We start from the raw sequence: 255678 nt of genomic DNA, 5'->3' as shown, positions 1-255678 counted from the left end.
TTGGCTTAGAATAACCTTGCAAGCTCTCTGTTCGACTCGTATACATGAACTTGCTGGAACCCCATTAAAGCAGCACAAACCGTTAATTGAAATCGGAAGGTCCCACAGGGTTTTATGAAGGGCAAACGTCAGCCTCGATTGCTGTCGGTAGCTGTATGCATAGCAACCCTTCTCACCTTTGACCCGATGAATATCGAAAAAGCTGCAATCCCAGCCCTAGCAACGCGACAAGTTCGTCCATGGCAAAGAATTGTCAAACTTAGTTTCATACATCAATCATGTTTTCTTGATATATAGGTCGTGTACGGTATGCAGGGTATATTTTTGGGCTATCGAAGTGAGAAGTTCGTGAAAGAGCCATATCGACAAAACCACCGAGACACCTTCACTTCGCAAATACCACAAATAGAAGGTGATTCGTGTTCGGCAGGTTTGAAGAAGGGTACATTGGGTTGTGCGGAAACGCCATGGCATAAGCTTACACCGTGTACAGTGGAGACGAAGACCTCTCAATATCTATAGATACACGCAGTATGTAGGCCTGAAAACAGGTAAAACAAATCCAGCACGATAATGAATAAAATTTTGTCAACAACGAAACATGATTTGTCATGAATTGTAGTGGTATTTTGTACGATACTGAAAAAGCCGGACTGAGTCTGACGGCGTGAAGTCGTGAACGCGAAATGATAATTCAGATGGTGAATAAGTGTATTGAAATTTCAAAGGAAAGACATTCCAATCAGGTTTAAAAGTTAATGATAGTACACACATATTATGACACAAACATCTCTCCGATGTCTAATACCATTGATGTATGTATGTATTTAGTTTCCTTGCTAGGAGTACAGGGCAGTAGAAAACTGTTAAGAAATCTTTTCTATTTGTATAGCAGCTTCCTTTGGTTTTGTACTTCCGATCGTTATTAAATCACTTTTAAACGTATTACATCCCCGGAATATATCCTTTCTTCTCCTTTTAGTACATTTTGTACAGTGATATAGCAATGTAGCTTGCTTGCAGCTTGCAAGAGTAACTCGCAGCTTGCTTTAATCAGAGTTACAATCAGAAACCTAGACTGACAGAGTAAATGCAAGGCGGGAAAGAGATCAACCCGAATAAATTGACCATTGGCTTGTTCCTAAATGAAACCACGAGTTATCCACTGGCCCGGGGGGAAACGTTTCACGACCAATTGGACCCTTTCGCGGTCACCAGGTTTGTCCGACGATTCAAAAGCTATTCACTGATTCACGTCGACGGCTAGTCAGTTACCTCAACAATACTTATAATGTAAGACTTGAGAAGCTACTAGGGTTTATGATACTAGAGACTGTAGGTGGAAAGTTGGCAAGGCACGATTGGAACTCTGCATAGCGAAGATTAAAGAAATCTATGCGTTAGAAATACTACAATGAATGTGTGAAAGTTTTCAAAACATCTGCCTTTTGACTATCCATTGCCAATAAAAATAATTCAGAGGATAAAAAAGAGATGTCGAATACCTTAACCCCTTACAAAAAAAACTATTTGTCGTTCAAGCATATACTCTCAACTTGTATGTTGGCAACGTTAGATTCATTCTTTACTATATTGTGTTCTCTGCACGACTGCAACGAACGCTGCGGGCAGACAGTCAGTGAGGTGGAGCAGGGGATCACTGGGAGAACAAACTGTAGTGGCTTACTTCCTTTCGAAAATCTGCAAAACTTTAGACATGTGGAAATGAAGGAAAACGGACCGAAGGAACAGTGTCAGATATACAAATCAAAACCATTCACTAAATGATGAAAGCTTAAAATTTTTAATTCAGTCAGAAGAATCATATTTCCACTCGTTTCGCTTACAATTCCTCTTATAAACTTAAAATCTGACCACCCAAAACTTGGATCCATTTGGTTGCTATTTGTGTAATATTTACATGACAATTTAAGAAAAGCACTCAAACACTGTGCAACAAACCACACCATACGTATAGCTACTGTTGTATTATGTAACTTAGTGTCTAATAGGTACATAGTAAGCGACATCGATAGAAATTTCTTTATAAAAATTCCATTTTTCTTGCTTTAATTCGAATATTATTTACAGAAGATTTAAATATCCAATGTACACGTTACTGGTTTACTGTGTGCTCAAACTGAAAAATTTCTGCCGTCTACTCTGTGAAGTGTACACTTTTGAATTATTTGTGATGACCTGATTGAAGGAAAATCTACCTTAGTGTCTTCTTTGCATCATTTTTACAGTTATTTACAAAAACCTGACAGGTGAAAACTAAAAATAAAACAGTGCTTTTTCCTCTCCTTTTATAGTACGATATGCATTTGGTATGTATTTGAGTACTGTCATGAGCGCCATATAATCGGAGAGTTGCCACATGCACATGTCACGGCTACGGGGTATCATGCACCGTGGAGTGTCACGTGACAATAGGCATGTGACCTTCACGGCAATTAACCCAACATCTTCCTCATTTTGTTATATTTCGATGCCAGTACTCAAATATGCCACGCTTTTGTGCAAAAGGCATTAGGAGGTATTATTAGTCATCTCATATTTGAAAAAAATACCACAGAAACAACAGGACGGAATGTATTATGTAATATCATTGTTTACATAGAGTTATCATTTTTAGCCTTTTTCAATTTCAGGTTACAAAATTTTGCAGTGCTGTGCTTTGATAGTTTAGAAAAATAGATCATACATAGACAGTTGTTGTGTTCACAAATTGATGAAAGGCGCTTTGGTTCATCATAAAGTGAAAGTTTTACCCCGACATTGTGAAAGATGAGGCCTTTCTCAAAAGAAAGGGCCTGCATCGCCCGTCCGTCTTCAAATATATTCTGGAGCTTTCTTATTTACTGCTCTGCACGTAATTATCGACGTCCACGGAAATTGTTCAATCATGTGACAGGTTATCAACTTGCCCGCGAAGTCCAAATAGTTGGTCAACCTCTGCTTGGTTGTTGACGTTCACGTGGCATTTCCATTAGGTAATTTCGGTTCAGAAATTTCTCCTTCAACTCAATAACCACATTCATCTGAACATAATCTGTTTCTGAACACGATATCGTTCGTTCTTCCGTTGTGCAGTGCAAAAATATGAATTTGGCGAAAAATGCAGACTTTTAGAATAAAGAAAGTTGAGAATGGACCATTTAATGAGACAGGAGGGACAGCAGTGCGCATACCAATGCAAGAAAGACGTTGACTGCAACGATTGTACTGCCTGTGAACAGAAGAAATACAAAGGAACAATGTCAGAAACTAGAAAAGTGAAGGCCTGTGAAAAGGTAAGTTAAATAGTTATTTCAGTCATTTTTTATGTTTCTGACCGATGAGTTTTCCCATATGTATGTATGTATGTATGTATGTATGTATGTATGTATGTATGTATGTATGTATGTATGTATGTATGTATGTATGTATGTATGTATGGAAGGATTGGTGGATGGATGTATGGATGGATGGATGGATGGATGGATGGATGGATGGATGTATGTATGTATGTATGTATGTATGTATGTATGTATGTATGTATGTATGTATGTATGTATGTATGTATGTATGTATGTATGTATGTATGTACATCTAAGTTTTCCTTCTGTCTCTCTGAATATATGTTCAGTAATTGCTCTGTACGATGGATTGTCATCTACAGTAACTTATGACGACATGACTTTTGGCTGACATTACCTGAGCATGTGATTGAAGTGCATCTGATGTTATCTCCACTTCCTCCGGCCATCACTGACCAAGAAGCCGCAGTGCTTGGCTCAACTCGGACACAGAAGTACGTGACGTCAGTACAATCGACGCTGGTAAGATCCAAAGTAGCCGCCAGACCGGAGAATGTGTAAGATCCACTGGCACTGACGTCGGCGGTCTGCTGCGATGCGGACAATGAGACTGTCACCTCGGACGATGTTGGGCTGCCACCGTCGCTGTCAGAAGAGTACACGGTAACTTCCCAGTTGTCACTGCCGGAAATGGCTGCTGAATCGTTGGAGGTTTCCACGGAACAGTCAAAATCGATAGCTTGGCCACCACCTGCGCTCACGATAAGGTCATCTGGGTCGTTGATTGTAACATCTGTTACGTTAAGATCGACTTCAGACGATACTGTAACACGATGGACAAAGTCTTCAGTTAGCTCATATTACAAATTTTGTCTTTTGAACTCAATATGCAAGCGTCATCTCGTGAGTACTTGTATCAAGACTTTATGACGCAAAGAAATGAGTAAACAATTGACAATTATTTCAATATATGTAGTGTAATCTCATGCAAATAATTCTGATATACGAAGAAGATTACATGAAAAATGAAATTTTCACCAACTTCGGTACATTCTAAACTGATGTTGGAAATTTTTTAAGTACACATCTAAATTTAAACCATTATTCTTCGGAACGATGACTCAAATAGACATGTATTTCTGTCTGACTCGATCAGTGAGATCGCCCCTGTCTCTATTGTACTATTGAAAGCAAAGATTTAAAACTCACCAGATTCTGTAGTTGCCATAGTGGTCATTTCCTCTGTAGTCTGAGCTGCGAATCGATGAAATGGTCATGATTACTATAATGTCTTGCCAGTGGCGAAAACAAAATTGAAATTGAAGAAAAGCAACACGACGGTGACGATAATGGTAATAAAAAAATGGAATTATTTCGAGATATCGAGTGACAAAATGTAAGATGAGGGTACATACCAAGTGTCCTGCTGATCAGTAACATGGCAAAAACCGCCAGACATGTTGATTTGATAAGTGCCTGTGTAGAAAGAAAACATAGAGGGAAAATCTTACTTTTTTCATACATGAACGGAATTGTACAATTTCAACATGTCGACTTCTGCACTTGTGGATCCGACGAACATACAAATCTGTATTTTACGTTACGTAATCTACTTTCCGAGTGGCTTCACATGTGACGTTTTTGTTTAAATAAAAACCATTCAGTCTCTTCGCTTTCCTTTTTAAGAGACATCCACCTTCACAATCCAAATAGGGTTGCGTAACACCCCATTATTCCGCCGTCCTTCGCTGTAAAACGCTTGAGTGCGTTGCTAAGCTATGGGAAATACAAACACCCCGGTCTTACATTACATTAAACATCCCGACAAAGTGCAATCTTTGCGTAATGTGATTTTTGTCAATGATATTTTTGGTAAAATTAAGATTGCCGATGTGTATTTGAAGAAAGTAGCTTGTGGATCTGATAGACTGCCGCTGATTTCTATGAGTGAGAGGAAAATGTCGACAATACATCATTTCACAAATATGGCGTCATACGGACGTAAAAATTGATCGCAACTCTGCTTCTGAGAATGCTCTCTTAAAACTACCGGAATACGACTCTTATAGATCGCTTTATATTTCAGGAAAGGGGAATCGGCCGAAATAGGAAAGAAACAATGATTATTGATTAAAACGACTGCTTTTTAGGAGTAATTTCAGAAATAAAGTCAAATCAACAGACATTATCTTACTGAACATGACAGTTTACAGTGGTCGACGTGACTGCCGGCGTCGAAAGGAAAAACGACCGATAAAAGTCGCTGTACAGGGAGATTTTTAATGTTACATAAATAGGCTTTACTGATGACATATTTGTAACAAATTTACCGAAAGTCCATAGATTTATATTGTCTTGACAAAGAGTGAAAAAGGGTGAATCGCTCTGCCATCTCTAACTATCTGCTGGAAATGTTCTCCTCTTGAAGACATCAACGAATGTCCGGTTGATTGATCTTGCAATATAAGTCAGGTATGCTGTCCGTCCAGCGTAACGAACTGAGCGATCCCTGTCAAAATTTCTCCTTTAACAATGCATTGTACAGAGCGTCCTTTAAACCGTTCGCTCATGTCTTTGATACCCAATTCAGCTTTTACGGCGCGAGTTTTGCCTTGAGCAATAAGATTTTTTCGTGGTGAGATGCGGAGAAAAGAAACAACTTAAAATCAAGATTTCAACTTACCATCGCTCTCAGTCTATGTAAAATAAGGATGTACTGTCTTCTTGGATTCGATGATATTTGCCAAACCTTTCAAACTTGTGACAGCGTTCCTCTTTCCCTCCCGGCGATAGGTCACACGAATTAGAAATGGCCAAATAACCTGATCAAGGATCTTTACGTAGCATATGCTCCTGATTTACATCTATAACAACCACTTACATCCTCCGTTTGCAACCCCTCACCTTGATTACAGTTTTAGGTTTGTTTCCTTCTTTGCGTCTGGTTTTTCCTCCTAATTATCAAATCAAACACGCACTTATAAAATGACAAATTATTTAACCCATTTCTTGTGTTTTTTTTCATTAGAAAACAAAATTAGGTGGCATATTTTCAGGTAAAATTTCCAAGATTGGCGCAAGGAAGCGGGGGCGCGGAATTGTCCTGGAAGAGCAGATTATGACGTATGAGCCAACAACTTGCTATGGAGATTGTATTCTTGTTGTGGAGATTGCTAATCAGGCATTTGCAAAATGCAGTAACCATGACAGCGACCAAACACTGCTGTTTTCACTATGTTTGTCGGAGATGTTTGTAGGCGTAGCCTGCTGACGTAGTATTCGCCATATTCGAATATCAAGTGATGTAACAATTGCACTCGCCCGCAACGTGCACGATATGGTACTGTCATTGATATGCAAGTGGCGATCATTCGGACTTATAAACCATTTCTTCTCAAAAAGGAAATATAGAGTTGAGCAAATGATTCGGCCAGTCACCTTTGCCCCATATTTTGATATTTTGTTCTATACACAGGGATTCACCGACCAGTAAGCTCCAGTATTCCCACTGGCTGTAATATGTGAATTCTGAAGCTTTGCTTGATGTCAGGAGTTGAAGGAAAGGTGACTTGCGTTAATGTAACATGTTCTATTTTCATATAACGAAGGAAAGACGGTGATTGTGCGTTTTTCAGTGTGGAAGTGCAAGGCCCGATACTTTCACAACATATCGTAACAAGAACATGTGCAGCTTTTCCATGCAAGTGCAATACTGATCGAGGATCTACATTAAAATTCATGTTTTACTGGAAGAACAACTTTTACTTGACAAAAAATCAAGCTTCGATAGATTTCTTTTAAGGCCAATCATCTGGGATTTCGTTTGCAATTGTCATGCACGGATTAAACTAAAAATCGAAACTAGCAACAGACTATGGAGTATCAAACACACCCAAGGAAACACATTCGTGAGACCGATTTTTGTCACTGAAGTCACGTGAAGTGCAAACATGTGCTCTCTTGCCGCCATATTTTTCCTTGAAAAAAAAAGGGATTTAATTCCTTATTATAATAGGCACTCTAAATTCATTGTTCATGGTGTATTTCATCGGTTTGAAATGGCACCACTTATTCTCAGTAGTTGAAGTCGGTCGGCTTTCGTTTGAGTGGGAAGGCCGAGAAAGATAAACCGGCCGCCCATTTCTGTCGCTTTGAAAATGACTTCAATGTGACACTGACTGTGCACTGCAGTGGGTGCTATTACTAGGTTAACTTTAGTCAGTCCTGATTGGTTTATTCACGGTGGTTCGTCAGCTTCGGGGAGGAAAACCAGTACATTACATTTGAGCAATCAAAGTGACACAAGTACCCTAACACACCCCATGGTATGGGCTGAAGAAAGCGTTGAGAACCGAGAAAATGCCGTGAGGTTTTCTGTAAATAGTTGTATCTTTGCACCAGAGGGACTGATATTAGCATAACAGAGGGGGCAGGGTTCTTGCCCTGCAGAAGGAACCTCCATTTTGTTCAGCCATTGTTAGGAGACAACACTAACGACAGCTTTGAAAGAAGAACAGATTTTATTCATTTTTTTGAAACATCGGCAAATATGACGGGGTGCAAACGAAGTTTATATAATACGGGTCATGTAAAATACCATTCGTCAGGTTTTATCAACCATACTCTTTCGTGAATGGCTATAGCGCCATGGTCATAATGCCACTTTGGTTACAAGATACAGCATCGCTTTAATGACATTACTACCATTTCGTAGAAATGTAGTCAGTTTGGCATCTGAGTTCGTTGCGGCAGTTCAGGGTTTCGATCCTTGACATTTTCGTGGTTCTTTGTAAATAATATGGTTTCAATCATGACATCTGTGGTGACAGAGTGCCATTTTTCGTAATTACTATACTGTATCCGTATTTACAGAAAGTTTTGTAAAAAAGATACCGACAAACGTTTATTTTAGCATATTAATGTTGAACTTGAAACTAGCCCCGTCTGAGTGTGGCAATACAAAGCAGGGTTCTTTAACAGGTAAAAGTAAACCCAAATCGAGCAATTACTAGGGACAGATGCGCTGGGTACTGCAATAATAGAAGTTACGTTACGGTAAGTGGCAAGACAAATACCTTAATATTCTCTAGCCTCTGGAAAACATGCGTTTGAGACTCAACATTTTCTACAATACGTCGTCTGTGCTATAAACATAAATTTGTGTACCACCACGGCGAAAGTGGCTTTCTGAGGGTAGATCCGGGATACAACTCTGCGTTATGTAAGGCGTCCGCCTGCCACTCCCTTGACTCATTGAATGATTCCATGTCATCATTTCAGTTTATTCAAGAGTTAACTCGTACAGGAGGGAAAACATGGCTATTGAAGGAAGGTCTTTATGGAATTGAAGCGTCAAGAATCATTCTGTAGGGGGAAATTGTGACGTAACAATGACACTTTCAAAATTCTCTTTTAATTCATGAAAGCAAAAGTGAACACATATCTCTAACTTGACTCGGAAAATTCTTCAACAACACTGTCCAAGCGACTAAACATGTCAATATGAACTGTAATTATGAAGAGAAACAAAGAAATGTGCGAACGAAAATCTCTTTCTGAGACACACTGAGAGTGGCGTATTTTGCGGCGTATTTTGGTCCGGCTAGCTTTGTATGTTTACTGCACAATGTCTAGGGTGCAAAATTATCTTACAAGACCTAGCTGCTTTCGTCCAGTCAAAAAATTATCTGTATACTATAATAATATATATTTCGAATTTATTTATATCGACATAAAAGACCGAAACGGCTTGTAATTTCAACTGTCTCAAATATTTAGCTTTGAAAACGTTACTCGCCTTGATGTACACCGAGTATAATCAAAGTAATTCGAAAGGGAATATCCGAGAAATCTGTAAATAGTTGAAAATGGAGTCTTGTTTAACAAAATTTCAATTTCTACAAGTTGCGACTGGCGTTCCGAATGCAAATCAGTGAATGGAAAGTTCAAGTGACTGTAGTTTCCCACACTGCAGAACTAAAAGAACATGTCTCAGAGAACATAAGTAAGTTTTCCAAATTTACCAACAACTTTTCAAATGCTGATATTTTTAAAGATATCTGTCTAGAATCGGGTATTTTTTCCCTCACTTTGGTGGTGGAATAACATGCCAATTTAGTTTGCTCGACTTAGAATTCTTCCTCTTCTTCTTCTTGATGGGGTCATTGATGGGGTCATTGTTAGCTTTCCGTTTTTAGTCATTTTACGAGATTATCACTTCTGTCACAAATGAATACAATTTGTACAATTAATTTTTATGCACCTTGTTATGTAACGATAAGCTGCAGTTGCAATTAAATAATTATCCGATTAAACGGTAATCGCGATACGTCTGGTTACCATGGTTTTACTCAAATGTATATGTTCTACTCTGTAGGCAGATGTATCCATGGAAACGTTTACAAATATTGGAATAAAATGTAGCAGGGACGACCTGGTTCAGCGAGACTTTGGAACATATGATGTCGAATTGCATAAAACACGACTCATTCTCGCGAGCCAGAGCAATAATTTCCGCTCCGCTGACCTACGCAAAAATCAATCTTAACGGGTAGCGCTAAGCTGTTGCCGTAAAGAGGCATGTGGTTTACGACGATGAACACGACTGTGCATATAAAAGTTAACGTCAGAGCTTGCTGGCATCTATTTGTTAAATACCACTACAATATTCAAACGTATAAACGACGATCTTTGACAATTAATTCATACATACATTGACATTTTGACGCTTCTCAAACGCCTTTCCAGCTTGCCACCTAACATCTTTCAAAACAATAATATCGGCATGAAGATTTAAATTTGTACAAATAGTACTCAACTCTTGGTGGCCAGGTGTGCGTACACCTATCAACAATGAAACTTGTGTAAGAATCACGATCAATATTTTTCACTAAGTTGCAGACTATTGTTTCCTTGAGAGTATCCGTCACATACATTCCTTGGGGTATTGGGTAGATCAGATAATCAGAACGTACGCATGTGACATCTTCATGAATTTAACAACGTAAACATTTTGCGTAAACGTTTTGCGTAAGCATAAAAAGGAAAAGGGCAGTAGAGTGTAACCAACTGAGTTTTCTTTTACCCTGTCATTTGTATAGTTTTCAGTCATGTCATATTTTCTTAATCCCGCAAAATCTTCGAGTATTCTGACATGTCAGAACAGCTGGCGCATTTGTGCTTGTCCAGTTAATCTTGGCAATTAAAGGGACTATAGCTGTAACGATATTTTCATCATTGTTTCTATAAAACAAATACACGTTCAAAATTCTTCTCCATACAGTATGTTGAACTAGACGGTATCAGCCTCGCAAAAACATCACACTATGTAATATATGCAAGGTTACGCTTGACAAATGTACGCAATCTTCAACAGTAAAATTGAACATTTCTCGCGTAGAGGTCGTGTTGGCAAGTTGTACATCTTACATTGCAACATGATTTTGCAGTCGATCAAGAAAACCTTCGTGTTCTACAAACAAAAACACTGGCTAATCCATCAAAATTCACAGTTAGTTGAACTTTCAGATTTTACGTGAAAAAAACAGTACGTGCGTAGAAATTACATCTTGACATGCGTCATATAAATTCTACAAAAATACAAATACTGCGACTATTAAGTTATTATTACTTCTCCAATATGGCGCCGAGGAACATGGTAAGGAAGGCTACAAGACTCGACCAACCTTTCTATCTCTGTCGCACACTGCATTTATGTCACACTAGAATTTGGGACACGTCTCTTAAGATTGTGCATTTCAACTAGCCGATGGAAATTTAATTGTAGGAAAAGTCAAATTTGTCATATATTTTACCTGTCCAAGCAAAGTAGACAAAGTACCACGTTTTTACCATGGATGTTTACTGAGGTAACGCGGCAAATGTGGTATATAGGTGGTACTTGGTTAACAGTGACCACCCTGGTAAAGCATATGACAAATTTGACTTTTCGTACATTAAATTGCAAATAGTTGACAAAGAAAAAGAAGTGTGTGGGGAAAAAGTTGCGAATTGAATTTCTCTTCTAGACACTTAACGTTAGGCAAGGACACTGATGCGAAAAAGATTGTTGACAACAAGGTCTTTAAGAAGTGTGCGAATAAAGTCTGCCACGGTACCGTCTCTGACTTTTCAAAGTTGTTTGGAAGAAGACGTGTGGATAATCTACCTTGCAAAGTCTAGACAACAAGTAGAATGCAATGTTTTGGTTGTATCGAATATTAAAATGAAGCTCAAACTCTCAGTTTCGCACAATTAACACCTCCCACACTCGTGGACCTGATGATGCGACCGCGCTAACAAAAGTCGTGACAAAAGGCATGATTTCGGAGTATGTGGAAAGCAACAAGTGGACTGCTTTGAAAAGTGTCACTTGACTGCTTTGAAAAGTGTAATCGCAGTCTCTCAACTTTCTGACAGTGGAACTGCGGTATGACCTGGAAAATTTGAACTGAGCTGTGCGGCATATATTGGTGCAAATAGATGCATGTCTGTTTATCTTCCAAGCTAAACATTACAATATGGTCCCATCAAGCGCCTTTATTAGACACTGGATTTGACAAACAATCAAATAATGTGAATACATTCATAAAAGACATCGGAACACAATCGACATGATACTTTGACAAGAGTTTTTAGGCAGTGGCCAACTGTTCGTCCAGAGACCTTCAAGTTTCTGTCGAAGTGAGAAGTCCGAAAGTGCAACCTTAGTCCGTCTCGAGGAGTTCTTGTACGTCTGGAGAAGGCTGGGATTTGGAATCGTGTGCGTCAAGAGTCACTTCAACATCCAAGGTGTAATCTGCCAATTTCTATTTATAAGGAGTTTAGTCGACTTTCCGAAAAGAATCATAGCAAAATAAAAAAAAACGGTCAAAACTCAGCAGTTCCCTTTTTCGCCACACCTGTTTTTTAACAACACTCATCCGGAGACAAAAAAGTGTAAAACCGACTTAGACAAATTGTTTGAATGCCTCTGTTTTCACACTGTTTTAAAGGGATCTACATCAATTCACAACGTTTTATGACAGACAGAATATGAAAGTTGAAAAGGATTGTTGCCGGAATCCTGATTTTCTAATGAGTTTTTTTTTTTGGTAAAAACGGGATCCATCTGGCCGTTTTCACTGGTCTGTTTTTTTTTCAGTATTCTTTGTCCACCAAACAATTCCTTTAAGGGTGTTCGGGAAGGTCGGATCAAACACTAGTGTGATATATTCATTTCTCCTGGTTCTGAATGCTGGCATGAATGAGTTAACATGAAATACCAGCCCAATAACATACCACCGTATAGAGACCAGTTATATCGTCATTGAACAATGAGCACAACGTAAAAGTGTTGTGAACTGCCATGGCAACAAGACAAAGAAAACAAGGGAGTCCAAAACAAAACAGGCGTGACAATACATCCATTCTCCGAAATAAGTCTTTCACTGTGTGACATTCAGCTTGTCAAGTAGAGGACCATTGCTCCCTTCAATGAACAAGTCTGACATATCCACTCCTTTTCTATTCTTACCAACTAGTATCAATTTTTTCAAACTCAAGCCAATACTTCAACACACTTACGGTATCTGTTTGAGACTGAGTTTAACATCGTCGAGTAAATACTGTGCCGATGTTGAAAGTCGGAGTGTAAGCAATAGCCGGGGCACATTAAGCAAACAAGACGAGCTAGAAACATTGCCTTAGTACATAAATGTTGCAGAAATATGCGAAGTCAAAGACAATATCAAGAGATGGAAGTTCAGTTTTCGTTTTGAAAGACAAAAACACTTTTGAACGCAAATTTCGATAAAAGCTTTTGCAGATGTTGGCGTTCTTTAATGATTTCAAAATTTTAAGATGGGTTCTCAGCGACCTGACAACAAAGACGTGTAAAGCGGAGTGTGTCAAGAGGCCATGGACCCTGTCTCAGTTTCTCACCAGCTATTGGTTAAGTTTTATCGAGCAAGGATTTTCCCTGGCCCTCTAAAGAAATCAAAACCTTCAGTCAACCCATGCTGCGGATGAACCATTGTGTTCCACAACGGTACAAGGACAGTACATTCACTATTATCAGAGGGAGGGGTGGGGATCATGGGGAGGGGATCAGAGGGAGGGGAGGGATCAGAGGGAGGGGGAGGGGTGTCAGGAACTGAATAGCCAAACTTCCCTTCCTCGAAGTGCCCTTTCGTCGAAGGCCTGTTTGATTATTCAAATCAAAACCTTCAGTCAACCCATGCTGCGGATGAACCATTGTGTGCCACAACGGTACAAGGACAGTACATTCACTATTATCAGAGGGAGGGGTGGGGATCATGGGAGGGGATCAGAGGGAGGGGAGGGGATCAGAGGGAGGGGGAGGGGTGTCAGGAACTGAATAGCCAAACTTCCCTTCCTCGAAGTGCCCTTTCGTCGAAGGCCTGTTTGATTATTCAACGAAGAAAGCTAATCCAATTCACAGACATATGCGTTTTAAATTATACAGTTTTTGAGGATTTCCACCTATCCGTGAATTGCTAGGATGAATTTTTATCTCCCGGGGATTGATGGCGTACAGGTCGGGGTAATTCTGAAGGAAAAGACGCGATCGGCTTCGTCACTATAAGCATCATGGCGATATATCTGAGCAAGGCATAAAGTTTCGTTTTTCTTGGGATAAAGGCTTTACATTCCCGAGATTCAATAGGAAAATCACCTCGTTCCAGTTACTTAACAGGGCCGTATTGTTGAATGGAATGTTTAGATTAGAGTCGTTTCTATACCGTTGTTCCAACTAAGGATGTTTACATTTCCAGTACTCCTTATACCATACGGACCTCACGCAGGACAGCGACTTTTCTTGTAAAATGGTCACGATGACCAGGCTCCACTGAAGGCGGTTGTTACTTTTGTTTTTAAGATAGAAAGCGTCTCGGGGACAGAAATCTGGACTCTCAAACTTTTACAATACTTTTTTGGTTTTACCAGTTGCGGAGGCTCATTTTGAAGCTCAAGGGGTATGTAAGTTTTCACGAGTTTATTTCGGCGAAAATGGAAAATTTCATTTCTTGTACGTGGGGTTAAAACATGGGTGGTGGCCATTTTGAATTCTAAAATTTGGTAAATATTGGGTGATTTGTTTTTCTAGTACCATATCTTTCATGTAGATCCCTTGATTATTGTTATTATTTTTTTTGATTTAGAAAAGGAATGGTTTAATGTTTTCTCACAGAAACTTTGAGCAAAAGTTTCAGTCTTTCAATTAAAATGTTCCATGCGTACCTCTGCAATGGAAATTTTAAATTTTTAGTCGTATAATTTGCCCTAGGAAACTTTTTAAAAAATTATCCCCTTTTACGATCAGGACTGCAAATTATCGATTAGAGAAACAAAAAACCTCAAATTAATCGATCAAATTCAAACTGATAGCCATTCTCCGTCTAATTTAGTTGTAAATATCACCAACTTTCGAATTGTCATGAATGCGGCGAAAGCTGAATTTTGTCTACATGTTTTAAAATAAGTGAAATACTCTGGGAAACACAAAAAAATAAAAAATAAAACTCAAATTATAAGTAAGAGACACTGTAAATAATTCCCACGAGACAAATTTTGTGCGCAGGGACTGATTTCTTGTATAAATGTTAAATTCTGCTGCACACAACGCTCCCCTTACGGGCTTTTGTACGTAAAAGGTGTAGACCAAGAGACAATTTGTGATTTGAAATACCTTCGATTCCAGAAGCTTGCTTTCTTCATACACTTTATTGCTTCAATTTTGTAGGAAATATAAATATCAAATTGAATAAATATAAAAGTACAGTCAAGCAAAAATGATTATTTCAAGATGGCAACTCAATTTCCAAAGTTTGACCAGATTCAGCAGCGCCACCATCGTCAAAGCTCAGTCTGATATTACACTTACTGATGAAACTAGCTCACAAACAGCAACCATTCGTGACAGAAAGCATACCACCTGTCCTCGAAACTGTCTATTGAAAAAAACATCACCGAGTTTGTCGTAAAAGAGTTGTGTTGCTTTTGTTGTTGTTGTTGAAGTTCAGTCTGTATAGTCCAGTATTATTCACCAGTTTGCGTGGAGAGGACAGAAGCCTGAACTGAAAATATTTTGACAAGTCAAGGACTGTTTTGATAGAGTTGCTGCGAGATCGATCGAAGTATGTCTCCTCACAAACCATCAAAAAGAGTGTGTGAAAGGTGTCTAACATTCACATGGCAGATGGTTACGCAATTTCTTTAACATCTGCTCTTTCCCGAGAAACTTCCTTCCACAAAAATTGCAGACATTTTAGCTACAAGAACAAACTGTTAATGTTGCCTTTCAGTTCTCGTGGCCATGATGTTAGGCCACACTGCCATATGGAAAGCAAAAGTGTTTCTGACCTAATGTTGATGCGGTTGTCATGGAATGGCGCGCTGCACTGGTTAAGATTGCAGATGCCAAATTTCACACATCAGTGTCGATCGATCTATCGGGTGTCATCTCAGTTTCTGAACGGATCTCAGAGAATGTTCCATTATGAGTACAGCACATTACGTCAAGAGCTAAAGGGAGACTGAGCCTTCAGTCGGACCAGTATCTTAGCGAATGTGAAGAGTATTATGTGAAAGAAAACACAACTATCAGCGATGAGAAAGTTTTGTAAATAAATACATCTAAGTAGAGAGGAAGACAAGGACGATTCGTGATTGTAAAATTTATCTGCAGGATCATTTGTTGAATTCTGTCCAGGAAGTTCTTCTATGTCGGTATGAGTCACTTTCAGTGAAGTCTGCGAAGGATTACACAGGGAGTATCAGCCTGTGAGAAACCTTAGTTATTAGCGCTCTGAATTTGAAAATTCACTGATAAATGGATTCATTAAAGTTTGTTTTACGTAGTTGATATTGGTGGAGGATAAACATGTTTTAAAAGATATGTAGGATTTTGCGAAACAAAAGTTTTCATTAAATCAGTAAGATGGTTTAACGAGAGTCGAGCACTATACTTGTTATTTCAAGTTTACATTTGTGATGAAAAGGTGGGAGTTTTCACTCCGGGGCAGTGATATTGTCAGGCGCATTGTTTACGGGTATTGTTCCCTCAGTTGACGCATGGTTGACGCGATGTATTGAAGTCGATCTTTACAGAACAAATGCATTGTATGCCATCACTAGCGCTGACTTGGAGACATTGTGTAAGATCAGAGACAGAATGTCCACATTTGAATTGAGTAAATTCTTCAAGCATAGTCACTAATCCCTCCGATGCATTGCCCGTGAGGCGTCCTGTTCAATTGCTGTTCATTTTAGTGCGCTCTCTACTCTGTTCTTTTCGTCCGCAATTACTCTTATTTTATCGTAATTTAGCTACATTGCTTTGTCGATATTGACTGTTCGTCATACAGGAGGAGCTTATTTACTCGGCCCAGATATCCTTGTCTCGTTAACTTTGTGTGCTCATTTTACATTGAAATCGTTTTATCACAACATTCAAGTTCAACAAACTTTTACTGACATAGTATATCATCTGGCTATCATCTTCGTTTATCGCCGAGAATTTCCACAAGCGATAAAAATTGTGTATGATCATGCATCATTTATTCTATGAAAGATATAGGATCGAAATATGTTACATCCGTGGCCACTTTAGTGTTGATTAAGCCTGTCTGGTGCAAGCAGAAATTCTGTTTGTATAAACGAAACAAAGTGGTGATCGGTGTAATAAATGTAAGGTTCACTATCGGCACCCCACTGTTAGGATTGAGATAACGTCCTACTAAAATGTCTCTCCTGCCCAATTCAAATCGATGACAACACTGCACTCTAGACACGCTGTAAGTCTGCACTCCGACAATGAACATCAATAACAACGGTCGCGAATATCATAGGGGCAAATCCTTCAGTAAGGACGTAGCAAGCTTGATTGTTCAAATATAAGAGATTGTGGTGGCAATCCGACACCTAGCGAGGTACCACGAGGAGCTTACAAAGAAACAAGCAAGCGTTTTAAGATAAGCGTGGAGGGAGCCAGAAAAGTTTGGAAGAGATGTACATGTATCAGGACAAGTTCCCTTCAACCGGGATGAGAAAAGTGTCGTTCATATGGTTACACACGTATGAATACATGTACATGTAAAATGCTACCCCGACTGTACTTTACTCTTACCTTTTCTCTCGTACCAAGTGAAGTTGGAGTGCGTTTTTTCACGGTTTGTAGGAAAGAAACATGGCTTAGTGCAAGTGAATGTTTATTTCGAAAGTTTTGCAGTCAAGACGGGCGATGTCTGTAATTTAATCGCTAACATTTTCAAATTGGCATTTTCTCAATTCCCGCGTCTGAACAGAGTCTGAACACGACACTTGCGATACACGCTGTAGTATCGTTGGTATTAATTCACTGCAATATTGAAATCGGCACAAAATGTGTGATGTTTTCTAACACTGTCTACATTTGAAACACATGAATTTTAGCAGATACTGAGTACTGATAGGGCAAATGCTGTGGTCAACATCATTTGTATACAGCATAGGCGCTTGGCACATTGCTTGGATAATAATCGTATTTGATATGTAGAATGTCTATATACGACTTGATTTATTCAATAAAGAATCACCGTACGTGATATTAGTGTAGGCCTATAGGCCTACATGTTGACTGGCATTATACCTATGGCTGCCTGGCTCGGGCCCGGCGAACGCACTGCATAATCATCAATGTGTAGAATGTCTACATGACTTGATTATTTAATAAGAATAGCGGTACGTGATATTACTGTACATGTCGGCTAGCTTAACCGAGCAGCTGTAGAGCTCTGCAGGGCTTGGACCCGGCTTGGGCCCGTTGTCCACTGCTGCACAGACAGGAAGGAAAGGTGAGAAAGCTTTTCACCACCCGATTTCATAAATCAGCGAAATTCACGAACTCTGAGCGTTTCCGGTGATAAAAACTGGTCAACGGTCAGATGGTTGCATAAACTATCGATCGACTGGCCTCTTTTGCCTAAAATCATACCTTACCCTATGCTACTGGCGTGAAATCGTCCTGGAATCGGCTGGGCACACCAACCCAGCGCCGGCCATTTTGAATCAGCTGCATGCGATGTACGCGTCTGCATACACCCTTGGCAGATGACGTATTGTTTTTAAATTGCTCTTCTCTCATTGGACGCGTACATTGCATGCAGCTGATTCAAAATGGCCGGCGCTGGGTTGGTGTGCCCGGCCGATTCCAGGACGATTTCACGCCAGTAGCATAGGGTAAGGTATGATTTTAGGCAAAAGAGGCCAGTCGATCGATAGTTTATGCAACCATCTGACCGTTGACCAGTTTTTATCACCGGAAACGCTCAGAGTTCGTGAATTTCGCTGATTTATGAAATCGGGTGGTGAAAAGCTTTCTCACCTTTCCTTCCTGTCTGTGCAGCAGTGGACAACGGGCCCAAGCCGGGTCCAAGCCCTGCAGAGCTCTACAGCTGCTCGGTTAAGCTAGCCGACATGTACAGTAATATCACGTACCGTTATTCTTTATTAAATAATCAAGTCATGTAGACATTCTACACATTGATGATTATGCAGTGCGTTCGCCGGGCCCGAGCCAGGCAGCCATAGGTATAATGCCAGTCAACATGTAGGCCTATAGGCCTACACTAATATCACGTACGGCGATTCTTTTATTGGATAATCAAGTCGTATATAGACATTCTACATATTGATTACGATTATTATCCCAGCAATGTGCCAAGCGCCTGTGGGATACAGTGTATTTTATAATCACTTCCGTAAATTCAGGCAAATCGGCGTGTCCATGGGGTACCGATAGTAGGATCATTATCACCACTGATACAGGGTAAAGTAACCGTTTTATCACTCTTCTGCAGACAGAATTTCTGCTTGTACCAGACAGGCTTGATCAACACTAAAGTGCCACGGGTGTACTTTGGCGTATGATTTAGGTATATTGACTGTTTAAGGTCGCATCTCACCATTCTCGTTTGTCCTCATCCGCGGTGATGTATCAACATTTCGTTTCGACCATGGGCTATCATTGTAAAAACTTAATGGTCGTAGAGGGCGTAAGTGCCGAGCCCACACAAAATTATCTTCCTCGGCGACTAGTTCTGAATTCCAACGAATACTACTCTTTGTCGAGGTTTTTTCAATTAATTTGTCTTTCACTTCAAAGTTTAGGTACTATTTCTCTATTGGCAATCTGTAAGTAGTTATTTGGCTGATGAATATGGATATAAACAAGTGCTCTATACGTAGAATTGACGTACTGGTGTAGTGAACTTTCATTGTAAAACAGCATATTTAAATCATCTATTATATTTATATGGCCCAGATGGAATATTTTGAAATAGGTCCTTCCTTTAGAAAAACAAAAGACGGGAAATGACATCAACGGAACTTACATTAAAGAGTATTTATGTCATCAGGATAAAGCAACAGCGCAATTGCAGTGTGGTGAAAAATTGATATGGGGAAATGGTGGCCTGTTGCACTAACATTAACTTACATGTAATTCTTATAAAAAAATTGACTGAAATGTGAGAACTTTTACATTTCCCAAGTAGTTTGAAACGTGATTCCTTTGTGGCAGGCGGCCTGTATTTCAAGTTATACATTGTATTTGCTGTGGGGGTTGCTAGGCAACAACCAATCTATTACTGTAGAACTCTATTTAGATTGTACTTCAACAGTGTTACAACAGTTCAACAAAATTGATGTAAAAAGTCAAGAGTTTTGATCTATTACACAATTCATTGGTCTAAGTATCTGCATTCAATGAAGGCAGAGAGGTCGATGACTCCCGGAAATTCGATGAAGTTCACATGAAATCAGTCTCAAATCTGTGTGACGTATCATAACAGTTTCATCCCTGTCATTAGGGACTGGTCAGTTTCTTCAGCCTGGGGGGGGGGCGGTGGATTAATGGGGGGGTCACCCTGTTTTTGACTTTGGTATAGGGGGGTCACCATGTTTTGGAAATGCCCAATAGGGGGGTCAGTGTGTTTTTGAATTTTGACACAGGCTAATCATTGCCTAAAATGCTAGTGTCAACCACAAATTTCATCATTCAGTTGTATTTTTCGGCGCGCCCTTCGGGCGCGTAACTTTAATAATCAGTCATATTTTTCAGCACGCCCTACTTTAACATATTAAGCATACATACATCAGAGATATCTGTATGTTCAATATTTTTCAGCGTGCTCTTCAAGCTCATTACTTTAATATATCAGACATTTTTCAGCATGCCCTTCAGGTGCATGACTTTAATATACAAGGCATATATATCAGAGATATCAGGATGTTTCATATTTTTCGGCACGCCCTTCGGGCGCCATACTTTAATAAATTAGAGATATCTTGATGTTTGCTAAGTGAAAGTGTACCATTATGAAATCTGCATTTCATATGAAAAGGGTGACAAATTCCTGATACTTTTCTGTTCTCTCTATGAGAATTCAGTATGAGAAAGCAACATGCACAAATATTTCACAATATATATTTGATACAGTGACTTATTTAGAGATAGAAAAATGACAAGATATCTTTCCTTCTCATTGATGCAATTCTTTTCCTTTGTTTCACAGGTTTTCTGTAGAAAGATGCTTTTTTATGAACAAAATAACAGTTAAAAAGGCAGTTTTTGTCATTATTAGCTGTGCTTTTATGGTTTCAATGTTACAAGAAAAGGTTCTCTCAGACACTGTACACATCAGATTTGGCTAAAAAAGTTCTTTATGGCTCCTCAGGAGATTTAATTGGATGGTTGGCAAGTCTTAACACCCATCAAAGTTTTTGATTCACTGCTTTTTCCTCTTTGATATTAATGATTGACATCCATTTCTGTACAACAGTTCAGGACATCTGGTTAAGCATAGAAAGTGTGAAATACATTCACAGCTCATTCAAAATACAGCTCATTCAAAATGTACTGTATTCAAACTTTAAGATTGACACTTTGAAATTCCTATCTTACAACTGACATGTCAACAATTTCATTAAAACATAGAATGACTATTTAAAATATAAATATATGTAAAATGTAAAATATAATATATATATGTACATATATATATATATATTATATATATATATAATATATATATATATATATATATATATATATATATATTATATTATATAATTTATGTCCACCTTTTGTTTTACCTATGTCGCGCGCCGGGGGGGGGGGGGGGGGTGTCACCCTGTTTTCGAAATTTGGAATGGGGGGTCACCCTGTTTTCAAAATTTGGAATAGGGGGGGTCAGCCACTTTTTGACGTCGGCAAAAAATAATCCACCCCCCCAGGCCGAAGAAACTGACCAGTCCCTTAGCCTAAGTTCAACGGATCTACCATCTAGTAATGCACTTGGAAATGACAGGATGAAACAAAATGTCGGAGTGACAAGGTTTAATGACCAACAAAGTCCATTTAGTGTCTTTTCTATGGCATCCAAACCTACATTAAGCAAAATTATTGTAATGATAATTACATCTCTGGGCCTATTGTATTTTCAGCATTTTGTTTTTGATTTCTTTGGAATGACACAACATGGTCAGTTGTTTAATGACCTGATATTACAGTGGAAAAAATAAGCCATTGACAAATGCAGTCATCTAATTGACCTATTACTTATCATATGGCAATGTGAAACCGTGATCATTTCAGAATTTTGCCCAGAAAAAATTAACCAGTCTCACAAAACATTTAATCCTGATGAATTTCCCGCTGTTATATGGTGTTGACTATTGTGTCGGAAAAATTGTTCATAGCAGAAATTTTGTCATCACTTTTGTCATTTTTACAAAAATGTCAGTGGACCAATCAGGTGAAAGGACATTAAAATATTTCATTGGAATGCTGCTTGACAGAAAGAAATACAAACCAGTTCTATACCAGAAAAAATTGCAAATAAATTTTGTGAATGGTAACTAAATGTTTTTGTCAAACTTGCTGATGTTACTCGATTTTATTGCATCATTTGTATCATATTACATAAATGAAAATCTTCCATATTCTTACAGTATTAGATTAATCTGTGAAGTGGAACAGATTTGCCAGTGAACTGCTGAAAATGTTGTCTTGGCAAAGATACATCATGGCCTTGGATATTACTTTTATGAACAGATCAGTCCACATGGATCTGCAATGCAGTTTGCATGAGCTTCACAGGGTAAATTTCAATCTCCCCCAACTATCATTGATACTTTTACCACCCCAACCCCCTCACCCACCCCAGCATTTGAGAGGATGAAGGTATGCTAGTGTTGACACAAAGAACACAAAGAGAGACAGGCTTCTTGCTGAATTCTTACAAATTTATTGATGAAAGTTGCAATCAGGGTACTGACATACAACACACACATTAATAACCTAGTCATGTGGTATTGGAACAGCTGAAGCGCAATGCATCATGGGTTACAATCAAAACAATTATCATTCAGATGATGAATGTTTGAAAATTTACACAAATAAATAAAAGAGATAAACAAATTAAGTAAAGTACATAATATAAAATGAGAAATATAATCTCATAATTGATATTCTGAAATGGAAACATGACCAGTTTTTCAAGCTATTTACAATCAGTCTGTGGAGCCGTGACCTGTTATAAATTAAACAGAACTCTACTTATGTTGAACATTCCCTCTGGGTGAAAATCTTGGAGTGTACTGATGGTGCCTCCATCTAAAACTGTGTCCACTCACAGCCACATAATGATGGAACTCGTGAATAACAAATAAATATATTTTATTTAAAAGTCAATTTTTTTTTCATTTTGAAACAGCAAAAGTTAAGCTTATAAAGCCAGTGTAAAAGTCACTTCAAATAAAATCACGTTGGAAGGTGTTGTCAGAGAAATGACTGGTGCCATGGTTAGTGTGATGATTGGTGCTAAGATATTATATTACATGAATGTTGTAATGTGTTCTCCAGAGTGTTCCCTAAATGATAACAAAAGCTTTGCAGATACAGTTAAACACACTTTCTCAGTTGCACATTCAGCTTCTATTCAAGACTTCCAGCACGATGTTTTTGAACGCCAAGAAGCTATAACTTTCGATGATTTTTTTCACAACTTTTGTTTTGTATGTTAACTACAGTTTGTTGTACTCTCCTACTAGCATGTTGAGATACACAGTATTCAGCTTGTCAGACTTGTGCAGACTGCATTGTTATTGTTGACAAGTGAATTCTGGTCTGGACTAGAATTCAAATGCAAACAATAATAGTGCAATTTACAGGTATATGGACGTTGTGTAGACCACTAAACAGTAGATGCCTTGGGATTAGTACAAGAAACTGCGGTTAACATACAAAACAAAGTAGTGACTCATAAAAATTTACAACTCCTAGCTAGAAGGATGATATCAATTTACTAAACATTGTTACCACCTTTCATTTTTCAACTGCAACCGTCCATTTGAGAACCTACAGGTTTCACAACTCTCAGATGGTAATGTCCAGACAAGTTTTAGGGGCTATGGTACAATTAATAAATCCATGTGCAGGTCTAGCGTTTCTTTATACAATATATACAAACACACCACTGTCAGAACAGACTGGAGATAATTTCATGCAATGAGAAATTTCGATTTCATCGAGAAAGCTCACCAGTTTGAATCAATGAGGGATGATTTTCACCGAAACTGTGTTTGTTATTGATTCTGTTCCAGGTGATGGTATAATTTCATCTATTATGACCCTTGACCTTTGGCCCAACAATCTGACCTTTATCTTGTGATGCAAAAATTGGACAATCTGTAGTAAATAGGGGTATCTTTACCAAAATTATTATTATAACCAAAAAAATTACCAGGCTGAGAGGATACTCTGGAGAACTTTTGAAGAATGAGAACCACAGTGAATGGACAATTATCAAATTAGACATCGTAGTTCGTAGCAGAAAATACAAATATTGTGGGAAAAAATTAACCACAATTGTCGAAAAGGGTGGGAGAAAAAGTTGGAATTCGGAAGCATTAATAGCATAATGCCTGATAAATGAGTAAGAAGTTGTTATCTTTTAAAATGTAATCTACTATTTACAATCTCGTAAATTGACAGCATGTATGTATTTTATTCCAAATGTGGACGTATAACCATATCAAATGCATACGTTTTCATAAAGGCTGAACAGTGCATACTGATGTTCAGATAAAACCTATTTCTCTATACCAAACAAAAATATGATGGCAGAGTTATTACTGATTTGTATCGCTAACTAACAAATTTTAATTTAGCATTGTCAATCGGATGTTCAGCTGTGTTAACTTGCTGTTTCCTGCGCCTTTGATTAGCAGTTTTTCAAGGCTGATCTGCCATTTGCCATGTGAAGCACACCTTCTCTAACATGCTAGCCAGCTCTTTCTCATTTTTTTCCCATCTGCTCTAACACTAGTACTCAATTTGCAGTTTCTTGAAGCTACCTAGCCGCTGTTTGCTGCTAACTTGCAGTACTGTAAGGCTAACTTGCCATTTCTCACTATTAATTCAGTTTGTTGGTGTAATTGGCTGTTATCACAGCCAACTTTTAGTAGGTCAGCGCTAATTTCCTCTTTTTTACTGCTAACTTGCAGTTATTGTAAGGCTAACTTGCATTTCTCTCTACAATTGCAGTTTGTTGGTGTTTATCTCTCGTTATCGCTGCCAACTTTCAGTGGGTCTGTGCTATTGGTACACATATGTGATTTCTTTGTGCTGACATCTACATGTTCCCTGCATTCCTCTGTTAAATTTTACTACTTTGTGCCAACTTGCATTAGTAATAGAATTTTTCATATTCTGACCTTTTCTGAGGTATCTCTATAATTTCCAGACTAATTAGAGTCAGTCAATAGAAGCAGACTAACCAAGTTTCTTACATAAATAATTTCATTTCTTGGGATACTTATGCTTGCCATCTAAATCTTGGAGCATAGGTACCCATGCCCATCGAGTGCTGTTATGCAATGGTGTGTTTACCTATCAAATTAAAAGTGACCCATCTACTGAAAATATACCAATTATTTTGTTAGTTTTAACTTATTTTCATTTACCAGTCATCATGGCAAGGTTCTTCACTTAATACTGATTTGCAATGGGTGGGGTCAACTGAGGTCAAACTTGAAAAAAGTCATCGTTGATGACACAGTCCCCGCTTGTCCATTTTGTCATAATCTTTGGTGTCTAGGTAGCTGTGGAATGACATTGATGCAACGGGTGCATCAGGCCTGTGACTTGCATAATAAAGTAATCTGAGGAACGTTCAATAAAAGACTCATCTCTGTCGGTGTTGACCACTATATGAACTTTTGATTACATCACACATAACGATGCCCTCACTGCCTCTAGTGTCATGACAGCACATACTATACACATGGTTTGGTGGAATTTTCGAAATGGTATGGGATCGGGTATGTTGTTGTAATCAGCCATTTTGGATCATATAATAAAACAAATTAATGTGCACAAGAATGCAGCCATATCACGTTTAAACAAAATCAGTCCATTGAAGGACAGTGACCTATGTTTATAAAATTGAAATCAAATGGCTGTCTATTGACCATATGGATCGTAGCACAAAATTAGTAGACATGCACAAGTATGCCATAGTACTTTATCTTTGTACCAAGTCTCAACAACATTGGATAAGGAATATTTGCATATGATTAAGCCTCAAAGACATGAAAAAATCCAAAAATGACAATCTAGCAGCCATATTGGAACATGTCACGAAGTAAATTGACATGTATACATGTATGTGTGCCATAGTGCTTGATCTTTGTGCCAAGCTTGGACAAAATGGGTTTAATGACCTTTGAATTATGCTCCAAAGACATGCAAAATTCCAACAAATAGCAGTTCTGCAGCCATATTGGATCCTATCGCAAGGTTAATTGATACATGCATATGTATGCCATAGTGCTTTGCCTTTGTGCCAAGTTTGAACAAAATCAGTTCAAGGATGTTTGAGTTATGGTTCAGAGACATGAGAAAATCGCAAAAAAATGGACGCCTGTCGGCCATATTGGATCATATCATGAAATATAGTGGCGTTCATATGAAGGGCATAATGTTTTGCTTTTGTGCCAAATTTGAACAGAATCGGTTCAAGGATGTCTGAGTTATGGTCCAAAGACACGAAAATCGCAACAAAATGGCTGCCTCACGCCCATATTGGATCCTATCGCAAAATAATTTTACATGCACATGAAGGCCATAGTGTTATGCCTTTGTGCCAAGTTTTAACAGAATCTGTTCAAGGATGTCTGAGTTATGATCCAAAAACATGAAAGATCCCAACAAAATGGCCGCCTCACGCCCATATTGGATCGTATCGCAATATAATTTGACAAGCATATGTAGGCCATAGTGTTATGCCTTTGTGCCAAGTTTGAAGAGAATCTGTTCAAGGATATTTGAGTTATGGTTCAAAGACATGAAAAAATCGCAAACAAAATGGCCGCCTCGCGGCCATGTTGGATCGTATCGCAAAATAATTTGACATGCACATGTAGGCCATAATGTTATGCCTTTGTGCCAAGGTTGAACAGAATATGTTCAAGGATGTCTGAGTTATGGTCCAAAGACATGAAAAATCGCAACAAAATGGCTGCCTTGCGGCCATGTTGGATCGTATCGCAAAATAATTTGACATGCACATGTAGGCCATAGTGTTATGCCTTTGTGCCAAGTTTGAACAGAATCTGTTCAAGGATGTTTGAGTTATGGTCCAAAGACATGAAAAATCGCAACAAAATGGCCGCCTCGCGGCCATATTGGATCGTATCACAAAATAAATCGATGTGCATCTGTAGGTCATAGTGCTATGCCTTTGTGCTGAGTTTGAACAAAATTAGTTCAGCAGTGTCTGAGAAACTGTTGATGACGGACGGACGGACGGACGGACGGACGGACGGACGCACAGACGGGACCCAATCTATAAGTCCCCGCCGGACTTCGTCCGCGGGGACTAAAAAGTTTTTTGACAACACTTCTAAGTGTCCACAGGAATTTCTGTAAGACAAAATAAAATTAGGAGCATTCCCTATTGATGATAGATTTAATCCACTTTACATATAAAGACTAACACTTTTCATGTACTTTCTTTTGAGTCCAAACATTAGTCTAACATAATGGCCGGCACATTATACACTTTCATACGGTACTCATATGAAATTTGTAAACAACCAAGACACAGTGGTAGGCTGTACCTGAACAGTTTCATATTCATTCACTTTTGTAAAATTCTACGATTTGTTCAATCCAATCTTGATTGCATCATATGATTAAAACCATGGTTAGATAATTTAACCACTGATTTTAATTTGAACAGAAACATACATTATCATGCATTGGTGATTTACGAATTCGAAAACCACGTCAGTTACTGAACTCTGGGAGTCATTGAGAAATGGCACCTTACAATTGAAAGAAGATTCTGAAACAGAAATGTCACTGGAAAAATCACTGGACATCTGTTTTCATGTTCTGTTATGATTCACGGTGACGTTTGTCTGTAACTAATGCAAGTTAGCACAAACTCATAGCATCTATGATATGATACAGGCAAAAAATTTGCTTTAAAGTGATCATATTAAAAAAAAAACCAATTATGCTCTACAAAATCTAAGGCAACCCTAAGTAATAGAAGATTTCTCATGATAAGTGCAAATGAAAGTACTATTTTAGAAACGGCAATCTGTGTACTCAATGTCAAATGAAATGAGAAAAAAAAATCACAAATCAGAATTCGAAGAGACTGGTAGACACTTGCGTCATTTGACTTTTAAAATGCCAATGACTAAGTCAAAAAGTGAAATTTACAGGTAATAAAAAAGCTGCGTTGATGGGAACATGATCAGAGCTTGTTTTCTTCATAATGTTGTATCAAACATGGATATTGACTTTGTAATGTTTTCATCCTGAAAAGGACCAAAAAACACAAATAAATAACAAAAAAATGTAAACAAATCAGAAAGAATAAACAACAGAAAGATATAAACCATGATAGATGATGTGTTTTGGCTGATGTATATCTGCGGAGTTACGCCCTGACTCCATAGAGTGGCAGTTTATATTCTTCTGGCTATAGTCAATGCAATCTATTGAAATAATGACCACCATGGATTGTTGTACATTATCAAAGCTATGGTGGTACACAACATCTGAACCATCAAGTGATAGAAGTTTTTAGCAATCTTCAAAAATTAAAGTGACAGGACAATAAAGGCACAAAGTAAAATTACAGAAACCTTCCCAAAACCTCACATCATTAGCTTTCCCAGTCTACTTTGAAGTTTACTGATTGCTGTGCTTCTACCAATGCTATTTACAGGTGATATAGGAAAGAAAATTACTTTCATATTATATCAAAACTTGTGACTAGTACGGAAGAGCTAACATTTCTGTATCAGAATTCAGTCACTTTTATAATGTTGCACGCAATCCACCTGTATAAGTGTAAGCCCAAATGTAAGCTTACTTTCAATGTAAACAGATAAGACAGATACAAAATATGACATAAGCGTTTGCCATGGTTTGGTTAAAAAATTCTGTAAGGTTATACACAGTAACGGAATAAAGATGAACATACCATTTTACAGGAATCCATGAACTCTTCCATCGTTATCACACCATCTCTGTTCAGGTCCATTTTCTGTCGGTTAAACAAGCCATCGGATAATCAACACAAATTGCAATGGGGCTGTTTATGGTTGCAAGTTTGTTAGTTGTTACTAAATATAGCAGCCTGCTTGTGAAATCAGACACTGCCGCAGGGAATTCAGACAAGTTTTGTCAGTGTTGCATGCATGGCTGTCATTGCAGCTTGTAGTCCTAGCCGTAACTATACCTTCAGCATTAATTACAACATGGTAGCAGTCACCTACAGAGTTGCATTAATGCATGCATAATTTCCCAAAAGTGCAATCCATATTAGCAGATGGACAAATATTTACTTTTGCATATTAATGAGAGAACAGTGATGTAATTTGCAAGCAGCTGCATTTCATTTTAGGGAAGGTACGTCTGTCAAAATTGGAAGGCAGGTTTTCAGTAACACTGAAGTCAAGCCATGTACAGTATAAACAACATAGGTGGATTGGCAAAGACCATTAAAGTTATTAAATTTTCAGCTGAATAATTTTATAGATGGAAGAAATGATGTTGTCCATTATTATATTTTTAGTTTGATGCTTAACATTGTAGCTGCCACACTATGATTCAGTTTTATGATATATCCTATTTCATATAACTGATACTTTCTTTTTTATTCTGAAAAGAAATAAATTCAATGTGCATTAAGGTCTGCTGTCAATATGACCTAAATATTACATTTATTTATTGTGAAACACTGTTGTATGGTCCACAAGTGAGTTATTTAAGCGTCAAATTTGATTAACTTTCACAAATGTTTTGCTATGTACTCGTCTAGTTACTCTATAAAGTGTTTGAACACTGTGTGCAATTTCAGAATGTTTCACTGAATGGAACTAAATTATTAATGGTTTGTGAAGTTTATCAAAACCTTCTGAGTTTCTGGGCTTGATATTACATAGGCAGAAGTGGCTGTCTATTTTGGATAATTTGTTGTCGATATGTTTTACTTCGAGATCTCTTTTTATCCACATAATAAGTGTGGTATTAAATTCCTGGAACCACATAGGAAACACAGCGCATTCACTTGTCAATACAGCAGATATTACGTTGTATCTGTGTCCAATACTTTGAGTGATTTAAAATCAAAACATTGATGCTATACAGAGTATGCCTTTGGGCCGTGCACAACATTCAAGTAGAATTAAATTACACCACTCAAATTTTCTTGCCATATAACCTCTCCTTTATGGGTACATGTGATGGGATAAACAGCGCCCTCAACATACATTGAAAATCAGATCATTAGAATTGCAATGTGTTAGCAGCTCGGAAGGTTGTATCTGATCAGTAGATGGTCATTATTTACAGCAACTTAAGGAGTCTGAAACTAGGGCTATTCTCTATCTGATTTGCTGTTTGGAAATAATGGAAGTTCAGAGAGACTGCACAATAGCACTGGAATTGTACCTTCATTGCTATAGATATACTAGTACACCAATATAATACTACTTATATTTTAGACTTTTTTCCGTTATTTACAAAACCATGAGCTATGGAAATAGTCAAACTACTGTAAAAATCTGTCTGCAAAGTCAGAATAAAAAACAACCCTGAAATACTTGACATACTGTTGTCATCATTACGAAAAGGACAATTAATTTTTACCGTAATAATATCAATTAATTGTCAAACATTTTCAAAGGAAAGGTTCAAGTTATTTCGTGACATTTGAATACACTGAAGAAAGTCACACTAGATATGGTTCAGTGATCTAGGGTACATTGTCAAATGATATTTAAACCTACATATTTAAGTCTACATATTTTTAAAGCATTTGAGTTGCAGTGAGTACAGGCAAGTCTATGAAATATTTGCATTTCATTTTCAATAGAGCTTTTGAGAGCTTTGATCAATATTCAATTACAAAATATATTTGCACAGCAGGAAAAGTTAGAGAGGGTTGTCCAATAAATTACAGATCTTGGACTCTTCATTTGAAGGATTTGCTGAGGATGTTTTCAACAAAACTAGGGTCGCAATAGGCACTCTAAAAGCACCATCAATCCCTTGAATCTACAAGAATGGCATTTCCATGGAAACAACACAATGATAATCGCACTCTGAAATAGTAAGCACTGGGATCACCGTGACAACAATGACCGTATGAGAATTTTTTGTCATTACGGGTTAATCTGAAGAGACTTTTTCTGTTATTAGGGCTTAAAATTTGCCATAGAAGAACACTGTGATAGAAATGTGAAATCAGTGTGTACTGTTTGGCAAAATATGATGTTTTCTGCATTGAAATGTACAATTTTCTAAAAGTGTGTCACAGTGTCGTGGTGGATGCTTGAAACACAAGCTCATGACTGCATGAACAGAAACACAGGAAGAAAACAATACTGCAATTATATGTCTTGACGGTAAAATTAATTCAGATTTCAGTAACTATCAAAAATAAGCTCAATTTTGAGATCAGAAACATGCAGTGTGATCTTTTTCCTGTATTGTTTTTCTCCGGGTGGAAAAATCTCTCATTGTATAATCCAATCCGCTGACATCAACACTGAACGTTAACAACCATAACATGAAGTGTACTTTACGCAATTATCAAAATTTGCCATCAAAGATGGCCATTACTTTGCACAAACAAAAGCTGGAATTGAATATTGAAATGTGATGGCATTCACAATGTGATGCCGTTTCAAATTTCCTGTCAGAAATGCCATCAAGGGAGAAGTGTATCGGTGATTGAACAAATCAATTCCTGCTTTGCCGTGATGACATACCGCAATTTTGAATTGCGAAGGTCATTTCTGTCATCCAATCAGGTAGCAAGTCTTTACTTCACAAAATTTCGATTGAATTTCATAGAGAGAAGAGAAATTTCCCAACACAATGTTTGGTTTAAGGTAGAATGCACTTCGGGTACAAATATTCGGACTCTCAAATTTCTACAATTCTATTCTGATCTACCTCATGATCTTAGTTTTTCAAAAATCCAAAATTAAATTTTCCCCCATAGAGTTAACACAGGGATGGCATTCATTTTGAATTACAATGTGTTGGGTAATTAATTTTGCTAGTTCCAAACTTTGCAACGTGACCCGGTTTTTATTGTTGAATTTTGGTCAGTGAATGGTAAAAAGTTTCATTTAGGAACGTTTGAGGGAAAGTGTAAGTCTTTCACTTTCGAGGCGCATCCGACATTAAATATATACTTCTCTATCAGCACAATTCAGTTGTTCCTATCTAAATGTTTAGATGCTACTTTTCTCTTTAATCTGCTCTCCCCAATTCTCTGTAAACAGGTTCACAGTCCATCATTGATAACATTTGGTTAAAGTTGGGCTAAACCATGGTGTAGTGAATAAATCCTGATTAATAGTCTCTCGATATTCTTTTTTCTATATCTAAAAAATTACCTTTTTAGTTTAAATTTGGTGCCAAAGGCTTGGCTACAACCTCTGAATGGAGGAAAAACTGTCTTGGGGTAATTTCTTGGTGGATATTGTTACCGGTAGTGATTTAATCGTATTCAAGCTGTTGTTGGGTGGAAATGTTCATTTCCTGAGTCAGATTTCAAACGTCAGATAAAAGCATCAATTCTCAAAGGGATATAATTTTTAACTATTTTGACACGTGATAGATTCACTGGGATTTATATTCATCAGTTTGTTCACAGAGCAAACAGACCTGACGGTTCCTTGACATTTTCACTTGGTTTCAATTAAGTGAATTCATCTATCATACAGGACGTAAATCAAATAAAATTGAATAATTAATGATTTTACAGCAATTATACAACCTGCTTTGGGATGTCCATATCAGTCCAGTTAATTACTTACTTGAAAAATCTTCTCTGCGTGCTCTTTTGGTGAGACTCCTTCAAATGTAGGCTCTGAGTATCTCCCCATCATTTCGTATATTGCTTGTATAATTAAAAACATTTCCTATGAATGAAAAAATACCACACAACATTAAAACTTTATATAGGAAACACAGAGGCATATATTTTGTCAATGACTGAGAGAATCAACACACATACTCTCTCCCTCTCTCAGTTTTAATGGCATAAACATCCCTATCAGATTGTTTTCATTTGCTTAAAAACAAGTGTGTGCGCGTGTGTGTGTTTATTTATATATATATATATATATATATATATATATATATATATATATATATATATATATATATATATATATATTATATATATATATATATATATATATCATTTAGGTAACTATATAATATCAAGATCGCTGATTCTTTACACTGGGATAAAATACTTTTTGTCATATAACCTGCCAGGGAAATTTCAACCTTGACCAAACCAATCGCTGTCCTTGCTTGTGACAGTATGTTGATTAGCAAGTGAATATGTATTAAACTGCATTCTGTTGATGAAACGATCTTGAAACGGTAATATTACAAATGGGCAGATAAGATGATAACCTGGAAACAGAATTCGTGTAGAGAGGGTCAATGGAAAGATGCAAATGTCAAGGACAGCCTCAATTTGTTGATGTGTAACGATCAATGCTGAATGGAAGAAAACATAGAGACTACTTCTGATCCTTTTTTAATGATTGATTGGTGATGAAAATAACTCACAGTGTCAATAACCAGCAAAATAAAATGCATATGGTTTTGATCAGTTATCGTACAAAAGCTGACCTGTGAGACTGTCTGTCACCATAAATTTTCTGAAGAAAGTTCTCCCACTGTATTCAGCTCAAAATGATACATTATAATAATTGCGCAACTTTTCAAAAACTGTTGGAATATACCAGTGTACAGAGACAGTCAAGCATTTTGAAATGAGAGCTGTACAGTACACATGGTTCTATTCTCTTGGCTTAAAATTTCTATGAGGATAATAGGTATTTTTTCACAGTAAACTTTGAGGCTAGCTCACTTGTGTCTGTTTTGTCACCAGCAGATCCACAGCTGTATTCATAGATGGTGATCAAGCCCTTTGTCTGATTAGTGCATTTGTCGGAGCAATGTCTGGGGAGAATGTAAAAATCAACCACAGCGGTGTGTGACAAGAAGACACTTAATATTTCTTCTCTTACCTCCCTTGTAATTAAACCATCCCTGTTGACATCATAAAGATTAAACGCCCAATTCAATTTCTCATTAAGTGTACCTCTTGAAAGGACAGAAAGACCAAGTACAAATTCCTGGAATATAATTTTGAAAAGGGTATGAATATTGAAGGAATTGCAAGGAATTCATTCACAGTGACATTTAGTTTGATCAGCAGGTACTTTTCAATACAAAAGGAAAGAAAAAAGGGAAAGAAATTAAGTTAAAAGCTGATAGACACTGATCCCATTTAAAATAAATGCAATGACATCAAATTTTCAATTTTCCTCTATTTTGAAAAAATTATTTGTTGTGAGCGCTAACACAACATGGTCATACATGTTACAACATGCAGAAGTGCTCAGGGGTCACAAGATGCTATGGGTTTACGTCTGTTTGTCTGTACATCAATAATTTGCAGTACTAGATACAGATGTGAAATGTGAAAGAATACCTGGTACTGTGCAAAGCCATGCCCTGCAATATTATAATCCACCATCATCCATAGTGGCGAATTTTTATTTATTCATAGTGAATTAAACTCTAAGACAACTACTACCATATGGAAAACTATGGACTGATCATTCTAAAAATTTGCCCCAACCACTAAAAATAATTTCATATATAGAGTTTTGTTCTATCTTTATAAAAATATGGCATCACTACATATCACTACATATTTATGACCAACAATTATGGATTTTTTTTTCTTGTGGAGGAAATGAGAAATTAAGTAATTAATAAATTACTTTAGATAATATTCAAATACTTTCTGAACAAATATTTCATGTGATTGCATGCTGCATTCTTGATTAGAATGTACATTTTACTTTGGAATTCTGGGTAATAATCCTCAAAGCTATGAATGTAATTTTTTCTGGTCAGAGAGGAATTAGCATAAAAGCAGAACAAGTAAAAACATATATTGTGTTGATTTTAATACTAATGATTCTAATAATGTTAAAGCTACAACAGCTGTAACATTTTATCGATAATATTTTTCGTATTCATCTTCAAAAATTAAAGTACATCATGTTATTCTGCTTCCAAAAGTTTTTGATGAAGTAAAAGTATAAATGTGTGATGCTATTGTTGATATAAATTATTATGTGGACTAAAATTAAGTTATCAACAATAATATTTGCCACTACAAATTCACAGAGTGTATTTTCGAGTCCATCGCTACGCAATCATAATAATTTTGGGAGTAGAACAAGAGGCTGTTTCTTTAACACCATAAAAATCATTAGAAAATACATCAAAAGATAAAAACAATGGAGCTTTTATTATTGATATGTCATCTATCACCTTTTAAAGTAAAAGTCTCCACAATGACATTTTAAGAGAAAACGAAACTTGGGAACAAACAGCTAGAGAGGGCAAAGGTCATGACTTGAGGATGGGCTAAATGCACAATTCATGCAGCCATATTTATACACATGTCGTGAAATGTTGAATAGAAACATCGCATTTTTATGAAGGCTGATATTTGGGTGAAATGTCTGGATAATTGTTTTCATATACATTTTCAATGCAAATGAATTACTTCACTATTTGGTCTCGTTGATTTCAACAAGTACTATGGCTTCACTTGGAATGAAAATAACCAAGCCAAACCAATCATACAACTGCACCTTTAAGTGCCTTGAAAGTGAAAGGCTTAAATTTATGCTCTAGCTTTCCTCAATGAAACTTGTAACCATTTTCTTACCAGATCGAAAATATAAATGGGGGGGGGGGGTGGGGTGTCACTATGCAAATTTTGGTACTAGAAAACCAAATTATCAAACATTTACCAATACTTGAAATTCAAAATGGCCACCATACCTGTGTTACTAGTAATTCAACAGGGACAAATGATTTAATTTGCTTTACTAAAAACTAAGACAGTGTACACTTTTTTCTCCAAGAGTTTTAAAATGAGCCTCACCAGTAGTAGACCAGAAAAGTATTGTTACAATGATTTGAGAGTCCAAATATCTATCCCTAAGCTGTATTCAACCCTAATTGTAGATGTTTTTTGACACAAACAACCTTATGGTTGCCAGGACAGGATTTCTGACCTGTCATCTACAGTCTCAGCATCAGGGCAATTTTCATCTCACCGTACTGTCACACTGACTCTCAGTGGCTTCTGGGTGAAATGACTGTTTGCAAGGATAAAATTGGTACGTGGGCACAATATGACGTACATGTACGTCTGTTGATTATATTCATTAAAGTTTGTAAAGTGATTATGAATTTCATTGACATCAACTAAAGTAAAATTCTCTACTATTCAACCGCATAAATGACTTATTCCCTTAATCTCCACACACCATTCTTTTCAAATTGGTCATTACTTCGACCTCACAGTTGTTTCAAAAGCCTTTACCAATTAAGAAAATCTAAGAGACGAACAAAGTTCCACAGAGATTGTGAAGTACGTTCAAGTCTCATCTCTTTCCTTGTCTTGCATGAATTGATTGTAATTGAATGTTTAAAGATGTCACTTTTTGATAAAAACTGACTATCCACAATTATTCTTTTACTCTTTTGGAATGTTTTCCTCTCATAAAGAGTCTGCAGTTCACATTTTCCTGAAAATATCCTTCTACATTGATTTGATTGTCTGTTGGAAAATTATTCAGCAGTAATAAAATCTACCATATGCTGATAAAAGAGCTACTTGAAGCACTTTTTTTTTATCTTTTCAAACTTCACAAATAGGCTTTTCATCACAAAAATTTCACCGGGAAATGTGCAAATCTTTTGAAAAGATTCAGTAATTATTTCCCGCTGAACAGGCTTTGTGGAATAACGTGCGGTAGTCTAACAACCATTTTCATAAAACATGTACAACTGTGGGCTTCCTAATCTCCAAAGAAATGTTCAGCTGTTCGTGTCAGACAGATGAATCGTACATTCGGTAAATGGATGTTGACAATACTAAGTGGAAAAGGTGCGTTACCCACAATTCATCACTCTTGAAAAGAAAGTAGTTGCTAATATCCACATAGCTCACCTCAAAGCTTATTGTACCATTGTGGTCTGTGTCAAATGTGTTGAACACGTAATGGGCGTACTGACTGGCATCTGAAATAAAGCAATAATTACACTTTGGTTAGTTGAAACACATTCAACATAAAACAAAACTCCTGGTGCCACCTACTGGTTCACCAATACTGTTGAGAACTAGTAGATCTTTTTTTCACATTCATGGTTGTACTGAAGGTGCAAGGTGGTGTAGCAGTTTAAGTACTGGGTTCCCAGAAGGGCAACCTAGCCAGGGTACAGAAATTAAATCAGCAAATGTTTCCTGAGAATGCAAGCATTTGAGCTTAATCGTCATACAACACATTAAAGGACATACCGTATTACCTACAAAATGGCTGAATGTCCATCATCTCTGGCATGAAAATGTTTTTTTTTTCAAACTTGTAATCTTTTTTTTCATCATAATTGATGAGCACCTTGAGCGATGTGTAGATCAAATGATGCATTGGTTAGAACATGAATCAAACATACAGATGTGTCACAGAGTCACAGAATGAGAGCAAAGAAGGACTACCTTGAGATGTAAACTAAAATTGTAAGTGGATCCTATTCAAAACAAAATCTTGTTGCTATGAACCATCATTAAATCTGATCAACCTGTACCTATGGATAGTTTGTGAAATTTATTCTGGAGACAACTGATTGTGACTGACTGATAGCAGAGTGCAGGGCAAGCACAGTGTGGTAGATTGCACACACAAGACAAATGGAACTGTTCTGTTTTGATTGATAAAATCAATCAAACCATCGGTTTTTTCTCTCTCCCTTGTACCTGGATGTAATTGTTCTCAAGGACTCCATTGCAAGTCAATTGATTTATACAATCATGAGTTATTGGGTTTATCTTGTATATTGCAGCTGACATGGATGTTTGCAATTTTTTTTCCAAAGTTATTGCCATGGCAACTTCACTTTTGGGGGAATTTTAAAAATTTATGAAAACAGATTGAGTTGGCTGTCTATCTGTGTAGCATGCTATTGCGATTCATATTTTGAGGGCCGGTAGCTGTAACTTCTGATAATAATTTCACAATTTTTGTTTTGTACATGTCCATTGCAACTTCTTGTTCTATTCTTCAAAGCATGTTAAAACCTGTAACTATTTTGCTTATCAAAACAGATTCTATGTAAAATGCACCGATATTGTTTATATTTGAATTGCAGTCCTGACCAGAAATCACTTGTCAACAATAAAAATGCAGTCTACACATGTGCTGAGTTGATAAGTTGAATACTTTGTATCTCAACATGCTTTTTGGAGTAGAACAAAACAATACTTGACATTAATTAAAAACAAAATGGTAAAAAATCATCAAAAAGTTTATACAGTTACAGTCCCTTTATAATGAGACTTCTTTTCACACAACAATGATTGTGTTCATGGAAACAAAATATCCACTGGATTTCATAGCTTTCTAATACACTTGAAAACCAAGATACACAAATCCAAATTACACTCAGTCTAACATTCATGGGAGATTCTGCAATTGTACCGTATATAAGGGTTAAGGGTAACTCTTCATTTACGTATACACAGGCTATAGTGCTTGAGTGAATGTGTATTGATGGCTTGGAATGAGTGTACGGTCATCATGAGACACCATTGCTTTCTATTAGACATCTGATTCAGGCAATTTGTTTTGCAGCCAGAGACAGGTCAGGCAAAATCTTCATTCTCAACTCCCAAGTGATCTGTTGGGCATAGGTCAACCAGGTGACAACATGGTTAATGAAATTTGTAGGGATGAACAGGGTTATAATCATACAACCCCGCCTCTTTCAGAAGGCATAGCATATTTTAAATGTTAATTTTGAATATTAATTAGGAATTTAAATACGTCTAGATTATTCATAATGGCATTTTCTGACACTGTGCTTTGGCATGGGTTTTAACTCTTTGAGCGCCAAAGTCAATTTTTTGTCACCTTTATAAAATATACCGAATCAAATTTTTTTCAGATGTTTGCCAAAATTTTGATGAAAAACTGAAGCCAATGAAATTTGATGTCCATTTGGTCCAAAATTATCAAAAAAATGACAGAAAAATTCTTTAAAACTGGTAAAATGTTGCAGTAAAATTTTGGTGGGGAAAATAAAAGTACTGAAAGGGTTAAAGCAATAGCATCTTTTGAATGTTGATTTTGAATATTAATTAAAAATTTACATACAAATCTTGATTATTCATCATGGCATTATCTGACTCTATGTTTTTTTTGTTGGTTTACTAGAAAAAAGCAAATCTGTTAAAGTGACTGACAATTTAGCATTGTAATTATTGTGTGCGAACTGCATGGCTTAAAAACATATGCAAGTTATCCCCTGATGGTAATTTTATTTTTATGGGCAGTTCTAGGTCCTTGGAATAAAGAATATCACGAGATGAAGCACAAACTTAAAGAACTTTGTGACTTTAAAAGCAGCCTGATGTAATTACTCTTAGTGATCCACATTTTTTTACCTCACCTGATCTTTAACAATGAAGAACATGCAATTTCGAATTTTTTGAAAATAATTGAGGCAGGTACATTATAGGATGTTTGACCCATTATAAGTATGGGTCCAGTGAGCTCGGTATCTATTTAAAATTCCTGACATTCTGCATTCATAAGAAAGTAGCTCAGTGCTGGATGAAAAAGTACTTACTATCGACTTGGGATGGTGAAAAGAAATTTAAAGTATTAGCCGTGGTTGTCTCACAATGACATAATTCACTAGTGTGTTATTATATTTCCTCCACACATATTTGATTTATGGGTCTCTACAAATGAAAAATATCTCTGTAGCTTGACTTTCTCCAAGTCAGCTTTTTTCCTGTCTCCCTCTTTTTCTGAAAACACAACAGGAAGAAAATGTGATTGATAAGGGGTTTTACGGTGCATAACTGCATTGAAGTCAAATAGTTGATAAAGAATGGCAGAAGGGCATACCGTATGCCACATGGCTAGCATAAAAAACATGAAAAATATCAAAACCAGTGGCTAGTATGTCTCTTGTGACATTTTATAAGATCAAAAATACAACTGCTCTCACACCGTCAATTATGATATCAAGCTTTTCATGAATCAACATGAAAGCTTCACATCTAAGATTAGAACATGCCGCCTAACAAAGCCATCTATCGGTATAGCAACGATTCCTGTGAGACAGACACCTAGAATTATATCATTCGCTGTGAGAACAATAAAGAAATTTTGGACAAGTACTATAACCAAATTCAGGACAGTTGCTACAAATATACGTTGGACAATTCCTAGGGAACTCAGAGATAATATATTAATGCAATTGCTGAGAATGGAATAGGAAAACAAAGGAGAAATTCTGTTTCAAGTGTTGAACATACATGCTGTCCATTTCTATGGTTATTGTCCCTCACTGATGAAACCTACAATTTTAATAGTAAAGTCATTCCGGCAGCTGTTGTCTGCAATCTTTCATTTTAATTCTTGTCTAACTGTAAAAGTACCATATTCACTCTAATTTCATTTGCAAAACTGCAAGGTCTAACACTATGTAACTATTCCTGTATGGTTGCAATGTGTCATCAATCTAAAAGATGGTACCGGACCCTGTTTAAAATGATAAAATTCAAATGCTTTTCAACACTGGTTGCAGATGGCCTGCACTGCATACACTTTTGTAATAATGTAGATGTCTGTTCTTTCTCTTTTGTTAAAGTGGTATAATATGGCGGTATTCAATACTTTTTCCCTGACAATGTAAATGAAATGTCTAACATCATTTGAAATGAAGTGATGTTTTGAAAATATGCAGACTTTTGAGGGAATTCACCTTACAGTAGAATGCACCTCAGGGACAGATATTCAGACTCAAATTTGTACAATTCTTTTCTGATCTATCTCTTGTGGGGGCTCATTTCAAAAGCCATGGGCCCTTTTTGTAGTACTTTCCAAAATTGAAAATTTTATTTTCCCAATATACAGTCAATACAGGGATGGAAGCTATTTTGAATTTCAAATATTGGTAGATGTTACGTATTTTGTTTCTCTACTACCAAACTTTGCATGATGACCCCTGATTTTTATTCTTGATTTGGTACGAGAATGGAAAGTTTGAACAAAAGTTTTAAATCTTTCATTTTCGAGGCACATGCTACCTTAATGCAGGACAGTTATCTGTTTTGATACGCATCACAGACATATGTCAGCTGGGCAAAGTAGATGACACTGTCCATTTGATGAAGTGCCTGGACTGTACAACATCACCTTGTTTGCAGTTAATCTTAGTAATGTACAAGCTTTGCAGAAGCAAAACTATGAATAAGAATGCTGTTGTGTTGTCTGACAGCTGGTGTGCAGTTTTCAAACATAGCGTAAATGACACTTGGCTCACACTTGGTTCGATGTGGCAGGCCAGAGTGAGTATACTTAAATAAGTTTACCCCTGGGAACATGCATACCAACTTTCAAAGCAATCGGATGAGTGATTTCAGAGAAAATGATTTTTTTACCAAAAATGGACAAAATTTCCTCAAAAATACAAACTTGAAAATTTCACCACATATTTGAACAAATCTGACAGAGGGCAACCTAAGGATCATGCATACCAAGTTTCAAGGCAATGAGATGAGTGCTTTAAGAGAAGATTTTTTGACCAAAAACAGGAAAAAATTGCCCCCAAAATACAAATATCATAATTTCACGACAACTTGAACAAATCTAACCAAAGACACCATAAAGAACCTGAATGCAAAGTTTCAACCAAATCTGGCCCATGGTTACAGAGTTTTAGGAATTTGCAGGATTTTCCTTTTTTTTACCTTATTTGCATATTTTTGACACTGACATGTTCATTGAATAAATTCGCATCTTCACCCCTGGGTGCACCTGCTCACCAAATACTAAGATGGTAGCTATAAGCTGGTATGAAATTAGCGGGGAAGAAATGCTAACTGGTTTGAAATACTGTTACCCAGATGAACTTTGGGAATGGCTCAGAACTGGTAAGAGTGAGTGCCTATGTTAATCACCATGAAGTTTTTAAGGCTGAATTTGAATTGTTTTTGACATTTGAGCCTATGGTAAATCCATTGGTGATTATTTCTACTGAACATAAAGAAGAACGTGATGTATATACCAGCTGTGATGCATGTCCAGTATATCATACTTATTTTTATACCGGTACATCAATGTAACTGCAGGGTGGTTATTTTATTTCAAAGGTTCAAAACCATCACTTAGAAGAACTTGGTATGCTTATTTACATCACTTTGTCTTGCAATGCAATAAAATATGGCTGAAGGGCAGCCATTTTGTTCTGTGTAACAATTAAAATGCAATGTGTTATGCGAATATGCATATCAAGTTGTTTGTGATGTGATCTAATATGTACGTCAACTAACTTGAAGTCAATTACAGGTTTGAGAATACAAAGCCAAATTGAGGTTTAGCCAACAATCTTTTTTGCAACACATCAATTAATCTTACAATGCGATAAAAGCTGCAAAGTAGCCATTTTGATGCGATGTATTTCACGTGTAATAATCTACCATGGAGTATTTATATATGCACATCAACTTGTTTGTGATATGATCCAATATGTACCCCAACCACTGTAAATAAATTACAAAGTTTGAGAATACACAGTCCAATATTCATGCAATAGCAGCAGGAACAGTTAAACATCCCTGGACAGCCCTATATCAGCCCATATTGATGTGACAAAAGTTAGCCATGTGTCTCTTCACCCCTAAACATACTCCAGCTAAACTTTGGATTAAATTCCATTGTTTTCAGAAGGTGGATTATTTGTTCAGACACATGTTAAATGTAATAAAGTCTCTTTTTGATTCGAAGGTAAATGAATAGAAATATAAATAGAACAATAACGTTTGACATAGACCACAACACTGTGTGACAGCTGGCAGAGTAACATTTCAACTATAATTTATGTAGAAAGCCTCCAATTTCAAAATTTTCAAGGATTTATATCTGTTGTCTGCAAAAATTTTGATAGCATGAAGTCCAATACTTTATTTTGGACTAGACACTGATATGAAGGTTAGAGGAAGGATAAATAAAACTAATACAATTTATTATCAGTATTAAAAATGGACAATGACATGCAGTCTCACAAAGATTTCAAAAATCAAAGAATAGAGATTTCTAAATTAATGTATTTTGTGATAGCTAGAACCTGATGAATTATTCAGAACTTTAATAATAGTTGATTTTGTTGAGAATTTCTTTTTTACAGTTTTGGTATCCCTTCAGATATTGCAAAAACAGTCTAGCAAATTAAAAGAAATTATCAAAACAATTGTCAAAAGGATGTGAAATAATGCACAGAAGTAGAAGCTGTTACAAACATTCATGTTTCCAACTTGGCAAACATACAAATATCACAATTTCATTCAAAATTTTGGAGAGATATTTGCTTCATGTTGAAACTCATGATTAGATTTGTAAGTATCTTCAGATAATTGTAAGACTACTGAACATGATTATGAATATTTCTAGATTTTTAGTTTATTTTTCCATTTCCCCTTATGTTTTAATATGTAAAATAAACACTGGTCTTGCATACATTAATGGTGTGTGGAAATAACCATCCTTAAAAGTTTGTAAAATAAGGAGGGTATCCTATATGACAAGACACATAAATGTTAAACACTTTGTCACAGTGCAACTGCATATCATTACAACTTCAGCACATGATTAGACTTACCTCCCTGAGGGAAAAATTGGGCATATATGTCTTTAAATGTATCTTCATCTACGATGCCTGTCGGACACTCCTGTAAGACAAACAATAGACACAGGTAATTAAAAGACAAATCACTTGAAGGTATTTAACAGATCCGAAGCTATGAATACGTCCATTCTAATTTGCACTATCTGTGAGCTTTATTGGTCAGCGTTACTCTTAATTTGATGTTTTCTTCATAATAGTAAAAGTAAATAGACTTTTTAGTAATTAATGAAGCAATTAATCTGGCAATGATCATAACCAAATCCAAGAAACACACTCAACACGGAGAAAGCATCACATTTTCTTTCATGGCAATACACACCATATTAAAATTTTAAACAGTGTGCACACTTTGCTTCTGGAAACATAACATTATGCAATAATGTACTTTTTTAAATTCAAGAATAAAAAACAGGTTCCATAGTGTGCAAATTTTTATATTGGCATTAGAGACAAAAATTAGCAATTAACTACTGTGATATTGAAAGAAAAATAAAAAAGGCCACCAGCCATTGAGCCAGACATATAGGAAGAAATGAAATTGATTTTCATGAACAAAAACCTTACAGCCTACAACTGTTAAAATAAGAGTCGCAAATAAGCAAAAAATTGAAATTTTTTTGGTCAGAATATCTGTCCCAAGGTATAATTGTACAGTATTATTTGTATGAAATCATCTGACAACATTTTCTAATTCATACTTGTTATCATGATCAACTACTCACTCACATTAAGTAAAAAAACAAAACAAAATTCATGTAAAAATTTAATAAGTAACTTATTGTGAATACGATGGAAGCGTTTGAGGATCCATGCACACATCTTCATGTATTTCAAAGCATGCTGCTGTTTTCATGAACCTGGCAAGCTGCCAATTCACTGGAATGTATTTTTCATTCGACGGTTTTCTGTTGAATGAAGTGACCGACTCTTATCTGCCTGTGTCGGTTAAAACTCCAATCCCACGAGTGCGCCGGTGTTTTCAAGACGTGGGATACCTACACAGTTTTGATGTTGCTACGTCTGATGACTAAAGATGCAGGGGTCAATACTAAATGTAATCAAGAACTGAAGCACCAGGACCACACCGAGATAATCAGTTAGATAACTTCGGATTAATGCACTGGGAAAAGCAACATGACTTTCCTTTAAATGGAGTTGTAGATGGTGAAATCAACTGAAATGAGTGTGTGCAATATGGTACATGTAGGACAAAGTACCTCAAACAAATGCACTAGTCATTAATGGAACACAGGCGTATCAGATGGTCAAAGTACCGATATGTGTTGTTCTGTGACCTAGGCTACAGAGGTCAAAGGTTACACTTGCTCTATTATTAAAATGGATTTCCCTTTTCTTCTGATCATTTTCAGCCGTTAATTATGACAAAAAAATTGAGAATATTTTTTGTCAGATTAAATAAAGCTGCTGGAAATGTGCACTAATGTTTATTCCTTTCACACAATTCTCTTAATGAAGCCGAACAAAGAGATTTAACTTTCAATCATAAGCCTGCATGCGTTCAGTGCCTTAGTCTGTTCCACGGTGGAAATTGGTTCATTACTTGTGAATGTGCTTATGTTGGCTGCGTCATGTGCATCATTCTCTGAGATGCATTTTGTATCAGACATGATGATCTACAGTTGTATCAATTTGAAATCTTTAAGTTGCATTTGATGTAAATATAATAATATGCAAATCCATTACTCAAATGACCTTACAATTTCCTTTGTTCACACAACCAACCATCAAATTTTCGCATATGTTTAGGGAAAAATCAAAAACTTGATTTTCAGAAACGCTTTTGCCATTAAACTGTGTATATGTATGTACTATACAGTGGAACGTCTAACGAACAAGAAAAAAATATTACAAGAACAGGCCATAATTGTTTTATGGGGAGGTACTGTTTTTGACCTTGAATGATATAAATAATATAACACGTAAACATGTATCATCACAGAAAAGAGAACAAAAATAACTTTTAATTCTTGTTGTAGTGCAAAATACTCTAAAACAGGAATTGAATTACATACAATCTGTGTTTCCACAGGTCAAGTTTGACTGAGACTTTACATGTATTAAAGAATCTGTATGATATTAAGATCACACATATAAGAAACACAGTGCTGGATTTTCATTGAAAATATGCACCTGAAATGAGCATTTTGTATTTCTGATATCATAAGATGAATGATGTGCATGTAGACGCTAATGTATAGCTTTTTCATTCATAAGAAACTGAAATCGTCATCATCCTGTCCATAAATGCATTATAGATCAGTGCTACATTTGAGCAGATATTATAAAATGCTTCTGAGAAATGATGTTTGCTTCACTTGTTCCATCAATAACATCAATGAATATTCAGCTGATTCACATTTGTGACTCATTACAATTTGCTGACATGAAGTCCGGAACATGAGTGTGTGCCAGTTACTGCCAAAATGCTTTGTTACATGAAAAGCTACTTCAATGTCACAAAAGAGCAGCCAGCGCAAAACATTGGATAAAAATCACTAATCACACAAGAACCCAAGATTTGGAGAGCTTAATTTTGAATTTAGCATGAGTTCTACCTTCACAACAATTTAATATTATAGACTTTGCATCGGAAAGGTTTTATCTGCATTTATGGTCCAGTTGATTTTTGTTCTCGATTGATTAGGTTGCTGTAGAGAGCTAACACTTTGCCTATTTTGTTTGTCTCACCTGGGAACTGACGATAACTTTCGAGATAACAGCTTTGTGATATATGCTCCTTTACTTTTATTGCCCTTAAGATTTTATTGACCATGAATTAGCAACAAATTAAATATTGACACAGCTTTAACCTTTTTCCTGCCAGACAGTATCACTTCCCCATCAGCCAAGTCAGTAAAAAGCGGTATTGAGCCAAAACATGACGTATTTTCACCCACTTGGCTTGGTATGTTATAGCATCTTTAGTCCAAAAAATCAAGTTTACAGTATTCATGTTTTCAACAGCCTTCAAATGTACAGTATTATGTTAAAATACACCATATTGAATATGTTGTCTTTCATTAATTTTAAGCATCTTGACCTGATGGTGAAATATGGACTTGGCAGGAAAAGGGTGAAGACTGAACTTCCCTGCTTGGTTCACTCAGTGGAGGGACTGTAACTGTCTCAGGGCCAGTAGCTGTAACTTTTGTTGATTTTTCTCAGTTTTTGGTGTCAACTACAGTTCCTTGTTCTACTTGCAAAAGCATGTTGATCTGAGATACACAGTATATATGGCTAGTCATTTCTGCCTGTACAAATGTAGTAGACTGCTATTGTTGATAGAAGAATGCTAAAATTCATATGTAAACAATAAATAATTTTACATGTATAGACACTGTGTTGACAAATAGTTGGTGTTTTAATTGCTTTGGGGAGCAGAAAAAACTTGCAATTGACATACATGTACAAAACAAAAATAGTGAACATGTCACAGAAGTTACAGCTCCTGGCCCTGTAACAACTATATTTCATGAAATCATCTGTGAAGCAAGAAAACAATTATAAAACATTTCTTTTCAATCGGAATCACACTCCTATTAACATGACAAAAATCATTTTTGTTGATATTCTTTCGTATTTACATTTTAGGCAGCTCAATTTCATGTCCCTTGTATCATTTTATTTGGTTAGAATATCAAACGACTGACAAATTTCGTTTTAGATTATGATGTACAAAACCAACACAATATGTGTGAGAAATTTTCAGGTTTAAATGAAGAACAATTTCGTACAGTACGCAGCTCTTGTAAATGGTATGGTAAGTGACAGGTAGTTAAACTGGTATAGTTTAACTAGTCTGGTCAGTTCACAGAAAAAAAAATTTCATATACATACAGTATGTGTATATGTATACACCACACCTGTCTATTTATGTATACTGTACACAGAATTATCCTTAAACTGTAGCCTGGCTAAATGCAAATGATATTCACTTTTCCACAAATGCAGCTATATATGGCAGGAATGACAATCCTTTGGAGCAGTCTTTCTTCTTTTCCACTCAATAACCATGGAGAACACCTGCCACTGGCAAGAATTATTCCCCACATCCCATTGTGGTACATCCCGACAGAGTGAACTTTTCAAAGACATAAACCCAACATGCCAGCATGGTAGGTCTACGCGGAAGTGACTTTAATCATTCATTTTATCCAAACATCCAAGCTCATCGGAGATTTTGCTTTATCACGGGAGAAACTTTACTTTTGCACTACAGTGGAGACTGTGACCTCTGATCATCACGACAGATCCATGAGTGAGGTACATGATTATATGCAAATGCCCAACACTTTCTATACGTGAATCAGCCAATCAGAATCACTGCTTATTTGTGAAGTTATTTTGATAGTAACAAAACTTATCATGGAGAGCTGAATGACATCTTTTTTTGTGGACGAACTTCAAAGATACTTTTTCCTTTGTCCTTGTCACAAGTACAGGTTTTTAATCAAATAAATTATGAGATATAATGGGGTCGTTAACTCTTGGATCAGAGTGCCTTATTTGATCCGTTGAATATCTCGGGAGGTCTATTTGGATTTATTACAGAATTAAACGAAACTGATTGAACTGGCAAATCCAAATCTGTCAGCTATGGGTTGAAATGTATGATTTATATAAAAAGGGTCAAGGTTCAAGCCATAAACTTTGAACTAATCAATGGTTACATATCTGTGATAAATGTGTATTTTATGATACATACATCTACCTACATATCACCTTCCATGCTCTAATAGGCAATATGATGTTAACATTTTGAATATTAGTTTCAAATTTACTTCTTGTATGATCATGAATACATGAAAAGTCACTATCAGTATAATTATTAAAATTGAATTAAAATGAAGAAATTAATCTATGTGCGAATCATAGGAAAAGCTTTTAATGTCTCAAAGGAATATTTTTAAAACCTAAGAGGTAGCATGTAAAAAGTGATATTGGTTACAAAATTTCATCAATGAATATATTATATTATCCATAGGGAAATTGCTTTTCTAATGCTATGGCTTTAAACAAGCCTTCCACTCCACTACTTAACAGCTGATCTAAATATAAAAGCACCTTATTTATTACTGGGCACTCACATAAAATGCATTTCAAGGGTACATGTATCTTGAGTTACTTGTTTGAACTGAGGAGAATCATTCTTCTGTTTAACCTGTATATTTAAGCTTTAGTCCAACCCCATTAAATTGGTAGGACCAATAAATAATTCAATAGGGGTGGAAAGGCCTGTACGGTGGGGATGGTTGATGTGTATGTACATCAACTATCCTCATGAATAGTAGTGTGCATCTATATACATGCATGCTGTGTTTGCTTGGAATCAGAGAATTAAGCTTTATGTAACTTGATTCACAAGTAAAAGAATGACCTAATTTTCTCAGAGATAAATTTAGGTCTCTGTGTTCATTACACTACATCATTTAGGTCATATTGCATATGTATACTGTATGATAAATCCACGGGGTGTATCATTTCTAAAAACCGAATCAGAACTGTATTGTTGATGACTGAGTTTGTAGGTTTATATTGAATTAAAAGAACTTGCCATATCAAAGCCAAGCTTATTTTCGTGAAAGGCTTGTCCTCTGCACGTAATCATTACTTACTATTCTTACAGTTGGAGAAATTAAATTGTTTGACGCAAATGTTATGGATTTTTTACAGCTGGGTTTGACATCATGAATGACCCAAGATGTGGATTATAGATACTCCAGCATAACAGCTGTGGATTATTCCACAACTGTTTGTCAAGATGATGTGAAGGCAGCAAACAACTGTACTATTGTGACGGTCAATGGCATTTCGGCGGTCACAGTCTGTCCATTTCCCTAGTGATACAGATCTCGAATTGTATCAAGAAATCATTCCTTGACCTCGTAATTTGTGGACTCTTACCTGTTTAAAACCTCTGTACATCAATTGTAATTCTTTTTTGGAAAATTTTGTGTTTCTGACCAACTCATCGAGGCCATCTGGTTTGTATCGTACCACCTGCATTTCTAGATCATCAAGTTCATGATCTGTTGACAAAAAAAATATACAAAAGAATATTAGCATAAGAATGATGCACCAGTTTGGAATAATGTTCTCTTCTTCTTGTTTTTGTCTTTAGTGAGGATGACTAATCATAGATGGTAAAAGCGTTGTCAACGACTATTAAAATAATTGCATTGTTTAGACCGACAACTTTCAATCTCGATAGGAAACACGAGCACATTTCACCAGAAACTACTTGTAAATAACCCATTTCAATTAATGGATTTCTGTCCCACACAGAGTGATACAACACCTGTCCTTCTAACACAGTTTATTAAAAGGGAGCACATTTTCTGTCACTATCACGCCTTTCTTCACAAAAATGTTTTCATTTGATGATGATAGTTTTGCTTTACCTTTGATCTACGATTGTTTTGGAAAATTATGTTTACTTGTCCCATGTGTTCACTTGTGATGGTTTGTTTTCATACAGAAACTATCGTTGGGACATAAAATGAAATTGATTCAGGGCTTATGAAATGAAACACAAAGCAATCATTAATAATAATAATCATCATCAGCATCACTATTACCATCACCATCATCATCATCATCATCATCATCATCATCAATACTTTTATTATTTCATCCTTGTCTTTACCTTGTGAAACACCTACTGGTAGCAATTGAAATATCTTTTATAAAACTGAAATTATCTCCATTCACTGAGTATTTGTACAATGCTTTCATCACAAAGTTCTTCTGTGGAGAATGATCAGGATTAGATAGAGATGTAACAGAGGTTGGCAATGACATTGGTGTTGCATGTGAAAATCAACATGGCAGATTATACACCTGTATATCAGAACACATGACAAAACAATAACTGACATTTGTACATTTTTAGTGATATATCGTGCCAACGTGGTGTATGACTACTCCACATAACTGGTGACTTCTATTTCACATTAGCATGGCAACCAGTACATGTCATCATAAATATTTAGTACTAATGCATATTTTAGAACTCAGAATATTAAAATGTGAAGTCACAATATCTAGATTAAATTTTACGAGTACATCATGATTTTGTAATTTACAGCGTCTAATTTCACCGTGCCTTGGGGTGCGAATATCAATATTTTTTCAATCTATTGGATTCATGTCGATGCCACCACTTATCCTGCAAAAACATTTCCAAAGCTATTGATGAAAGCATCACAATCTTATCATGGTTAGCTGTAACCAGACAGCAGTATCAGGACCATATCAAACACATACAAACACACACAAGCATACACAAACACTTAGCAATCAGAGATACCAGATATCATTTTCACCATATCTTGTAGATTTCTGACTCACAGCAGAAAAAAACATCAATATTCTTCGATTGCCTGAACACACACATGATGTCATCAACAAATACTAAAATAGATAACGAAAAATCGTCACTACTGCAGTTTACCTTGTAATTTAAGTGTCTGGCTATTTCCCATAATTCCCTGCTATCTGACATTCACACATCCAAGGGCTATTTAGGTTTGATAGCCAGCTGTTGGCATTTTATCAGAGGAGTACCGTAATAAACACTGCGAATGTTAATCTTTCAAAAAATGCCGGTATGAGACTTGAAAAAGCCATTTAAAAGTAATAGAACTTCTATAAATATAAAAAAATTATTTTTGACTTGAAACTAATTGAGACGGTTTTTAAATGAAACTCTATCTACAGCAATGCACTGTGCAAATGAAGATAATAGAGAGCAATCAAGGTTTAATTCCTCAGAGAAATACAGAGTTATCAATATTGAAGTAGACCCCATTCCTCAGACACCCCTTGAGAGCTCTGAGGAGACATATTATGCGCAAAAATTTCAATTAATCATGAGGACAATATGTCAGAGGGTTGCCCGATCTGAGTATGATGTTTCATTTGATAAATACTGACCTTAAAATTAACATACAAGCCAAAGTCCTGGGATCTTAGGAAATATTTATCAAATTGATCCAAAGGAGTGCTAATTGCTTTTCTTATTTCATTGTTCGGCTTCTTGACAAGATGGTCAGCAACTTTTCTAGGTTTTGGTCATTTGATATAATTACTAAGATACCACGGGAGATTCATTCCTTCACTTTGTTTTGTTATCAAAACCACCTGAATCGTCTTAGAGTTGAAGTTGGGGACAAGGGGTCATTCAGATGACATAAATAATGATAGAGCAACATCCCCAACACCTACACATATCATACTACAACATAAGGTTATTGTTTTATTGGAGGATTAATGTCTTTATATTAAATCCATCAATCAAAATGTTTTTATATTACATCCATCTAATTACAGAGAAGAAATTACAACAAATTTAACAATTTTTTACCAAGGCACGTTCTGCCAAATACCGTACGACAACAAGAATCTATATTTTCCGGGCAAATGAAAGCTTGGCCATTACGTCTGTTGCATTTCATATGTGACTGAATTGCTTGGCTCTGCTTAAAATTCACTGGCTTGCAAACCAATGGAGCGTTTAATGCAGGAATCTTAACAGCATTACGTGTGGGGGTCATTATTGATAAAAAATAATGAATACAGTCTGAAATAGAAAAATCCCACTCTACAGCTACAGAGTGTAACTATCTGACATAATGAAATGAATGGCTACACTTGAGCCAAGAGAATACATGTCAAATAAACAATTCTTCCTGTACATTCTCCGCATCTTAAAGAACCCGTACATTTTCCTCATTTCTTTCCTGGCAAATTTTTACCATTTACCTATTAAAATCTTTTTTTGATGCTATTATTTGCTTTGTTGATTATTTATTGTACATTTTTTCTGTAACTATAACTTATACTGACAGATTCCTTCTGGTGTATAATACATAGGAGACATGTACGAAATTTTATGTGAAGTACATAACACTATGCATCGATAAACATACCTGTATGTGTGTGTATACATGTATACATATATGGATACACATATATAAATAGTATGATATATGTACATATCATTATACTATGTATGTGTATCCTATATGTATATATACATGATATGTACATATATCGATATGTATGCATACATGTGTACAGATACTGTATATACATATATGTGAACATAATTATACTGTACGTCCAATGTATGTACCAGTATATATATCTGTAAATATACTGTATATACATATACGTGTACATAATTATACTGTACGTCCAATGTATGTACCAGTATAAATATTTACATATACTGTATGTGAACATAAGTACTGTATGTAGCAGTATATATTTACATATACATACCAGTGCATATGTATATACATGTGATGATGTATACATGCACATATACAATATAAATATACATATATGTACATGGGTATGTCAATTCTATGTGTACCCATAGACTGTATGTATATATCTATTACATTACACATAATACTAGTGATACATTTCTATGCATTAATCTATACAGCAAAATATATTACAATGTCAACATCATCAGATGCAGCATACCCTTATCTGTTTGCTTAGCTTAAAGTAACTCTCAATTAGACCTAAAGGTATATGCTTTTAGAGGAAATATCATTGACACACATTAACTTTACTACGAAGACAAATTAAAAAGTTGCAGTTGTACAGACTAATATTTCAAATACACACTGTTAATTATGTCTCTATGTCACCTACTCATTAAATTAATCCAGTTTATGACATTAGAATCCAAATCCAAACAATGAATTGATGGCACCATAAAAATCAGTACTGAATTGCTAAAGGTCAGCACTCAAGTCAAGGCCAACAGTATATTCATCACCAGTTAAATGACAAATTTGAGGAATTAGCAGGCAGAGACGTATTAATAATGTTTATTGTGAAAATTTTTCAGCTGACTGAAAAAAGCACTATTAATCGACAAATCCGATTACTTCTGTAATTACCAAAATGTCCTCCATATTCACGCAGTACATTCGGGTGGAAAGAATAGTATGTCAATTATGTGTCAAAATTACGGTACACGAATCCACGTCCAAATCTGTCATTAAATGCATGGATGAACACAATAACGGGGCTAATGTGAGAATATTGTGAGTGCCTAATGCCTTGACACTGTTTTCACACTACCTATAAGGCAGATACAAAATTTGAGATGAGTCTCTGTTCAGCTACCATACTACAGATATCTCTCTGATTTTATTTTCAGGTCAGTTGAAAAAAACGATGAAAATAGGAATAAAGGCTGCAAGATCAGTGTCATTATCAGTGATAATACTCAATAATGCTGGAGATGTCTGGAAGGAATACAGATGTGTTTTGTAGGGAACAGAAATCAAGGCACAGGGAAGACATATCAGGATGAACATTGTTGTACATATGAACGCAAAAAAACCGCTTAATTTCAGGCACTGGCGATCCAAATGATCTTCTATTCAAACTGAATTGTTAAAGAGATAATCAATCTGCTGTATGTCTGTCCAACACATAAATTTAGCATATCTTCTGTCATACCCATGAATGTAATCTTCTACTGGCTAAAAATATCACATAGCCCAGGGAAGTTTTAGTACTTTCGAAACATTGCACTTGCCAAATGTTGATAAAATGGCCACTAAATTTTCTTAGAAAATAATCACCTCCTCACATTGCATGAGACCTGAGGGTAATTTGACGTAGTGAAAAAAAAAAACTGCTATCAGATTTTTACTATATATAGGTATTACAACTATAAAATGGAATAACTGGCACACTGAAGACATCCGGTGTTGCTTCCAATCCATGAATTGAAAAAGTGGATGCTAAGGGTGATCTGCAGGAAAACCCTGGTGTACTTTCCATTCAATTGGAGAACACTTTATGCGATCAATGATTTATTCAAACACGGTCATCCTACCTGAGCTGATTGAAGATGACTACAGCATGCACTAATAGCACTATGTGCCATGCAATACTATCACACTCAACATTGTTTCATATTTTTTGCATTCACGGCTAAAAGTATCTAGATATTCAGTAGAGGTTTACACTGGATAATTGATGGATAATAGTAGAAGGTAGGCAGGATGTTAAAAATTTACTTTTACTTTTTTCAAATCCATTTTCTTAGGTCTTATCACTTACGGATATTTTATGAAATATTTCACAACAAGTCATCGTTGATGACACAGTCCCCGCTTGTCCATTTTGTTATAATCTTTGGTGTCTAGGTAGCTGTGGTCTAGGTAGCTGTGGAATGACATTGATGCAACGGGTGCATCAGGCCTGTGACTTGCATAATAAAGTAATCTGAAGAACGTTCAATAAAATTGACCAATCTCTGCCGGTAATGACCACTGAAGGAACTTTTGATTACATCACACATAACGATGCCCTCACTGCCTCTAATGTCATGATGGCACATACTATACACATGGTTTGGTGGAATTTTCAAAATGGTATGGGATCGGGTATGTTGTTGTAATCAGCCATTTCGGATCATAGAATGAAACAAATTAATGTGCACAAGAATGCAGCCATAGTATTTTATCTTCGTATCACGTTTGAACAAAATCAGTCCATCGAGGGACAGCGACCTATGTTTATGTTTTAAAGACATAATAAAATCACACCGAAATTGAAATCAAATGGCTGTCTATTGACCATATGGATCATAGCACACAATTAGTAGACATGCATATGTATGCCATAGTACTTTATCTTTGTACCAAGTCTCAACAACATTGGTTAAGGAATATTTGCATATGATTAAGCCTCAAAGACATGAAAAAATCCAAAAATGACCATCTGGCAGCGATATTGGAAAAAAATGACAATCTGGCAGCCATATTGGAACATGTCACGAAGTAAATTGACATATATATGTATGCCATAGTGTTATGCCTTTGTGCCAAGTTTGAACAGAATCGGTTCAAGGATGTCTGAGTTATGGTTCAAAGACATGAAAAATCGCAACAAAATGGCCGCCTCGCGCCCGTATTGGATCGTATCGCGAAATAATTTGACAAGGATATGAAAGCTACAGTGTTATGCCTTTGTGCCAAGTTTGAACAGAATCTGCTCAAGGATGTCTGAGTTATGGTCTCAAAGACATGAAAAATCGCAACAAAATGGCCGCCTTGCGACCATATTGGATCGTATCACAAAATAAATCGACGTGCATCTGTAGGTCATAGTGCTATGCCTTTGTGCCAAGTTTGAACGAAATTGGTTTAGCAGTGTCTGAGAAACTGTTGATGACGGACGGACGGACGGACGGACGGACGGACGGACGCACAACGGGACCCAATCTATAAGTCCCCGCCGGACTTCGTCCGCGGGGACTAAAAATCATGTCCAACCATAAATTGACCAATTTCATGCTTTGGCTTCAAAGTGAAGCAAGTTCAACTTCAGACTTTTCTTCTACAAAATGAGCTGAAGAACCAAAAGTCTACACACATGATCATCAAATTCATCAACATATTTGATGTTCTATCAGGTTTCTATCAGTTTCTATCACAGTATCAAACCAGACATTTTAAATACAAAAATTTGGCAATTGCATGATTGTACTATACTCGGATGCTTTTATCTAATGGAAAACATTTTCTCTAGTTATATGGATATGAAACATGGAGTTGGTCTAACATCAGTTAGATTGGGCATATATAAATATCACAACAGAGTAAATTGAAGAAACAGCAGACTAGTGTCTTGCTGCTAGTAAGGTGATAGCGAAATTTATTTCATTAAGTACTTTGGCAGACATTTGCAAAGATGGTCCGGTGAATGTGCAATCCACATGAACAAAGTATGCATGGCCAGGTATGGCCTAGAAATGCCAAGTGACTGGTGGGCTTAAGTCCCCATGTAGGTCTGATATATAATTTCAATACTGGCTCATGTTATGGAATGTACAAAATATGCTGTTTCATGCCCAAAATCATCACTTATTTTCCTGGGTTGTGAAACACGTCATGAGTAATGCCTTGCTTATGTTTCAAAAGAAATTCACTTAACTTTCAAAGCACTGCATGCTTTCATGGTTAAATATGACAGAGATTAATGTACAATCATTAATGAACCGTTGGACTGGAAACACATTGTACTAAAATCCATTATATTTTCCATTTTTCAGACTCAGTAATCAAAATCCAACAGAAATGGTCAATTAATTTACATTCTAATATAATGGTAAATTGGAAACCCAGCAGGTGTATCGCTTTCGGACATTCCAGGATGTGATATTTTTCTCTCCGAGCTTCTACCTATGTGTTTATCTGTTCATGAAAGATTTATGCAGGTTCAAAGGTCAACAGATTATCCACTTGACATCTGACCTGCCATGTGTCTATACTAATGATAGATGTGACAAAAGCAGTTGATCACAGAACAACAATAGGGTTTGTCTTGATTGAATACTCTTCTATAGGCTAGTATATAAGTAAATTGTTGTACAGGGGCTAGGACAACTGGTCACAGTGGCACAACACTGTTCAGTAACTAAACATCATATTTGATGCACTACACTGTAGTAACACATTTTAAATTTTAGATTTTATTTGAAAATATCAGACGTCCACAGTTTCATTTTCTCGTGAAAAAACATATATCACTTCCAATATTTCTGTTTAATACATGTACCATATCACAGAGTTGCAAGATTTCATGGAAGACATATGTCATGGAGCATGCCGGTAGTTTTGTTTATCACCTCTTTACCCTGTTTTGCTTCACATCAAGGATTCTTGATATCGATGATTAGATAACACATTTTGATGGGTTTACGTTCCAGGTGAGATTAGCACAATGATAGAGCTGTAGTTGAGATTTGCCCGGTGCTGTAAGAAGTGCACCACCTGCGCAGACGAGACACTGATCTTATCAATGCACCATGCAGCCTTAACATGGATCTTCACTCTATGCTGTTGTAAGTTAAAACGATTTGGTTGTGTTGCTATAATTTACTGTAGGATAATCAGTCGGGTACATCAGCAACATCTCTCTCCTTTGGAAATCTTTCATTCTTTAGTGCATGACTCTTGCTACAGAAAACAGCACGGTTTTGCCAGTCAACAGACCAACCTACAGTTTTGAAGGTAAACTTTCCATGGTGAGATTAGCTGAGACGCATAGAAATCACAAATCAATAAGTCTCATGCAGTTGACATGGCAAACATTTAGTCTGATATTCACAGCAATGTTTGCCACGATACAGAGCCTGTGCAACCACAGTCCTGTTGAAGTCCATTATGCAAATCAAGCAGATGATAATCGTCCTTGAGTTCATGGGTTTGAGTGCAGATACCATGTAATGAGAAATTGACAATCTGCCTTTCCTTTTTCTGTGACTTGCTTGTTCAGCGAGTCAATGAGCCGATACTGGTATTTACGCACAATGACCATCAAAGCATTTTGACCGTAGTGCCTATCTGAAATGAATATTTGCAACAAATGCTTAAAAACTGTTGTTAGTATTCAATGTCATAAATACCGCCCTGTTTTCAATTATAGATGGATCTGTAATGTCTGTCTCATCTTTATTAATTAAGTTATGACATACTAATTAATTATTCGTTCATCATTACAAGCTTTAACATGCAAGGTCAGCATAACAAATTTTCTTACCATTCACTAACATTAGCCTGGCAACAATGAAATTGGTTTGTAATGCTGGTCTTATAAACATATAAAAACTTTTTTTTGCATGTGTTCTTTTTTATTTAAACAGTAATTTTGCAGAAACAGTCATGATTTCTGTCAAGAATTATTAACTAGCAAGTTATTTATACTGTGGCCGGATTCTGAACCACACCGGTACTTCATACAATACCTTCAACTCTACTAAAAGATAGACAAACTGTCTACTAAAAGATAGACAAACTGTCTACTAAAAGATAGACAAAATGCCTTCAACTTCAACTCTACTAAAAGATAGACAAACTGTCTACTAAAAGATAGACAAACTGTCTACTAAAAGATAGACAAACTGAAAGAATGTAATTGTTTCTATTTACCAGAAATACAGGAAATTAAATTAATATCTAATCAATGCTTTAAGGATGATTTTCTTAATTTTATTACTTGATCCAGAATTGACAACAGGAAAAAAAACGGCAATTTCAGTTGTACAAACATCAACCATGAGAAGAGTGTTCATTTTTTGTGTGATATAAGACAAAGTGATGCTAATTTTTGCCGAGATTTGTTGCAATAAAATATTTTCTCATTCTCTGAAAGATCACACACCTCTTCTGCTTTTCTTCGCCACCTAACAATGACACTGAGTAAGCCAATTGTTAAAAATGTTTTGGAACACCTTGTACAAGACATTGCTGGGCATATGATTAATGCTCTATTAGCCACTGATGCTAATTTCCTTCAAATTAATTACACCGACTGTTTAAACTGTAATTTCTGACTTTTCAAACTTTAATATCGACTGAATACATCTATTTTCATTGCAATGCAGTAGTTTGCAATTATTATCCAATATATCAACATTATAACATAGTTTTTCACTACTGAATTTCTTTTGAGATATATATTTTCAAGATAATCTTTCCTGCATAACTATTATGTACACTATCTTTCTTTACAACGCACCAAACTTTTCATGTGACAAGTGCGATTTGATGCATTTGACATGGAAAGTCAGAGATATGGTATTATAAATGGCATATTGATGGACAATGGGGCTCTAGAGAAATAGGATGTAGCGCTCTCTGTATATAGTAACACCATTCACTGATCCTGGCGAGACAAGTTGTTGCCTCACTACATCAAAGTTGAGGCACTATAGGTAATGCAGTGAAGTGAAATACCTCCCTGTCGGAAAGGCCATTCATGGCTTGACTCCATGATCACTAATTCATCACAGCTCAGGCAAAGAATGATGAATTTACGACACATGCAGCTGTTAGGCAGCTATAACTAAGATGGTAGGGATAGTGTGTTGCAATAAGGATATATGAGGTTGACCATGATTGATGACTGTGCTATGGTTTTGCTGGGTATGAGTTACGGCCCAACATCAGCCCACTGGTAAATTTGTCACTGTGAAAGCAGTTGGCCAGAAATACACTGTATTTCACTTCCAGTACATCGCATGTATGAAATCTAAAGGGAAGATAAAGATCAGCTCTTAATTCTTACACTACAGTAACAGCAATATTCAAACATGTACATATACTTCCCAGTATGAAGTCATTACTGCTGTACTTATAATGATTCATACTGAGCCAATAAACAGAAAAATTTACAAAATAATAATAATTTCTGCTGATAAAGCTCTAATTAATTAATAGTGCCGCAGCAGTTTTCCAGTTCCTTCCTGTTATACATGTACTAATACGCGTCAATGCAAATTTGCATATTAATCATTAGGTTTAAGGGCAGATCGTCCATGTAGCCGACACGAACACGAAGTGTCTGTTACCGGTTACCAAAAACTATGAAAAATAGTAAAGAATGAGCTAGAAAATCACTATCAGTTTTAAGTTGCAGGTAGAATAAGTCTGTGCCTTTGTATAAAATACTATAAAAATAGTAGAAAGTGAGTAACCAGCTGAAAGTTAGTAGAGGAGACCTTAACCGCATATCATTTGCATCTCATTGTCGGCTACATGGACTGTGTTCGGTTTAAGACTCCCACACACATCTAAGAAGTCACAAGAAACTTATAGAAGTTTGCTTATCATGTTTCTAAAATCAACATCTTTGAATTCCCCCCCCCCCCCCAACTACTGTACCAATATAGGTACCAGTACACTGTACTGTATACCTTGTTTCCATGTAGAAATATGTTTAAGAGCATTGGCAAACTGTACAATATGCCAAGCTGGTACTTTGCCTGTTAATCGTTCTTGACCTTCGTTCTTGACCAATTATGACGGTGTCGTTCACATTTGATCAGAATTGGTACATACAAGGACACAGTACTGTAGATTTCCCATAATTCATTGCGATTTGTATCCTCGGAGATACCTGAGTGAAGTCTACTATGTCTCCCATGTGTAGACAAATACACAGACTATTTATCAAAATTTTGAAAACGTACTTTTATGCACACCATTCTTCTCAATTCTCATTTTAAATAATTTGGAAAATTATGCATAATTGAGAGAGGAGATAGCATTTTTGTAAAATTTGCCAGAGATTGTGTCCTCAGCCATACAGAATAATGTGATGGAAAGTAGGGAGACTAGTTGCACCTGTTTTATGAAACAAAAGGATATTGATTTTTTGCAATGGAAGTGACAAAAGAAATTTGCATGCTAAGTTTTCTTCAGAGAATGACCCCTTCAGTCATCATAACTTGCTGCCTAAAAAGTATGGCATTTGTAGTACCTGCAGAATGTGACTTTTATGGTTGTTTTAGTGTTATTTTTCAAAATTTCACTGAAATATCTAAACGTACTTTTACTAGATATTATTTAAAAATTATTCTGATGCTGCACACTAGTGCTTACATGCAGAACTGAAAATTTTTTTAGAAAAGTAACCTTCAAGGATACAAATCAAGGAGTATTGTGGGTAATTTATTGTACTGTGCAGTATGGGTTCCAAAGATCAACAATAAGTGTTGTTTCTATCTGTTCAGTGCAGGAAAATTCTACGTTGATGTTATGACAATGATTTCAACACAGTACAACCAGAAGAACAACAAGAAATATTTAAACCAGAAAAACAAGAATGACAATTGTAAATAAGGTCTGAAACTTAGGTACTGGAAGTCAACTGTAGCAACATGCATAGCAGAGAATGTTTCAACATAGCTAGTCCCTCTTAGTTTGAGCAGGTCTGTTAATATGTAACAGTTCATAAACAATGACAGGAAATGACTCAAGGCCAGTGGAGTAGCCTGTTTCAGTCATTGGCATGCCACCACTCCTGCACATTTGCAGGATTTCCCCTTTTTCTTACCTCATTTGCATATTTTTGACACTGACATGTTCATTTGAACAACGTCACATCTCAACCCCTGCATCTACCTGTACACCAAATACTGAGATGGTGGAGCGGCGGTAATTGGGAGCTTTTGCATGTGATGGACATACATCCGCATATACATACATACACAAAGACTCACCATATAAGCTCTTTTTTGTATTTATATACATACCAAATATGAGCTAACAAAAAAACATTGCTATCACTGAAATAAGTTGTGTTGGCTTCCACCAGGGCATTCTGGGATAGCACCTTAAATCAATATTGTCTGATACGATCTGTTCTGTTTGCCATGCATCATTTATTTCTACAGGCACACACGGCTACAATTATAGCTATGCCTTGCGTCAAGATGTATCCTAGCTGCAACCTGAGTCACTGATTTCAAATGGATGACTGAGCAAGGTCAAACTTAAAAGACCTTGGCACTGCTGCTTTTATGTTGATAGTATAATATTCTATTTATTCTGAGCAATAATTTCTTCCATTCATGGGATTTGATTTTAATAGAAAGAAGAGACTCAGCACACATTGTATTTGACTTAGTGAACGGGGCAGTGATTTGAGTGTGAGCCAAATTGCTGCCGGGAAACACACAAAACTTCAACATTACATGGAAATTTATGGATTACATTTGGAAAAATGGTCGTTTTAATTAAAATGTCGATAGAAAAGCAACACATTGTGTTACAGTACCATAGATGGGGGAAGGTTGGTGTTATTGGAAGTTCATGTAGAGAGAGTAGGTTCTGTGAAATTTAAGTCATCGGTCTCACAGATAAGTATCATCTGTTCAGCTGTACATGTATGTATGATACCATTAAATATCAAAAATTCCTTTGACCAAAATACAAAGTTACTCTGCTATAAATTATCACATTTTTTTACACTCCGAGCAAGCAATGTATTATTCACAAAGGTCAACTGCCAGACGGCCCTGAGAATATTAATATTAATGAGTCCTGCAGCATTAGGCATACCCACAAAATGTTTGGACACTTTCATAATCTGAAAAATAAACATATTTCTGAGTTTTTACTCATTTTTCAAAGATTGTTTGCACATTGTTTTATGATCAAGAACCTGTTCTACCTTAAATAGAAACTCTGCTTCTCTGAAATTTGAAGAAAATATTTTAAAACAAGTCAGTGAATAAATTATTTTTTGAACCCATTGTAAAAGGGCAATTACAATAATTATTTTTTGTGAACACAATGTAGTACTAGTAGAGTTATAACCATATAGAGGGGTTATTGTAAGTTACAAGCCTAAAACTTACCCAATGCTTCACCAAGTAAATAGATGCCACACTTTCATACCGCTTAGTGAAGACAGTGAACGATCGTATTGCTGTGCATAAAGGTTGAAGTGTTTTTGATAAAAAATAACACTAACTTGTGATTTTAAACTTGCTGAAATGATATGTTTTACAAAATAAATGACTTGCACCAAGTCTCTGATCGAACCGAATATTAACTGAGACAGGGTTATCCACGCGATGCCTACACAAACTATGAAAATTCACTGACACTTAACAGTTATACAACAACATTCTACATAGAATATTTGAATTGCTATATTTAGTGTTTGGTTTAGTTGAAGAGGTGACATGCATGCATGGAAACAACCTAAAGACACATGTTGTGTCAAAAATAAATTACATCAGTTGTGTTGTTATCTACCAATCAATGTTCAAAATGCAAGGGCAATAAATTTCCATAAATGGTAGATATTACAAAAGAAACGTTCAACAATATGGAAGTGACGGTTAAAAACATCTGTGGCCAAGCCATTGCAATTCTAAAGTTCTCAGTATCTGGTTATTTGGCGTAGTAGTGTTGTATTAACCTTTACGGCCCTGATAGCTTTGTGCACTGAGGTTGTACACTGTAAGGGTTGGACCAGAGGGACATCATTAGAGCTGTAATATGCCCAATATGAAGTATGTTGCATGTTGTTAAAATAAATGTTCACAAAATTTTGAAGATGAGAATGCGTACAATATCCAAATTGATGGCCCTTTGTTACTTTCTTTAGAAGAGAGATTGTCTGCCTGCTATCACAGATTGATGCTCATGATGACATCATTTGTTTACATGTTTAGCTTGCGATGCAATGAACATGTCATGACAACAAATAAAGTGGAAATCAGTTATATGAGGAAAAAATGCATGGTGTAAATTATAGTAATGAATTTGGTTCTGATCATAGGACAATGTGTGATTAAAAGAAATGTCAAACTATAATATAAAATTTGTAGCCACGTTTGATGAAATTGTTGTGTCTATGAAGCTATGCAATGGGTGATATTGCTTCGCTCATGTAGTAATACATGATCCAACTCAAATTAATACCTTCTTTCAATTCAGTTTTTCATTTTCCAAAACCACAAGGTATCATCAATAGCTTGCACATTTTACAGTGTAGCTTTAAATAGAAAAAACAACCGATGTTATGTTTAATACCATTATGGTCATAATGGGGAGACAATGGTTTGAATCTTGTCCTGGTTAATAGAACATTTGTCACTAACTGTAGATTAGCAAAGCATGTAGAACATGGATACGAAAATCAGTGTAGCTTAGAAATGCAGGTGAATCCCCATATTATAATTTAGACAAAGTTTGCTGAAACACCATACAGTTAAACAGGAATGTGGCTGAAGGTATATGATTATACATCAAGTAAAGTAATTATTTTCATGGTAGACCAACTCCAACATACTCTTTTATCTGGAGACATAAATTGTACATGTATCTCATAAGTCTATGACGGAAATTCATAGGCTATGTTGAACTTAATGATTACAGATTGTGAACATGATCAAAAAATCACACATGATAAAATGTCACATTAGTTGAAAAGTTTTGAATTACCTGCCACTCTTTAAAAACTCACAGGCTTGATCAGCACATACACGTATTCTTCAGCACAATGAAAACTGACGACATAGCACCACTGCAGCCCTGCATTACCAGGTATGTGCTGTATATGCATTATGTCAACATGCAGAATGCCAATATTTGCTGATTGGTTTAAAAATAACTTTTGATACTTACAACCATATTCTACATTTACAAGTAAAATACCTCCATGTTCACCTTCTAATTTTATTATCAAAAGAAAAAACACATCTATAAAAAATTTAAATATGTAAGGAAAACAAACAATCACAGATAATGTGCTGTCATGGCCAATCAAAATGTACCAACAAAAGAACAAATTTGCATATAATTAGACTGAGAAAAGAGTAAATAATGTAATGTCTATTCATGATGATAATTTTTAATGCGAAAATTGAAACACATGTCACTAAGACCTTGTAATTTTGTTGCTACAATTGATGTCAAAATTTTAATCCCTGCGTCATGAAGTTTTAGTTTTCAGAACGGTCACTGAGTTGAGTCGGGAAATGGAAACCGATAAAACCAATATTGGAATATTTTCACAAGTATAACTGCGCGTTATTAAAATTTGACATCGCATCAGCGCTCTTTATGGTGCTACCACAATTGAATCTGGATCAACAGAATCCATTCCGCATGACTGGGCCAGGGCATACCATGTGATTGCATACATCATTAACTATGTCCGTCGTCCCCCGTCCTTCTTCCTATTCTGCCATTTAGTTTCATCTTTGAGGAATTTTAAGTGTTATCACAAAAACTTAAATGCATTTTTCTTGGGCTGACTCAAATTATAACCTTGCTGAAACTATGTGACCTCAACAGGGTATTGTAAGTATGCGCTCTGAGAACACACTGCTCTTAGAAAAGGGTGCCAAATACAGTTTATATGCATCCCATAATGCACCACAGCTTGGCCAACCCTGACCTATTTGGAATAATAAATCTCTATACTGTTTGCAAATATTTCACTGCTACCAGCAAACTTGACAACCATTAATCTGTTCCATTTTTGTTGATACCTTGACACAGAGGTCCTGGATAACACTGAGGACGTTACAATGTGACACGCAGAGCATCACCAAGAAGCATGGCATTATAATACACACGATGATACTGACCACTTCAGTGATATTTATCTAACTTAGGGGTCGCGAATAATTAAAGCATGTGCACGGTAAACAAAACTAAGTGCGTTTGGCCTCAACCCCCCTCCCCCTCTTAAACGAAACTTTGGAAGTGCGAAAATCCAATCAAGCTTCATTCTGTATCATACCTACAATCGGTAATACGTGGCTATGAACATATACAGTCAAACATCATGAATCACGCATACGCTCCCACCACCACTGGCATACACCTCTAAAATCAATCTTTGTTCAGCGCCAACTTGACAATAACGCAATGTATCTAAAATGGTTGTTATGTTATTTTACACCATGCACTGAATCACATGTATGTCAAAAGAATGGTGTAGCGCAGGTGACGCACTGGCCTGGTACAAGCCAAACAGTATGGCGCGATATTTTACGATACAGTAAAACGTGGAGTGAGATGTTGATATGAAAACATGTGGTGCGATTTTTGTGCACGGTAATCGAAATACAGCCAAACCCCCTCCCCCTTAAATGCAGAAGTTACGTTTGCCGCACGCATGTTTTAATTATCCACAGTCCCTTAATGTTCTTGTACTGTACTTAAAGTTAAATGATTCAATGTCACAGAGTCAATACGGGTTCTGTTTAATGAGCATGTGGATTATTTCTTAGTTGTTCAGACTGTGAGTTGTGGGTGCATGTCAAGGGGTCGCCAGGCAGTCGATAAAGCCGCAGCCAAAATTCACTGGTTTCAGATTAGTATCAACTCTGCGTCATCAAACATAGGTCAGTGTCAGTGTTACATTTGCTTGATAGATGTCTGCTCAAATTTTTTCCAACTGTTTAGCACCCTTTAGTGAATGTGAAAGATATCTGACACTGCATAACAAGTGTTCAGTATTGACTATCAGAATTTGAGCAAGGTCCTAGAAAACACTTGATATGAAGAAAGACTTTTTCCATATGACTGAAATTTTACTCAGCTCAATTCTTCAGATCGATAGTCCCTATCATCTAATCTAAATTTCAAAGTAAGATATCGATAACAATCCAGTGCCTATGATAGGGACAATACAAAAAAGCAAAAATGCAATTACTTTTTGATTATCTGCTGCACTCAGGAAGTCCGCGGAAATGTTGATTTGCAGCAATATAAAGTTGTGACAATTTCGTACCCATGTGATCATGGGACTGGATCAAAGTGAAATAATATAGCAATTTTACATGGCTAAAGCAACACTGAAATATTATTTTTATACAAATGTTTTCTGTGACACGGCATCGTTTGGTCACAGCATGGATGTAACAGCTACTATCATAGTTGCCTTGCTCAGCATAAGAGGAAAGGAGTCCCCTATTGTTTGGATCTGTTTACAGAACCAACACAGATTAGGATTAAATACACACCTGGTGATTCACATTGTGGTTCACAAAACCATTTGATTGACAGCAATTTTTAATGCACCAGGGATCATTTCTTATCTAACCTTTTTAACAAAATCGACGAAAAGTGTAAAGTGGTCAGATTTTAAAACTAAGTGCTGTAATAGCTAGGGCATTGATTTGACGATGACAACATTGGTTTTTGTAAAGATTTTATCCAAACAAACTCAAAACGCTATATTTTCTGGAGCTCTGTCCCCATGTTGCTTGGTCAGAGGCATCTTAAATGATGAGTGTCACCGCCATCTTGCTGCTTTCTTAATATCCCATCCGCCCCTTAAGTTAATACAAGCGACCTAGCGGCCGATTAGCTCCGCTGTGTTTATGTAGAGAATAACTATTTTTGACACATGTTGATTAAGAAGGTGGAAATCTTGATAGCTCAATGCAGTGGCCAGAGAAAAGTGGCTAAAATAAGCTGCAAAAATACACATTGAAGATTTCATCATACTTTGAATATATCACATTGGATCATCCCTAAGAACATGTCAACCAAAGCTATCTGATGAGCAGATTTGTGAGAATAAAATTTCCTGACCAAAAATGGCAACAATTGCCCCAAAAAATAAATATTGCAGATTTCATCATAACTTTAAAAGATCAAATTTAGTTCATCTATAGAAACCTGTATACCAATTTCAAAGCTGTTACACCAGTACTTTTTGAGAAATACATTTTTTGACCAAAAACGGGAAAAATTACCCCAAAAATTCAAAATTGCAGATTTCATCATTATTTCAATAAATATCATTTAGTTCATCTATAGAAACCTGTTTATTAAATTTCAAAGCCTATCAGATGAGTAGTTTTGGAAATACACATTTTTTGACCAAAAATCGCAAAAATTGCCCCCAAAATACAAAATTACAGATTTCATCAGAAATTCAATATATATACTAAGCTCATCTGTAGAAACCTGTAAACCAAATTTCAAAGCTATCAGACCAGTACTTTTTGATAAACACATTTTTGACCAAAAATGGCAAAAATTGCCCCAAAATTACAAAATTGCAGATTTCATCAAAATTTCAATAAATATCATTGAGGTGATCTGTGGGAACCTGTATACCAACTTGCAAAGCTATCAGATGATTAGTTTTGGAAATACACATTTTTTGACCAAAAATGGCAAAAATTGCCCCAAAAATACAAAATTACAGATTTCATCAGAAATTCAATATATTACTTAGTTTATCTATAGAAACCTGTATACCAAATTTCAAACTATCAGACCAGTACTTTTTGAGAAATACATTTTTTGACCAAAAATGGCAAAAATTGCCTTAAAAATGCAAATTTACATATTTCTGCACAATTTGAACAAATCTGAAATAGATCATCCCTAGGGACATATGTACCAAATATCAAAGCTATCTGACCGGTAGTTTTAAAAAGGAGATTTTAAAGATTTTTTTACCAAAAATGACAAAATTGCCTTAAAAATACAACTATGCAAATTTCACCATGATTTGAACAAATCTGACTGAAGTCACCCTAAGTAAACTGCATATCAAATTTCAAAGCAATCGGACAAGCGGTTTGTGAGAAGAAGATTTTTTTACAAAAAAAACAAAAATGCCCCAAAAATACAAATATGCAAATTTCACCACGATTTGAACAAACTTAAGTGAGGTCAACCCAAGTGAACTGCATATCAAATTTCAAAGCAATCGGACTTGCGGTTTCAGAGAAGAAGGCAATTGTTGACGGACGACGGACGACGACGACGGAGAATCAGCCTATTTGATAAGCTCCGCGTCGCTGACAGTGGAGCTAATAAGTGGACTGCATCACATCTGCAACACTCGCAGCCATGTTACAGCTACAAGACAGAGACGATATCATTTATACAGTCCATTTATACATTATACATTTATACATTCCAGAAAGGTGTATGGATAACATTATCACGTTTTGTTTAGAAGGGGCTTAACCAGTTGGGGAGAGGCAAAACACTTAGTACATTCATAGTAAAGATGGAGTTGTTCAAAATGGAACAGCATGATACACTGTGAATCATCAGGATAAGTGACAATCTAAGTGCAATAAAGTGGGTCTGAATGAATTGCAATAGAATACAACTACGCCCTATTTTGCCTGAAAGTCAAGGGTTTTCCCACTTTAAAATTCTGTTACCCAAGAGACCAAGTGAAAATTAACAGCTGCTATTTCTTCTATCTAGTGATAATAGTATAATGATGATCTTTAACTGTGGCTGTTATGCAACATCCGTCTTATAAAACTTTTATTAAAATTTACGATGACTAACACCTAGTAAGAGCTCTCTGGTAATTGCTAGGGACAAGTAATATCTTAACAATCAAAGCTGCTTAAGCATATGAAATTTTATGGCAATGACATAACACAAGTATGAGCTTTTGAGACCAACTTACATATTACAAAAATTGATGAAGTCATTTAGATTTTTTTACCAGGCTTAGTGCTGCTGGTGCATGGTGTGATTTGTAAAGCTGTGGAACTCTGATGCAAATTTAACATCAACGAATTTTTGCCACTGTCTAAGATTTAAATTAAATTGTACATCAATTAACGCACCACTGCAGCCTCTCTCAGATATCACCTTTACCTGCATTCACATAATGCCACAACTTTTCACAAATTTGTCAAGGTTGTCAGACAGTCTGAGAAGTCAGAAGGGCAAACTCCTCAGAAACATATATCAGGTCAGGCTTCACTGTACCAGCATGTGATGGCAAATCTATGCAGATCACCAAAGTCGTCTTGAAAGACGATCACTATCACGCACACACTGTGTGAGCATTTGGAATTTTCCTGGCTGGACGTCTTTGTACCTGATACACTAGTATTCACGCGGCCGTGCGTCTGCATGCTTAGCATGCACACAGCAGGGGCGTATGGAAAGTCCTTGTGATTAAACTTGCAGAAGCTAAAGAAGCTAAACAAATCAGTTTAGTGAAAATGCACACTCTCTTTCATCAGGGGTGCACAAAAGTTTTCAATCAACGCAGCTTTCTGGATATATCTGCTGCTACTCAACTATGAGGAGGCTATTGAAAAATCAGACTGTATTGCCATGACAACAAAATGCTCAGGATAACACTATAGGTACTTTAGCTCGGAAATCCATTGAAAACATTTGGTGAATTGTCAGGGCTTACAACAGTCTCTGTGTTTATCTGTCACATCTTTCAACAATATCCCTTTCCGTACGCTCCTGCTGCTCTAGAAACAGTTTCTGAAATGTCAACCGACTGACGGGACTTGTGTTTTCCAATAACTCCTTTACACAGTTACGATACTTACAATGCGAAGGTTTTCAAGTGCAAATTTAAATGAAAACACAGCTGTTTGCAAGAGGCAAAGAAAGCCAGGAAGTTTTGTGTTTGGGAAAGCTCTTTCCCACTGATGTAAATTCCATGGCTAAGTATTTGCACAGGCCTCATGCTTCAGCGCATATTGTACACATTTTTTGATGAATGTTCGCTTTTGTGTGATAGATAGACTGATGAGGAGGAAAGAAAAGCTGACATGGCAAACACAACAAACCTTTCACAGAGAGTATGCAGGAAAGATTTGTGGTATCGACCCCTGACCTCTTAGGGTCACTCCTGGTTCACTTCAGAAATGCTTGAACAAGGATTCTGGGTGAAATCAGCTGTTTGTGTGTAAAGGTGAAACATGGCATAAATAACTTTTAATAAGTGACAAGTGAGACGTTTCCAAACTTACTGACATACAAAATGTTTCCCTGCACAAAGCCTTGGATTTGCATAACTATACCCCACTACAGTATACAAATTCAAATAAGTTTGCACTGATAAGCTATAACCTGCAGGATGAATATATTGTGAATTGAAGATTCTGCATAAATTATTAATTATAAAATTTAAATGAATTTGGATATTCAACCTGATGAGAGATTTCTAATTTAATGAATAGTAAACTGACAGCCTGTAGGTGACCACAAAACACATTTCAGGAAAGTTGATGTCTGGACTATACACAATACCAGTATTTGTTATATATCCTGTAAACTGTACATTGTAACTTCAATAAGAAACATGAGTTTAAGGTGTTTGCCTGACTGAGAAGAATAGATATGCAACATTTACAGGTAACACCATAACAGGACAGGTAAGCAAAGCCTCGGTAGAGTGAGCCAATAATGATCCACTACTTTATAAACAGGAAGATGCATTTTCATGTTTCTTAAAGGCCCAAGTCTCAATCCCTGATTCCTGCATTAACAATCAAGATGATGGTGCAGTGGGCCTTTAAACATGGATTAGTAATACTACAACCACACTCTTATCTGCACATCTGCCCCAGGAGTAAAAGTCCCTGCATGAAAAATTCTTGATAGTCAGCATGCTAGGGAAAGGATTGAGTGACCAACAAACACTGAATTTTGAACAGACAAAATTGTAGTTGCAATGTCAAGTGTACACAAAAATCATGAAAAAAAACTAAAACAAATTGATGAAAAGAAGACATACTATGAAGATTGACAGTCCACCTGTCATGTTCTTGATCAAATTTTATGACTGAGAAACTGAAGGTACATTGATTCCAGAATTCAAAGTTGAGTTTCCCCCGAACTATGATACTTATGATTAGACATACCACAGGCTAAACAAAAATGAGGGAAAGCTACTCTCCTTTTTAACCCTTTCACCACCATGGTTTGGCCTGAACGAATCATTATTAATGGTGATTGTGGACCTGTTTACTGGGAAATAGGGGTGAACAGGTTAAATGTCAAGTTGAGTTCATAATGTGATGGCATTTTCAGTGCACATATTACTTTCAGTACATGCTTTCAACATGACGTCACTTGCAGACATACAAACACATTTCAAAGAGTTCGTATTAAAGACAGGAGACATCTTCTCCATCCAGACAGAATTATCCCTGAACTGTTAATGGATTTGTAGCTATCACTTGTAATCTATACACACACGTTTACTTCATAGAAATATTAATCATGACGAGCAACAATTATGAACATTAAACAAGCTACCTGCTGACATTGCATACATATTAAAACACTAGGAATTCATAATAAAGGACAGCACAGGCACATGAGGTCTATATTCCAATTTACATTGGTGATTCTGTCTTTGTGAAATAATAATCTACAACTTGTACAAGGCATGACAAGCATTGTCAACGACCAGTGCTTCTGATGAGACTATGATATCAACCTAGAGTTACGCACTAATGTTGACTGTTAACAATTAAAAACCTCTAGGGCTGAAAATGTGTGTGAACTTTGCTGTTCGGAACAAAAAATGAAATTTTTCCCAAGTTCTGATGGAAGAGAGTTGAATTTTTCCTTTTTTCATTCTGCGGTGCTTTGGAAGGGAATGTACGCTGGATACGTGTATAACTAACACCCTTTAGAAACTGCTTGGAATGTTTAACTAGATACACAAATGATCGCATGATCGCATCATTTGCTCTGAAGTCTAAATTTAGATCTCAATTTTACTGTTGCACATGTTTTCGGGGAGATTTTACGAGCTTACGATAGCATAGCGCTATTTAACTTATGTGATGAAGTACTGGTTTTATACCCTCACAGGAAGTACACTGTTTTCCAGGGCTGCTTGTATCTGTTTGATTACAAACGAGATAAGCAGTACTTTGACACCCCAGGGACACGTGATCAGGTCAGGTCATCTGCAAACATTTGGACCATTTTCCAACCATCATAAATGTTGACATTAATCCACGACCTGGCTGGTAGGCCAGCAAAGTAAGCAATGTAACATGATCTCCATGACTACGAATCAAGTTGAATTTCAATTCGTCCATATTTATTTTACATTTACGTATTTTGTCCTATATGGTTTCCTCTATCAGACCATAGACATACATTGTCATTTATTCATACCATGATTTCTGCAGCATATGGTTACTGAATTATAAAAATCCTACACAGTATGGTGAGTCTCGCAAATACATTATTGCCATGACAACAAGTGTCTTTGTTAGGCTTGTGTGAGAAGAAATTAACATTGCATTTTATTTTGTTACTGTTGAAATTTTTTTCACATTTAAATACGACCATTATTGTAATTAATGTCTTCCTTTGATAAAATAATTGAAATCAAACTTTCAAGTCTCTTTCAAATTTATGTTTTATTATAATGCAAAAAATATGTTGCTAGCTGACATGTCTGCAATTGAAGCAACATCTTGTTGAACATCTGTTTATACCTTAGACACTTCTAAAATGATGCAAGTTTAGATGTTTCAAAACAACGGAATAATATTGATTGCAACTTGATATTTCAAACATTTACAATGATATTTTGATTACTGTCCAGGGCATCAGACTGACGACATATGTATGAATAACGGAGTGAATAGGGTTTGTACTGTGCGATCACCCTAAATATTGTTTACTTCCAAACTACATGTACATTCAACACGCACATGGCAATAACGAGAGAGAGAGAGAGAGAGAAGGAGAGAGAGAGAGAGAGAGAGAGAGAGAGAGAGAGAGAATGATATCTTGCTTCAGTAGAGTTACCATTAGAATGGACGTGATGGCCACTAACGATCACATTCATCATACATACTATAGTGTCAGAAAATCTTGAACTGTGTGCAAAATTGCTCAAAATCAGAAAAAAACAGTCAACTAAAATCGAAAAAATGCCAAATCAACATTGCCTACTTGAAAATATCCATGGCAACTTACAATGTACTCATAAACAAGAGGCAGAATAGGATTCAATTGCGGGTGATATATTCCACGTTCTCAAATGATTCAGTCTGGACATCATGATGCCAAATACTGCACAAAAAGCATCCAATTAAAAGAAGGCACAAGCATAAAATTAGTAGACATCAGAATAAAAGTGACAGTATAGTTATAACAATTAAAACCCTGGGAAGTGTTAATTATGTTATAACCACACTTACAAGATTATTACCATCCTTTAATGAGCTTGGTCACTTTTACGACCTCAGCTATACTTACCAAAATAGATTCAACATTACAAATGAGAGGTTTGTTGGATTCGCTTTTCCCCTAAGGCCCTAATTTTGTTTGTACAATTCATAATGGAATTCTATAGGCTTATCAATTTGCACTATATCACAAGACTTAAACCCTATCTACCATTTTCGGATTAGATCCCGCCTGCTAAGCTACTACAGGCTGGTTGCCATGCCAACCCCACTGGAAAAGGTCATGGGTCAACAAATTAGAACTCATAGTTTGCCAGCAGTGAAGTCGGAATTTCACCGAGAAAGTATGAAGGTCTGTCAACAACTGATAGCAAAATCGGAACAATTTTGTATCATTGATCGGCATAAAGGAGATTAATTCTAAGGATTTCACATACTGTGCATGACATGCATGCACATACAGGAAAGATATCAAAAGATATTAATTTCAAATTTAAGTAATCTTGTTTGAATAGAAAGTACCAACTGGGGATATAAAACTGTCCAATGTTTTGATCAACAAGGTGAAGAACATACTTGAGTTGGTGTTCACATTCTGACAAACCATGGTGGCTATTTATTTCCCCTGATTTCAAAGACATTAGTCTTCTCTACAAGAGATTAATGCAATAGCAATTATATTTCTCGGCACCCTCAGTTGGATATTTTACCAAACTTAAAACCCTGGCTAGTCCATAAAAAATTAATTTGTTCTCCTCAGTTTCTTTTGAAAATACACTTAACAATGCAACACAAACAGCAGCAAAGACGGAAAACTTTGCTTTTGAATCCTTACAGTAATGCCAATGCAACAAAAATATTTCAATGTTTCGATTCATATATATATATATATATATATATATATATTATATTATATATATTATATATATATATATATATATATATATATATATATATATATATATATATATATATATAATATATATATATATATATATATATATATATATAACTTGTTTAGTTCAAGATCAGCTGGAGTAGAGTGCTCAATACTAGAGTAGAGCTAAATACACAATTGAGTTGATCAGGATAATCTAAAATATTACATTTCCACTACAAATTTGTTTCGTATAGGCTGCAGAGCCGCCTACACTCATCGGGTGGCTGTGATCGACATGGCAAGCAACTTGTTGCTAAGTCCAATCACAGCCACCCGATGAGTGTAGGCGGCTCTGCAGCCTATACGAAACAAATTTGTAGTGGAAATGTAATATTTTAGATTATCCTGATCAACTCAATTGTGTTATATATATATATATATATATATATATATATATATATATATATATATATATATATATATATATATATATATATATATATATATATATATATATATATATATATATACTTGTTATATATATATATATATATATATATATATATATATATATATATATATATAGTTGGCTTATTGATATCATAACAGAATTAATTGAAGTAATGATATATATATATATATATATATATATATATATATATATATATATATATATATATATATATATATATATATATATATATATATATATATATATTGTTGGCTTATTGATATCATAACAGAATAAATTGAAGGAAGGAATAAACTTCAGCAGACTGTCTCATTGACGGTAGGGTGATTGTGATTGTGAAAGCCACTTGGCAAGCCAGTGACTAATGAATACGCTTTGAGAAAAATGGCAAGCAACTTGTTGCTAAGTCCAACATACCGGTATGTCATAAGTATTGATTATAGAAGAATCTTGATGACATGAATGCCTTAATTAGAGTGTGTTTATGCCCTCTGACATATCACAGAATAGAATTCCCAATTAATCGTTCAGTTGTCGAAGTGAGCTCACTGCTTCTATTATGTAATTCTATGCTTTCCACTAATCGTATCTGCACGATATGTATCACTAAAACACGAAAAAGTGAGAAAATAGAACACAAAACTAAGGTACATTGCTCTATATTTATAAGGGGCAGAATGTAGTAATAATAATGATTATATCCAAATAATAATAACACTTAATATTTATTGCATGTCTGTAAATTAAGTTTGCGTTTTTGAAATATTAACTGTTTTATAGAGCTACATTGTCGGTGATGGGTTTGACTCACTCAAGGCTGACTGATTAGGTGTATTGTTTTGATTGTCAACAGATGGGTCAATGTTGCCTTCTTGATTTTGACGTAGGCTCTGCTACGTGATCAACATTCTGATAAGCAGTAAACTGAATGGAAGGAAAGCCATTTCCATTCATGTCGTCATGGTTGACATGTCTGTACGATGTTATCCCTAGCATGCACGTCATACAGGGTGAATCTTTGAATTCACTTTCACCTCGACGTCTCCATCTGTTACGATATTGAAAAACCTTTCTAATAAAAATTGTCTTTTTCATTAAAAATTATATCAAACCCCTCACATAAAAGGGTCACACTTCTGATCTTGTATAATTCATTTCAAATTGGTTACAGTGATACACACTGAAGTCAGTGACTGTAAGTACTTCATACACAAGCGGTTTATTTGTTGCTTAGAATAAATCATAGCTCAGTGAGCCGGAGGCAAGAAAAATATTTCATTAAATTCTGACACAGTTTAAAAGACTACTGCTGTCTGCTCTTGGCTGAACTCGATGGCCTTATCCTAGTTTGGTGTGATCAATACTTGTAATTCATTCAGCTACGTGCTGACGAAGACTAGAAGTCTATGGCAGTTGATGAAGACAGACTGTGGGCAGGACCTAACCTTTGCCTCTGATCGTTCATTGTGAATGGTAAACTAACATACACGTACAGTTCTCATAAAGTTATTGGATTTCTATTCGATAGTGTTCAATTGCAGGGGTATTTGTGGACAATATGTTGATTTATGCTAATGAGGGCAGTTGGTGATTTGCGGCCAATGTGGCAACTTGGCAATTTGAAGCCAATGTGGGCAGCAGGTAATTTACAGCCTGTGTGGAAAATTGGCTGCGTGCAGCCAATTTGGACAGTTGGTGATTTGCAGCCAATGTGGGCAGTTGGCAATTGCAGCCAATGTGGTCAGTTGCTGATTTGCAGCTAATGTCGCCAGTTGGCGATTTGCAGCCAATGTGAGCAGTTGGCGATTTGCAGCCAATGTGAGCAGTTGGCGTTTCGCAAAACCATGATCGTACAGTTAAGTCACATTAGTTGTTGGATGTTAAGCTCAATTGACATGTGACCAAAATCACAACATTAACGACAATTAACCCATTCTGATATCATTTTGATGACAATTGAATAGGATAGCATTTATCTGAAAAATGAAGTCATTTCCTGTTTAAGTGCACACCATTCACATTTTAACCCTTTAGGCTTTGATGAAACTGTCGCAAAACAAGGCAAAGAAGCTAATCTACAATTCATGCTTCAATTGTTGCTAATGACAGGGGAACTCTTTAATTTCAATAAATCTTCTATGCACAAATGACAACAATTCTGAAATAGCAGACACAGTATATTAATAACCTTTTCCTTGACACACAAAGGTTTTCAGCACTCTGAAAAATGATAAATGAATCAGATTTTATTTAAACAACTTCCTCTATAGTGATGGACTCACTGAGTTGAATATGGTTTTCAAATCTTTAAGAGGGTGGTCTTCCTTGAAGCAGTATATGAATTGAAATTAGCCTCATTTGGACAGGATTACGGGAAACATATAGAAAGGCAGCTGTTCAGTTTGGTTGTTTTCCCTATAACTTGGGCATTCATGGCAAAATTCAGGAACATAATAGTTTTAACTGTGCATATTAATTTGCTAGCCTGTCCAAAGACCTAGAAGAGATAATTATACAACTTTTGTTGTTTGAAGAAATTTTCATGTGTATGCACAAACAATTGTACACCTCTTCTGTGGTAGAATTGTTATATACTGGTATGTAACCCATATTCACAATATCCATTTTTATTCATTGTGATATACTAGAATAGTTATTAAATAATGGTAACTTCATAAAACATCTCAGTTTGAAGCAATAATTGTCAATACTTCACAGTGACACTACAAATTACGATAATACTAATGCAGTATACAAAGTATTACATTCTACACACCGTTTTTTATCTTACAATAAATGCCTCTCTTTGATTGCTATTTTTGCTAATTAATTGACATAAGAAAAATCGTTAATTTGTCAGCAAAGTTTTCTTGACCACAACAATAGTGATGGGGAAATGTTTACAGATCTCCAAATTTGAAGAGAAATGTAATTTTAGAAATTGTCACTTTTCAAGGGTAATATGATTGAATTTATGAGTGTACCAGCTTATTTGTTATGTTTAACTAAGTTTTTGCATTGAGGACTAAAATAAAGTTGTTTGATCCAAATATATTATTTATGGCTCTTGAGAGTAATATATTAAAAGTCCGATGTTTGCTAAAACCTGTGACAGCAAAATTTACAGCTTATATATATATATATATATTTCATGTTTGTGCTATGCATTGCACTGTACATGTATGTATGTGTGCATGTATGAATCTACTTGTCGGGAGCTCAGATTCCTACTGTATATCACACACAGTCTTTGCATGCTGCTTGCTAAGATACCTCAAGTAGAAAAGCTTGTCAAAATTGTCTAGATGGGTGCAAGATCGTTTTGTTGACATCAAAATTTAAACCAGGACTGTATTTTATACAAGGGAGCTTATTTATAATCGTTAACACTGCAGAACAAAGTTACAATCACTCCACTGCTGGTGCCAAACAACTGCAGTATAATCACATTTTGAAGAAACAAAACCACTGTGATTGAGCATCAGGATTCCATCACAAAAATAAACTTCATCTAAAAAGTTCAGAAACTACAATGTTTGTTAAGGTGTTCAGCCTGGAAAAAATGATGAAAAACTAAAAATTCAGAGTTATACATGCTGAATCATTTGTTTAGACACTCAAAAAGAATTTTGGGTTTCATGTATTTTGAAATTAATGATCATCATTGTTTCTTACTTTACACATTTTTAATCTATCATAATTAAATCATCAACACTATTTTTCTTGCAAAATGAAATGCGATTGATATCATTATCATTGATGAATTTCACTTCAATCCATCAACCATGCATTCCAGATTGCTTTAATTGGGCATTAACAGAATAGATAAATAGATCAAATATGATGGTTGTGGGGTACAGTGCACCTGTATCACTGACTGAAAACAGAGATATAAGGTTTGATAGCTACGTGATACTGACTAAATTCTTACCGACAGCCATATGAACTGCATACTTAGCAAGTGAAAGTTCATATTTTTCTATCACACAATAACAAACAGACAATTAATTTTCATACATACATACATACATGTATGTACCTTTTGCTGTACAACCTGTTTTTAAATTGAGGTAGACGATATTTAGGATTGACTGGTAGTGGACTAGGGTTAGCACAAAATTAGCTCAGCTGTGCATTAAATTTTGTAATTCTCCTGCTACTGGTACTGCAGTGTCAGCCATATTGGATTCGATGTCACTGTTTCATTTTGTTTAAGGCTGTTGAAAACAAACATCTGTCATTGAACGTCAATGTATTAGACACTTACCAATCCAGGGAATAATTGCCAATATTTTAATGCAGCAAAATTGCTATTCACTGATACAATCATACAACCATTCCTGAAAAATATTATGGTGTGACTAAGTGTGACCACTGTACACGTACAGGCCCAGAAGTTGAAATTATCAACAAGATATCAACTAATAATATTACAAAATGTTACAGATTAATGCAGTTATATTTTTAATAAATTAAACATGTACACAAAGATAAAATTTTACTTATTACGTGTTACATTACTGGTGCAAAATGCAATGATGCAAACATTGTCTTTTCTTTAAGGTCAAGTTAGTACCAGCCTTAATTTAAGAGCTTCTTGTTCAGTACAGCTGTATCTACTCCAGTGGTTGTAAAATTTAACACACAGCTAATAGCAACCACTTATGTGATAGAACCCTCGGCAATATTTCTATTTTTGAAAGGTGGTTTGCTCCTTCAGCTGTCAACTTCGCCATTCAAACTAAAGATCTAATTAACAAGGAAGAAACAATTTGAACTTCATGGATGATACCTAGGGATGCAATTATTTTACATGTTGTAAGATCAAGTCCAAAAGCAAACCAGAACAAACAATGACATAGATTTTCACAAAAGATTCCTACCAATATCAAAAGAGTATCATAATCAAACTGTGACATCACAACACAAGCATTATCATATACACATTTTGCCAAACAATCATGGGCAATTAACTATTGTTTTTTTTGAAATAGTATTTCTTATTCACACAAAACTGTAACACTTTCATCCATGTCATGATTATTGATTACATAATCCTAGATAATCCTCACACAAGTAAATTATGTATGAAGTATGCCATTATCATCACAGCAGTCTTATTATCAGTAATTAGATTCAATACTATTCATATCTAACAGAAATATGATATCAGAACTGTTGATTGGAAATTTAGTGTTGGAGACGTCTTTCAAACACAAATGTAACATGATGACAAATGCAATCAAATTATTTGAGATACAATGTCCACACAAAATGATACCAGAAATGCTGTACAATCTTATCGATAAGGGAACTGATAATGAAATATGAAATGATAACAGGGCAAAATTAATCATTTCCACTCTGTTGACGTGAATTATCACCTTCACTGAGAAAGAAACAGACAACAGAGTTATACATGACTATGCAATGAATCAGTATCCCGAAGAACACAAGCATACAGTAGTTTGTCTTAAAATATTGGAAAAGTGATGACGAGCTGATAAATTTACCAGCTATGATTGGAGTGGTGCATTTTTAGAGTTCTTACTTAGAAATATTTTTGTACTGAATGTGAAAACAAATATTTGGTGCCTGTATTTTTCTGTTGACTAGATAGATATAGTTTGATGAAAATAACAAGTCAAATTTCAAGACAATATCGGCTAAATTCCTTGACCCAGCTTCCTTTTCTTTCAAAAAAATACTGTATCCACTGGGATGCAGTTCCCAAGTCATAATGTTACTGTTTATCAATCTTCAACAACAAACCTTGCCCAATGTTAAAAGTATAGACTTCTAGCCACAAGAAATTCCGGACTTGCAGGCAGGCCTCACTTGTTTCCAATAATATGCACCTTTATTTATAAAGTTGAAGTTTCTATTTGTGACAAAGATGCGATGGTAAATAAACCCAGCATTTTCACAACACTTTTATGTCTTTTCTGTCCTTATCTCATTTGCAGATATTGTTTATTTGAGGTATTTCTGGTCTGAAGTGTACTAAATGACAATATGTTGCGATATCTTATTCGTCTTGTTTTCCATGAGTACATTTTGGCATAATTTTGTTTTCATTGGCTGCAATTTTGAATGTTTCACATAAATGTCCGCAGTAAATGATTGACAATATACATTTTCTAGTCAGACCTGCTCTCCTTCTACTAGAGTCATGGTTTCACCGGTTGAGTCACAGCTAGTAGAATTAGGAAGGATTTAATAGAGACTCTTGAAATGCAATTGGTTCTCTTTGTTTGGATTGGAATCCCATGTGGGAGCATTTGCGTTGGTAAACAGTTCTTTACGTGAGTACATTCAGCATATGTGTACGAGTAACTCCATTTATAGCAAACACCACAGATAAACCTTGGTGTGTAAACCACTGGTGGTTGCAAACTAATAATGAATAGCAAGTTGACTGACAATTACTATTGCAATGAACTTTAACAGGAACCTACATCTATTTGACTGACTCAAAGTCCATAAAATTGAGAGTAAATCGGAATAAATGGGTGGCAACCATGTGACCAGCTGACTGAGAATTGCTCTGTTTATACGGCCATACACTACGTACAGCTGTACAGCAGGTAATACACTACAAATCCAACTGCTGAGAGTGGAGTTATTGACACTACAATTCCCAAGCACTGACTAAGATGGAAAGTTGCTGGAATGTGGACGAGAAGGATTAAAACTGGGTAAAGAATTCCAGTACAATGGAAAGGAAATGTAAAGCTCTGACCCAAACACCACTGCTGAGGGGATTTCATTGCAAGGCTATTAATGTAATACATCAATGTGACGCAAATAATAGCTATATTATGACAGGCCAGGTATATCAGTGACAGCTCCCTACACTGGATACTCGACAATTTGAAAAATTCAGTGAATGAATTTCAATGGCATTTACAACAAAATAATATTTCACTGTAGGTATAATTGACAACAGAGAGTGGTATTTCGAATAGTTGTGGCTGTTTACAATGTTGTAGCAAGTATTACGGCAAAAGATGGGCCCTGGCTCAAATAATTCAAATATTTAGGCGTTATGGTGGAAATCTACAAGTAAATTTATGGTGGGTTTTCTCTGTTTTACAGTCGGTGGACCTCTTAGTGTGCTGGTAATATTAATGGTTGGTAATATTAAGTTTATGCAAGAGAAGACTGAGTTGAGATTAGACTTCGTTCGTATTCCAATTCAATGTTGTTAATGAGGCCTATCGGGACATCCATACAGCAAGTACAGCAACTGCTCTGTAAACATCACACTGATCAAAGCTTTCCATGTACTTACGTTTGACAGAACAAAAACACACTATGAACCACTCTACTAGACAACATCTTGCTAATTTCTTGGTTATTGTGTCTTTCTGTTCCTCTGTGTCCTCTGGAGTGCTTTGATCTCTGGCAACATCCATTGTCCATTGTCGAGTTGAAGCAGCACCGCAGAAAAGCAAAAATATTGTGTTCACATTGTGCCGTCACTCACTGAGTTGTGTGTGTTGGGGATGCAGCCTACAGATTGCAGCCTCAACATTCACACATATCAACCTCATTAGCATATACATTAGCATAACATTGTTGATAGTGACGCATACCATGCTCCGTCCAATGGCATATCCAAGACTCATTTAAAATACACAGAGATAAAATAACGCGGTTTTGTACTGTATCACATCAATCTGCTTGCTAATAATATTAACAGCAACACACAGGTCATTAAATGTCGAATGTAGCCACAATCTGATAGCATTTTGTGCCTGAGTTTCATCGGTAATAATAAGACATTTGATACTGCAGGTAGGCAATATGTACCCAAACAATAGCCTATTGTATGCCGAGTAAACTATCATTGTTCTATCTGTATGGCCAGGAATCATTAAAATGTAAATTAGATATTGAATTGGTTTGCCAATGCTGCCGTAGGTAAACATGAACAGACAGGACAGATACAAAAGGTGCACTGATCCAAAGAAGAGCTTCAATCTTGTTACAATTGAAATCAGTCCAACACAAACACATAAACTCGTCACCTGATGGCGTCAAAGCATGACAGATATTGAGCAATCATAACAGACATTCAACAGATGATACTGAATTAAGTTACTCCCAAAATCCACAGTAACTATGTGAAATGATAAACTACTGTAATGTCACAATGAAGATAAAACTGATACTAAAATCTTCAGCTTTGACTTTTTTTCACCTCCTTTACTATAATAATTAAACTTCGGTTCAAAACAAATATTACCCTAAGATCATAGTGAACACATACACTCTGTTGTATTTTTACTTAGCACACAGATTATTACAATTATATCATATCTTTGGGGGACACAATTTCTGGTCTTCTGTGAAAAAGCTGTAACACACCTGTATAAATACAAAATAGAATATTTTAGATTGATAAAGTCTGAGTTCGAGACCAAATATTATTGAACATAAAACATGGTGAATAGATTATCAAAGGCATTAAAATTTATTTCCCACTGTTGTAACAGTCACGTGAGTGAAAATGTGTGTGGTTGTAAGGCAAAAGCTCAAAAGCCGACTACTATTTGTTTCACAGGCAATGAGAATGTTGTTGCGTGTTTTTCTCGTGATGTCAGAGGCATTGGAATCGATTTACAGTGGTAGCTGCTCTGAAAAGACTGAAATCGCAGCTTTACGCTCCATTTGATATACCCACAATCTATTGTGGAAAATACTTTTAAAAGATTCAACGAGATTAATGAAAGCCTCCATAAAAATCACAGTCTCAAGATTCAACTCCTCAAAGGTTCAGAATGTCAAACATGCTCTCTGGTTTTTCGCTCACAAGTTGTAGAAATCTTGTGGCAGAGCAAGGACACTTGAACCTAGCTCTCGAAGGAAGTGAACTTTTATCTGTCGAGAAACACGATTATACCATCTGTTGGTTCTTAATGATGTCATTCCATAGAGTAAAGGAATGTTTGTCCTATTGTAACAGGTTTACTCATGAATGCATAAGAAGGAAACAAACATTACAACATATTTTGCAGTTTACGGCTGATATTTTATTTTGTGTATTTTTTTCATTGTCTGAATGATTCTATCAGTTCGATTCCACTTATGAACAGAATGCAAACTAGTGAATGTACTCTGAGTAATTTAGTCTGATGTGTTGGCATGCATGAGATCACACAAGGGAGCATTGTGTTGACTGGATGGACATACAGCCTCCTCAAGGTTAGCACTATATCAGAATCATTAGCAGTAACTCAAAATGTAGACCCATGGGACTATATGGAATGATATTGTTTTATTAATTCCTGTAATGCAGACAAAACCAAATAAGTTTTAAGCTTGCCTCTTAAAATAGTATTGCAAAAACAGATTGTCATGTATTGTTTGTGGCATTACAAAAAGCACATCTGGTGATGGTTGAAGCCATGTGAAGTGTTACAAAAAATTCTAGGCAATGTTTGTGTCTGTTTTCCACTACTGGTACATTCAGCGATTCAACTCATTTTTAGAGTTTCATTAGTCTAGTCTCTAAATGGAGTCAGCGGTTTTTGGCCTTCTTCACACTCCAGAGTGGCAAAGACCAAAAAACTCTGCGGCCAAAACATTCTGTTTTTATAAGACTAAGTTTGCATGTACCCAGGTTTATTTAGTGCCATTCAACTTTTGAGTATCACACAAGAAATTCTAGATATTTTGTAATCACATCATGGGGAAAACAAAGCCTAACCATCTGTACAACCTTCAGTCAAAAAAACTTTGAGTGAATTCTCAAAGTTGTCATTGACAATTTCATGAATTCTACAACATATTGAAACTGTATTAAAATAGCAGGCAAAATATGGCATGGTATCTCAATTAATAGCTTGGGATGTCACCAAGTTAATATTGGAGTTAGTGTACAGGACAGATGCACACACCATTAAAAGGGTAATAGCTGGAACTATGACATAAATGGATCATCTTTTACAATAGATATTTTCTTCTCAACAGACTGTTCTGTGGTGAGCTGCAGCATGGAAGAATGGAGGTCAAAAGAAATGCCCTGAGATATCCTGCACGCATTTAAGATCAAATACTTGTTACAACTATGAACTCTGTCGCCAACAATAAAAGTGAACATTATACACACCAACAGAGATGGCAGGTTGTGTTGTCATGGTGAGTACTAGGTATTTTGGGAGCAAACAAGACAGTATTTAACAGGACAAGACAAAAAAATGGAACTATCAACAGTCACAGTTGCCAGAGCTTTATGACTGCCATATTGTATGGTCCTAAATAACGGACAGTTTTACAAACAATAAGTGCATCATTATATGTTAACAACCATTGGTATGTTAACTCATCAGTCTCATGAAAGGTCATTCTGAGTTTGTTCGGTGAATCTTGTCACGCTGCTGACACCACAGCGAAAACTTGGAAAGGCTTGAAATGCAACTCTGGTTCACCATAGACACACCATAGTCAATTATAATAATTGGCATTTTTGTATCGTCATTATCATAGCATTGGTAATTAATTTGCTAGGCGCTTGAGCAGTTTGCCGGCCGCAGCCACTCGTATTATCACATGCCAAGAATATCTTGAAACTGTCCCAATATGTGAGACAGCGTACATCCGGGGCAGATATATCGAAGTCGGAGTCTTTTGATCTGGAATGGTGAGGGTACACTGAAGTGACTGTGATATATTGCATTGTGGTTTTGTGCCAAGAGTGTGAATAAGTACAATCATAGTGGTTCCTTGCGGACTGCAATATGCCCTTCAACTGGATGCACTTCACCCACTCCACATTTGAGATTCTTTGGCGAGAACACATACATGTGCACCCAATCAACCTGTCAGTGGGGGAGTGATTACTTCAAAGTTTTAAGAGAAGACTAATTTTCTTCAACAAAATTTGCAATTATCTTGAAGCCTCCTGGGAGCATGTTTCAAAAATGAGACAAGCGCGGTCATATGTTTATTATTTGCAACGTATTCAAATTACAAACACTCTCAGAAATTGACATAGTGTATGGAATTTAAATCTTGACGCATCCACAAGACAGATCTTTAATATGTCTGTTATGAAGATTACTTTCTGGATAAAAGTGTGTATGAAGTTGAGGTGTATCTTTTGGTAAAATACTGGTTGATCTTATTTTGAAGAAAATATTTGAGCACAACATTACAATGGCAATGGAAATTTGTTTCATATTATACATCACCTGTGTGCTATATGGTTTAGAAAGTTAGCGGAAAGATAATACACCACAAGGTTCACACAGGTGGCATTCTTACTGGGAATCAGTAAGGAGGAAGGCACTGATTTTGATAGTTCAATATCGATTAAAAAAACTTAACCCTTTTAGTACTGAGATGGAATTTCTACCAGACATATCAGTTTAACCCTTTGACTGTTGTAATTTTTTCCACCAAAATTTTAATGCAATATTTTACCAATTTTGGTGAATATTTCTGTAAGTTTTTTCATAACTTTGGACCAAATTGATACCAAACTTTTGGCAAAAATCAGAAACACATTGACTGTGGTATATTTTATAAAGGTGACAAAAATAGACTTTGGCGCTCAAAGGGTTAATATATAGTTGGAGGCATCAATACTCAAAATATATAGGTGAGATGCACACATTTTATTAAAACTCAGCAGAGAGGAGTCTTTGTACGAATGCATTTGCAACTACCCTGACCCAGTTTTCATATCACAACACACAGTGTCATCCTTTTTGATACACATTTTATATTCATGTGGTCAAGTGTTTTCGATCACTGTCTTTGTTGCTGAGCAAGTGGGTACCACGTTGTGAATTTGAATTCGGTAGGAAAATTACTGAATTTAACATCATCTGTTGAGGTTTGGGATAAACGCAGTGGTGTGCGTGAGGACAACTAGCTGCCTGGTTTCTAGCGATTTGATCCAGTCTAGAGATGTTTTACTCATACTATCTAGGTATATTTTTAAGAAATTCACAACTGCAGTGTCCTCCTGCTGTGATTTGAAATTTGCACCCACTTAACCCACTAGTTTTCTATGGTAATCTCCCAACTCGCCACATAAAAAAAACTCTCCGCTGACCCTTTCCTATAACTGAAGCCCCCAAATGCCTTCTCCTTTTCACATGAGTAACCCTCCTCATCAACACTCAAACAGTCAGATCCTTTTCCAATTTTGAAAAGTTGCCTACTGAGTGAAAGAATAAATAACACTGCCCGCTGACGATTAAAACTTGCCTGCCAGTCAAGAAACCCTTTCCTTTCTTGAAAATTCCTTTGTTGGGTTGCCGCTGCGTGTAACCTTTTTACGTTATTTCTGAGTGTATACAAAAACAGGATAGAACAGTACATGACTTGCATGTAGGGTGAGGTGGTGAGTTGTTTTGACCAGATGCCACAGGATTACTGCACAAAAGTGCTTCAAGACGAGGTTGTGCTATTGTCAATGTATGTATACACTTTTCAGTATTGTCATACTTAGAATCTTAGTGCATAGCTATCACATGAAAAAAATGCAGTGTTGAGGGCGTTTAGCTGCAGATATAAAAAATTATTGTCGAAATGAAAACCTACCGCTATCCTAGCTGCCACAAATTTCTTTCATCTGGACAGGCTTCTATCAAAGGACATATTTAATTTATAAGATTATTACCAAAATACAGCAAAGGATCGATGTATGAGCTAGAGAACATTGGTGCAGCGTATCAGCCGACGTGAAGCGGAGGGCGATGCATAGTGACACTGTCACTGTGGATGCACTCAGGCTGAGTGCATCCACTGTGGTATTTTCGCAATAAAAATGCATCTGACATTCATGACTGAGTGTGACATTGGCAGAGTATTGACTGTTTTCATGAAATATCCAACGATGTTTCTTCCGTTCAAGGACGTCTTAAAAAATATATACACAAATTCACACCTTACAGACCTTTATTTTCCATTTAATATTGCTTTATAGATAAAACAATTTTGGTCCTTTCTTTTTAATCCTGACACGAATATGATTTTTAAAGACAAAATTTCAAGCCTAACGCTTCGTGAGAAATAATCAGTATTATTTATACTAGTCTAAGAACTCTGCTACAGTATTCAAGGTTGTAATTTTTCATATTTTCCATTATATAATTGCAACCTGTAAAATACGTTCTGTCGATCGTTCAACTTAATTGTCAAAATCAGTCTACTGTTTGTAATATTTATTGTTGACAAGTAAGGTTTAGTCTAGAATTCATACACTGCATTTTGCACATAGTGTTAGCAAGGTTGCAATGTCGTATTCCAACATGTTTTATTGTTGAGAAGAAAATTGTTTGAAAGAAAAACTATGATGAAAAGTACAGCTATTGTTGCTGAATGGACATCTGCCTGTTTATGAGAGCTTTGATGCTCAAGGAAGTGTCTTTCATCATGGAGAGGTTTCTTTATTAGGTGTTAAACTTTATGTCACGACGACACATGAAGTATCTCATTAATGAGGCACTTAAACTAGATGCATTTGAAAATGCCTACTGTGCTCGATAAAATGTCAATAACAACATTCAAATCCTCATATTCTGCCAGTTCAGAGCTATGTTATCACTGTTCATCTTTGAATCAATCTTGCAATACATATAAAACATCGTCCCAGGAAACACGGGTGCTACTAGTACCATCAAGGTTACTTCACAGTTTCAAGCATCAAGACACTCACTAGTACAAAATTAAAGCTATTCATTTGAAAAAGTCTGTTCATAGAAACATTGCCTGATAAATATTTTTTTATTTCTGATGAAAATGTTTGTCACTACGAGGTCAACATCCTGTACTGGCTCAACAGGGATTATGGATTCAAGGTCATTAATCATCATTCACGATGCCATAATTGGAAAAAATATGTACTTCATAGAAAATTGATGATTCAGAACGCTTGTGAAAGTAAGCAAGCAAATGGAACCTTATGAAAACTACCAAAATATGTATTCTCCTCTCATTAAGAAGAAAGCTGGAACATTCTAATGATGCAGCTGATATTTTAATAGGGTCTGATAGCTGTAACTATTGATGATTTTTCAGTTTCTTTTTCTACTCTCCAAAAGCATGTTTAGATACTCAGTATATTCATCTGCTTGTCAACTCAGCCTGTACATGTGTAAACTGTGCACTGTCATTTTTGATGATTGAATGCTGGTCCCAACTAAAATTAAAATATACGCAATAACATTGCATTTTACACTACCAGATTCTGACAAGCTAAATAGTTGATGTTTCAATGTGTTTTGGTGAGTAGAAGAAGAACTTGAAATTGATGACATACAAAACAATAGTGAAAAAATAATTAAAAACTGTGTAAAATTATTGTAAAGTACAGCTTTCTGTCGTAACATTTCTGACACCATCTTGGACTGTCGCGAATAAATTTTTGCACGAGCCAAACATCAGTGCAAGTAGTTCAATTAAAGCTGTCTTATGTAACCTTGCATACAACATTATCTTTCTTGTTTTATGTGCTCTTTTGATCTCTCCAACCACTGTGGTAAATATCATGACAGCACTCAAATTTTTCACCATTTTGTTGATATCACGCCTAGCATGGCTTTTCTACACAGAAGGGTGCACTGATAATGATGACATGAATGACCAACTGATTAGCGTTGAAGTTCATTCACCTGAAGGGCTAATGACCCATAACATGCATAACGCCAGCCATAGTCTAGCAATCATTGTATTTCACAGTTGACCTCTGACCTCCAGCTACTGTACAAGAATTCCACTGCAAGAGCACTGTTTACAGTTTTAATTCTTTGTAACCATATTTCTAAATTGACTATTGAATATTAAAATCCTCAAAAAGGAAAATTAACAATAGCAGTGGAAATCTTGGAAGAAACTGCAGTCTTTCACTATTAAGGAATCCATAATTTTATCCTTTCATATTGTCAATGCATAAAAAATTCAGAACGTTACATTAACATCAGAGACTTCCAATCAGTGTGGTTGTTTTGTCCACAACAGTATTGATGTATTTGATGTAAAGAATGATGGACGGGCACAAATAGATTAAATCAACCGAGGTCAGTAGGTCAGGGTCATGTCAGGTCACAGCTTGTGTAAATTAATTCATAACAAGGTTTTGCAGTCAGAGTGAACCGCAAATGTTGCTTAATTCTGAGACTGATAATTGAATCGACTTGTAAGGCTTTAAATTGGCTATATTAATGAAAATTAGTCTGGGTGTTGGTGGGCAGAAGGAAAATTTAATCGTGAACAACAACGGAAATCATAATTTCTTGGTGAGTCGCCAAAGAATATCAAATAATCAACAAAGCAGATCAAATTAATCAGGAATGGGATACATTTGATAGAATTCTGCTTTAACCTTTTAATTAAATATTTTAATCTTTGAATGTGATTGCTTTTTCTCTCAATTGTTCAATACAAAAACTTCACTGGACTGGATTCATTTTGGTATGAAATTGTGGCAACCAGCAAAACACAAGCAAAATTGGTAATTCTCTGGAGATGTAATTTCTCGTATTGGTCAAATCACTGATGAGGGAAAGATTATTGACACATGCATGTATAGATGGTGCTATACTGAAATCAAGAAGTAAATCTGAAGTAAACATTGAAACAGAAGACACAATCATTTGTCATGGCGTATCTATGCATATATACGTACAGCAAAAAGGATACAAAGCCTAGAAAACCCAGAAACATGAGCTTATTCTCATAGTGAGATGTCAAAAACTATGAATGATGAATCACTGCATTTCCTGTGCAACTGATATTATTGTCGTTTTGCTGTTAAACCCTCTTGACCCATACATCAATGTAGCCAATGTCATCATTACATGACAACCATGCACCTAGGATCTTCAACATAGTGTGTCTGTTCTCTGAGCCTCCTTGATATCATCTTTTGCATGATACTCGCATGATTCTGTCGATAAGCAAAGGTCTACCGAACGTATCACCGTCATGTTGAATTTTAGGACTGCAAGTCACTGCTGGTAAAATCTGACCTTAGGAGAATGACTTGCAGCCCAAATGGTCACAAAAATAGATGTTGAAATGTTGGCCCACTCTGATGATATTTGTGCTCAGTTTGATTGTCCGTGAAATGACAGTAACTTAGCAACTGTATCTAGGAAACGACCTGATAACACATGAACTAATCTTCACCACTCATTTATGACATGATCATATTTCCTCAGACAAATCACTTACAAATTATTTATTCACTTTTTACACGGTTGTTTTTTATGATTTAGTCATATTATTTTTAGGATTGAATTACCAGACTGAGTTTTTTCAAAATGGAGTTAATGGTTCCGAAGGGGAGTCTATTCTTGCCAACCAAACCAACATGGTTTGAGTTACTGTGATATTGAATTCTTTCAAAGACAGTATAACAACGACAAGATTGATCCAATCGATTGATTAAATTGATTAAATTGAATTTGCTGTAAGTTAATTTGGCAAAGAAAGTGATTTGTATGATTTTCAATGACAGTGAGTGGTTACCGTATATTTACCTAAAGAATTAGTCTCAGAATTGACTGGAGGCTGCTACCCTGATAATACAAATTATAAATCACAAATTTGCGATGAAATAATCAATAATATGCACATAACTTTACCTTTCGATAATTCTCATTATTTTTGTTACAATTTTTCTTTTTTTTTTAAAAGTATATTCAAATGTTATTTACAGTTAGCCTTGTGAGCATTACACACATTACTGATATGCAGTGACAAATTAATTCTACTTCTGCCGTATTATTCTGGAGATTATTCTGAAATTAAGTTGTATGAACAATAACCTTGGATATCACACATACAAAGGCTGTTTTTGAAAACCTGAATGCTAGCCGTGTTGACGTAATTTTGAGAGTACAGCACCAGTAGAACAAGAAACTGTATTTCAGAAGTACACACAAACGACCAAATATACATCACACGTTTATGGAGACTTCATTGTCATATGCTCCTCGTGAAGTTAACCCTATATCGCAATGGTTTTGCCTGAACCCATTGTCATCAACAGTAATTGTGGACCTGTTTAAAGGGATTTGGGTGGTGATCAGCTTAAAATACCCTTCAAGATGAGATACGGTATATTTAACCTGCAACAAAACAATATTTGCTGTACTGTAGTATTATTTTTCAGAATTTGATAGACTTTTACTTGGTTGACCTTCTGCAGCATCAAATACCATAGGTTATTTAACAGAAGGGCATATTTTCTGCATATCAAGGATGCTCTCATAACTCATATGTGAGAGGTTGATGAGTTGTTTGTTGACGAGTGATGGACTGTATGACCATAAAGGATAAGATTTTTTGTATAGAATCTGCTACAATTATAATTTTGCCCTTACATTGCTGACTGACAAATGGACTGTTGTGGTTTTTCACAGAAACAAATTGAAAACGATGAGGGCTGTCTGCAACATGACTGATACACTCTCAGCAACTTCCTTGCCTTCTTTTACTGACAAATATCAATTTTGAAAGTTTATGAATCAACATTGATAAATAATGTCATCATGGAAAATGACAGGTCTTATATTCTTCAAAGATTGTAATTCTGGTAATTTTTATTCTTCATTGTTTCTTTCAATATACTTCACATTTTTGGACAAATTTTGCAGTGATGCTTTTGTTCAGTCCCAGACTATCTCACAACCACTGCTTTGCTACACAATAGACAGTAAATTTCGTTTGTACTGCACTACTGCCTAATCTACATGGAGTTTCTAATCTCTTGCCTTTATGGATGACTGCGCCCTCAATGGTCTGGCAAGGCAAGCCCCAAGCCAAATGTCTGGCTGGCTATATCATTGTAAGCTTGCTGGGTGCAAAATCAGGGTAGGAGATGGCCGGCCACTATGGGTTGCCAATGATATGTGCTGCCTAACTGTAATGGAAAATCTTGCATGAAAGTGTTCTATGCTGACAAAATTAAACCATGATGAAAGAGACCTGAACTTGACACCCTGCACAAAAACATGACTTTTCCAGGAGTTATTTATTTTTAATTCACTTCATAGACAATAAAGATGAAGAAACACAAACATCCCTGGCACTACAAACATTAAAAACTCTGATAACTTAAAAGTAGAGTTCAAATTGTCTCTTCTCTTTATATAGACACTTAAACCCAAGATGAATAGCTAAAGACTTATCACAGAACCAAGCACAGCAAAGATGCAGTTTGTAACAAGCATCTGAATTTCAACCATCTACTTACATAATGATTTTGGAAAGGTGCAAGTGCAATACATTTTGGACATTTTGTTGCTCCTGTTCGTCAAGAATTGAGCATGGTATTAGAAAAATCAAAAAACATATCTTATGATGAAAAATATATATTTATAAGACCAGTATTTTTTCTTAAAAAAACAGAAAAATATTTTGCAGTTGTGCAATTTTGAAGTTTGCCTTAATTAACAGATAACAGGTGTCTGTAAAACCTACATGATATTATTCACAAATTGATGGAATTTTGAATTTAACTTCAAGTGAAAAATGACAAGCAATATCATTTTAGAAAGCATACCTTAACGAGGGACCCTGGGCAGGAGTAAATAATTGATGCAATTTTTCTGCATTTTACTAGGTCACAGTCGGTCTCAAATTTCATGTGGGAGTCCAAAATGGAATTTTTATTATACCATATTGTACACAACGACCTCTACAAAAAGGATGGAAATTTATGATGAATTATTTATGATCAATTTAAATTCAACTTACATGCGGCAGTCTCCCGGTGGTCACTCTTACGTGGTGACACATCTCCGACATTTTGACAGGCAGATGAATGCATCCTTCAAAGTTGATTTCTAATCAGATTCAGATACTCCTGTACCAAAAAGACTGACCACAAACTCTTTCAGGACGTCACTTTTGATGTTAGGAAGACGATGTGTCTATTTGGTTTTACAACTTAAACGACAATGACCCGATGCTTCGGATAGAGGACTCCTCAATTTCATAACACTGCAACAATAGCTTGCATGAGATGTCCCAAAACAGCAATTTTCATTTGACATTTCAATAAGTGCAAACACAGGCAGGACCTGGTCAATATTTATTTTAGATTTGTGGCTGGTAGTGTGCTATTGAAAGTAGGAGCAGTGAGTAACTTTCCATTTTGCATATTCGATATTACTGGTAGGGCTACAATTTGTACAAAGATAATACGCGTTCATTTGACATCATCACACTCTTCCGCGATGGCATGTTTTATCAGCTGTACATGGCATCGAATCTTAGCATTTAGAAAAAGATTTCAATGACACTGGGGCTCTCGGGAATTTGCCTTGTTTCTTGGTAAATTGCATAACCCATTTTTTGCCAAGGACATTTGACTCTGCTTCTATAAAAAGCATCATATAGTTCTCACATCGTTTCAATGACAACCATTTCACTGGGAACTAACACTGTCTCTTTTCATATATATGTTTAAGGTAGAATGCACCTCAGGGATAGATATTTGGACTCCCAAACTTTTACGATACTCTTTTGATGTACCACTTAAAGGGGCTCATTTTGAAGTTCATGGAATAAATGAAGTTTCAATGGCTTCTGTTTGTGAAAATTGAAAAATTTGCCTGCCATTTTGAATTTCCATGTAGAGAAATTCTGAGTAATTTGTTTCCAGACCGAGGTAATACCAAAATTTTCATGATGACCCCCTAGTTTTGTCGTCATTATGAAAGAATGGTTGAAAGTTTCCTTAATTAAGAAAAATTTGAGTGAAAGGATAAGAGTTTCAATTTCAAAGAACGCATTTACTTAAACAAGGCACCAAGCTTCTATCAGATATCCATTGTAGAAAATTACAGCAACAACAAATCTTCCATTTCATACTCCAAACACTTTCCCACGTTTTACAGATCAAAGCTCATCCTAAATTATCTGTTAGGCATCTATCACTTACTTGATTTATTGCATACATTTTTGGTTTTTCTTGAAATTCTTTTGGAAGAACATCCTCATCAAAAAAGTAACATGTGATTTTCCATCACCAGGCGAAACTGTTGCTTTGAACACTAGAGGGCAGATTATGTCATCCAGAATCAACACTCCTTCTGAGTTTCAATTTCAAATAACGCATTGCCTTACATGTAACATTACTTGGTTATAAAGTTGGCCAGTGCATTCATTGGACATTGGGGATGAACAGGTTATACAGACCCTGATTTGCATCAAATGTCATCATTTTACTTTGCATTGGTTGAAAACAACTTTGAGAAGTCTTGACAATTGTAGAACACTTTGCTAAGATCATCACACTAAACTCACTTGACTGTTTACTGACACGGTCAAATTTATCACATGTACGACATACAACTGAATGTGATGTGAAAATATCAAAAATGAATTTCCTGACGCTGTCAGGAAATTCATTTTAGTAAGACACTGGACATATTGCTCAGCTATTCATCAATTTTGTCGAAGTTGTTTTTCTCATCCACAAAGGTCAATACACTTTCTGTGCACCCTCTCCTTGGTGTGGCTACATATTAGTGATAAGTTGCAATCTTAAAAACAGATCAGAACACACCTTCACCCTAACAGCTAATTTATAGATGTCAAAAAGTGAAAATCATAAAACAGTATACAATACCTAAGGTACAAATAATAACGAGTTAAGTTGGTAATCCAGACTTCAGCTTTATGACTCTTTGTAAATTTGTTTTTACCACCTTGTGTCATCACATCTGTGGAATAAACTGTTATGGTCTGCTTCAATTGGCACATATTATGTGTGTGTTTGTAGTTTCAAATTCAAACAGACTACTTAAACAAGTATTTGTATTTGCAATGACAGTTGAATGTAAACCGTTATCTGATAAGTAGATAGGATCATTGGTGTGACCTCATGAAGTCTTTGAGTCAATTTAGAAATTTCTGTAAATACCTTTTGCGTCAGCTCTCTAGTGCGTATTTCATGTGCAAGTTTCTTGTACCAGAGAGAACTTTTTGAAGCCCCAGTCGTGCAAAATTAATCTTGGAGGGCACAGTACTGAGATTTAGAATTGACAGGGCACTGATATCAAAGTGCTGATTGATTTTGGCACATTATAAATATCTTCGATTGATTGATTGATTGATTGATTGATTGATTGATTGATTGATTGTTGTTGTTGTTCTTGATACATGTATATTTCTGTTGATGTCCATCCTTTCTGGCCCTGATCTCATTTTCCATGAATGTTGTCACTCATTTGTAATTTGACTCAAGGATTTAGATCACTTTGTTTGTCCCAATAACACCTACCAGTATTAGTGTTACATATAATTCCTATTTTCTTTATTTGAATTTTTAAAAAAGCGGAAGATCATATTTATGGAAAAGATTATATTATATTTTGGTATTTAGTATATCAGAACTGCTCCTTCAATTGTGTTATTTACCATACAGCCCTTAGGACAATATTAACCTTTCCCTCAATGCTCCCTTCCCTATCCTACACATACCAGTATAGCTCAACAATACAATAATAGAGAAGAGAGGTGCATGGCAGGGCGCCCTCTATAGTTACAGAAAGTGAATTCTTTTGGAACTACCTTGTTGAACTGCTCATTAAATGTGTAAATTTTAAGGCCAGCCAGTATGTGTAAGACAGAAATAAACGACATGAAAAAAGCATGTATGCCCAGTGACACACTTGTTTGATAATTTTAAAATGTTTAACTAGTTTCGAAATCCTGGAGGCTGGTATAACTCTATTTATAGAAAATCTATGATACAATTTACTACAAATTTCAAAACTTATTGAAACATTTTTGAGATTTGAACACTGTTGAAATAAATTTTTAAATTTTGGGAATAGCTCTACTGATCGTAAAATAATAAGTTTCTTATCATTAATCAACACTTAATTAAATCAATGATTATTCACCATCAAATAAAGACTTGTCATTTGAGTGTATTGTACAGAGTGAAATTCAAAATAACTGATTTCACTAGATTGTAATTATCAAATTAACACTGCAAATCAGTATATCATAGGAGTTAACATGCTGGTGTCATTAGAATATGCTCTCATTGTGTAACAATTACATTCAGAAATGAACACTACATATACATAGCACAGACAGTTGAAAAAAGTTACCCTTGGGGCGCATTATACGCAAATTCTAAAATGGCTGTTTTTGGGTAACAACAAACGTTTGCTTCCCAAAATCTCTGACAGTCGCCTAAAACAGTCTGTTGACATGAGGCTGTAAGCTTAAGTGAAACAGACTGTTGTTGAAGAATCTTGAGCCCAATGGAAGCTAACGTATGCTGTCCCAAATTACATCTAATCAGTATGCGCTATGTAAGTTGTAACACACCAACTGAATTTTCTCTCTGAAAATCAAGAAGTCTTTCTGCTATCACTTGTCTCATTCAAAGACAACATATCACCATCATCATCTTTTACATCTTCTAAAAATTTAGAATGTGCATGGCACTTTCAAAGTTACCCTGATAAAAGTAATCAGCACTGTGATCCCCTCAGTCCAAAACTCCTAACCAGCAACTGGCTCTTTGCATATATCAGCACTTTTAACTAATAATGCAAACCATGTGACAGCAAATTGACGAATCATGACAGAGAGTCTGAATGAGCCAATATATAATAGATGTTAAAACAACTTTCAACATTAACAAAAGTCAAAAATGATTTATTTAAATTTCTGTCTATTAACATTATGGGACGTATAATAATTATTGAGTTTTGATACTTTAAATGTTTCTAAAGTTGATAGTTTTACCCTATATCATAATAATATTTAATTTTCAAAGGATAATAACATGAGTCAGATCAATACATATTTCTACTCATATTTCTTATGTATATTTGCCAACTCTGGAATTACTGGTATTCTACAAGACTGATGCATGATATCAAATAAAATATGAAGCATACAGATGTAAACAATCCATGAATTTTTGAACACATATACGAATTTATGGCATAAGCTGACACTTGTGACAGAGTTTTAAAATTTGTATTTTTAAATTATTTCATGTTTCACAGACAAACTACTGATTCAAATGATGTTGGAGGCTGAAGGTCAGTCAAAATTCTTTAAGCACCAATGTTAGAAAGTGAAATTACATAACATGTATGACGTACTACAATCAATGTGAGCACAGCCAAGATGGATTATACTGGACCACTGTATTCATCAATTCAGTTTGATAACAATGTCTTTGCCATATTTTCAATCATTCTGACTTTTATTACAAGTAAGTAAAATAAGGATTTTATAATTTTTTTAAAAATAAAATTTCATTGATTTTGTATGCAAATACATGGTTTGTAATGGCATTCACGAGTAGCAAAATCAGGCGGAGTGTAAGTAGGTAGCATAACACTGCTACATTTTGACATTGCAATGTTACCTTTCCTATGTTGATACGATAACAAGAATGGACACCTGCTAACAATAATGTTCCTAGCCGATATCTTATGTTTCAGAGGGGGTGGGGGATGAGGAGGGGGGTCTGCATGGACACTTTAGTGATAATAACAATTGCCCTATAAAAGTCTGCAGAAATTAGAAAGAGTTGGTGATATAATTATGAAGCCTATATTACAATACAAAGGAAAGTGGCTGAGAAACCCTCTGGTGAGCCCTCTGAGAACTTTATACTTATAGTATTTTTTGTGATGATGTAAGTACCTCACGTTTCATTAATTACTAACATCAGTGACAAAATCTCACTGAAGCAGAACTCTCTACACCAACTGTAATATCAAGGGTCAAACTGTAAAGAAAAGTCTCTTGTGCCAGAATATTTGGAGTAGAATTGAGTTCGTTTAAGCTGCAATGGGACTTGCTTGTGCCTGTCACACCATAGATGCAAGCTCAAATATAACACAATAGAGTTTTCCCTGGTAAATTGCTGAGCAGTAAAATAATCAATCTAAAGTTTAGCACTAAGAATAAAATATAACAATAATAGAATAACACAGGGGACTCATATGAGGTACTTGAAAAGTCAATAGTGTGTGTGGTACATACGAAACACTCCCCCTAGTCAAAGTGGAACAGCTTCAACACGCTGTGCACATGATGATTGTTTCTCATGTACATCTAGGTTGCAATGCACTTTCTAACCCCTGGCAGTTTATATTCGCATGGTCAGTCACCCATTACCGGTACTGTTTTCACAAGTACCAGTATTAATATCTTTACCCTCAAAGTCTGCACAGCCCTGTAAATCTGGGGTAAACTGTCAGGGAGTCTCATGACATTTTGACAAACACTGCTAGTGATAATGGTTGAAATTAAGCTCTGAATTTCACTAAGTAAGCTGTCTAATTAGTGTGCGCAACTGTAATCACTAATACAGTTGTTGTCAGGGTCACAGATCATACAGATTGTGAAATTCACCACTGAACAAAAACAATTTTGTTTTAAAACCCTAATTATCATGATGTCATCACACACTTCACAAAGCCCTGGCTAAGCAGTGCATCATAACCATCATTCCTTTAGATGGGGATTTCCTTGACATAGAATTTTATTCAAACAACTTCCACTCCAGTTGGGCTAATGAGCTATCAATTAATATCCATTTTAATAATGAAGGGTGTACCATCATGTTAATTGGAAGACAATGGCAAAGATATTTACTGTAATTAAAGGTGATGGTATAATTTACACATTATTAGGAATATAGATAATAGCCAGCAGCCAGCAAAACAACAACGGTTGTCAGCTGAAATTTGCCAGCTGTTGAAAATATTTGAGTAAATATTCACAGAAATTTTGCACAAACTTAATGTGCTCACACACTACTCATTATTGCGTTTACTTTTATTTTTTTGCAATCTATAACCAAAATATTCTTTAATTAAATAACTCTGCAGTCACTACACAGTTTCCCATCAACATAATCACTCTAGAAATTTCAAATAGTACATGCAGCTGAGATTTACCGGCCTGTAACGGGTACTTCTGTGATACACAAGTTCCTCTATGTATACAGATATGTGACACATACACCAGGCACACACACATACACATAAATAAACACACACACACACACACACACACACACACTGTTATTGGTTAGACATGTTCAGTCAGATGACAGCAAGGGCAATTAAATGAATAAATAAAAAGTCCAAAATGAATTTTCCCAGCTCTGCTGCTATATAGTCCCAACAACACAGGAACTACACTCATTTTTAAAGCCAAGTGTGTAGTCACAGCAATACTAATAGTACACAGTGAGTAATTAAATCATCTACATGGTTGTGTAAAGCTACACACTGACAGATGGCAAACACAGGCCTATTCATAGATGTGGTTATGCATATATGTATACCATATACATGTACTGGTACAAGTCTACCTTGTATACCATATATCAATGCAAGAATATCTTTGCTATAGATATGCAATCAGGCTGCTGTCCCCCTGCTGTCACATACATCTACAGATAAACAAAATTTGCCACCGTCCATCATGCACTGAGATGGTGTAAGAAAGACACTCAAAAAACTGAATTTTACCAAATTCAACGATTTTTGTATCAATGCAGTTGAAGACAAATAGTGAACATTTAACACCACAAAATTACATTGCCTGGGAGTTCATCTTCCTGCTCTTTCAATTCTTTTTCTTCTTTCATTAAAAAAAGAATAGAAAGGATTTCTACAATTCAAAAATTTGGTCAGTATGGCATTGAATACCTTGAGTTTTATTTTCCATGTACATTTAAATTATCAAAGCAAGGTCTCTTTACTTTAACTATTGCATGCTGTACAGGTTTATATATGAATGTCCTCACTTTCAAAGAATGAATATTGAATGCTGTGCAACAAAGTAGTCCCTCTATGGTCTTATACACCTATCTTTGATGACATTGATGGTGTAGGGAGCAGTCAGTTATTACCGATATTGCCTGGATCATAATTTTTTCATACAGTGCGGGTGGGGGTGGGGGTGTCACTTTGATTTTAAAAATATCCCTCAACTCCTTTTGCAGTGAATGCAAAATCTTTGGTAAAAAATGTGATTGTCTGCTAGTTCTCATTCTCAGAAGTTATCTTACTGTGGTCTAAATACACTTTTATCATCACAGTATATTGATGGCAAGGGTTCAAAGGCAGCCATCTGATCGGTTGAGATGTGAAAAGAACTGTAGTATTAATTATGATATACCATAGTTGGCATGCGCATGAACTTTCGGCAAGAGTAAAAATCCTTTTTTGACGTTCCATGCCAGAATTTTAATATACTGTATGATATGATAGCAATAAATCACACCCAGCGACAGTATACCACTCGATTTTGACCAGTTCACTTCTATACACCCGCTATCGCTTGTGCATATATGCAATTTACTGGTCAAAATCTCGTGGTGTACTGTAACTTGGTGTGCTTTATTGCGTATCCGTCTAAATAACATCTTGCCTTGGCAACTCTACAGGTTAATGTCTTGGCAGAATTTGTTCCAGGCAAGACAAAATGAAAGATTCTTTAGTGGGATTCTGTTGAAGTACTGAGACAAAACAACAGGTGAAAGCAAGATGTTAAAAAGTGAGACTTGGTGTTTGTTTGAAGTTCACTTTGTACTGCTGAATAACTGTACTGTCCTAACCCTTCTTCAAGAAACACATGCACAAACTCATCTTTGGAATCAAACAAAGATATCATAATGAATCTTTGACTATTTACTTTGGATTAAAACGAGATGAGTATCAATATATAAAGAGTAGGTTTTCATATTGTAACCCATCTTAAATAAATATTAAATAAATGCATTGTTAAATATGTTTCGTGTGTATCTTGATGCAGTGGCCAAAGCATCCCCCACCGTCCCCTGGCTTGTATATAGAGCTGAACACCTAGACATGGCTGCAATATTGTCCTTGAAGTTGAACACAACAGTCATTGTTCTCTTGAAATTTTCATCTCTATTGAAGGAAAGACATCAATTTTCTTGAGTAGATATGAGAGATTCATCAACTTTGACGCAGGTACAAGAAAATTTGCTGGCCTACATCTGAGCATCATAACACCTGAACATGCATGAACTTGGTACAAACATGCTGATTTTAAGCTGTCAAAGTAACAGTGGTAGAGTCTTTTCCATAACTGCAGTGAGGTTGGTCTCTTCAATTATGTGAATCTGGGATATGCAGTTTAGATGTGGCGTTCAAGGACAGCATGTGAAGTCCAGGAGATGTATCCCACTATTACAATTAGGGTTTTCTAATGTTGATTTTCTATTGACAAAAAAACGTTTTGATTTCCGGTGGAAATTTTGAATCAGGGAGATTTTAAAATGACAAAGGGATACATACATATTAGAAAAAACATTCCTAACGAAATTGAGAGTCCCAATTGACACAGACCAAAAACACAAAATAAACTCATTTATGTACTAACAAGGCAAGAATCATCATTTACTTACCGGCTTTGTTTTTAAATTATATACACTAAGAAATACCTAGATAATATTATATTTATCTTATTATGTCAAAAAATATGTAAAACATCTTTATGTAACACTTTTATTGCTACAAAATGTAACATAAATTGTATATTTAAAAGCAAGCAACAAATATTATCATAACAATATCATGATCAGACACAACAGAGATTTAGGATGAGGTGTGTTAAAAATCTATTTGTTCATCGAGTGTTTTTTTAAATGAGAATACGTATGATGTGATCCAGTAAACTTCAAGGGAAAAATAAGTGGAAAGAAACGATGATTGACAAATTTATGGCAAGATTTAAACAATGTCACTGAAAATTCAGAGAACATAAAGTGGACTGAAAAGTCTGCATCTGGTCCTGTACTTAGCAGGTGCCATTTTTATGTTAATCTAACCTACATGTAGATGAGGCGTTCTGTAAATTCAGGTGTTGACCCTATGAGGTAGGACAGTTCTGAACTGAGTGACACTGTTCAAAAAGTTGATGGTAGAAAGTATGCAAGTCACATTAACAAGAATTGCAAGTGGAACTATACTGCACACATACAACCTTTTGCTTTAAACAAAACATCCTTATATTGGAGCTGGTTTATATAGTTAATTTTTAAAGCTTATAACTTTTGCTCAGGAGAGTGAGATATATCATCCAAACTTGAAGACTGTGTATTGACATTACTATTGAGGATTGAGAGTGTTAAAATCTAATGACAATAACTCATTTTCAAAGATGAATATTCATAAATTAAATCACTGTGCATTTATATTCTATCTGAATCAAAACATCCACTTATCAACAAATGTTGTGAAAACCAAGCGGTAGACAAATGTCGATAATACAAGAGGAAGGTCTACCTGTAGTTATTTTGCCTTACCCACATGAATCGTAATTTGTTTTCATAATAAAGGCAGTCATCAGTGTTCACCATGATACTGATATTTTTGGTGACAAAAAAAAGCAAAATGATTCTAGGCTAACATTCAGACAACCCAACAAACCCTAACAGACAACTTGAAACATTCACATAGATGTTTTTTCTGCCATTTTTTGTCTTTTGGCAAGATGAGGCAGGATGAAAAAAAAACGTGTGTATGAAGGACATGTCATCTACATCCAATTGGAATGACCTTATGCAAATACTGGGAAGGAGAATGACAATTGACCTTGCAAAATGGAAATGCAAATTCTTCGACCAACAAATTTATGGCAAAGTCATCACACATCATCAATTAATAGTAACATACTCATGGTGCCACCATTTAATTCATCATTAATTCTGCATGACCAATGTCTGCATTAATTCATGATAAGTAGGTAAAATGGGACAACAATGACACTTTCCAAAAAGATTAATTACTCAATTAATCTAATTGCACACACTGAGGACAATGATGAATTTTTTTTCAGAAATTCTCAATTTCATGGGAATCTCACATCCAGTAGGAAATTCCTGAAGCAAAAGCATGTCTCTATGGTTACGGCCTTAGAGTATAGATATTCATTAAACAAAAGTAATGAATGTTTCCTTCGTTGAGCAAAATGTGAAATCCACAGGGATATTCACCCTTAAGTAGACATCTATTAATTCAAGAGTGAATGTCTATTTACAGCAGCAAAGATACCATCACTTCTATCTTGATTCAAGCTGTTGCTCTAATTCAGAATATTGCAGTTTATGCTGAGTTGAGCGAATCACTAGAAAACATCACAGCTCCTGAGGCTCAGTAAAAGGGACAATATTTCTGACTAGTGATTAATTTTTCATAATTTTAGTTCCAAAATTTTGCAAATTTTGTAATTATTCTAAAGCACCCTGAAGCATATGGAAACAGAAAGTGCATTGGGCTTTACAACAACTCATCATGTTATGGTTAATATTCAACGTTGTTATTGATTATTAACAAAGAAATTCGAGTCTGGACTGAAATGTACACGTAGTTTTCAACAATTATAAACATTACCAACATACTGGCTGTGGGTTGACTAGTTGTACATGGATGATAGTTTATTTAAACATGATATCTGGAGTTGAATCATAGCCATGTTTCATGCCTTAGCTCTGATGCTATATGTGTATCCAACTATGAAGCATGAGAGCCAAGGCGCAATGATGCCTGTGGTTGATCAAAACCCTTTCTTTTATTTTAATGTCCAACGGGTATTGTGCAGTTACAGGATGAAGTGCCAATAACCCATACCCAATGGAGCAAGGAGGAGTAAAGTGACTTGCTCAGGGGGCACAACACCATGCTAGAGTCTGGAACTCACCATCCTCTGATAGTGATATCAGTGCTCTAACCCCTGCCCACGGCTAACCCCTGCCCACAGTGCCTCCTCATGCCCATATCTATAAACAGATCAAAAAACACTTTAAAGTTCATCAAAAATTACAGGTAATGGAGCTTTGAAGATTCTTGAAAGTTTCTTTGCAGTTCTGTGAGAGTTGCCAAGGAATATCAAAAGGCTGTAGTGCTGGTCACCTGTACACTGCATATCAGTACAGGATGAAGTACAATCACGCGCATTCACCAAGCGTAATACGTGTTGGTGGACCTGACACCAGCAATCACAGACATCTACAACTCTATTTTGACTTTGTCATACAGACTGCGGTCAAGACAATGTCTACTCTGTGCTACCTGATACTGATTTCTGTTTATTCAATTAGCTCTCTGACTTACATACAACAGTCCATCTGCAGCACAATCATGGACTGAAGATGATGTGTTCGAACAATCATCCTGTCCATGGCTTGGTTAGGTTGGCGTAGCATAGTCTCTCCAAAAAACATGGGAGGGTCTTTGCCTGAAGAAACACCCTTGGCTAGCAAAGTTGAATCCAAACAGCTAAACCATCAAGATGAATTATGGAGTCTGTTACATCAGTATCAAAAAAGATGTTTTCTATCGGCCACATAACATACAGTACACATTTTCGTTCAAATTTCCCTGTGTCACAGTTAAAAGGCACGCAGCTGTACTTTTTGATGATTTTTTCCACTATTTTTATTTTGTTCATCAATTGCAAGTTCTTGTTTTAATCCCAAAGCATGTTAAAACACCCATTAGTTGGCTTGTCAAATGTAAAATGTCTTTACGTCTATATGTAAAATGCACTGTTATTGCGCCATGTTTACATTTGAATTCTTGTCAGGACCAGTATTCACCTTATCAACAATAACAAAGCCGTAGTACAGTAGAGGATGGGTTGACAAGCTCAACACTATGTATCTCAACATGGTCTCAACATGGGGAGTACAACAAGAAACTGTTGTTGATGTTACGAACAAAAATAATGAATAAAAATCATCAACAGTTCATGTGCTGGCCATGAAACTTCCAGCACTCTGTTGCAAGAAAGGAACACCAAGAGCACATTCTGCGGATGAAATTTTACACCAAAGAAGCACATCAATCATAAGACACTGTAACTTTTATTGTATGATGACGTTAGCATGATTTTTTAGAAATAACTTAATTAACATGCACATTTGAATGGCTCACACACACTATCCGCAAATGAGTACACTTTTACGTAATAATTCATCTATACCCACTGCATGCACGCAATGCTTCAAGCATTACTGGGCAATTAAAGGGTTACATTAGCGACTCATGCAGTTGCTAAGTACAATGTATATTTCAGTAATGAGAGAAAAACAATCTTAGCTGATCATGTACTGTTGCTAGCCAGTTGTTGCACTTTTCAAAGTAGACATCCAATCATTAGTCAACCATAGAAGAAAAATTAACATTTTTGTCCCATGAAAATTCCATGAACAACATTTCAGTGAACAACAATACAATATCATGATCGCCTAAATTAACTTTCTGTATTTATGGCTCCTTTGTCTGACTAAAATGATCATCTTTTCTGTTCAATGCATGTATACAAATATTACAATACAGCTAACTTCCACTCATAAAGGCCTACTAGATTAAAATATCCCCAGTACTCATCACATAATGATTAAACGTCAATTTTTACTGAAAACCCACATGATGCTGAATTAATATTTACCTGAGTGCCATTGTGCAAGTATCGATGCAGAAAACTTGACATTATGATAATTTTTTATTTACAACATTTTTGAGATAAAAATGCAAATTGTGCTGCAGTACATGTTGAACATGTCCAATCATGTATAATCTTGTCCTGGTCCAGAAAAAAAAACCTTGCAATGAAAAATCATCAGAGGCAGAGGATATGACAATTGAAAACACACATGTTTGTTTTCTTTATATATTTAAAAGCTCCTTGATTTGATTTACATGTCATACAGGCTGACAATACATATGTTCAAAATTCTTTTTTAACAACTGCTAATTACACAATTCAAATATTTGCGCATCAAATCAAGCATTATTTGTCCTCATTCAGTCTTATGGGCATTTGACCTGTTAATTTTTATGTTTAGAAAACATTTTTAAAACATACGGCCAATGTCCCTGAAGCTACTATAGACATGGCTACAAAATTAAGTATTTCCTGACTGTATGAAATTATCTTACTAAGGTCATCCTAGGGACCTGTATACCAAATATTAAAGCTGTCTGACCGGCCGAATTGAAAAAACAAGCGACCTAACAGTCGACAGAGCTCTGCTGTGTATGTAGAGAATGACTTTTTGTGACACATGTGTTGATGATGAAGGTGGATATCTTTGATAGCTCATTTTAGGATGAACTGACCAAATGTGGCAAAATTAGCTGCAAAAATACAAAATTGAAGATTTCATCATAATTTCAATATATTACATTAAGATAAACCTTAGGATCTTGTACACTAAATATCAAAGCTACCAGATGAGTAACATTTGAGAAACAAAGATTTTGACCAAAAATGGCAAAAATTTACCCAGAAATACAAAAATTGAAGATTTCATCAAATTTAAATATATTACATTAAGATAAACCCTAGGAACCTGTATACCAAATATAAGAGGTATCAGACAAGTACTTTTTGAGAAACAAATTTTTTGACCAAATATGGCAAAAATTACACCAAAAATACAAAATTGCAGATTTCATCATAAATTCAATACCGGTATATCATATTTAGTTTATCTGTAGGAACCTGTATACCAAATATGAAAGCCATCACATGAGCAGTTTTTGAGAAATAATTTTTTTACTAAAAATTACAAAAATTGCTCCCAAAATACAAAATTGTAGATTTCATCATAATTTGAATATATCATATTTTGATCATCCCTATGAACCTGTATACCAAATATCAAAGCTGTCAGACGTGCAATTTGATGAAATAAATTTTTGACCAAAAATAACAAAATAATTCGGACCTGAAAAATACAGATTTGCATATTTCATCACAATTTGAACAAATCTAAGTTTGGTTATCCCTAGGGACCTGTGTACCAAATATCAAGGCTGTCTGACCAGGGGTTATGAATAAAACTTTTTACGAAAAACTCATTTTTTGCATTAATTTGCATATTTCAAAAAAATCTAAAAATAAAAAAGCTGGTATCTCATAATCATATTTTGCATCTACACAACAAATATCAAATCTGTATGTACTGCGGTTCTCAAGATATTTGAGTGGACGGACATCCTCACAAATGGACATACATACATACAGACTGACGACGGACGCCGGACGGATACCCATCCCAATAGCTTCTGTAGACTGGTCTATAGTAGCTAAAAACCACAACTTAAGATTTGGGAAAACGTATTTGGCTTTGTATGATAATGAAAGGCCTATGTCACACGTCAGACTGTCTTGCCAGGAATTTACTAGATTACAATTTCAATGAAAAAAAAGGTTGTGATATGTCCAAAATTCTCTTACCTCTTACAGATAAGTAGAAACTTGATCCCTAGGATTGGGTCCCGTACCTTTTAGTTTGACTATGTAACGTCAAATGGTCAGGAATGCAATGATTCATGATTGTATCACTTATAAAATTAAAAAAATTATTTGAATTATTATTTTTACTGTGTTATGCAGCAAATGTTATAACGCAGGTGAAAATTACGTTTTGCATATTATGCAATGTGGATTGTGAAATGAACATGTTCTGTTATGAAATGTTTTCCGTTTAGCAAAATATTAATCCATATCATATTTTACAAAGGGTTATAATATCTATGTTAAGTGAAAATGTGCCACTTAAGATCACTTTGGCTGATTCCTGTTTGATATTCACAGTGTAGTCCAAAAATAACAACAGCATAGAAGCCAAATGAAAAGACTTACTCTTAAGTCTGCACATGCCTATTGGCATAAAGTATGAAATTAGTGATTTTTATGTTTTAGCAATTACACTTAAAAATCTTTGAAATATGAGATGTTTAACTCCAAGTCTATAGCAAAAATAACTACAGTGGAAACCAAAAGTTGCAATTCATATGTAAATTGCACAATATACCATGCTCATATAGGGCAAACTCAGAGTCCTAAGCCATTCTAAATACTCAAGGTGTTTGACATTCATTGATTCATTTGTTTGTATGATATTACACTGTAAAATAGTTGGTACAAAAGATAAATCGCGCTGTTTGATAGCTGTGCATGCGTGACGTTGCACACTGCTTCCTTGAAATGCACACAAATTTAACAGTGTTGCATGCATGGCTGTTGTTGCAGCTTGTAGTCTGAACTGTCGATGTCTATTCTAGTTTTCATTGCACCAACAGCAGTCACCTAAAAAGTTGTAATTTTGTAGTTTGAGCATGAGTAATTTCCAAAAATGCATCTAAATTTGCAGATAAATGGTTGTTTTTGCATATTAATCAGAAAACGTCGACGTCATTTGCAAACTGAACAATCATATTGTATGAAGAATGTGGTACATCGAAAATGATGGATGATTTCACCTCATTTGCATACAACAATGCCAAACTACCGATTCTCATTGTGTTTACAATCATCAATCACAAACAGCAAGTATATGAAATGAGACACGCACATTCCATATTTCTCCTAATGCAAGGCTACAAAGTTCCACAGCTCAGGGTAATTGATGAACATTTCTCACCATCAACTATTCCGGACATTGATATTGTTATTAAGTGTTTTACCAATAGTTTCAAACAATTCAGACTTGGAACAAAAAAATTCGAAACATTCCAATGTGGCCTTGCCTGGCACAGAATGTAGACAGTGGGTGTTGCTGATTGATGACACTGGACCATCTCATTAATCTAATGAAGAATAATTCACAATTACACGGTACTAATTGCGCAAATGAGATATTATACGAGCAGTTTTCAAAAGGTAACTTTTTTATGTAGTCATCAACTAAGATGGGCTGCCACTGTTGCGACACAACATGTAAATACTTCCACCTTTCAAATTTTGTGACTTGCAGACTTGCAATCTCCTCCTCTTCAAGAACCACAAAGACATAATGTAACATATACCACTTGCTCTTTTTATCAACAAGAATCTTCTTACCTAATTATTGTCTTTTTTGCAAGACCTGCTGTACTGTTGAACTAACCACTAAAAATACATGACATACACTACCGATAAATTTTCCCAAATGTCGCATATTTACATTAATATTTCAGGTTCACAGTGAAACCATTTAGATAATAGTGCAAACTTAACATTTCTGTTCCAACTATAATCCACAAAAGGTCAATATCCCAGACAAAAATTGACATATAAATATCAACAACACTCATTGTACACATGATTGTGTTTAACCAGATGGACATATGGACAGCTACCAGTACCATACTTAAACAAGCCAAGGTCTCATGAACATTGGGTTTTTCAGCATTTACTGTATCACTAACATTTATATGACTACATTGTGGGCTATTCAACTTCCTCTATACAAGTTTTTCATGGACAATTACATTTTCACATCTCTTTGATATCACATCAATGGTACACTTTCATTTGAGTCTCATCCACCTTTTTAAATTTATTTTTCACATGGTGCCTCCAACCTGGGGCTGTGATTTTCAGTATAACAGTAGATGAAAAACTCCATCCCAACCAGCTCAACGGAACTTTGTTCTATGATCATAATTTTTACGATTTGAACAAAAGACTAACTGCAGGCATTTCACTTTGCTTTCAAACACCTTTAAACAATAATTATCAATACCAGTATACAGCTAGCAGAAGGCCCAGTCTTATACAAATTTGTCCATGAAATAAACTTTTAACAATTTATTCTAAAATATTAGTCAACTGAAGACAAACATATCTGGTTCCCTGAAACCTAACAATAATTTTCAAAACTACTACACAACAAATAACCTGTCTAATACAAATATGTCCACAAATTACACTTTATTCTTGGCTCCATATGTCAATGCAGACATATACATGTATCTTGCTGTCAAATATTTCAACAATATTTTTCAATAACAGTAGCGAAACAAACAACCTGACCAGTACAACTTAATGTTTCTCAATGAACACTGTATAAATTAATAACTTTTCTTCACGTGAAATAGCGACACATAATGAAGTCATCCTCTACAGAAACTGTATTCTTGTTTCTTAAACACCTTTCAAAAAATTATTTTCACTACCAGTATATGAGTTTCTGCTCACATCGGGTACTCTGAGAAAAACGTCATTGTTGCATCCAGTCACCTAAATTTAGACCGAATAATTCTGTTTCCAAGAAAAATCTCCCGTTGAAATGTACAAACCTATTTTTCTGGAAAATTTCTGTCGGGCTAAATTTTACACATTAAAATTTTACCACATTTCTCGCCAACTATGCCTGACATTACAGGAAATTTTAACAACTGTTACCCGTAAGATCAATCATTAAACAGGTTTTTAAATAATCAATATATCATGGTTTTAAATACATATTGCATACTACTCATACACATAAATGGCTATGATGTTTGTCTTCACTGCCAAATGAGTGAATCTGTAATCCTCCATGCAAATACACAAAAATTATATTATGCACTTAAGGAGATTAACGATGCAATGCATCAAAATACTGTAGTTTTTGTTTTCGCTCATTACAAATTTTACCTGCGATTACAATCATTGTCCTATGATGTAAATCTGAATGGGTACACATCATATGATATTGATCACTATACATCAACAAACATACACATTGTATTTTGTGTGTTGTGCTGAGGAAGTGACAATTTATTGGCCGCAAAGCTTTTGATTCTATGAAGAATATTGTCACATGTTTGACAAGTTCCAATATTTTAAGCGAAATACCAAACGTATATCCCGATTATCAGTACAACTTGAGCAAGCAGCTGTTCTTTACCTCCGAGAACACTGTTTTTTTTTACTGGCAATTGCATAATCATGGACGATATTATTACAGGTGAATTTACCTTTGAATGATATCACTGGCACACTGCTTAACCGCCTCCTAACGTTGGCAAACATCTTTCAATGGGTCTGCGTAACCAAGCTGCCAGGCTGCAATGAGTGCGATTACCGAGATCAAATAGCTCCACAGGATGGACGCACACCAATGCATGCATTCACCTCAGAGTGTGCCTGATGAATAACACTGCGCTGAATTTTGTGACATCTGCATTGTGCTCATTTGCATGTTTTGTTGAGGTACATAGCATATGGTAATTACATTTGTCAAGGCATAAACTGTTTAGTCGATGAGATGGAACTTGCAATTTTAGATTTATAACAACTGCATTGGATGTAAATAGTTGAAATTCCATCACATCTTCCTAGCAATTTAGTCATAATATCGTCATGACGACAAATAATGAAAAATGCATTTTTGACAAAACGTTGAAAACTGGTACAGCAGAACATGATTAATGGTATGCCCCAGAACATGAATACCGGTATGGTAACACTGTATTCATGAACAACAAAATGGCAAATGATATTTTTTATTTTAAGCTGAAAACATATATTTTAACACATCTTGGAATTTGAAAAAGATGATAAAAAGAAATGAATGGAAAGTGAATATGGTGGTTGCTCTAGATCCGATTTCAAGCCACTCTTATATTTACCATGTACTGGTGACGTTGTTCAATTATGAATGCCAGGGTCAAAAAAAGGTACATATTTGAGTAGTTACCATGACCATGCATGTGTTAAACATTAAGTCAAGTTAACATAATGAAGGTATTAGTGGGTGATATTCCTACACTTTGGTTGACAAGACCTTGAAAAGACAATGGGACTTGTCAATGTCCATATGCTCCCTCAGGATGCATTATTCGATTGGGAAAGTGTGTTTTCCATAGTAATGACCACTAACTTCTCAAAATAAACTGTTCTAAATTTGCAACACTTGTGTACATAAAGATGTTAATACACCAGCATTACAAGCTGTTGCAGTGGTACAATATATATAGATACAACAAGTTTGTGATCAAAATTTACAGGAATTTTTTGACGGTGAACTCAATTGTCAAATACCATGTTACTTGCTGTCCTAGATGTAGATTGTATTCAGATTCATGATAACATCATATTCATACACAAAGTCCGACATCAATCAAAATGAAAAGACAAATTTTCATAGGATATATCATTATCAAGTAAATTAAAAGAATGGGTGAAAATCTATAGCATGTCTATAGTTCAGGAAATTCATAGAAAATTATAACAAGATGGAGGAAAGCATGTCACAGAATGAAAGACTTCAGTGTCAACAAAATAAAATAACACCATTTATTAATAACCTTGCCTTGTATAATGTATACCCTTCTACACCTCTCATATGATTTTAGCAATCAATTAATTGGCAATAATTTCATGCCCACTGGGCACATAACGGTAACTGCCTTGGGCAGGTGCGTGCCGTACTCTTGTGGTGAGTAGTTATCTTCTGATGAATTTAAAAAACACTGGAACAAGTAATATTGGAAATTCGTCTGCAACTAATAACATGATAATGCTGGCATGACTAGAAACAGAATTTTTTTTTTAAAACCTTTGCAAAATATTTAAAATTATAGTTTATCAACATCATTTGTCATCACTGGAAATTCAGTCAACTGATACAAAATATAGAACATGATGCTCTCATTGTACCAGTGAGTATAGGTAATGGGTGATATGAGTATAAATATATCACACCCCAGCAATGGGTCAAAGGTCAGCATATAGACCTTTTGATGATTTTTTTCATCATGTTTGTTTTGCATGTGTATTGTAAGTTCTTGTTCTACTCCAAAGTGTGTTGAAACACCTTCTATGTAGCTTGCAAATACAGTGTCTACACATGTAGAATACAGTCTCTCATTGTTTAAATTTGAATTCTAGACTTGACCAGAATTCCTCACTTGTCAACAATGACAGTGCACTTAATACAAGGCACAGTTGGCAAGCTGAATAAGAAATCGCAGTTGACATTAAAGCAAAACTTCAAAACAAAACAATCAAATGTTACAGCTACTGGCCCTCTTATTATGACTCAAGTTCATAGTGTCCTCTATTACTCAAATATTAAGTGTTCAATTCCGTGTTATGGTATATTATCATATTTCCACTGTTATTATCAGACAAGTTTGCAAATTTGTTGACAAACATCCAAAAATAAATTCAACAAAATGCAAAATTTGAATTTTTCATTCCAGAAAGACATTATTTTCCCTGTCAAATATTTTTCTTCACACGTCAAAGAAAAACATATCATAATACACAATGGCCTTCAGCTGTTGCCAGGTTTTATATCATTAAATTTTACATACCGTATGTTATACAATACATCATCATGAAAATGATCAAATCAGCATATTGCCAATAAAGTAAAAGCATACCATATTAATGAGTACATTTAGTCTGCAATACGTCAGCATGCATCAGCAGTGTGAATTTTTAAATCCAATCTGACCATAGAGGGCGCCTGAACAAACTACAAAGGGTTGCTTGCTTGCTGGTTTGCTTTTTACAGTGAAAAGCTGTAAATTTTCAGTATATTTTGATTATCTTTGTTCCACAAAGTAAATGTATTTTATTCTTCTCTCAAAAATGCTCAAAAGTGCTGATATGACGCACTGTGTATAAAATATCTAATGTTCCTGTTGATAAACTAATCAGTCTGGACTAAAGTTCAGTTGTCAACAATCATATTGGACAGTGTACACACTTTGACTGTGTTAAAAAACATTACAAACTATGCATTTTAAAGTGACTGGGAACTAGAATAAGCAACTGCATTTAACAAAAAAAACTATAAATGGAAGGTACCTCAAAAGTTAATGCTAAAATGGAGGTTTGACCAATAAAAAATCTGGGCCAGTCGGGTGACTCGGATGACAAGTAAGGTAGAACTCTTGCAGTATATTATAGATGCAAAGAAAAGTATGTGACCTATCCAATGACACGCAATTTACTAAATAAATTAACACTCATCCTGCTAGGCCTATCACTTCTGTCTGTCGAGTAGTACAAAGTGATATTGAGCTACAACCAAGAGTATTCTAACTTACTTGGGATCAGCGAAGAAGGCAAACTCATCTGAATCCACAATCACTGATGTGACCATGACAGGCATTTTGACTCAGTGAACCATACCTAGAGTATCCTTGTGATATCTAAGGGCAAGCAGCTTTAACTTTTGATGATTTTTTTCAGTATTTTTGATTTTCAAGTTATTGTTCTTCTTCTCCCCCAGCATGATAAAATACCCACTATTTAGTTTGCCAACACCTAATAATTGTAAAATTTCTACATATGTAAAATTCACTGTTATTGTTTACATTTGAATTCTAGTCCGGACCATAATTCACTCATCAACAATAACAAGGCAGTCTACACATGTACTGGCTGAGTTGACAAGCTGAATACTGTGTATATCAACATGCTTTGGGGAGAACAACTTGACATTAAAAACAAGTACGTGAAAAAGTCATAAAAACAGCCACTGGCCTAGACTTGGTTCAAGTCGGTGAATTTTAAAAAAATAAAATCATTTATAATAGTTTCTCTTGTGTCTCTCCTATTTCGTACAAACCTATCCGGAATTTGGCAGCTCACGCCAGGTTTTCCCAGCGATTGAATGCGTCACGTTTGAGTCTGCGCAGTAGTGAGTTAGTTTCTGCCGGATTCACCGGTGAAACTCCGCTGTATAGCGTTCACTCCACTCATCGCGTTCACCCTACTCATCGCGTCCACTCACGCGCGCGTTTCACATGAAAGCATACAAATCATTGCGTTCACTCCACTCAAACATTCACAAATCACAGACTTGAACCAAGTCTACCACTGGCCCTGATATTGATGATATTGTTATTGTCTATCAAAATATATTCAATAAACAAGAAAATTTTACTAAGTTACACATACAATGTTAAAACTAAACTGAAACCAGTTGAAGTTACATGAAGTTACATGACAATACATACATTACAGGAATCTCTCAACAAAATCTACCTGTATAGTCCCTGACATTTTTTTCACTCTACAGTAAACACAGGCAAACACCCAGTAGCTAGGATCATACATTTTGTGCTTCTTTTCTGTTGGTTCAAAGTTCTTTTTCAGAACAATCGGATGAAAATCAAAAGTAGAGATGGTTCCTTTGACTTGCCAAACCATGTTTATTCTTTGAAAATAAGGCCCCAAAAAAATAGCGGTAAAGGAAAAATGATGCCATTTCTATATTGGATTTGAATAAATTTGTATCAATATTAAAGTCAAAACATTTTTATCTTGAAAACTTGTTAGGCTACAAAATACACACCAATCACTCATGTACCTTGATGCATTTCACTGTGGTGTTTGAGGGCGCTCTACAGTGGTTGGCATAATGAGAGGACACAATGGGAAATGTCATATTTGTGGCCAAGAAGAAACACTGGAACACATCTTATTTGAGTGTAAACATGTTAAAGAAATCTGGCAGAAATGTATTTGTTTCTTTGTCAGAAAACACAACTTTGATAATAATATCAATATCAAAAGATTAGCAATTGCAGGAATCGAAAATGATAATAATGCAACATCTGACATTATTTACTGTATTACTTCCTTTGTAAAATATACAGTTTGGAATATTCGAAATTCGGTTACTCTTGATGGGATTAAAGTTTCCCTTCAATCCTATGTCATGCAATTGAAATGTTATCTCTCCTCATGGATGAATACATTATATTTCACTTATAAGATGATGAACAAAACTGAGGATTTTATCACAAAGTTTCAAGCCTTGTAAGACTTGAAGGAGAAGAATGCATCCTGAATGCATTCATATGATGATCTTTGCAATTAAACAGCTAATTATTTGGGGGTTTTTTTTGTCTCCAGACAAGACGCATTGTAATTTTAATGCATTCACAGTTATGTAGATTTGTTTATTTGTGACTATGTGGAAATAAATTTATCTTTTTCAAAAAAAAAAAAAAAAGAGGACACAATATGGCTCTCACAAAATTTACACTGATAAGATATGGTGAAAAATTTGTGGTGCATGATGATCTTTTTGAAAAAACACATCATACGGACAAAAGTTTCTTAAGTCAGTCCTTAAGACTAACAATGAGTAGTTTTAGATCATTTTTCTTGCCTGTTGTCTGAAATTGGAGAGAAAATTAACTGATGTATAATCTGAAGTTTGTCAAAATCTGAGGGTACCCTGAACCACAGCATCAAGCCATAAATTTATAAAATCTGTGATATTAACAAGAACCATATGAGAATTACAAATGCCATAAATACTTTCACCTGAGGCTTTCTTTAAAGTGTCTATGACATGCCCGTAACAACTTTTATAATCAATCTCTATTCCTTGGAGATAAGTTGATAAGAATGAAGAAGTACAGTCGTCTAAGGCAGAGTAGAAATATATTAATTAATCTGTGCCTGAACCAGACAGCATGCAATTTCACAGGTCTGACTAACTGGTAATTATTTCAAGTGAATAATGGTTTGATAAAGACAAGCAAATTTGCCAGTAATACCATAGGATTTACGTCGACACCAAACTGTCCTGGGAATCATCACATTAAAATTCAATTTGCTTATCCATCGATTGTAATGCATGCCATTGGCAGATATGAATACACTGTGTATACATGTACTATGACAAGTCACTTCATCACCAACTGTACCTGAGACAATAACATTTGAAACCAAAATATATTTCTTATAAAGCTGCAGGTTGGGTTCTTTCCCAATTCTGAGCATTTTGAACGCCTTTTAATGTGTTTAGAAAAAAGAATATTATTTGAATTATTGATGAATTCAAAAATAATCACACATGGTACAGTGGACAATTTTGGATGTGAACTATCAATAAACTGTGCAAAGACAGTGGATATTTGCATAACAAAAGACTGCCATGATGTCACAACTCTTCAAAATTGCGTCATCATAAATAAGGGAGTCCTGAAACGGCTGTAATAAGGAACTTGAAGATTAGTTTTCCTGAGATAATAATCAACCTGTGTTTCATTTTGCCTGTACGTTTCATTGATTAACTCTTTGAAAAAGAATCATAATGATAAGAACTTGCATTGACTTGTGCCCAGCGGGGTCATTTAATATTGTTGGCATAGCAATTATGAAATTATGAGAAAATGTCCAGTCTTTAATTGTCAACCCTTGACTACAAATGAATGAATCCAACTGCATCAGAGAAATTATGAGTTATTACAACTTGTGGTCATGGGAGTGTTTCAGAAGTAGCAGTGAAAGACATGAGTTATACAAGACTCCCAGACTGAGTGACCCTGAAACAGGAAGCAGTGGGGGACTTGCATAAAAAGCCTCTATGGTACCGTATTTATGTATTTTTTCCTTTCACTAGATTACATTTAATTTCTCTCTCACTGCCTCTAAATTACACCTTGTTAGGACTCTATGAGCTGAAGCATTTGTGATGTGTCCACAACAATAGCCATATGCAAATTCAGATTCTCACAGCCAATTCATCACTCTACACCAAAACCAATAGGCCGTTATCACAAACAAGCTTCATCAAACAATTAATTAATAGTAGAGTATTGTGACCGGATTCCAAAGGGTCAGACAATTATGTTAATTTTGTATTATTTTCTTTGTACATTTAAAATTTTTTTTCTCATACTTTTACTTAAGGCTTGACATTGGCATCCATGTTTTGGGGTGCAACGGGATATTGTTGAATTCAAATTTACAACAGTCATATATTTCTTGAACAATTGTCATAATAAGCACACCCTCATCTCAAAGTGAGTACAATGACATATCTTTAGTTTGAAACTTACTCATGAAAATAATGTGAATAGATGCAGTCACTGGGACAAATTTGAAAAGAAACCTGATTGAATGATATTAAATGTAGAGTGAGACCATGGAGGGGGGGGGGGGCATGGCAAAATGATCACTGGGTGACCAAGAGGCAAGGAGTGAACAGCAAAAGATACATAAGGTAGATACAACCTATATTTGACAATTTCATTAGCTGATGTGCATTAGGTGTAGTGGAGAGGGGCCACAGATACAGACAGGTAAATGACCTTGAGGTCAAGGAAAACTGCAAATGAAAAACACAGTCAACTGAACAACAAGGTACTGTAAAAACCATATTCATTTGACAATGCTATCAATTCAACCACCCTATTTTTTTCTCAAAAACGTAATTTTGTTTCACCCTTATTCGACCACAGATGGAAATTGGGACTTTCTCAATAATCTCTAAGAATTTGACCTACCAATCATGACAAGCTGTTTTGAACATTTTACTTTTGATAAAATATACAGAACAATACAATTTACAGCACAGAATATCTAAGTTAGGATTTCAGGAAAGTCATCTTTATATGTTTCAATCATCCAAGATGGTAATCTTATCACTTATAATCTGTCAAAATAAATTGAAATCCCTAATAATTCAACCACTTAAATTATTTTGGCTTTGTTAATTTTCTAATAATTTTTTTCTGGTTGAATGGATATGGTTTTTATGGTACATTACTGTTTATTATTCTGATGAGTATAGTTTCTGTATTATCAACTATGAGATCACGCAGATTTCTTGGAAAAATATGATTATATTTTCAAAGAAAAAGCTTGTTTAGTGTGAATTTCAATAATACATCACAAGTGTTGGCATTTTTCTTTCCCAGCAAAACCTAATTAAGGTAGTTTCCATTTATCATGCAACAGTTACACAAACAATGGTGATTAATGGAATAGCTTATTTATATGAAGGATGACATCTGTTTTATTGAAGGAATATTTTTAATGAGTCATTATTTAACATTTTCATAAATGAGTTTGCCATGATGTCTGATTGGAAATATATCCATAATTCAGGGGTTTCATTGAGAGCCGGCAGCCAGTAAAATTGACCAGTTACTCTCATGATTTTGCCGGCTACTTTTTTGGAAAATATGGACTCTTTCATCGCTAAAATATTTTTTACATTTTGAAATGATTCCTACAAGTATCACAAGCTGTGTAATCAAACTAATCAACGGCTTTTATGTGGAACAACGTTTAGTAGACGAGCGACTAATACGATCACCGCGTTGCATGGTCTATCGTGTACTGCCTAAATAAAAATCAAAATTGCAACGGACGATTGTATTGGCTACCTGAATGTACAAATTTTCATATCCTTTATCAAGTTTCTTACTTTGCATACCAATATAGTCAAACAAACTTGAGGACGTTGGTTTCTATTTGCAAAATATGGTCATCATTGTTATTTTTAATCATTATTGATAAATTAATTATCCTTTTTACCTCCGAGTCCCCAGTGGTATAAAAATTCTTCATGTGCAGATTTTCGTACCCCACACCAGGGTTCTTAATTCTAAGCACAACATAGTGCAATAATGAAAAGTTTATCGTTTTCTGTGTTTAAAATATCACAGTGTTTCATCCAGGATGGCATCAACAGGGTCTTGGTCAGGGGGATTTTCCCCCTTTACCAGAAAATTTAGGGGGATTTCACCAGTTCATGTGTTCTACTTGTATCTCTAAGTGTGACTGGCACCATTTTATGGACGGCTGCAGGTGCCCCTTGACAAATTAATTGGGGATGCTAACATGTCAACAGCGAGGAATCCCCCATTCCCTGTCTAGATGAAACACTGCATAATATCGTCTACAATATCAAATTTATATCATTAATAATAGTGAATTATTATTAATAGTTTACCTCCTAAAAGCATAAAAGTTTTTAATATACCAATTTTGATACCATACATCAAGATTGTTACTTTACAGAGCAATATTGTAAAATTATTTTGAGACTTTAGTTTTATTTGTATAAAATAGAGTCAACATTACCACATTGTATCATTACATATTTATTTATTAGCCGTGTTCACAATAATGACATTGGCTCAGAAAGAAAGAGAAGGGAAGAAAATGTATAACACTGAAAAGTTTTCAGATTCACTTCATTCACATCATGTTTAATTATGAATAATCATGTTTAATCTCAAAGGAAAATGTTTTTTCTGATGTGAACACAATGTGTCATGGAACACTGCTGACAATATGCCTGAAAATACTAGAATTTCAAGTGAATTTTTTGCTGATTTTCCAGAGCTTCAGGCCTTTGGCCGGGGGGGGGGGGGGGGGGGGGGGGGCTATCACAAAACTGTTAGGAGGACTCCCCCACCCCCACCCCTAGCCCCGACAGTTGTGTGGTCATGGCAGCTGCAAGCCACCTACTCTTCCATTTCGGCCCCCTACTTCAAAACTTAGTGAAACCCCTGATAACGTAAATATGGAAAGGAGTCCTTCAGAGATATGTTTAAAGTAAGCTGTGTAGTAATACAGAGAAGTACTGTTTATGACTGAATAATTCAGTATTAGAGACACTGCAAATAGTTGAAAACCAAACAAAGTCAAGGAGTTGTATTGAACTTTTAAGTTATATTGATGTTACACTTAGTATGACAAACTCTCTTTAATTTGATGAAGAGACAAAACATTTCCATTTTCATTTCATGGTCGGTAAACTGCCTTAAATTTGACAGTCTCTGAGCAGATGACCTTTAAATTCACAGCACCTTCCTGGAAATACTAAAAGAAACAGAAAACGGGAAGTGCACTGGGAAGGGGGAGGTGAAGCGGGACGAGGAAGGCAAGGGGGGAAAGGGGGAGGCCTAGCTGGGGACCTGGCACATTGAAATTTATACTATGATGACTTATCACTATTTTCCAAATATATCAGGCAAACAAATTGACCTTTGACCCAAGCTGGTAAATTATTTTAGTTTCTCCCTGTAACCATGACCACATACAATCATGAACTGGATCAAACACGGATGTCAATATGCCAATACAATAATTTCCTGAAGTGTGAGAATGATATTTCACTTTTCCGTATTTTTAACAGAGTGTTCTCTTTATAATACTGTACCCTTCATGGCATCAGTGAAAGTTAATTACGGTCCCTGTTAAACTGACTAAGCTGTATAATCTCCCTCCCCTTTTGTTTTAGGGTCCCACCTTTTTACCCTTCACCTCTTCCTTCCTCGTTTGTTTTAGGGTCCCACACTTCCCCCTTCACCTCCACTTTTCCCCTTTGTTTAGGGTCTAGCCCTTCCTCCTGCACCTCCCCTTCATTTTAGAGTCCAACCCCCTTTTCATTTCAGGGTCACCTCTGTTATGAAAATTTTATAATTCTTCTATTCAGACTACTAGTAACCACACATTTGTAATGTTTCTCCGCAGACGATGTGAATATGTTCGTCGAGATTGCCTGAAGGAAACTGCATCTTCTTCTGTGAGATATATCTTAACATGAAGTGTGATTTGATCATGATTAAATTTCACAGTGCATTACGATTCAATAACTTGCCACCATCATTGGTATGCATACACATACATGTACACACTTCCTAAGATACAAACGAATGCCTTGTAATTACAACTAGCTGACAGCGGATCAAGAGATGTTTATGCAGCAAATCAAATTAGTCTTCATTTCTGGTGCCACACCGTAAAGTCTATAGTGAGCGAGATGAATTATGCATCGGATGAATACCAATGGAATTGTCCAAGGACAAATCTTGCAATCCACTGAAATTGGAATATTTCAGACAACAGATTCAGCTTCCGTTGATACACATTATGTAAAGTAGGAGTGCGTTCCACTAGAATTTTAATATGACTTGAATTACCGTTTCAAGTTTCACTATAAAAAAGAAATAAAATCGCTTGAACAATACAAACAAGTTTGTTTAGATTTAGGAAGGCAACAGAAAAACAGCAACAAAAACTTGAGAAGCTTCATATCCCCCATTCTGGAAGGTTGAAACTTCAATGGACCAAAGGAATTAAGATTTTGTATTAATCGAAACTTATTAAAAACAGCGAGAAAAAACAATTTTTTATCAAACACAATGCTTCATTTTTGTAAGCATTCTGCTATATCTTGAAAGCAATATACAGAATGATGTATTTCACCATGTACTTATATCCCACAATTTCCAGGGGGAATGTGTTGTGAAACTTGCATAAAAATAGTAGACAAACATACTAAATCATGCATAAGTGTTTGCATTTTATCAATATACAGTCATTTCCTTTCCTATTGTACATGACACCATCCGTTATGGGGATCACGAAAATGCAGCTGCAAACATGAATGCTTATTGAAAATACTTATCCCTATAGGTCACATAGTATCTGATGAAGTACAAAAACAGTATCAAACACCTACAGCAGGTTAGACAAACACTTTGGTGATCTTTCCTTGAAGCAGAACAGCACAAGCAGTTTAACCCTTTATGTACACGTTGTTGAGTCTTTATTTTAATATGACTCTATGCCTTGGCTTTCTCAGCCAATGGCTGCAACAAGCAGTTGACTCCACACAGTCACTATGTCTGGCGACACAGGCTTTCTAGCAAAGCCCTGCACAGGTGTATGAAATCATTAGGGAATTCACTGCTTTGCATGGCATTGCACAGTTAAATTGTCCTCGTCTGCACAACCACTGTTTGTTAAAATGAATATTCACGACTGCACAGCATGTCTCGTAAAGCATTTTGAGTCCCTGGATTACATATAACAGACATCAACCTGGTATTGCAGAAGAGTTTGAACCACCAAGACTATAATAGTACATCGAGTCACATTGTGTCCTGCGAACACACATGTATATCATAGAGCAGGTTGGAACATTCATGAATATACAATGTCCAATGAGTCACATGTAATAATATTAACTATAAAAACATACAAGACTTTCCTCAATAAAAATCTCTTTAAATTTTTCATTTTTCAAGTATAATCCACTGACAAGCACTGAGTGCATTATTGTAATGACTGCTTTCAAGCACTGAACATCTGATAAATGGTTTAAAAAGAATAATCAAAAACTAATTTTAGAACTGAAGTCATGTAACTCAGCTGCGGCAGATTAATTACATTTGCATATGAATCCAATGAAATTTAGGACAAAACTACATCAAACATCGTGAGGACACTGGCTGCAGTACTAAAGTGCGAATGGATAGGTTAGAGTTTAATTATTTACTTGATATTCCAAAAAGGAGACAGATGAAAGTTACATGTGATAAAACACTATTGACAAAACAAGTGCACAAATAAACAAGGAATTCATGACACTATCAATTCTCAAAAGATAGCTCCTTGACATAAATAATTTATCTTGAGTATCACAATTCTGTTAGTGACAATTATGAACAAAACTATATCATTAGATTGAATATTTTATTATTCTTGATGAAATAGCTTTGATGTCATGGTCAATTGTTGACCTGTATCCCAACAGGTCATTATGAATCTTGATTGTTTGATAAATATTTGTGAATTATAAGTGTTAGTATTAGGTCACACTGAGCATTCTCATCCGAATTTCAAACATACCTTACTTTGTCCTTCCCAACTTCAAATCTGTCACCATCGTACAAATACTCAATCTCAGTGACGGAAACACTATGTAGACTACAGAGATCAATAGCAGGGCAATAATTTCCAGCTTTTTGTGAGTAACATGAACTATTTTTGATTCCATGTGCTAGGTTTTATTGATGCTGTGGCCTATGAACACACAGACATCTTTGTCATGGTTACTATTCACGGACCTTCCCTTAGATATTCAATAATACACTGACAGATATCACTATGTTGCATTTTTATGCAAATTTTATGCACAAACATTGACATTATTTCAGACTTCTGGGCATCTATCTATCCTGTGAAAAAGATGATTTTATAATCATATTTATCGAATTTTGTGTATCTCGTTGGAATATTGAGGGATTTTAAAATTTCAATTTGAGATTGAATCAAAAATCATGCAACAGAGCAGACACTATGACCTTGACCTTGAGGATGCTGTTAAGTGTGTCTTGATCTTCATGTGGTTGACGGCATTGCAGCATAGACATCAATATGACAAATATAAGACAACTGTTCACATCATCATCCGTACGCATTCCTGTCTGACTCAGACAATTATACTCTGAAAACGCGTACACTCCAAAACATTTACAGTGCAAAACCCCGTGAGTATAAACTGTACCGGTACTAGTCTGGTAATTTCAGTGCTGTTGGTGACATCACGATAAATCTTTAATAATTAAATTAAACATAAAATTTTTAATACATTCCTTGAATAAGGGTCAAGTCTCACATTTGCTTGGAAATCCAAATGTGGTATCATATCCAATATGTATCATTATCAACTCAACTGTGATTGACGTTCACAAGCCCTACATGGGGCAATGCTTTTATTACACTCAGCACTTTTAATCAGGAAATGGGGTTTCCATTATAAAATTTTGTATTAATTTTTATCAGAATTTTTTCCCCTTTGACCAAGATACAGGTTATCTTTTTTTCTGAAATAGAAGGAATTATTTCCAGTAAAGCCTTTCCAGTAATAACATCTATAGCTACATTGTCAATTGCTTGGCAGTTCCGCCCGTCAGATGGAGATAGCCATCAGTCTCTTGAGATACAGCACTTGATGAGAAAATATTTTAATATCTCTCTAGCGTAGAATCAGATTAGAGGACTTATAAGGTCACTCGAGTGCACCGGAAAAAGGCTTTAAGAAAAAATACAACTTATAAGGGTTTTTAATATTAGTGATTCATAAAGGTGGATGCCTTACCTCAATGCTTGATTCCAGCATATGTCGATGGAAATTGATGTATATATATTTAGAGCAGCGACGAATATTTCATCCCAGTGGGAAAAATGTTAAAAGCTATCACAGTTTCCAATTCAATGAAACACCTAACGCAATGTGACGCAGAAAGTCAGGGGATCCAGTGCTTACTTTTCAACGTCTAATAAAGGACAAGCACTTCTGACACAGCCTTGGCTGTCAGGGTATTCTGAACTGAATTTGTCTGAGTTATTTTTCAATGAGATTGTACAGCCTTCAGAAGCCTATGAAACATTCAGGAAGACCGTGACAAACGATCTGAAAATATTTATGATGCCCTACATACACTTAAATAGAGCTTGGAATAATCATATGAAAGGACAGACATACAGGTAATTTATCAATGTTGTATAAAATGTTCTCATTGCTCCAGATCCTTTCTTTCCGTACTTGAATGATGAGCATCATAAAAATTGAAACAGAAATAAATCTTCCCGGGAGGAGAATGACAAATTTTAAACAAAGTCGACGCTAGGAATATGGATGGTTAGAATTACTCCAGTAATCTAAGATTGCCTGATATAAATGCTGGCAAGATTATTGTATACCGTATTGCTGGTCGACATCAATCATTATCAGACATTTGCCCATACACCTACAGAAAATCCTCCTCATTCCATACAGACATGTCCATCATTTTATGATCACAATGGCTATTGTGCCCATAAGTATGACCCGTAGAGCCCAGGAAGATATGTCAGGTGAATTTCAATTTCAGTAAGATATTTTGGACGGTAGATAAACCATTGGGTACTAAATAATTCAAGGAAAATGCTGGATACAGACCATAAAATAGTCAGTGTAGTTCTCATGCTGATTGTACATAAATTTCAGGAGATTGAATCGCTTTGTAGCATGTGTATAGCTTACACACAGAGACAACTGCAAAACAAAACAGCTCCTGGAATTTTCTGAATTGAGTTTATTTCATTTGACCAAAATGTTGCCAAAATGCTCATAATTTCTGAAAATTATGAATACCAAAATTTCATTATTAGTCAGAGAAATCTGAGAACTCAATAACATTCAAAATAGCTGAAATTAAGCAGTTTTTGCTAGGGAAATTTTTTGCTTCGAAAATGAAAATATCTTTAACAAATGCATGTGGGCGAATTTCATCATCATTTGAATAATTCTATGATTAAATGAACTTTTTAACTGACAAGTGATGCTGAATAGCTACTGTTGCAAGATAAGTACTTGCTCAGGAGGTACGGTAAATTTCTGTGAAGAAAAGGAATAAATTGGACATAAATATATATGCAAAGTTCTTCAGATCATAATTTGAATATATTCTATCCGAATAAGGTCACCTTTAGTAAAGTACAAACCGATTTGAAAGCTACATGGATGAGCTAATTCTGAATGACATCATCCAAGGGATCTTCAGCCAAACTACATACACAAAACATTCTGATAGTGATAACCACAACTTGAGAAACAGAAATGTGAATTGATGGAAAACAACAAAAGGCTGACTCATGATAATTATTTATCACTCCCTGTTGATTGACAACAGCATGTATTAATCACCACGGCTGAATGTTCTGTGTGTGTATTGGATGGGCCCAGATATCAAAGATGATTTCCGATCAAATGATGTAAAAAGTTAACTTTAGTTTGTACCTTTAACTTCATGACTACTTCACACTGACAATACAAAACATGCTATTAACCCTTTGAGTACTGTAAATTTTCCCATCAAAATTTTAGTGTAAAATTTTGCTAATTTTAAGAATTTCTGTGTAATTTTTTGACAATTTTGGACTAGATGGACATCACTTTTCATTGGCTACAATTTTTGATCAAAATTTTGGAAAAATCAGAAAAAAATTTGTGCGGGTTACACTTTATACAGGAGACAAAAGTTGATCAACTTTGGCACTCAAAGGGTTAACTTTACACAATGATCAGGCTTGCAAGGGTAAGCATTTATTTCTAGGATGCACAATTACCGACAGTTAACTTCATTAGGTAAACTTATTTTAAAATAAATATTGTCCCTTCTACATTAGGTTTAGTGCACACCCATCAAACTTTTATTTTGACCATATTGATTTCACTGTCATATGATCTTGATCTGCAGTATGGTTAATGGACACTTAGCTTAATGGTTTACTAACCCTTCATACGTACAAGGAATGCACTATTTGGATCAGATAATAATAATATAAAAGGCAATGAACCAACAAAGTCCAAGCAATTGTACCATGAGGTGTTTTGAAATAACAGTACAATAATAGTTTACAGAATCAAAGTTAAAGGGAAAGAGTGACAGATGTTTGCACAAGTTCCCTTGCTACAATCCCCCTTCCTCAATACAAATCTATACCCCTCTGCCCCTCTTGATCCTTATACTATAGGAAAAGCTCCTCACTCTTAGCCTTCAACTCTACATCACAAGATCTCCTCGTCTGTCTACTACCAAAACTCCTTACTGCCTTATCCACAGAACACGATTTCGCCCTTCCCATACCAAACACTCCTGACGTACCAAATCCCACATCCTGCCCACCAGTTAGGTTTATTCCAAAATTACCCACCTTTGAGAGACTACTCTGAACCTGCACTGAAGCCAGAGAAAATATCTCTGCCTCAGCTGACCTGCAGTCAAACAACTTTTGTACATCAACACCTTTTTGGATATCTGCAGTCCCTGTATGGTTTAAACTTGGTGTATCGGCACACACAAATACTTGTACTGGTATATGGGTTCTGATTGCCATGATTTAAGAGTGTGAATATCTGAGATTGATCAAGATACCCTATAAAAACAGCTTTGATATGAACCATACACTGATTTCCGCAAATGGATTACTTGTGGATTTGTGCTTGACTTTGATCAAATACAGTTTGTTCCAGGAGTTTGGAAAGGCTAGGCGACAAACTTTGGAAAAAGTTTGGTGTTAAATACATCTCAAGGCATACAGTATCCATCTGAGGATTTGAAACCAACCATGATACACCCAGCAGATCAGGGAATTCAACATCAACACTGTGGTACACTGTCACAGCAGCCATGACAGGCAGAAGCTGAATGTAAGCCTTGATCCCATGGACTGTATTATCCCCATCGCATATCACCTTCACTTGATTGATTTACTCTGCTGAATTTCATATGGAACAGGAAAGTGGACGAAGAGCAGTTTATCCCACGAGAATTACAGGTTTGTGTGTCAATTGTGCGATAGGGAAAAAATGATTCAACAGTCCCGAGTCAATTCTTGCAAGAATTATGTGGGCTTAGAATGAGAAACTTCTAATGTGATTGAATTTCACCAAGAATTTGACAAGCAATATGCCACTTGTATGGAAGGTGCTCTACTATTTTAACATCCATCCCTGACTCCATGAAAAAGGAAAGAGACTGTAACATTTCCATATTTTTCAGAATGATAAAAAACAAGGATGGAAAACCTTGTAAATTTTGTCCCGCACTGGCTAAAATTCCTGCATTAACGATTGTCATGGCTACAGGCGACTTCTGTACGCATTTGGTTTTTCAATATTTTGCAAAATGTGGATATATTAAAGTCGTGAATAAAAAAAATGAAAACCATATTTATGTCCATCACAAACTTTTACTGCACCATCCTAAGATATACATTATTGCATGCATTAAATTCTTCAATGACACAAAAAGCACGACAATAATGAGGCTGAAGTACACTCATTACTCATTACAAATGTTCGCAATTATGTGATCTAAATGCTGATCTTAATGCTTTCTTTGAAAACAGGTCTTTAAAAACATGTCTTGGGGGGTGCAGTGGGTGTACATTACACAGAGCCGTGTTTAATTTTGTTTCTAAAGAGACAGGAATGTTACACATTGCACTATATGTACTTCTGTCATTCACACCACATTCTTGGCAAAGTTCTTATAAACAAACAGCTCTCGCACATGCAAAAATTTCCGAAAGAAATCTTAACATACTTCACAGATGAGAGAAACCAAGATTCATTCACATCACAGCATGTCTATACACACTTTCTGAAAAATTATGACAAATTTAAATTCCTCATGGTTTGAGTTCATGTCAGCTTTCCTTCAAGATGCCATGAATTTTATCTGCATCACTTAGTCGACATTCTCTGGTAGATAAGTATATACATTACACTTATAGGAACACTGGTTATGTAGATTGTAAAAGTCCCATGTTGCTTTTTATGTTCTGCGATCAAACTTTATGCGGTAATTGAGATACCATAAAACTATTCGACTATTAACAGGAATGAGAAAATCCATTGGTCTGGGAAGGAATGAAGCCCTACAGCATGGACCGGAGAAATATAACACTCCATTGCCACTGGTACAGAAGAACACAGATTATCAATAGTATAATGTGACAGAAATATGTGCAAGACTATTTCCAGCAATCCTAAAGGGCAGCAAAAATTTGGTTTAATTTTCATGAAGACTATGAGTGTTACAGGTTCAGTATTTGTGTGGAATTGTTACATATATACCTAGCATTCTCTGTTAAAAGGCAACCGGGCGTTCTAGGCAGAAAGATTTGGGTTAAACAAGTCATTTTGCCTGCTGGGTGAATCTGTCCATTCCTATTTCCGTATACAGTAGTACAACTTTATCATAGAAAATCATAGGATTATTCCAAAATTTAGGGATGTAGGTCAAAACTACAACCTCCCTATTAATTTAAGCACAAGAATGGTGAAAAAGTTCATTTCAGGCCGAAATCATCAATATTTATGTGCCCAACTTTTGTACATCTGTAAGTTTTCCAATGCTATACACTGCGAATACATAGAAGCAATGATGTCTTCAGTGGCTGGCTGCAATTTGTACTTTTGCAAGCAGGGGCAATTTACTAATGGTCCCTGAGTTTTAATGTTGGTAAGGATATATACATCGTGATACTGAGAATAGCAGTTAATACCACATGGAAATCCTGAGTGGTTGCATGCAGTGATCCAACTTCCTTGAGGTGCATACAACAGGGTGAACAACAGACAAAAGGTATTTTCAAGATGACCAAATATGGGAAAGGGGTGTTCTCAACCCTTTAACCCTTTAAAACCACTTTTTTAGGTAAAAATGGCACCTTGCAGTAAATTTGAACATCCAATACTGCACATTTTGTCTTCAATTACATATTTTCTCATATAAGAACAAAGACAAGCTACATGTACTTGAAAAGAAAAAAATGTTAGTGTACTACATATATAATACAGATAGAAAAAGAGAAAGTGAGAGGGATATAGATTGATAGATAGATAGATAAGTAGCCTCGGTCCATAGATAGATACGGTTCAAGAAAGCATATAATTTAAAGCTCATTTTAACCCTTTGAGAGCAGTAATTTTTTCCCCACCAAAATTTGAGTCCAACATTTTACCAATTTTTATGAATTTTTCTGTATTTTTTTTTTGATAATTTTGGACCAAATGGACATCACATTTCGTTGGCTACAGTTTTTTTTATCAAAATTATGGCAAAAATCTGAAAAAAATTGACTGAGGCTACAAAATTGACAATGTCACTCAAAGGGTTAAAGGTCTCACTGTGGATGCTATAGAATCTTCCACTTCCTTGGAAATTGAACAACTAAAGAACAGAATTATTGTTTAAAAATTACATGCTAATGGATTTGGAGTTGATACAGACGTTCTTTTTCATCCAACTTCATTTCTTGCAACTTACTGACATTTTCAAGTCTGAGTTACTAACTTTTGATGAGATTTCACTTTTTTCCCTGTGTACCACCACCCCTCAAATCATGGTTGTCTCATTCAAGTATTTAAATTATCCAGTATTTGGCATGTCAACGTAAATGTAGACTGTACTCTCTTATACATGATCAATCAATCAGTAAAGTATGATGGGACAAAGGCCTTACATTACTGAATACAGAGCTATCCAGTACTTGTGAGCTCTTATACAAAATACAAATCAATATCTTGATTTGTCAACACTAGCAACTAACATCAAACGTATTTATAGGTGTATTGTCAGCTTGCAATACTTGATAATTTGACATGCTATGTAATTACACCTAGAAACTCTACACATACTGACACACCAAACACAGATAATGAGACAAGATGTCAAAAGTAACTGGCCTTTATATTTGATTGTAGAGTAGGCCACCTCTGGCTATGTGAAACGTAACATGGAAAAACAAGAATCCAATGTAGTGGGTGCAGTCTCTAATTAGATTTAACTTAGTAAATAAACTGACTAATCACACCAAATTTAAATAGAAGATAAAAGCCTGGGGAAGTCTGAAATTGTTCAACAACACATGATTGACAGGTGTGCCTAAGGCATGAATACCGGGCTTTAAAAAACTTCAATTTATCTCCCGAAAACCTAAAGCTGATTGATGCATATGTCAGACAGACATCTTGAATTATGCTGCATATTAAGGAAGTACAAGCCTTTGAAAGAAAACTAAAACTTAAGCTTAAACTTTCCACTTCAAACCATACTATCCAAATCAAATATGGAAATCCAGGGGTCAATGTGCAAATTTTGGTACAAGTACTACAAAAAAACCAAATTACTTCCTGATATTTAAACTCAATATGGCTATCATTTTACATTTATGGGAAGAATTAAAGTTTGATTTTCAAAATCTAAGAGTGAAAAATTTACTTACTCCAAGCACTTAAAAATGAGGACCCACAAGTGGAAGAAAAGAAAAGTATTGGAAAAACTGAATCTTATTGCAATAATACCTGTTCCCTGGATGAATTCTCACTTATGTAATTAGACTGAACAAGATGTCTGTAATGGTGAATTTCAAATCCAAGAGGAAACATTGTAACTTGATAGTATGGCCCACGGTGCTGACCACTAAATAGATCATTACCCTCAATTAATTATCACGGTAAAATATAGTTGTTCGGATGAAAGGTGAGTTCATTTGCATTGATGTTGACAGTTGAAATCATGAAATAAATTTTCGGTCTAATTTCAAAAATGAAAACTGTTTTCACACAAGTTCATTTTACGGGTGATTTACATTTTAAATCAAAATGGAGCAATCACTGGTAATGCAAAAATATAATTACCATTTTAACTCGATTGGTAGAAACTCATCAAAATGAAAGTTACAATCCAGCCAGGACTCATAAACTGATGTCAACAACAATATAAACTGTGCATTGCACAAAAAAATGTTAACATATTATATACCACAATTAAAAATCCAAAATTACTGGATATAGGTTCACATATGTATGAAAAAATTCTCAAAATCTTTTAACTGAAAACGTAAGTTCTGCCATATATGTATATACAGTTATATATAGATTTTACAATATCCATACTACCAGATGGATTCTTGCCAGTGATGTCATCAGTGATACATAAATAGCATGTGCATTCCATGTTGTGGATGGAAGATCACGGAAGAAGCTGTCGACCTCTCCTTTCATCTGAATTTCCATATGATTATTCAAATGTAAGATTATTCCGGCTGTATTTTCTGATTCATGTGAAATGCCAGCCAAAACTTTCAGAGCATCCATGATCAGTGAGACCGTACATTGTATATAATGTGAAAGTTTATTGCCGCATCTGAAAAAGCCACTTCCAAGCTGATAGCCCTCCGCATACTTCTTTTCACAACACTTTTAAGATAATGTCAATTATTTTGCGTGTATGGAATACTTGCAGTCAAGTCTACATAAACACGCTGTTAACCCTTTACAGACTCAACAATCCGTCTTTTCTTTACCCTGCTGGTTTTCTATTGGAAGCAATGAACCTTGGGTAACAGATATTCACATGAAGTGAACACCTTTGGAAGATATCTTTGGAGCAAATCTGGTAGAGTTTACTTTTCAAAGAAGGAAAAAAGTAAAAACTCTGATCTTGATATATCTGTAAGTACGTCAGCTATGAACAAAAATGCTCACACTTCTTGGCGATCTTCAATTATTTCCACTTCAAATGACATAAATATCTCAGTGACACAATTTCTGAGGTCATTAAAAATAGCAGTATAAAGCTTATCTCCTGACTGATACCGATGTCGTGTGTCAATGGCATGGTGAGAGGATATGTTGATATGGTATGCTCAGAAGTACACAATTACAAGTAACTATATCATATATACCAATATCATAAAGTTGCTATGAGATATCATACACTCCATGTCTTCTTATTGAAGAAGGAGAACACTCATGGCAAGCTGTGTGTTATCATCATTCACAGCCATTTTGTTTTTATTTGATGTCTGCTTTTATAAATTTTCACTGCAGTGTATAATTTCTGCCGCACTTGGACTTCAGTGTCACTTATCTTAATGACTGTGTCCCAATATTTCTGCATGACTAAATAATTTAATTTCCAGATCGAAATACAGACAAAGCGTTTTTAATGTTTTTGTGACTGATTTAGTGATTAGTCAGGCAAAAGATAATTCCGAGCACTAGCCTTGTTAACTCCAGGTATTGTCAAATTGTGTGTACTCACTCCACATCTTACATTAATGTACATACCGGTATATATCTGCCCACATTGTACATTTTCAGATATTGTTTTCAATGTCTAACATAGCAACTGATGCATTACATTTATACCTCAAATATTTATTTATTATGAGTATTTTCAACTGTAAACACATTAAACAGCAATTGACAAAAGGTGTTTTAGCAGTAGGGTAATTTACTGGAGTTTAAAGTAGGCTAAACTATTACTGCTCTCCAAGCCATAAGTAATTTCTCAAACACATGAGTGAGTTTGTTTTTCGTTTTTTTTAATTTCCCCTCCCGGATGTTCTTTGTGTCAATTCCATTCACATTTTCCTGCAAGCTTGTAAATAATTGAATCCAAAATCCTGACACGCATCTAAATATACATCAGATCTCATCTCTTTCAGTTCCTGATGAAGGTACGGTATGCATAATTTTTTTTAACATGTACAAGCCTGGCCATGGTTTATGATAATCACTCCAAGACTACATACATGTATACCAGTATTTGAAGATAAAATGTCTGTGAATGAGTTATTATCAAAATATCGTATTTCATAACTGTCATTGTGCAATGCATCCTATTAAGTGACAGAGAAGAGTTGAGCTGATCAGAAATTATCACATGAAATAACAGCAATACTCTCAACCACACATCAACGATATACTTTCGCCCAGTTAAAGCGATGAATTCGTTTCTTCGCTTCGATACAGTTTGTATGTATGATGTGTGATAGTGAGCATGCGTGAGTGAGTGCTTCACGAACTCTACAACGTGTGGAGCGGTCTCAGTCAGAAAAATGTAACAACTTAGCCGGCTATTGAACCACTCTTTTTTGAGAGTGGGGATTTAGCCGAGCGGTTCTCTCTGTGGCCTCTCCGCTAGGCGACTGATGCCGTATGTTGTGGGTTCGAACCCGATTGACAACTAGTCGTAATTTCAACCACACATCAGCGATTCCTTGCCATGTAATGACCACCAAGTCAAAGGGAGTGAGACAGAATGACCTGAAAAGGTCAAAAGTCATGTGCCAGTATTGGATCACTCTGAGTCTGATACTTTCTATGGGATACTGTACACTAGCGTTTCACACAGGCAGACAATTCTATTTTAACAAAGGTCTGTTTCCCATCCTTGGACCGTCCATGGCTCTGGAAATATCATCGATCCTGAGTTTTCAGGTCTGCAGTCTACATCCAGGTTTATGGTTATTTGCACATAACATTCAACAACCTAGCTGTCCCATTGTAAAAAAAAAAACAAAAAAAAAATATCTTTCTGGTTCAAATAAAGTACTGGCAGCAATAATCGCAATAATCAGATTGTACCGGTATACCATATAATGTTCTCTCAGTTTATGAAATAATTGTCTTTCATTCTCTCCAATAGCAAAATATTTGATGATCTGATGAACACACAGACGTGACATTGTAAATTCTAATCTCAATGATGTTTACTGATGAACACTTTTCATGAAATTCTTGGAGTAATACAGGCCTTTTTTTCTTCCCGTCTATTGTGGTAGAATGTTTAGCACTCCACTACAATAACTCATTCAGCTATATCTACAGGTAACTTACAGGCAATTCCACTTTCCTTTCAAACATCTGGTGATATTTTAAGTGCACCTTTCTGATAAGAAGAAAGATTGTGAAAGAAGGAAATGGCACCGTAATACATTTCTCTTCCTGAGACTTTTGATGTCGATTGGAGGCCGCTGTGAGGCAATATACGTTTTACGCTCACTTCAATAAAGCGAGGTTCTCACAACACTTTACAGCTTCTAAAAGTAAAATCAGCTGTGTTCTGCAATGCTATTACCTGAACAAAAACCATGTGCAAATATTTATTGCCATGACTTATGGATATTATGATATAATTATGCAATTCACATCAGTGAATGCATGACTGAATATTTCTAAGGTTGTTATTTCAACCCAAGTAAGGTCGTGTCATTGGAAATTATGGGAATATTCAAATGACATGTTAGAAGATGCTAATGGTCACGGTCATACAACGAATGATTACATTTTATTGACGTATAATATGTAGCTTTCTAAACTTACCATGATTAAACCAATCTTACTTTCACAATTTCCTGCTTTTCTCAATAAAATATTTACCAAATTGTAAAACATCATAAGGTTCAGGTTGGACACATTATAATTTAGCATGTAATAATTAGCAAATGGTCATATGTGAACTTGGTTAAACAATACCAGTATTTACACACAATGCAAGCATATGAAGTTTTGAAAATGATGTAATAAACTGACAAACAGTTACTTACATAAAGGTAGAATGAGCCTATGGGACAGATATTTGGACTAAATTTTCTACAATTTTTTTCTGCTCTACTACCACTCGTGGGGGCTCATTTCAAGCTCTTGGAGAAAGAAAAACTTTCACCATCTTAGTTTTTTGAAAATCCAAAATTTAATTTTCCCCTATGGAGTTAACTTAGGGATGGTGGCCATTTTGAATTTCAAATATTGCAAAATGTTGGGTAATTTGTTTCGCTACTTGCAAACTTTGCACGATGACCCCCGATTTTTATTGTTGATTTGGTAAGAGGATGGTTGAAAGTTTCGTTTAGGAAAGTTTGCGCAAAAGTTGACGTCTTTCACTTTCGAGGCGCATATTACACTAATTCATTTCCTTGGACCATATTCCTTAAAACCAGTACAATTGAAATTGCCTGTAAGCAAGTCCACACTCACCATTGATAACAATAGTCAACATTTGGGCCAAACTAGGGTAGTGAATGGGTCATCTTTGACCCCACACAGCCATTTCAAGTCACACCATACAACAGAGTGTATGGCATTGGCAAGGTTAGACGGAGCCTTTTTGTTCGGACTATGATATCGTAGCAAGTATAGCTGGTCTCATGGAGACCAAAATGTGTCCCTAGTTACCTTTGACATGATTGATAATAATAATGGCTTGCTTGCTGGTAAATAAAGGTTACATTGCATTCACAAAATACGACAAAACAATAAGTAATAAATATAACAAAATATTTCTTAGTTTATATCATGTGAACATATAGTCTGTGAGTTTTTCATTAAATGACAGTTCTTGTTTTGTTCAAAGAAATATAAGTTGGTTTTGGCATTCATTTGGAAGATTGGTTTTGATGAGAAAGTGATTCCATTGGACTTCATATTTTGGACAGACTGACAAAAGTGCCATTTGTCTTCTGTGCTATTTTTTATAAATTGATTGCTGTGCCTTCCAGTAATTAGCAGTAATTTCAGTAATTAAAGTGATACATAATCACAGTCTGGGTGAGTATCATAGATATGAGCGACGACTTTCCCCATGCTGACTGCTGGAGGCACAAGGCCAACTGTCATCATGACATTCAAGGGTTCGCTGTGACAAGTGAGTCCTTGTGGCTTTCCTCAGGTAGATTAATGACAGACATACCGAAATGGCACAAGAGGCTGCTGTCAGCTCTTCTGTCGGTACGTGAAACCTTGGAGATGAAAAGGTTAATAGAATAGCACTGACACAGGAATGTCGTTACTTAAAGCTTTCAATGTGACATGCAAACTTTATATCAAATCAAGAACTGTTTTACGGTGTACTCGAACTTTTCTCATTAGAAGTCTATTTGGAAAAATATTTCGTTTGACCACTGGAATTAGGTGATTGGCTGGATATACTTTTACAAGATTTTATGATGTTATCGTCCCAAAACATGACAGCTTTCATTGACACTTGGCATTCTTGCCCAGAAATGTCTCACAAGGTCCTGAGGGATTTGCTCAAACATGGATGAAATGAGCCGAGCTCTACCACGAAGGCTTCAGCGTTGTTATCGAGACATAGCTTTGATTTATGGAAACACATTGCAATGACCAACCTCTGGGTTTGATCCAAATTACCCAAGCCTCACTGCTCATCTAATCACAAACGCTTTGGCCAACATGCATAATGCATGGGATCTTGAGATGAAGTACATGTAAAAAGCAAAGCAAAATTTCTAGACATCATAAAACTCAAATTGCCTGGTTTTCCATCAGAAACAACATCATTTCAACAATGTACTCAATCACTTTCTTTTCATCCAAATCACATCGAAGCACCAGCCTGTATCGTGTAACATCTGTGCGGTATTATTGAGATATTCGCCTTTCATCCATTTTGATGATTATTCCATCAGCAGTCAGGCCAGTGACCTTTATTCATCAAGTGCCATCGCAGTGAACAATCACTTTATTATAAATCTCTTTGAAAGCTATGGTTATAATACTCTTCAGTAAATGATTTGAGGACTTTCAGGTTTTTTCCCTTTTTACATCAGAACCGACTTTTCCCTCCCTTCCTTGTAATTTTTAAACTCTCACTGAAAAAGACAAACATTCAAAGGCCTCCATCTTGTTCATAGCAATTATGTCCAAACGTACTACAGACTTGAACAAAAGTCAAGCCATAGAACAGTCTGGCAATGGTTCTTGCAAAAGTATTTTTTATGATTTTTTTCTCATTTCGTTCAGTAAACTTTGACTGTGGTTGGATACTGTTTCATTACCCTTGGGCTCTCTGCATTTTTTAGGACACAAAGTTATATGAATTTCTCTATTCAAAATTCAAAATTTTGACTAAAACTCTTAGACCACATTGTGAATTAACACATAGTCGAGTACTAACTTGCAAGAAGCATCAAGGTATTGAGATAGTAACCTATATATAAATTTCAGACATTATTTAATACCTGTAGAAATTTATGCCTATATTACATGAAATTACACAAGGTCATAAGCTAATTATTCACAACCAGAAAATTACCTGGTCATTATATAACCTTTACGCATTACACATCCAGCTGTTATCAACATGTATTAGCATCTCAATATCTGCATTAAACCCTTTCAGTACACTGAAAAGTCAATTTTTGTCACTTTTAGGAAATATAATCAGACTACATTTTTTTCAGATCCAGACAATTTTTCTTCAGATTTTTTCTGAAATTTTAATCAAACAGTGTAGCCAATGGCAAATGATATCCATTTGGTCAAAAATTATCAAAGAAATTACTGAAAAAGTCATGAATATTGGTAAAATGTTGCACTACAATTTTTGTGGAAAATATTACAGCACTCAAAGGGTTAAAGTACAAGAATTTTAAATCAAAATCTATAAACCACTATGATGTGTCCATACACAGTAATTTCATCTTATCTCCCCTCGTCTACCACATTTTGGCACAGTCCACTTGACTTCTGTAGTCTGCTAGGTTGTTCTATATGTTGGGAATGGCAGTGAAAGAGAAGTGAACCTTTGTAAATACAGATCCTTAAAAATTGACTATTTTTCTCATCTTTTCTTGTCATAAAATTTTGAGCAAAAAATATTCTTGCATTCATTAGAATTGGCACACATATTTCACTTGTTAAAAATATCCTACATGATTATCATTGATGCAAATTTAGCTTTGAACATTTGCATGCCCCTGAAAGGAAAATACTGTCAACATGATTTTCTGACTAAATCTGCTATCTACCATGCCATATTAGGTGATAATTTGGCTCAATACCATTTTTCACTCGGGTAACAGTAAGCAAGGGTTACAATGCTTGTCAGAAATCAGTAACATTATGGTTCCAAATCATCATTTATTGTTTATAATGATTTAATCGATACGACAATGTGTCTCAAAGTTGTTGTTTTCCAGAGCAATTTCACACTGTACATGTAAGTGGTAGTTGTAGCAAATGCAGAGCAAATCTCCCATGGTTTCTCTCGACTGCGCGATTGCGCAAATTGCGCATTTCAAGTCATTGTCTGCCCTGTAAAAGTCACTGACTGCGCGAAAATCGCGCACAGAACACAGCAAGCAAAGACGTCCACATATATTGATATATGAGGGTGACCAAAGCAAATAGTACAGCAAACTGTGTGAATCAATGATGGAAGATGGGAAAATTCGAGCGTTAGCATTGTGTAGGCACGTGTATAGCAATGCAACACTATCGTTTGATCGGCGCATGGGGATCGGTGCATATTTTCATGGATTTAAGCCCCCTAAATTCGGACCGAATCGTATCCGAGGGAACATGTATGTCCGGGGAAACTTGTAGGTGACAATTAGACAGAAGATAGACAGCAGCCGAGCACATCAAAAGCTGACAAACGTCATCATGTCGATGTTTATGCATATGTGCTGCATACGACATAGACGACGCAACTGAACTGGGTGACGACCGTAATGATATCAAGGAAGCGCTTCATAAGAAGGCAAAATTCACATCAAAAGTGACTGCCCCCTAAAATGTCAAGTCTGCCCCCTAATTTTGATGAATGGGGCAGAAAGTGCCCCTTTCAATGAACATGCAGAGAAAACACTGATGTCCTATCATTTGTTTCCATCACATAAATAAATAGTTTCGCTGTAAGTATGAGACGATTATAAATATTAAGTGGAGCATTTTTGTCTGGAAACATATTACATCATGAAGGTAAGGTCTCACAACAAGAAAAAGGGACTCTTTTTTGAAATTAAAAACTCATCCCAGAAGTTTTACATCAGAGAATTTTCATGAATAAAATGAATGGTCTTCATCTTTGCTATTAAAGAAACAGCAGAGGGGTGTCTAGTCCATACCCCATAATTTGCACACTCTTTCCCTTTACTGACTTTGTAGATCATTGAGTGACAAGCCTGGTTTTTTTATTGAGCAATGCTCTCCATACTTACTGGAAATTGGTGACTTTAAATTTGCTTCTCAACTCGAAGTCCCAGTTGCTTTGGAAACAGGTGTCATAACAACAGAAATCACTTACTGGTATGTGCTTTTCAACCAAAAATAACCCAACACTGAAATTTTCATGGCTATTCAACCATAATTCTAGTTATGACTTTAATATAATTCTTTTTGTGGTGACCCTGTGTTGTTTTCCTATTTTGTCACAAAATTCACATTTGGTATTCATACTGTAGATTTCTTGCAGCAGTAAAGCACTATACACACACACACACATACAAACATAATCCGAAATTAAAATCTTTCATGGGGGTATTGATAACAAATATAATTCCACTAAGAGTTGGGACTGTAATATCCTATCTCCATTTTCCCTTTTTGAGAGCAAAAAAAAAAAATTCCTTAAAATTTGCAGCATTATTTTTCAGTCTTGCAATTTGTACTGGCTGGGATCATTGCTTCGCAATGGTATTACCTGTCACTTTCAATTGTAAAGAGGCAGACTGGCCGCCTGAGTTCTTGCTACTGTAGTGGGCTAAATATCATCCTGCAATCATACATCAAGAACCATGCATAATATTATGTTCTAAAAGTTCTTGGCAACTCACCACAAAGTCTACCCAAGTAATCAACTCCTGCATGAAACATAGAACTCATTACAAACTTCACTTTACGGTAGTTTCCCTGAAATGTACACAGTTAATACCGTTGATGGCTAAAGTGCAAAGATTCCACAAGTGCAATTGTCCAGTCAAATTTTCTTGACAGCTACAGTCAACATAGATTGCCTCAAACACAATCGGTGGCAAGGATAACCTTGATACTTTTGCTGAAATGTACAATAACCCCATGAGAGAGTCATGCAGCCTGTTCCATTAAATTTGTCACATGTACTTTTCTGATGTCCGCTGAGATTACAGCAAGTGTAAATTTCACACCCTCTATCACTGAAATCTAACATGCATGTCACAAATTACCTGTCACCCTGTACATGAACCTTCAATTACACACTCAGCGTAAGTGTATTTTACAAGTTTTCCTGAGACAGCCCGGAAGGAAATTAATCATGTCACTTTTTGCTAATTTTAAAACAAAGTAACTTCTACGGGAGTTGAAACAAAATCACTTTCCATATTTGTTGCGTGCTGTAACATTTGAGGACATTTTTAGTTACCTTTGTTCTGTTAAACAAATACACTTTCCTGTTTTCTTGCAAAAGTCAAAAGACAAATGATGAAATGTTAGTGTGTCGAGTGCGCCAACACATTGTTCTGATTCGATCAGAGCTCACGCACGCCATGGTAAAATAGATACCAATGCTAAAGCAGGCCCCTAAACTAGCATAGAAGGTAATTGCAAAAAGGAAAGTGGATTTAGAAAATAAGAAAATTTGGCATGTGAATTAATTAAATTATCAAATACCGGTACAAGGTGATTATTAAAAGACCTGCGTAAATGTTCTGAAACTTTGCTTTTAGAACTAGCTAAAGAACATTTTAACTTACACTTTGCAATACAAGCGTTGTCAATTTTTGGTATAGCTGGCGCAACACCTAAGTTGCCATTATGACCATGCATCCTTCTCATTTATAATGCTCAGTCCCTGGCACCAAATTTATGTTCAACTAAAGTGGCTCAAGTATAAAATATGCTCTCTCCTTTTGTTCCACTAAAACTACAGAGAGAAAATCACTGTCAAACACCAGAAACAGGAATGTTGAAAAGCAAATAACTCCTCTGCAGTATACACACAGTTCAGGTATGATTCACTCTTCAATTCATATAGCACTTGCCTAGCAGCTCTTGCTGTATGTCTAATATTAGTACCTGAATGTCATGTAACCCTTTTGCTGCCATGGTTTGATCCAATTCCATTGTAATTTAATGGTGACGGACTTGTGTACTTGGAATTGGGGGTGAACAGGTTAAGTATTCCCTAGTATGCACAGTGCAATCTTAATGTTATGAGTAATCAACAAATGAATTCTAGTATGTACTTGAACTTCAGTTATCAACAATGGCATTGTACAATACACATACTAGACAGTGTTGACAAGTTGAGCATCAGAACTTTCATTCTGAACTTGGGATGACAACAAGAAACTGTATTTGACAAACAGAGCAAAATGGCAGGTATATACACACTGCTTTATGATTCAATCCATATAGCACTCGCCTATCAGCTCCTGTTGTATGTCTAATATTAAACTCGAATATCCCTACAACCCGTTTGCTGCCATGGTTTGGTCCAAACCCACTGTAATTTAAACGGACTTATGTACTGGGAATTGGGGTGAACACCCCAGTATGCACAGTGCAATCTGTAATGTTATTGTTAATTAACAAATGTACTTGAACTTCAGTTCATTATCAACAGTTACACTGGACAATACACACACTAGACAGTGTTGACAAGATGAACATCAGGTCTCTCATTCTGAACTTGGGAGAAAAACAAGAAACTGTACTATTGACAAATAGAGCAAAATTACTGGGAAATATACCGTAAATTACAGGTAACTGGCGCCTTCAGTAGATGCTTACTCTTGGCATTGACATGTCTGCCATATTTATAAGTACCGTTAAGATTTCAAAGAGATAAGACAAAAACACCAATGGTGGCTTCTCTGTTTCCTAGCAACTATCTTTCCTGAAATGTCAGTGTAAATGTTTTTTCCATATTTGAGGTAATGAGCAATTGCTTTCTACGGCTTTGCTTTTTTTGCCATAGTTCGTAAATGTTGATTTTGTCTTTCAAGACTGAATGAAGATATGGCTGTGGTCTACAATGGCTGATCCTTAACTTCAATGACCTGTTAAATTATAACTTCACTTTAATTAATGAGAGAAGCGACGCTGTCATAATTTATTGCAATATCACAAAGCAGACGAAATCCATTTTATACTTGCAAGGGACCTCTGACCTCAAGCATTTTTAAGAAGTTTGACGTTTTCCCAATTTGCTTTTTTTTTTTGGCAAAAAATTAAAATATCGCTCGTCATTTGAACCGAGCAGCAGTAAAACGATATGAAAAACTTATCATGAGAATGAAATAGGCACATAATAAGAGTTCTGGCTTAAAATAAAATCCAGAAGGACTTGCAAAAATTATCTGAATCATATAGTCCACAAAGAATTAGCCTTCAATGGGGTTCTTTCATTCTGTGTACTTTCGATGTAAACGCCATTTTCCATGAATGTCTCTTAAAGATGAACATGATAATGTCCCAGTCCATCGACATTCATTAGCCACACAGAATTCCCTACTGGTTTTCACTAATTCAGTGGTGACCTTGCTATAAGGACGTTCAAAATGACTCTTTTTTTTCCCTTGGTCACACTTGTTTGACTCCGGCTAGCAGGTGTGAGTTTAAATCCCATTTCAAAGCACAGTGAAGTTATCTGAAAGACGCAGAAGTCCAACATCCCAGAACTGCATAGGTTCATCAAAGTTAGATTAAACTAAACAAAATTATGGGTTAAAGGGGAAGTTCACCAAGGATAATTTTTACATATGAGCTAGCTTTGGGGTCGCTTACTCCGAAAATGCCATTTTCACAGTTCATAACTAGCGCAATTTTTTTATAAAAACAGACAAAAGCAGTGGTGGAAGTTGCAGTTTAGGGCTTCATCAATTTAGTGTATTTTGAATCATGGGGAAAAAAGCGCCAAGCTTAGCGCTTTCATCATGTGACAATGGCAGGGACTATCTTCTGATGGGTATGGCCAGGCTGTGTGCATTTGCATAACATAAACAATAGTTACGCAAATATACACAGCCTGGTGTGAATGTGAATGACTATGCCATACCCATCAGAAGATGGTCCCTGCCATATCACGTGGTGAAAGCACCAAGCTTGGCACTTTTTTCCCCCATGATTCAAAGTACATTAAATCGATGAAGCAGCTTCCGCCACTATTTTCATCTGTTTTAGTGAAAAATCGCGTGTGTTATATATGGCAAAAATGGCTTTTCCGTAATAAGCGGTGCCACAGCTAGCACATATTTAAAACTCAGCCTTGGCGAACAAACTTCCTCTTTAAAGAGTCACTGAAAAACATGAGGGGCAAGAGAAAACATTTTTGCATCCCTGTTTTGCGAAGAATGAAAAACTGAAATGTTACTACAGTAAAAGAAAAATTTCACATTACTATCAGTTCAGTATAATTCAAAAATAAATTGAAATACACCCTGAACGATAAGTATTTCCTATCATGTATGACCTCTGAACTTGTAGCAAGTCACATATTTTATCATATCTCACGCACAAATAATTTTTTCTTCCTTATAACAACAATTAAAGCTACTTTTGCAGCATTTAATTAATGTCTGATGTTATCTTGCGTGGGGATAGGAAAATTTCTTTTGAAACTGACAGTATGGTTTTGCTGCTTGATGTAGCATGATTAATGGCCAGCCTAATTGATTCTCCATAAAATCCATCTCATAAGTGATGCCACTACACATCTGAATTCTGATCTCTCAGCATTCCTCAAAGGCAATGCCTTCAGTGAATGGTTGAACGTCAAGAATGTCACGAATCCCATCAGACAACACTAGTGTATTGAAACGTCAAGAATAATATTCACCCCCCCACCCCACCCCCAACAAAATCTAGCTGAGGTGGAAGACATCACTCTAATGTGGGGAAAATGTCCAGTTCTTTCTCAAACGCTACTATATTCTCCTTGTCCAGACCAGCATGACAGTAAAATCTGTACTTGCTTAGTTCACGGCAAAGCAAGCGCTTACAATTTGCAAGTTTGACCTTCTAATACAGAAAAAAACAAGTATGAACATCACTCCAGAGAACTAGACAGCCCCAATGGTAATAATGCATTTTATTCACTATGTGATGTCATATGTTAAATGTCTTGGAATAAGCACATTTAGTCAAATGACCTTTCCTCTTTTCAAATCAGATCTTCACTCTGCTCTTTACTTTTACAGTTTTGAGTGTCTGGTAAGAAAACTAATGCAATTTGGACATGCATCCTGCATATTTTTAATCAAGTCATGTACATTCACAGCAAATTTAAAGAAGCTTGGTATCCTTACCTCTCTTTTGTGTTCTTCTATTATTGTTTGACTTTTAGGTTGATACAAAATTCACGTACTTAGGCTGATGGATAATAGCTGAAGTCTACAAAATATTTATTTTTCAGTAAACATACTACAATGCTTGTTGAAACACTGTTTACTTTACAAGATATACCTGAATATTTAGTCCAGCTATTAGTAGCCCTTTTTAAAGATTAATGCTACAATGGTAATTTTAAAATTATCATTCTCTTTTGGAAATAAAATATGCTTTCCGATATCAGATCTAAGTCACGTTCTGTAAAGATGAGGCACCATTTTCTGAGACCTGGTTTTGCCTATGATTGACGGCTTAGAACCAGCCATCAGGTATGACATTTCCCCGCTGCCAAATGGAAGTTGCAATTTATCTTCAAATGTGGTGGAAGTACATTTAATTTATTCTGAACTTAATAGCACACAAGACAAATATATAAAAACTGCTTGATGTTTATAGTGTATTAGTGTGTTTTATATATATATATATATATATATATATATATATATATATATATATATATATATATATATATATATATATATATATATAATATATATATATATGTTATTGATATATTATTGGTAGTTAACAGATGGACATAACCATAGATATATGGATAGATATATATGTAAATTTAATATACAGATCTAGATGAGAGACATAGATTCATAGATGGATAAATACATATATACATATATACATAGCACATACACGATGTAGACATACGGTAGATCAATTGATACACACAAATGCACGTCAATACATCAATTCAATTTTTGCAAAGTGACATGGCCAATTGCATGGAATCAAAATCAAAATTTTTGCATTTGTTTTGATAAATATGATACTTCCATTACATAATAGTATTTTACACCCTTTAAAATATAATTCAACAAATTTCAAGGTATTACGGTAAATTCCATTGTCAGAATGTCCTGGGATTAATTGTTGTATTACATCCAACATGATTCAAAAAGCATAAATTGGAGGTGTTATTCGACCGATGTCTTAGGCCTTAATTTTCCCTTTAAAAATCAAATGATATACCTCCTTGGCATGAGGCACTCAATCTCAAAAATGTCCTAATTGATTTAAATTGAAAGAGAAATTATTTACTCATTACATCCATATTTGGCCTTGAATATATAAACACGGTGTAGCAACACCATGAAACACTCATGTAACAGTCAATAGTATTAAAGAAAATGAAGGAAAAAATATGAAAAATTTCGATGAGAATGGGAAATTACTTCAGTGGTGAATGAACTTTTGAATTGTAGGTATTTTTAGCCTCATCTATTGCATGATACAAACACGGGCATGAGTTGAAACAAGCCCAGCTGTGTTATCGACATTTGCATATTCTACCACCTGTCAATGTGACACAGATTTTTTCCCCATACGTAAATCAGAAAGCAGAAAATTTCATTTGGAAGACGTGAAAAATCCCATGCTGATTGGCCCCTTGTTAATAAAATGCAGAAAATTCTCACTACATTGGTGCACATTGTATGCATCTGACAAGATTAAATATTAAAACCAGGTGACACTGCTTTGTACTGATCCTAGAATTGTCCCTAATACCATTCATATTTCACAGTTCTGATGTTTGCATACAAAACGTCTCTTTACATAAACATCGTAGATTAAAAATATATTGGATATTTAAAAAATTGATGGTGGGGATCCTGCCTGTATTGAGGTTGACTCCCACAGTCTAAACATTTTATAAATTTTAAAACAAGTATTACACTGATAATAGTAAAACAATATGATATACTGATATACACGTAAATTGAAAACTGAGAGAAGTTGTCTGGTCAAATCAAGAATTTGAAGCAGCATGCTTAATGTCAACATATACATTTTATTATTTAATCGCCATTTCCCCTGTTTAATTAGATGGGGAGATAACGATTTCTCCAGTTCATCCATTATATTTCATTTTGCAGCACATTGCATCTACGTATTTTTTTCATTCTTTGTAGTCTGAAGTTTTATGCAGGAAATGTGCTAAAAATATGGAGATGAATCTAAAACTGTAATTTTCATATTTTTATCTTATAACCATATTCAAATCAGTGGTGACAAGAGGTGAAGGCTTTATTTAAACTGTTACTTTCCATTTGTGAGATAATTTGCATATATTGACATAATATATCAGTGCTAATATACCCTGGTTTTTAATTGACAGAGCAGATCTTCAAGCATTTTTTAAAAATTTGAAAATTACCCACACCATGTTCAGACTGTGCAAATATAATGGTGATACATTTGTACGGGAAGTTTTGTATCAAGCACATATCTGAGGCTAATTATGTTATCTATAAAATATAAAAACCAATGTAGATTCAATGTTTTAATGGGTGGGTGTGGAACACTTTACCTTTTAAATCCTTTTGACGTTTAGAATAGCCGGCCAGAACCACTTATAAAGTACAAGAATTGTTTATTGATCTCAACAAGAAGTGAGCATGGTAATGCATTTTTAGATTCCAAATAGGGGATGCTAATAGAAACGAAGCTTGCCGTAAGAGGCCATCCATTGGGCGATTCTGCTATCCCTGCGACTGCCATGCAGCGAACTTCATATTCACTCACAAACATACATACATATGTTAATGTGAAATAGCAAGGCTATTGGGATCAAAATTGGCTGGAATGGAGACACTCAATATTCTGTCCATATATTTAACAGTGAAACCTGACCAACATACCTCAAAGAACAGGCAAGGCAGAGGTTAGGACAATATGGACACTATAAATGGCTTCATCAAAATACCAGGTCATAGTAAGGCAAGGCCTTTCAAGTAGAATATTGAACATCCAGAAAAGTTTAACCCAGTAAACTATACGATAGACCAAAAAGACGCGAATATATTGAATTTAATCGAACTGCACACTGGAAAGTCATACGTCTGTAAACAGACTAGTTTTTATTTCAAACAAGCCTTGACGGTTTTGTAATTTTAATCCGACATACAGCTGTATGTCGTAAACACACAGCTACAGCGGACAAGCTGGCGACTTGTACAACACCGTGAATGATCTACGATACAGTTCATAAGTGGTGGGAAATTCACGATTGAAGCGATGTTTATTTTGCTCCCCGAAGTCAATTATCAAAGTTGCAAACATAAATTACAGAGCAACTCATGACACGTCACTGAAACATCATGTACGTATGAAAAATCCATATTTTTGATTGATTAACCTGACGTATTTCATTCAAAAATAGATCCTAAATTTATAAGAATTAACTGTCTGCGCAACTACGGTAGCAAAGCGGTGGGCTCCTATCGATCGGACAAGCACAGTAGCGTTACACAAAAAAAGCATAATAATACACTACACACACAAGAATTACTGCTCAACAGAGAAATCGTCCTCGCTGTATTGTCAACATACACACACAGTTGAGAACACGCATAAACGCACTGTATATTCTACACGCTGATAATATTACTTTTCAACATTTGGATGACTAGATATTTTGTGGTCAGGCTACACACATACCAGCTTATTCATATGAATGCACACATCAGTAGTTACAGATGTAAACTGTAATAAACGCTGCGTTGGTTTCAATCTAGTGTACGGTTGCCCGGAACATCACAGGCAGCGGACGGCTATCGAACATATATATGCAAATACATGACCGCAAAGGCAGTTTCTGCCTCTATGGTCGATGTGAAGTACTAGCTTCTCCGTATTTGAGCTGACATGCTAGCCAGTGGCTTTGTTGTCAGAAGAGAAGCCGTTGTAATAATTAAACGGAAATAGGAACCTTCTAATCGATTTCCACACAGAGTTTTCTTACCTGTACCAACTTGAGGAGCGTCGGAATTTCCAACTAGTTTTCTCTTCTGCCTGGCTTTCTTCAGTGCTTGGCCCACTGCACAAAATAAATTAACATGAAATGAGATCTTGCAGGAGAGACAATTGTCAACAGACACAGATAGGAAGTGTACCTACTTCCAAAGAGCCTATACTGTAGATGTTGGTGTGACCATAGCCAACATCTTCAGAAAACGCACAGAAGCTGCTATATCCGATTATCTGATAATCGATGAAGAGTACGTTCGCACATGCGCTGTTCAGCGTGAGTTGAAAGGTTAGACTTTCGCTAACGGGTCTTTATATAATATCATCTATCACAGACAAAGTGAGCATCTGCTTCTGTCAAACCACCCTGCAAACTCCGATGAGGTAATTCACTTCAATAAAGACATCCAATTAATGAATTTTGTGTGTCAATTGGGAGAGACGCATGAACTGATGCAATGAATAAATTTCATAACTTCCTAGGGATTTGACGTGCGACAACGTAACCTTAGGGACTGGACACAAATTACAGGGGGGGGTGGGCCGTGTTTTTTGGGGGTGGGTCGCCATTTTTCGCGCAAGCATTTTTGAAGGGTCATAAAATTTTGTGCTAGCCTATGGGGGAGGGTCACCTTTTTTCATGCATCAAAGCTGAAATTGCATGTGCACGTTATGGAATACTGAAAAAAGAAAAAATACCTCCTGGCACTTTCATTTTCTGCCATTACCATTTTCGGCGCGCCCTTCGGGCGCAAATTTCAGGTATAATAAACAATGTATTGATGATCCAAGCAGCCACATTGATTTAAGTTGTCATGATTTCTACTTATTCAACACTGTTGTGCATAACTGTCCCCTATAATGACTCTTTCAATAACAATTTGTGAGATTACTTATTTGACATCATTCTCTCATTGACAATACATTGGGTATAGGTCGGTGTCAAACGTTCATGTCGCTGTATGTACATTTTTTAATTTTTGAGGACATTGACAGAATACAAACTGTTCAGAATAGTGCATAGTGTCATCAATAACAACTGGAAGCTTCAGGTCGAACAACTTTTGAATAACAATTTAGGATCAGATAACCTATGAGTTATTTGTAGTTTCCTCATAGCCTACAATGTATAGTGAATCAACATTTTGGTGAAATTCCAAAATCAAATTTCTTGCACAACCATTGACTTGAAACCACTCTAGTCTAATCATGAATATTAATACTAATAATTAGGTGTACATAAATGCACAGGTTTACCAAGTTTTGTATTGGAAAAAATTATTCATAGTTTCAACATAGACTGCCATGTATAGTGAATGGACATTTCAGTGAAATTCCAAAATCAAATTTCTTGCACACCCATTGTCTTGAAACTACTCTTGTCTAATCATGAACATTAATACCAATAATCAAGTGTACATAAATGCACAGATTTTCCTATTTTGTATTGAAAAAAAATTATTCACAGTTTCATCATAGACTGCCATGTATAGTAAATCGACATTTAAGTGATATGCCAAAATCAAATTTCTTGCACAACCATTGACTTGAAACCACTCTAGTCTAATCATGAACATTAGTACCAATAATTGAGTGTACATAGATGCACAGATTTACCTATTTTGTATTGGAAAAAAATTATTTATAGGGTTTCACCATAGACTGCCATGTATAGTGAATCAACATTTCGGTGAAATTCCAAAATCAAATTTCTTGCACACACATGGACTTGTAACCACTCTAGTCTAATAAAGAACATAAATATCAATAATCAAGCATACATAAATACACAGATTTGCCAAGTTTTGTATTTAAAAAAAATTATTCATAGTTTCTTCATAGACTACAATGTATAATGGATCCACATTTTACTGAGCGAAATTCCAAAAACAAAGTTATTGTACACAGATGCATGTGTTACCACCCTCTTCTAATCAAGCAAATTATGTCAATTATTCAGGGTCATATATACACAAATAGTGCATATTTTTAATTCTGAAAATTTTGTTTTACAGTTTTGTCATAGACTCCCATGTATAGTGGATCAACATTTTATGCGAAATTCCAAAAACAAAGTTATTGTACACAGATGCACATTTTACCACCCTCTTCTAATCAAGCACAATTATGTCAATTATTCAGGGTCCATATATGCACAAATAGTGCAAATTTTTAATTCTGAAAATCTTTTGACAGTTTTGTCATAGACTCCCATGTATAGTTTTGTCATAGACTCCCATGTATAGTGAATCAACATTTTGACAGAAATTCCAAAATCAAATATCTTGTTCACATGTGCACTTGTAAACAACCCATGCTAATCAAGTATATCTATATCAGTTATTAAACATCTGTATATGAACAGATATAGCTAGTTTTATACTGGAAAATACACGTTCGAAGTTTTCTTATAGTCGACTACATGTATAGTGAATCAACATTATCGATAAAATCTAAAAATTACATTTTTGTACAGGCATGCACTTTTTACCTGCCACTTCAAGCAAAGTACATTTACATGAATAACACATATGATTTGATATTTTTTGGACAACGCGTTATATCGGCCACATTTTGTCTTCCTTTCGGGAGGGCGACTTAAAAAGTATAGCAAGTCAGAAGGGGGTCTTTAACACATTGCGGGTTTTTTTGGGGGGGTATTGAGTAACAGGGGAGGGTCACTTATTTTCATGCACGGATAAGGGGGAGGGTCACTAATTTTTGTGCATGAACTTTTGAAGGGTCACTATTTTTTACGCAGCGGTTTTTCGAAAAACACCGGCCCACCCCCCCCTGTAATTTATGTCCAGTCACCTTACAACACCCAAGTGATGTCTTGTTCTTTCTTGCAATGATCAATACAAAACAGTACATACGGTATTGGATAATATTTTGGTTGAAAACAAGATGAAGCCACAAAACAGGTGGAGTGTGATTTCATGTTGATTTCAAGTAGACGTATTTTCTGTCACCTGTGGTATAAAAAATGATTGATGGGCGATGATGTATTCCGTGATAAATTGTTGTCTTCTTGATTCGTAAATTATGCTCGTTCGAATAGTAATGTTTACGTGAAAAAGTATACAGCATAGCATTAGCAGCAACAGAAATTAACGGTGAAAGACAAATGTAATTTTCTCGCTGTTTGTATTTATTACAGGCTCTAGAGTCAATGCAGGCGAACCGCTAGCCGCCACTGATACAATAATTGATTTTTATTGTATCAGTGGCGGCTAGCGGTTCGCCTGCATTGACTCTAGAGCCTGTGTGTATTTATTATACTTGCTGAAATTTCTGGTTGTGTGAGAAGCAGTGCAGTCCATTTACAAGATTTGATTGGTCGGAGCGGGGAGTACCACCAAATACTGAGTGGAAGATCAGTAAAAGTACAAAAAAAAACAAGAGCAGTCAACTATACAACCCTGCCTAAATTCTGGATCGGCATTCGTTACGTCATGTCAATGGTGCGTTATCTTTCGCTATAAAAATGGTAAAGACTATCTAATGTAACTCCTACAACAAACTTGAAGGTGAGGGTATCTGATCATGATCGAATTCATTAGTGATGTCACCAAATTTCATCAAGGTAATTGTGGATATTCTGTGCGTCTTTCCGTTCAACAAACCGTTCTCCTATAACGTCGCTATCAAAATCTATTGACCCTATTCTGAGATTAGTCTGCTTTCTTCAAAAATGAGCGCGTAAGACTTTAGGCCTACGTCTTTGATACCTTACATGTATTTGACCAGGTTCCTCAACGTATTGAATTCCTCGTGTCGTGAGAATTTCTTTGTCCTTCAAAAGCTAAAGACGTCTTTTCGGAAAATTTACAGGGATTAACTTTATCGGACACTTATAGATCCATAAAACTGACGTTACCGGGAGATCACATATTTTGTTACCGCACAGTTTCCTAGGTAGGCCCTACGTGTAGACGGTGTGACAGTGTGCTGCATGGGGCTTTAAAGTCCACCGCTGCTGTTGGCTGAAAATGGGGGCGCTCTTTACACGCTCTTTACACGCCTATGCAAACCAAACTGACAGAAATCAACTTTCATAAATGACGTTATGTGGATCGTATCATCATCGGTATGAGATGTAAAGGTGGCGGTGACGTAAGGAGGTGATGAAAGAGCAGCTAAAGTTAAAGCGAAAGACAAGGCGAAAGACAATAATAAAAATAGGAGAGAGAGAGAGAGAGAGAGAGAGAGAGAGAGAGAGAGGAGAAGAGGAGAGAGAGAGAGAGAGAGAGAGAGAGAGAGAGAGAGAGAGAGAGAGAGTATGTCAGCCGCAGTGGAGCCAATTGGAGATGGAAATAATTAAACATAATCTAAATAAACCTTCATACTATTTTCTCCCATGATAGATTTATCCCTTGAGGTTAAAACAAGGAGTATCATCTTCAAGGAGGGTGGCCATGATATCGATGGCTGCAAAGTTCAGTTAACTTGAAGGCGATACAAATCATCTGGACCGAGTCTATCCACAGAAGTAAGTTGGAATATTGATATCAAAGTTACTTCTTTCATATAGGCCCATATGTACTTTGAAAGAAATAAAGTAAAAGCCATGCATTTTAAGTCACACAATCGTCTTAACATTGTGTTCAAAACGTGTGGCTTGTATGTTTCTTTAGTTATGTAAACCATTCCAATTTGACAGGTGGTCACAATAGTTTGGTAAATAAACCATTATAATTATTATAAACAAGCAAAAGACTACTGATGGGCAGTGAAATCTGAACACGTTCAATTATTGGCGTGTATATAGGAATGCCAGAAGAGACGAAAGAGCGTTTGTCAGTTGTTTGACAATTTCTCAGAACATCTATTTGTTTTTTGTAAACATAAATGACAACAGTAGCATTACGTGTACGATTTCAGAATAAAGTGTCAAGAGTCGAAGAGTATATCTTTCCTTTGTAAAAGACGTCTGCCGGTGAAATGATAAATGATGCTATATGCGCTTGAAGAAAGGGATCTTAGGAATGTACATCGGTTATGAAACGAAATGACAAGACTTCGAAGAGTTTCCAAATGACGTAACAGAAAAGAACACGGATTTAGATTTATCTTAAAAGTTTCGATTTTTCTAGTCCTACACCGGGGGAGGTCTCAGGATGAAAACAAACGAGTGAATACAAAACAAGCCTACAAAAAATAATACACAAACAAACATACAAAATAAAAGAGGAGTAAATGAAATAGAAAAGAGACAATAAACAAGTAAACAAATATAAATATGCAAACGAAAAATGCATATAAAGCAACAAACAGACCGACTGTAAAAACGTATTACAAGTATTTATAGCAGAGCAATCTTTCGACCTTTATTATTCAACGTGCGCAATCACCCTATAGTCCTAAATTTAGAGAGACAAGGACTAATCAAAAACAGAGTTATTACATTCGTTGATTAGAAGTCTCACAAGTACTCTACGAAACATAAGTTTCAAATGTTTTTTTTTCAGTCAGTGAGTCTATTTATTAGCTTGTTTGTGTTTTTGTTTACTTGTTTATAATAAGCCCGAGTCCCTGTAGTCTCTACACTCGCACCAACAATTGACAACATAAGTCTTGAAGTAACAATAGTTTCCAGTCTCAGTGATCCTCTCCTCCTCCTCCTCCTCCGATCTGTAGTGTCTTCATCCATACGATCCCCACACTGCCAACGTAAATGTGTGTCATCTTTGCTTGTCTGCTACTAGTCCTATTACTGCGCCAAAATTGATTCATTTGGGGTCTGTATACCGAACGCCATTACTACTATATGAGATTTCTTTGCTCCATGTGATGTGATGACTTCTATGTGCGTGTGACTTCCAAAATGACAATTTACACAATTATGTTGGGTACTCAGGATTTTATTATGCTCTCTCTTTCTCCAATGTTATCGTAAGGGTCTACACGGATGTGCATCTCCCGTTTGTGTATCATGTCTGTAACTTCCAACAACTGGGTGCATGATGGAGTTGATCAACTTTCGTAAATTCACGGGACGTCCGCACAGAGATGATCGACCCGTGTCAGAATTGGACGGCGAGCGAAGTCGTAAACGCTGAAGTGATGATGGCGAGGAGAGGCGCTAGGCATAGGGCCGTTGATAATTCAAACGAAGGCTTTTAATTCAAAATGCAACGAGTCTCGTTTGCCATGCGCACGTTTTAATTATCCACTGTCCCTTATTAGCAGCGTTAAATGTTGCATGCCTATGTGATCACGCGAATGTACTTTCGATATTTAATAATTCATTTTATATGCAATTATGGAACGCTGCTGAAAGATAGCTTTTGGTTGACTGAACAATATATTACCAGAGCGTATAAGTTAACTGATGGTCACGTACTCCCTGAATCATAAAACTGTCTGTATATATGCATCGTGCCTGAGTATTTGACAAATAGGGTCGTTGACCAACTTTGGTATTGCCATGCAAAGATGACAGTTGAATGAAATGCAAGAATGTGCTGTTATTTTTGTAGCCCAGATATCCTGCATGTGTACGACAAACGTTATCACACTCTCCAGAACATGGGACAAGTAATAAAACATTAAGGTAGTCCGCGCCTCAAAATCGAAAGACTTAGACTTTCGCTCAAACTTTCCTTAAAGATCCATCAGCTGTAACTTTGGTCATTTTTTAAAAATTTTGTTTGTTCTGTTTGTCATCTGCAGTTTCTGGTCTGAATCCCTGAAGACCATGGAGAAATTCCTAATATTTAGCTCATAAATATACCCTATATGAGTATAATCTGCATTGTTATTGTTTAACTTTTCTATTCAGGTCCGGACTAGAATACATTTATCAACAACAACAATGGTCATGTCACATATACCACAGGCGTACGGAATGTTTCCTAGATCGTCGTCGGATGGGAAGTGACGGACACTGCATGCACCGTGAGGCCGAAGGCCGAACCTCGGTACTGTATAACAGTATTGTTATACAGTACCGAGGTTCGGCCTTCGGCCTCACGGTGCATGCAGTGTCCGTCACTTCCCATCCGACGACGATCTAGGAAACATTCCGTACGCCTGTGACATATACAGGCCGTGTTGGCAAACAGAAAACCGGGCATTGGTCATGATGATCGGATTATAGTAAAATTCTGTAGTTGATACATTGAAATAGAGTAGTGAAAATTAGTACAAAGTTACAGATAATGTCCCTTTAAGCAAACTTTCAATTATTCACTTTAAAATTGAGAATAAAAACCGGGGTCACCGTGCAAAGTTTTGTACTAAAGAAACAAATTACCCGAAATTAACGATGATGGAAATTCAAGATGGCGCCATCACTGTGTTGTCTCGACCGGGGGTGGGGGGGGGGGGGGGGGGGGATAAAATTCTCTGTTTTCACAAAACTAAGCCGGTGGAGGCTCCATAAGCTTGAAACCCAAAAAGTGGCGGACCAAACAAATAGTGTAAAAGTTGGTGAGTCCGACTATCTGTTCCCGAGGCACGTTCAGCCCTAATTACTTTATCTGATAGAACGCGACGTCGTGAAAGAACCAGCAAGAGGAAGAAATATTATTTCGGTAATATTTGATTAAATTCGTGATTTCGGGTTGTTCTCATTTAGTACAATATCTGTAACTCTTAGTTTACAACAGCACTTCCTAATAATGCACTACGCAATTTTTTTATTTCAATCATTATTCTTTGACATCCACACTACATGCGCACATTGTCGGAGCAACATAATCCATAGAAGACAAGTACGGTCGACCGGGTAACTTTCTGCGGAAATGTGCCACTCTGCATTCATTTCAAGGCTTGTCATCAAAGAGGTTGACACCAATTGAGATTAGATTACTTTGGTTCAGTAGCTTGTTTCCAAAGTTTGAAGATAACGTTTATTATGTGAAGCTGTGGGACTTTCAATGGCATATCTGTGGTTTACTTTGGTTTTACAACACCCATATAGAGATATAAAAGTCAATTGACGTGGTGGGGTTCTGATAGCAGTTTTAGAATAGGCTGTTTGAACGTTTTCAACTATCCAGACCTCTTACATCTTCTCCCGTTACGCTTTGACGTTTTAGGCTGGTATGCTCAACCTTGGGCTATTGACAAAGGTTGAGACGACCCAAACTAGCCAAAATTAGCCAAACCACCATAAACCACCATAAACGACCCATATCATCAAGTAAACGACCTAAAATAAGCACAGGGATGAAATATGTCTCAGATTTCTGGAGAAACCGCCCCAAAAACGGCGAAAACCAGCCGGCATTTTCGATCATTGCAAATTCCTATACATGCCATCAACGAGTTAAGGGGTTCGGTTTGTTTCTTCAATAGAGGGCGCTGTGCAAGATTGTTACTGCTTTTACAACGTAAAGTGTAGCACAGGGAATTTCCCCGTTGTCGTGTTTAGTGGCTTACCAAGGAATGAGATCAAAGTTTTTAGTTTATTACATTTTTACAGCTCATTCACATTTTTTTTGATACCAACATTAATTTATTTGAATAAATTCTACAAACCAAATATTAAGATAACATGTGCCGTGGCCCTGGTTCCATACATGTACATACACATACCTGCATATATGTGCATGCATGCATGCATGCACACAAACATATATATGCGTGCATGCAGGTTACCATGGAAAGTTGAAGATCTAGCAAATAACAGATTAAGCGGGTGGTCGTTTTAAAAAAACAGCGCCCTCACATGGCCATATTGATACAAGGGCATATTACAGGAAACATGCATGTCTACATTTATATGTGGAGACACACACACATACATACATACATACATACATACATACATACATACATACATACATACATACACATATACATGCATGCATGCATATACACACACATACATACATACATACATACATACATACATACATACATACATACATACATACATACATACTAGCACTGCACTGCACAAAGTTTGAAAAAGCGCCCTCCTTCGGTGAGCCCAGTTACGATGCTGAAGTTATTTTCGTTTTCAGTTGTGTCATCGAAATGAGCCCCACAACTTGGTAATTGATAGTACCAACAACATGGCTGCCCGCAATTCTGTCGACGGTTTCTCCAGAAGGTGGAGTTTTATTGTATCCCTGAATACCTAGAATGTTTGTTTTAGGTCGTTTACTTGATGATATGGGTCGTTTTTGGTGGTTTATGCTGGTTTGGCTAATTTTGGCTAGTTTGGGTCGTCTCAACCTTTGTCAATAGCCCTCAACCTTGCCGTTGAGGGCACACTTTCTCAGGTCAAAACTGATTCAGTTTCCAAATGGGAAGAGGATATCTTGTAGTTTGGGCTTACACTTGGCAAATACCAGGTACTTTTACACTCTTCGATAATGAGTGGCATCAGTTACCAAGTACATTCACGTACGTAGTCACGTATGTGTGTGAATATTTAAATAATAACACGTGAGAGCGAGGGCAATATCACGATTTATTGCCTGCCCAAGAGATGGTGGTCATGATCGAAATATTGATGATGCCCGAGCCGTAGGCGAGGCGAGGTCATGATCGAAATATTGATGATGCCCGAGCCGTAGGCGAGTATTTCGATCATGACCACCAGCCCGAGGGCAGGCAAAAAATCGTGATATTGCCCTAGCTCTCATGTGTTATTATTTTTATTACACCGAACAAGCAAACATGCAAAGACACAAAAACACAAAGACTTCTTCGAGTACAGTTCGCCTTTCTGAGTCCGTACCTCAGCGTAAAATGTTGTCAGTGCCGAGTCTAGGGTTGCCGCTGAGAGTTTGCCGATCTCCTCGGTGGCGTATCCAAATTTGTTGCTTGCATAGTCGCTGAACACAGAAATTGCATTCCTTGTTGCCATTTTCGTTCGTTTGCTGTTTACTTGCATCAAAATATCATCTAACTGTGCCGGTGACAGCTCTGCATGACGTTTCGCAGCCATAGTTGCCGACTGCAAGTACAAGCGAACGACAATTTGTTGTGCGCAGAAAGGATGCGCAGTAAGTAAAATGACGTCATCCATGTAATATCAAATGCAGAGTGCATCATCAAGTTCGCAGAGGGCATCATCACGTTCGCAGAGGGCATCATCACGTTCTTTTACATGTCACGTGAGTCGTGTTTAACCAATGGCAGTGCACGCTGAATGAGTGAGGTGTAATAAATATATATGTATATATATCTGATATATATATATATATATATATATATATATATATATATATATATATATATATATATGCCTATATATATATATATTTAAATAATAACACACGCCAGCAAGGGCAAGATCACGATTTGTTGCCCGCCCAAGGGATGGCGAGGGTATCATCAATATTACCGTCATGAGCACCAGCCCGAGGGCAGGCAACAAATCGTGATCTTGCCCGTGCTAGCGTGTGTTATTAATTTTATTACACCGAACAAACACTGTTGTTTTGAAACTTTGCTTATAATGCAGTCAAGTGTCGATCGAGACTCGCCACAGTGAAGCGTTCTATTTGTTGCTCGATCGTAATGCTACATGAAGTTGAAGGTCAACTTAAATTAACATCTATAAAAACAAAGACAGTGTTGTTAAAGCTTTTCTCGTTTAATCATTAATGTACTAAATGTCCTCTACATCAGGTCCAGCTAATTTCTTGTACCTTTTCAAAACCCATTGCTTTACAGAAAATTCCAAGCAAATGTACGCGATGATGTGGTACGCGCAGAAAGGACGCGCGGTATTCCAGAACGTGGTAGCGGGCTATATCACTGCACGCGACAGGGCTATATCAGCGCACGCGACAGGGCTATATCACCTAAGCCATCTATATCACGTGAGGCTCAGCCAATCACAGTACCTGGATAATACGTGAGGTGTAATAAATATATATATAATATATATTATATATATATATATATAATATATATATATATATATAATATAGTTAGTTAGTTAGTTAGTTAATTAGTTACCTGTCATCCTCTATCTTTATCTACTCCTGTACATATGCATGCACTGTGTGTGTCTGGTTGGGCGATCTTTATGTGTTGATCGAACAGTCTATGTCTATCTATTTTCATACCATACACAGGAAAGTTTACAAGACATTCATAACTGTTTGTGGGTATACTCTAGTCTTCTGTCTTCGTTCTTTTCACAGAATCTACTACAGTCTGAGCTGCTCCGGGGATGTGGAGGAGCGGTGTGGTGTTTTTGAAGTCTGACGTGGGATGCGTGTGGATGTTTTCCGACGCCTTTCTCATTAGTTTTCAGAAACAACACCCTGCAGCAAGATTTGAACAAAAATCTTCAACGTCTATCGTGTTGGCCCCTTGGATATTAGGGACAGACCATTAGATCTTGGGAGGGGGGTGGTCACAATGAAATTGTGAAAATTTTTTTTTTACTATTGTAAATTTTAAAAAAAATTTTTTTCAATTGAGATTAGCTGTGCTTATTTTTTCTTCAGAGTAAATTTTCAGATTTATAATTTTTTTTTAGTTCGTCGCTGTCTGAGGATAAAGAGGGCAAAGATGTGGTGCAAAGCACCACAAGCGGCCGCGCAAGCGGTCACGGGGGGAGGTCAGGAGGGGGGTTTTCCCCCCTGCCGTTGGAGCTTTTGAAAAATAGAGATTAAAATGGTGTTATTTGGTGGCACTTGGGGAGTATTTTTGCGGGGGGAGGTCAGCAGGGGGTGTCCCCCCTCCTGCCGTTGGAGCTTTTGAAAAATAGAGATTAAAATAGTGTTATTTGGTGGCACTTGGGGAGTATTTTTGTGGGGGGGAGGTCAGGAGGGCCGTTGGAGATTTTGAAAAATAGAGATGAAAATGGTGTTATTTGGTGGCACTTGGGGAGTATTTTTGTGGGGGGAGGTCACGAGGGGGGTGTCCCCCATCCTGCTGTTGGAGTTTTAGAAAAATAGAGATTGAAATGGTGTTATTTGCTGGCACTAGCATATTTTTTCAGATTACACATCTTCCTCTGAAACATGGTCTTCTTGCTCCTCTGTAGCTTCCTATAGTTTTGAATATTGACTATTTTGGTTTCCTGGCTTCCCTTTCTACTGCGTGGTGAAATGCCTACATTCACCCCACCAAATATCATGCATATCTCATGATTTACAATTGATTTTGACAAGCTGAGAAGTTGTTTGCAAAATATAGTGAAATTTGCATATTTGTGTTTTTAGAGCAATTGTTGCCCTTTTTTGATCAAAACATCTATTTCTCTGTAGCAGCATGTCCAAACTGATTTGATGTGTATAGATGTGGTGAAATTTCAATATTTGTCTTTTTAGGGCAATTTACGCCATTCATGGTCAAAAAATCTGTATTTTCTGAAAGGGCTTGTCCAATTTCTTTGGAATTTGTTACATGAGTTCCTTAAGATTTGTTTAAATCATGCTCTTTTTTGTGGTGGAAAAATTCTTCAGATAATTGTCATTCAGCATTTGCTACACACAAACGATTATTCATGCAGATTTATTCAGTATTTGCTATCGAGAAACTTTCAAAGTTCAACCCTTTTGTGTGTTTTTGTGTTGGGATTTGTTGGATAGATGGCACTCTACGTAGTGTATTGTTGAATGTTAAAAAATGTGTTGCTGTTGTTTTTTGAGGCTGTTTTTTGAGAAAAAAGAATTGAAAATGCCTTTTTAAAAGCAAAATAATACATAATGACTTGGTATGTTGTTTTATCATTATTGACGTGTTTCTACTTGTTCACCCATTCTTGCATTCATCATTGCAATAAAATGCTGTGAAAAAAATGAACCTGATGTGGCCTGCATCTGTTTACCTTGATCTTAAAAGGCAAATATAACTTTCTGTCTTGACAACCATACTATAGTTTCAATGTTTTACCTAGTGTACCTGCTTGGTTTGTATGCAGGAAACAAGTAGAAAACAGGTTCTATAATTTTATAATATTCAAGTGATCAGAATAGCCTGAAAAGATAAGATAATCACAACTTCCTGTATAAGGGATACAGTCACTCTAAATGTATAAATTAAAATTAAAAATGTGCCTGGAGGATCTACTAAAAATACAGAAAGTTGCTTCCTGTCGGTAAAATCTAAAAAAATTCAAGATTTTAAAGAGTTTTGCAGATTTTTTTTTTATGCATTTGTCTTCGTATTTATTTATTTTTTTTTTTTGCAAACTAGTTTGAAGATTTTTTTTTTCCTAACTTTCTGCTCTGAAATTTTTTTTTTTTTTTCTGTTTTTGACCACCCCCCTCCCAAGGTCTAATGGTCCGTCCCTTATGATATTATCCGCCTATATGATTTGTTCAACGCCCTCTTGAGGTGGTGCAACTGCAAGTGGACTGTACAGCAGTTCTGAATTGATTTTCCTTTTGTTTCACGAGAAATTCGTGTATTTACTGTACTTGTATAACTTAACACTGTATGTATACTTCTCACCTGTATCACTTTGTTGTACCCCCTTGCTTATGGGCTGGAGGCCTTGAAAAACAATAAACGTGCACGTATGTGTGCACATGAAGTTTCAGAAGTTTCTGTAGAGCAGTGGATGAGTACAGGGTATATTTGAAGGAATGCAGAACGTGAAAACTTCCTTACGATGGCCTTTATTAATCTGAAACGCAACTTTCAAATGCAACGCATTACAAATCACGTACAATATCGAGAAACACTGAGAAAAGCGCCATCATTTGACTAACTTCTGAAAATGTTTCATCCTTGTTTCTTGAATCTCTTTTCCAGCAAATAAAATGTTTTCTCACTAAGTCATCATTCATCATGGTTATTTTTATGAAATCACTTGGATTTTGTGAACTACATTTGCGATATTTGTAACTGTCATATTCGTATATTTTTGTAACTATCTCGCTGTCGAAAATTATGTCCAACGCATCAGAGAAGCAAAAGATAAAACTTAATGATGAACATGAACTTCCCGCGATATCAACACAGGGTTTTTCGTGATAGGAAATTAATCAGGTCTCATTGAAAAGTTAAAAAAACGGGATAGTGACATCTTCAATGATGTTTGACGTCAGGTTTTATGGTATGTGCGAGAATTCTAAACTGCAATAGCCCTGGGCAAAATTAAATGAATACGGTGTACTTGCCTTCTTGCCTGTTTAAAGAGAGTCCTATCCTCGAAATTGAAAATAAAAGCGTGGGATTGCTCTAAAATGTACAAAATTTATGGGATGATTTCGGGCACAGTGACTTTCTGAAATTTTTCCTCACTTTTTTACATTCCTGGGAAACCAGAAACCTAGAAACATAGACATGGATTTAAATGAAAAAATTACCATGACGACATCAGTTTTATGTATGCAAAATAGATAATTTAAAAAACGGAAATATAAAGTCTAGTTTTAGAGCGATTTGTTACGGAATAAATCAAATGATGTTGATTAGAAAATGCCGGCCGCCACATGGCAGTATGGGTGATCGACGATTGAACGTAAAGGTGAATTTTGGCAATATAAAAGCATACCACCTTCCGGTAGTAAAATGGATACCAGGCTAATAAAGACTTAAACAGAAATAGTGAAATGTCGTCTAATCATGCATATTTGATGTTCATCGGTAAAATGATCGTGTTGCTCCAAAGATCACGGTCCCTTCCGCGTGCAAACCTGTTTTCAAGATTTCCATAGATGTTCATTTGTGGAATGTTACTGTAAGAACTAATTCCTGCGGACCCACCTGGGGCAGGTAAATTTTTTGACGTTAAAAAAGAAATTTTACTGTCACCTCTCCGAAGAACAACTGGAAATAGTTTTCCGTTTTTGAATCTCTGAGTTCAGAGGTGAAGTATACGAGTTTATGGCAATGGAGCAGGCTCGGGCGGGAAACTTTCCAAAGTTACTTAGCTAGATGTCTGGTTGTCATTTTCAACGAATTTTCTATACTTGAAACGAAACGAGACGGAATACGGAGGTAGTACATGGTTTGGTTGCACTATGCTGCTATTCGGTCAGCGTTGTAATTATAACTTGAACCGTTTTCAACTGTCCAATGGCGCTTATCACGATTTGATTATTCTTTAATTACTAAATATATCGATATGCGTGTGACATTGGTGCTGTTCCATCAAAACACTGGTACGAACAAGTATCTTTTTCGATTTTTCTAAGTTTCAATTTCCGAAATTCTTTCCAAAATGTCATACCAAGACTGATCTGCATGTGAAATGGCCCCCATTGGCAGAGTTCGCTCCTTTGAAGTTGGTACATGCGCTGTTGCCTCCGCCAGGTACGACAGACTAAGTAATCGGCTGTTGTCCAGAGGAAGTCATATATCTACACAGGCACATGACATACTACATCATTTTATCATTAGCTATACCACAGTCCTGTGGCTATACCTATTCTGCCGTGTACGTGGCATTGTGTTCATGCGTCTTTCGCTTACTTCAGAGATGGCCTTGAATTACCTTGCCTCGTCGGCATTGTTTCTATGTGTTGCAAAACATCTGAGACATGTCACAGAAATCGAGTTGACGAACCAGACAAAATTTTTTGGATGTTTGTGTATGTATGTATGTATGTATGTATGTATGTATGTATGTATGTATGTATGTATGTATGTATGTATGTATGTATGTATGTATGTATGTATGTATGTATGTATGTATGTATGTATGTAAGTAGTAGAGTAAACGTGGACAACTGGGATGAAGTAAGAATTTTACACCCATTTTATTCATTTATCTACATGAAGCGAAGGAAAAATAACCATCCATGTAACTAAAGTATGACCCTGACCTATATATGAACTCACGCGCAGCAGTGCATTGACCTGAACTAAGCAGGGAAATTCCCTGCTGAGCATGTTTATACATGTACGGGAAATTCCGTGTGAGTCATCACCATCAAACTAGCCTATATAAAGGGACTTTTACCCCCGTTGTCAGTCCGGCCGGCCGGTCGCGGAGTCTAGCTGATGTTGAACACGAAGTTCCTATCGGGGCGAACTTGTTCACCTGATAGATAAAATTTAGTAATTTCCTCTGAACTTAAAATATGACGGAAGACCATTACTTCAAATAATATGAGACGTTTCAGATGAATGGTACTGATATCTAAAGTGTTCACTCTTTTATCTCTACGTACAAATGTAGTTCCTAAGTCGTTCTCTATTCTATTCCCACCAACAAAACATTCAATACTCATTTCCCCTCCCCGATCTTTATCGATACTTATGATAATATCACAAGTTGTTCTGTATCTGTTTTCATAGCATAATATCCAACCAAATCGTCAAAATCATCTCCAGTAGCTAACTTTACACATCTAATGAGAACTGTACCATGTTGAAGTATTTTCATATTATCAGTCATCTGTTGATTTACAGTCTGTAAAGTGAGAACAGCTGCCTCATCACCGACACTTTTAAGACCCAGTTTCTTTAAAGTTGTGTCCCAAAATAATCTAACTGGAACTCCGCTAGCTGTATACGAGCAATAATTCTCCCCCTCGTTTATCCACCTTCTTAGTGTATTATCTGCCTTCATTATTGTATTAAGAGGACTAATTTAAGATGAATTGGTATACCAAGAAGTGCAATGTATGGATTCGTAGGAGTAAGCCAACTACGAAAATCTAACAATTTATATTGTTTACATTGCTATCAAAATAAATCACATTCGGAGTTCCTGGTGGTTCAGCAACACCTCCTGCAATTTCACTATCCAATATATCTAAGATGTTACGCGGCACATTATAAGGCATGAATTTCTGACTATCCCCATCCCATGTCAGAGCAAAAGGAGTAGGATCATTCGAAGCCTTTGTGGCGTCAATTACAGTTTCATCAATGTCTTTAAGTTCGGAAAATTCTACAGCATGCTCGTGGGGTGGCGTCGCGGCATTGGCTAAAACGAAATATTTTTCGCGGTCTTTATAACGAAGGACGTAATCCTTATTATGATTAGCAGCCATCTTAGTATTATTGTTAACTTTAACATCACTCAGATCTTCAAGCTCAAGATTTTGCATACGAATTGTACCTAGACCGAAGCCACTTGGATCAGACATACTCCGTAGGGACCTATATACAGTGAAAATTAAAATAATACCTTGTAATATACACAACCATGGCTTCAGCTATAGGAATGACAGTTCTCGGTGCTGTATTAAATGCAACGGCATTCACAGGAGGAAATATTATCGGACAAAAGCTTTCCGGTAATGGTGACGCTCTTATTGAAGAAAAGGTCCGACATGATAAAGCATTAGAAAAATTTGAACATGATCGCAACGTCTGGTCAGAAAAAAGATTACTACAGGCTGACTGGGAAAGAGAAAATCAAGCAAAGGACGCACATGCTGCGGCAGAATTAAGAGATACAGATGCAGAAATCCTGGAAGAAGCAGAAGCGGTGCAAAGCAACTCTACGTCAGGCCGTTCCGAAGGGGCAGTTCAATTCTCAGATTATTATCAACCCAGTCCTGAGCAAAAGAAATATGAGATGATCTATATTGCTGGAGGATTGGTCGTGGGATGGTTTATCTTCCGATAGGGTTACACCGGTAGGGGCCCGCTTCGGGACTACTACAGCAATTCAATACAAAAGCTAATTGGCCAGTTATTGAAATCGATCATGTTCCCATCCTGATCTGTTATCCAGATACGCATTGAATTCATGTAATCTCCCCCTTTTCTCAATGGCATAGAAATTGCTCCGTTTTTAAAATCGTAAGTAACCTTTTCACTTATTTCTCTCGTATCCCGGATGGGAAGTATTTGTAAACAGTTCGATACTTTCCCCTGTATGTATCCTCCGGAGGCACCCGAACCAAATGAAACATAATTTCCAGTAACATCGACTACATCTGAATGAACTATATATTTAGTGACTGTTAAGAAATCCACTTTCTTCGGACTAATAGTACTTTTTAAAACTGGGTTGTCCTCAGGTTTATCTGAAAAACCAACTACGTTGGCAAAGCTACCTGTAGCATTGAAATAAACTTAACATCTTTAGCCAAAGTTAGAAGAACGTGGTTTGTCGGCAGATGTTTTTCAAAATTAATTTTTGCTTCAACCCGATTGCTTTGTTTAACGTATCGATATTGTAGTTACCTGGACGTATTGATTTAGTCTTCTTCGGTTGGTCACCTTCTTGATATTTTATTACATTATTCGTCGATGTTATGTTATGCCATGAATTATATAGTCCGCACTCTAGCAGTCTTATCTTCGTAAACTGTGTCGTGTCAATACAAGGGTAAAAATTAACAGTGACTGGTTCACCTGTTTGGCTTTCAATCCAAATGATCATTGTTGTACGTTGTATATATTACTAAGTATAAGTGTTCGATGAATATTATTATTATTCCGAAGGTGCCCATTACGAAGTATAAGGTTCTGCAGGAATAATATTTTTCTGTTCAAGGAGATCTTTGGTCGCAACCGCAGCAGCAGTAGCACCGCCTAATTTTGCCAATCGAGTCAAATTTGGACGACTTGGATCGCCAACCTCTATTTTCAGAAATTTGCTGGAGATCATAAGATATCCCATCGCAAGTCCTGCGATTACAATACCATCGTACATTGTGTTTACAACTGTTTTAATATCCATGATTGCTGACTAGTATATAAAATAAAAAATAAAAATAAAAAATATGGGGAGTTAATCCATCTCATACAATGTAGAGGAGCTGGAAACCTCTCCCTCCCCCTCCCCCTCCCCCTCCCCCTCCCCTGTCGGAACTGTTCCGGAGGGAGCTGCTACGTGCTCTGTTTTTTTCGCTTTCTGAAGCGGTTCCCGCGGTTTCCGGGGAGGACAGGGGGTATGCCGAGCACGCCCCCAATATAGCCCTAATGCAGTCAATGAAACTCCCACAATTCCTAAAACAAGATAACATTTATTATACCAGTGTGAATTATTATCACACTGTTCTTTCATTGTAGGCGGTAGGTCTGCCGCTACCACATCGCTATCCCCTCCCTCCCCCACCATTGCTTGGCGTTTCTTCTCCTTGTTTTGCCTGTTCCATTCCGCTAGTCGCTTGCCCGCAGCAACTCTCCCTGGATGCTTCGGCGGCATTGTAACTTTCTCTATGTTGCGCTGTGACGGAGTCGGGAAGGTCGTCCCTGACGGAGTCGTTTGCGGTGTGGAGGTCGTTTCCGTTTGCTGAGTCGGAACCGTTTGCGAAGTTGAATCCATTTATTTCAGGTACTATATTAAACCCGATTTTTTTAAAATTTAAATGTTTACCTGTAATTAAACCGGTGGAAACTATAGCAAGTATGGGCCCCCACGTGTACGCTATCCGTCCTGATAATCGTTTTATTTCACTGTTTAGAATAAAATCCTTTTTAAGATCAGTGGCATAGTTATCTCGGTCATTGATCGGAACTACCTGACTTATTGCGCGGGCTCCTAGATCTATGAAACTTTGAGTGATATTATCACTTATAAGAGAACTGTATTTCGCTTCATAGACTTTAAATGCTTTATTCACCGTTTCATCTCCCCATTTTTCTACGTCAGCAACTGAAATCTCCTTACCAAAAAATAACTTACTTTGTCCACTTGCGATGACACAGAGTATTTTTTCACGCTTTGTTTCTATTATGGATCGAGCGTCTGAAGGTAGTTCCGAAGGCCCTTCGGAACGCGTATTTGCCGCTGCCGATGACTTTATTAAATTCTCCATTGTTTGCAGTATGTTATCTATTCTTAGTAAAAAATAAAAAATTCGTTTAAACCTGAATCCGAAATATAATATTAACATGGTCTGGAATGTTAGAATGATTCCGACAGGGATTCTGAAGTATGGAAAATTCTCCTCCATTTAAATCTATCTGTATATAGAAACACGAATAATGAGTACAGACCTATTCCCAGTTGCTTTTCAATTGAATAAGACGAGCGTACCGACAGTACAGCATGCTGATACCCCCCCTTCCAAACCGGACGGGGGAATAAAACCTATTCTCATGGACTTAGAAATATATGTAACGCCGACAGATAAATTTACTTTTCATCCACGGGATATATTTAAAGATAACGTAATCACTCATCGATCAGCGAAAGAAAGTAATGTCTGGCTGGGCGGTCCAAACATGAAATACTGGGACCAGCAATTAAATTTCGCCGTATGGTGCAGCACTACTGGTTGCGGTATATCATTCGCCCATCTCTTTGGTTCCGAAGGGGGGGATTTTCCTCCGCAAATACGATCATTCTGCCGTTTTCATGTATATTTTACAATACGTCGTATCCTTCACGAAATGGGCGTTGCACTTCCAGACGATAGCCCCACCTTCAAAGCGGGCGACAATCCGTACAATCTCGTCCAATATGAACTTCTATGTACAGAATTTGGAAATATAAGTCCAACGAAGTCCGACTTTCGATATCGAAAAGGTCAAAATAAGGGTCTTGGTTATGGATATGAATATTACACTAATCGTGGGCCTGTTCGACAGCCAAAAGCGATATACAACGGTCGGGACTTTTTCCTCTCCGCTGACGGAGGTGTTTTCTATACACATACCATTTTTGGAAAGAAAAAACATGTACTGTCCGACAAAGAACGACCGCACTACTATTTCTTCCGAAATGATGGATCGGAGGGACAATATAATAGTTTCATTCCTCTGAAGGGAGACTCGGGACTAACAAAGGCCGGTCTCGCTCGCCTCAATGAAAGCCTTGAAGCCTACGTATATTGCATACTTGGCGCACAAGCAAATATTCGTAGTACCATAGTGGGTGATACTGGCAGTGCACAACAAGTCCGAAAAGAATTCGGTGTTCTCCTCGAAGATGAAATTCGTAATACCGACAAAGTAATCAGTTATAGGCGATATCAAGACACAATAATGAATACTGGTGTAAAACTTGATATGGCTGTTTCGCCCAATTTACTTCTCTTACCGTCTGAAATGGTCATTCTTTCGGGCCCGGCAATCTCGGGTTATAATAATGAACTGCAATATGCAACTGAATCTATGTCCTTCGGGGTGAATGGTGATATAAACACGGAAGTTCGAGAAAGTGCTGTACACGAGATGGAAGGGGGGGAGGAGGGGAGGGATCCTGTGAAGTGGCAGGACGAGCCCGGAGGACCACCACCTCACAATGACACGACTCGGTCCCCGAAGGCGCCTTCGGAACGGGCAGCAGCAGTGACCGGCGCAGACCCTATTCATGAATATGGTAAAATTGTTTGTTATCTTTAGCAATATTCATTACATTAATGTACAGTATATAGATCCGATGTATGCAACTGTACCATTCAACATGATTGTAACTGGACCGACAAATTCTGGCAAAACGGAATATGTAATGGATCTCCTCACCGGTCCGTACCTAGGAAAATTCGAATATATAGTTTTCATTTGTCCGACATTCATGAACAATAAAACGTATAATAAAAGATTCATTTTCACCGATGACAATGTGTTTGTGTTTCCAGTCGGACTCGATGCTGTGGATGATACACTAGCCTTCGTACGGAACGAATGGGTCGGTACAAACACTTTAATAGTACTCGACGACTGCGCCGCGTCCAAAGATATGAAGAAGCGCAGTGACGTTTTAGTCAAACTTGGTTTCAGCGCAAGACACGACGGACTATCTGTCTGGGTTCTGACTCAGCAATATACTAGTATTAGTAAACCATTTAGGGAAAACATACAGATGTTAGTACTTTTTTACACACCGAGCAAGACAGACAACAAAACTATTATTAAAGAATATGGAATGGAGGTGTCAGAACGGGAGGCCACGGACCTGGTCAGACAATTGAAAAGTAGGCCATTCAGTAAACTAGTATTTCATTTACGGCATCCGTACGACATAAAATTTTTCGTATAATATAGCAATTATGGAAGCTGAAGGCTCTACCGATAGGAATCCCGAAGGCTCCGCTGAAGGCACTCTTAGAGAATTATATTACAACCCGAAAACTGGTTTTGGAGGTGTACAAAAATTGTATGACGCAGCACGCGCCAGTGGACTCCACGTTACTAAGAAAGAGGTACAGGACTGGTTAAAAACTCAGCTAACTTATAATCTTCATAAACCGGTCCCTCGTACTCGTGGCGCGTTCCGAAGGGGCCGGCGCGTTTTCGTAACATCGATAGACGCCCAGTGGGAAGCGGATCTCGTGGAATTCCCTTCATCATTCGCAAAAGAGAACCGTAACATTCGATACATGCTAACAGTAATCGATGTACTCAGTAAATACGCATGGGCCAGGCCGATACAGTCAAAAACGGCTGATGATACGTTACAGGCGCTACAAGACGTGATTAAGAAATCCGGGAGAAGGCCCGACAAACTTCAGACAGATGAGGGGCGGGAATTTACTAATCGAAAAATGCAGGGGTGGTTGGAGGAGTCAGGCATTCATTGGTTTCACACCTACAGTGACAAAAAAGCTAGCGTCGTTGAACGTTTTAATCGGACTCTTAAGACGATGATGTGGAAATACTTTACATATAAACAGACACGTCCTGGCTCCCCATTCTACCACAACTTCTCGAGAATTACAACAACACCGTTCACGGAAGTATCAAAATGAAACCCAGGGACGTAACAGAGGACAACGATTGGCAGGCATTTTATACACTATTCGGTCCTGAGTTGGCAGCCGGGGGAGCCAACCCTGAATTCAAGCCGGGAGAACGTGTCCGAATTACAAAATACAAGACCACTTTTAAGAAAGGATATTTGCCAAATTGGACAGAGGAGATTTTCGTAGTTTCAAAAGTTGTGTACGCAGCTGGCTTGGGAACACCACCAGTTTACAAAATAAAAGATCTGAATGGAGAGGAAATACTCGGCACTTTCTATTCTGATGAACTTCAGAGCGCACCTTCAGAACGTGGTGCTGACGAGCTGTACAGAGTAGAACGAATTTGAAGACGAAAAAAATTAGGGGAAAGAAATATTATCTGATAAAATGGCGCGGTTATCCGGAAAGTTTCAATAGTTGGGAGCCAGAGGAAAATGTTATTAGTACTACGTAAGTACTTCGTAAGTTCCTGTGCTGGTTCTTGTCAAGTACTACGTAAGTTCCTGTGCTGGTACTTGTCAAGTACTAACGTAAGTATTTACGAAAGTTATTCAATAAGTACCATGGAAAAAGTCTTAATTTCTTGAAAGAAGAAAGTGTCAGTTTACCACCTCGCTTCCACCCACCTGGCCAAGTATTTATCATGTACTGTCGTAAGTAATGTTCACTTATTGCATCTTTTTCGGCAGTATGTGGATGAGGTGGTACCTCAGTTCCTGAACATATTAAGTTTGCAAGATCTTCAAAGCGACTTCTCATGTTGCCACGGTCCGTTCTTTCGAGCGCCCCTTTTTCAGCTTTATCAATAAGTTCTGGCTGAAGTATAATGTACACAACTGACATGAACCATAGACAAGTAACTCCAAAGTCCACCCTTTTCATCATATCAAGTGCTCGTAAGTCAAACGGAGCATTATAAGCACACACTGTTTCACAAGCATTAAGAAGTTGTGTAGGTTCTTGAGTGAGACTCGACGTTGTTCTAGTTGTTCTTGACCAGGTGGATAATAAGCTTTTTCAAGTTCCTCCTCCTCGAAACCGTCTATTAAAAATCCCTGGCTGCCGCTATCGCGTGAGCTGCCCCATGCAATTCCAAAGTCAAAAGCTTGTGGAAAATCTACTGGTCCGACTGTCTCTGTATCAATCGTTGGATTAAGTATATTCTTGAGAACTTCAGGCGTAAGGGGCTGACTAATTACCAAACATGGAAGCCTGTAGTCGTGGCAAATTTCTAAGAAAGTCTGTTTGAACTTGTTGTGAATCTCTTCTAGTTCTTTTAAGGCGGTTATTTCGTACGACCTGGCTCGAGTCAACACATTCCGCCTGCAATAATCCCAAGGCATATCTTTGAATATGATAATGAAACTATGCAAATGGTCAAATGCTCTAGAAACAATCTTTTTTTCTTCCGCTGCCACGCCCCGGATTCTAGAAAAAGTTAGATGTTGAATTATGGAAGAGTCACAAATAATGTAGCGTTCCGAAGGATCTTTCCCAGCCCGACATTGTAAACTAAGAGTATGTTCTATAAACTGATTCTGAAAATCGGCAATCGAAACGTGGCGCTCATTATAAAAGTCGGCAATGTTGCTAGAAAAACTAGTGTCAAATTCTGGTACGTGAGACGCAGACAAATTTACTGCATCGTAACTCTTACCACTTCCAGTTGGTCCATTTATGAATATGTATGACATTTTGGGGATACTATATCATAGAAATTTTTTTAAAAATTTTTTTTTTATTAAGATATATACGATAAGACAATGACAATCCTTTCTATTTCAGATGCAATAAAAATACTTGAAACCGGAGAAAACATCAAAATTGATGATGGAGGCAAATTAGTATTTGGTGAATATGTAGATCCTATTATATATGTAGACAGTGAGCTAGAAGTGGTTTTCCCCATCGGACCTAAGTACGGTTCTAAAGATCCTGCTACATGCGATGAAATGTGTGTCCGTTGGCAACCGAGTCTTCAAAAGTTTACCGATTTAATAGTATTCCGTACCCTAGGTGAAAGTTTCGATGCAAGCACTGCTAAAAGTTATGCTGCAAGCCTGGCCGCTCACTCAAGAATACTACTGGATTTTACAATCCATCTAAAGTGTATCAGAAGCGAGGGAGCGAGACACAGGGCGTGGCGTATTTTAAATTTCGATTTAAAAAGGGGGAGGGAGAGGGAGAAATCACGATTTCGCTACATGTATTGATATGGTTCAAGAAATTGACTGCGGTTTTAAAAACAGTGAGTCCGTTACTACCAGTCCGAGAAAATCCTGCTATTGTACCTCGTAATATCCGGAAAGGTAGTAAGATAGAATTCTTAGCATTTAAACCGCGCTTAAGTAAGCGTGGCTTTCTTTCACTGTTAGAGATTAATATTTTGTGCTGCACCTAATAAACCAGAAATTCAAGATGCGGAAGAAATAGTCGACTTAGAAAGATTAGGTGAGATATATAAACAAATAAATGCTGACAAAATATTATAGTGGATTTTGATGACCTATCATAAAATAATTATTTTTCATTTTAAAAATTTTAGGATAGTATATATCATAAAGATTATTATGGCCCATCGATTACATGAAGCATTCAAGGGAGCAGTTTTACGAAAAGAATTTCCTGAAGTCAAGCGAGTCGAGGATATCGGGGAGCTGGTGGATATTGAAGGTATGGTCAAAGGAACGGAACGAAAGATGTACTCTGTTTATACCGAAATGGAAGTCAAATTATCGGATCCGAAAACTGGTAATACACAACCGCGTACATTGTATGTTAAATTAAAAGATACATACACAAAAGATGTAAGAGGATCGGGATCGGATGTGGGGCAACAATTAATAGATCGCTACGACCTTATGCTTGATACAATTGAAAATGTTGAGGGTTCTGGTCTCGTTCTCGAGGAGATACTTAATTTTGAAGTAATTCTAGTAGAAGTTTTACTCGGGGCTGGGGCTGGCGCAGTCCAACTTTCCAGATGGTTAAAAATAAGCATTGTGTGAGCGATCTGGTGCTACCTTCGGGCAGCGAGAACTGTTTTCAATACGCCATCGTAGCAAGTTTAAAGTTGGCCGACCCCGAGTTTCGTGAAAAGAAATGTGGTCAGGTAAGGAGAAAATGGAATACGTACGCTCCATTTATGGCTGACTACTGTTGGGAGGTATTCCCACGCCCACGCCCGCCGATCTGACTGTATTCAGGCGCTTCGAGCAGCAAAATCCAGGCATCAAACTTCAAGTATTTCAGATCTACGAAAATGATCCCACTCCCCCGTCGACATAACTGTGTTATATAGTGCCCCTGGCGGAGCCGAAGGTGAAGCCCGTTCCGAAGGCGGAGCCGATAGGAATCAAATAGCAAATATCTTACTGATAGTTGGCGAAGACGGCGGCCGTTCTCACTTCGTACCAATTACTGCGGAAAATCGCCTTCGTAATTCTCGTACTAATCGAAAGAATGAGCGCAGACGGAAGTGTATTTGTATGGTTTGTAAAAGAGGTTTAAGTCAACAGAAGAATTAGAAAAACATCAGGTATACTGTGGAACAGACACTGCCCAGCCAGATTTTCCTAAGGAAGTGTGTCAATTTGAAGGACATCGGAAGAAGGTTCCTTCTCCCTACGTCGTCTATGCAGATACTGAGGCAATTATTGAGAAGGGGACCGGCCGCACATTCCAATTTGTCTTTCGTATGTTATGGTGGAACGGGGCCGGGCCGACCCACTGTATATGGTAAAAGAACATTCACAGGTCTCTCCTGTGTTACAGACTTTCTAAAGGATATGAAAGAACGGGCCGAGTATTATTCGAAATCGTATTATTGGAAAATAATACCGATGAGGGATCCTTCTAATTACCGGCGCGACGGATGTGATCCAGTCTGTATTGCATGTGGAGAGCCGGCAGGATACCGAGTAGTGAAGGAGGAGGCGACCTTCTATTGCGAAGGATGCCGGCCGTCGAGAACCATTCCTATCTACTTTCACAACCTCAAGGGATACGATGGTTCTTTTATTTTGAAAGAATTACATGAAATCGACGCCGGAGGGGGACCAGAGCCTAAAATCATAGCTAAGACGAGCAATGGAGGAATTATGGGTCTCTCGAAAACATTTATTTTTCACGCCTCAATTGTTGTTGCCGGAGGGAAGAGGGAGATAAAGAAACGTTTCTTTTCTATAAAGTTTATGGACAGTGCTCAGTTGATGATGGGGTCATTGGCGAAGTTGGCAAAAACTGTGCCGGACCACGGGTGGACGGCGGCGCCACTTTCATACCCGAACATTCAAAGGGCGAAAGGTTTCTTCCCCTACGAATATTTAGACTCGGTTGACAGACTGGGAGAGGAGGAGCTCCCGGAGAGGGGTAAATTTTATAGCGAATTGACGGAAGAGGGGATTTCAGAGTCCGATTACGAACATGCTTTGCGAGTATGGGACGAAGTTGGATGTAAGACGATTCGTGATTATATGGAATTCTATTGTGAGACGGATGTTTCCTTCTTGCAAATATATTTGAAAATTTCCGTGACACATGTTTAGAAGCGTACAAGTTAGATCCAGCCGATCCAGCCATATATGTCAGCGCCTGGCTTGACATGGGATGCTATGTTACTTTACACGGGTAATAAGTTTAAACTCATTCAAGATGCTGAGCAGATGACTTTCGTACAACGGGGAATTCGAGGCGGCATCAGCCAGTGTAATATTCATTATTTACAGACAAATCATCCTGCTTACGCTGGCCCCGCCGGCGGGAATACTTACGTTAGTTACGATCCAGAGAAGCCGGTGACCGAAATAAAATATCTCGATGCAAACAATCTCTACGGCTGGGCAATGAGTCAGGCAATGCCTACGGGCGGACTTCATTGGATGACGATGGAAGAGTGGGAGGAATGGGCCGCCGAGGGGGGAGCGGGGGCCGAGGCGGAGCGGGGGGCGGAACGGGGGGCGGAGCCGGAGCGTGGGGACCTGGTTCCACCTTTCCACCAAGTTTTCTAGAAGTAGACTTAGAATATCCCCCCGAATTACATGAAGAACACAGCGATTTGCCATTAGCACCGCATCACTATGAATTTCCGAGGCAGGGCGGTCGACTGATTACAAGTGTGATGGATAGAGAGTCCTATGTCTTACACTACAAGTTGCTGGAATTCTATCTTCGGATGGGAATGAGATTGAAAAAGATTTATCGGGTGCTTGCTTTCGATGAAGCTCCATGTCTCGCGAAATATATTGACTTTAACACTAAAATGAGGGCAAAGGGGAGGACAGATTTCGAAAAGAATTTCTATAAGCTGATGAATAATGCAATGTTCGGTAAGACAATAGAAGATGTTCGAAAGTACAGAGACTTTAAATTTGTTTCGGACTGGAACCGTTCCGATAGGGGCACGGATAGTGGTCGTAAAAAGATTCAGAAGTATAATCCAAAGACGAAACATATAACTTTCATAACTTCCGAAGAGGATGGTGATTCCTGCGACAGTGCCCTACTGGAACTGAAAACGGATGAGCATAGATATGTAAAACCAGTTTTCATCGGCGCCGCAGTACTGGAACTTTCTAAGCTGCTTATGTATGAGACGCATTACAATTACTTTCGGGTCAAGTTCCCTGGAATACGATTAGCCTACATGGATACTGACAGTTTTGTTTACAGTGTGCCAATACCCTCCCCGGACCCGGACGTAACTTTCAATGATATAGTCCGAGAAGATGTTGAAAAGAATGGTGAGAAGTCTATATATGATACTAGTGGGATGAGCGGACCCAACTTTCCGAAGATTAATAAAAAAGTGATAGGTAAATTTAAAGATGAGTTGAATGGTGAACCTATTCTTGATTTTGTCGGCATACGCTCGAAAGTGTATGCTTTTCGAACTCCAACTTCGAGACGAAAAAAAATAAAGGGGTGAAAGATGTTTGTGTTAGAAAACATTTGAACTTTGAAGATTATAAAGATCTATTTGAAACTGGGAAGAAGCCCGAGCCGGCACAATTTGTACAGTTTGTACGGAAAAAGGCTGGCGAAATCCGTAGTGAAAAGCGTAGTAAAATCATGATGGCGCCAAATGATATCAAAGTGTGCAGCTATATAATCCAGACACGGGTGAATGGTTGGCAGAAACATGGCCGATAGGACGGACGACGGGTTTAAAATTGTAAAGACTTTAATCTACTATTTTCAATAGAGACCAGGGCATCACTGATAACATAAATGTGGGCAAATATATTATCATTGTGAGCGTCATCGCCACCCCACGCGGTATCTTTCTTCAGGATCTCAAGTTGAATTCCGTCCTTTGTGTTCATTACTCTAAGACCATTTCCATGAAACTCAATATCTTTAAAGCTACGCAGATCGATAAACAGACAGAATTTATTCTTCAAATAATCGACCTCATCTATATCAATTTCACACCAATCTTTATCTTCAGCAAAATACCGTCGCACCTCTCGCCAAAATTGTCTTGGTATCATCTTCTGAGCGTCACTTTATTTGCAATGCCTTCAATCATTACAGACACAGATTCAATGGATGGGTTAAAGAAAAGTTCACTGTTCAGTTCTGACTGATTCTGATTTTTAGTGAAGAGTATAGCGATACCTCTAATGCTACGTCGTGGTACATTTATATTTTCATTGATAACCGTGTCCGATTCTTTGAATGGGATTGTTCTAAAATAATGTATATGCTCGTAAAGGTAACTTTTTCACCGTTGTAATAACCAGCAGTTGACCTCGCGAGATTGAGGTCAGAAATTGTCTCGTATTCCATTTGAATGTTTTTTAATTTATAATTGGTTGTAATCAGTTTATTACTGACAAGTAATTGGGGGGCGGGTGCCAACGTAATTTCCCATTCAATATGACTCCCTAACGCTTTTGGATATGCAACTCCATGACCTGCACGAGGGGATGAGTGAGACGAATAGCATATTTTGTTTTATATGTGTCAAAAAGTAAATTATCACCCACGACGGCAGCATCTGCATCGGCCGCGCCACTTCTCAATTTTCTTAGATTTTCGTTCTGAATTCCGTACAGTGTCATGTTCGATCTCTCCTTTTTATGTTTGAAGAGATCACGATAGCATTCAATGAGGTTATATTTACTCAAATCGGAAAGTGCCTGGCCCTCAAATGTGAGTTTCATACTCTCCACCAAATTTTTTGCAACATTTTGTACTACTCGGGTAGTTCCACCTCCCATTACTTCGAGATCAAAAACCAGGTCAAAAGTATCTGGAACTAAGAGTACTCCGCTTTCTAACTTTGGACATCGTATGATAAGTGTCTGGCCTGGATCTGCCTCACTTGGATTATGAGCAATCACGTGATGAGTTCTTTCTGACTTCGTTCCATTCGGTATTCGGTTGGTGAAAGTCGGTGATAATGTTCTATCGTACCCCATTTTCGTGTAATGTATATAGTAGAAGAAAAAAAGAAAATTAAGTTTCACTTCGTGTATATAATGACTTAGAAGAAAAAATCACATCTTTACATAAATATTTCCGTCTGCCTGAAAGATAAATCGATTGCCTGTGTCGCGAATCAATCGAAGAACCCAATATTCTTGGAGATGATGAGCCTCTTGGTCATCCTCAGTATCCTGGAATACAGCTATGAATTCTAGTCGCTTAAAGAAGTTAGTCTTCTGACATTCCTTCACGAAAGCTAAAATGTTATGATAAAGATTATCATCTTTGAGTCGGACACCTGGATTTGCTCGAAGTATATGTCGATTACTCGTCGGAGTTTGCACCATTCCAATTCGACAGAGAAACCAAACAGGTCTTTATTTTGGAAAGAAACTTTGCAATATTCTTTTCACCAAACATGTTGATGCCGTAGGGAGTGTGATATATTAATACATAATTTTATTTATAATGACTAATGTTAAACCAGTTAAAAATATCCATAGCTGTTCTCCGACAAATCCGACAACCGATCCTGCTGTTTTTAATAGAAAACTGACGAGGGAACCGATTAAACCTGGTATTGCAGCAGCACTTTTTGCGGCCAATGTTTTTAACCATTCGCCAAATTGCTTTACAATTTCTTTCGCTTTTGTATATACTTTGGGTGGACCTGAACCTCCTGCGTTTGCTCCTCCTCCCCCTGCTCCCGCTCCTCCCCCTCCTCCTCTAGTTACAGCCAGGGCAATTGTTGATATTGTCATTCCAAGGGCAGTCAGTATTGCAGCAATTGTAATACCATTCCGTTTAAATAACTCTGTCAGCTTCAGCCTCAGTGATAATTCTGGATCGGAAATTACATCACGAAGAGACCTAGTCGTAGCCAGACTTTCACGTGCCTCACTGATCTTACCATGTTCGTATTCAATTCGATTGTCAACTTTAGCTTCTCTTGTTATGAGTTCAGCTAGTAGTTTCTTGGCTTTTTCTTTTCCTTGGGTGTGATCTTCAGGAATTTCCTTTAACTGTTTTTCAGCTTCTCTTTTCAATAGCCTTATTTTAACTTTTTCATTGTTAAGCTCGCCAAGACGCATATTCGCAATCCTTAATTCATCATTAATAGCTCTATATTCTGGGTTTAGATTGTTCCATTTTTCGATTTTATTTTCAAAAGCTTGTATTTTATCTGCATTACCAGAAGCATCTTGCCGTAACTCTGTCAGTTCATCTTTGTATATACCCATGTCTTCTGGCGTTCATCTTCTCAGCCGGTATTTTATCGTTTTTCACACGACTCACATATTCAGGCTCTGCGCTTTCGACTCCACTCCATCCGTATACTTTATTTATAAATTCAGGTCCTCCTTTCCTCCCCCTTAATGTGGATTTCTCTAAAAATCTACTTCCTTTATCCATTGTAACTCTGATTTCTTTATAATACAGTTCACCACCTTCAATATTAGCATTTAAAATCAATTCAGTTCGTGCATCCGGATTAGTAATCTTATATTTGTTTAAGAGTCGTTCAGCCTCTTGCTTTGTAAGTTCTACTCTATGTCTAGTCGAAGGATCCACCTGCGGGCTATCGCGTGAGCCAGCCTGGGAAGTAACGGCTTCTGCAAAGGTATCATCATCATAGGAAAAAGTTGTTTCAGCAGTAGCATCATCATCATCATTTACATTTGTATCATTGATATCCTGGAGTGGTATATCTTCTCCTCCTTCTGCCATATTGTATTTCTATATTACTACAATCATTTTTTTCATCCCTTACATATACAGTAAAAATGCACATCTCAGTTGTTGAAAGCGTTGAACAATTGGCTGATTATATAGAAAGAACAAGTGCTGCATATCGACGAAGTACAAATTAATGGGTAGAATTGATATGGCTCTCAATATTACTAAGGGAATTCTTGTAAGCTCTGCTGTCATAGCAGCAATTCCAACAGTTCCGGTACTGTTAGCCTTAACTCCTATACCAGGTGTTGTTATTGATGTGATACAAGGGAAAACTGGTGTAGCAAAGAGACGAGAGAAATATAAACATTATTATGTTCAATATAAACAGCTGCTTACACAAATACAAGAAAAAGGCGCAACCCTTCGGAACGAGGAGGCCCGGGGTCAGAACTTATTCAGGACATATTCAAACAGGCATTAGAAATACAAAACAAGAAGGATTTAGTCCGCCGCTGGAGCGATATCTACGATATTATGGATTGAATGGATATGAAAGTTAGTTCGTACCGATAGGAACTTCGTGTTCAACATCAGCTAGACTCCGCGACCGGCCGGCCGGGCTGACAACGGGGGGTAAAAGTCCCTTTATATAGGCTAGTTTGATGGTGATGACTCACACGGAATTTCCCGTACATGTATAAACATGCTCAGCAGGGAATTTCCCTGCTTAGTTCAGGACAATGCACTGCTGCGCGTGAGTTCATATATAGGTCAGGGTCACACTTTAGTTACATGGATGGTTAATTTTTCCTTCGCTTCATGTAGATAAATGAATAAAATGGGGTGTAAAATTCTTACTTCATCCCAGTTGTCCACGTTTACTCTACTACTTATGTATGTATGTATGTATGTATGTATGTATGTATGTATGTATGTATGTATGTATGTATGTATGTGTGTATGTACGTATGTACGTACGTATGTATGTATGTATGTATGTATGTATGTATGTATGTATGTATGTATGTATGTATGTATGTATGTATGTATGTATGTATGTATGTATGTATGTAAAATATACAGATGTCCACGTGGGAAATTGCAGTGCTCGATGCTAAAAGCAGAGCATTATAAATAATAACACAAATTACTTCAATTACAAAGTAGTAATATGTTTTTCCTAAGTTTCATGCATTTTACAGTCCGATATGTCTGAAGATTGTCTATAATCACAGCGTTGGTGTAAAAGACCTATTGCTGGCTGCATAGATGTGAACGCACCTCAATTTGTAAAGAACGTTAATAAAATACTCCCTCTGTTACTCTTGTTAGATGAGATTGAAATTGTCATGAATTCATCGGATACGATAGAGCCTTGTAAAACACTTCTCTTTTAGGGTCTATGAATATAAACCCAAGAAAAATCTTTTCCTTGGAAATGCACAGATATTGTTACAGTGGCCCTTCCGATAAAGGTGAGTTAACTTTTTATTTCTTTAAGTTTAGCTTGTTTTTGTGTCTTGTAGCTATAACTTTTGATGCTTATTCACTGCTTTTCTTTTGCATGTCAATTGCAAGTTTTTGTTGTACTCACCAAAGCATGTTGAAACGCCCGCTATTGGCTTGTGAACGTACTTTCTATACGTGTGAAATGAACTGCTATTGTTGTCATTTGAATTGTATACCGGACTAGATTTACTTTGTCAACAATAACAATGCTGCCTACATATGTGATGGCTAAGTTGATAAGTTGAATACTGTGTATCTCAACATGCTTTGGGGAATAGATAAAAAGAAACAGTAGTTGACATACAAAACAAAATAGTGAACGAATCCCTAAAGTTACAGGTACTGACCCAGGCTGTGTTAAATCGTGAATAGAGAGACGAAGACTGCTCTACCCAAGCAAAATAGTCTTAACCCTTTCTTTTCTTTTCTCCGTCTACAGGTCCACCCTTCCTATTGAAAAGCTGGAGGTGTACCAAGGTGTGGAGGTCAAGGGGTAAAACCACTGTGATCGACATAATTATTCTTGCCAGAGTCAAAATGGTTATCTCTTATTTGGGTGGGTTCATGGGGAGCGACGAGAAGGTCGATATCAAATATGGAAATCGTTTATAGACGTTCTATATGATTCATTATACCATACCAGTATATTCATGCCGCAAATACTGCGATCTGATTGATCGAGCTGTGAAATAACCGTGCTATATTCGCAATATAGAACAGGCACGAGCTCTCAGCTAGAGAAAAATTCCCTTTTTGACGTTTCACGCCAGAATTTCAATTTAATATTCTGATATTATAGAATAAACCACCTCAGTAACGGGTATACCACGAGATTTTGACCAGTTCACTCCATATATGCACTCGTGCACATAGGCGTGGTGAACTGGTCAAATCTCGTGATACACCGTCACATAGGCGTGGTTTATTGCTTAACTAGTAGTTACACGCGTGCCTGCAAAAGCTGATGACAAGTATATGACTGTAGATATATGATCTCTACTTCAGTCTGTCAACATCTCAGATCGGTTATTAGATCTTTACCCGGTACCCTGAAACACATGCTTGATTATTGCCCTTTTTAGAAATCTTAGAGCTGACATGTACAGCTGCAGGATATATTTGGGATTCAGCCTCATGGCTATTTTGTTGTTATTATCGTTGTTGGTTTTTTGTTGGTTGTGATCTATTCAAAATAAAATTTACAAGCAGCGACTCGACAGTAACATTATCATACGCACAGATTAATTTTCATTCGAAGCTTGAATCCAGGTCACCTTCGACTGAACTCTTAGACAAATATGGAGTGAGTTCTTCGGTTTTCATGAAACTTCATTGCTCTATTGTGAATACACATCTTTTTCTTAGATCTCTTTGATAATGTACGTTACCATGGAAGTTACAATACAAACGAAATCTGAGAAGAAAGTTTGGTATTCGTTTGAATTTACACGCTCCGATGATACTGTGAAATTTCACAATTTAAATGATCACACGCTGCTTGTAAACGATCATAAAAATTATCATTTGTGTAACTTAAGATGCCCGGCCCTCGCAATTGACAACTGAAACTGTAATACCTGCAAAAATCAGACATTTCGCGTACGTATTTTGATCCGCACCACAAACTAATGTACAACATTATACAGTGATTTGTTCCGGTATCATCCCTATCAATACATGTAGCAAACTGCCTTTCAGTGTACGGATATTTTTGATGCTTTGATTTCAACTACGGACCTTCTTGCAAAATAAAAATATCATAGCAATAAAATTATCATATTTTGACTATAAGAATATTTTTGTAATATTTTTGTCTTGGCATGTGCAGATAGTATGTTACTCGCCGTCGCCCGAAAGATCAGGACGAATACTTTTTCAAGTCGACTATTACTAATACCTGAGGAAAAACAAGATACAATATAGCTTTAATCTTTCATGACTGAATATGTTATTAAAGGAATCCAATCAAAACAAAACAAAACAAAGATTGAAGTGATTGCGGCATAATGAAGCTTTGTATGCATTTCTGCAAGTTTTACACTTTCCTCACAACTCATTGTTTCTGTTTGAGAAAAATAAACTGTGCATGTCCACGTGATCAAGCCCTATAGAACCATCTAATGGGAAAGTTTAAGTAAAACTTCAGCAGTGAGCACACTTGGAAATATGAACTCTATAGCAATATCTGATCAGAACTTTTCTTTCGTTCCAATTTCTAACTTCATGGAAAGAAACCTTAGGACAGTTTTTTCTGATTTGTTACATGTGTATTAGAGTCAGTTTCTATGGCTTCTATGGATGACAAAGACTTTCCGCTGATCATTACACGAGTAAGTTTTTGACAAGATTCGTCCAGTAAATATGGACTGCTACTTTCATTATTGAGCGATGACACGATATTAAATGTCACAGAAGCCCTAGAAAGAGGGCGTACCATCCTAATTGCTATGTCTTCGCTTTCTGCCAAGGTACCAAAATGGGAACGTGTTTATTGAGGTAGTATCACCGACGAATTCGTGATCGAAAGAAATATAGAAAAACTGTTTCATTTTTTTCTCTCTTAAAAATATACGTGTCATGTTGTTTTCGGGTGACGATGTGTAGAAAAACCCTTCTTTTTTTCCAATCATGTCAAACAAGCCATAATCCTTTCAATAAATCTTTGTCTTTCCCCGGCAAAGGGGCTAATCGCGCAAATGGCAGTGGAGACAGACAATTACAGCGGCAATTGTTTCTCTCGAAACTAATGTCGGCCACGGGAGATAAAAGCGCAGGGCCCCGGACCAATAAGAACATCCAGTTTACAGCGAAATTAAACAATTACTACAGTTGCTGCAAAGAATGATTCTACCTCCGCAATTGGCTTCTGATAATCAACCAAGGAAACCTTATATTCACACCGCCTTCGTCCAAATGTTAATCATACAGTTTGAGAAAAAAAAACGTCATAGCCTGTGTTTTCGTACTGCTTAGGATGGTATATAGGTGTACGCGTATGTAATAAGAATCAGTATCAACGTCGTTTTATCCGAGTGTACGGATCGACTGTTTGGTTTCCCAAACCGGTCCATGTTGAGTTTCACCATACTGCATTATCGTCGTCGTCATCATCATCGCCGTCGTTTAGTTACTTCGGATTCGACACTTATCAGCCTGCATTTAATAAACTTTGTAAGTATTCGTCAATATTTAAATATTGCTGCGTTATGGGGAAAAACGTCATAGTACGCATTTGATGTTTCGTAGTCGAATACAGGACGGCACCATGATGCCCGGTAAGCACACAGCCACATTTTTCTACCTGTATTAGCAGGAATGCCGCCTCGAGGAAAGCCTCCAGTGTTTTGTTTTCTTTGTACATATTTTATCAGTATTTTTTTGCAGGTGTCAATTCTTTTAGATATTTTGATTTAACAGCATTGTATATGATTTTGTTGACAAGTTGCTCAGACCAAATATCCAACATATGGAGTGAAAGTATTGATTGAAAAATATTTCCGAGATCGTTGATGGCTAGCGTCAGTTTCAGTGAGTATCCTAATCAGCAGAGTGGCAACTTCATAACGAGAGCTCTATGTGATCTCCATCTCCAAATCGTATATGTTACTGATGTAATGCTATTTTATTTACCAAAAAACAGTAATTGGTGTGACAGTGGAGATGCATACGACTTCCAACACCACAATATCCATGGATGACTACTCCGGATCATCGACAAGCTGTGATCTTTGGAAGTCCACAAACCTGATTCACCTTCCGCAAGACGTGTCAAGATCAAGTTCATGTCTGGACTGGAACACGCATTCTTCTATTGACTACGATCAAATGCCGAACATTTTCACCCTAACGTCATACACGCCATCTTACAAGTAAGTATTGGTCACCCCTTCACGATCTATCTCAACTTACAATATGTCAGTTCGATGTGCATGTCACATTTGAAATATCTCCATGTGAATCTCTGCGCTTCCATGGGCCTCGCTAGCCACAAACCAACTCATAACCGTAATTCAAATGCGGAATGAAGTATTCGCCTGGATAAACAAACAAAAACACAACTTTCTCACACATTTGATCCTTTCAACTTGATTTACAGCTACTGATAAACTTTACACAGAAAATTGAAAAAATTTTGTTAAAATTTAAAATCACCGGGAACTACAGTCCTCGTATAGTTGACATTTGATCGAGCTTCAAACTCTGTGCAACTTCTTCTCAAAACTCAACATTCCCCTCAAAATATCACAACTGTAGTGATATTGAAATCAAATAATGAGCTCTTCAGAAATTTGTGAAATCATTTTTGTGTCGTACGAGTATTAACCTGTATGTTTTGGTTTGGGTTGATGTCCCTGTTTCTGTGTTTTTTTGCGCACATGAAGGATCTCCTCTTGGATAAAGAGAACTGGCAAAGATTATTTTTACTCGCTTCAAATTCATTTATAATTTGAAATCTCGACGGTATGTACTTTGAAAAAAAACAACAAACAGATGCTGTCTGAAACAAGTGGCAGTTTGAGTTCCTTATTTCATGCTTTTTTAAAAAAAAACTTTATTTTTTTTTTGCCATGGAGGAGAAGATGTTACCGGTATTAGGACAATTTACAGAGGAAATTGGTTTTAATAGGAGATTACCTAGGAATGCATGGATGCACTCGAAAACAGATCAGAGAGAAAAAAAAACTAGACCTATGCAAATATGGCCGATTAAAGGATTTCAGGCAAAGGAGAAAATTGTCATCGCTCAGATGACAAAAGAAAAAGAATGATTACGAAGGATATGTCCAGATGATAAAGAACAAAATTTGACTGCAAAACGTTGCGAATTTCCGGTCTAGTCTTGTCTAATTAGATATCTATACGATAACAACTGTTCATAAATCTTCATAAACCAGATTTGACATCGAAATTGTTTGCATTGGTTTGTGTTGTTTATTTGTTTCCGTTGACATCGTTTTGCCTCCAACCTTCGTTGAGCTTGTCGTTGCCCTTCTGACAACAGCCAGATAATGAACGATACGTTTTTTCCGTTGCAGGGATCTTACGGTGATTAAAGAGAAAGGCTCAGACGCGGTGGCTGACGTGCTGCTGTCTCTTAAAAACGCCGTGGTCCGGCCGAGCAACCCGATGCCATCGCTACACTCACCGTACAGCCACCAATCCCGCACATTCAACAACGGCCCCACAAATTCACCAAATTTCGGTAAGAGGGAAGTTTCTTTCCTTTCCAAGTCCGAGGAATGAGCGTGTTGATCGTAAAGCTATCAAAAGTAAGAGAGAACAAATAAGAAAAGAATTTCAATCGCCGTAGCGCAAAGATCGATTAAACCTCGGGGGATTTACATAAAACAAAAAGAGTTAAAACGTAAAATAGGAGATCAACAACATAAAAGTGTACCTTTCTAGATATTTCATTGATGTCTGCCTAAATAGTTATTTATTATTCCTCTCAAATGATTCTTACTAATAAATTTATCGTCAAATCAAAAAGAGGAAGAAAAGGCCACATCTCACTGAAATTTATTCACCAATATTTTAGACTATTTTCTTTTCTAGCTTGAGGAATGGTTTGGATATTTGTTTTATTCCGTGTAAGAACATCAAGTGAAAGTAATCGGTCAATAATAAAGTGGCGGTCAGTACTTCCCCGTTTACAGGGTTTCTGTAATGTCCACGTTTACATACGATTACTCGGGTTATTCACTGGTAGACGTTGGGTTTCACGTATAATAGTTGCTTTTACTTGAAAAAGTTGTAAAACTGTCATTCGAATATGAATTTTTCTCTTTGCAGTGGTTTGAAAACTGTGTTTGTTTTCTAAAATTCAGCAACTTTTTTATCTAGTCTACTTGATTACAATGTTTATCAAAGCAGCGGGAATATGAACTCGTTGTTGCCGGAAAAAAACATTTGCAGATTTCGGTATCGATCCTATGACGTTTCGAATCTTTTATGTTGTCATGGTTTCTTCCTTTCAAATATTCGATATTCCATGGAAAATCTTCAAGAGAAAAGGATGAACATAAATGATATACCATTGTAATCCTCAAATGTCAAAATCAACATGATTTTTTTTCTCCGAAAAGACGTTAACAGTTTCTCATTCTGTCACGATTCGCCGCCCGTGACTGCGTCTGAAATGCCGATATATATGATTGGAGTGACTAGTGTCACTTTCACTGTGAAGAATCACATTGGCAAAATTAAACATGATCTTCTACACAAAGTAAACTTGTGGGGGATCTATTGCGCAATTCAGCTGCCCATGTGTCCGAAAGTCACATCGAGTCTGTCATTGTTTTAAGGGAGAATGTTGACAGTTTTTTGTCGGGTTTGTATCGTTTAGTGTCCCCAAATATCAACATAGTGAAAGAGTGGTGAGCAAAACTTGGTCGCCGTGCCGTGCACAAACAGAGCGATCAAAGATAATTGCGTGATATCTCTTGTAAATCAGAAATAATGAGTGATGACTGCGTTGACAAACGGAAAATATGAATAAAAAGTACATCGAAGTTATATTTGAGATAGCCTTTTTAAGCAACGTCCTTAGTTTAGTTTCTAGGTGATTTTTTGAGGTGTTTCATTGTATTGAAAACTTTAGAATTAATGGTCCATCCGATTTGCACACGTATCTTTAGGTTGTTTGTAACTCACAATTTTCAATATGAGACCTGAATTAGATGGAAAAGCCTTCACCTTTCAAGTTTTATGTCGTTTAATGAATACATATTCCTTTTACTGGAGCATAAAATATTTCCATCGATGAAATCATTTAACGAATTCTTCACTGCCAATAAACGCAATGTGTGACTGGACAATGCTCTCCGAGTCAGACTCTCCCTCGTACAGATGCTCAAATGTCTGAGGAGGTTTAATGAAGCTGTCTTTGTTTTCAATGTGCTCTTAATTGTCAGCATGATCTTGTCATCTTCACAAGTGTCTTTGTTGCGAGGTACTTATCAACAATATCCGGTAATCTTCCGTTATTATTGTGCATCAGTTGTGCGCTCAAAAAAACATGAACACCGAACGTCGTTTGGCCTTGTATCTCAGCAATTAAATTCGACAGTTAAAATCAGTCGTCCCTTGTCTTCAGTGTTTAATGTTTAATACCGAGTAGGCTTCGTCACCTGTGTTAACAATGCGGTTAAACCTGAGTTGTCGCCTTTAGCTTGTTAACGTGTGGCCATAGAACATGACTGGCCAAGGTAGTTCTTGTTTATTCGCCACGACAAAAATCATTTCTTTGTCTTCGAAAATCGGGGACTTTTTTATTTGACTAAATTCATTATTTGCTCCGAATATGAAAAGCATTGGTTGATGGAATGGTAGATTGTGTTGTTCATATCGTTCAATGGTCAGATATCATCAAGATTAGCTTTCTTTCGCTGTTGTTCTTCCCGTCATCGGCTATCAGCCTCGGATAACTCAATGAACGAAGGTGTCCTCGAGTCTTGCACCCTAGTTCAGCAACGAATATATCTTGGACCCCTTCCTTTGACAAGCTTGTTGATCGCATCGAAAAGTGACACATCACTCGCAACTTTCGGCATTTGTTCACGCGTTAAAGGAAGCTGACCGGCACACAACACTGAAAAACCACGTCCATTGTTGATGCAATCGAAATAAAAACAAAAATTGCATGGATCGAATCACATATCCAAAATTTAGCGGAACAAATGTTGATTTATCCCAATCCGACAGTTGCTCTCAACAGCTTGAAAGATTTCAGCATCATCGGTGAGAAATGCCGAGACTTTCTACTTCGATGGTTTGTCGATATCCCAATTAACTTCGAGAGGAAAACAAGAAGTGCCCCGTCCATTGCTATTACGTCGATATTTCTTCTGACTTGAATGGCCGTCAGACACAATATCTCGCGTAATGGGGTAGTTGCGCGATAGATATCGAGTGTTTCCTGATCAAACTGAACAATATGATGATCAGGCAAGATTTTCTCGGTTATAGAAGTTAAGTCACCGTAGACGAAAACTGCTGATTTGACGGTACAAGTTTTTTCCCGGTATAAGAGTTATTCAATTCTAGATTGTTATAATATGAAACTATTCTAAGCGATAACGTTATACTCTCTCTCTCTCTCTCTCTCTCTCTCTCTCTCTCTCTCTCTCTCTCTCTCTCTCTCTCTCTCTCTCTCTCTCTCTCTCTCTCTCTCTGAATTTTTGGAGATTTTTGCTAAGTCCCACGGTCAAAACAAGCAGCACTTTCACAAAGATGCCGGCCTCTGCTGCTTCATAGACGACTCTGTGATCCATTAATGAGAATAGCACTGTATTACCACAGTTGATAGATTTACGGGGGAGAAAACACTTTTTCTAGGAAGTGTATTGAAGTATCATAACGGCAGGGATGTTGCTATGTGTGCTGGCCCTCTCATACTTTGAAAATGTTCATTCCGATATGATTCTTTCATTTGTTATTGCTCTGCATATTTTCCAACGCTATTTCTGCTCTATTTTGATGGTGTTAACTTTTCAAGCCCAGGCGGGGGTTTACATCGTCACATAATTGTCATCAATACGAAACAAAATAGGATAAAAGTAGATACACTGTCGGGGGTCATGAAATTACCGACAAGGATATTCTATCGGTTAATTTTCATAACATTTATAACATTGGCAAATCCTATCGCCAACAATTCTTTGATCATATCAACAACAGACAACCTGGTCATTGTATGCCGTTCATTGACAAATCACTTTACAGTTTATGGTATGAAGTTGCGATAAAAACTATTGAATTTTGCCTCTTACAAAGTTTCAACTCGGAGATGGTAAGGAGTAAGCGTAACACGCCACCAGGTACCATCTTACAGATATTTCATGCAATAGTTCAATCCTTATTGTCTCTTTTTCCTTGACAGCTCCCCCACCACCACCGCCACACCACCACCCTCCTCCACCTCCGCCTCCCCACCACGACCAGCAGATTCTTACACCCGGCTACGGTAATCAATACCACAGCGGCTTTCAGAACATCGATGCATCGAGTGTCGGTCATACTGCGGCGTATAATCACCCACATAGTCATTCCCATAGTCAGCATTTTCAATCATTACAACCCAGTAACTCAGTCTACCATCAGCCAAGTGGTGTTACCATGGCACCATCGCAGGAAATGTCCATTCCATGCTATCCGACCCAGGTATGTTTGTGACAAGGACAATTATTACTGTCTGTTCGTGTGACTGTTGACTGTCTACGGGCGTTTTCTGTCGTTCCCTCGGACCATTCATTGTTTCGTGTTGATGTCAATATTTGCGTTTCATTGAAGGTATCTGATGACAGAACGTTTTGTACCAACATGGTTACTTCCACAACATTTGTCACTGAGACATAGTTTGGGCGAAGGTTTTGAATAGGGTCGGTGCCAAATAGGTAACTGTCCTGTCACTGAATATTTCTAAATTGTTTGCACACTGTGAATTAGGTGTTCCACAAGTTGATGTCTATATAGGCGAGCGGCGAATCCACAAAAAGGGCCTTATTTTAGGAGTTTAATGTACCCACCTTACATACGGCCACATCATACGTCATTTGAAAGCTCATTATCTCTACTTTAAGAAAATTGACGATGTGGAGCTGCCAAGTAGGGCCATAACCTCCTAATTTGCATAATGAACAAGGGCACCCAATTTGCATAAATGCGATATAATATTTGAAATTTATTGTTAACTTCTCTAACGATACGTTTAAACTATCGAGTAATATATCAAATGAAAGGTCTTCCCATGTAGAATAAAAAATTGATATTCAAAGAGATATTGAAATTGATTATACTGAAATATTTTCATGTTCATATGGAAAACAATATTTTCCCCTTTTGAATAACAATATTTTAAAAATTTTAACACATACAGCCACAACACACAGCCACATCATACATCATTTGAAAGCTTATTATCTCTACTTCAAGAAAATTGACAATTTGGAGCTACCAAATCAGGCCATAACCCCTAATTTGCATATTAAACACGCATACCCAATTTGCATAAATGCGATATAGTATTATAAATTTATAGTTAACTTTTCTAAACATACGTTTAAACTATCGAGTGATATATAAAATGAAAGGTTGTTACATGTAGAATACAAAATGAATATTCAAAGAGATATTGAAATTGATTTCACTGAAATATTTTCATATTTATATGGAAAAAATATTTTCCCCTTTAGAATAACAATATTTTAAAAATTTTAACACATACAGTCCTATCATACAGCCACATCATACGTCATTTGAAAGTTTATTATATCTACTTGAAGAAAATTGACAATGTGGAGCTATCAAGGAAGGCCGTGCCCCTTTATGTCCATGAATTACACTGGTAAGCAATTTGCAGAAATGAGATATGAAATTAGAAAATTCATTGTTAACTATTCTAAACACACTTTTACACTATCGAGTGATATATGGTCTGTGGTAATGGTATTTGCATGTAAAACACAAAATTGATTTCAAAAGTGATATTTAAATTAATTTACGGAAATATTTCCATATTTCTGTCGAAATAAATATTTCCTCTTTTTAATAATGGTATTTTAAAAAATTAACTAAAGTATCAATGCAACAGAAGATCCACACGAACGACACTATTGTAGTTGTTGAAATGTAGCTCTGTAGCTGAAACAATGTGTCAGAGTAAGCTGCAGTCAAAGTAATGGCATGATTCATGATCCAAATCATTCATGTCATTTCCAGTTAATCTAGTAATTGTAGGAATTCATAATCCTCTTCTTCACCAGCATTGTCATGAGAGAAAGGGGTGCCACAGTTATCGCTGCCTTGGCAGGAACAAAGGTCTGTGCAGGGAAGATTAATTCGACAGCAGACACAATTGGTGACATGTGATAAGAGAAAGCAGCTCCGCAAATCGTTCATATCTTAGTTATTTGAATTTTGTGTATGGTACATTTGTATATTGTAAGTGTATATTATGTTATATTTGGCCGTTTTATGTATAGTGTTGATTTGCCATGGCGAGACGTAACCCTAATCTACGTGTTCTGGCCTATGGGGTAGCAAGACTAATGTGACACTGCGATATCCTTTGATGCTACCTTTCGAGAATAGAGTTGTCTTCATCAGTCCTTCATTTTTTTTCGGTGAAACATGTGCACTGATTGAATGATTGTAGGTGTTACCAATCGAGTTGTTCCACTGAAGTTCAGTTTGTTTAAGTACGGAAGCTAGAATGTCTACTGTTCGTTCAGGCTGTATTTGTGTACGCTCATTTGAATCGGAGATCGGACTGTTGTAGGTTTTGTGAAGTTTGGCATCATCGTAACGCTTATATTTCCGTTTCTTATGTATGTGATTAGGCTACGCTCACAAATAACGGTGAGAGGCAGAGGAATTCGGGTTGGATTCGAAAATTTTGGGAGATTGTAGAGGGGTACTTGGAGATTTTGATCTGCATATAGGGGACCTGAAAATGTTTTGGTTCCCTTTTACTTTTTACGATTCAAAGGTTTTGAAATTCATTGAATGAAAATTTAATAACATTTAAATGTCATCCGATTGTCCAAAGTTAGTAATAATTAAACAAGATTTAGAATCGTTTGGTCGCATTTCATTACTTTTATCTCGAAAACATCTTGTATTCTCTATTGCCTTGTTGTTGCATGATTGTTCTAATGTATCGTAATGTTTCGCGTTTAACAAGGCCCTTGAATGTTGCCGTTTGGTTTCGTGAACCGCAATGTATCTGTTGGTTTTGTGTGTGTTTTGCAGTCGAGAATGTTCTCTTTGTTCCACCGATGACCTTTATAGATAATGAGGTCTAATGATATGATTTCTTGAGAAGAGCTTTCGAAAATTTGAAAGTATGATGCATTTGTTCATGTTTGATATGAATTCATTAAGCTCGTGTTGAGTTCCAATGAGAATCATACATCGTTTCTGAATCTCAGTCAGAGTGATATTTGTTCAGTGTGTTGCTGAATTATTCTTATTTTGTCTTGTGAAATGTAATGTTGGGAATTTCTGGTAAAACTGGAGATCTCGTACCGCACCCAAATGCATGACGGTAAAATTCACTGTTGACTTGAAAGTGTTGTTTTTCAAGATTATTTTCAGCATAGCTATCATGTATTTTGTTGTTGGTTGTTTGATTATGCAATCATTTGATGATCTTTCCTTATTTAATGCTCTGTCGACTGATTCCATTGCCTCATTCTGCTATGTATTAGAGTACATTGAAACAATGTCTAGTGTTACAATGTCGCATTGGCCGGAACTTTTATTGTCTCAATTTTCCGTTTAAAATCAGTCGTATCTTTGATGTATGTTGTTTATTTCTTCACGATTTATTTGAGAAAATAGTCAATGAATTTTGATCTGTGAAAGGTTGGACTGCATCATCCACTTATGGGCGGCCCACGAACTTTCCTCGTGGGCGTCATTTTGTTCACTTAATTTTTAGCATACGGTACCAACTTGTAAGTGGTGCTAGTATTTTACTCTTAACTAGAATAATCGCCATGGCTAATTAACACTTTATATAAAACAGCCAAACATAATATACACTGACAATATACACAATATCATACACAAAATGCAAGCAACGAAGATATGAACGGTGTGTTGAGTTGCTTTTCCTTCATTATATAACAATAAATATGATAAATGAAATATGGTGCCTTCCGTCAACATATTCCACATAACTGAACTGAAAATACAGATGTAACAGATGTAGTAACCAATGATGTCTCCATCAAACAAGATTTCTAGAGAAATTGAAACAAAAATGACATCAATAATACAAAAGGGTCATTCAACACACAGCTATTTATAACAAGATTGGAACTAATTTGGGATGATTGGATGGTGAAGTAATGTCGGTTTAATTTGCAAATTTAAGCTCATCTGCTTTTCTTTTTACTTGTTTTTAAGAGTAACTTGTTATATTTCAACACTCAACTATAGAGCACAAAACACGCTTTAGAAAATTTGCAAAATATGAAGACCCAATTATCCCAAATTAGTTCAATTGGTTTTATGTATTCTTGTTGTTCAGCTATATGGGAATAAGACTGGAAAATGTTCCAGTTTGCGTATCCTTAATAAACAAAAAATCAATTGCAAAACAAATTCAGATATTTATCCCCATAACTTTAGCATTATTCGTTATTAGTACACAATATTTTGAATATTAAAAACTAGTCAAGATGTTTACGATTTAATTGAAAATATTCAATAAGAATATTTTGAATACACGTTTGGAGTTCATGATTCTATTCTACATGCAAATACCTATCATTTGATATATCACTTGATTGTTGAAAAGTAAGTTTAGAGTACTTTACAATTGATTTTAGTAATTTTATATTGTATTCATGCAAATTAGGTACCCGTGTGCATTATGCAAATTAAATCATTACAGCCCTATTTGTCAGCTGCATATCGTCATTTTTCATGAGGCAGAGATAATAGGCTTTCAAATAACGTTTGATGTGATTGTGTGATGCGGTTCTATGTGTTAAAATTATTAAAATATCGTTATTAAAAAGGGGAAAGTATATTGTTCTACATTATTACGAAAAAAAATTAGTAAAATCATTTTAATATCTCTTTGGATATCCATTTTGTATTCTCCGTGCAAATACCTTTCATTTGATATATCACTCGATAGTTTAAAGTATGTTTATAGTAGTAAATAAATTTCTAATTTTATATCGCATTTATGCAAATAGGGTACCCATGTAAATTATGCAAATTATGGGCCACGTCCGTACTTGACAGCTCCACATTGTCAATTTTCTGGAAGAAGAGATAGTAAACTTTCAAATAACGTATGATGATGCGGTAAGATTTGGCTTTTTGTATTAAATTTTTTTAAATATTGTTATTGAAAAGGGGAAAATATTTTTTCGATATAAATATGGCAATATTTCAGTAAAACGAATTTAAATATCTTTTTGGATGTCTTTTTAGTATTCTACATGCAAGTACCTTTCATTTGATATATCACTCGATAGTTTAAAAGTATTTTTCGAGTAGTGAATAATAAATATCTAATATTAATCGCATTTATGCAAATTGGGTACCCGTGGGACTTATGCAAATTAGGGGCTACGGCCGTACTTGACAGCTAAATGTTGTCTATTTTCTTCAAGTAGAGATAGTTAGCTTTCAAATGATGTATAATGTGGCTGTATGATGCGGCTGTATGTGTTCAAATTTTTAAAATATTGTTATTCAAAAGGGTAAAATATTTTTTTCAGTATTAATATGAAAATATTTCAGTAAAACCATTTTAAAAATCTTTTTGGATATCAATTTTGTATTCTACATGCAAATACCTTTCATTTGATATATCACTCAATAGTTTAAAAGTATGTTTAGAATAGTTAACAATGAATTTCCTAACTTTATATCACATTTATGCAAATTGGGTACCCATGTGAATTATGCAAATTAGGGGGTTATGGCCCTACTTGGCAGCTCCACATCGTCAATTTTCTTGAAGTAGAGATAATAAGCTTTCAAATGACGTATGATGTGGCCGTATGTAAGGTGGGTACATTAAGTGTGAAAAATAGGTGAGCCTGCCGCTCGCCTAATTGATGTCTGTATATATGTGCCCATCTAACTGGTGTATACCTATCTATCGCATGTCTACTACGTGCTTATATGATGGTCTTTCTCTGTGTGTATGTCTGCCTATTGGCCATAGCCATGTATCTGCCCGGCTATATCACCTTGTCGGTGTACTTTTGTTCATCGCAGCGAAATTTGATATGGACAGTGTTGTACGGAAAGAGCTCACAAAAGTTCTCTTGATGCAATTTTTAAATGACACGTTTAATATTAAAGATTTAAACAGAAATATAGCACAAAGTCCCTGATAAACCAACCAAAAAAGTGAAATGCTTTACCTAACCTTGGCTTGGGATATCGTATTTCAGACACTTACCTTTACATTGGTGACATTGCCCATGAGCAAATTTCAAGCGACGCTCTCTGTAATGCCCTATGATCTGCATTCTCGCTCATGAGAGTTTTACACTCTCACTGGTTTTTATTTCATCCCTTCGTTATTCAGGGTCATTTATTTGTTTACGAATTCATCAATGTCTCTTTGTATCATCTTCATCCGGTAAGAACCTGGAGTTTGCAAACTCCGACTTGAGGACACCTTGAGTTGAAACATGTTTGTAATTTTCACGCCCTTCCAGGAGCAGAGTAAATTTCAGAAAACTTCGTACGTGCACGACAATGCACCCTACGAACCTTACAACGTCGATTACAACAACGTGTACAGAAGCGAGCACGCTCACCAGGGCAGACAGTTCAACACCAACAACGGCAGTTCATCATCGTCCACCTTCACCGTTTACAACACTCCCTGGAAGAAACAAAAACCTGAAAGGAGGCATTACCGAAACGGATGTCGGACAGAGCCAGGCAAAGGTCAGGGCTTACGGAAAAGGTTTAGACTGTAGTGATGATGATGATGATGATGATGATGATGATGATGATGATGATGATTATGATGATGATAATGCATTGATAATAGAAGTAATGTAGGTATAGTGTGGCATTTTCAAAGCAGACGTTTCTGTCTCCTATGGCAAATTTCCCATTTGAATGAATTTTTTTAGCGAAATATGTTCTGAAAAGCCCTCAATACTCAACAAAATGGCAAGTATGTCAGTATTTTAATAGGCAAAAGTTTGTGATTATTTAGGCAGACACAATAACCGCAGTTTTCGTAGCTGTTGTGAAAACACGTTGAAAAAGGGATGCAGAAAGAGAAAGCGAATTAGACAGACAGACAGACAGACAAACAGACAAACAGACAGACAGACATGCACAGAATAGGAGAGGTAGTGGAAATGAGAGACGATTCACTGACGCATAGTCTTGTTGATTTTCCAATACAGGTTCTAATTTATGTCGACTTTGTGGGAAAACGTACGCCCGACCTAGCACACTAAAAACTCATCTTCGAACGCACTCCGGAGAGAAACCTTACAGGTGTTCATCGTGCCATAAAGCTTTCTCGCAAGCAGCCAACTTGACAGCGCATGTGCGAACTCACAGCGGGGAAAAGCCCTTCAAGTGTATGATATGTAATCGGAGTTTTTCACAGGTGAGAATGACCGTGAAATACAGAACGTTTCCTGGCAGTCAAAGCGAGACAGTTTGTCTCGGGTGGTGCTCATATCTATAGGCATTTTGCAAAGCGCTTTCAGTGTAAAAAGACCAGACTTAGACACAAAATAAACAGAAAACCGTGCGTCAGTTGTAAAATGCATGAAGTTGTTCAGTCATGTCAAACTTATGTCAAAGGAAAATAGATAAACCAAAAGGTACTTAGTCATTTTAGCGGATCTGTATTAGTAACGGTATTATTAACAACGACACGTATCAATCTCTTACAGAGCTCCTCTGTTACTACGCACATGCGCACACACTCCGGTGAGCGGCCCTACAAATGCCGGCTCTGCAAGAAAGCTTTCGCCGATAGCTCTACGCTGACAAAACATCTACGGATCCACAGCGGAGAAAAACCATACCAGTGTAAACTATGTCTTCTGCGCTTCTCACAGTCGGGTAACTTGAACCGGCATATGAGAGTACATAATAATGTCTAACATCACAACTTGTAATTACTAGTGAATGAGGAAAGCCCGGAGCACACGAGTTCGCCCAATGGTACCACAAATTATACAACCGACGCTAAGTTTAACACAATATAATGATCCCGAGCATACATTTCCTAAAAGAAGACGGGCAATGGTTTATTCACATAAAGCATTTTCATCCCTTCCTCTCAAATTTCATTGCATAATGTGAGGTGTATTATGTATATATATTTTCGTTTTAAATAAACCATATTTGTTATTGGTGGTCTAACAGATGCAATGGCATGACTGTCTACAGATGCGAGGACATGATGCAAGTTTGGATTAAAAGAGTACACGAGTCCAAGTCGTCATTTCAGCAAAAATGAACTATTCTACTGTTAGGAAAACGTCGGTCTGTTTAAGTCCTTTCATGCATTAGTGAATGTACCCCATATTTCTCACACACCAACCATATCACCTTTATTCCGTCAAATCATGCTACATTTTTGAATTTTTTAGTGACTGTTCGTAAGGGCGGTCGAGGGAATTGTACAATAATAGCACGGCATTATCATTGGGGAAAAGAGGGGCGCGCCCGTGGCTTGTTCATTTTAGGGAAAACGAGACACGGAAAGTCTCGAAGCAACACTTTGGATGGCTGGTATTTAAAGGGTATTAGCGCCAATCAAGTCTTGAAATGACTCCAAATATGAGCGAAATTTGATATTTTGTGTCAGTTTACTTTGGAAGAGCTGGGCTCCGCGAAATGGTACTTGACAGCACGCAAGGCAATGAGGGATAAACTCAATATGCTTATAGTGCGTCTGGCCTATAAGGAGCACAATTACAAATCCTTTGTGAATCCACGGCCAACGGCGAAACACGATTCATCAAGCTCAAGTTAGCTTTACGTCCATAGCAACAACTTACCCGATCTAGATGGACTATGTATAGACCGTGTTTCAAAGCTCCTGGCCGAAAAGTTCAGCGATGCCAACGGTGGAATCGTGTTGTGGTCTGATCGTCCCATGCAAGAGCTCTTGAAGTTTTTGATGGGACAGTAAGCTGAACACGAAAGGAACTTTAGACCACGCTGCTAAATAAACGTAGGAATACTCCAATGAGGAGAGCTACACAGTTGGTTTTCGAATTTCACAAAGTTTTTTTAATAAAAATTGTTAGAGATCTCCTTTATCTGCATACAAAAATCCCAAACTTTCACACAGTTCATGTCAGCTGCAATTTTTAAATGAAATTATTTCCAATACAGATCTAGAATTTTCAATGACATTTTATCCAATTTTATAAAACTCTGTTCAAGTTCGACAAATTTCTGTTTCCCTGTAGTGAGATCAGTGTCGACGCAGTTTGAGCCACCATTGTTTGGTATTCATCCACTGGTGTCTCAGATTTTTCATTTTTCATTATGGTCGGACCTGGACTAGGCTTCCACTGGGCTGAAACATTAACGCTGGTCTTTTATCAGGAGTAATCACACATGAGGACAGTTTACAAGTAAAGCTTAAACATTATGACAGACTATACAATTCGCATTAAAAGGTATTGAAATATCGACTGGAATTTAAATGTGAATGGGTACAACCCCGCAGACTGTTACTGTAATAATTTATCTCGTTAAACTCGTGTGTGAAATCACTCGAACATACGGCGTTCAATAACAGAGTATTCAAATAAGAACTCGCTTTTTTTTTCTTGTAAAGTTTCATTTGTGTAACTGGGTTTGTTCTCTGTGGAGATGTTCTTTATCGTACGATCTGCATATTAACCGCAGCTTCACGACTGATGAGTTTCGTAAAGAATGATGCAAGATTGCCCAATTAGCTGGCTGATTTGGTTTCCTCCGCCCTGCATATAATGCGCATACTATCGCGCTTGAATGCTCACTGCGGCAGCGGATTTGAAAGAGCTTGTCTGGCGCTGCAACAATGGTGGTACATCTGTTGGCTTGCTAGTGTCTACCATACTTTACAGTCTCTCTGTACTGTACGTACAAAGGATATATATGTATTGCCATGCCTTCAGTGCGGCACATTTCAAACAAGAGGACAGTTAGACTACTTAAGCCCAACCTAGATTAAACTATTCAACTTGTCTTCGGTGTTATGTTGAGAAATTCACCAATTCTTGAACGAAAATCGCAAGTCGGTGATGCTCGGGCCTCTTTGCATCAAGTTTGTCATAAAATTCAACGGCTTGGTCATCATCCAAAGAGAATGTAATGGATATGATTCAATCTGATAGATTTCCTTGTTTTTAATTCCTCATCGTTGCCTTCTGTATGTATTGGATTCAGTCATATATTTTGTTCCGTTCTTCTCTGCATCGGCTGAAATCACAGGTCTCTTTTGGGCAACAGCATACTCGCATTGCTGTTACTAAGATTGATTTTTGCGTAGGTTAGAAAAGCTCTGGCTCGCGAGAATGCGTCTGTATATGATGTTGTTTCCCTCGCTGATAAACGTTGTAAGTCATCTATGATGTGGTTGGGATATTGTGTCAAAATTTTGCATTCTGGTGAACTGTGCGAGTGCCACTGCCTGCACTGGACACACAAACCCTGTATCATGTACCCGTTACTCGCACTTTTCTTACCGTGTTCTCTCATTTGTCAGCTATGTCGTCCATCATACTCGCACAGGAAAATGTGAACGTGTAGAGCGTAAAAAAGATCATGTGTTTATCGAAGCGACAAGCACGCCCGTGTATTTCACAAACAATGCGGTCTTGTTTGCCGCAACAACGGCGTTTAACAAAATGGCCACCAAATTTAACATTCACTCTATTAAAGCAATGTTGCTACACTCTTGCCAATTAGAGCATTTTACTGGTACCCGCTGAACCTCTTTACAAGTAGTTTACAGTAATTCGCGACACAATCACACGTGATTACCAAAACACTTTAGCAATGAAACGTATGTCTTCTTTTTATGTTCTCGGACGAGTTAGAATGGCATTTTCGAAAGATGGAATATATCGGCAAGATACAGGTTGCAGGGAAAACAAAGGTTTCTTTTGATCCCAATACTGATACAGAAGAGAGTAACTGAGAAGTCGGTGTTTCCTTCCATATGTTTGCAGCGTATGTGCTTTTAATACTAATTGACTTGCAATAGCGTGTCATTAGGTGTATGATGGGTGGGGGTAATTACTCCGTGTTGTTGTTAGTTGGCTTCCCATGGCAAGACGCCTCCCGAACATCCAAATTAACGATAGTGCAGTATGCTTTGCTAAAAGGCGGCAAAGCAGTCTAGGTATAAAAGTGGATTCTTGCAAGTTGTTCTTTCCATTGTGATACATTCCACTCAAGCGTGCACACAATACACACATATAGCATGTAAGCACGTACGTGCACAAACACACACACACATAAACACACATAAACACACGCACACAAACAACCACTTCAGCGTCATCGGTCGGCTCAGAGAATGGAAATGAGACAACCTGAAAATGCCTCGTTTGCTTTACCATTTTTCTTTGTGTAACCAGGTAGTCATTTTGATGTAATTTGTTTTTAATTATTTATGACGTCCAGCATAGAAACTGATCTGACGTGCGCGTGAGTTGGTATCGTGTTGCGCAGTGACGTCACACAACGCCACGTGCGCTAAACTTATTCATGAAGTTTGGTTATCCAGGATGATATAGTAAGTATAGATGAAGTGCGTGATGACTGGTGTAAAACGATATTGTCGACAGATTGCACACTAAGGGCGAAAGTAGGATAACGATTTCAACGTCGAGTTGTCAACTGAACAATTCAAATGAAGGCATCGATGGTTTTCAGGGAAACATTAATTTGAAAACAAGACACTCAACACACTTTGCTTCTAATTCTAAACGACAAAATCCAGTGTGTTACACCAGATGGACATGAAAAATTATGATTGCCAATTCTCGTCCTTCTTACATAATGTGGATGTATGCTTTTTTGGGGTTCCTTTCTGTAAAATCCGTTTCTCAGTATTTTGGTCGCTGAAATATGAGCAAGACAAGAGACCTTTGCTTACAATCTGAAGACTCCGCCCCGTAAATCGTGTTAGAAAGAAATGTTTCTGGTCTTCTCGATTCTCTTGTCCATGAACTACATTAAGAAAAATTCTTGATTGTTGATTTTTAAATGTGATCTCAATAATTAAAATGTCTCAGTTCGAAAAATGGGGTTGTGTAAAGACGGAAGCAAAGATTTCTCTGAACAAAACCTCGCGATTTTCCTAGAAAATTTATAAACTTCGCTTGACAACGACGCCTTGATGAAGCCTTTGTGAATTGGGAGATCTATGTATATATTTGATTTACTAGCAGGGAAATATTTTATGGCGCGATTTTACCTGCAAACGAGTTAGTCGGAACAACACAAAATTACGGTATATGAGCTTGGCAAATTTGACCGACCATAAAGGTCTACAGGCTGACCAGAAACCTTTTCAAAGCAAAACGTTAAAGGGTGCTTGCCGTCATGGTACGAAATGTGTCGATTTTGTGTTGTGTTGCTAATGTTTGATTGGTACTAAAAGTTGAAGTTACTTTGTATATATCGTTGGTGAATGTTGAAATTGTAGATCTTCCAACCGTTGTGAGATTCGTGTCAGAAAACGTTGACAGGGAGTTTGCACATTGCTATCACATGTTCCGTTCTCGCGGTCCCACCCACTTATACTCTCTCAAAGTAAAGGCCTACGCATCAGTTGAGAGAATCAAGAAGTGAAGTAATGTATAATTTAATGCATAAGAAAAACCACCTATCTAGACATTTTTCATGGCATCAACATCCATACGTGAAGTGAAATATCGCCCAGTCATCATAGCAATATGCTCATGCGTGCGAGTCACATCACGCTGAAGCTCAAATGACAACGCTGAACACAGTCGATGACGGAGGGACCGTGCGCAGTTGACAGAGAAGGGACACAAGTAAAAGTGGATCACATCGGAATTGCAATAAATTATATTTTTGGGTGTCAAAATATTATCAATCGTCACAGTATCGACATAGTTGAAGCTTTAAGTTCTTAATGGAATGTTCATTGAACCAATTGCTTACGCCACCATGCTAGTCTCTGGAACAAAAGAGAAAGTTATCTCTGATGGATCATTGAAAAAAAAATGAATTCTTGGTTGTTAAATCTACTTCAATAAGGAAGTTGTAGTTGAATAGTTTCTTCAGTATGCTAGCCAAAAAGCACAAAACAGTCTATAATATTTTTTGAACAAAATACTGTAACATAGTCGACGTAACAACGTACAGCTTATAGATCTACGTAGTTTGGGCAAACCGGTTGTCCTATCTTGATGATAATTACCTTTAAAATTGTACTTTCTTTGCTGCTTTTTGTTTTAATTCTGTATGTTGGTGTAAGATAACGATTATCATAGTTCCTTTGTCTCGATGAGTTTTGTATCCTCGCAGTTACTCGTAATCTTATACAAAAACCCATGTATGCTTACTTTCGTGAAGATGATGATGATGATGATGATGATGATGATGATGATGATGATGATGATGATGATGATGATGATGATGATGATGATGATGATGATGATGAAGATGTTGATGATGTTGATGATGATGATGATGATGGTGGTGGTGGTGGTGGTGGTGATGGTGGTGGTGATCATGATGATTTTGGGCCTTTTGCAGTTTTGATTATATCCTAAATAATGAATGACAAATGAATAAATGGGTGGCAGGGTGCTTGAATGAATGAGCAACACAACGAAAGGTCGTAGTTTCCTATAGTTACCCATTTAATAAGGTAGAATGCACCGGGGGACAGATATGCGGACTCTCAAACTTTTACACTTCTCTTCTGATCTACCACTTGTGAGAGCCCGTTTTAAAGCTCTTGGTGTAACAGGTTTTCGAAAATCGAAAATTTTATTTTTCTCCATGGCTTTAAAAGAGGGATGGCGGCCATTTTGAATTTCAGATGTCGGATAAATTTTAGGTTTAATTGTTCCTTTTGTACCAAAATTTGCACGTGGACCCTTGATTTTTATTCTTCATTTGGTGAAAGAAAGGTTGAAAGTTTCATTTAGGAAAGTTTGAGCAAAAGTCTTTCACTTTGGAGGCGCGAACTACCTCATTGGGGACTTCCCGGCTGTGAAACACAGCTAGTGCGTGTTTACCAGAGACTTTGATTGGTGATGATTTGAAAGTCTCGTAGGTACTCATCGTATCATACATTGATTGAGTTTCACAGAAGATTCCATACAGGTATTTAAGTTGTTTGGAGGCAATTTTCGTAAATCACGATCTAGTGATGCATGGATTCAAAATGAAGACTGCACTGATATGAGTAGGTATCGTGATTAATTGTAAAGCTTTGCCGTTGACTAAAGAAGGCTGGTTCCGAAGTTTAAGTGTCTCATGGTATTGAGTCAGATAGGGCGTGGAAATGCCGGTTTCACGTCAATGCCGGGATAAACAAATTTTGATGACATTTATTGGCAGAAATTTGAGAACATGTTTTTCTGTTTTCATATAGGTAAGGTTGGCACCGAACGGCTTCCATGGAAGTATGTCATATCACCGCGCTCATGATTTCACTGTTTTATTATGCGTGTGTCCTATTCTCTGTACACATTTTGTAGGTATTCTATGCTCTTCTCATTCCATGCAATTCAACATTTTATATACATTGTCAAGCATTCTGACAACCACTTCTAAACAAAAACACGCAGATAGATAGACTTCGATGAGGACGAATAACTTTGCCGATATTGACAGAACGTTTCAACGCAACTTCATAAGCCAAGGAAGTTCATTTGGATAGGGACTTTCCCCAGATCAACGTTGGGAGCGAGACTATTACTCTGTCCTAATTTTGACGATTGCCAATTAAGGGACGGACCATTAGATCTTGGGAGGGGGGTGGTCAAAAACAGAAAAAAAAAATTTCAGAGCAGAAAGTTAGGAAAAAAAAATCTTCAAACTAGTTTGCAAAATAAAAAAAAAATAAATAAGAAGACAAATGCGTAAAAAAAAATCTGCAAAAGTCTTTAAAATCTTGAATTTTTTTTAGATTTTACCGATAGGAAGCAACTTTCTGTATTTTTTAGTACATCCTCCAGGCACATTTTTAATTTTAATTTATACATTTAGAGTGACTGTATCCCTTATACTGGAAGTTGTGATTATCTTATCTTTTCGGGACTTTTGTATTCTGATCACTTGAAAATTATAAAATTATAGAGCCTGTTTTCTACTTGTTTCCTGCGTACAAAACAAGCAGGTACACTAGGTAAAACATTGAAACTATGGTATGGTTGTCAAGACAGAAAGTTGTATTTGCCTTTTAAGATCAAGGTAAACAGATGCAGGTCACATCAGGTTCATTTTTCCCAGCATTTTATTGCAATGATGAATGCAAGAATGGGTGAACAAGTAGAAACACGTCAATAATGATAAAACAACATATCAAGTCATTATGTATTATTTTGCTTTTAAAAAGGCATTTTCAATTCTTTTTTCTCAAAAAACAGCCTCAAAAAACAACAGCAACACATTTTTTAACATTCAACAATACACTACGTAGAATGCCATCTATCCAACAAATCCCAACACAAAAACACACAAAAGGGTTGAACTTTGAAAGTTTCTCGATAGCAAATACTGAATAAATCTGCATGAATAATCGTTTGCGTGTAGCAAATGCTAAATGACAATTATCTGAAGAATTTTTCCACCACAAAAAAGAGCATGATTTAAACAAATCTTAAGGGACTTATGTAGCAAATTTCAAAGAAATTGGACAAGCCCTTTCAGAGAATACAGATTTTTTGACCATGAATGGCATAAATTGCCCTAAAAAGACAAATATTGAAATTTCACCACATCTATCCACATCCAATCAATTTGGACATGCTGCTACAGAGAAATAGATGTTTTGATCAAAAAAGGGCAACAATTGCTCTAAAAACACAAATATGCAAATTTCACTATATTTTGCAAACAGCTTCTCAGCTTGTCAAAATCAATTGTAAATCATGAGATATGCATGATGTTTGGTGGGGTGAATGTAGGCATTTCACCACGCAGTAGAAAGGGAAGCCAGGAAACCAAAATAGTCAATTTTCAAAACTATAGGAAGCTACTGAGGAGCAAGAAGACCATGTTTCAGAGGAAGATGTGTAATCTGAAAAAAATGCTCCCCAAGTGCCACCAAATAACACCATTTTAATCTCTATCTTTCAAAAGCTCCTACGGCAGGAGGGGACACCCCCTCCTGACCTCCCCCGCAAAAAATACTCCCCAAGTGCCACCAAATGACACCATTTTAATCTCTATCTTTCAAAAGCTCCTACGGCAGGAGGGGGACACCCCCTCCTGACCTCCCCCCGCAAATATACTCCCCAAGTGCCACCAAATAACACATTTTAATCTGTTTACCAAAAACTCCAACGGCAGGAGGAGGGGACCCCCCCTCCTGACCTCCCCCCACAAAAATACTCCCAAAGTGCCACCATATAACTCCATTTTAATCTCTATTTTTCAAAACCTCAAACCGCTTGCGCGGCCGCTTGTGGTGCTTCGCATCACATCTTTGCCCTCTTATCCTCAGACAGCGACGAACTAAAAAAAAATTATAAATCTGAAAATTTACCCTGAAAAAAAAATTTGCACAGCTAATCTCAATTGGAAAAAAAATTAGAAATTTACAATAGTAAAAAAAAAAATTTCACAATTTCATTGTGACCACCCCCCTCCCTAGGTCTAATGGTCCATCCCTTACTAAAAAACCGCAGATAGAAACTTTTCTTTAGCAAAGCTAAACTTGACGTATGATACACGGAGAAAGCATGTGGACGATGACAGGCTGTTGGTAACCGAGGCAGAGGTAGAAATTCCCGCCCATGTTGAAACCAACATACAGAAAATGATAGGGAGTGGAAATGGGTGACTTGCTTGCAAGTATTAGTCTTTCAGTATTCAGTGTCCTGCTCGAAAAGAACAATAATATCAAACTGATTTGTGGATGCATTCTCGTTGTCGTGCAAAGCATTTACTCTACAATGTGAGAGCGAAAGAAAATCCTGTTGGAACAAGTACATATATGACCGACACTGTCATAGCTTTGAAGGGGAGACACGACTCTCAGGTTTGGTCAAATGTCCCGTCACTCATTCGAAAAACGATTGAGGAGTCATGAAGAGACGGGAAACGAAGTCAGCCGGATCATCACTGGAGGGGGCGCTACACATGTCTGCTACAGTTGAATACCCCGAAATTGTGAAAACATGCCGATCGGGTACTAGTATTATTATATGTAATTTTGCTTGCTTCCAATTTCTGTATGTGCAACAATAGAACTGTTGAAATCACGTTTGCCGTACGTACTAACGTTCCCCTGCCTTTCACAAACCCTTCGCCCAGTTGATTTAAAATGTATACAGTACTCAGCCATGTTTTTATTCATGTTCGTCAAAGTTATGACATATGTTGTAATCTTTGTTTTAGACACGCTTGTCTCATCGCGATTTTCTTGTCTGATACAAGTTCCAAAATGTGTGTATTTGCCAGGCTTTCTGATAATGTTCTTATAAATGCTCTTGATCTACACAGAAGTCACGTGTAGGCTATATATATCAAGTTCGAACAAAGTTGGACTTGTAGCCCAGTGCCGTTGAACCTATATCCTTTCAAGTTTTGTATGTTTTATTTGATATTACTAAATAATCACTGTTTTTCTGTTAAATTATACACAGAATGATTTTAAAATTTGAAAAATCTTTGGAAAATGCAGGCAATAATATAGCCGTACAAGTGCCGCAGGATAACATCGGATGTGACAGTGTCCTGAAATATTAGTTTAGGCACGGATGTTCGCTTTGCGATATGACTAATCGCTGCCTTCGTCTATTTTGCTTAGCTCCACAAAGGCAAGACAATGAAAGGTTACGAATAGCCAGAAGTGATGGAAGGACAGCCAGCACCTATGAGTCAAAATCGATGAGTAATCACAAAATTTGTCATATTATTTACAGTGGATATGTGAATAGTCGTCCATTTGGTTCTGGACTTGCGTGGCATTTACAGTTTGGATGGGTTCTATATATATATATATTATATATATATATATATATATATATATATATATATATATATATATATATATATATATATATATATATATATATATACACTTGTTTACTTCAAGATCAGCTGGAGTAGAGTGTCAATACAAGAGTAGAGCTAAATACACAACTGAGACGATCACAGCCACCGATGAGTGTAGGCGGCTCTGCAGCCTATACGAAACAAATTTGTAGTGGAAATGTAATATTTTAGATTATCCTGATCAACTCAGTGTGTGTGTATATATATATATATATATATATATATATATATATATATATATATTATATATATTATATATATATATATATATATATATATATATCTGTGAAAAGGGAAATTCTATAAATATTAAAATATTAATAATAATAATGATAATGATGACTACGACGACGATGACGACAGAACAATTAGTCATAGCAATTTTATACCTAATACAAATGAAAGAAACAGTCCAAATTACAGTGTTAATCCATGACACATCCGTCACAGTCCGTTGAACTATGTTTGGTCCGGTTTTCATCATGTCGAGTTCCGTTCACCAAGACTGAGAGGTCAACGGAAAATAGAGCACACCTGACGAACAAGGCCAATTCTACTGGGCTTATAAGGGGCCTCCAATACTTGTATGAAAAACATCTGGACTCTCGGGAGTGTGATTTGTTATATGCAAGTGTGGGCCCAGTGATTTTCAGTCTTGCCAAAATGGGCACTTTTGCCATCGACTCTAGATTTTGAGTATTTTAGTTCACATGCAGGAGAATATGCAATTGTTACATTCATCATATATTGCCGAATACGCGTTACTACCTCATATTTAGACGCTTACTGCCCCGTATTCATCTTTATCGATTACTTTATCCTCGTATCGTTCAGAAATTTTAATTTGTTAAATAAAATTCGTGTGCTCCATTAGACTGAAACAAACTGTCCCTTGCGATGACACTCAGGAAATTTGTCCGTCTCTTAATCGACATGAAGATTATTTAACATTTTTAACTATAGAGTCAGCTTGATGTAGAGACACGGTGTGTTTTCATTTCGGCTGTAGAAGTAATTATTAAGTTGACAAATCTACAAGTACTTAAGAGTCGTTACTTCTGCGGAGCCCTTTCTAACAATTATTACGTAGTATGCAGAGAGCTTCCTCAGTAACCTTGTATTGTGCAAATTAGAATCGAGAATCGAATGACAGTTGATAGAGTGGAAACACGGTCACTAAAACGGGTTAAACTCGCAGTAAATATGTTGAGAAATGACACATTTACAGTTTGACAGTCGTGTCATCCATTTCTCAAACGAGAGTCACTCTTTATCCCTGCTCCAATTTTTACAAAAGAAAACTCGGTCGATTTCTATCAAAACGGCTGGTTCAGAAGCCTTTTGATATTAACACAATGTGACCACTTAATCGTCATTTCTAGTTCTCATACCTTTTCTGTCACTATAGTAATATTTTGAGTGTGGGCATATCACAATAAAAGATTGGCACTCGTTGAAGTGTCGCAGATGGCTGTGCTCAGCATCCTTTATCATAGTCGAGTAATTATCATTGCATTGTACATTACAGCGATCAAAGCAATTTGTCATTTTTGATTTTACTCTTCATTTCATTATTTTACACTGATTGGAAGGCGTCATCATGAATATTGTTTCTACTATCTTTATCTTGTACTAGAATGTCCCTGGCATATGACTTTGATCAAACCAGTCCATGAGTTGGCGAACAGGTCACATCATAAAGGAACGATGCACCGAATTTGAGACATTTAAAAACATAAATCGCCAACAAATAAACTCTGGCAGTTGCTTTTCCTCAAACGGCATATTTAATGGACATGAATCCGAAATTGAAAACTACCTGGAGTTAACAGACTCGGGATTTTACTCTTGCTAAAAAAATATTTTGTCACATATGGTCATATTTTGAAAATGCACTGATAAATACCTCGAAAGGCTGATCTGCTGGCACGGCAACAAAGCCGTTGTGTCATATTGTTGTCGAAAACGTATGTCAATTAGAAAGTCTAACCGAGTCTTTGCAATGAACAGCTATTTGATTATGACTGTTTCAACGCTGATGTTTGTCAAAACAGTCAGATAATCAGCCGTCTATGCAGATAGTGTTTTATGAATATCAACATGAACAGACTAAGTAAACTTAGCTCATCGAAAAACAGTCGTTCCAGCAGTAGCACTTCTGTGATTTGAATCTAAAACGCTGGCAATACGATGCTTTCGATTCAAAACCACCCTTGTCATATTATGATAATTTCCTGGTCGCGTTAAACCTCCATCAGCTGTTACACTGTTTCCGTTTAATCTGTGATACAGTTTCTTATACCACTCTCATAATCCTAGTGTTAAACATTCTGCTTTTCATTTAACGCTTAATGTTACTGTTGACATCTATAGTAAGGACTAGAATTTATTCGTAGAGAAATAATATTGCTCATAATCGTAGACGGACACAGTGTATTGTATTGGAAATGCTTAAACGTTGCATTTTGTTGAAGACAAATAACAATTCATTTGAACTTTATGTAGTAATTTGACCATGTGGATCCTCGATGCGATTCATTCAGTCAATCAGACACTTAAGTTACTTTCTACCAATCACCCTGGAGTAGAATCGCCCGCCAAAATGTTCTCTTTCCTATCACCTTTGTTGCAAGCCTATTAAATTGAGTGTTTGGTTTTGTTCGAGTTCTTCTTTCGCACTGTTATTGCTGCAATAAACCTCAGTGTGTTCATTGCAAATACACGATCGTTGTTGCCTCTTTGCGAAGTCAGACTTAGCAACCTTGATCATAAAACTCCATATCACGACTCATTTTGACCTATTTTATTTACAAGTAGAAGATGATTTTCTCATCTAATTTTCCAGAAAAAATTATAAAAAAATGTAATCAAAAGTTGTTCCCCTCTAAGTGACAGGATTTTCGTCTCGGGCTTTGTTCTATCATTCACGACGACGACATCCCATCACATGGTGACATTTTGAGTAAGGACATTATCCACATAAATACTGATGTATGAATATAAATGTAGTCTGCATCAAATCTGCCATTGTTATCACCTAAGCCGTCAGATTACAGTCCCTCTGTCGATTGTCCAGGCAGTTTTTTTGAAATTTCGAAGCATACATATAATTTGATGGAGTTTTTTCTACAATTTCTGTTGAACTTTCGAAGTGAACAAATCTAAAATGATGTCTCCACCAGCAAAAACAACCTGCAGCACGTGTTACGGCTTAAAAAAGGGTTAAATTTTTGAAATTCTTCATCAGTGAGCGCACGGTTGCACCACATTTTAATAAATTTTGGGGATGGAACAGGGTATTTCTGATCGAAACTAGCTCTCTTATTCACTTACATACACAATTATGAGAGTTATTACTCTTTAATATGAACGATGAGTTTTGAGTATATACTGATTCTTCATGCAGAGTTTCAAAACTTTTGGATAACGTAATGTCTGTGATGACTCGGCGCAGCCGTAGAGATCTGCTAGCAGGAATGGCATGCCTTCGATGTCGTATTTGTTTTTGATACGTATAAGAATTCATCAACATGGTTTAGGTCCGCACCATTGTCTCTCTGAAGAAGCTTGTCAATAGAGGATTTGAGGAGGTAAAATTGGTTAAAAGTAAGCATGTGTTTCGTCCAGCAAGAGATCAACGTAATTTTAAAGTGAGAGGATTGTGAAATAATGGCAAAAATACATTATCTACGCCGAAAAAATTATGCCAAATTTGCCAAATCTTAGAAGGGGAAAAACGTGCACATCCTCATTTTGATCGCCCCTTTCAAGATGCAATGGTATATCCTTACAGCCAGATGAAGGTAATTTGCCTTGTCTTTATTTAGGCTGGTCCTCATCACTATAAACCATAGGAAGGCCAGCGAAAATAAAGGGACGCTGATGAAACAAAAGGTAAAGACCATCTCCTCATATATAGACTAATAACCTCAATCAGATTGAAGAAACCTGACATCTTTCTGTGGACCAAAAACGGAGACATGCACATGTTTTAGTCAGAATAAAATAATTGCGTGTCCAATGATGGTGCCGTTATCCCTTAGACGTCAAAGTGGCCCTATCTTTATCAACGATGCATGCCTTAGAGAAGCATTACTCAATTTTGGATCATCGGAAGTTAAGTATATTTTATTTGGTAATAAGGAAAACCACCGGGAAGGAGAGACGAGAAAGCAAAACAATAAGTCAACATAGATTGTTCGTTATAAGAGCATTTATTTTTGAAATCGTAAAATATACATTTAAATGCCCTATTTTTGCCTGTCAGTTAATTTACAACTCTAAGGTAGACATGCTGTGACACAGACTACAGAATTGTTTATAGTCCCTGTCACTGTAATGCTGCTCTGATAAGCAGGAAAGGGACTTTGATTTGTAAAATGGTAAAAAAAATAGCCAACAAAACCATTTATATTATCTGATCTAGTGTAATAAGAGGTGTAAAAATGAGCTGGAATAGTGTTATATAACAATGTCTACGGGTGACCTTGTGTGTTTGTAGAAGATAAATCCAACAGGTGGTTTTCGAGAAGTTGCTGCTGGTAGGCAGAGGCAACAATTAAAATACCTTTCACCATACGTTTGTTGAAAAACAAACACAACAAACGTCAATAACAAGATATGTAGGGGACTGAACAATGCTGTTTACTTTCCTCGATATCTCTAAGGTTTTGACAGACGATTATTTAATTGATGTAATTTATCGGAAGTATATCGCTAACGTGCAAATTAAATCATCGTTCAATAACCTTGTCGCTTTCAGTTTTATTCAATTTCTGTCATTTAAAATGATATCCTAGTAACGGGGCTGATATCAGAACAGTTGTGTAGTTTTCCATCTATAAATAAAACAGTCGATCAAAAAGTAGAGCTATATCGTAAACAGAGCACTATCTAGCGTATATCGAGCAATAAAGCACAATAATCCGTCAACACATGGTGTGTGGATGGACTGTGAACTCAAATATAAATTTGCGTCGTCATGGAGATATACCGAGGGGTGAGGATCGTCCATCATACAGCACTATTTCTGTTGATGATATTTTGCATGACAATGCTTTTTATAATTTTCGTCTCAGTTTTTTCTTGAATAAATAAAAATGTTAAAAATGTTACAGTCTGCTACAGTTTTTTGCATCACGCCGTTGATTGCCGGTATTGATATGCAAATGAGTATGTTTGTTGACGTGGCATGCTTTCAATATTTCCGTTTAACTATGGTAACGGGTCATGACGGGTTACTAATAAAAATACGTTTACTCATGTGAAGTTTCAGAAATAGAAGACAACACAACGCAGATGTATTCTGTTTTAGGAGAGTTCACAGTTCGGTTCGTACACGCCATTTTTGGCCACTGCGCTGGTTTAGGCTGTACGGTGTTTTCCGATGGGACTGTATCTATCTCTTATAATATCGAGTTGCACTTTCATCATCATCAGTTAGTATTACCTCCATCTCATCGCCCGATACTTTATACTCAGTTTTGAACATATCGCTCTCGTCCACCGCTCTGATAATGAGGTTCCCATCCTCAACGACCGCCACAGATTTCCGTTTCTTGCCCATCGGGTTGCACACTTCCTCGAATTCTTCCCCAATTTTGAACTTCAGAGTATGGGTGTGTCCTTCATGGGCAGTTTTGATGGTGTAGAATTGGCCCTCTCTTCCGATGATCGCCTTGTGGCAGGAAGACACTAAAGACCTGGCGAACGGCAGCGGTAACGCCATCCCTTGCATCATAACCTCCAGCAAATCGTCGAAGTCAGAGTCACGGACATGCGTCCACTGTCCAAGTAACGCTTCAGGAAAGGAAGACATCTCGTTTCGGTTTGCTTCACTGTCGGGATAGCAACAAGCCTGGGCCACACGTCCGTCTCAGCGATCAAAGTGCAAGTGTGCGCATAGATGGTTGAGCTATTGTATGTATATTGTGTGAGGCACTTACTACTGCAATGTAGGGGGGTATGGGGTGTTTACGAAAGAACTGCAGAGGTTCTATTAATATCAATACATACCTAGTTATAGTGTTTTAGTATATGTAAATTTCGTATGAGGAATATGGAAGTGAAAGTACACCCTTTGACGTTTTAAATGTTGATGAGGTAAATCTACACATCCAAAAGAAGACATTTCCTCGAATTAATATTCATGTGGCATTGCCCAGGCACCTGTACACACCATACACAAGGCCTTGTTAATCACATTTTGAGTAATTATTACATTGCCATTGGCTCATTTCTTTCGGTCGAGGTGTACTTACCGGCACTGTAAATTTCCGAAATAGTTCCAAGAAATGAAATCAATTACACTGTAGGTTGTCAAACGGTTTGAAGACATACACATTTTCCTCAGTTTTTTACAACTTGACTGTACATGTCACAGTTTGCTTCACAATATTAAAATTGACCCGAAAACATGTTATGCAAAATGGAATCATTATTTGACATACAGGGAAAAGATTGACTCATTGATATAATTATTACTGGTCTCCAACAATTTGCATCCGACGTGAATGTTCCATTTTTTATTTCTGTTTCAGAGGCTTCGATTTTATACGTCATGACTTGCGACCAGCTGGGCTCAATCAATCACTCTTATTCTCGAAAATTCATGATACATATTCGTAATTTACATTTGTTTGTAGTTTTACATGTATGAGTGTTTCGCCAACAGCTGCAACTTGCAAGGGATAATTACGTTGTTTATTGTAAATGTGAAAATACTGTTTTAGATACCTTGAACACAAAAATGTACTGTAATTGATCCTGTAAGTGTTTAATACAGGGCTTAATACTGATTGAGCGAGAGCAATATCCGATGTTAAATTATTTTCGGTTTATTCTGAATATATACGTTGTGTGATGTGCGAAACTTGAGGTATCGGGAGCCAGGACGGACCCGCGTCTTCAAGTCGGCAAACAATTAAGGAGTTCTGCGATCTGATTCAAATAAGATGTAGAGAGTTTCCCAACTTTGCTTGTTCTCTGCTGTTCTCGTTTGTTGAAAGTCGCGTAGTGAAACGACTAACAGCTATAGGAAGCAGCAAATCACACGTAAAGACGGAAACGTCGCCATCTCTACATCTGATTTTAATCAGATTGGGAGGTCGTTGGCTTGGGCATACTAGGCTGTTAGTAATGTTACTCCTTAACTTTATTTCTACAATATTATGTCTTTTGTGAATAATTCATGTACGTCTCGTACACTGAGTTGTGGCCCCGGGGTTGTGGCACCGATGTGAAATGCACTGTAGACGCTGAAGTATTCTCCATTTCAAAAGTATTTATAACATGTTCCTACATTCTACTCGATCATGTACCAAGGCCAGCCTGTTTACAAGCATCTTTCCCAAAAAGGCTTTGAGCATTGTATACGAGAAATAGACTCGAACGTTATAAACTTCGACATCAAAATACGAGGTGAGTCAGATTGTCAGAGACTGAGTTCGAAATTAAAATCATGTCCTATTGAATACATTAACGTGGTTGAGCTAAAGAAGACAATGATAATACTTTACAAAAGTACCATACATTTATAGTAAATAATAACTTTGGTCGGAGCATTATTAGCTGAGGTGATAACTTGTGTCTAAGTTAATCTACTAGGTCTCTCTGAACTTGCATCTAAGCGAATTTACAAGACATGGCAGCAGGGCCCGGAAGGAGGCTTGTCACTGCCACAGGAAAGGCTCACACATGTATCGCACTTTGAAACCCCCCCCCCCCCTTTTCTACCTAATTTAGACTTTTCACCAGAAAAGCTTGAGAAAATGGCGATTTTGAACCTAGGTTTTTACTCTACCTGATCTCAAGTAATTTAGCACTTTTGACATATCTTTTTGTAGAAAATGTTGATTTTTGACCAAAGTATGAGCCAAAAATGTAGACTTTCGACATCATAACCAATCTAACGGAATATAGAAGAGCCTGCTTCGTAATTTTGAACTGTCCATAGTACACCTGTACCCAATGCGAGGTTGAGTGCTCCCCTCCTAGCTCCTCCGGGTTTAAAGGTGTTCTTCTGGGTAGTTACATTTTGACTTGATCACTTAAATCATAGACTCTGTCTTTGCTCAAATACCCATTAAGCCATACGTTTATAAAGTTGTGCAATTGGTTATCAATCAATGGCAGTGTAATATATGTTTGGACTCACACTACAGATCTCGCTAATTGTTTCCACTTTGTACCCGTCATGGTAACACAACGTATTGTAGTTGTTTAACTCACCATTGTATGCCATGATGAATGTGACTAAAACTCATGTTGCGGTTATTTTTAACAGTCTCTATTGTATATCAAACACCTGTTTATCTCTAATTTATCGCTCTGACGATACATATTTCATTGCATATGATCATCAATGTTTCTGATACTTCATTCCTATACAAAAGGAGCGTCAATAGCACTTTGCTCACAAGTCACAATTGGTTACATGTGGTACGACAGAGTGAGTGTACGTACGATATTTAATAGCTTCTATAGGCCTTTATAGCTTGAAATATCCACAATGTCAAGTGCATTCGAGCACATTTTGATGCACCATCCATCGAAGTACGTAATGGTACCTGTTGCAATGGACACACATGTACGACACCAAGCAGCCTGATTCATCAAATTTAGTGATACAATCTACTATATCAAAGGAAAGGTGTCCTCTTGTAAGATTGTACTGCATAGAATTAATGCAGACAATATTTGGTCCCTCTTCTGTGTATGGTCTCCCGATCGAAGACTAAGGTAACATGTAAAATGAGCAGTCAGCAGTGTGCACTCTTACAAAATTCATGCTGGTTCATAAGTATAAATAAATAAACGTAAGTTATAGTGTTCAGCTATTTAGGGTTTTTAGGACTGCCATCGCTAACAATGCTGCCACAACTAAATGGCGATGGTGTGTGCCAAACTGCCACCACGCACTGCAGTATTATGGACAAATAGAGTGTTGAGAAAGTGATGACATTAGCCCCAAGTGTGCCTTAGCCCATGGAGAATGACAAAGATTCATCGGAATTACATTTGTACTGATACATTTAACAAACAGCAGGATGTGATAATAAAATAGTCAAGTACACAGGCACTCAGGGTGCTTATGTTACGTCAGTCTGATGAGTTTCTTGTCCTCTCTACTTCTATTATCCAGCAATATAGTTTAAGTGTTCACAAATATGTTATATTTTCGGGCACACAGCAAAACTTTTCTTAATTTTTCATGAACAGTAGATGACATTGACTGAAATGCATCATATCAAAGAGATATTTACATTTTTCCCGTACACCAGATACATGGAAAGGTTTCAACATACAACCATTAAACCAGAAAACCTACAGGGAAAAGTAAACATCGTAAACTGAGATGCATTCTTAATTGTGTACACAAAGACATTAGTATTGGTCATGTTTACTTAAAGAGGTGCAAAGGCCAGATGGCAGAAAATGTATAATATGTAAACTATTTACAACCTTGATACTCTTTAACATTGATAAAATTACCTTCAGCTTTGTCTTCAAATGATTTTGCACTGCAGTTTTACACCAAATACAGTTTCCCATATCATATGCTTATTAAACCACCACATCATGTACTCAACATACATGTAGGTATAAAATCGCCAAAAATAAGAAAATCTAATTGCAATCTTTAATAATCTTGTTCATTTCAATATAATCTAAACAAGTTATGGTACGGCCACTCAGAGGAACCTTCATGCCAAATTTCAAACCGGCATTGGAAGTCGTTTTTGTAAATAATTCTTTTACCAAGAAAACAAAGAAAACTCTAAAAAATTATCACAGTTGTTCATGTCACTCTCACTTGACGAGATATGTATGAGCACATTTGTAGGGATTTGCAAACCAAATTTCAGATCAATAAAGTGAAATATTTCTGAAAAAATAATCTTTTCATCAAAAATTGAGAAAGGGAAAAAAGTCATAAATACCACAAATATTCCCATGAAAATTAAAAAAATGTCTCGGCTAACTGAGACTAAAAAGTCATAACACGATTGGAACTAATTTGGGATGATTGGATTTTCATATTTTGCAAATTTCTCAAAAGTGTTAGTTGCCATATAGCTGAATGTTGCAATATTGCAAATTACTCATAAAAACAAGTGTGTAATATAAAAAGAAAAGCAGGTGAGATAACATTTGTAGATTAAATCGACATTACTTCACTATCAAATTATCCCAAATTAGTTCAAATGGTGTTTCATTTTTCAGTCGTTGTGCTCCTTTGCATATTTTTGGTAATGATAACTTCATTTGAACAAATTCTCATCTAGTGTTCAGCATGCATCTAGTAAACCAAATAATGTGTAGTGGGTTCCAAAGTTTTGCAATCACATTATTCTAGGCACGTTATTTGTATTTTTTGACCGAAAACAGCAAGAATTGTCCAAAAGATACAATATTACATGTTTCTTCATAATTTTAACAAAACTCATGTACATCATCCCTAACTACCTCATATCAAATTTCAAAGCAACCTGACAAGCTGTGTTAGAGAGAGAACAAGATTCACAAAACATAGGGCCAAAGTCCCTGAAGCTACTATAGACATGGATACAAAATTAAGTATTTCCTGACTCTATGAAATTATCTCACTAAGGTCATCCTAGGGACCTGTAAACCAAATATTAAAGCTGTCTGACCAGCGGTTTTGAAAAAACAAGTGATCCAACAGTTGACAGAGCTCTGCTGTGTTATGTAGAGAATAACTTTTTGTGACACATGTATTGATGAAGAAGGTGGATATCTTTGATAGCTCATTTCAGGATGGCTTGACCAAAAATGGCAAAATTAGCTGCAAAAATACAACATTGATGATTTCCTCATAATTTCAATATACCGGTATTACATTAAGATAAAGCCTAGGAACCTGTATACCAAATATCAAAGCTATCAGATGAGTAACTTTTGAGAAACAAATTATTTGACCAAAAATGGCAAAAATTGACCCAAAAATACAAAAATTGAAGATTTCATCAAATTTCAATATATCATACTAAGACAACCCCTAGGAACCTGTATACCAAATATCAAAGACATCAGACAAGTAGTTTTTGAGAAACACATTTTTGACCAAAAATGGCAAAAATTGAACCAAAAATACAAAATTGTAGATTTCGTCATATATTCAATATATCATATTTAGTTCATCTGTAGGAACCTGCATACCAAATATCAAAGCTGTCAGACGAGCGGTTTTGATGAAATAAAGTTTTGACCAAAAAAGACAAAAAAATTCCTTAAAAATACAGATTTGCATATTTCATCACAATTTGAACAAATCTAAGTTGGGTTATCCCTAGGGACCTGTATACCAAATAACAAAGCTGTCTGACCAGCGGTTATGAAGAAGATTTTTTTACCAAAAACGCCTTTTTGGGTGTTAATTTGCATATTTTCAAGAATATCAAAAAATTAAAAAAAATGGTTTCTCAAAATCATATTTTTCATCTACACAACAAATATCAAATCAGTAAGTACTGCGGTTCTCAAGATATTTGAGTGGATGGACGCCTCACAAACGGACATACATACATACATACATACATACAGACTGACGCCGGACGCCGGACGGATACCCATCCCAATACCTTCTATAGACTATAGTCTATAGTAGCTAAAAAAAAAAGGAAAAATTACTCAAAAAACACAGACACAAAAACTTCACCACCATGTCAACAAACCTGACTGAGGTCATCCCTTGGAACAGGTATGCCAAGTTTCAGAGCAATTAGACAAGCATTTTAAAAGAAGAAGATTTTATGACCAAAAATAGGGAAAATTGCTCAAAAATTACAAATATGAAAATTGCACCACAATTTGAAGAAACCTAACTGAGGTCACCTAAAGGAATCTGCATACCAAGTTTCAAACAAATCTTGCCTGTGGTTGTAGAGCTTTAGCAATTTACTTGATTTTTCATTTTTTCACCTCATCTGCATACTTTTGAAACTGACATGTTCATTTGAACAAATTCACATCTCTAGGCCTGGGTGCACCTGTAAAGAAGATGCTAACATGGTAGGGGTTTCTGAGTTTTTGATGTTGATGCACATACATACATACATACATACATACATACATACATACATACACACATACACACATACATACATACATACATACATACATACATACATACATACATCCATCCATCCATCCATACATACATACATACATACATACATACATACAGACTGACATACAGACAGTCAGATACCACCAACTTACCACGTAAGCTCTCTTTTGGTATATATACATATACCAAATGTGAGCGAAAAGTCATGTTTGCTCTGAATACTATCCGAAAGCCTAGATAGATAGCTGCCTTTCATACATCAGTAGTGAACGATAAGTTGATAGATAATGAATCTTGAAAACATAACCCACCTTGGGGTGAGATATTCAGACTCTTAACTTGTTAAGGTAAAGGGCGACGAATTCGGACGCGCACACGCTTTAGAACGTTTCTGCGCAGATTTAACTCCAGCCTGTCGCAAATGGGTTACTTTGTGGCGCATGTATTTAACATCACCTGTCATTGTTGAAATTGCGCTTTTACCTAATTTTTGACCCAGTCTCTTAGAAATACATGTCACCTAAACCTTGTCATATTTTGACCCCTAGGAAGCTGGTTTTTATTCAATATGAGCGAAAAATTAACATTTCTCTCCCATTTACATGGAACATATTACCCATTCACCTGGAGATATTGTAAAAAGTAGCGTGGTGACACCCTTTTAGTAAAAGTGTAAAGTAAATGGTACTATGTCAGGATTTATTCGCCAAGTTTGGTCAAAATGACACCATTCTAAGCGACAGGAAGAAAGTTCGAAAATTATGTAGTGATATAATTTCGATATCGTCATTTTGTAATCGATACTTATGTAAAAATTTCTTTACAAACATCATGAAAACTATACATTCGATAGATATGGATCTTAAATCTTGGTATTTATTAAAATTAACTCATTTGCTAAGCATTTTATAATGCTTTCTTTAGCTTAAGTGAATTATATCATTTTTATTTATTTCTAACGACGCCATTTTAACGTCCGTTTCCATGGAAACGAGCGTGGTAACCCCCATTTTTTATTTTATTTTGCACTTGCACAACTTCCAAGAATATTTGTGCAAAGTTTCAAGAAAATGACACCACAACTTAATTTTGACGTAATTCGTAGTACTTCACCTTAAATTATGCCCAGGTCAAGAGTTTGCATGATTTTGTTTAGGACTTGAAGAAAAACTTTTTCTGTTTTGTTTTTATGAATATAAAGAAATCCTCGTGGGAGAGTGGCAATCTCTTTGAATGTCAATCCCCTGTAACTTGCTCCAAAAGTCAACAAGTTTGCAAGAAGATCCCTGATTTTTGTTCATTGTAATCAAAAACAAAACTGTAAACCCTACTAGCCTAATACATGTATTAAGAACTGAAGTATGGCCTCTGTCTTTCCCATCTTATAATTTTAGCACAGAAATTTGTGCACCACTCTAAAGACCAGCTTGTTGACCTGGAAATGTCAGCTTTTCCAGTGTTGCCAGTCTGGATCTATTCCCCAAGTTGTTATTGTAATGTTTGCCGATAATCTCCCACTGGAAAACTGTTATCATAGAACTATGAAGCTGTCTTGGGCAATTTCAAATTTCTTTGATACCAATATGAACAAGTACCGCTATGTTTGCCTCACTTTTATCACCTGACAGCATTCAACAAAGTGAGTTCTCAAAAACCCAATAACGTAAGTTGAAAATTCAAGTATAAAGTTCACAGGTAAAGTACTATACATACTGTACATTTTACAAGCTTAAAATGACAATTAAGTTGGCATCATCTGATCCACATGGCTTATTAGTATCCATAACAACCATTGTTATGAGGGAGGGTCCCTGCACCAGCCAAGTACACCTTTGCTGGTGAAGTTGCCAATTTGTCCTTCTCTATGACAAGCTACCATATTAATTCCCTTCTTACATCCATTCAAAGCACTGTCCTTAAGATGTCAAGCATCTGTGAGCAGCTCCCCTGTTTCAATTAGACCTGCCTGAAGTCTGTGGGCTTATCAATATCAAAACAGAGTAAATGAAGAAATGACCTTCAGCCCAGTTGACTGTGGCATTAATGGGGAAGTGATCATGAAAGAAGTACTATACTTTGGTAGACTTGTCGAGTACTAAGATGGATGGACAAGTGAACGCTAAAACCCACACTTGGCCAGACAGGTACTAAAGTGTACACCCAAGAGAAGCCAGGTGACTAGTGGGCTAGTATATTATTTAAGCTTTTCTGAATGTAAACAAAAGCTTTTCAAACTGTCACAAATTTCAATCTCCTCTGACTATAATTATTTTCAAATTCATTCAATCTTTGCAAAGAAAACAGAACCCTAAAACTATGGTCCAACATAAATGGAAGGCCTCTGTAAATTTCTGTTCAAAACATATTTGCTCAACTTGAAAATGCCGTATCCACATGTTATGGATCCCATTGAATTGGGCTTAACCTCAAAAAGTAGTGTGAGGTAATATGGAGTTCACAGAGTAACTGAACATGGACTAAATCTGTTAGTCCAATCGCAAAAAATTTGTGAACCAACTTTTGGGGCGATCAGATGAGTGGGTTCCTGATGGTGTGAGCTTATGGCTTGAACTGACATAATCATTCTAAAATAGAGTAATACCAATTTAGTGGCTTTCTGCATAAAAAAGGTAACATAGTGGCTGCCAAATGGCCATATTACAACACAATGCATATGTATATGACAAAATGGCCAACTGGGGCCACATTGATTTGTGCTACAGTATAAGTTGATTTGCATATGAATCTAATGGTGCATTATCCTTGCACTAGGTTGAAACTGATTGGTCCATGGATCGGACAGATGGACAGACAGCTAAAACTTGTAGTACCCTCACCTTGGATTTGTCCGCAGGGACTAAAAACACACACACTTGTATGAGTTTTCGCTGCAACCACTTGCAGGGTCACTTAAAGTTCACAATCAAACTTACAGAACAAGCTTACACACGATGCCAAGAAATGTTACTATAAATTTTAGTATTTATTTAGAAAATATGCGCAGGTAGATTGAAGCATGTTTTCAATGCAGAACAAAGTATTAATTTCAATTTTCTATTGCAAAAAAACCTAAGAGTTGTGGATACAGTAATCACATACTGATAATTTCAACTTGCATTCAAAGTTCCTTTTTTGGTCAGCCTGATTCAGTTCCAGTTCATACAGACTGGAAAAGTGGAATGTGGCTGGAAATTTGAATTCGTTCAGCAAATAAACACACTACTAAACTATACAGCAATTCTATGTACAGACTCTTCATAAAGTCAACATATGATTGGACCATACTGACCCAGAATGAATGCATATTCTAGAAGCATTTAGTGATAAGAATATTTGTGATAATTTTAATTGTTGGAAACAATGATGATTTCTCTGGTGTACTGGAATACGTTTCTTTCCTGATTGTAACAAAAAATGGATATCATTGCACGTACTGTGTCTCAAATTTACCATTATAAAAACCAATCCCATAATGAAATTTGGTTGAAAATTGAAGGTTGTATAAGTACTTCAGTACTCCCCTCCCCCCACTAACTGTAGTACTAGCATTTAGTTCTATATGTTTATGTACACTGCATAAATATATGTCCATGTCCTATTCAACTTGCAACTCCAAACACTTTACAAACAGCCATCACTTCATAGTGACCCCACATGGCAATCAAACTTCAAAGCCCTGTTGTTATCTGTGCTAGCGCCCCCACATGGCAATAAACGTCTCCATCCAGTAAGCTTTACTGTATAATTCCTGCTTTAGCAGCCATGTCCTTCGCTTTGCTGGATGCACTCTTTGCAGTTTCCTTAAGTTTCCTTTCTGTCGCTGTCAATTCCTTGCCTTTGTCAGGGCTATGCACCCTCTCCAGGGCATAGAGAAGTCCCTTTTCAGAGTTGCAAGCATTCTTCTTGTACCGTTCTACTCCGAACGCACTGATTGCCTGGGAAAATCCGTAGATCCCAGAGGAGACCCACGCTTCCCGTTTTATTGACGTCATCTTCTTGTTGTCTTCAGCAAGACTATACTCACACTTTTCCTCGACAACCTGTAAGAACACACCGGAGATATTGGTATATTTATAGGATGAACAAAACCTGTTAAAGGGACAAAGTCGGCCATTTTTCATGAATTTTGTTTGATGCAAGATACTACTTATATTGTTTGACATGTTAAAAGATACTGAATGAATGGGTGACCATGCATATATTCGACCCAGGGTTTAGACACGAAACACGAAACCATCGCGAAAATGAATTAATGGTCATGACCATTAATTCATTTTCGCCGTGGTTTCATGATTTAATTTGTCTAAAACCGGGGTCGAATATGTGCATGGTCACCCATTTATTCAGTATCTTTCAACATGTCAAACAATATAAGTAGTATCTTGCATCAAACAAAATTCATGAAAAATGGCCGACTTTGTCCCTTTAAGCAAATCTAAACAGTATCCTTGGAAATGCCAGGAAGCACAGATAAAAAGGTTTGGGAACTCTGGTAAAATGTAAATCATTCTCTGCTTCAGTATACACGATGGATTTTGATCAAGATGAATTTGATCCCTGGTAACATCGACAATTCTGTCTCAGCGGTCATTTTTACATAGCAGTTACCTCTTTATAGTGGTCACCATGTGGTAATCCTGTAGCATTTTATGTCATGTTAAATATCCATCTCTTATGTTGCCAGTGGCTAGATGAAATTGCTCCAATTTGGTACTAAACCTTCGTATAATGGTCATGAGCATATCTGACTTTGAACAACCTCCGCCAAAAAACGCTTAGACTGGAAAGCAAAGATGGGTCTATTTTGTCTGATTTTTATGAGTGCATTAAATTCTTTCATACATTAATTGTACAGTACCAGTATGTATCATGAGATTTATGATACTTGCTGTTTTATCTTTTCCCGTAGATCACCACCTACGGAGAAAGTAATGCCATGGCCACCCTCTACGGAAAGGCCAAATCCTTATAATGGTTACTTTTCCTTGGTCCCTTGTGTGATCACTGTACATGTACACAGGTTTGATTGCATTTGTTGGTTATAACCCTTGACAGAAACACTGTTGAACTATTTTACCAAAGTTAATTTTCTTGACTGTCTCGTTTGTGCTCATGACATCTCATAAAACGTACACGATATTCCAACAACCAGCAGATGTAATTTTGATATTTTAAAATAGACAACTGTATTACGGATATTGTAACACCAAATGGAACTTGTGGAAGTTATTCTGATCTACAAGTTCAAGTGTTTTGAAAATTGAGCATGCTTCATCTAAATTCTGGCGATTGGGAATTGTAATCCTCTTGGAGTGGATGGGCAAATACCTAGGCTAAACAACAGCTCCTAAAGGTGAAGATGTGGCCATACATATAGAATGGAAGTGACAAAAAAAAATGGTCAGGAATAGTTCAAAATCAGAAAGATCGGTCACATTGGTTTCTTTTTGCTTAGGCCACTGTGTCCTCTAGCTTGTATAATTTCTAAACTCTTTCAGTGACACAAGTCAATTTAGGAAAATTCTGTTAATATCTTTGAGTGGCAACCCTATATCACTACATATAACATGAAAGTAATTTTGAGTAAAAAAGAACATGTTTGCATTAAGAATTATGGCTTCATTTGTACTATGGTCATCTATAAAGATTAAAAATTTTGTTGAGTAAAACATTCATTACATTGATTTCTCAACATCTTTGCTGATTCACCTAGCAATTTTAATGCTTCAGTTTTGTTACTAATTAAGTTGGAAAATCAGCATGAATATGGTCTTTTCTCAGGTTTTAAGATAATTACAGATCTCAAGAAAAATGCATTGTTATGGGAACTGAAGGCAGGTAATTTTCATAGTAAATTAAAAAGTGCTTTTTGTCAGCTTCACTAAAATGGAAGAATTCTATTTATAAAGTTTTTGTCAGACCTGCTCTAGACAGTGTTCAAATCATACAGGTCTGCTGAACTTGAAATTTACTTACAAATCTATGCAACACAGGACAAAATCATTCATCATCTAAGATCAATCTAAAGTTGCTTACCATTACTGTTTTGAGATATCCAATATTCCGTGTGTAGGTAGTTAGTGTCTTTGCTATGGGGTCAACGATGGATTCTTCGACTATGTATATGTGCTTGGGTCCTGATACAAAAATTTCACCCCATCGAGGTAGCTTGTTGGTCTTTGAATACAGCTTTCTAGTGAATAGCCTTTTGTCTTTGACATAGTGACATATAGTATCTTCTGTCAGTACATGTTTACTGCAAAACATTAAGTAAGTAAAATGTTGGAACACTGTATAAAACAAAACCATAAAATAATTTTTCTTCATATAGAATAATTAAAGGTGTTGAAGTAAGCACAGATAAATAGAGATAAAAAAGTACATCATCCTTCACATCCTTTCTGTTTCATCATCAAATGAAAACAGAAGGTTTCGCTTGCATAAATTACAGCTGACGATCAATTGATCATTGGTGTTCAAATTTCAACGGGTTTGGACATGATCGCTGACCGTTGTTTGGAAAATTCAGTTTTACACTACAGTTTCATTAATTGACTTGTGAATAATTGGTAGTCTCATCGGACAACCATTTCCAGAAATTAGTACTCCTACGGCAAGGTTTGGTGTTTCTGGGACCAGAAACTACATGTATTGTCAATTCTTGAACACTGGTCGGTATCATCATAGAGCTATTCCAGTTTGCCTTACCTTCTAGGGTTTGGATATCTTTGGAAAAATGTGCTCACAACTTGATCCCAGCTGTACTTAAAGAAAGAAAAACCAGTGTAGTACTTCATCTTGAGGTATTCTGAGGATAGACAAGGAAATGGTCTTTACTATACAGAAATACTATAGCGACACAATTACATAGAACTGGGATTTGCAATAAAAGTGATAAATTGATGTCATGAGTTAGGAAGACACGATGACAACACCTTAAAGATTTGATCACAATTATGATTATTGGTCTCTGGGTCTGGTAAATATGGGCGTGTCGTCGCCATGCACTTTCTAATTTAAGCTTACATTTAATACCGTTGCACTTACAGTGTTCACGCGTACAAATTCATAAGTATGTTATGAGGGCTGTTTTCGGATGAAAACCAGAGAAATTTTGTGTTCCATAACATATAGGGTTATGGCATTTGAAATAAATATAGCAGTTAATCGATGTGCGACCGATTTTGTCTGATGAAATACGCTTCATCCGTTTCCTCACTCTTGACTATCGCTGACTCTGACAGAGTTAGAGGGCGTTAGTCAACCACGCGTTCGATTTTCTTCTCAAATGCCACCAGATCTTCGTGTGCTTTCGTCAAAATATCAAGTTAAAATGGTCGTAAATTAGCCATCGTAATAATCATGCGTACATACAACCATTATTAACTCACGTATCTACGACATAAAGAACACAATTCACTGCAATGTGGTGAAAATACCACGAGTGGGCCTTGTTGCACCAAGTAAGTTCACCTTTCATGACATCACTACGCCGTTCTTCGCGACAAGCAGCTCTTCACTCGCATAATTTGGTCGATTTTAAGTTGCTGTTTGGTGGTAAATAAAAATATTCACAATAATTACCTTTGAAAGCGACTACGATTTTCCAACATCCATGGATAATTTGTCAAAAACGAGTTAAATCCTACGCACGTATCGATCCGGTCACGCACTCCACGTACGAAACGCGACTAACGTGAACTTGCGGTAGACGATAGTTTGGTATTTGTTACCTCCAGCAATTTGTTGCTGTGTTGTGTCGTGGCGCTGTTCATTGCATGGCGGAAGAATGGATGTACTTGTGTGGACTCTAGTTGTTGCGGCGATATTTATCACAGCTGTTCTCTTCTTTGTCAGTAAGGGTCAAGATGCATGTGAGTAATTATTGATAAATGAAATCACGATGAAAACTGCGGTGTTTCGAAGTTTCTATGGCAGTAGTCTGCCATTGTAACACCGTCCGTCCAATCGGTGTGCCAGACCCTGGCTAGAGCAAACGTTTTCGAGGATGTAGCGCCAGACGGAGGCGTACAATAAACTACATCATTGATCGTCATTTGATGAAAATGTACGACGCATACGAGTAGCTTTCTTACTTACAAAAATGTTTCAGGTGTAGGATTGTTTGTGTACTCGGCTGAAGCAAGTAGATATGTGTGGTATGCTTATGGAACACATGTAGGGTCAGCTTCAATGAAAGACAGAATATGCATCTTTAGACCATGGAGGTAGTCTCTACTACCTCCATGTTTAGACATACATGTATATTCTATTGGTAAAGCTTGCATGAAGATGCTAATTATAATGGAGATAGTTTATGCAAAGAAATTACTCAAAAAGTGAGATAAGTGTAGTCTGTTTGATGGGAATATTTTCACACACTTACTTAGGCTAGATGAAATAAATGCACACTGTTTCCTTCATCTTTGCAGACAGTACACTTGTTCTATGTAGGCATTGCCAATTTGTAGATAATGTGGGTAATTTATTCAAATTAATTATTATTGAATGACATGTGTATGTATTGATACATGAACAGCAAACCTTGTATGTGAGATTAATGCACATGTAGGTTTTGTCTGCTAGCTTCTACGCCATAGTATTGTCTGGCTAGCTTCAGCTGAATTGTTTCTGTGACTGCCAGGTTCTTTAGCATGGCAACACAGCTGGTCATTTCGTTCACATCTCGTTTCATTTTGAGTTTGAATATATTTTGTCTGAAAGACAAGATTTGCAAGCAATACACTTACTGCCATTTCTGAGGGGACGTATGATCTCAACATAGAACAAGCGCTTTCCAGCCATGTCTTACATACACTCAATCAGCAATCCCCTCACATACCCTTCTGTCATGTTTCATCTGATCAAGCATTCACAGTAGATTGTCAAATACAGCACCACCGCTTTAAAGTGTACAGGAGATGTGGCCTTGTTTTGTGCTGAGAGCGTATGTCCCCTTGGAAATCACACCCCTAAATGCATAGGAGATCGGTTTTGATACAAAGAGGGTAACATGAATGAATTTAGACATGGAGTGGAAGTCATTAATGCTCTTTTATTGAATACATGTATATCATGCCTTTTTTGAGGGGAAATCAGTCTTCGAAAACAGCGATACGTGTGTAATGAGGTGATCTAGTTTCAAAACTTCCTTTTTTCAGGGGATACAGGGAACTTTGTCATGTACCTAACTGCAAGCAACTGTGTGTAAAGATCAATGTGTCACATTCAGTGATTTACAGTGCGCATTTTAGCCTTTTGTGTTTGTTTGTGTCACTTTACCATCTTATATGTGTTCCTTTAGTGTAAATTGTTACAGTACAAACAGAAAGTGCCATGTTCGTTTGTTCTATAGCAAGGAAAAAAGAGAAGAAACCAAGGGAAAGGGCGGCTGGTGGCCGTGTACAAGACACAGGACCTGTCGGTGCAAGAGCGAGAAGAGGAAGAACAGCACAGGCTAGGATGAGGCGACTAGCCAGACAAGATGATGAGAATGATGATGATGATGAAGATGATGATGCATGTAAATATACAATTATGTCATTAAGTTTTCCATGAACATTTTTTTTTTCATGTTTGTGGAAGAATTGATAAAAGAGGCATTTAGCATTGTGTAAGTTTTATGCTTTGTGTAACGTATGCTAATATATTCTTGTAGTGACATAATATTGTAATATACTCTCCTCATGGTTAGACTCCACAGAACAACAGCCTCCATTACAATTTTATTCTGCACATGTGTACTACAATACCTCAACACTACAAGAATATATTTAAGCAATAAAGCATATCCAGTGATGGTATACCATGAGATTTTGACCAGTTCATGACATATATTCACGAGCGATAGCGAGTGCATATATATGTATGAAGTGAACTAGTCTAAAATGATTGATATACTGTTGCTAGGTGTGGTTTTATTAGTCCCCACGGACACCGTCCGGGGGGACTTATAGGTTTGGTCATGTCCGTGGCGTGTCCGTGCGTGCGTGCGTGCGTGTGTGCGTCCGTGCGTCCGTCCGTTCACGCAGATATCTCAGAGATGCCTGGAGCGATTTCATTCAAACTTGGTACAAGGATTACTTCATATGTCATACAGATGCACGTCAATTTGTTTTTTGATACGATCCAATATGGCCGCCAGGTGGCCATTTTATTACGATTTTTTCATGTACAGAGCCATAACTCAGACATGTTTCAACCGATTGTATTCAAAGCTGGTACAAGGACATTGACCAATGTCATAGATATGCACATTAATTTGTTTTGTGATACGATCCAATATGGCCGCCAGGCGGCCATTTTGTTACGATTTTTTCATGTACAGAGCCATAATTCAGGCATATCTCAACCGACTTTATTCAAACTTTGTACAAGGACATTGACCTATGTCATACATATACACGTCGATTTATTTTGTGATACGATTCAATATGGCCGCCAGGCGGCCATTTTATTACGATTTTTCATGTACAGAGCCATTACTCAGGCATGTTTCAACTGATTTTATTCAAAGTTGGTACAAGGACATTGACCAATGTCATAGATATGCACGTCAATTTGTTTTGTGATACGATTCAAAATGGCCGCCAGACGGCTATTTTACTACGATTTTTTCATGTACAGAGCCATTACTCAGGCATGTTTCAACTGATTTTATTCAAAGTTGGTACAAGGACATTGACCAATGTCATAGATATGCACGTCAATTTTTCATGTGATACGATCTAATATGGCTGCTGTGCGGCCATTTTGTTACGATTTTTTCATGTACAGAGCCATAACTCAGGCATATCACAACGGATGTTATTCAAACTTGGTACAAGGACATTGACCTATGTCATACATATGCACGTTGATTTGTCTTGTGATACGATCCAATATGGCCGACATGTGGCCATTTATTACGATTTTTTCATGTTCTGAACTACAACTCAGACATGTATCAAGCGAATTTATTCAAAAGTATTTTTATCAAAGACCTAATGAAGAGGACTCTATCCTCTCTGAGGACCTGTAAGCAAAGTACCCATTAACAAGTGGGGACTGTGTCATCAACGATGACTTGTTGCTATTATATCATAACAGTATATTGAAATTTTGACATGGGATATCGAAAAGGGATTTTTGCTCTTGCCAAGAACTTGCGCGTTTGCCAACCTTGCTATATCGCAGATATACCACGGTTCCACATTTCAACCAATCAGATTGCTGTATGTGCACCATCAATATACTGGCCGCGTAGTCATCATAGGACTGAAAGTGAACCGGAACTATTTTCAACTTGACAACTTTTTGATGTAAAAATGTTTAAATTTCATGTTTTGCACAGGAAATCCGTTTTTTTCAAAAAATTTGCAGAAAAAAATTGATAAACCACATAACAGTAGTTTAAATATATCATTGCGCCAGTCCATAATGAAAATCATTCCATCTTAACGGATTTTCATCTAAGATGGAAATAAAACATTTGATTATCATTTGCCAATAAATCTAAATATTTTGATTGAAAACTGTGTAAGACAGGCATGTAATAAAAACATTATAGCCCAATCATGGGACTATGTACCCTCAGGTCAGGAGACCATTTGCCCCCCTTACGTCTGCAAATGGTCATGTACCCTCGGGCTCATAGTCCCATGTTTGGGCTATAATATATAATATTTCACCTAGAATAGAGAATAGTCAGTGTAGGCCTTAATGTTATGCAGGTTGTTGTAAGGCATCAGACAGTGCAAAGATCATCTTCAGTAGCATTTGAACCTCGCGTACAATTACCTTGGGACTTATACAAAAGGGTAAAACCACAGAGATTACAAGGCTTCTGCCGGGGTCAATTATGAAATCAGCATGTTACATCCAGTTTCATACGTTTTATGCACACATAGAGATCTGTATGTTACAATATTAGGTGCAAGAACTTCAACAATATGGTCAGTGCCCTGGTACCTTTCATGATCCCTGGTACCTTTCATGATAAGAAATGGATATTGTTTCAGAGAGATCATATCAGTATTGTACTTTTTTCAGATGAGGCAAATGATCCCCAATCATACCTTGATGATCCTGCCCTGCTAGATGGCGGCAAAATTGGAAAGAAAAAACTCAGGAAGTTGGAAATGAAAGCAGAGAAGAGGGACATGAGAGAGGTAGTTATTTTCGACCCAAGCAATATATGTGATATATCTGCTGCTTTAGACTACTCTAAAATTGTAGATTATTGAGTCTGTAACTGTGTTCTGATGCTACAGTAACACTAGCCATTCAACTTCATTTATCCACCAGATACAGAACTGTAACTGGCAATATATATATTTCACAGACGTAATATCTAAAAATTGGCAAAAGTTCATGTGAATCTTTATATCATCTGAGTCAGTGGTAATTAAATACGTCATAGAAGCATGTGGATTCTCTTCGATGCAAGAGCATAAAAATGTAGGGAGTCTCTGGAAATGTTAAAATTCTGATATAACTTTCAGATACCCCGAACTCTACAAAGCTCCATGCAGTTATGGTGAGTTCTGAGTAACACACACCATAAGATTTGCAACCTGGTGTGAAGCTACAAGTTCTTAATGCAATGTCTGTACGCTCCTTGTAAATGTAATGAGTTTTTCTTTGACAGAGAGAAATGCAAGATAGAGAGGAGAGGAAGAAACGACAAGAGATGATAGATGCTCAGAGGAAAAAGGAAGAGGCAAGACAAGAGATGGAAGAGAAGGAGCGGGTATGATGATGATTTATTTTATTGTCCAAGAAGAGAAATTACTAGTTTTCTCATCTGTGTTCCTCTTCAAACTGTTACTGAAACTATGCCCATTTCAAAGGGCTTATATCAGTGTAACAACTCTTTTGAAATATTCTGTATCAAAACATATGCAATTCCAACACGGCTGTTTTAAAATAGTGTCTTTGGAAACGACATGAAAGGGTACATAAAATTTTGCATGAAGTGGTTCAAAATGCAGCAGTGAATTCAGCAAGTTTATTTTGTAGTTAGTGATTTCTATATCAATCTCAAGGCAGATTAGTTTGATAAGAGTCCTTAGATTCTGTCAACTCTTTTTGAATGGTGTCAAGTACATATGATATCTTTTTGCAAAACAGTGATGGTCTCAGACCTTAGACAACAGGATATGCTCATGACTTTGCCTTCTATGCTGAGTTTACATGTCAGCAACCCCAAAGAATTCTGTGCGACGCAAAGAATTTGAACATTCTACAAGCACTGGTAAAGGACTGACACTGAGAATTTTTCAGAATTCCTTACATCGTAATAGACACAAAAAGTTTTTAAATTTCATGACATAGAGGGCGCACTAATGCTTGCCGTTGGTAATTGTTGATAAATTCATAGACTGAATTAAGATACAGCAGCATCAATATGTTACATTAATGGTTACATTATTTTTAAAACCCTGATTTCTGCATAGAAAGTCTTAGTTTTGATATGATTTTACCCAATGACTATCCCATGGAATTTTATCATCGTCATCAGGAAGAGGAAGAGCGACGCAGGAAAGAAGAGGAGGAAAAGAGGGAATATGAAGAATACTTGAAATTAAAAGAGGCTTTTACTGTGGAAGAGGAGGGTCATGAACAAGTACTCACAGAGCAAGAGGTAATACAATGTGAAGGAATGGTGAAAGGAATATTGAATGTATAGTGTGTGTGAATATGGTAGACTGAGTTTAAGAAAAGTGTGATAGTAATAGGAGAGGATGGAAGGTCAGTGTGTGATGAAAGATCACTGGTGATAGAACCATACACAGTTATGATGAAAAGTCCTCTTTAGTGTGGTCATGATAAAAAACAATTCTTTGTCACTGCTATTAAGATATCAGCATTTTGACTTTTTGTTTCATTTCTTCCTATGTTTGTGGGTGATTACATTTTGTATGTTAATCAGCTATCACTACCTTCTCTTTTAAGGATTGTCCAATCACAAAGCAGCTGAGTTAATATATGCATACTCTTGTGAAAAGGAAAACAAGGTGTACTTCAGTACATCATGATAATGTATATCTCTGAATGTAAAATCATTTGTTTATAATAACAAAGCTGACATACTCTGTCTAATTATCTTTGTTTTACATTCTGAAGTTGAAGTAAAGGCAACACCTCCTTGGAACTCAATCCATAACATAAAGTTGTTTTTTTTTCATGGAAACAATTGTACAAATATCAACACAGCAAACTAAGTCATGTGTATTATATTGAGTAATATTCCTCATTCAAAAGTTGTTGCACTCTTTGACAGAGTTTTATCAGAATCTTTCACAAATATTATCGCAGAAAAGAAAGAGAACTATCTGTACAACTTGTCCACTCTATATACTCCTGGTGTAACACTTTATATTGTTTGTTGTAAATGTAGTCACAGTCATTACTGCAAGAATTCATAGAACACATCAAGAAGAAGAAAGTGGTCATTCTCGAAGAACTTGGTGCACACTTTAATCTTCGAACACAGGTAATTATAAACATTAAAACATATTGCATTGTGTTCTGCAAGATGAGCCAGTTATGGATTATCTAGTGTTGAAGTATGTACATGTATGTGAGATGCAAACCAACCTGAGCTTGCTGATGTGGCTCTCTGCACACCTTCATCATTACATGAATGCTAGTTCAATGTCAGTACATCAGTATTCATTTCCTACCGTGCCGCACCAACTGACCAGATGGAAGTCATGGATATCATTTTTCATGTAACAAGGCACAAAGGCTTTAGTTAAGACAAGATTTTCACACGGGAATAGCTATGATTACCCATATCTTTGTGTTGATTTTGTGTTGATTTAAACTTCTAGACCAGACAGTTAGTCTTCTGTTGTGATAGAGTTTGGCATTTTATTGATCTCCTTTTATATGGCTTGTGCAATGTCAGTCTCTGTACAGAGACTTGTAAAGGAGTCCATAAATGGAACTTTGCTTTTGTATAAGTAACCCAGATGAATGAATGAATGAATAAATAAATAAATTAATTAAGTGAACATCCAAATAAATGAAAGGTGATAGGTCATTTTTGTCCATTGACCAGATCATTTTCTGTCCCTTGACCTTTTACCTTCTACTTCCTGTTCTCTGATTATGTTGCATTTGTTTGATTTCAGGAAGTGATCAATCGTGTTCAGGAACTCCAGTCAGAAGGTAAATTGACAGGGGTTGTAGACGACAGAGGAAAGTTTATATACATTTCTCAAGAGGAAATGGAAGCTGTTGCCAAGTTCATAAAACAGAGAGGGCGTGTGTCTATAACTGAACTCGCTGAACACAGTAATAAGTTGATCAACTTGAAATCAGAAGCAGTGGAAGGAGAAGTTACTGCCTAAAGTTCCTTTTGTGTTGTATTTGCATTTTAGGCTACGTTGACCACACATGGTGTGGAGAGTGAAATAAACTATTATGTATGCAGTTGTTTGAGTTGATAAGTTTGTGAATGTTAGCTTTTATCTGATGACATTTGATAAAGTATGTATGCAATTATTTCCTCTGATTATCCAAGCAAGTTAATTTTAATTATAATCATACCCGAATCTGTATGCAACCATTGGATCCTGTTGAAGGAGTGTGAGCTTGTGAATTTTCCATGGATTCTCTGGCATTTCATTGGTTTTCCTTTCTCCATATCAATGAAATCATATCAGGATGCAACAACGTCATGCACTCATTTTCATGTGGAATAGAACCAGTATGTGGAGAACTTTTAGACCAGTACAACGTATCTCAGCAAATTCATTGACTGTATTTGATTCTATTTTTCAGCATCAATTAGTGACGGAGGTTTTTCTTCCAACACAGCTTCTTACCTGACTCATTCTTGGCTAGTCCAGATCATGTGTGAAATCCTACAAAACCTGTAATGTCATATATGTATGTTGATTGTTTTTGTCTCCCTTATGTATGTTTGACTCATAAGCAATTTGCATAACGGTTATTGGTGAAAATTATCCACTTTAATTATAGCTAGCACGCTTGCACTGCCTTTTGTAGGTCAACTTTGACTCATTTAATCATTCAGGAAAGTTGCTCAAAAATCGGTTTATTCTAACTGTTGGTGAGCGGGCTAGAGCAGTTATCAAATACAAGTTGAAAACTGCATCAGTCCATGAATTCGATTGTTGTAACCATTGTGGATTGTAGTATGGCAGGAATGATGCAAGGCTGCGCATGGCACAACTATTCAAGGATACAAAAAATGCATAACATTACAACAGAACAATGTTGAATCATTTCATCAGTAGTGAATAGCGCCCTCAGTGTTCAACTGAAATTCGACCAGTTCCATTCCATGGCACACGGGCTGGTCTGACTCTTCGACTTTCAACTTCAACAAACTCCGAATACGCATATGCATCCATAAATTTTGTCGTTCAAAACGTAAAGTTCCAGTTCTGTTGAAACCTTATGAAAAGTACACGGTGGCCTTGCTGTATCTATTTTGTCATATTTGTGAAGTTCCGAATATTATGTATAGGGGATGAATTGACGGCTGTTGTACAATACCAGATTAATATGTTGCGTTTTGACAATTGTCAGATAAACAAAACAGCACAATATTCCTAGCATGAAAGTTTCGTTCTCGTGAAATTATTTAAACACGTTCATTTGTAGAGTGATCGTGTTTAAAACCATGAAAAAGAAACTTCTAAATTCCTTTGAATTACATTGCAAGCAAAATTATAGTTGACAAAGTAAATATGATGGTATGCCACTGTTTCCTTCCAGCAAATCATCGTATCGCATGGTTTCGTACTCCAGGTTTTCGTAGGGATATCAGCGAGGCAATCACTGCGTCGTGCGAGGGCGTGTCTGTGAGACAAAATGTGGCTAGAAAAGGAGTTTTGCTTAATTTTAGCATTGCCCTTCGCACGGGCACACAGTGAGTGACTGCTTACGAATGAGAAAAGAGAATAGAAGTGATGGGGAAAGACAAAACTGTGTAACAGAAAAAAATGGAGACTTAACTTCTTCAAGATTGTCTTCGCTTTGGCAATGGGATTTAATATGCATTCCCCTAGAACTGAAACAAAATGCTGGCATGAAAGGAGGGGGAAATCAGATTACACGGCTCAAATGTCATGCCACAACGAAGCGTACATGAACTATTTATTCGTCGATCGAATAGCTACACATTACCATGCACCCTCACAAATTTAATGATCTCGTAAAGATCACATTGATGCTACTTTGCACGTATCAGTTCATCGATTCAACGCGTACCAAAGTGATCAACGGTACAACGACGCGACGTGGGTAACAAACTAAAAGGCCCGTGACGCTCCAAGGAAACGGAACACATCAGGGGGCCCTTTCAGTCTTCAACTCAAAACACTCAACTATAATTGACAAATGTCAGTGCAGCACTCCCCTGGATACAACATATCACCCCGCGTGACCAGACCCCAGCACTCGTTAAATGGAAACTTGTTTTCATTCCAAAATTAGTAGTCCTTTCGCATAGTCGAGTAAGACAAAAGTACATGTACTGCTGAACCAGGAACGTCGTTTCTCCAATATTTTACTATCGTCCATTGTTCATTTCACCTCTAGAATGCTGTCGTAGTAAAACAAACCTTTAAAGCAAACATGTAACTTTTGTAGTCATGTAATGATAGGATAGAAACCAGACTTTTGTAGATTGAAGGACGACAACCAAGAAACCAGCACCTTGGCAAAGTTTTGAATCGTCAATAAAAGAATATTAAAAATTTACTGAGGATAGATGTCTCCATGGAAACACTGGGAAATTGAAATTGGACACTTTGTGAAATGGAGGGCTGTGGCGAAGTCATAGGTCAGTGGAGAGCTTTGCGCTGTCAACGAAACTGATTTGAAAAGTCAGTCACCCTTACGTTCAACATTGAAAAGTTTCACCAATAAACCTGTATCAAAATACGGTTTATGCACGCCATAGTCACTGTGTTAAACACCCACTCGCCAACAACGTACCACAACAGTACTACTAAGGTTGAAATCCTTTCCCCGAGTGTATATCGCCAAGACATAGCCTAGGTCTCTGCCCTTCAGTGGGGATTCGAACCGACCTCTAGATACAATTTCACAATACCGGATTATTAGAGATCGGACTGCATCAATTGATTCAGCGTTTCGAGTATTTGCTGTCATGCTGAGAAAATGTTAGCTATGTCTGTGTGTATTTAACATGACACTTTGGATGACAACGCACAGAAACTCTACTTAGCTGCATAGCGGGCGATTAAGCTGCCACGTTTGTAATGTTGGATGAATAAAATTCCTCAAAAGTTGGCTACGCATATTCAACAAGTTCAGTGAAAGTAGTATTTCTAAATCTCTCGAACAACATATTCGTCAAGTTCACACCTCCATCCACGTAGCCATATCACATTACTCGATAAATGTTCCAAGCTCTTTGCATCCATGTTTTCTAAGGGAGGGTTCACTTATTACAACCGAAACTTGTTCTCCCTCTCTGTCAAAATAACTCATAAATTAAAAATTTAAACTCTAAAATTGGCAGGATATAATAAGGCCATTTACTAGTCATGAAAATGGTCAGCGACTCGGACCTACGGTAGCCACTTCTGGGTATTATCAGTAAAGGAGAAGAAAACTGAGAGCCTTGATCAAGTACACTTTGTTGAAGCCATGTCCAAGTATCATGATCGCGACTAGTGGGCGAGGGAGTACTCTGGCCACTGCGCTGTGGTGCTTCCTGAAATACATTTATGTATTTTAACATTTTTGTCTTACTCGTCGCGTTTCAATAATTCACAAATGAAGCAAAGTCAAGGATACTTTTAGTTGATATTCTTCTGTGTATACTTTCCAAGATAACGTCTCATGTATGTGTAATTTCTTGAAAAGCCGTGAGATATGAAAAGTACCGCTCAGCTATCTAACGGCATAAAGTCAACATTTCAACACATGTTAGGTCTTCATTTAACATCAAACTTTCTCAAGTGGTTACACTTACTTCAGCCATGGCCTGCCTCGAACCCTTCATTCCAACGCTGCTGGCACAATTTATGGCAAGACAAGCCAAAGTCCAAAATGGCAAACATTATTTGTATTTATGCCACAATGAAATGACTCAGGCGAACAAAAATAATCTGATAATCACCTTTATTTCCTGTGATAACTTAGTACCCTGAAGCAAGATTTTAACTAGGAGGACTGTGGACTTTTTAAAAATCAAATGATGACCTTCCCCGTTCGTTGTTGAAAAAATATGGCTGATTCTTGCATAGTTCTAATTTCAGCTGACCCCGACTCCGGATTTTGTCGGTCCACCCTAGCCAATAACGGCACGCTCCCTAATAAAGGACGCCAGCAGTGGAAGGGTGGTAGTAGGCTCTATGTCATTCACATCATATTTTTTTATGTTCTTAAAATTCGTCTGTACAACATAACAGTCGACATTGATCCTTTTCTTCCTTATTGTATATATACGCGGCATTCTACTCAATCATTTCCAGCTGCCACCACTGCACTGTAAGCACCATAGTTCGTAAAGCTTTCTTGTGGTTGAAGGCGGAAAGCAAACCAAGTATAGTAATAAGAAAAGCTCCTTCGTGGAGAGCGGATTGCTCCAGGTCCTTCACGGCTTGTGATATATCAGAAAGCGCTCGGTGAGAGCCTGCACATCGCATCGACAACTTAGCGGACAACCAATAAACTGCCGCCCCCCTTGTGTGTATTACTCTGCAGGTCTTACAACCCTGTGTTAGAAATGACCGGCTATACTATTAAAAACTTTTGGACTTATTCCGTGAGAGTTGTTTTGATCAAGACACTACTACAAAAGAGAAAAAGTTAACAACAGGTGTTTTTGGTCATATTTGGCAGGAAAAGAGTTCTCTCATAACATAACCTAACCAAATACACATAACAACATAATCAAATACACTATGCTACATGATGTCCGCGTTTTTTCCGACACTTTCAGATCATAACAATTAAGAAATATTTAATATCTTTTCCTTTTCGCGAACCGACTTGTCTTCCTTGGCATTCCTTGGACGTCATGCGGAGTTGTAAGCCCGAAAATAGCCAAAATTTGCGAAAATTTTGTCAATATACAGCACCAAACCAGTGTCTCTGACGTTTCGATGAAATTCCACGTGTTTCTTACATGTAAATAAACAAGATCACGAGAAACATTTGTATACCGCTAAAATATGTACGGCATCGACTTTAGTTTCCTCTTAAAGGAACTACATTTCAAATTAGCTACATCATTTTAGATCAGTTTACATACTAAATATATGACTGTGTACAATTCTTTCCAAACTTTCCTACTGCAGAAAGCGTTCCATATGCGTCTCCGCTTAGCCTTGCCTCTTTAGGTCCCGTAGCACCTATCTGGAACTCCGTAAAGTTATATGCAATGTTATTCTAGTTTCAAGCTATCGCTTGGAAACACCCACCATCATATATTAAACACGTCACACTGACAGTAATTATCAAGTGGGTCGTTTCATTTTGTGTGAAGATGTTGCGTACAAAAAACCTTTTACTGTCCAGACAGTCGTTCGAATACCGAGGACGAATAACTGTCCCATGTACAATAGTGACACATATAAGCACGTAGACAGAACAGTAAGCGATATTGTTTTGGAGGGATAGAGATAATAAAGACTCTCAAATAAAATACGAAATACCCATGTCATGGACCGTAGGATGCGCTGAACAGATGCCGTTATTTAGTTTGATTTAGAGCGCAATTTTCTTGTTTAAATGCACCAACTCCCGTATAAAAGCGCGAGAACCTACGAGAGTGGTCATAATGGTGGGATATTCAAACGTACTCGGTACGCTCTGGACGCCGTCCATAAAAACCGTTAATTAAGAAATCTAACGATTAATTTTTTCTTGGAAATTGAGGGATATGTGTATAAGTATTTGGGGCACAATATACTTGGTTTCTGACGAAATTAAATTTGAAATGACGTCTGGAACCAGAAAAAGGATAAAATATTTGCCGGTAATATCGCCGGTATAACGTTCGATGTTCAGTTTGAATCTGCATGATTGACATGATATGCAAATTGCAAATGAGTCATTAGCGATACGTTGTTTACTTTTCCGTACGTAGCGTTGATTGTTCAAGGCGGGGAAAAACACCAAATACTCGGAGCGTACCGAAAGATACAAACGCACACACACTGTGTATAACAAATACATGCAAACACATTTGATTCGGTAGTTCTCTTTTTGGAAATTTGTTGGTCCTGAAAAGGACCGTTTTCATTTGTGTTGGCCTACCTGAGCCGTACATTTTACAGACAGGAAGGCCTATACTGTCATTCATGCCCGGCATAAAGTACGTCTGGTATGTTCGGGTTGAGACCACGGACAAGTACCAGCACAAATTCTGGCATGATCTTTCACTTTGTCTACATTGTCTGTATATCTTCTATCTTCTTTTCAATGTCAAGTTTTACCCTCTAGTCAACGTACTGTTGAAAGCGCAATCATCGCAATGCGATATGCGTAACTATCGCTTCTTTATAGCTGTTTCCAAAAGTGATATACATTTTTTTTCCCGATCTAAAGCCGTGCATGCCTATGCAACACAAAGCGAACAAAGTCAAAATTCAAAAAGACAAGTAGCCTCCAATGTGCTGACAAAACCGGGATTTTTTTGACGCCTGCAATCGCCTTCGGCTATTCGGTCGTCACTGTGCTGGGTCACTTATACTGATCTCAGTGATCACACGTCGAGTTGACAAACGTCGCCGGCGGCAGCTGAGGTCACCGTACTAATCAGTCCCATAAGTTGCACTCAAATGTCCGCGCTCGATCCCCATCACAGTTAGCTCCAATTCATTCCTGGCAAAGAAAATTCCCGGGCTACCTCTAGTGCTCATCAGTGACCGCTATCTTCATAAAGCCAGCTGACATAGTGTGATTAGCAGTCTGACTCTGACTACCACGCGTTTGTAATGAATAGTATCGCGACTGCGTGGAGAGTGTAGAAGTGCAGTGCACTCGATTTTGGCGGGATCGTTCAAAGTAGCGAAATACTAGAACTCACCATTTTATAAGGAGGGATGAACATTGAAACGAATGCTCGGAGAATTTATGAAATCACTTTATTCTGATTTTATTTTTGGTGATTAAATATTAACAGGTTTGATTTCTAAAATAAGTATTTTCAGAAGCTTTTTGAAATAATCATAAGACAACAAATCGACACCACATTTCATTTCGGTCACCATAAAACTTGTAATCGAAGCCGGGGAATAGTCGTCGGTACCCTCCCATCCGACAGCGCCGAGTTCATGAGACAACGAAAGTTTTGAAAAGGAAACTACAACTACCATCCAAGAACTGTGGAAAACTACGTTTTAATGGAGACACAGCCCTGCCTCGCTGAACTAAGGTCGAACGAGGAAAGGATGTTTGTAAGACAAAAGCTCTACAAAATTTGGTAGACGACTTGGCCGTTGAGCATTGTGGTAAATGTCCGTCGTCCATTGAAATAACCACACTCGATAAATTTGGACATCTAGTAGGCGAATTTGCTGTTCTTTCAGAACTGTTTTGATTTTTTCCCGTTCTTTCCTGAAATGCGGCATTTCTAGGACGGCGTTTGGACAAAACGGTGCTTCATTATTATCTTCAATCAAGACTCCCTGCAAGAGTGATGTACACTATATATACTATGACTGAGCCGAGGAAAACCCCGATAATAGATCCCGTGGCAGAAAACTACATTTTCTACGATTTCTGCATCGTTTACCCGTATACAAAGATGCGGATAGCTATTGCCACTGTCATGATATGCATTATGTTGAATCATTCAAAAAGGCGCTGAATACAATGACAAACGCTTCGTTTTCGGACGAGAAACGTATACCATGACGCATGAGAACTAAGGAGTGTCGATCGATCGCCTGGCAACGTCATCACGGTTTGTACAAATCCGAGGCGCGACGCCGCGCCGAACCTCTGCTCCAGTAAGACTTCGAAAAAGTCTATGTTCAAGAAAAACCTATTGGGGAAATGAGTGGATGTAACGTATGGAAAGTAAACCGTAAAATTGGGTGAAAATAGTATACGTAAAGTCACCGTGCAGTCAATGTTTACAGTATGTGGCGTGCACGTTCTATTTTTGGAGGTGTTCAACCAGCTGTTTAATTTGCTACTTTTGTTCACAAAGAAACCATATTAGTTATGTTTTGCTCCGCCCATTTTCATCGATTTTTCTCGGTAGGGCCCTACCGAGAGTTACCGGTTTAATTGCACCAATATGCTCTGACAAGAAACCGTGTGGGAACGGCACACCATCAGAGAATAAAAGGTAAGCTCCCCTATTTATTGGAATATTTGTTTTCTAAATGTGTGTGGAATTGATATAGCGCACGAGCATTCTTTCATGCGATAGGTGAATGAACGATTCACTTGGGCTTGAGTTGCACATTTTTGCGAGGTTTGTAATCTGAACTGACGCTTCGAGGTACTTCCGTTTGTTCAGCAAATTCCTCTTGATGTAGTAATTTCTTGAATACTGTTGGTATATCAATACTTTTTAAAAGTTGCAGAGCATGTGAACAGATTTTAGAAAAAAAAACAAGCTACGGAACAATAAACACTGGTGCATACATGCACGAATGCATATCTGTGAAAGATAAAGTTGACGTAGTGGAACTGCCACGTCTGATCGCATTCGTCCCGAAGCACAATGCCCTCGACTGGTCTTAATTGACCTCGTGTGACCTCGAACGCTCTGTCAAACTCCTGAACCGCAGATTCCAAACATGTGTGTCTGTAAACACGATTAAGCAAAGTGAAAAGGTAGGGAAAGTGGATTCTGTTTGGCAAATTTGCAACCCATATATGGCTACTTCTCGCAGGGGGGTGAGTGAGTTGGCCCGAAGTCCTGCCTTCTGACGCATGCGTGGTCGTCGACCATACGGATTATATATTTACTGGCGACAATACCTCTTTCATTCGCTTTCAGCAAGGCAGGCGATACGAAAAGATAGTCCAGCGGTTCTCAATACTTCAACAGATTAAGTTCGGGTAGCGGTGAAAATGGCTAACCAAAGCAACGACCCTGTGCAGATACTTTCACACATCCACTCGTATGCCGTCACACAGTCCTTGGTCGCAGCTTGTCATCTCCGTCTTTTCGATCAGCTGGAGAACGAAGGCGTTACGGCAAAACAAGTAGCAGACGCCGTGCACTCCGACTTCGACGGCGTACGAGGATTGCTTAATGCGCTTGTGTCAATGGGGTACGTACAGAAGATGGGCGACAACACATCCACCCTGTATAAAAATACACCCCTTGCCAGCAACTTTTTGGTCACAACCAGTGCCCAATCTTTGTATCCGTATGTCATGATCCAAGGCCAGGTTTCCTACCCGGTGCAATCCAATTATAAGTACGCCGTCCAGGAAGGTCGACCCCAAGTTCAACGCACGTTCAACCAAGGCACATACTTCTCCGACATCATTACTAAAGACTCGAAGAAAGCGATGGGGTTCTTCGCATCCATGCATTCAATTGCCCGTGTCTTCCACTGCCCTGTAGTTCTCGACAATTTCAATTTCTCGCAATATCGTGAAGCGTGTGATCTCGGCAGCGGCAGCGGTACGATTGGCCTGGCACTATCACAGACCTACAAGGATTCTATGACGGTAACTATATATGATTCACCTATGGCAATCGAAGCTTCGATGAAATTTATGCCCGAATCGAGCTTTCCTGGGAATTTGACCTTTACTAAAGGAGATATGATGAGAGATTCTTTGCCATATTGTAACCTGTATGTTCTATCCCACGTCATCAATATGCTATCAGACGAAAGGGCCGCGTTCCTGTTGAAGAAAGTTTTCGCTACCATGGTACCCGGGGGCGCCATCTTGTTACTGGAAACTTTGTTGAATGACGACATGCGAGGGCCACAACTAGCTCACATGCTGTCGATGGGGCTGTTAGCTTTCAATGGAACCAGACAGCGATCAGGCGAAGAGGTGCAGAAACTTCTCGAAGGCCAGGGCTTCAGGGAAGTGCAAGTGACGAGAACGGGCACCCTGTCAGACGCCATCCTTGCCACGAAACCTTTGATGCCTTGAGGCTTTAAAAGCGAATCGCACGAGAACAAACCGCTGTAAACTAATCGAAGCATGTAACGGGAGATATTAAAAGTTGAGTCATGCAAGATTAAATTAGCGTGTCTACACAACATCCTAGTGTTGATTCAAAAATCATAATATGTACATTCCGATCACACGTTTTAGTAACAACGGCAAAGACATGGAAACTGTGAAGCCAAAGACGAATATTGGTAAATTGCTTATTGTGTATGCGCTGTCAAAAACAGTTTTTCAATATCACAATTGCCATATCTTCATTATATTGAGGTGCTATACGTAATGGCTGAAAACAGTGAACTGCGCCATTTCATTACGTCGCGGGCTGAAAGTAGGAAAGTGTGTTGCTCTTCTGGGTCGTGTCACAGTACTTGTCCCGGTGTCAAATTTCTTGTAGAATGTGTAGATGAGCTGAGAACGATTCGACTAACCGAGATTGAATTGCACCAAAACTGAAACTTTAAAATATATTGTTTTGTCGAAGGGTGTTCTTTATATGCATTATTTAGCTTAAACGAGTTGGATGTCACCCCATTCTTGGTCAGGACCACGCCTTGTACTTTCACACGATATTTGAACGGCTATTATAATAAACTCGCACGTCTAGAGACTTAAACTATTCTTGAGTCGTCAATGAACATTTAGTGATAATGTTTCACGTATTATGAAATAACTTGCTCCCCATACAAAATTGACGCTCTGATGTGATCTTATTTCGCTTTGTTTGACAATTATTTTCAGGTTAAATTGTGGTCGATTATATATCCATAATGTTTAAAGGCTCATGGTCGCCCTCGAGTAGGGTCAGTTGGAATGAAAAAGCAGTTGCTATACACTGGCCATCCATTCTAAAGAATGTCTCGATTGTTCTGGCTTTTGCCATAGTGACATTCCCAAAGTGTCTTTATACATAAGCTGCTGACTTGCATTGAAAAGACAGACATTGAAAAGTATTGCTGAATAAAATGCCCATTCTACATGTACAGAGTGAATCTCGTGCAGAGATTTTTAACATAAAGACCAGTTTTCTAGTACAGTGTAAAATGACCTTGCCCCGAGTGTGAGAAACGTGGTTTCAAATTGGCATACGCTTCTAATAGTAATACTGTTACGTCAAAGTTTTGAATATGTATAAATATTTGATGTCTAGACATACAGATTTGGAATGTGACCTTGCTGAACTGCGCACACATGCAACACCTAGGGATCGACCATTTTTGATTATTGGGGATGAAGTCTTAGTTGATATATTATTATATAAAACATATAATCTTTGTAATGTTTTCTCATATACGTCACTTCCAATATTTTATATGTTGCCACCAAAAATTGTAACGTTGAGAAATTCCATCAATTATGCTCACACCAGCGGCAGTGAAATGACCGATCCCTGAAAAAACCCCGCTGGCAACGTTTTCTATCGAAGGACGTTTTCAAAGCCATAATTCCCCAATGGTGAAGGAGCGTCTCTTTCCAATGAGTGTTTATACTCAATCACAGAGTGGTCCAGTCGCATAACACTTGTAGTGTGCATGTTTAATGCGACGTGGCGATGTATTTCATGTCTCATATTTGTGACCTGTTGTGGGTGTATGAACAACGACAAATCACGGATACTGTTATTCACATGGTTTCGACATAGTCACGCGCTGACCGCGAAAACAATACCAACCATTTATCAAACTATATGGCTAGAAAATTATTACTTCATTTGTATCCTATATTTATGGAGGCAGGTACAAATGAAGAAATGAAAATATTAGTCCTCCTTGCTTCAAGGAATATAGCTGAACACACAAGTTATGCATGAACTTGATCTGTAGAAGCACAACACCATTTTGCTTGTTGCCTAGCCTTGGTCTCAAACCATTTGGAAAATTGATGATCCCATAGTAGAAATGTTTCAACTCAAGGATCTTTTCTTTGGGTCCATCATTTGTTGACTCCAAATCATCACAAAATCTACGTTTGTGGAGGGACCATAGTCTGCCGTAGAAGTGAGCTGTACAAGTTGAATACATTATTTTACGACAACGGCTCGGAGGCTAGTCTTTAATTCGTGTACAGACACAGTCTGCAGGACACAGATGCGAAAATTCCACGTCTTGGAGTGCTCCACCAACGGCAGATACGTTGCTATTAAGCTTCCCATCCATTAAAGTGTTTGAACTAAATTAAAACCTTCTAACATGTCTAATTTTCCTAATAAGCAGCCAAATGCAATGTCAGCAAAACTTACAATACATTAAGCCCCATTAGCTGTGACTATATTTTCAAGTTTTATAATTCTCTATACTTCTTTACAATTTCTTGTACTACTTCCGAAATTCTGTCATAATGACAAGTTCTCACTAGGTCCATAGCGGTATGTCTGCTGTGCTCCATGTTATTGTCAACAAATTAATTCATTTACCAGCAATAATATTGCATGTTGTACTCGATTCATTATGTCGGCATGAAAGCAACTACAAGTTTGCATTTCAACGTAATTCACACCGCTTTCTTGATGGTTTACATCTCAGATACATCCACTGAGCGTGCAGGCTAATGAAATGGATTGCGCCAAAATCCATGCTTCAAATTTTAATGTCTGCATCATTCCATTGTTGCTTGAGAGAGGTCATTGGGTTGCTACGGGTCATATCTGCTTCTAGGTTCTGTGACTTGTACAATGAAAGCATCGTCGTAAACCACGCGCCTCTTTACGGCAACAGCTCAGCGCTACCTTTTCAATATGCTCAGCAGAGGGTATCTGTGTTCATATAATTGTTGAGTAGGCTCATAGATCCGTTATTTCAGTCTCCTATGAAACTTCTTTTTTGTTTCTTTTATTTTCAATTGTATGGTTTGGGTGAAGTACAACATACGGTTACTTGGTAGAAGAAATCAAGACAATTCAGGTAACAATAGCCGTAGCTTGCGTTTTGCTTACTGTACTGCAAAGACTCTGCAGAGCTAGCGTCGGCCTGAGCTGACATTTTCGTGCTATTGTGAGCGATCCCATTCTGCCAATGGCACGTCATTCAATGATCCGTGATTTAATCCTCTTATGAAACCTCCTTTTTACATTTCTTTCTATTTGAAATTATGTGGTTTGGGAGAACGCAACATAGATTACAGCTGGTTCATGCTAGAAGTCACGGCAATTTACATGAAACTGCATGGTCTTGTCTCGGGCTCTGTGTAGCGCATCTGTATGGATCTTGCGCGTAACCCATTCTACCGATGATTGACAAATGGGTCTTGGGACTGAACAGAAATATTCTCACTTTTAGTGTCTAAATCCTAATGCCATAGATTTTAATGGATTTCAAAATCTTGGACAAGTATCACAATTGATGTAGTAGTTGTCTCGGTCAAATCTTAAAGGTCACAAGTCTCACTAGTATTCCATGGCCGTATACTGAACATGCAAAGTCACTGTGACATCAAAACTGTGATTCCTTATAACATAATTATTGGTGGTCCTATAATATTATTCCGTGGCATTAAAAAACGTTCTCTTCATTTAATTTTGCTATTGAAATTGTGCTCTTCAGTGGTTAGTTAATTTTGTGAATCGTCTTTTGATTATGCAAAACGTTCCGACTTGTACAAATTTGTGGGTGCATGTTGAGATAACGATGAATTGAACATAAATCCACCAAAATGAGGATTACGAGCATGTCTTAGAACGAAATTTGCAACAAGATCACTTGGATCAGTGGACGAGTATCTGCTAAACTGGTCCCATTCTTAAAAAAATATATGCAAGAATGCACCATGATGGCGCTGTATTAAATGCAAGTAATCTCGACAGTGGAATGTCCCCGCCATGCAGACTTGAAGAGAAAAAAACAAAACTACCAATCTCTTTTCCGTATTGTTTATGTAAAAATAAAATAGATACTGTTCTATTTTCTTAAATTTCACATGATGACAAGTCTTCAAAATCTGTCCTCTTTATGGCAAAACGCTTGTATTTTTCAGAAGTAACAAAGCCTATAGTCTCGCAGGCTTGATTCAGCTTTGCGCGAAGCATACACATAACGTTATAAATGAGATAAAATTCTGTTCAGCAGGTATGTAGCATATACCAACACTGCTGGTGCTAAATATCATGACACAAAGATGATAAAGAGCTGCAATTTCTGCTTCAGGCCCTCATCGCATTTCATTAAAATCGATTAACTTCCCTCTCCGTTAAAGGCTGCGTTCACAAAAACACACACACACACACACACACACCACAAGAAAACCAGTCGGGAGGGGAGTTCAAACTTTTTGAGGGTAGTAGAGGGGGACGTGAAAGTTTTGCTCTATGAGGGTAGTAGAGGGGGACTTGAAAGTTTTGCTCTATGAGGGTAGTAGAGGGGGACGTGAAAGTTTTGCTCTACCTATAGAAAGAAAGTTCCCTTTCTTTGCGATTCCAATGTTTGATGGGTAAATCAATGAAACTTTAATAACATTTTAATGTCATACAATATTGATCTTATGTTAGTAATAAACAAGATCTGGAATCATTTCGTTGCATTTCATTACATTTTGTCTCGAAAAAATCTAAAAATGTATGAAGTTTCATTAAAAAAAACCAAGTAGGCCTAGTATCGGGGCACAAGCTGCTACTTTTGATAATTTTTACAATATTTCTATGCAGTTAATCAAATAGTTTCTTGCTGTCTCCCTACATCATGCTAAAACACACAATATTCAGTTTGTCATTAAAAGCCTGCATATATGAATATTGGGTGATAATTGAATTAGCTAGAGTCCACACTGAAAAGCCATTTGTCAATTATACAAATGCGGGGTACATATTCACAGGCTGTGTTGGCAAGCTGAATACTGGAGAGTTCAACATGCTGTAAGGAGTAGAACAAGAAGTCAAATTTTCAAATTTAATACAGCTCTTGCCCTGCTACGGCCTACGGGCAGTGTCACTGTCACTACATAGCAGCAGTGAGAGAGAGAGAGAGAGAGAGAGAGAGAGAGAGAGAGAGAGAGAGAGAGAGAGAGAGAGAGAGAGAGAGAGAGAGAGAGAGAGAGAGATCTGACTATGTAATAGCTGAAGAACAGTTTGGGTCATGTGACGCTCATGACAGTGAAACATACTTGTACACAAGATCAGAGTTTTGCTTTTTTAAACCATCACGTTTCAAGGGTAAATAAATAAATAAACTCACGAATAAATAAATAAATAAATATCAGGCCAAAGAGCAACACATGGAAGACCAGGAGAATTGAAAGTTATCAGGCGTGTTTGAATTCTGTCATATGAGAATGATAAAATATTAAAGAAAAAAGTTTGGGGTCACCATGCTTGATTTTCTAAATTTTCACATTCTCATTGTAAAATGACACAAAAGTAAAACTTTGTACAATAAAAAAGCTAATTTCTATGAAAAAATGTGTGACTATATGGAATTATTTTAATTCTCCAAAATTTACCATTATTACACCAAAAATTTCAGAGATTAAAAACGCTTATTTGATGGATTATTTTAACCTTCCAGTATTGTCAATTTTGAAAACTTATAAGTAACATCTAATGTAGCCAGAAATTCACAATTTGCATACTCTCTTATGATCATCATTTTGTGTGCTCGTCAACAGGTGCCATTGACCTGGTCCGAGTTGAATAAACTCAAGTCGGCTTTGACTGATAAATCAAAAAGTCTTACTGATGTGTTTTAGGAATGTGGCTCTACAAACTGCTAATAACAGGTAGTGTTGAACATCTGTGAGCAGAGCTGCCCAATACATGTTTATTTTTTCTATGCGTGCATCTCTAATGCATATGCAGGTATATGATAATTGGGGAGACTTGAAAGTTTTTGATCATATAGACGGGGGACTTGAACGAGGGGATCCGAAAAAAAGATTCCAGTTGCAATTTCTCCAGCCCCCTCCCCCTCATCCCCCAACCGTTATTTGTGAACGCAGCCTAACAGACATCGATGATGTAGAAAATGTACTTATTATAATAGATAGAATGCCACGCACCAGATGGGATGTACAGTATAAACACAGGGAAGGAGATATTTTTGAATATGTGTAAGCCAACACTACAGTTGTGAAACACGGAATAAGCTTACAGCAGCAAACTGCATTGTGAGTGACTGCAGCGGAAAAAGCGGGAAAAGAACGGCCTTTTTCTCACTTCATTTTTGTACATGTAAAAATGTCTCAAGAAACAAAAACACGTTTTTCCAGCCAAAGGTGAATTAGCCGAATAAACACTGTGTGGTATACGAATTCATCGCTATTGAGGGCGCTAGCAACCAACGAGTTCCACTGCACTCAAGCACATGCCATGCGATCGATCATCCAAACAGTGGCGGCGCTCTCACTTCTGCTCATCATGATGAGCTTGTATGTAATAATGTATGACGTCGGCGTATATCATATCTGACCTGTACCATACTTTTTCAGCCGAGTGTACACTGCCGTGCACAGAATATCAAGAAAATGATAAATTTCTCTGATGTCACAATAAGATATATTGGTAACGTTATGAAGATAGAGTGGACGCTACAAAAACTATTTTCAGATCATTCCAGATCCTGAAAAGAAAAAGGAATATTTTGAAAAACATAGTGGAGACTTGTAACCAACAATTTTGAACAGCACATGAATTTTTATTTTTCATAAAAGTAGAAAAAAAGAGTACCGAGATCTTACTTCAACAAAGATAACAAAACATCTTCATAGGTTTCTGGTGATGTGCCAACATGCCCATTATGCATTTAGGGAGTACAATGAAAACTAGCAGTTTCTGTTAATAAAGGTATACTGTCACCTGTTCAAATTTTGCCACAGTTACCATGGAGAGAGAAAATCTAACCAATCACAGATTTTAAGCGGGTGGCCGCTTTTTAAAAACAGCACCCTCACATGGGCATTTTGAATACCAAGGAACGCCCGGTGACTGTATACCTTTAAGTTATAGTGTTTGATCTTTTACATCAAATGTATTTTGAAACCAGTTTTGTTTTTGTTCAGAAGAAAGCTTCATAGCTGTGTTTGGTTTCACGTCATAGTATGGCTACTGTCATTCTTTAGCTTGGCAAGCTTCTGTTAGTATTTCTGAGGACTGCAAAAAGTGGTAATTTCAGTGGTTAGAAACTTGAGGAGACCGCTGGCAAAAACTCACAATGATTGTTAAAACTATAGACTATGGAAGACTCTAAATTAGCAGCTTTTGAACAGTTTCACAGTTCTCTTTCTTTCTTTTAAATTGTCTTTTGGCTGTACTTCTCACTTCACTAGAAATAATTCATCTCTGGAACTGCACATATATACTGCTGTGAATGTTCCGAAGAACATAATAAAAAAAAGGAAACGACCAATGATCATGGTATTTTTCATGTTTATCATCAGAGATCTTTTCTGTTCAGTGCCTTGTACATGTTCAAGACTGAGCAATGTCTATTTTGGGTAAAGATTTTACAATATAAAAGGTTTGTTGTTGAAGACTCCAAAACAGACATGGTGACCAGATTCATAAAAGGGTTTTGTTTTAGGCTTGCACTATGCTTTAGAGACTCAGAAACAGAGTTCTGGATGAAAAACTCCATCGGTCAATATAGCGTCATATTCAATCATTCAATGTACAATAGCGTCTAAGGTGCTCTTCACCCTTTCATCCAAGGAAGAAAGAAACCGTCAGAAGTTGTATTAGAATTTGTGTAACTGGGGAGTTTATGTGTTTCTGTTGACCTGTTGAGCAGACTCAAGTTGCAATTCTTGTCATGTTCACGAATGAAGTTTGACATCTACTTTTCACTGTTGTGGTTTAGCTGCCACTTGTTGCAGAGCAGGGACTAAGAATCATAACAACTTATGTATGAATTCATTCTCAAATGTTACCTTACAATGAATGATTTTGAAACGTGTAGTTTTGACACGAAAATTGTATGAAAATTACAAAATATTAGAATTTGTACAGCGCCTGTAACCACGGTCCCTCCCTGGAGGGACCGTGCTGTAATTTTGTCATCACGTTGTTGTCTGGTCTCTGATCAATAAAACATGTTTACAAAATAAGCCTCCAAATCTGATTATTTCAGTAAGGGATGGCCCATTTGATTTCAGGGGGTGGGAGCTGGAGGAATTTTGAAGAAATTGTTTGCCATTACACGTCATGAAGCCCCTTCCCCCGAAATGAAATGGTCCACCCCTAAGCTTTAGCCCCTTGACTACCATTGCCAACATTATCCAGTATACCGTGAATATATACAATCTCACCAGAATTTTCCAGCACTCAAGTTTTTCAGTGATTCAGTATAATTCATTTTTTTAAAATTTTATTTGATACACAGATCAACGGGCAAACCCACCTACAGATCTGCGAAACAAAAAAGTCACACTATCACAAGACAAATGTACAAGATAACCATAAAAGTAACACGTTACATTAAATTGAAAAAAAACCATACACGAATCAAAAAGGAGAACTGTTAAAATGACTGGATAAAATAGTTTTAAAACTACACAGCGTAGAAAAAATATCTATATTACATTTAAAAGAGATATCATTAAAAACAGACATGCATCTGGGCACTGTCGAGAATTTTCTGCAATTAACAGAACACAAGTCTGGTTAAAAAGGGGTTTCTTGCGTAAATTTCTACTGGGGGCATAAAAGCAGATTTGATTTAGAACATTGGTGTGAATCATAATGTAAATGGATTATTTTGTATAAAAACACATGTCAAGGGTTAGTCTTCTATTGTGTAACTTAGGAATGTTCAGAATTCTGCAATAAAATGGGTAGCTGGATTTACTGCGGTGAACATTGAGTTTGCGACAAATGTATTTCACAAACT

At 36.8% G+C, this 255678-nt stretch overlaps 7 protein-coding genes and 1 long non-coding RNA gene across 12 annotated transcripts; 4 read left to right on the top strand and 4 right to left on the bottom strand.

Annotated features, from left to right (window-relative positions):
• Window positions 1-1788: 1788 nt before the first annotated feature.
• Window positions 1789-6143, bottom strand: LOC139119841 (mucin-22-like). Its single transcript, XM_070683759.1, has 5 exons — window positions 5986-6143; window positions 4718-4778; window positions 4512-4556; window positions 3700-4125; window positions 1789-3232 (listed from the first exon to the last, which is right to left on the bottom strand). The coding sequence occupies exons 1-5, from the start codon at window positions 5986-5988 to the stop codon at window positions 3162-3164; spliced, it is 606 nt and encodes a 201-aa protein (XP_070539860.1). The 5' UTR covers window positions 5989-6143; the 3' UTR covers window positions 1789-3161.
• Window positions 6144-22568: 16425 nt separating this feature from the next.
• Window positions 22569-150155, bottom strand: LOC139119837 (calsenilin-like). Of its 4 annotated transcripts, XM_070683755.1 has the most exons (9): window positions 150014-150155; window positions 149859-149933; window positions 49621-49745; window positions 43669-43738; window positions 36953-37023; window positions 33936-34043; window positions 32703-32807; window positions 28850-28912; window positions 22569-28178 (listed from the first exon to the last, which is right to left on the bottom strand). In XM_070683755.1, coding segments are annotated over exons 1-9 (666 nt in total). In that variant the 5' UTR covers window positions 150015-150155; the 3' UTR covers window positions 22569-28130. The 4 variants fall into 4 exon arrangements, with proteins under 4 accessions (XP_070539856.1, XP_070539857.1, XP_070539855.1 ...); XM_070683756.1 differs by lacking the exons at window positions 149859-149933; window positions 150014-150155 and adding an exon at window positions 112056-112234; XM_070683754.1 differs by lacking the exons at window positions 149859-149933; window positions 150014-150155 and adding an exon at window positions 82619-82863.
• On the top strand, window positions 57334-130968 carry LOC139119840 (uncharacterized). 2 transcript variants are annotated; one of them, XR_011549002.1, is made up of 4 exons: window positions 57334-57601; window positions 85303-85470; window positions 128650-128964; window positions 130031-130968. It is a non-coding gene; the product is annotated as an uncharacterized lncRNA (long non-coding RNA). The 2 variants fall into 2 exon arrangements; XR_011549003.1 differs by lacking the exon at window positions 85303-85470 and having other exon boundaries at window positions 57336-57601.
• Window positions 150156-186217: 36062 nt separating the features above from the next.
• LOC139120598 (protein glass-like) lies at window positions 186218-199835 on the top strand. The gene is made up of 7 exons (XM_070685106.1): window positions 186218-186227; window positions 186593-186821; window positions 187989-188155; window positions 191834-192114; window positions 198150-198384; window positions 198858-199066; window positions 199359-199835. Exons 1-7 carry the CDS (start codon window positions 186218-186220, stop codon window positions 199569-199571), a joined length of 1344 nt encoding a protein of 447 aa, XP_070541207.1. The 3' UTR covers window positions 199572-199835.
• Window positions 199836-215083: 15248 nt separating this feature from the next.
• LOC139120597 (fatty acid-binding protein-like) lies at window positions 215084-215503 on the bottom strand. Its single transcript, XM_070685105.1, has one exon. The coding sequence runs from the start codon at window positions 215501-215503 to the stop codon at window positions 215084-215086; it is 420 nt and encodes a 139-aa protein (XP_070541206.1).
• A 9237-nt stretch (window positions 215504-224740) lies between these two features.
• On the bottom strand, window positions 224741-229624 carry LOC139119838 (PRELI domain-containing protein 1, mitochondrial-like). The gene is made up of 4 exons (XM_070683758.1): window positions 229361-229624; window positions 228485-228584; window positions 227813-228032; window positions 224741-225816 (listed from the first exon to the last, which is right to left on the bottom strand). Exons 2-4 carry the CDS (start codon window positions 228571-228573, stop codon window positions 225511-225513), a joined length of 615 nt encoding a protein of 204 aa, XP_070539859.1. The 5' UTR covers window positions 228574-228584; window positions 229361-229624; the 3' UTR covers window positions 224741-225510.
• On the top strand, window positions 229566-237205 carry LOC139119836 (DDRGK domain-containing protein 1-like). Its single transcript, XM_070683753.1, has 7 exons — window positions 229566-229650; window positions 231132-231299; window positions 233807-233925; window positions 234405-234506; window positions 235278-235400; window positions 236157-236252; window positions 236896-237205. The coding sequence occupies exons 1-7, from the start codon at window positions 229566-229568 to the stop codon at window positions 237112-237114; spliced, it is 912 nt and encodes a 303-aa protein (XP_070539854.1). The 3' UTR covers window positions 237115-237205.
• Window positions 237206-245806: 8601 nt separating this feature from the next.
• Window positions 245807-246853, top strand: LOC139120596 (probable bifunctional dTTP/UTP pyrophosphatase/methyltransferase protein). Its single transcript, XM_070685104.1, has one exon. The coding sequence runs from the start codon at window positions 245807-245809 to the stop codon at window positions 246851-246853; it is 1047 nt and encodes a 348-aa protein (XP_070541205.1).
• The last annotated feature ends 8825 nt before the right edge of the window (window positions 246854-255678 follow it).

Source organism: Ptychodera flava, chromosome 20, assembly GCF_041260155.1.
Source record: "Ptychodera flava strain L36383 chromosome 20, AS_Pfla_20210202, whole genome shotgun sequence".
Lineage (NCBI taxonomy): Eukaryota > Metazoa > Hemichordata > Enteropneusta > Ptychoderidae > Ptychodera > Ptychodera flava.
This window is presented reverse-complemented; position numbering and strand designations above follow the sequence as displayed.

Bases quoted from the DNA above. Each gene is read 5' to 3' on its own strand.
- LOC139119841 (XM_070683759.1), bottom strand. The intron at 4,126-4,511 runs GTGAGTTTTAAA...ATCGTGTTACAG, and splicing joins TATGGCAACTACAGAATCTG to TATCGTCTGAAGTCGATCTT. The intron at 3,233-3,699 runs GTAATGTCAGCC...TTCTGTTCACAG, and splicing joins CACTTCAATCACATGCTCAG to GCAGTACAATCGTTGCAGTC.
- LOC139119837 (XM_070683754.1), bottom strand. From the start codon at position 82,742: ATGGATGTTGCCAGAGATCAAAGCACTCCAGAGGACACAGAGGAACAG. The intron at 32,808-33,935 runs GTAAGAGAAGAA...TTTCATTCATAG, and splicing joins ATGGTTTAATTACAAGGGAG to GAAATGTTTTTAATTATACA. The intron at 28,913-32,702 runs GTAAGTAATTAA...TTTAACCGACAG, and splicing joins ACGCAGAGAAGATTTTTCAA to AAAATGGACCTGAACAGAGA.
- LOC139120598 (XM_070685106.1), top strand. The intron at 192,115-198,149 runs GTATGTTTGTGA...ACGCCCTTCCAG, and splicing joins TTCCATGCTATCCGACCCAG to GAGCAGAGTAAATTTCAGAA. The intron at 199,067-199,358 runs GTGAGAATGACC...AATCTCTTACAG, and splicing joins GTAATCGGAGTTTTTCACAG to AGCTCCTCTGTTACTACGCA.
- LOC139120597 (XM_070685105.1), bottom strand. From the start codon at position 215,503: ATGTCTTCCTTTCCTGAAGCGTTACTTGGACAGTGGACGCATGTCCGT.
- LOC139119838 (XM_070683758.1), bottom strand. From the start codon at position 228,573: ATGAAGTACTACACTGGTTTTTCTTTCTTTAAGTACAGCTGGGATCAA. The intron at 228,033-228,484 runs GTAAGGCAAACT...AATGTTTTGCAG, and splicing joins AGATATCCAAACCCTAGAAG to TAAACATGTACTGACAGAAG. The intron at 225,817-227,812 runs GTAAGCAACTTT...GTGTTCTTACAG, and splicing joins GATATCTCAAAACAGTAATG to GTTGTCGAGGAAAAGTGTGA.
- LOC139119836 (XM_070683753.1), top strand. From the start codon at position 229,566: ATGGATGTACTTGTGTGGACTCTAGTTGTTGCGGCGATATTTATCACA. The intron at 229,651-231,131 runs GTGAGTAATTAT...TTTGTTCTATAG, and splicing joins CAGTAAGGGTCAAGATGCAT to CAAGGAAAAAAGAGAAGAAA. The intron at 235,401-236,156 runs GTAATACAATGT...TTGTAAATGTAG, and splicing joins AAGTACTCACAGAGCAAGAG to TCACAGTCATTACTGCAAGA.
- LOC139120596 (XM_070685104.1), top strand. From the start codon at position 245,807: ATGGCTAACCAAAGCAACGACCCTGTGCAGATACTTTCACACATCCAC.